The 288,358-nt window shown below is 42.8% G+C and overlaps 6 protein-coding genes across 9 annotated transcripts in view; 2 read left to right on the forward strand and 4 right to left on the reverse strand.

The window, feature by feature from the left end:
- Positions 1-47,501: 47,501 nt before the first annotated feature.
- SANBR (SANT and BTB domain regulator of CSR) lies at positions 47,502-66,097 on the reverse strand (the record flags this gene model as incomplete). Of its 2 annotated transcripts, XM_084261526.1 has the most annotated exons (20): positions 47,502-47,538; positions 48,419-48,510; positions 48,904-48,992; positions 50,130-50,203; positions 50,302-50,330; positions 50,440-50,531; positions 51,462-51,561; positions 52,186-52,218; positions 53,242-53,341; positions 53,709-53,854; positions 54,084-54,236; positions 54,425-54,548; positions 56,497-56,607; positions 56,725-56,811; positions 57,664-57,824; positions 58,592-58,650; positions 59,441-59,679; positions 60,733-60,826; positions 63,820-64,006; positions 65,948-66,097. In XM_084261526.1, 20 exons carry the CDS (start codon positions 66,095-66,097, stop codon positions 47,502-47,504), a joined length of 2,157 nt encoding a protein of 718 aa, XP_084117652.1. The 2 variants fall into 2 exon arrangements, with proteins under 2 accessions (XP_084117652.1, XP_084117653.1); XM_084261527.1 differs by lacking the exon at positions 54,084-54,236.
- A 6,625-nt stretch (positions 66,098-72,722) lies between these two features.
- PEX13 (peroxisomal biogenesis factor 13) lies at positions 72,723-79,444 on the reverse strand. Its single transcript, XM_084261464.1, has 4 exons — positions 79,353-79,444; positions 76,993-77,690; positions 76,403-76,528; positions 72,723-75,895 (listed from the first exon to the last, which is right to left on the reverse strand). Exons 1-4 carry the CDS (start codon positions 79,424-79,426, stop codon positions 75,600-75,602), a joined length of 1,194 nt encoding a protein of 397 aa, XP_084117590.1. The 5' UTR covers positions 79,427-79,444; the 3' UTR covers positions 72,723-75,599.
- A 2,231-nt stretch (positions 79,445-81,675) lies between these two features.
- PUS10 (pseudouridine synthase 10) lies at positions 81,676-114,449 on the forward strand (the record flags this gene model as incomplete). The annotated part of the gene is made up of 17 exons (XM_084261841.1): positions 81,676-81,801; positions 83,319-83,585; positions 85,282-85,368; positions 91,714-91,748; positions 94,133-94,244; positions 95,876-95,937; positions 100,009-100,054; positions 102,794-102,858; positions 103,920-104,005; positions 107,523-107,648; positions 109,348-109,404; positions 110,344-110,420; positions 110,516-110,571; positions 110,697-110,814; positions 111,950-112,092; positions 112,753-112,852; positions 114,411-114,449. 17 exons carry the CDS (start codon positions 81,676-81,678, stop codon positions 114,447-114,449), a joined length of 1,602 nt encoding a protein of 533 aa, XP_084117967.1.
- A 4,357-nt stretch (positions 114,450-118,806) lies between these two features.
- REL (REL proto-oncogene, NF-kB subunit) lies at positions 118,807-145,493 on the reverse strand (the record flags this gene model as incomplete). Its single annotated transcript, XM_084261136.1, has 10 exons — positions 118,807-120,034; positions 120,600-120,674; positions 120,781-120,849; positions 121,192-121,404; positions 121,707-121,811; positions 125,456-125,596; positions 134,843-134,934; positions 139,274-139,422; positions 142,522-142,664; positions 145,409-145,493. 10 exons carry the CDS (start codon positions 145,491-145,493, stop codon positions 119,256-119,258), a joined length of 1,851 nt encoding a protein of 616 aa, XP_084117262.1. The 3' UTR covers positions 118,807-119,255.
- A 2,155-nt stretch (positions 145,494-147,648) lies between these two features.
- On the reverse strand, positions 147,649-184,837 carry PAPOLG (poly(A) polymerase gamma; the record flags this gene model as incomplete). Its single annotated transcript, XM_084261137.1, has 23 exons — positions 147,649-148,400; positions 156,084-156,139; positions 167,493-167,587; positions 168,896-168,964; positions 169,652-169,890; positions 169,967-170,064; positions 170,771-170,937; positions 171,025-171,146; positions 173,768-173,877; positions 174,199-174,318; positions 176,609-176,662; positions 177,043-177,127; positions 177,427-177,547; positions 177,630-177,702; positions 177,851-177,989; positions 178,550-178,639; positions 179,290-179,401; positions 179,695-179,748; positions 180,895-181,004; positions 181,084-181,165; positions 181,796-181,862; positions 181,944-182,099; positions 184,800-184,837. 23 exons carry the CDS (start codon positions 184,835-184,837, stop codon positions 147,649-147,651), a joined length of 3,009 nt encoding a protein of 1,002 aa, XP_084117263.1.
- A 78,407-nt stretch (positions 184,838-263,244) lies between these two features.
- The window catches only part of BCL11A (BCL11 transcription factor A), a gene marked incomplete at both ends in the record, with an annotated part of 73,351 nt that continues 48,237 nt past the window's right edge, over positions 263,245-288,358 (forward strand). For 2 of the 3 annotated variants that reach the window (XM_084261737.1, XM_084261736.1), the window contains 2 exons: positions 263,245-263,299; positions 269,491-269,820. In XM_084261737.1, coding sequence (XP_084117863.1) covers positions 263,245-263,299; positions 269,491-269,820 — 385 coding nt within the window. Of the gene's footprint in view, positions 263,300-269,490; positions 269,884-288,358 lie in introns of all 3 variants that reach the window. The other variant, XM_084261735.1, reaches the window with a different exon arrangement.

Below are 288,358 nucleotides of genomic sequence, written 5' to 3' on the forward strand. Positions count from 1 at the left end.
CCCAGAGACAGACTGTGCCATACAGACCTTTTTACATCTTCTGCAGGTACTTCTTGGTTTGCCTCATCAAAAGCAATAATTTTCATGTAGGTTACGTCAGTGCTGCTTCTTGCTTGCCTTTCAAATCCAGCTGAATAAACCTCGACGATGTACACATTCCATGCGAGTTTATCTTCCAGGACCCTGTTAAGAAAACCCTTTAGGTTAACTGGGTAATGACAAAGTCTTTTGCTCTGGAAATTAAAGGATAGAAAAGTAGTATTTAACACAACACTTTGCAGGTATTTAGTATTTTAATCTAAGTGCGTGAAAGTGCAGCATTATCACCGGCAATGGAATCTGCCCAACACCAATGAGTGACTGAGTAGCAGAGGAAAAACAATCCCAGCCTTGTCCTTGGTAAGCAGAGACTTTTCATTAGTAGCTGCCATATAACTTTTGCACATAGCCTGAAAATTCTTAGATGGGTGCAATTAACATAACTGAATTAATTAGAGAAAGGAAGGGTTAGCAAGCCCTTACACCTTGATGTCATAACCACTGCTGCACAGTCTATCACGTACTAGTCATGCTTTTCAAAACCACACATGGCCCATTTCATGCTTGACATTTTTTATAAACTCAGGTGGTGGTACCTATAGGGTATTATAAACAGTAAAGGAGGAGAGGAGAGAAATTCAGTCTTCTAATCCCATCAACCCAGTTAATCCATCATTCTGTAGCAGTCAGTACCAGCTGCTTCAAAGAAAATGACAGAGCAGCTCTTGGGTTTCCATTCAATTTTTACCAACAAGAAACTGGTGCCATAACACCATTAATGTCACAAACTCATTTTTCCAAACTTCAAAAGTTCAAAAGCACCAGATTCTGCATTTCCAATGTAAATTTATGTTTATATGTGATAAAAAAAAAAAAAGATCTTGTGTCTTCATTTATATGCAAAAAGGCCAAAGTATGTTTTTAATTATAGTATGGGCATCCACACATTATAATCCCCTAGCAACTCAGGGCTGAGACCTCCTTGAGAAGCCCTGCTGCTGTGCCAGAGGGGAGACTTTTCACCTGTAGCAAAGGTGGGCTTGGTTTGGGGCTTCTGTCCTCTCTGACCCCATGTTTGTCTCTTGGGCCTAAGTATCTGTGAAAAACTTTTTCCTAGGCTGTTAGAAAAATCACAGAAATGTTGAGGTGGGAAGAAACCTCTCAAAATGAACTTTGTGACATGTATCAGCTCAGGCCAAAGCCTTATCAGGTAAAAACCGGCTGCTCTCCCCCTCTGTGCAGGCTGTCAGACCTCTATCTCAAAGGGACTCACATTTTATCATTAGATATTATACAACAGTAAGCATCACAGTTTCAAAAATACCTTTTTACTCCAGCAATGTTTCTTTCAACAACATTGATCTTCTGATTAAGTTCTATCACCACAATGTTGTTACTGGAACTGGAATCCACAGTTACCTAATAAATAATTAAATCACACGTAAGGTTTTCTAATGCATTTGTGCCTCTCTCAGACTGTTTTATTTAAAAAAAATCCAAACATCTGACTGAAAACCCCCTCTGGTATAAAATTAATGTCCTCTAAGAGTCAGTGTTCATGCCAACTTATTTTACCATGTCACTCGAAATGGTAACCTCATAATTCTTGCCTAAAAGCATGTAAGTCATACCAGTATATCTGACAGTCTCACTGTATGGCATTATTCCTATTGTTACTACCCAACCCAGCCCTTCTTCCAAACAGTTTTAACATGGAAGCAAATCAGGGCTATGAACAGCCATTACTCCTTACATTGACGATGGTCCGGGCTGTGAGTTGTCCTGCGCCTTGGTCTGCAGCTTGGACTTCCAGATAAAACGTTCCAGCCTTTCCTGCTACAGACACTGTAAAAATCTGCCCTGTATTTTCATCGATGTCAAATTCGTTTGCTTGATCGTTCACTAAGCTGTACAGTACAAGTCCGTTGTCTCCTGAATCTGGATCTCTGGCCTGGGTTTAAAAAAGGAGGGTCATGAAATTGCGATCGTGGCTTTTGGGCTGCAGATTGTTCTTCAGTCATAAAACTCTGCAGCTTCTCTTTGCAAGACTGGAGTATTCTAGGACAGCACTGTCATATTATTCTCTCTGCACTAAAAGCAGGGCACAAACTATCAGAATCAAACCAAGGCTATAAAAGGGGAAATACATTTACCACCAAGTCTAATCTGCTCATAAAAGGAGCAGGCTGGGATGGAGAGATAGCACCAGACTGAGAAAAAGAAAAGGGCTGCTCCATTTTGTAATTCATTTCCCATTGTTGTCTGACAGATACCAAAACAGTTACTAGTGCCAAAGAGAGAACAGCAGTCTGTGCAGTAACAATGTCACAAGTCAGAACAGCCTACATCGCTTTTCTGACAGACCCACTGGTAGGGCAGTTCCCTAAACAACCCATCCTTCCCACTGTTAAAGCCTGGATGATGGGCAGGAATCCCATTTAACCCAGTTTAACTGTGGAAGACATTCAAACCTTTCAAAAGATTTCCATCCTCAGGAAGAGCACAAGAAGGTACCGTACCTGAACTGTAATAACTGGGTACTTGTAGGGCACAGAGCTCGGTATCCGAGCTGAGTAGGTGCTACTCAGAAACACCGGCTCTTCGTTTACGTCCTGCACAGAGATGGTCAGCATTGCCACATTTTGAGCAAACAGGCCTGTTGAATACACGAGCACAGGTGAACTGCAGCAACACACACCAGCAAAGGGCAGCTGTGAAAGGCTGGGTCAGGCTGAAACTTTGCAGCAGTCTCCCTGCTGCATGCGAGGAAGAGGAAGAAGAAAGGGAACGCTGCAGCAATGTGGCTGGAGGAGCACTGCCTCACTCCTCCTGGGGCTGAGAGCAGGCAGTTCAAGGCAAAAGCTGACAGCACTGCTTCTTTGTCAGCCCTCTCCAGCTGGCCGTGCTCTACCAGCAAGGCACAGCCAGGTTCCTCCTGGCCCCTGCCATTACATTCTTTTCTGAGACCAGGGTGGGGCCCTGTGGGGGTTTGCACCCTTGGAGGAAGGCTGTAGATTTTCTCCACACAACCTCCACCTTCAGCTTTTCATCCTTCACATCAGACTCTTCAGTTAAAGAGAATCACGAACCCTACATTGAGTTGCAAATGCAGAGAGTTGCCCTTGAGATAAGCTCAAATGTCCTTCAAACCAAAACCTTACCTGAACGCTGGACTTTTATGGCAGGGGGAAGGTTTTCATTTGCTTCAATTAATATCACATACTGAGAAACCTCTTCATAATTCAAATTAATTGCTGTTCTCAGCTGACCGCTTTTTGCATCCAATGTAAAATGACCTGAAAGGAAAAAGGTGCACCTTTGTTGTTACATTTCACTTGTGTTGCTCCTACATCTCGTGCCTTAGCTGCTCTCTTCAGATGTTTCCATGGGTCCTTTCCTCTTAAAAATGCAAAATGCAATGCTTCCACTGGCAGAGTGGTGCAGCCATCACAGTTGGGGCTCTATCCCAGACCCAATGGGCCTTGAACACGTAAAGAACCAACAGACTTGGAAAACAGAATTCCAGGTTTTTGTTGCACAACTCCTTTTCCACTGATTTCCAAATTTTCTCTCAGTTTCTAATTATTCCTTGGTTTGCACGCCAAATGGAGTTGCAGCACAGCTGCAAGAAGGGCAGATGAGCTGCTGTAGGTGCAAGTGCAAGGAAACAACAGATGAAAAGAACTGGCAGAGAGGAAGCTGCTTGCTGACAACTTCTATCCTAATTTTAAGCAAGTTATCCCACCTCTTGCTGAACAAGATCATAGTTCATGCTGAAGAGCTCTGAAATTTTGTCTGTTTTCTTTTTGTAAAGGGGAAAAAAAAAGACACAAAATTTTATCCTTTCTCTCCTCATTTACACACAGCAACATCTGCTACACAAAAGACAGGCTATTCTGTTCTCTTACCTATTTTACTCATAAGGGAAATCGTACTCACCTTTTTCATTGCCAGATACGATTGCATAATCAATCTGTTTTCCTAAAGTTTCAACCACATTGAAAGTGTAAACCAAATAATCCAGTCCTGTGTTTTCCAAAATGGAAATGCTAATATAGAAAATAAATGATAAATCATAATGTTAAATTTCCCTGCAGTTGCTTCACTGGCAGCCTTTAAAATTTAACTCTTTAAGAGAGAGTTCTCCATGGAAAATCCTGCCCCTCTCCCCTCTAGTTGTTTGCTAGAGCTCACTGACACAGACTGCAGTGCAAGCCCCGATTTTCTAGCCAGACATTGGTTTATCCTTGAGTGAAGGCCAAGGAAGAATGTTTTATTAGTCTGCAAGATGAAAGGGATGAAGATTCTGGCTTATACAAGGTATGCTGATAAAGAAATAGAAGACAATGCCTTGCATCACATTCACAGAACCACTGGCATAGCAGAATTTCCTGTGTTTTGCTTAACACACCCCCCCACCCCCCAAAACTGACACCCTTTCTTCTGCATGGAGGAATATGAAAATTAGCTTCAACTTTGCCGTGTTTTCCACTACCTGAAGAGTATGTACTGGTTGTATAACTTAATATGAAAGCCTCACCTGAGTTCACTCTCGTTAAACTGAGGAACAAATGGACGGTTGTCAAGCACATTAAGAGTTACCACAGCAGTGTCATTTAAAGATGGGGAGCCTTTGTCCTTAGCCATCACCGTTAAACGGATCTCTCCAGAACTTGACAGGTTTCCAGTTGTAATTATTTTCCCCTCACTTGTATCTTCTATCAGGAAGAACACGCTGAATTTTTCATCAGGGAGGATGGAGTACTCGATAAGGCCGTTTTGCCCCTGGAAAGGAACACAGCTTCACGTAACTATTGCTTGCAGGACCACGTTACTTCGGTGTCCCAAGTCCCACGGTACAGACTCACTGGAATCTCACTATTTCCATGCTTACATGGACAGAAACCAGAGGCCTTTTAAGTAACTAGAGAGAACCAGGCTCAGTGATACCTTGTGCTTAAGCTGTAACACAAGAGCAGCAGCAGGGAAAAAGGGCCAATGGGCAAAGCCCCCTATTCCCAAATTAATTTTGGGGTTCCAAGATCCCAAAACATTCGTAAAGCAATACTGAAGAAAACTACATGTGCTGGGAGTACATTTTGAAGGGTAGGATAAACACTGCATCAAGAGATTTGTCAGTGTCTAAATGCCTCTAGGGAGTTTGTTTTGAGAATGGTAAAGTTATTTTGAGAAGAAATACTTGGGGTAGTAGGATGGGTATTGATAAAAAAATAGAAAGTGGAAGAAATTGTCCAAATACACAATAAAAAGGGAGAGGGGGGGAGGGAAAAATAGGTGAAAAAAACGTGAAAGTAAATTAAGGACACATGTAGAGGGGAGGATAGTCAGAGTAAAGAGAGTCATCTAAAGATGTGATGTCAATGAGAATAAGCCAAAGTCCCTTGGATCCATTTCCCACCTTGAGGAGAAGCACAGCCCCCCCACTGCTCTGAGAGTAAGCCCTGTCCCTGCCTGCCGCAGGACAGTGGGACACGTTTTACTTTACACACATCACTTTCCCAAAACAAGCCATTTTTGACAAACCCTGAGGGTTCACACTGTTTCTGAAGAGCATTGTACTCTGCTTTTCCTTGGCTCTGCAGCAGCAGGATCAAACCCTACCACAAACATCTGTTGTCACTAAGTAATCTGTGGATTTATAATTATCTCATCTCTGTTCCTTTCTGTTCCTGATGTAATGCCCAGTAATTTCAGTGCTGCCCCAGAATCCTGAAAGGATGGCATGAGGAGGGCAAGTGCTACTCTGCACAGCAGAGGAACAGACATATTATCTGAAGGATGAGTTTCATTAAGGTCTTGATAAAGATCTCACAGAGTCCAATATCCTTCCTAAGCAATTGCACTTTCTATATAAGATAATTGAGAAAGATGATAAAAAAGGGACCATTAGATAATTTGCTGCAATATACCACAGCTGCAGCTATTTTAACCAAAATTACGTGTGAAGAAATAGGAAGGCACCTACTACACCTACTCCATTGTCACTTCTAGATGTTTCATCTTTTAAATGATATAATTAGCAATGACGTTGCCATGGTGATCTGGTTGACTACTGGATATCTCTGCCAGTGCCTGGACACTACTTGATGGGTGCAGTACAAATACATCCCACAAAATTACTTTAAAAGATGGGGACAGAGAGAATTAGTTGGAGTCCAACACCTCAGGGGCACTTTGTAAGCTGACATTTCTGTGTTTGAACCAGCTATATGATGTTTGACTTTTACAGATCCTTTTGCTTCAGAAGTTCAAATAAACTTCACAGACACTAAACTGCTTCAGTCCTTGTATGCTTCTGAAAGACCAGTACAACTCCACATAATAAGGGGAAAAAATTAAGACCAATATAGCTAAAAAGACATAGGCAAAGACAGGGAGGACACCAGTGTCAAGGTAGAAACAACCAAAGTCTTAATTTCCAGTTCCCAGTGCTGTTAGTCACTCAGAATTCACTCTCTGCTATATTCAGTATTTCATGCCTAGAGAACAGAGCAGCTGAAAGCAGTGTCAAAATCCAACAGGAGCACTTACCTCATCTCTGTCAGTAGCACTCACAGTTATGACATGAGCACCTACAGGATTAATCATGTTTATAGAGGTGGAATAGGAATTCTGAGCAAATACTGGAGCATTATCATTCACATCAATCACTAGCACAGTGACATGAGTAGTTGCCTGGAAAACAGAATGGATTCATGCATTTTATAATATTCAGAATGTCTTATTTGGTGATATTTTTCTTATTTGCATATACAACAGAAATGTGCTGTAGTAAAATACTGTGTTAGGTTCAATTTTGTGAACTCATCAGAAAACAGTACAGGATTTTAAAGCAAGAGAGGCAAAAATTCAATGTTGCAGTGGGATTCTACTTCTTGAAAGGTGTCTTAAGAACAGGATGTGTTTAGGAGGCCAACATGCCCTCCTGCTGCTGCTAGGGGCAGTTCAGGGAACCACACACGTTCTACTTTCTGTCAAAAAAGTGTGTAATATCTTTTCAAAGAAAAGAAATATGGCAAAACTAGAAAATATGGTGAAAATTACTTTTTTCCCCCAATAAAAAATGATCACAACACTAACAGCAGCAGGCAAAAATCCCAGTTCCTCAGCACTGGTTAGCCTGCAAACAATTCAGGGTCAAACTCTACCATGCATTGTTACAAAGTATTTCAACTAATTATGGAATATAATACTACTCAGCATGGACAAAGGTCTCAAAAGTCTGACCCTAAATGTGATTATGGGACTAATTAATTTTGTACAATAAAAGCCTTTGACAGATCTTCCTTCCCACTGGTTCAAAATCCACTCTCAATGGAGGAATCACCGTTTATTACAGCAATGGGTTTTTACCTCATGGAAAGGGGCCGATTTACTGTTGACTGCTTTCACTGTAAGGCTGTATTTATTCATGGCTTCATAGTCTGGAGAGTTCTTGATCTTGATACTGCCATCTAGTCCATCTATTTCAAATATATTTCCTCCACCACCTGAGATACATTTAAAGAAGCGTTATCAAAGAATACATCTTAGAAGCACTTCATGAACTACACTCTTAAATTATATGTTTACTTGTGTCTTCAGCTCATGAAAACTTTTTTAAAAAAAAATATCATATAGATAATGAAGAAGAAAACCCCAGAAGTTATTTTGGGTTGATGAGTGTTTGAAATGTCAGCCAACAGAACGGGTTAACAAGTTCCACAGATGCATCTGTCACACACAAAGTAACAATGCTTGAGGCACACAAGTGATGAAGGACAGCACATTGGAGATCTGGGGCGAATCCCTCTCTGGAGGCAAGTTCCTCTGAGCCTATGCAACTTAGAGAAGATCAGAGGAGTTCTCTGGCACTGCTACAGTCCTCTGACCTCCTCTATGTCCAGCCTCCGGTTTGCTGGTTGCAACAGTCACGAAAGGACTGTGACAAGACGGTGCTCCTGCCGAGATTTCTAAGAGGAGATGTCACTGGATTTCTTCTGTATCTAATGAAGGTGGACTGAGTCACACAGAGATCTAAAGAGAAATCAGTTTGACTGCTGAAAGACCTGGCAGGGACTTTTACTGGGTTTGGCCACCCTTGTCCAAAGCCACCTCAAGGTCTGTAGACATATTGGAATAAAAGACTCTAAACCCATACAAACTGTGTACCTATCACTCTTGGCAGTCTATACAACAAAGCCAACTATTTCAAGTCCTGCAGGCTTTGGTCCAGAGAAATCTAAATCCCTGTCAGATTTAGGGGCAGTGACAAAAGGGGCACTCTACTGTAATGCCATCAGCCACCACAGCTAAATGTGAGAGGAGGCATTAATTGGAGCCCTCAGTCACCGCAGTTGACAAGCTGGCACATTCATGTAAAATGAAATTGAAGGCAGGTTTTATATCAATAGCCTGAGCAAAGATCTCAGGTTGCAGAGTATAATTAAAAGCACAACAATTGGTTGTTTCTCCAAAAGCAGTTCCTACTCGATCAGGCTGAAAGCTCTGTGCCAGCGTAAACTAGTAAAATACCAAAGCAGGTGAAAGTGAGCCCTCCTGGCTTACATGGAAAGGGGCTGGGAGATAACACAGCTAATGCTATGTGTCCTTCTAACAGTATGGACAACAAAGTGACAGCTGTTCCCAGTGCAGGGAGAGAATTCCTTAGTACCTGTAAGGCTGTATAGAATGAAGGCGTTGTCTCCTGTGTCTCTGTCTGTTGCTGTGATTTTTCCAACTGTGAATCCCACAGGCGCATTTTCATTCACACTCAATTCAGCCACTGGATCAAAGACAGGTGGACAGTCATTGACATCGATGATCTTTATGACAACTGTGCAGTACCCTCTTTTCTTCTCAGGGATTCCATTGTCTTCAGCATATATTACCACCTGCAAGGTACATGATTGTTGGTAATGAGAAACCACAGAAACAGCTACTTGTGTAAGGATAAAAAAATAAATCGCGGGGAATTTTAAACTTTGGAGCATTCTTAGAAAGGTAAAGTGAAATTCTGAATTCACCTCAAAATTAGTACTGAAAACTTAAGGACTATTTGGTCAATAAAAAAAGGTCTTTGTATATAGAGCCAACAAATTTACCAACAGTTTTGCTTGAAGCAAAATAAGATCATAAAAGTATCCAGCAGTGGCAGCAACAATAAAGATTAATCAAGAATCGTATCTGCAAGATCTGAGTCCTGGTACAGATTCAAGCAGCCCTGAGCAGATGTGTTGCTGTTGTAAAGTTAGCCATTCATGTGCTGAAGTGTTTGGGAGTTCACAGGACAGGGGAACAATGAGCCTTGCTTGGATTTCATTACAGTGTCTTGCTATAACAACACATTACATCTTGAAATTCCAAAACAGTGCATGAAACATTCAAGCACTACCAAGCTAAACAAAACCAAAAGTGTCACCTGGTATCCAAGGGAAAAATGAAGACTTCTGAATAATGAAAAGACTTAAATCTAAAGCAAACCTGATACTCTGTAGGGTCCTCTTCATAGTCAAAGGAGACAGTGGAATAAAGAATTCCAGTTTCTTCATCTATCCTGAATTTTTGTCTGTCACCACTGAGAATGCCATATGTTAGGAAACCATTCTGACCTGTATCACTATCCTGAGCTGTCAGCTGGACAATCTCAGTAGCAGGTAAAGCCTGTGGGTGAAGAACAGATTTAAGGCTCTTAGAGATGTTAGTTAGCTGTGATTTATTGAATTATGTAAAAGGGGAGAAGTAACAGACACCACATACACTTAACAACAGTATAGACATTTGAAAATCAAAATTATACAGCTCATTCAGTACAGGAAGAGGATGTCTTGTTTTCTCTAATTCTACAGTAAAGAAGTGTTTCCTCCCCATGTCTTTACCTAGAGCAACAACCTTCAGGAAGGAAAAAAACCCACCACGATTTCAAAATCAGATTTCTGGCCATGAGGTCAGGTCTTAACCTCAAGTATCTGGCTTGCTTGTGAGGAATCATTCACATTTAACAGCTTCTGTTCCTACAAAACTCAATGGATGTTCTCAACTTTGAAACTACAATTCTTTCTGAATACTATTTAACTAATAATAAGTCTTTTAAAAACAAGCAAGCTATTTATTCCTTTTAAAAACTGTTACTTGCTTTGAGACTGACAGTAAATATCAGTGTTTCACTTGCATGGCCATTTGAGACCTGAAGTTACTTGATCCAACAGAGCATCCAGCAATTCCTCCTGTATAAATATTTCACATGGAAATCAATTTTTAAGGTTGTGAAATGTGATTCTAACTCTTCTCTGTTAAGCTAACCAGGAACATTAAAAATAGGAGTCATAATTATGCTAATGTTTAGCTCACTGGTAGCAACAGACTAGATTTTAAGTCAGTGGTGGCTTTTAAAGAGAACACATGTGAATCAGCTGGGGATCTCAAAGGCAGGCTGCCTGCTACGTAAAATACAAACATAGAATGTGTAAGGTTGGAAGGGAACTTTAAAGGTCATCTAGTCCAACCCTCTGCAGTGAGCAGGGACATCTTCACTAGATCAGGTTGCTCAGAGCCCCATCAAGCCTGACCTTCAATGTCTCCAGGGATGGGTCCTTCACCACCTCTCTGGGCAACTTGTGACAGTGATCTACCACCCTCAGTGAAGAATTTTCTCCTAATAGCCAACCTACATCTCCCCTTTTCTAGTTTAAAACCATCACCCCTCATCCTATCATTCTGTGGCCTCGGGAACAGTTCTTCCCCAGCTTTCTTACACGCATCTTTCAGGGACTGGAAGGCTGCTATGAGGTCCCCCCAAGCCTTCTTTTCTCCAAGCTGAACCACCCCAACATTCTCAGCCTGTCTTCATGATCAATACATTTTGTTATTAAAAAGTAGGAATCAGATTAAAGCATGAAAAGCGTTGCTTGAATATAGAAGTGTTGTGCCAGATGCTTTTGCATAACTAAATGCCCTGGCTCCTTCATAGGCTAGCCTAACAGCCACACACTGAAATCTGGCTTGCTTTCTGCCACTGAGCAGTGTCAGGGAGAAGCAGAACAGATTGTGCATGATCAAGGGAGAAATGTTGCTAAATCAGAGACTTTTGCCTGCTACTTCTCCGTATGAAGCTCCCTTACAGAAGGCTGAGTGAGAGTCCCTGAGATGCCCAGCACATCCACTGGATTTTGAAGGCACATGAATATTCTCTGTGTGCAAGTATGCAAAACAGCATGGCTGTTTTTCCTTCATGGAGCCCCTTATTAGTAAAAGATTCATATTCCTTCAACACATCCACACTTCTAGACCATTCTCTTTGTGTACTGGGATTTTCAGCATGAAATAAATCTTAAAACATCATATAGCAGAACAGAATGGCAAGCCTGTCTAGTTCAGTCCTCATTATTATCATTATGAGGATTTATCTTTGTGATTCAGTTTGGATGACAATTTCTTACCTCTTTCAAACTTGCTTCTATGAGAGAGGATGGGAAAACTGGAGGGAAATCATTTTCATCAATAACTGTCACATTCACAGAAGCTTCACTAAATATGCTGGCGTTAGATGAGTCTGTTGCTCGCACATTAAAATCAACTGGAAAATCTTCCAGGTTCAAATTCTTTGTTGTTTTTACAATACCAGTGGATGAACCGATAGTAAAATACCCTGTTTAAAAACACAAAACAAACCCCAAACCAATCAGAAATTGTTTATTTATTATGTTGGTTAAAACTGAAGCTACAAACCCTCCAATGCAAACTATACATTGTGTGTATGGAAGTCATACATTACAGTATTCTTCAAAGAACAAAATACAAGTCAGCCTGGGTTTATGAGAACATCAGATGTATCCAGAGCTGTAACTGACAAAACCAAATAATTCAGAAAGTCAGATGGGAACCAGAGGGGAGAAGTTGCTTCCACCACTCTCCAGTTAGGAGGTCTTCACCTTCCCCTGAAACAGAGAGTATTTGTCTCCATTTCAGTCAGAAATGGACTGTTAGTCAGGACTATTTCTTATGAAGTCCTGTTCTTGAAGATGTGAAATTCTGCAGACAACTGCAAGGAGACCACAACTCCAAGCAGAACATTTTACAAAAAAACAAATCCAAAGTGGCTATGTACAATGATACCATAAAATCAGCTTAATTAAATCAGTTTAGTAAGAAAAGCCATGTGAAAAGCACTGATCCAGTTGATCCCACATAAACTTACTCTTACACATTCACGCTTGTTAAGAAAGTGCTGCTGAGTTAGTTTCTCTATCAGCAGTCTTGATGCTGAATTAGGAATTCCTGTAACTTTATGCCAGATCAGCTGTTTAACCCACCCTCTTCCTTGCTATTTCACGTAGAGACCTTACCCTTTTCATTTCCAGATACAATACTGTATTCCACAGGGACGTTATGCAATGCAATGATCTGTACCACAAATGTATCTGGTGGCGCCTTCTCGCTCAAAGGGTCAGGCTGATAGGCTCCTTCAGAGAACACGGGCAATGAAAAGTCGAGGGGAGCTATTGTTATTGACACCTGCAGAGAAAAGGACACGACCAGGGGGGTTAGGTTTTCGTGTGTAGCAGACTGTTCTATTCAGGTGTGCAGCAACAGAAGTCCAGAACTTTGCCAGTAAAAAAAGCCCACGATCGCTACATGCTGAGTTTGACATGTCAGGGTCTTGGAGACAGCAAAGGCTAGCGAAAAATTCCAGCAACCTCATCAATTCCAGTTCACCCCTATGCTGCTTTCCTTAAATGCAGAGAGGGATTTCTGCTTCACAGAATCACAAGGTTGTAAAAGACCTTTAAGGTCACTGAGTCCAACAATTTCTGTCCTATGCTAAACCATATCCCTAAGTACCTCATGTACCTGTCTGTTAAACACACCCAGGGATGGTGACTCAACAACATCCCTGGGCAGCCTGTTCCAGGCCCTGACAACTCTTTCAGTAAAAATTTATTCCTAACATCTAATCTGACCCTGCCCTGGCACACCTTGAGGCCATTTCCCCTTGTCCTATCTCCTGTTACCTGGCTGAAAAGACCATCGCCCACCTCTCTACAACCTCCCTTCAGGTAGTTGTAGGTGATGATAAGGTTTCCCCTCAGCCTCCTCTTCAGCTAAACAGCCCCAGCTCCCTCAGCCGCTCCTCATGGGATTTGCCCTCCAGCCCCTTCCCCAGCCTGGTTGCCCTTCTCTGCACTCGCTCGAGGACCTCAATGTCCTTCTTATGGTGAGGAGCCCAGAACTGGACCTAGCACTCAAGGTGCAGCCTCACCAATGCCGAGTACAGGGGCACAATTACCTCCCTAGACCTACTGGCCACACTATTTTTGATACAAGCCAGGATGCCGTTGTACAATCATGTACACCATGTTTCAAATGATGCGTGTAGCCAAACAGCTCTGAGAGAGGTACTGAGCTGTATTTGAAACAAATTCTGCTGCTGGAGAATGTATGACCAGAGCAGGAGTTTGTAACTACTGTACTTTAAAATTATTATAACTGACTTTGTATATGAAAACAAGTGACAGGTAGTAAGTAAAGAATGCCTACTGCTTCAGAAGAATAATTTATTTCTAAATGATGCCAGACAGCTACCGCCCAAGGCTCTGAAGAATGATGGCTCATTTTAAGACTCATTAAGTCTACATTTTAAGGTTCTTTTGAATATAGTTCGCTACACAGCTTTTATCCATATACATTTCTAGCCCTATTTTTTTTTGTTAATTCTGCTAAGCTGTGATATTAATGGCAGAAGATCACCAGCCAGTTATAGCCACTGTGTAAAAACACATTTTTTACCATCTTTACATTTCTCAGTTTTCAGGTAAGAATTATTTTATATGCAAATAAACAGGAACACCTTATTTTTTGTCTCCTGTGTATTCTATCACGTATTTCCATTACAACTTTGACCTTGCACAGAAGTCTCCACTTCTCTAATCTCCCTCAGAGTCTAGACCTTCTGATTCCTCTTCTGAAATGGAACGATCAAAACACTGGCAGGTAGTGTGCCAGCAATTACTATATAGCAGCACAACTTTGTTAACATCTTGTATGCTGCTCCTGAAACAGAAGCAGGGCTCTGACATCCTGGTTCCCATTTTGCAGTTTTACCTCATTAATACCCATTTCCTGGTGTAGTTAAACTCAGGTTAGGGTAAAACAATCAGGGGAATAAACTGTGCAATTAGACACTAAGGTAAAAATGTTAGTACCTTTACAGAAGTTGAAAGAGGTGATGGACCTGAATCTGTAGCAGTGACCATCAAGGAATAATATATGGGAACAGTCTGTTTGGTTAAGTCTCTTGTTAATGTGAGTTCTCCTGTGGTGCTGGAAAGACTGAAGAGGCCTTCTGAGTTTCCACCTGAAGACAGAAAAAAATAAGTATTGGAGATGTTCATTGGAGCCAGCAGAGAAAAACGGACTGAATCTTATCTCCAGGATTTAAGAGACACATGTTGAACTCCTAATCCTTATACATGATTTGGAGCAAGACACCTGGTCTCTCTTGATTCTGCATCACAGGATCATTTGGATCACAAGGAGCCTTGTGGGATATCTAGTCCAACCTCCCGGCTCAAAGCAGTCATGAATGAATTCAGAGCATGTTAGTACTCAAGGCTTTGCTCCATCAGGTGCTGAAAAGCTCCAAGGACAGCCTCTCTGAGCAACCTGTTCAAGTACTTAGTTATCCTCATAGAGGTCTTTTTCCTCCTTATAGCCATTCAGGTCCTGCCATTTCAATTTATGACCATTACCTTGTGTTCTGCTGTCGTGTAGCTTATCTGAGCAGTACACAAGTACCCCAGTAATAAAAGCCCATAAGATCTTTTTTTTCCCCAAGCATACCTGAAATATTGTAGAAAATGCCTTCATCATAACCCTTGCCTTCATCACTTGCATTGACATCTACTACTAGTGTGCCAGCTGTAGAATTGTCTAGAAGGAACTGGTAATACGAGGACTTCTCAAATATGGGTCCTTCTTCATTAACGTCTTCCACGGTAACTAAGAAAAAAGGTCCATGTCTTGAGTGTGAACATGAGCTTCACCTAAACAATTAGAGGCTCTTTCTTCAGTTAATATAAACCAGCCCAGCTCCTCTGAACAGAGTTGGAGTTTTTTCAGTTTAAATAACCCCATGCAGCACTACAGGCTTGGGGGAGACTGTCTGGAGAGCTGTCAGGCAGAGAAAGACCTGGGGGTGTTGGTTGACTGCAGGCTGAATAGGAGCCAGCAGTGTGCCCAGTTGGCCAAGAAGGCCAATGGCATCTTGGCTTGTATCAAAAATAGTGTGGCCAGTAGGTCTAGGGAGGTAATTGTGCCCCTGTACTCGGCATTGGTGAGGCTGCACCTTGAGTGCTGGGTCCAGTTCTGGGCTCCTCACCATAAGAAGGACATTGAGGTCCTCGAGCGAGTGCAGAGAAGGGCAACCAGGCTGGGGAAGGGGCTGGAGGGCAAATCCCATGAGGAGTGGCTGAGGGAGCTGGGGCTGTTTAGCCTGGAGAAGAGGAGGCTGAGGGGAAACCTTATCATCACCTACAACTACCTGAAGGGAGGTTGTAGAGAGGTCTCTTCAGCTAGGTGACAGGAGATAGGACAAGGGGAAATGACCTCAAGCTGCACCAGGGCAGGGTCAGATTAGATATTAGAAAAAAAAATTTTACTGAAAGAGTTGTCAGGGCCTGGAACAGGCTGCCCAGGGATTTTGTTGAGTCACCTTCCCTGGATGTGTTCAAAAAAAACGGTAGATGAGGTACTTAGGGATATGGTTTAGCATAAGATGGGAATGGTTGGACTTGATGATCTTCAAATGTCTTTTCCAACCTTGTGATTCTGTAAACCAGGTGGCAACGTTGTTTTGGGTGCTTCAAACCACTTGCCTCAGTGAATTCAATTATTTACTGCTCAAGCAGTGGCTTCCACAACGGCCACAATTCTGGCCAGGACACTGTCACTACTGTCTGTCATGAACAATGTCATCTTATTGTTTCACTGGGCTCTGTCCTAGATCTGCCTTCATCTGGTATCTCTAGTCTTTGGTTTGGACTGTGAGACAGGATTGCTTAGTTTTATATTTGGATGTGACCTGGCACAATAGGATCACAGCCCACAATCAGTGAAGCTGCCTGCACAGTAACATACTTAACACAGATCAAGTAGTAATGAGACCAGTGCTTCCAATCACACTGATCAAAACCAGGTGTTTTGATCAAAAAATACAGATTCCAGCTGCACAGAATCCTTTATTTTTGGGTGGGGTTCGGGGTGGGAGGGAAGATATATTTCTTTTTTAAAGGAAAAGACACAGCAGCAATCAAGTACTATTATTTTAACAACACGAAACACCATTGTAAATAGGTGTTTTCCAACCCCTAGAAGCAGGTTTTCTGTAAACAAGCAGAAGAAGAATGGAATTATTGTTTTGGAAACCTTCTAAAGCAAAATGTCCATTAGTATTCAAAAAACACCACAGGAAAATTTGGGAATACATAGAAATAACTCATGTCAGTTTGCATGAAAAAAAATCTTTGACAGGCCAAATATTTTTTGAGAAAACTTTCACTTGGGCACAGCAAAAATTTCATATCATCATCATCTCTGATAATTTACATTAGCCAAATGTACTGCTCCTGAAGGCTATCCTTATACTTGGATAATTAAACGTGCAGAAATATCCCCCAAGAGAAAGGAAGGTAAATTTTCTGTGGCAAACTAGAGCTACCTGTAATGTCTGCTGTGTCCTCGAGATCCGGCTCTCCAGGATTGAAAGCTTTCAGGACAAATGTATACTGAGAACCACTTTCATAGTCCAGAGGCTGAAGAGTTGTAATATTTCCAGAAAGTTCTCCAACGTGAAATGAAGAAGTCTCTCCAATTATGGTGTAATGAATAACAGCATTGGGCCCTATATCGTCATCTGTGGCTGCTGCACTCAAAATCTAAATGAGGGGGGGAAAAAACACGTAAACCCACCAAAAGCCAAGTGAAAACCACCATGTTTAGAGCAGAATGAAGACAGAGGCAAAACATACACACAAGATGGGCATTTAACTATCTAGTTATGCCCTCAGCCTTTATTGGAAGCTTATAGTCCTGTTCCTTGGCAGAGCTCTCGTTCCCAGTTACGTAGGCAACCTGACCGAGTGGAGCGTGTCTCTGCCTGTGGCAGGGGATTGGAACTAGATGATCTTTGAGGTCCCTTCCTACCCAAGGCATTCTGTGATTCTGTGTTTACTGACTAAATAACTCATAGGGCCATCAATTGCATCACTAGAACACTGATGCAGCATGTACCAGAGCTGGTAACAGGCAATCTTAGATAGTACCTCTTGCCTTGATTCCCAGAAACATTCAGTTCACATCTGCAAGGCAGAAATGGAGCCAGAAATGGACATACTGGGAGAAGACAGAAAGCTGTTGTGAACAGCAGGATGCAGAATATACACACACCTACAGCATCTTTAAAACACGCTGCCTGTAGGTCCCCCAAAAACTAGATCCAAGCAGCGGGGTATCACTTCTGGGGCACAGGAGGGAAAGGGAGAGCAGCACAAAGAGAACTTTAGGAAGAGCTGGTGGGATAGGTGCTCCACTGTCACAAAAAACCAAAAATGCTATGTAATTTCACAGACTCCACAAAGTAGAAACAATATGTTCAAGGATGCACGGTCATCGTAGATGACTACCACGTCCAAGGTTACGTGAAGAAAACAACTGCAGAACAGCCCAGCTACTCTTAATGCCACATACCACGTGCGGAGGCAGGTTCTCTCTCACAGTCACAGAGTATGATTTCTGTGGGAACACTGGTGGGTTGTCATTCACATCCTCCACAGTGATGCTCAGGACTAGACTTGCAGATTGTGAAGGTCTGCCAGAATCAGTGGCCTGAGAAGAAACAACTTGACATTAATGCAGCACTACATTGATATAAGCTTATTTTACCAGTTCAAGATTCTTTCAAAAATTGTGAAACTGTCTCAGAAGACTTTCTGCTGGACCAGTTCTCACTCAATTACATTGTTCAAGCTCTGTACTTGATTAGGTGTTTCACATCCTCCTGCAGCTGGAATCCTGCCTCATTTAATGAACAATTGATCAAAAGCTCCAGCCTGGATCCAGATCAATCGTGTCATGTGATGAGATCAACAGAAATCCACGTTTTTTTTCAGACACATATCTGTGATGTGGCATTTAAGACAGTAAGAAAAGCCCTTGTATTGTGAGGGTTTGAAGGGTCTACAGAGCAAGCTGCAGAGGGAGCTGCTACATGGCAAATTCACAGTGCAGCTTTACATTTCATGAACATCCCCAACCGATGAATTCCAATCTCTAAGTCCACAAACACAATTTTCAATTAGTCCTAAAAGGTGCCCACTTTTAATAATTATTATTTTTCAGAAGACATTGGTCAATTTTTAATATTTCTTTGCTGTCCTGAACGTGTTCAACAAGTTCCTTGACCTGTTGAATTATTTGTTAGCAGTAAAGATCTCCTTAAAAATATTTGTAACATTGTGGTCGGTGCTGGAATACTTCTTTGCACCCACAATAATTTATCTGATTAACAGCAGTAAAAAGAAACTAAATTAGCTAGAATAGATACTCACATGAATGCTGGAAGAAACTTTATGCCTTTTGCCTTTTTTTTTTTTTAACTGGAAAGCCTGTATTTCAGGTATTTTGAAAAGGTGTAAGTATATTTTGAAAAATGAAAAAAATAAGGGGAAAGGACAAACAATCTAGATTGGCAAAGCAGTACGGGTAATACAGCAGTATGGCAACTGCATGGTCTAAAATGGATTTGGCAACACTTTGCAGATTTCACAGTAAGCTATCATGGGACTATGACCTTTAAGATCTGATGTTCATGGGTCATTTCTTCCCTATCACGGATTTACACAGTAGATAAAGCTCCTAGGTGTAAAACAAACAATCAGAATTCTATTAGAATTCATTAAGTGGTTTTCTTCTGATGATTCAGTAGTTTGCCTTTTTTGTATTGAGAATCTTGAGAACTTGAATTAAGTTTGTCAACTTACTATTATTTTCAATTCGTAACTGTCCATCAGCTCTCTGTCCAAAGGTTTTTTTGTCATCAGCCTGCCAGTAGAACTGTCAATATGAAACACTCCAGCAAAATCATCTTGCAGAGAGTAGCTTATAAGTGCATTAACTCCTGTATCCAGATCAGTAGCAGAAAACACACCCAGGTCGAGACTAGCTGCATTCTCAGGAGCTGATAGCTTAGTTTGAACTGATGTTGAGAACACTGGAGGATTGTCATTGATGTCATTTACTCTCACAGTTACCTGTATTTAAAAAAAAACAAAGGAGGTGGAAACAAAGAGAGACATATTTGAGCTGTAGAAACAGTATCCAAAGAGAAATTTTGATTCATCTTAATCTGTGGGAAATCTACAGGAAAAAACCCAACCAACATCACCAAACACAAAGGGATAAAAAACAACTTCAGCAGTTTGCAGCTTTTGGGCACTTTCATAACTTCAGCGTCTAAGCATATTCTTTTTTTTATTATTATTATTCTCAACTGTTGCAAGAGAGGTGGCAGAGATGAGTAGGATTAAGGATTAATCATCTGGTGGGTTTTGGCTCATCTACTTCCTGCATTTGACAGTACTACACACAGAATCAGTTTTGTGTTAATCTGCTTCTCTGGCTATGGATCGTTCAGAGCAGCTCTTGGGAAGCGATGCAGTTTCTAAGACTGGCAATATTTCAAGGGTAACAACTCCTCAGGGAAAAAAAGGGAAACTAAACAAAAGGCTCTCAAAACCCTGATAGGAGGTGACACTTGTCTGGATATTGCCTGATTTTTTTAATATATTTAAAAAAAATATTTTATAACCCTTTTTTAAAAACCCTTATTTTAAAATGCAGCCTACTGTACCAAAGCAACAGCTGTATTGGGTGGCACCACAGAATCAACAGCTTCTACAACGATGCTGTACAGGTCGCTGTCTTCTCGATCTAGCCTGGTAAGAGCTGTGATGTCTCCTTGGTCACTAATGGTGAACTTGTCACTATGGGATTTCAGAGAGTACACCACTTGTACAGCTATGCTTCCTGTCAGAGCCTTCACATAGCCAACAGCAGTCCCAGGCGGTTGTTCTTCTTCAATGCTGAACTCGTAGCTGGAGCTATCAAAAATGAGGCCGAAGCTAGTGTCGTTTACCAGCAGGTAGAGAGTAACAGAGGCTGAGGAGAGAAAACAAAACAGTGAAGTTGCTGCTAAAACGACCCTGACACGTGCTCTGTCACGTTTTGAGGAGCTGATAAGAAGCGGCAGAAACCTGTAGGAAAGAAGTGTGAGAAGAAAAATAAAATAAAATCAATAGTACTAAAGATTAATATGTAACACATTATGCAACACACGTGTTGCCTTTTATACCCAACTAATGTTCCAGAATAACACCACTTCATTGATCAGAGCAGTGCTGCCTTCAGTATGATAGCAGAACAAGGATCAGAGTTGAAGTTAATGGCATATGCAGGTGTTTTCTGCTCCTTAAAGACCTTACGCTATGTTGCTTTGTAACAAGAGACAGGCTATAGCTCAAACCACAAGTGCAAACCCTGTCATGGCCTCCCATCCTGTTCTAAGAAAAATCCACTGTTTCTCTTATTCATGATAAATGAAAGCTAACCCCTAAAAACACATTTAGAAGTTACAGAAAATACCACGTGACTGAACATTTTTTGAAACAGCAGAAACTTGTTTGAGGTTATTTGCCAGTTTCTTGTTCATTTAAATGTTTCTAAGATAATAAAGGAAAACTGAAGAGAAACACACATTATCAGTATTATTTTGATACATCTTTTTTAGAGTAGCTACTGCTATGATATCCTTGGTTGCACACCATAAGCACCGCTGAAATTAATGCAAAATTGTATTTCTAACCAGAACTATTAAACCAAGCTTTCTAACAATATGAACAGCTGGGAGGAAGTCAAAGGGTAAAAAGCAAACATTCAATCAAAGCTGAAGAGCAACATGGATTCTAGCCCTAATTCATGTGACTTGACAGCGATGGGATTAATTTCAAATACCAGTGTTTGCAAAGGTTACTTTTATGTGGGGAGGGGAATAAAAAAAAAAGGTGAGAAGACATCATTTACCATTTGTTGTAAGCTGAGGAACTCCTTGATCAGCAGCAGTAACTATCAGTGTAACAACTGTGTCAGCTGTGATGTGGTCCAAGTTACTGCCGAGGGTGATTTCTCCAGTGTGATTGTTTATACGGAAGTCATCAGTATGGTTCATGAGGCTGTGTCAAAGAGAAACCAGCAGAACATTCATATTAATGATGTTGGCAGCACCATCTACTTAGTAAGTAGTTCCTTCTGTAAGGAGCACTCAACAGACAGCATCTGCCTATTTATAAAGAATGGCCAGGCAGCAGGTTTTAATTGCTGTGTCATTAGTCTAAATGTATTGGACTTTTTGTTTCCAAGTACAACTTCCATCACAAAAAAGACAGCATTCATGCCTTCAGTTCCCATTATATCCCAAACCTATGATCTTCCTGCAAACAGAAAGCAGATACTCCACCATTAGTTGTATATTCAGCAATTTAAGAAATCCAAGGGAAATTAATCTGAAGATCACAGACCTAATCCCTTGTGTTCTGCAAACTCTCACATGTACCCGAGTCGCTCACAAGCAATCTGTTTAAGGTAAAATGCCTTCTCATAATTAAAATTATTCTCTTTCAAGACACTAGTTTTAAACACCCAGTGTTTACCAATTCGTTCCTCTGTCCTTCACAATCTATACTGTTCACAGTAAGGCATCCTGGAAAATACCAGGATAAGGCTTATCCAAAAATCTCTCAGTTTTATTATGCATAGTGCATTATGAACGTTAGTATTTCTTGGTCTCCCTTCCAGGAGACAGAAGATGTGTGGACAGACAGTTATTCTCAGAGATTCCTTTACTTTCTACTCAGAAACTCCAACATATAATACAAAATTTCAGAAACTCAAACACCTCGGGGTTCAGTTCTTGTTGGTAGGTGTAAATTTGATCACATTCTTTTTCTGGTGGTGTATTCATGATTTGATAAACTCTAAAACACAGAGTAATGACTCTAAGTTTAAAAATTGTTATCAATTACAACACTTGTAAAATATCTATAAACAGATCTTATCTTCTGATTCAGTGAAATATAATAATGCTGAATAGATTGATGGAGATGTAGCTTGAAACAATTAATGTAACTTTGTGTATTTTAAGAATATATTTGTTTTGGATTTTAGTAGAATATGGCTGTGCTGTAACTGTGTGAGCTGCTTCGTGAAAGCGGCTACAAAACTTGGCCTTGAAGCTAGTGAAGATAGTGGAGTCATAAATAATGGCACTAATGACCAATTAAGAGACAGAGTATATCTTGTTTTCAGTGAAAAGGAATGTGTTTTTGAGCTCAGATAACCATGGAGAAGGAATGTAAAGAGCATGCACTGAGAGCGAGGAAGACGCCTGAAGACCACCGGAAGACCCCTAAGTGTCACCGAGCATGCTCTGTCTGGGAGGAGTTAATGCAAGTGACTTCCTGGAAATAATTTGCATGACCCTGCCTTTTCTTAGAAATTATAATGAATATGTATAGTTAATCTGTATAAATATGAGAAATTTGGCTTTAATGGGCACACACATTCGGAGGAGTGATCCCCTGTGTGCCCGATGCTGCAATAAATACCACCTGCTTCACAGTCACCAAGGCTATTGAGTTTGGATTCCGGCTTCCCGAGGCATCACTTCTTATGACCGATAAAAATACCTTGTCAGAAGTAAAAATACCTTTGTGCTTCTTCAAGATAAGATACTTATTAACCTCACAGAAATTTACCTGTACAAAATAACTGAGTTGATGCCAATGTCAAGGTCGGTAGCAGACACAGAGAGCACAGACTCTCCTTCTTTTGCGGTGGCTACGCGGACGCTGGCCGAGTAGTGCGCTTTGGTGAACCGAGGAGGGTTGTCATTCACGTCTGATACTTGAATGCTGACATATGTAAAACTCTGGTACGTGGCAGAAGGAAACAGTGATTCAGAAAATGCACAGACAGCTGAAGTTATGAGTAAAGAGAAGTTTCAAATAAAGAATAATGTGCTCCTCTCTCTTACCTGCCTTTGAGGCACGCCGTTATCAGACGCCACCAACAGCAGCTCATACCTCTCTTTAGTTTCTCGGTCTATGTAACCATTAACCACAACAGCTCCATCCTAGAGAAGGGAATAGGGTTCAATGCACAGATTGTTTTGACAGCTCCTGTACGCAGAGTCCTCAGAAGAGATGAGATATTGAAATCCTCTGCTCTATTTTGGACAAATGGAGTTCAGAGGGGAATCAACTTTTTAAAAGGGTAGACAATGGCAAGACAAGGGGGAATGGATTAAAGCTAAAGGAAGGAAGGTTTAAATTAGATATTAGGGGGAAGTTTTTTACAGAGAGAGTGGTGAGGTGCTGGAACAGGCTGCCCAGAGACCTGGTGGATGCCCTGTCCCTGGAGGTGTTCAAGGCCAGGGTGGATGGGGCCCTGGAAAACCTTGTGTAGATCCAGACCTGGAGGTTGGTGGCCCTGCCTGTGATTAGGGGGGTTGGAACTCTATGATCCTTGGGGTCCATTCCAACCCATACCATTCTATGATTCTATGATTCTGACGTGCTAGAATGGTTACTGCCCACTCTTTTTACTTGCTGTACCTTACTATGTCAAGTAACTTCATGAAAAGCAGTATCTAAACATTGTTTTCAGCATATCAAACCCATACCTGTTGGATGCGGTATGGATTATCCCCATCCTCAGCTCGTAAACTGTAAGTAATTCGTGCATTCTCTCCCTCATCCAAATCAGTAGCATTCACATATCCAACCGTGTGAGGAGCACCCACATAATCTCCTTCCTGAGCCACAAAATTGTATGGCTGCATCTGAAACTCAGGGTTATTATCGTTGACATCCAGGACAGTGATGTGGAACAGGGCACTTGAACTAAGTCCATTCGTTTCAGCATCAACTGCCCATACCTGCCAAAGAAAGAAACAAAAATGGAATTTTAGCTGACTCCATTGCCATTTTAACCATCTGATGAAGATACAAAAAAGAGTTTGAGGGAATGAAATAGAAATTAGCCAAAGCTGCAGAGTTGCTCCCCAAATTTACTTGTAAAGTGTATCCAGATGTAGTCTCCCTGTCCAGTTGTGCGTCATTCCTTAATGAAAGTATTCCAGGGTTATCCACAGTAAACAAAGTGCTGTTGTGAGTAAAGTATCCCTGGGAAAAGCCAGCCTAAAAAGAAAACATTGTTTATTTAAGATTAAAATTATTAAGAATTTTTTTAAATTGTCTTCTTAATAGCAATACCTGACTTCTGTAGGACTTGTACTTCTGTAATTACAAGTGCTTCACAAGGTTTAATAGAGGAGATTTTGCATCCCGAGCTACGGGAAAAACGGACTTTGGCAAAGAAATACTGGGGCTTCTCTATTTGGCTCCTATACATTCCCTCCCTTAAAGCTCTCAAAGATTTATCCCCATAATGTGAGGAGCAGCAGTACACAGTTCAGTGGAATCTGAGCTGAGAGAAGCATTTATGCTTCTTTAAAACTGTCACAAGCAAGAATATCATAGCAAATCAGAAATCTTTCCCTCCAAACCACTCCTCAGTGCCATGGCTACATTTGGAATTTCTTTATAAAACAAAGGGAGAAAGAAAAACCTTCTTATACAGGAGTACGAAATTTCATTCTCCTGTTAAAGAAGAAACTGTATCAATATTATAATTGCCTTTCTCCTTGATTAAGCTGGTGCCAAGGGCTGGCTGACTGCATTTCAAAAATGCACTAACAAACATTCTCAAAGAGAAGCAAGTTACCAAGCAATATTAAACCAGAGTTGATTATTTCAACATGATAAGCAATAACACAGAGCTTAAAAAAAAAAAACAAACCAAAACCAAAACACAAAAATCACAAAAAAGCCCAAGAGAAGAACTGGTCTCTATCTGGTGTGACAGCACACATCCCTCTCACAGGCACGAGCAAAGAAGCAAACAACTTTTTATGTCCTGGATTACATATGTATTGGGAGAAGAGCTTTCCTTAGCTTCTATAATGCAGACAGTAAGCTGTTTTGTACAAGGTCTTCAGTTCCTCAGTTAAAGAAATCCTGGTGCTAGTTTCATAGAAAGATGATTTTGTTACCCAAAGTATACTTCCTACCAACCATTTGCCCACTTACTACTATGCTTTTTTGCAGATTAATAGAGGAAAAACACGTCATTTTGGTTTATCAGGTTGACAACTATTTGGTACTTGCCTCATCCTTGTCAGTAACACTGAATGTGAAGATAGGACTGCCGTTCTGTAGGTTTTCAAACACAGATATATCATAAGATGCCTGATTAAATTCTGGTGGGTTATCATTGACATCTACTACATGCACAACAACAAGTGTTGTATTGCTGAGGCTTGGCTGCCCTCCATCTGATGCCTCCACTTCTACTTCAAATTGCTTTACGGTTTCATAATCCAGCTGCTGGCTCAGGCTGAGTTGGCCTGTCGACAAATTGACAAGAAACACTGGCAAGGAGGTTTGAGGTTGCTGGCTAACAATTCTGTACGTCACATGAGCGTTGGCCCCAGCATCCAGGTCAGTAGCAGATACTGTTAGCAATGTCCTTCCAAGCGCTTCATCTTCAGGGACCCTCACTTCATATCTACTTGATGAGAAGACTGGAGGGTTGTCATTCACATCATCAACAATGACAGTCAAATTGAGAGCTGTAGACAACACGGGATGGCCTTGGTCACTGGCAATCACTGTTAAGTTATAGGAGCCTTGTACTTCTCTGTCCAATTCCTTTTCCAGCAAAATTAAACCTGAGGTGTCAATATCCATTTTTCCTTCTCCACCTTTCAGAGTATAAACCACTAATCCATTAAAGCCTTCATCTGCATCTGTGGCTGTCACAATGGTAATACCAGTTCCAGCTGACATGTTCTCTGGAATGGTAATGGTAGGGCTGATTATACCAAACACAGGACTATTGTCATTGACATCTGTAACTTTGACAAACACTGTTGCATAGTCAGTAGTGTTTCCATCTGACAAGGAAATGTTTAGCACATAATTATTCTGGGATTCATAGTCCAGCTTAGTTTTTGTCGAGATGATTCCATTGGCATCGATGTCAAACATATCAGATTCTGTCAGTACTTGGAACGTAGCTGGTATATGGGGATCGAAGGACACATACTCCACCTGTGTAAGATACAGCATATTGTCCACAAGTGAATTCAGAGCAATAAACCACTGTCTAAAAAAAAGAACAATGGTTTTAACTGTGTCTGAACTTATTTTACTGCTTTTATTCATTAAAACAAGTAAGAATCAAACAACAATATACATGAGAACACAGCTGAAGAGGGCTGCCCTTTATTGCAACATCACTAATAGGGAAATGGAAATACATGTAATGGTTGATAAAAGCAACGGGCTGCACTTTAACCTGTGTTTGTCAGCATGCAAAGCATGATAAGGAGAAAACATGACATGTAGTTAACCCATAATTCAGGGGGATATAGGCCTTCAGAGCACATATATTACAGGATTTGCTCATAGCTATCGTGTCCTATGCCACTGACAGGATAAAGTTGTTCTTACCCTTGCTACCTCAACAGGACTGACTAGCTCTTCTTCCACAGATGCATTATATGTTTTCTGAGTAAAGTGTGGTCTAGGATCTCCAATGGCAACGATTTGTACCGGCACTGATGAGCTTCTTGGAATCACCCCACCTGCAAGCAAGAGAAAACAATCTCCCAGCAAATGTACAGAATGCCTTCTGCCTAAAATAAAAAAATCAAACATACTTTTCCACTAGTAGATTTTTATTATTGATTTTTTAAAAATCCTTGCTGTCACTATTACAGTACTGCTGAGAGGTCCTAACAAGGTCAGAGTTTCACTACAGTTACATTTACAATGTATGAACCTGAATACATACTACAATCTTAGCACAGACAGACAGGCAAAAGATGGACTAATGAGCCTCTCTTCTAAACATATTTCCTCCAGTACCCATTTTATCCAGATAGATGTAATTTGAAGACACAGAGCTCACAGTAACCAAATATGGGGAAAACCAGAAGGCTGAAAAACACGTTGCATGCTTGTGCTACCAAGAGTGGGATACCACACATAGGTTACATTTATCCCTGTCCTTCAGATCACAAATATTGACTGAGTTCTCTGTTCTTTTAAAATAAAGAAGCCCACAATAAATATGGCTAAGGAAATTACGTTTGTGTTGGTCACCTTAAAAATGGCTTTGGCATCTCCATTTTAGTTTTTCTACTATCCACATGGATGCACAAACACAGACCAAATTACTCATTACTTTATCATGTTTTACTTCCATTTTACTCCCTGTTGACTGATGACTGAATTAAAAATTCGTAGCTTGTACCTGAATCTCTGTATTCTATGCTGTGCAACACTGGTCAATAAGTAAAGGAATAATTAAAGGAGGTGTATGTTATTTTACACATTCATTCCATAGCCATAAAGAAAAGAGATTTGAAATAACAGCACCAACAGGAAGCAGAGATTTACTAGAGATGCAGCAATTATTTTGAGGAAATAAGACAGCTTGCTTACCTTCAACAAGTAAGAGCAGATAAAAACATATGGTATTTTAAAAATTAAGTCTGGGAACCTATTTTGACAGCATTCATTCAAATAAAAAACAAAACAAACCCATTACCAGGAAGAGCTGGTGACCTGGACTAAAATCTTGTCTTACCATCGATAGCTGTTATCCACAAGACAAAGTTCTGAAGCTGGTTGACTCCTAATGGGATTACTGTTTTTAAACTGATTTGCCCCGTGGATGTATCCAATTCAAAGTATCCGTCTTCATTGCCACCAGCTAAGATAAAGCTTATCTCTCCATTTATACCGTCATCCGGATCATCAGCATGAACCTGGAGAAAAAAAAAAACCCTAATCTAGCTTCTTGTGCTGTTATCAAGCATCAGAGAATTGCTTATTCTTGTGTAGCTTGCAGAACAAGTCACAGACATAGCAGATAATTAGGAGGGGGTTTCCCCTCTCATGTAGAGCAAATTACAGGTCCAGATATTTTTTATATCTATATATAAACCAGGTAAACATAGCCACCATAGTAAAATTCAGTTACACCTTTTACTGACTGCCTGTCTCCCTCGTGTACAATTCCTGGGTTAGATCTCAGTAAGATCATTTTCTCTTTGATGCACACACACATTATTCCAGCAGGAAGAGTAAAATCCTGCCCCTGTGGAACTCACATGAATGACACCAAGTTTGTACCTCAGAAAGCTTGTTTCATAGCAATTCTAGAGTCAATGGAGGTAGATTGTTCAAGAGATTACATCAGGATCCAGTAAATCAGTATACCAGTGTACAAGTTTTTATGGTGACTCCCTATGTATCTCAATTCCGGAAACGTTTATCATCTTGATTTCCAGTTTTATTCAATTAACTGGTTTAGTATCTTCCTAAATGTATACTGTATCTAAAAATTATCCACAACCATTCAGCAGCTTTTCATAAATTTTTACAAATATTTCAATTTATGGACTCTAGAAACATTGAGTTTTCATTAAACACCTAAATCCAAAAAATCTTATTTTCTGTCTTATGTCTTTGTAATTCGGAATGGCGTGCAGCATCTGAGATTGACAATAAAAATCCTTTAGTGTTTGTTCCCTGACCTGGTATACAATTAGAGCATCCAGGACACTGTGATTAAGCAACAGCAACAAGAGTAAACTTTTAAATGAAGAGAAGTTCAAAATAGATCCCCTATTCAAGAGGACCACGACACAAGTTCAAGCAAGGACTTGCACGCACATTAAACTCCGAAAAATGTCATTTTTACTTAGTACTTCTAGTACCTGAAGAACAGACATTCCTGCAGTCATGTTGATGAAAAGAGCTTGTTCATATGGTGTGCCACTAAAGGTTGGGCTGTTGTCATTTTCATCTAACAACACCACATTGATTTCAGAGTGTGTACTATTGTAAGGTGGCAAATGATCTCTGGCTGTGACCTTTAAAAATAACACAGTAAAGTTATTGCTTTGTTCAAGCTCACATTCTATAAGCAGCAAGAAGGATGAACGACAATTACAAGCTGAGTAAACTGCATCACAAGTTGTACTTCCCTCCAGGTACCTCTAAGCCTGGATTTGATTCTTCAAATAAGCCGCTGATCTATATCAGTCAGCTTCTTGCCAGGACAGATCAGACATCACCTGTTTGCCTCAGGTTGCTTTAGCAAGGAGTAGGCTTATTTTTAATACCTGTAGGTGAATAGATGGTATTCTCTCCCTATCCAACAGCATGGAGTTCCTCACGGTTAAGATCCCAGTCTGGCTTAGCTGGAAGGGACTGTCATCTGGAGTGAGACTGAATGTTCCCTGGAAGCCTCCCTGCAAAGAGTAATGATATTTGTTATTACACAGGACAAGCCCAGTCCCATAGGATATCTTCTTCTGATTTTCTAGGTGGAGAGCACTTAATGTTTTTAATTTAATTGATGTTGCAGCACCAAAAGAAAAAAAACCAACCCCACCAAAAAACCCCAGAAAAAACAACACACTATTTCTGAAGTACAGTATTTGTAGCAACCACAATGGCACTGTCCATTTTACCTCATCTCTGTCAGTAGCTGTTACTCTTAGAACTTCCATCCCATTTGGGAAATTTTCCAGAATTGAGACACTGTAAATGGATTGTGAGAATGCTGGAACGTTGTCATTCACATCTTCAATAGTAACCAGCACTACTGCATCAGCTGCTTTCAAAATATTGTCTTGCTGGGTTGCCTAGAAAGCAGAGTTTGCAGCTGTAAATTCCACACCCTGGTAACATTGAGTCATTCCAGCTCAACATGAGAACATGATGTGACTGCATATATGCAATAAATTAAGTATCCCTTTACTCCGCATGTTAAATTATAGAATCATAGAACAACCTGGGTTGGGAGAGACCTTTTAGATCGAGTAAAACCATAGCCTAACCCTGATTAGTCCACCTCTAGATCACCTCCTTAATGCATGATGGAACCTTGATACCAGCCACCCTTTACCATTACTATGAGAAATGCTATTAACAGCAAGATGGCTTCAAATATTCATTTATGAAATTAAGACTCAGTGTTAACACACTGGACTGTGAAACAACCAGTACCTGAATGCCCACAACAAGGTATGGACATTCTTCTCTGTCAACTGCAGTCTTTACTTGCAACTCTCCAGTGTCTTTAACGATTGAAAAGGTGTTGGTATAGGCTGGAGGGTTCACTGAAAAGCAACAAATTGCCATGAGTTAGTGAGAACAAACCGAAACAGTGAGTCTATCCTCTTTATGACTTACCATCTCAGCCATAAGAAAAACTAACAGACATTCAGATAAAAGGCTTTTTTTCCAAACATTCTGCCCTCTAAACTGTTCTTAGGAAATCCACTGATACTTCAGTGGTCTCAAATTAAGCACCTCATGAGGTTTTAGTGATTCTTTCCGGAGGAGGAAAACCTCCTCATGGAAAGATCTCTCTAGATGGTCATGAAAATCCTTTGATCAAATAGAAGCCTCTAAGCTGACAGACTCTGAATCAGGAATTCTTTACTGAACCAAGGTCAAGGGCATCCAAACATTTCAAAAATTATTTGACCCTGCTAGTGAGTTAAATGAAGCCAATTAAGCTTGTGGAGCAGCACTGCAGTGAAGATGTATGCAGTTTGGACATCTGACTGTAAACTGCACTTCCTTATCATGCTTTTCAGTAATGCAGACGTCATAACTTACTCTGTGAACATGTAGAACAAAATAAAGGCTCTCACCTAGTTTGATGCTGTAGATTACTTTTTCATTTATACCTGTGTCTCCATCTCTAGCAAATATCTTCTCTGGGAGAATAGCCAGAGGACCCAACTAGAAAACATACATTAACTTGATTAACTTAAAAGAATACAGATAAACTTAAAATTGTCCTTTAAGTCACAATTTTGATTAAAGAAACAAGAAATATTCATTTAATCACTTCAATCCAGAGAAAAAACAGTTGCCATTCACTCAATTACAGAGGAAATTGATAAACAAATTACTTGATGGATACACTGTGTTTGAGAAATACCAGACTACGAAGCAGTAGTCACTGGTGGAATACAAGTTAAGAGCACTGAATATTTCAGTTCCATTCCTCTCCTGGAAAACAATATGTTAGTCTACACCGTAGCCCTAATAAAAACAGTAATTTAATTAAAAGATAAAAACATTTTAGAAGACCTAAACCGATTCCTTTCAGACAATTAACGCTGAACGTCTAACAAAAGGGACACCAAAGGGACCACAAGACTACATGGCTTAAAACATTGACATGAAGATGATAAAGAAATAGGGTTAACACTTAGTGCATTACTCTGCTAATACCATATTGTGATTCTTTTTCTGTCAATCGTACAGAAGCCTGAATTTAAAAAAAATACATTCCACATGGAAATTTCCACCTTATATATAGACACAACCCCACCCCCCCAAAACATAATACAAAACACAGTTTACCATTCAGATTCTTATTTTGCTTACCTGACTATAATGAAGTATGAAGGTATTAAGCTATTTAAAACTGAAACCAGGCAGCTAACTACAGGATGCCCTTTCAAGTTTACAGTAAAAGCTCTTACAGTTACAGCAGCAGATGTTTGGTTTTGGGTTGGGTTTTTTTTTTTTTCCCTTTTCTTTGAACACTGGTTCTGTAGCAGAAATTTTTATGCTTCATATACTACATGGCCTGTTGACCTGGTACTTGGAGGTCTGCAGCTGATAACCCCACAGTTCAGTATCTGGCACCAAAGGAATCAGCCCTCCAGCTTAAGCTGCTCAGTGATTAAGAATCCTTGAGAGGAAAGCACTGCAGGCAGCAATAACCTGTGTATGGTCACAGCGCTCAGCAAAAAAACTTTTACCTGGTTCTCTCTGATGGTCCCAGTGTACACCGACTGGTTAAAATAGGGATTTGCTGTATCATAATCTTGTACGTTAATTAGTAACGATGTGGTATTGCTGTTGCTTCCAAATCTTTCCTACGGCCCAAGAGAAGGAAGAAAATAAGAAACATCAGAATGAAAGTGCTGTTTCTCAGTGGAAAATAGACCAGAATACAATTACACGGGCTTCGTGGTGTTCTAAGCATTTTTAAGCTGAGAACTCTCACTCTGAGAAGATTTTTCCATTTCTAGAAATCTAGTTCTAGGAATACTACTATGAAAAGGCAATTCTTTATTAATTTTCTATCAGGCAGGGTGTTACACAGGAGGATGTATAATGCAGCAACACTTGCTGCAGCTGTACTATTTGCTAGACACCAAAATGTGGCAAAATTACTTCTTTTTAGTTCTAAGAGGAACTGAAGGCAAAGATACATTCAAATCTCCAAGGAGACACAGAAAAAGACTGCAGGTGGCAAGCTGCAGCAAAAATAGCAAGGTCGGATCCACTAGAAAGAACTGATGAATAGAATAGTGCAGAGTAAGTATGTACAATATACAGAAAGAAGTAGACAGAGAAAGAAACTTGGGCTGGTATTTGAGAGGAGACTTAAACAATGGCTTTAAGATTAAGAGTGTGTTACTTTGTCTGCACTATAAGCCAAGATACAGACTCAACTTTTGGCTTGGGAATTCCCTAAATTGTAAATTTGCAGAAACTGGGATGTTACAACACAGAAACTACCATTGTAGAACCAACACAGTTCTCATCCTTCTTTTTAATTTATATCGTACCTTTGCTTCGACTGTGAAGTTGAAAAGGTTGATGTTGTTGTAATCCAATGTTTTCTTTAGCATGACGGTTCCATCTCCTTCCCTTATAGAAAAGTAATCAGAGTTTGGACCCTATTAAATGAATAGGTGATTAAAAATTAAATACATATATTTTTCTTTTGCCACATTTGTCTTTGGACTGTTCTTCAAAAAGGACTCTCCGAGTCCTCTCTTCATTAAGGAATCTCTCTAACACCACCACAGGAAAGGAAAATGATGATTCTCTTGAACACATTCTATTGCCTCTTCCAAAAGTGCCATTAGACTTCTGATCTGATTTATACCATCCTGTGGCACATAGCTAAAGCAGGTCAGATGAATTACATCAGTTTCCCTTCACGAGCTACAAAAGGAGCAGAGACATCAAACTCTGATATGAAGATCTCCACTGCTGATAATCTAAAGTTAGCTGAAATAATCTTCCAGATCAGTGATCAACAGCAAATCCAATACAAATGTTAAAAAGAGGGGAAACTGTTTCACTCCTACTTCAAAAAAGGAGCACCGACTTTCTGAGCTGTAGCTGAAGAGTGCCACAAAACACCTCACAAGTGTTAAGAATCAAGATTCAGGCCCAGTGTGTGTTAGGCTTTTCCAGTGGTTTCAGTTCTAATTTTAAATGGTTGTTCCCATGCTGGAATTTTTAAGCTTTGTAATGGCCTGTCATGGTAACTGCACAGCACAAGATATTTGCATAAGGAAATCAGGTCCCAGGCTATATTTTGTATGCAATGTAGACTGGTGTTCACAATCTCTGTCAAACAGGCACTCACCGTAAGATTGTAAGTAATCAGGCTCAAGGGAGGAGAGAAATCTTTATCGACAGCTTGCACTTTTATAACTGTGAAGTTTATTGGAGATACCTAAAGGAAATAAAGATCATCATATGCTCAGTCACAAGTGCCTTTTTGTATCCTTCCTGACTTACGGCAGGAAAGCCATGCCGCCTCTTTAGCATATGCAAATTGCTTCCAGTTTCCATTATAGGTCAGAGAGCTGAATGTTTCTTCTTTCCTCCCTGTGCCTCCAGCTGCACATGCAGCCCAGCCATCTCCACACTCATGTGAAGCTGCACTAAAGTTCCACAGGAGCGCATGTAATCATCTGAGTGTGGTCGCTTTATATATTTTGGCCCCAGATATTAATTTCAATAGATCACAAGAAAAAACATTAAACATTTGCTATAACCTACCTCTGATATTGAAGTGTTATACTGAGCTTGTAGAAATTCTGGAGAATGGTCATTTCTGTCTTCTAAGGCCAAGTCCCGTACGTTCTCTATCTCAGTCTTCATGATGGAAGCAAAAGACATGTTAGAAATCATAGCAGTGAGGTAGCAGGACAGTGCTCACTTTGCATTTAACCATATAAAAGGAGATCTTCAAAGAGACAGCCCTTCAGTTCTAAAAACTGTAATGGGAAAGACTATGATTTCTAATAAGGGAGTAAGAAATTAGTGAAAATAATTTTCAAGTCCACTTTTTAAAATTTACCTTGTTTTCCATTAACAAAAACAGTCATTCCAGTTGGCACACTGAAAAAAAACAAAAATATCTTCTCCAAGGTACTCTTAACTCCCTACATCATATCTTTACTTGAAATACCACTTCAGAAAATAGTAATTTGTGTTAAACTTAGGCAAAAAAATACATCTGATAAAACATACCTGATAAAACATGTCTTTTACTTACCATTCCAATCCTTTGGCAAACAACAGCATAAAAGAGATGGTCACTCTAAAAATTAACAAACAGCAAATAAATAATATAATCTATGAACTCCTAATAAGATTGTCAAAGAATGTTTATATCAAAATTACACAAAACAAGTTCTGGAACTTGAATCCTCAGGTGTGTTGGCTGGTTGTAATCTTTACAGATTATTAATTCTAAATTTATTTGGCTGCCATTTATCTGCTGCTGCTACCTACCCACCCACATCTCACCATCCCTGTTACCTCTGTTCTCTCTGATAGAAAATTGACAGAGAACAGGAGAATATGTGCAAGCAGCATAAAAAGTGTTTCAACCCACTTGGAAAATATCCAGATGAGGAAAGTGAATGTAAAAGTTGTAAGTACCTTGTCATCAATAAGAAGTCTTTTAAAATATATATATAGGGTTCGATGCTTTGAAGTATGGGGCTACTCTGAAATAGTACTTATATATAAAATAGCCTCCTCCAACTCCTCAGAGCTACACCACTTTTGTACTGAGAGGCAAATTCAGCCAGAAAAACATTAATAGTGCTTTACAGATTCCTGGCAGTCCTACACAGCAAGAATGGCCTAGGAAGGACCTATCCCTTTGTGCCCAACGGATCTATTCACGTGTGAAGGGAAGCACTTGTATAAATATTCATGTACTAAGGATTGGACCCTATGATCTCTTGAGGTCCCTTCCAACCCCTACAATTCTGTGATTGTGTGTGATTGTCTTCCACCAAATGGTAACTGATAACATGATAATTCATGTTACCAAGACAGGAGTTTTAAGAGAAGTGACACCTATCATAACTGCATGTTTACAAGTGCCATTACAAGTGCCAATAGACGATTAGGAAAGAAGGATCTGATTGTCAGATGCTGATACAGCGTCTCTATCATGAGCAAATGAACAATTACACTTAAGTCTTAGAGCTACTTTTTTCACCTGTCAAGAAAAACCTTTAAATCCAGGTTTTACGTGCAGTGAAAAGAATACCTCGATAGCATCCACATCCAGTGGCTTCTTAGTCCTCACTGTTGCTTCATTAGATCCAGGATTACGTGTCAGGTCAACATATGATAAGTGATCTGGGAACAGATGCTCTTTTAATGACAAGTTTACATTGGGTGGGATATTTGTAATCCATTCTATATCACCTGTAAAAGAAAGCATAACAGATTAGGTTGCTAACTAAAAAGAGAAATCAGTAGGTTCATTTCATATGTATTGACCACTGGATTACTGGTTACCTTTGGTTATGTTATTTCAGCATTTTCATCTGAATCATGAGATTTATTAAAAGCCCCCTTAAGTACTGTGCACAGGTATATTGGTATCATTTTAACACCATACAAACCCACATTTTAAATATATTCACACTCTGCAGCAATATATCTAGAATTAAAAAGCTTGGCATCATTTGCACCTAACTTCCCAGTGTTTTCTGGGAATAGCATTACGCTGCAAAGCTTTTTTCATATTTAGTGTGAAGATGTAACCATAGTGTGATCAGAGGCAGCGAATGCAAGGAAAATCAGTGAGAAGCTAGTCAGGACTGCAAGGGATGAATTTCAGTATTTTCCAAACAAAAAGGCATTTAATTTCTCTTATTTGACTCTATGGAGGAGGCAGAATCCAGTGTGAAGCTGGATTTAGGCTTGCAGTCTTTTAAATTTTTATTTAGGTACAGTGTAAGGCTCCTCCTTTAATCTGTTCCTACATGTACAAAACACTGAAACACACAACAGCACAACATTTGAACTCAATTTTCTACAACCATGCATTTAAGAACTATTGCCTTAAAATGATGAATAATGATAATTACAAATATCAAATTTTAGCCTCGCTATCGCTTCAGTAGCAAGTGTATTACTTGCTCAGTTGAACACCAAATCTGTGTTTGAAAGTTATCCTATAAAACCAACGTGGGGCTGTTGGTAATTTTACTTAATATATTAAGTTACCTTCCTCACATTATCAAGATATTTGTGTTTATGAAATACTTCTTATCCCCTCATGGAACATATTATCTGTCTTGCAAACCCATAATCCCCTCCCCTCTGCCCTCCAAAATCCTTCCCAAACATCCCAAATTTTTTCACATTACTTTCAGGGAACTTCCTAGCCGTGTTTGTTTCTTACTCCATCGTTTCTGTACTCCATCAGTGCTAATTTAGGCTAGCAAACCCTTTCTGTAACAGCCCCACCTCTAATCTCCACAACACAGACTTGTGGACTTTTAAGTTCCTCAAGGAAGGGAACTTCATATCTTTTTCCAACAGCAGGGAGTGTCTGGAATGCTGTCAGCTGCCAGCTCAAAGACACTGGACTGTAATTATATGGGAGGAGAAAGTCCAGTCAGATGGCAGTAAGCACAGAACTGGGCTGTGTCCCAGGTGTGCAGTGTTGTGTGCTGTCACACTAATTAGTGTGTGGTGATGAAGCTGTGGGAAGAAAACACTCATTCCCTGCTGATACGCTGTCTAATCATCCAGAGTTGGACATATTCAGACAAGAAATATCAAGCAACTGTCTAGGGAATCATACTCCCCAGAGTAGAGAGCCTAAGGAAAAGGAAGAGCTAGGAAAAATTGAAGCTGGTTGTCCTTCATTACAGACATAACAGCAGGTACACTCATACATGACACATGCAAAGGGACAGATTTCATTATATTTAAATGAATCATAGAATCATAGAATTATAGAATGGTCTAGGTTGGAAGGGACCCCAAGGATCATAGAGCTCCAACCCCCCTGCCACAGGCAGGGACACCAACCCTCAGGCCTGGATCTACACAAGGCTGCCCAGGGCCCCATCCAACCTGGCCTTGAACACCTCCAGGGACGGGGAATCTACTACTTCTCTGGGCAGCCTGTTCCAGCACCTCACCACTCTTTCTGTAAAAAACTTCCCCCTAATATCTAATCTAAACCTTCCCTCCTTTAGCTTTAGTCCATTCCCCCTTGTCCTGCCATTATCTGCTCTTTTAAAAAGTTGAATCCCCTCCTGCTTATAAGCTCCCTTCAGGTACTGGAAGGCTGCAATGAGGTCCCCCCGCAGCCTTCTCTTCTCCAGGCTGAACAAGCCCAGTTCCCTCAGCCTCTCTCTGTAGGGCAGGTGCTCCAGCCCTCTAATCATCCTTGTGGCCCTCCTCTGAACCCTCTCCAACAGTTCCACATCCTTCTTGTATTGGGGGCCCCAGATCTGGACACAGGACTCCAGATGGGGCCTCACGAGGGCAGAGTAGAGAGGGACAATCACCTCCCTGTCCCCGCCGGCCACTCCTCTCCTGATGGAGCCCAGGATACCATTGGCCCTACGAGCTGCAAGAGCACACTGCTGGCTCATGTCAAGCTTCTCATCCACCACAATCCCCAAGTCCTTCTCAGCAGGGCTACTCTCAAGAAGCTCTTCTCCCAGTCTGTATCTGTGTCTGGGATTCTTCCAGCCCAAGTGCAACACCTTACACTTTGCAGTGTTGAAGAACCTCATTAGGTTCCCCTGGGCCCATCTTTCCAGCCTGTCAAGATCCCTCTGGATGGCTTCCTTTCCTTCTGGGGTGTCGACCACACCACTCAGCTTGGTGTCATCCGCAAACTTGCTGAGGGTGCACTCAACTCCATCATTGACGTCATCGATAAAGATGTTAAAGAGAACCGGTCCCAAGGCAGACCCCTGGGGGACGCCGCTTGTCACTGGCCTCCACCTGGACATAGAGCCATTGACCACCACCCTTTGGCTACGGTCTGTTAACCAGTTTCTTATCCACTGGATGGTCCACCCATCAAATCCACTTCTCTCCAATTTAGAGATAAGGATGTGGTGGGGGACTGTGTCAAAGGCCTTGCACAAGTCCAAGTAGATGACATCGGTCGCCTTCCCTTTATCTACCGATACCGTCACTCCATCATAGAAGGTCACCAGATTGAAATGAAATTAGGGTGAAAGGTGATTCTTATCCTTTCCATCTCTGTACAAGAGTCAGACATGGCAGCTACGCCCTTACAGCTTTGAAAGATAAGACTCAACAGCAGATGGAATAAACCACTACTCCGTATCATACCTGTTGTCTGTATCTTGCCCAAAGCCAGAAGCAATGAAGGTTGCCTGGGGACTGTCAGCATGGGCCTGGTGGATGTTTCCCTGAGATCCCAAGGGTTCCCACATGCCCTGAATGGAATGCCTTGGCTACAAGCTAGGCTTTTGCCTACTGACATCGCTGATACATTAGGCAAGTCAGGTCCTGACTGTGGGTCCTCTAAGCCCTACCCTTTAGGTAACAACAGTAACGTCTCTGGTTAGCGATGGGAGAAAAGGAGGATGGAGTTATCTGCTCTACAGCATTTGCAATGCAAATAAAAATAAAAGGAGTTTTCAAAGTACTTTCTACACTTTTGCACTGTGCTCTCTTGCAGTCACTGTACCTCCCCAGTGTGGCAGAGTCACACTTTGTCAGCCAGGCTAAGGAAGCACAGAAAACGTGGGGATAAAGTAACTTTAACCCTGTCAGGTTCCACAAATTAAATAAACATCACAATATTACAGTGTGCACTACGTTAACCAAGAAAACTAGAATAGAAAAGGAAAATATATGGAGTAACCAATGCTGATTGCCGTAGAGCAAGTCTGCCTGCACTTCTTCACCCCATCTGCTCTCCCTACTGCCCCAACAAAACAGAAAATGGGCTTTTGAGATCCTCTGGTCTGAAGCTGAGCATGCTCCAGAAGCAAAGCAGGGCTGCAGAGGTACTGATTCCTTCAGATGCAGGAGGTAAGGAAGAGATCAGTTCTTGTGGGCTGAATGGACAAGGAGAACCATAAACATAATTTTTTCTCTACTTGTTTCCTTTCCCTTTGCCTGTGCTGTCTATTCAGACAGTGAGATCCTTAGATCAGGGAATTTTGGGGTTTGGATTCATTTATTCAAGCAGTCTTCCATGTAGGCAGCTGTTGCATCCACATACGAAGACTAACGTAAATAAATTAATAATACAGATTCATTATTAAATACATGATGATTTTACCTTCATAGTCATCCAAAACACGTGGCAGTGCAAGTGGTTCAGGTGCTGTGTCACAATTTATAGTTGTGGTTTCTAAACAGAAGAAAAAGGAAAAAAGTCACATACAACCAACACAGAGGGACGATTTCTAGGCATAGTACCATGTAAAAGAGCTTATCTATATAAAACCAGATACACACGCTAGTTTAAGCTGAAAGATATTTATCATGGGGGCACCTTGATGTGGTTTTCAGGGTTTAAAGCAATATAACATTACAGGGAGTAGGTAAACATCAGTGTCTTGGACACAAATCTATCCTTGCCCCAAAAAGGACTTCGTAACTTAAAAAGCAGCCATCAAAAAGGGATGCAAAACCGTCTAGGTAAAGAATTGTACTTCCTTTGTACCTTGACCTAATCAAAACCTGGGCTTTATTGCCTGAGAGCAATGAGTCCCTGTTAGTTTCCTGCTGAAACATTGGTGGGAATCTCAACCAAAACTACTCTTGTACTCTGGCCTTGCAAATGTTTTCTCCTCCCAAGGAAACTGTAAACACAGAGCTATTTACCACTGAAACGTTAGCAAGAATCCAAGAAATTAGGGCTAAGAGGCAAATTTTCAGATTTACCTGAAATTTGCTCTCCTTAAACTTTTATAGCAGGTGGAGCTTTTGAACCATACCTTTTTTTCTGAAAAGGGGCTTTTGTGAGTGTTTTATTGTACCTCAGTGACCCCTCTCTACATTTTCTCTGTATGATAAAAAAGTGACAATTCTTTTTCTAAATCCACAAACTATACTCACAGAGATCCACCAGTTTTTTTCCTCCTTCCCTGACCAGAATTACTCACCCAAGCTGCCATAGTACAGTCTGTGCCTGTATGGATGCCTGCGCAACTCCCATGGTCTTACACGGGTTTGCACCGATGCTAAGACTGTCCCCACTCTTCTCTCCAACATTACTGGATACTCAAAGCAATAGTTACTAAAAGTAGTAGCAGTGAGAAATTCTGCCTGTCTAGGCAGATGCATTTGTATTTGCACCATGCTGCAGGACCCCATTTTTAAGTGAGCGATTGTCAGATTTCTACAAAAGTAACTGAACAACTCTACAGAATACTTCCACAATCACCAGCTGCAGGTTACGCATCACATTCCCTACCTCCATCTCCAAGTATTTGAAAGCCTATTTTGGAAAGCAAGGCTCTGGATAAAAACACAGAAGCTTGGACTGTTACATCACTTGAATAAACACAATCTAATAATTAAATAAAAGCTCTTGTTGCTTTTTCACACAGAAAAGATAATCTCTCAGCCATTTCTAGTGATTCTCTGGAGTGACCAGAAACAAGGGAAAGGCACTGGAGCATTTTCCCTGTTGCAGAAATTCTCTGGGAAGGGTGAAGGACCAGAATTACACTGACTGCAAGTTTAGGCACGCAGACACAGTTCCTACTCCCAGATCCAGCTAACGGATGGCAGGGTTTTCTCTTTCTGGAAGCCCTCTCCTCAGTACACCAAAGAGAACTTTTAGCAGAGCTCTTAACCGCTACAGCAAATACCAGGCGTAAACCCAGTACTTACTCCAATCTAATTCAGCAGAATAGCAGCAGCAAGGAATTCAAGTAATCCTAACTTCAAAATCATACATCCCCAGGCTCAGCTTCAGCCTCGGCGTTTTATTTAATGCCTGCTGCAGATATAAAATAACCAAAGCCAAAGAAATTTAAAGAGAAGTTGTAAAAACCCACTGCCCATACAAGAGCAGTGGTTTTCAACCTGTGATTGCTGAGCCCTTGAAAGCCCACAGCTGGCTTCCCTGGGAACAAAGAAGATTGCTTATTCTGATGCTATTTTATCAGTCAACAGATCAATGTATTTTAAGCTTCGAGGTCTGTGATTTCTATGAATTTAATACATTTAATTTTTATTTCAATAAAAGCAGGAATAGACTCAGAAGTATTTATAGAAATGACACTACTTACTTTGCGCGTCGATACAGGTGAATGTAACCCAACCAACCAAAACAAAAACCAGAGATGGAGAAAGCGCCATGAGCACTGCAGTGAAAAAATATCCTACTGAGGGCAGAAACGGTCCTTTTCACATATGATACTTCCAAAGAATCATCTCATTTGCCATATCATAAGCTAGTCGGTATCTCGAGAACCGCTTCAGCAAGAACACAGCGAGAGACTGGAGTAAGCTTTTGACAGCAACCCACAAGCTTCATAATGTGCTTATCATTTTCAGCTTGTGGGATCAAAGTCCCTTTGGGGCAATAAAAAGAAGCCAACAAGGAAAAAAACCACGTTTTGTGACACAGCACAAACAACAGCCTGGTTTTATTTTAATGCTCAACATAGCGAGGAGGAGAAATAAATTAGCAAGATGTCTTGACCAATATGAGAGAAACCTATGTGGTTCCATGGAAAACAGAACTCAGCAGGGTGTCAAAAGGCAAAGGGACCAGCCTTAGCCCTTTCTGGTCTCATAAAGAAGGCAGAGAGTTTTCTCATAACTGTTCCTCAAGGAATAAACACAGAATTCCTGTTGTGAAAGCAGCAATTACTATTTGATGTGATGGAAGCAGACACCTCTTTACAGCTAGTAGACATTGAAATTTGGTTTAGCAGGTAGTTAAAACATTTGGCTTCAATGCTGTCTCCTGAAAGGAAAACAAAAAAAAAGAGTGACACTGAAAGCTTGCAGAGACGTTTCAAAGACTACAAGTGATACAGCTAATCATAGGGTTTATTTCCAATCATTTGGAGGTAAATGCACCTTCAATTCAAAAGAGCAACTCCTTACGCAGTAAGGGAACTGCTGCCAGACCAAGGTCTTTTCATGTTTGTGCTAGCATGTTTTGTCACCATGGATACTAAAGTAATTACTGTAGTTTGACTGAGAACACAAAACATAGTACAATTGCATGTAATGGCTAAAAATAAAATTATCGCTCTCTTTTCTTAGCCTTAAATAACTTAAATGGAATTGTGGGAGCAATTCAGACAGAAGCAATTAAAAAATACTAAAAGAAGTTCAATCATGGGCACCATCCCTTCAGAACAAAGGCCACATCCAGCTGTGGTTATGCATTCAACAGCATTATTACTAGAGCTAAATCTCAGGCAGTTATTTTACTCCCTTGCCCGATTGTTCCCTTTGTTCATGATGGCCGAGCTATGGGGCAAAATACAGAAGACAGATCATTGCACAAAACACCTCTTAGGGAGTAGAAAAAGGAAGAGGAGTTTCCTGATCTTGTTCACTGAACCATATCACATATGTTCGTGCTGCCACAGCCAGGTCAGAGGCTAAATAAGCCAGTATTTTGTCGTGGTTTTGTCCCAGCTGAGAGCCAAGCACCACACAGATGCTTGTTCTTTAAAAGGGAGGAGGAGAGGGAAGGAGAAGGGGAGAAAAAAAAAACCCTAAGGAACTAAAACCAGCGCCCCTTTTATGCTGAGCATGATGCAATTGGCATGGAATACCCTCTTTGGCCAGTTCCAGGTCACCTGTCCTGGCTGCATCAGTTCCCTTCTCCTTAGCAGGGAAATATGAACAACTGCAAAGTCCTTGATTGCTTGGTAACAACTAGAAACATCTGTGTATTACCAACCCTGCTCTCATCCTAACTCCCAAACACAGCATTCCATCCACTGCTAGAGAAGAAATTAACTCTATCCTAGTTGAAACCAGGACACATCTGTACCAAAAAGTTCTTCTAGCAACCAATCCTCTTGACCAATAGAAATATTTATGTGCTGGAATCTTAATTTGCTAATGAAAAACGTACCTTTGGGTATTTCAGATCACAGCTTCAATGTTTTATGGGATCTCAGGTAGCAGGAAGTATCCCAGAGAGCTGGAAGTTCAGCAACAAGTAGGGGTGTGAGACCTTAGAAGGTAAAACTCCACAGAGACCTCCCTTACTTTTGCCTAGGGAGGCAGCCTAGCAGCTGAAGGAGGTAGACCTTCAGTGCGCACAAACAGAGTACAAAAGCAGATCTGAGTCAGAGGGCACCTGCTGGCAGGTCTAGAATGAGAACTGCTGCTCCAATGCAGCCCTGTTATTTGCTTTTTATAAGCTGCAGCAGCTGTTCAGCTGGGAGAGCCCTAGTCCGAGGCTGCCGTGCAGGACTCTTCCTGCTCAGTGGTTGTTCTCCAGGATCAGGACTCTCCAAGGCCAAAGAGAAGCACAACAGCCTCAGCCATCGCAACGCAATCAGACCCAGAAGAGAGTTTAATGAAGTTAATTTGCTTTCTACACTTGGCCCACAGGGAAGGAGGAGGATGGAGACTGGTGTTAAAGGTGAGATTCTTCGTAACACCAAACGAGCTACACAGAACAAGCAGGAATACAACCTGGCAAGTGTGGGGTGGTGGAAAGAAGTGGTAACATCTTTAACTGACATTGAACACCACTAACCAGAATCCAGCCTCACAGAGGATAGCATTGCTTGCTGAGCACACAGGCACAGTGGAACACTGCATGACACACACTTCCCCCCACCCTGCACCCTGACAAGCAACAGACAGCTACTAAAGGCTGTGTAGGAGTGCAGAGTCCTCCCCAAACTGAACATGTTGCCCACTTTCAATAGCAGCAGCACCTATCAAATTAGTATCCAAAGCCCATTCCCAAGTAGGGGAGCTCATACAGTTCTGTGCAACTTTGTGTCGGTTGCTGTAGCCTTCAGACTTGGCTGATGTTCCATCAGCCTCCACCATCATGATGCTCAAAGACAGGACAAGACACTATCCTCAGGGGGACAGCAGCTCTGTGCTGTCACTTAGCTCAAGCCTGGAAAAGCCTTTGGCTGGTTTTATTTATAGATACAGCCATGAGGGGATTCAACAGTAAATCTACTCCCACAGTAACATAAATTGAACTGGAGCGCAGTTGTCTTTACTTCCTAATTATCGGAAACAGAGCAAACTCAGAACATGGTGCTACAGTTCATACATACTAGATTTCACCAAGAGCAGCTGCAGGAGGAATGTCTTCACTATTTCTCTGTAGGTGCTCCTGCACAATAACACTGTAAGATTTACCACTTGCCTACGGTGGAGGAGGAGGTGCCTAAATGGAAGCACGGACCTCCATGCATTAGCTCAAGTGTCTGATGCAGAGGAGCAGCTTCCCAAAACAACACAGCACGCCTGTACACTCCAGGAAACGATGGTGGGGTTGTTTTAAATCAATTCCCTCCTGGCAAAGAGAAGAATCCTCCCAAATATATTAAACATGCCCACGCTACACACAGTTCTATGTTTCCAGACTGGGGCAGCCATAAATCCACATGTCTCCAATCATGTTGGTTTTCTTCTCCTGGAGCCAATACTGTGGCTGAACTTAAAATTCTGGCCCTTTCTCCAAGATTCCTGGACAGTGCAACCAATGAGTTTAAACACGTGTGACTACAGGACGTATACTGCAGCCTTCCTGGTATACCAACTCCACATACATAGGACATCCATATAGTGATTTTTAGAAACAGAATCATGGAAAGTAGTCCTGTTCATAGATTTAACAGACTGTTTGAATGGTACCATCAGCACTGTGGCAGTTCAACATGTTTTAAAACACAGCTTACTTAGGTTGACATATTGCATACTTGGGCCATTTGCAGGGCAGCTCACTCATGAGCTTTTCATCCAGCTTCAAAACTCAGTGCAGGTAAAGATTCTTTTACGCTCGTGTAGACACGGAGTAGCTCCACATTCAGCTATAACCAGGTCACAGCAGATAAAAAGTCTGTACCATAATGCTGCAGTTTAATCACAAATACACAAGCAGCACTGAAATCATCAAAACATTTATGCACTTACTTCCATCTTGCAAGTATCTATAAAAAAACCTCACACAGTTCTTAAATCAGTAACATTTATTTCCATTAAACCAAGACAAAATTTCAAAAGGAATATAAGATAAAAATTCAAGCTGGTTGGCAAGGGGGGGGGGTGGGGGGGGGGGAAGATAAAAACTTACATGATGTACAGTCTTAGGTGCTCAGAAGTATTTTTGAGCGCAACAATACTGGCACGTAGAAGTGGCACTTCTCAACAGAACAAAAACCAGCAGAATTTTCCCTTCTCTTCAAGTCACTAGTTCTAGGAAAACTAAACACACATGCAGCCTGCAACTTTCATAGCCAAGTTCACCATGGAAATTTGGGACAATCCTCTATCAAGAAGCCATTAAAATTGCAGCAAAAAAAAATCCTTTACTCTACTGCATCTTCTTGCACAGTGCATTTTATAATAAATACATCCTCTTCCAACAAATCAGTTTTCCAAGCATTGATAAACCGCATTACTTGCAAACAGGCCTGAGGCATTAATAAAGCCTTATTTATTTGATACAGATTAAAGCACTCCTGCAAAATTACTGTTCCTGCCCGAAATAAGAACCATGGAAATCCAGATTTGCCTGGTTGTTTTGTTGGGATTTGAATTTGCTATAGCATTGGACAAAACACACAAACAAACAACATTCATTTTTTTGTCAATAACAATCTTCCACCTTAAAAGCTGTATTTTCAAGTATTGCTATCCTAGTCTTCTAATGCCTACTGGAAATCCTCAAGAAACAAGGTCAAAATAAAGCCCAAATGGAGAGAAGAGTGCATTGAAACAACGATCACCCTCTCCATACCCCACCCCACCCTTCCTCCCATCGAAGAATCTTATGACTTAATTCCAAACTCACAATTTAGCATATATCTGTGGCCTGGAATAAGCTTTCCCTGAGTGCTCTTTCTACCTGTTTGAAAAAGTCAGAGTATGTTTAATTGATTTCAGCTATGGTTATTGCCATTTTCTTTGCTAATATGCAACTTACTTTCTAGGCAAGTTATGTCATTTTGGTAGCCCTGGATTTTACACATAGACAAACTTGTATTCTATTGCTCCAAATGCAGAACTTGAAAGTGCATCTGACTTCTAAACAGTATTATTAGGCAGGTTTCAGAAAGTAACTAGACCCAAAAGATCTACATGCACAAACGTCCATAATGATTCACCTCTGTTCGAAAGACGCAGAATTAATAGCTTATCTGGTCAGAAATTTAGCAGCATAGCATTGGTAAGAGATCTAACAGCTCTGCGTCCTAAGGTTTGGCTATTAGAAGGGAACAAGCCACTGTATTGTGCACGAGGGTTCAGATATGGGATGGGAATGAGGATTCGTTTCACATACACATAAAGCAAGCGTTCCACATGCAAGATGCAACGCCGCATCCTCATGGCATTTATCATCATCTTTGGAGGTCTAGTCTCTACCTGCTACCCACCTTCACACCAATGGGACTTGTGTGAGATACAGAAGGAAGCCTCAGAACTGCATTGAAATTTTGCTTAAAAACTACTCTAAAAGTCACAGGTATTGTCACAGACTTTAAATGCAAATCCCCAGAGGACTGACCTAAAACATACCATCAAACACTACACACTATAAATACTTTAGGCGACTTGTGTTAACACTGCTGACCCTACTCAGAATTCAGTAGTCTTGCTTCTTCCTTTTCAGTATTTTGAGCATACTAAAAGGCATTTGTGTCTTCCCCATAAATAAAGTTATTCTAATAATTTAAATTTGTAGATTTATAAAATATTTTCTAAGCAACTTAACACAATAGCCTAAAAAAAAAAAGCAATGAAATTTAAGAAACAGTATATTTACAATTAAAATAAATACAGACCTTATTGGATTTGCATTCATTTATCGCTCAAAATAAACCTACAAGGCTTAAAGTAATAAATAAGTCACTGGAAAGCCTTCAGAGACGTGCATTCTCCATACATCAGAGTGTAGTTTCAGGAAGCAGTAATGAATATTGGCTAAAGGTTTTTCAGGAGTCCTTATGTTGGACGGCCTTGACCAAAACGGGATTTTGACCTGGATTAAGAACACAAAGGAAACATAAGTACATTATTACTGCCAGAATTGTAAATTTTTCTCCAGTGAGCTTTTTGGTACAGTGTTTTTTTGAAATTACTTTCATGTTAAAGCATCTGCTAAGAGGAGAGGGGAAAAAAAAACCCCATTGCTCTCAAAAGCTGTTCTTGAGAAAGCTGCCTTTCTGCTAGGATACCTGCACCCACAAGCTACAAACCCGTGACGAAGGTACGTGGCTGAAAGAACTGTGAGGTCAGATACCCTTTTTTTGAAACCACCAATCCTACAGAAAGTCACGTGCATTTCTTTGGATGGAAGACAGACCCTCTGATAGCATATTTGAAGCTTCTAGACCATCCCTTAAAAGTTTGTCAGCGACTCCATCACAAACCTCAGCTCAAGAGGCTCACCTGCTGGCCAGATTATGACCAGTTCCGAGCTCTACAAACACACACTGTGTGTGCCAGCTTCTCAGCCCATTTTTTCTTTATCCTTTCAAGGTGGAGAAGACCAGTATACAGTAATGTAGGTTTCTGGTGTGGGATTGTTGGGGGGGTTTTCTGGATTTTGGTTTTGGAAGGAGGCCAAAGAATCTTGGCTAACATTTTTCTGGTTATCCATAATTTCACAGAAAATTTTATTGGAGCAGCAGCCAACCTTCCACTATCAAAGCTGTAAAGTAAGAGTTCTTCAAGAACAAGAGCTTCATTCTCTTAACTCTAGCTTAATTTGACAAAGGAAGCTTTCACATTATATATGGTTAACTCATTGGAAGGGATCTTGATGCAAAAGAGTGTATGAAACGAGGCACCTTTTTCTTTAAGCCAAATCCACCCATCCCTGAAATCCACATTCTCCTTTTATACTTTTGATATCTTACCTGGCATTCTTCTCAGTGTTGTTCTGTCGTGCACTGACCTGCGCTGAGGCCTTGATCTGAGCTTCAAGTCTAGAATAAATGCCTCCTGCATACTGGAATCCGGGGGGGGGGGGAGGGGGGGGGAGGAGGGAAGAAGAAAGAAAAAATAATAATAATAAAAAAATCACATTTTGACATTATTCCAGTGACTGAAGATCACTAATATTCAGCAGAACCTATGGTATACTTGGTTTCATTATCACAACCCAGTCCTGAAACATTTTCCATGTCCAGTTTTTTAACAGAGGTGAACTTACAGTATTATTTTTAACTATTTTCCTAAAAAAACCCCCCAACCCATTCATGGAAAAAAAATGAAGATTGATAAAATTCAGTTCTTTAACTTAAGCCTTGAATAGGCAGCATTTTCATTTGTGTTACATATTTTTACTACCAAGGTCCCCTTCAATCCTGCAAACACTATGCTGTGACAGGGCAAATCTTACTTCTTTGTTGTCTTTTGACTTGACTCGATCAAGGTCTCCCAGTCTCATTTTTATTAAGTGCCCTGTAATCTCAGACATTCTTCTCTGATCTGTCAGAAGAAAAAAAGAATGTTTAGAACAGACATTTTCCTTGCTGCAAAACACAAAAGAGAGAATAAGATGCCTATTTTAGTTATATTCTATTTGTAAAATTAGCTTTTCTCCCCTGTCCAACTGGAAAGCGGAGTGATAGACTGACTTTGGTGGGCATCTGGCCTCCAGCCAGGCCTAAACCACCACAAACTAATAAAAAAAATCCCAAACAATATTGAACAACCAAGGTCCTTCGTCCTGATGCGTAATGTAGCTGCAGCAGCACTCTTACCAGAATCAGCCTGAGGCATTGAGATCAAAATCTATGGGAATGGTCTTGAAACAGGTTTTCAAAACAGAAAAAAATGCACAAGATCAGGAGAGATTGAGAAAGGTAGAACAGATGAGTAGAATTCTGAGTATTTTTTGGACAGAAAGACCAGCAAAGAGATAGAAGTGAATGTTTATCTCTGTCTGCACAAACAACAAATGGCACGGAGATGCAGGAAAGATTATTCACACATTTATATAGTCATTAGGTGACACAACTATAATCTCTGTAAGTTATGTGCTGACATTCCAAATAAAAAACATAAACATAACACAAATACATGACACACTTCCGCCCCCCCGAAAACTTGGAACTTCTTTCCAGCATTTTCCCAGTCAGTAGGACCAATGCTGCCCATTTCTTTTTCAAACTGTACACAAGGCTACAATGAACAGGTTTACATGGTGTTTTTTTCTTGCTATTTTCCTGCCACCACCTTTTTTCCCCTCCTGCAGAACAGATGAGATTGCAATTAAATGCCAATCAGATCCTACCGTAACATTTTTTTCAGGAGGAGTTCCTAGCTGGATGAATATTTTTGTAGAGTTTAGAAAAGTCTGAGACTGATGTGTGATTTATACACAACTGATTCCTAACAACTAGCCTAGTTGAAATCTGTTTTCTCCCAGGTGAGGAGTATCCACATTAAAAAAACCCCAAAAAACCAACCACAGCAAAACCCCATTGCTATCTCCAAAATGAAATTCAACCTAAAGGCTTCTAAGTAGCTGTATTTTAGGAAAACTAGCCATTTCTTATAGAAAGGTTAATTTTCTTTGTGTAGTATTAACTTTATAAAAGCTAAACTCATGCAAGAACGGACCATCTTCTCTTTGAGCATCTTGGTTGAATCTTAGTGACCTGGAGGCATCCCATTTGTTCTGCTGCACACTCACACTGGTTAGAAAAGAAAGATGCACACAAGGTTATCAGTAACAGATCATAAAAAGGGTTATACTACAATACGTTCTCAAGGACTTTTGAAAACTACTTACACAAATGGAGATGCATCACGGGAACTTGACTACCAAGAAAGAAAAAGATATAAACTATGTTTTAAGATCAAGTCCAAAGCTTAAGAGAATTCCACATTATTCAACCCAGAGAGGCTAGTTTCACAGCTCTGACTTTACCTTGTCTGATGGCTTCTCCTTTTTCTGAACACTAGGTGAAGAAACTACTTTCTTTGGGTGCTTGTACGACTTTTTTGGCTTCTCCTTTCTCCCTGCTAATTGAAGAAACATCTACTAATACCATGGAATTTCTCACCTACATAGCTACAAAAGAGTTTCTTCCCCTCTATTCTTTTACAAACAGAGTAAATGTACACAGTTTTCCCTCTGTTAGCATTGCAGACATGCTAATACACACAGATGACTCAAACACTTTTCTGTGACTAGTGTACAGGAGCTTAAGTACAAATTTAAAATGCGAAATGCTTACATGTAACTGCACAACTTTTCTGTTGGAAAACTGAAAGCAACTCAGTTGCTCAGAGCAATGACAGCAAACAAATTTGAAGTCAAACTACACAAATTTTCATTCAACTTTGTTGCTTTTTTAGAAAAAAACAAACTGGCATGTTTCAATCCCTTTGAGTCAAGACAAAAAGGACAATGAACTGCCTCTGTCTAAATGACTCATTACTAAGGACGGAAAGGAGAAGCTTTCCATGTTCCTAAATCCCTTACCATATTAAAAAAAACCCCTACAACCAAACAAAAAAAATCCACAGAAAACCTTTTAGACCATAAAAAGTTTATCTTCAAGGCAGACACAGGCCTAGTCACATTCATTAGCAATTCCACTATGCAGTCGAAAGAATATTTTGCAAAAAAAAACCCCCATGCAAAAACAGTCATGTAGCTGCTGCCTCTCCTTCCAATGTCTATCTATGCAAAACTTCAACAGTCATTTATTTCACAGTCTTTCCTGAAAATGACACTCTTGAGGACATCTCAGGAACCGAAAGTTGCAGCTTTCCTCATTTGCCAGTGATTCTTTGATCACACAGAAAAACTAGAAATAAAAATTCAAGTCATGTTGGTTTTTTATTTTAAAAATTCCTAATGTTTAAAATCTCTTGAATAATTCACTGCCTTGGATCCCTGTCTCTGAATTCCCAGGACAGTGGTTGTACAGTCTGTTGTTGTACCTGGTTTTCTGCATACTTCTTCTTCATCCCCCACTTCATCCTCAGTGACCTCTGAGCCAGTGGTATACTCCTCCTCTTCAGATAACAATGACTGCTGTTTCTGTTTGAGAGGAGGAAAGCGCCAGGGAGTACAAGTGAGAGTCGATTCCTATTAAATGACACATTAAATCTCTCCTGAAGGAGTCATCTTCACACCAAGCTCTGTATCTTTGCGACACAAATATGTGCAAAGTCAGGTCTGAGAGCATAATTCTAAAGTGTCAGTAAAATAACTTCAAATCTTTGCTTAAGAATGCTTTAATATTTTTATTTGTGTTTGTTTCAAGTGCACAAACATTGGAAGAGGTTGCCCAGAGAGACTGTAGAATGTCCATCTTCAGAGATCTGATGGGATACAACCCTGAGCAAAACAATTTTGATGATTTACATTTCTGTCAGCCTAATGAACTATTAGGGACTGATAGGTGCACTGCTGGTCTATTGTTTGTTGTCATTTACAAAAACATTTTAAAGGAATTTTTAATTTTTATTCAGGCCAAAGTAGTACTTCACACATACTTTATACTTTTTTGTAAAAAGTGTTGCTATACTAAAACATCCTAATTAAAGCAAAAGTAAGAAAATAAATATACCAGCAAATTAATTAGAAAATAAGAGATAAAGTTAGTTCTCTGCCAGTGCAGAAGAGCAAATATTTAAATTATGAACAAAATATTTTACTAACCAGCTGTAAAGTCCAGTTCTTCAGAGAAAGAAACTGTAGTCACAAAGACAGAAAAAAAAGCATAAGTCAAAGAACTATAAATAATTAGAAGAGGGAAAAAAGTGAGTGGAATTCTAAAAAAACCTCCAAACAAAACCTAAAAAACTCCACACCAAAACAAACAAAAAAAACCCACATTAATAAAACACCCCAAAACCAAAGAACAGTGTGCTGTAGTACAGCAATCTACACTGGTAATTCCTTGAAGGCCTACTCTCATCTTAAACTAGAAATTTTGGTGGAATGACTAAATATGCAAACAGGTTGTGACCCACTAAACAATTAAATGCAGTGAATCCAGAGACACGTTTTAATTTTCTTAACTTTAGCACTAAAAATACTTACAGCTGATTTTAATTAAAAAAACCCCAAACAAATAACAGTCCAGGGCAGGGGGGCAGTTATGTACCAGATTGTTGTGGAGTTATTAAATTTAACACCTTCCCTACATTAATTGCATGAGAGTTTCAGATTCTCATGGATTCAGCAGTTTTGTGCTACAATCAGGACCACTGAGTTACTAGAAGCTCCACAATGCATGCAGATCAAAATCTTATCTTTGCATAGAAGCTCTCTTTAAATAAGAGGCAGTATTACAAGTTGTCTCCTTAAAAATGACTGTTTTTCATCTATGGGCTTGCAAGAGTCATGTGCACATACCCAAATGCATCAGCAGATGAAAATGAAAGCGGCAATTACTTAAATATTTGTCATGTGAAATGTTTGAAAGTACAACTGGATCCTTAAGTGTCATCAGTTTAAAACACAGGGTGGAAAGCAGAGACTGATGGAGAATTGCTTCTGCCTTATTTAAAACATTTCTGGTGGACTTTTGGTAAGAGTTTTCCCTTTTCACCAATCAGGTATTTTGTACCAATGCTCAGCAGCAAGCTCCTCCTTCCAACAACATATGGGTTTTGGTTTCTGTTTAAAATTACCTAATTAATTCTTCAAAGTACCCTTCTAGGACTCTTCATGACCAGAAAGAGGGGACAAAACATTAGAGCAGTCACTCACAGCATTGATTTCTCCAGTTCTGGGACCCCATGGTGTATTTGGTTCTACAAGCACATCACATTCAAGGCCTTTTTCATCGCAGAGCCCAATACCAGAATCACTTAAAGAGAAAAAAAGAAAGAGAGAAATACGTTTTTCTAATTCACAACTTGAGAATCAGTCCTTCTTTACTCATCATATATCAAGAGAAGGAAAATCCAAGTCAGCCACATAATGCTTTGGTAGCAATACATTAAAAAACAAAGGTAGGAGTGAATGCTTATGAAGGCTGAATGACTAAATGCCTGAAATGCAGAAGGAAAACCTACTTGCTCTTCTCATCCTGATTTTCAACTAAACAAGAGTAACTTACCTTTAAGAAATCCAACATCATCCATTTTAAAATGGCAAGGTAATCAAACATTATATGTGCACGTGTTAAGTGTTTAAGTCAAAGTCATTTCAGTAACACAGTACAGTGTTCTTACCTATTCTCATCCTTAGTGAAAGGAACAACAATAACATCCCTGTGATGGAGTAGATCATCCAATATTTTAGCAGCCTGAAATGGCAAAGTATCCCCATCTTCATTTCCTGAGGGTACATCAACCATGTGATCCCTCACTTTGCAGCCCTGCAATACATACACACACATCCCATCAGATACTTGAGTTCATGGAAAGAATCAGTTTCAGCAAGTAGAAGAACAGAAGCTCAACTTTTAACTTTCGTGCCCCCGAGGTCCCAGTTTGCCTCAGGACACTGCAACATTTTACAGTCCTTGTTTCGGAAAGGATCTATTTTCATAACACGCTGTCACCCCCGCACCATGCTCTTTTAAAAGTGAAGGAATATTGAAGTACCTTTGGGAGGGTTGTAGGATCAAATCGAAGTACTTTTTGGTTACAACAGGGATACACTCCTGTCCCAGTTGAGCCCAGAGCACTTGCTACACCTGGATAAAGAACTGGCTGCGAATGGTACTGACAATGGGAGAATTCAGTACACAGGAAAGACTATATTAGAAGAGAAAGAGATAGTGAGAGATGAGATTACTGACAGATGTCACAATTTCACACTATAAAGAACATATACCAAGCTTTATTGCCATATATTTTCCAAACTGCTTTAGTTTGTGCCTCAACCCCCCCAAAAGTCACCCACAACAAGCCATCTACAAACAAACAAGTGACAACATACTAACTTGGCTACATCTTGAGCAGGTCAACCAATTAACAGTCCCCCAAAGTCGCCAGTAAACATCCCGCCAAGACTTCAATTCCTCATGAAGGGCAATCAAGTACTCGTGGACTTCCCAGGTTTTGTCTCTGAAAAAGTAAAAGGTCATGTTGCACACAGAATACATGGAGTCACACTTCTGATTCGATCCTGCTGCCAGAAAGGTGAGGTGGAGATGGAGCAGAACACACGTTCTACTGGTGAAAGGCCTATGGAAGGGTTTACAAACAGGAAGGATACAACATGGGACAATCATTACTACATTCAGATAGAATGACAGAAGAGCTGTCACAGCTTTCTAAACTTTATACTAACAAAGAATTACAGCTAGATGCACCTGAAGCTTATCAATTTTCACTGTATGAAAGCTAAGATAAATGTCAAGCCTTCTGGAAATCAGGAGAACCATAAAACTAAGGAAAACCCAATACACAGACTAGAAGAAATCATGCAAGCAAGTTCAATGATATTGCAGCTTTCTGTCTGTAAAGTAATGTTGTGTAACACAAGTACCACCATTTTATTTATTTGCTTTCTCTAAGTTTGCAATGCAAGAGCAATTACCCAGTTAAGAATTAAAGATTGAAAATAAAAGACCATGCCTTTTTTATGAATCTATCTTAGACTTCTAGCCTTAAAAATTCAGACTATTTTCCTTCCTAGTGACAAAATGTCACATGCTTCTTCAGAATTCAAAAGAGAATGCACAACTTGCACTGGTTCAGGTTATCTTCAGGAAGAGCAGACACTGTTTTCCTCCAATTTTAAGCCCTGGTCTGAACTGTCATTTATTATACAGACATCCAAGCTAGACTAAGCAAGCAGTACTTCTAACTGGAAGTTAGTTTTAGGCACCATTAGATAACTAATAAATATAAACCTATTTTTAAGTCATTAAAGATAGGCTTACAAGCCTGAAGGCATCAGTAGCCAGTGCCACTTCACCTGAGGAACGGTGAATGGGTTCTGTGCAGAAAAGCAGTCACAAGTACCACATGACAAAAAATTAGACCCTAAAAAATCCTCCAAGAAACTTTAAAGTTCTGTACATTTATATGCTAGGAATTGCACAGCAGCTACAAAAGGTCAGCTTAAGTGAAGTAATACAATTAATGAATTTTATGTGGCTAATCACCAATGATCCTAACAGGTCAGGACAGGGTCATGATATTCGGTTCTATTTAGATTGTGAGGGAGAACTCGATCCACACCCTGGAATTACTCACAGGAGGTAACACTAAATACATATTACCTTGGGAGCTGACACTGAACTGTGTTTTGGTTGTTCTGAACTGAATAGATCTGATGAGAAAGGTCTCCTGTTACTAATTTCCCACTATCATCCTCAAAAGGGGGCATGTGGGGAGGGAGGGAAGTGCAGCTGATCAGCACTAATCTTCATTAAGAAGAAAATCCAGCTGTTCACAAACACAGATCAAGCAGACAGAATTGAATTAAGCATTTGTGCCAAACAAGTAAGGCATGCATACAGAGCAAGTCCTGGAAGCTCCTCTGACAAATACTTTAGAACAGAAGAACAACCAGGAAGTTTTATTTATAGTAGTCTTTAAGCAGGCTGAGTATCTGATTTGACAGCATAAAGTCAGTCTAGAAAATCATCTTTAGCATTTGTCTGCTGGCAGAGGTGGATCTATCACTCCATAACAAGCGTAGAAATGCAGCCTTTAATTCAATTTGTCACCAACTATATATATATCTCAAAACCCTTTGATGAAGGAATTAGTTGAGTATTTTCTATTTATGGCAGTATAACCCAAACCAGCTGTCCCAGTAGTCGTGGCTCTAGTTTTTTCATTTTCATCCACAACACATCAACTTAATTACTTTTGGTTTTCCCCCCTTGGTAATATAAAAAATTGAGATGATTCATGCTGCTCTTCATATCTATGACTTAGTTTTGTAGTGCAAGTATCTGGTAATTCCTAAACATGTAGTATTTTATAAAATCATCATGAAATCATATATTTTGAAATATTCCTTCAACTATATATATATATATATATATATATTAACTACCTTATATGAACATAGACAATGTTTCCATGTTGATCTATGTTTATTTTTCCTGGTACACAAGGAATTCTTCTTTCAGTTTCTTTAGTTAGCAGCTTTTTACATAAACAGCATCTAGATTAAAAAAATAAAAGAAAAACAACAATAAAAATAGAAAGTAAGTAGTGGAATAAGAGCAGGACTTCAACACACATGCACTGTCCTTTTAACTGCAGTAATCATATATCATACCTGTATAATGTTGCTGCATTTCCTCGAGAATCTGGGTTTGGGTACTCTGGGTCAAACAACCTCTCAATCTTCTTGCAGAAAAGTTTACTATTAATGACAGCAACACAACATACCCATTAGAAAAAAAAAAAGTTTTGAGTATAGTGAGACTAGCAATGATGTTCTGATAATATTTCTTTCAGAATCTAGCTTTTAATGTGACTAACCTTTAAAATAATCTGTTTGGATAACTGGTTCCTGACCTGGTCATATCTTGTTTTTACAAAAGATTTGAGACAAGAGATTCCTTATTTTTTTCCCCTCCACTATATTCTTTGTTTGCCAAAATAAACTGCCAGCCTCTACCTTGACTAAAGGCCCCCAACTAAACGCTTCTGAGAAATTATACTTATGTTTCATTCTGAAAGTTATGTCATCTTCATCCCTACTGATTTAAATACTTCCTCACTTTCACCTGGCTTGTCTCTCAGTCTGCCCTCATCTTGATTCTAAGCAGAGTTCTTATATATGACATCGTACTCCACCACAATTGTTCAGCCCTCCAGTCACCCTAAATTCTACACCCAAACACCAGAGTTCACAGAACATTGAAGCCAAATCATGCTCGACGACTTAGAAGCATGTCATCTCTTAAAAGGTTTCTTAACCTTATCCGTGCTCCTATGTGAGAATTCATGAATAACTTGTCCATGTTACACTCCTAATGTGGCCTTTCTTTTTGCTCACCTCCTATAAAAAGCTTTCATTTTCCTCTTGCTCATAGTTTTAATATAAAACACTGAAGTCACTTCATGAAATTCTGTGTTAAAGATGCACTATATGAGAATATAAATTGTTTCTGTGAGAATCTGCCACTTTAAACCACCAGTGTCTTAGCAGCTCTGAGAAATAACCCAAAAGCCCTACACAACTGCAGGAGTGTACAGGGCAAAACATTACCTCTTAAATTTGTCTCTTTTGTCCTTCAGTTCTTCCACTTCGTTGTGCGTGAAGAGATCAGCAATGTGTGTGACCAGATTGGCATTGATACAGTTCATGTTACACGGCGTGGCAACAATAGCGTTCATATTTTTGTGGCAATAATGAATGCATTTTTCTACCTAGGAAGATTAGAAACATTAAAAATAACTTAAAGGCATTCTAGACAATGGTGTCCCAAAAGTCATACCGATTGCCCTAAGATTTCTTTTTTGTTGTTGTTGTTTTAAAGTGTGGTGTTTTGGAAAACTGTTTCAGTTCAACTTAAAAGTAGTCTCAGATTTGTCTAAAGATGACCCTGAATTAACATGACTCTTAGTGTTCTCCTCCAAAAAGGTTTCTACAGACCAGAAAACAACTCCACAAATGTTTCATCTTCAACAATTGCTTGTAAAAAAAGAACCAAGTTACATGTTTTACCTAGTATTGGCTGGATCTCCACTTAAACAGCTATGTGTACTATTTCATTCTGGGTCACCACAACACACATTTTAACAAGTTGGTAGATTTTACTTATAGGGAGTTGGAGAACCAGGTCTTAAATTGCAGAAGAGTCACTTGAGTAAAAAGTATAGAAGCCAAAGGTGTTCACTGATTTAATAATTCTTTTTGATAAAGCTTATCAGATACTGATATTACTTCGATCAATCACCAAAAGGCAAATCCGACATCCTGCTATCACATTTAGAAATAACTTACTCTAAGTACTCTTGCATTGAGATTCTCCAAATATTATATTATGACATTTAATAAGAAAAGTTGTAAAATCTCAACATGTTCTCACTGCATCATTTCTTTATGTAAAGGCAAAGCACAAACAATAAGCTGTTAGACACCTGGTAACTCATCGTACACTTATGGCAGAGAATCTTTCTTTCTAAATACTTACTAACGAGTCCATCTTCAAAAACTCAGAAGAAATAAGAATTGATATGACATTCGATGGTTCTAAAAGACAATAAAAAAAGTGTTGGGTTTTTTTTACATTAATTGTTTTGAGAATTTCATATCCCATCCCTCCCTCTACCTATTTAGCATCTGTTTTAAGTATTATTTTACCAACCAGCCTGTCATTCCATCTTCCAATTTGTAGTGCATTTTCCACCTTAAGAAACAAGTTCTTGCTTCTTAAATAAATGATAAACCAAGTACAACCAGAATGCAACTATAATGAATTGAAATTTATAAAAACTGGAAAAGGTGGCTTCATAGGGATACAATGACTAAACCTTTACACACGAGACTAACTTCCATCTGTAGCCATCATACCCAGCTGAGATTTTGCTTAACATAACCTTTGCATTGTTAGAGTTGTAACTCTATTATCTTGGTTTGGTTGTTTGGGTTTTTTAAATAGTAGCAAAGGCTCATAAAAAGATTTAAAACTTTCCTGAAGTTCATAACTGCAAAAGATTTTTCTACCATTGTATCAGACCACACTGGAATCTCAGCAAATATTGCAATTGTACCAGTGGGGAGCAGAGAGGAAACAAAACAAAACCCAGCAATCATCAGGGTTTCAAAACTACCACTCTGTTCTTGTTCAGAAGAAGTCTCAAGTGTCTTAAATATAAAACATATCCCAAAATACAGAAGTCCTTTTTCACTGCTTCAGCTATCAGGATGTTTCCTCAAAACTGTCAGTGTTGACAGATCAGAGACATGCTGCAATGACCAGGGGATCTCTCTTGCAACACTCTTTTAGAAAACGGCAAACGATCTACACACTTTCTTTTACCTAAAGTAGGCATTTCATTAGCTTCAGAATCTTTAGCGTTCCTTTTAACATATCGTATCAACCAGTCAAAGATGTGAACGTCACAGTGCACTGAAATGTCCACCTCTTCCCAGCGCTGGGCATCCACTGAGAGGTACTCAGCAAAGTATTTCATTTCTGAAATCAGAAGGTCCCGAGGACAAACAAAATCTTCCTTGAGGTTTTTAGCTTCGTCGCACACATGGATCACCATATTTGGCCTCAAAAAGGAAACAAGCCACAAACCAAATTAGGACCTTAAGCCACTTAGAACACCAAAACCAATCAGCAAAGACCTCACCTCCAAATCTGGATCAGATAGTGCAACACTGGTGTCACTAACAGGGTTTTATTGACAGAAGAAAAACAAGCTGCAGTTATTAACAGTTAATACAAACAAACAGAAATTATTGTCCAACAGCATTGTCATGTGAAGAACACAAATGCTTTTCCCCCAACACATCATCAGTGCGATCTCATGGTTATGTGAAGGGACCAGAAAAAGAAAATCTCTAGCTCCAGACCCCCATTTTGTTGCAGGATACTACCTGAATTGCATAGAGAATTTATTTGGTCTCCTTTTTTAATCTCATTCAAAAAACAAGCAGATATATATATACACCTAAGTTAGCGAGGCACCAAGGACAATAACAGCATATAATAGCCATTTTCACCTGTGGAAACTGTTTTACTATACACTAAAAGCTCTATTTCTTAGGAAAAGGTCAAAGCTAGAATCAGTTTATGCTGTCTCTACAGAAGGACTGTTACCATTAGGTTTCAAACACACACATTATTCTATGTGTACTTGTGTAGCATGGAAAGCAGGGATGTGATATTAGGAAAAATAGCAAAGTGCCTGGCTATGTGAATTCATAGTCAAATTTCTCATTTGAACTTTTCATTTACAGCTTTCTTTCCTGCTTTTACATAGAAAAAGTTTGTGTTCACAGCACATTTTTTTAAATTATTACTAAAATGCTATTGAGCATCAAGCTTGCTTCACTTTTAAAAATAAAGTTGTTTTCCATTCTTGCCACAGCAGCGTTCACTCACTCAGAGAAACACTCTGGATAATTTATAAATAAGGTTTTCTATTGCACATAAGAAATTCTCAAACTAACCTTGAAACTTACAGAAATACCAGGGGTATCTTACAACATTTACTGTTCCCAGTCATTTACTTTCTGCCAGTAGGAAAGTATGAGCAATTTAGACATCTTTCTGTCAGTTCTATAATCCCCTAGGTAACGATCACACAAAGATCTTCTTACCCCTGGCTTTCATCAGTGCTTTCTCCACCTTTATGCACAGGACCTTTCTCGGATTCTGAAGAACAATTCCTTGTGGAGGCTGTGCTGGGTCTTCCTTAAATGTAAGGGAAACAAGCTGAATTAGAACAAAAATGCCTGACCTTTTGCTCTTCAGCATCTTGGAAACCTAAGTGAAGTACAGCTCTCTCAGTGGTGTGACGTTACACAACTAGCAACAAATCTGTGCTTCCATCAGGGCTACTAGATAAAACAAATTCCTGCTCTGAATGCCATGCACTGGAAACTCAGCTCAGCAGCACTGCTAGGTTGCAGTCAAGTGTCTGGACAAACCCAGATCTGTCCTGTCTCAACAGAGAGCAGTAAGATTCATGGAGAGTCCTGGGCATTTCCTTCTGGGAACACCATCAGCTCTCCTCGCTTGTTCTGTCACATCAAAACTTCTCTTTTCAGGAAGCTTTGCTGACAGGATATTACAGCCGCAGACTAACTCTGCTTCTCATCCATAATTCATTAGCTCTGGAAATATGTTACTTCCAAACAGAAGAGCAGAAGTTCTAAAGATGTGATTTTGCCAAGTTTCTCAAACACATGGCTCAAAGCTGCAGATTGTATAAAACAATGCACAAAGAAAGCAGATCAACAAACTCATTGACTCCTAGAACTACAAGTAGCTAATTCCAGAACCAAGGACAGGTGCACTTCAGTTCAAACAGGTTATCTTCACAAATGCACAGAGCAGTGGGACCTGGACACAAAACTTAGCAAAGTCCAGGAGGTAGAGTCACTAAATCCAGACTTCTGGGTGGGGTCAACAGTTAACACAACCCCAGCATTCAGACACGGGATAACTTTTCTGACTGTGATGAACGGACCACTGCAACCTGAAATTTCAAAAGACCCTTATCTTTTTCTAATAATGGAAGGGCACGTGTCTGTCTTCCATGATTACTCCTACTCTCAGATTTCTAGGAAGAAGAATTCCAGAAGCATCTTCTCCCTCCCATGTAATGTAGGAGGCTGCATGCTTCTGAAGATGACCAAGATAAGACTTCTTCATCTTATGGCTAAATAGCTATAAGCACACTGACACCAGAAATTATCTGGAAGCTCTATACAGCTCAGAACACAGCAAAGTGTTCAAAACTTTCTTTAAAGATACAGCCTGAGGCCTTGTACACTTGTGCTTTAGTAAGGCCATAACAGAGGGAACACGATAAAAGAGGAAGATTTATGAGACAGACTCCAGTAAAACCTTGGAAGGGGCTGGGTCACCCACAGCCTCCAGTGCAGCCAGGTGACCCAGGCAGGGGGAATCACAGATTTTGAATGCAAGCTTAAGCAAGTATTTTAAAAGAAGGGCCTGTGGGGAAAAAAAGTTACAACAAACAATTCTGTCTGCAAAAAATAAGAATTTTTTCTTACTATAGTGAAGTTACTTATTTAAGGAAAGGAAATAATCCCAACAAGAATGTACAACCACAGCCAGCAATGGTGATGTCTGAACTTCACCACACATTTCCTCCTAAAACAGCAGTTTGCCTTAAAACTAGTAAGTGATACATTGAGCTTAGTCAAAACCAGAATCCAGCTCAAAATTAATTTGGTCTGATTGCTTTTTCTTGCTGTTACTGATCTCTACAAAACAAATCCAAATAGGACCATATACCTCAATCCTAACAATAAGCAGATGAGAATAAATCCACTAGGAAGTAATTAATTAAACAAAAAATATTTACAAACAGACTTTTCCTGAAGAGTGAAAACGTCACTCAAGCCTGTGAGAAAAAAGTTATCCTAATTTCATATCACCAAATTACATACAAACAGGAAAAATGATTTATCCAAAGTTGCAGAGAAAGCAAAAATCTCAGGCTAGGATCTTGTAATAGGAAACATTAGGGTACTTAACTGCATTAATACTTATTACACTGTTAAAACATACACTAATTGCCTAAAGACTTCTGTAAACTCAGAAATTTCTTAGCTTGTTAACTGCCTCCTGGGAAGCTACTGATCTTAGAAGTAGCTGCCTGAGGATGCAAGAAGCATTTACTTCCCATCATGCATATAAAAATACATAACTGAAATAATTTTTAGTCTAGATACTCCATATAGAGTTTTAAAACACCATCTCTTGACCAGTTATTAAAAACATTTTATTTGTTCTCCAGCAAATTCAAACAGCTGTTTCTCTTCTGCAAAGAGAACACTGACCAGAAAGCTGCAGCACTGTGAAGGACATCATAACACAACATTTTGTTTAAACATTTCACTGCCTTCATAATTTTTAACACCTAAATTGTTTACTCATTACTGAAGCAAATTTCTCATGCAACACATTTACCAAGTTCTACAAGGCACTGAAAACATTTCAGTCTACAATAAAAACCAGAGAATAACTATCACACAGTGAATTACAATTTCTTACAGGAGAAGTACTTAAGGAGATATTAACCATAATTAATTGTGTTGTAGAAATATAACTATTGAGACTGGTCCCCTTTTGCCAAATTATTATTGGGACACTCAATTGACTTGAACATATTGTATATCATTGCAAGACTGTCTTGCATCAAAAAAGTAACTTGACTTTGCCATCTTGCCACTGAGCAGCATGGCAAATGCAGGGCTTTTTTTCCAGGACAGAAGTGTCTGACCTCAAGGGATCACCTTCTCAGCTTTCCACAGCTTTTCTACACAAAACTTCCTAGTTATTTTAAGAACACAGCTGCATGTGTTTGCAAATGCCTTTAGGTTTAACAGTATAACACTGGGGATACAAAATAGGAGAGTAAGTCCTCTCCCCAACAAAAAACCTACCCATAGGATTTTTTCATAAGGATCTATTCCTTTTGGAAAGACAATCTATTAAAAATACCCAAGCAAACATCGATTCTTAAGCTAAACTAACTGAAAATAACTGTGTTTATATAATACTGTATTATATTTATACTCAACTTTCATTTTCAGAAGATGAACAAATACTATTCCTACTATTCCTGGGTGGGTTTACCACTCAGGACAGAAAAGCATGCACACACTGATTAAAAGCCAAGCCAATGTATTTCAGAATGACTAAAAACATACCAGTTATAGTAATGGAATCCTGCCCAATAGCAGGCTCCTGAAACTCTGTCTGTGTAGCGAGCAAGGAGGATTTGATGTATGTAGCTAAAGTTTCCACAGGACTCCCACCAGCGGCCATCAGGGGATTATACTGGTTGTCAACAGGTGAACTTCCACTGCTTTTTAGTTCATCAAACCTTTTTGCACACTGTTACAAGATTAAATGATATGACAATGAAGCAGTAGCTTTCAGTACATTTTTAATAACTTGAAACTGATACTGGTGAACAGGTACTATTAAGCTGGTAAACAGTTAATATTAAGCCAAACTTCCTATTTAGGGGTACCAGAAAGTACATAAACATACAGTAAAATAAGATTTACCATAACTGACCACTCTAACAGAACGAGAAAAAAAGCACAATGGAACCTTATTCAACCTTTATTTCCTTAAACCCTGTGATTTTAAGCTTGAACTTCAAGAGAGAGAGTTATGGGGAGAGAGCTTAAATTTTCTTTTTGTAACTAGTTCTTTTACCATAAACAGTCAAGTATTATTAAAAGTAGCCACAGTAATTGAATAAGAGAATTAAAGTATGTGCTTTTTGATAAATTAATTAAGATTGAACAATTATTATTATTATTATTATTCTTTCACTCTATGACTTTCATTCTGATTTGGACAAAAGATACTGGTGATTTCCACTGCAGTTATAATAACCTTCCATTCCATGTTTTGATGAACTAGAATGTCACAGAATCTTTCCATTTTGCCCCAATACAATATCAGTTACAGATATGGTTCAGCAGAATCCTACACACAGCTAAATTACACATACAAGTAAGTCTACTTAATCCTCCAGGTGATCCTCCTGTGACACAGCTGGTCAGACTCTGTTCAAGCAGCTGCTTCTATTTATTTTGGATTGAACTAACTGACATTGCTGAGTGCCACCTGCTGCTTTGGGAAAGGTGCAGAAAGCAACATATTTCTGGTACTAATGTAGGCTTCTCAAATTTGTAAGGATGCCAGTCTACTACACCCACCAGATAAGTAAATGTATACCTGTGCTTTTATGTAATTGCCTTAAACAGCAACCTCACATATTTGAGACACTTTATTCTTTTAAAGCAGAGTAACCATACACATACTAATCCATTATATAGCTTAATATGAGGGGAGAGCTCACCAATACTTTTATAAGTATTTTATTTGCTTAATGTGAATGGTACTGTCTGCAAATAGGAAACTAAACAATAGAGGAGCTCCCCCAAAATGCTTTGCCAAGCACCAGAAAGAGAGTAATATTCCTCATAAGCTTCTACTCCCAATCATTCACTTACAATGCTCTAAACTCAAGGTTACAGTGGTGCCCAGTAGCAATGCCCTAAATGTGAGCTGACACATTTGATTAAGTTTGTGAGAAAATAAAGACAGTTGGCTTGTTTATTTCCAGCTTTGCTGACTCACAAGGGCAAATACATTTCCCTTTTTTAGATTACTTCCCTCAGAACTGGAAAATTCAAAATTATTACTGAGAAACCAGAAGCATTTTACCAGGAAATTCATCAGTCCAGAAAGATTAAGTATACAGATAGGAACTAAGTTTGTCCAACTCTATTCCAACCACAGAAAGACAAGCCTACATCTTGTAGGATCAAGAGGCAACTAGACTCTTAACTACCTAATGGAGACTGGTAACTCAAAGTATCCTTAGAATTGTAACGACAAACATAGAAAGTTTACCAGGTTTGACAGCAAGTATACTGCAATCTACACAAAGTTATTGGGTACTGCCATCTTTTCCATGAAAATATTAGCTATGTAATTTGAAATACATTAGCATAACTTCCTTTTTTTATTCCACTGCCTCAATTTTACTATCCAATATTTTTTGTTCTCATTCATCACCCAAATATAATAAGATGCAGAATGTATTTCTTTCATGTTTTTGTTTTGTAGAAACAAAATTCTTTTTTTTTCCCATAATCTACTGCTTATTTAACTTTTTTTATTATTTAGGTATAAGTTACTTCAGGAAAAAAATAAACCCCTTAACTTCATTCCCCCCACCCCACACCTCCATGACGTTTACCCCTTCAAAAAGTACTGCTTAAAGTATACGAATTCTTTTATTAGTAAATTCACCTCTTTGGATGTATATCCTGGAACTAGCCTTGCCACACTGTCCCAGTTGATAGGCTGAGGAACACCAATTAGGGAACACAGGATCATATCCAAAACCATTTGGTTGTTGTCATACGGGAAGTTGTTGTTTTCTGAAAATCCACGACTCATCTTGGGATACTTCAGCCTAGGAGAGAAAACATTATTAGCAAATCTCACTGCATCATTTGCTAAAGCTTGATCTCTGTTAACTCCAGCACTCCAAAAAATTCCTATGTTTACACCACAGCATTACAACCAAGTACTAACACTTCACTTGAGAAAACTTACACGCTCACATCCGCATTCTCAAAACCCAGGGGTGAAAAGCAGATGTGCAAAACACACCAAAAATAACACAACAGCAGTAGGTACTACCAACCATTCCTTCTGAGTTGCCTGTTTCCAGGTGAAGATTCACACCAGTGATCCCTCCAACACAGACAAAGGCCTCTCACAGTCTCAGAATAAGCAGCCTAAGCCACAGAAGGACATTTTAATTTACTTACATTCAAATGCACTCATCTGTTCCCCCAAACTTTCTGCTACTCAACTTGAGTCTCCTCTTGCTCTGCCTATTTGCTTTGTGCACCTGACTTCCATTATATAGGAGCCAGGCCAGAGCACCCAGCTAAGGGCAATCAATAGTCCTTTGGAGGCACCAAGCACAACACCCGGATGTCTTTCAGCTCTCATCCTGAAAACATGACTTCTGACTTCTCCTAAAGCATTCCTAACTCCGGATTAGCTAGGCTTATCAGGGCCAAAAAGCTTTTAAGGACAGCAGTGAACGCTTTAGAAATGCAGCTTTCCTAATTTGAATAAAGTGTGATATTTAGGGGTCTTTTTCTTTTCTCTTTCCACAGGAATTTTACGTGTGGCACCGGGGAATACAGCAGAAGTTCAAAAAACTGTTTGAGCATATGCTGGGAGCATATGCAGGCATTAGCTAAGACTTCCATATTCAAGTAACACAAAGAGCTTAGTAAGGACTTGTATTTGGAAAGCACTTTGGACCTTTTCCAAAGTACCTTAAGCAGATCATATAAATAATGGAACCTAAAAGTCACAAACAGAATTTTGACATCCAAAGCAATCATTATAGAGAATTGCAGGGAAAACAGATTACCACAGATTTAACTGATCACTTGTTACTAAAAAAAAAAAAAAATTACCACATGGAAATGTTTCTTTTGCATCACCCTCATTCCATGTAGCTAAAAACCACCCAAACAAATGCATAAGACATACAAACTAACACTGACTTTGTTTCTGAATCTGGAAGCTTGTCCAGCACTTTTTTTGTTTGCTTTGTTGGTATTAAACAGAAATCACAACAGCAGGTCACTGCAAGCTTTCATCCTCTCAAAAGAGCAGATGAATGAAACTATCAGAAACAAAAAACCCAAGTCCAACAGGAAATACTCACAGCACTTCAGCAACTCTGTCCAAATAAAATCTAGTACAAAGCATACAGAATAACCAGTTTTAAAGGACAAAGATCCTTCACAGACAATCTGAGTCCAAACTTTCCACCTAAGACAGATGCTGCTAAAGGTAAAGGTAGATCAGTCCCTGCAGTCATTGAGTCGTTAGCTGTCATCCTGATAGTCCTATGAAGTGGTGTCACTGTGGTAATTCTACAGTGGAGATTTCTTGCCATCGGTGCACAGAGAGATGTCAGTATCAATTGTGTTCAAGCCACTGAGTGTCTACTGTACCTGCTATTACAAAAAGAAATAACCAGGTCAGCACCAGTGGCAAACCTGTGATGTTATTAAATATGAAGCTGACTTCTTGTACTACCTTGGACACATGTAGCAGCTGGATTAAAAATACGTTTGAATAAGTAAATGAAGTTTAAGAATCCTCTGATCCTAAGTCATAAAATATGCTTAATGAAACTAAAATTACTAGCAATGTCAATACTCCATTAATCATTTCAAGGACTGGTTCTGTGGTATGATTATAATAGGTAATAAAAGCAAGAAAGAAAAACAGTTATTTTGCAATAGTTAGAGTCTATAATTTAAAGGAAGAAACACTACCTGTTTTGAGTACTTCACTGGTAACAAGTTTATGTACACATCAGCACTGTGGAACATGAAGCAACCCAACCATGAAGGGATGACAGGTAGTCTAAAATGTAATGACAAGTTCAGAAGGGATGAAGCCTTTGTCTCTCAAATATTTTTTTATCCGCTTCTTCTGTACATTAAAATACAATTTTGTATATGCTGATTAGTCTTTATATGCTTTGTATATGCAAAGATAAATGAAGAGCATACTCAAACACAAGTATACAGGAGTTAAGTCTTTTTATTTTTATTCTGGAAAGAGCAAAGGACTGCCTTCTGTGGTTTTATACATAGTATTTAACATTTGCCTTTTTGTCCTTTAGGAAATTCCATCACAAGTATAGTTAGAAGACATATGCAAGATCCTGGCTCATGCAAGAACAGCACACTCCGTAAGAAGGGAATACAAACCCTCCAAAAAAAATCATATTGTTAAGTAAAGGTAATTTCTACAGATACTCTGCAGTTTGTTACCATAAGCAAAGCCCAAATTAACCCTTTTCTAAACTACGGAAACTGGGATAAAAGTTTCAGAATTGTGTAATTCTGCACAACTGATTTGATTTATACAATATAGAAAGACAGGTGACAGTAGGAATTTGTATTAACACTCAGAATTCTAAATTAAGTGGTGCAGAAGATTCCCAACGCTTTAATATTTCATCAAACTAATGTGATTTATATAAAGTTACTTCATTACAAAGGAAGTTGGTTTACATTATGGGAACACAATAGTTGTTTTTTTCTTAATTTAAAGCAAAGAATCAATCCAAAAGATGAAGATTTACTATCCCCTTGCACAGGCAGAACCTGCAGGAAGGTAAAGATGGTGGGATGGGCACGAGGCTTCATGCAGAACCCTGAAGCGCCAGGAAGCGACGGTGCAGAGCGAGGTGGGCGAGAGAAACAACGGCAACTTGGATCGCTGCTTTCCCACGTACGGATCAAAATTCAATTAAGCTAACTGAATTAAAAGAATAAAGCCGGATCCCAGTTTTGGGGGGCGAGACCCTACAAGTGTAGCCAGTCTCCTCATGCAGTAGCGCCCCAGGGGCACCCGCCCTCATCAGCGGGGACCCCGGCCCGCCACCCCAACCCTCTCAGGCGGAGAAGCCCCCCCCGCAGTTCTCAAGCACCGTTCCCCGGACAGAGGCGCGGAGGGACCGGAGAGAGAAAGGGAAACCCAGCGCCGGCTCTCCCCGGGCTGCAGGAAGCTCTCCCTTCTTCCTCAGGGCAAGGGGTTACCTGGCGGGCTCCCAGGCGAGGGGCAGAGCGGCGCGACGGGATAGGGAACGGGTCCTCCTCGAGGGGCAGCGGCCGCCTGGGCAGGCAGCGGGACAGAGGAAGCGCCGATCCCTGAGGAGAAGAACGCCGCGCCGGGCGGCGCGGTGCCCGGACGCAGCCCGACACCGCTGCTTTCCGCTGAGGAGCTCAGCAGAACCACACCGGGGGCCGCTCGGCCCGGCGGGACCCGCGGGCCACCTCCGTCCCCGCCTGCCTTGCCCGAAGCGCGTGAGACGGGCGCCCTCACACGCCGGCACCGCCCGGCCCCACCCGCTCGGCGAGGGAGAGCGCACAGGCGGGGAGCGCCGTGAGGGGGGCGGCAGCCACCAATCGGCGTCGGGCGGGTGATGAAACCTCGCCTCCTCCCGCCGGGGACAGCCAATAGGAGAGCCGGGAGGGGTGGGGGAAATGCGGCCGCGCGGGCAGTGTTGCGGCGGCGGCGGCGCCTCTGCCCGCCCCGGCGGCCCCGCCTTGTCGCAGTGCAGCGGCGGCGGCGGCGGCAGCGCCCCCTCCCGCTTCGCGCCCAGCGTCCAGTAGCTTAGCAACGCGCCGCCCCGAGCGGGGAGGCAGGGCCAGGTCTTCCCCGCCTCCGCGTGACGAAATCATGACGCCAAAGTGCGCCTCCGCAACGTCACCAAGCAGTGACGCAGCCTCGCCGCTGCCCCCTTTCACTCGCGATTGCGTGGGGCGGGGGAAGGGGCGAAGTGCTCTGTCACGCACTGCGGGTGATAAGCGATGTCATACAAAACTCTCCCTTAGCTCATCGCGACATCGCATTGAGTCACGCCCCCGGCTGCCTGCGCCCACACCCAGCGCAGCGCAGGCTTTTCGAGCCGGCCCCCTGCCCGCCCCAGCAGTAACCCCGATACCACCCATCCTTGGCGTGAAACGGCAGCTCAGCACCGCGGTTACGGTCCCACGAAGGAAATGCCACCAGCACGTGGAACTTCACTTGCCACCCACCCAACCGGTGTGTGAGATACTGTCCTGGTTTTGGTCAGGATGGAGTTACCTGCATTTGTAGCAGTAGATGGGATGCTGTGTTTGAGAGTTAAAATGAAAGCAGTGCTGATAACACCCTGATGTTTCTAGTTGCTGTCAGACAGTCAAGGACTTTCTCACCTCTTCCTGAGAAAGGAGGGGCGAAGCCAGGACAGGTGACCCAACTGACCAAAGAGAGTATTCCATGCCAATTACGTCCTGCCCAGGATATCAGGGGGCTGACGGGAGGAAGGCCGGGGGCAGCTCCGGGACGTGCGGTTCTTGGGGGACGGTCGGGTTCCGGGACAGCCCTGGGTGGCACGGCCTGAGCTGTGGGTTCAGTGAGAAACTGCATTGTGTATCAACAGTTTCACATATTTTTTGCTCTAAAGTCCTGTTAGCATTGTTACATTGTATCTTTCTGCTATTCTAGTAAACTATCCTTATCCCAACCCACAGGCCTCTTAGTTTCTTGGTTTTTGGGGTTATTTGCCCCTTCCTTTTCCCTTCCCTTACCTCTCACCCCCGCTTCCCTCTTCCCCTGCTCTTTTCCTTTAAGGAGTAGGCAGCTGCGTGGATCTTGGCTCTCAGCCGGGGTAAAACCACAACAGATACAAGCACAGCAGGTCGAGTTTGTGTTGGAGCACTCCATTGCAGGCTGCATCGTTCCCACAAAACGACGACGCTGCCCAAAGCTGAGCACCTTAATCTAAGCCTCTCCCAGGTTTGGAGCTCATTGAATATTTTATATACTTAAAAAACCAATATCAAAACATCTAATTTCAAGCTAATTACATGAAACAGCTCAACGACCAGAAGCCATTCAAGGCTCCTCTCACAACAGTTATTCAGTGAACGGTCAGACAGTCCCAATCCTAACTTGTCCATTTGTCACTTGTTGCCTACTAAATGTTTCTTACTACATCAAATCTTTCCAAAGATTTTAAACTTGCATCCCTAGGGAAGCCATCTGTGCCTGCCAAGGATCAGCCAGGACCCCCTTTCCATGGGTGCAGGAAATCAAACTTCCCCAAACCCATTTTTCTGCCTGTCTACATCTAAAATTCACTCTATCACATGATGTAACTACTGTTAATCCCTAGTATTTTGGCAGGAATCACGGAGATAATCATGGCCACAGGGATATTGACACATTTCTTTTAAAAAATCCTGCCCCTAAACCCCAGAGTAATGCATATTAACTTTGAATTCTTCACTTCAGTATGAAAACTCCCCTTCATTTTCAGCTAAAGGAGAAATAGCCCTGGTTTTACACTGTCCCGCAGCACTCCAATGAATAAGCAAATACCACACTATTGCTGTATTATTACAACATTCCTTTATTACACTGTAAATGCAGGCCAGAGAACTGGCAACAGTTTTGGAATTAACCTGTGCTGTTAGGCAAAAGTTCAGACCCTCCCTTTTTTATTAGAAAAACAAATATCAGTATCAGTGTTTGAGGAAAAAACCCCTATCTCAATTTCTCAAATTTTACTCATTTGATAATCTAGAGACTATGTCAGCTGCCAGTAATTCAAAGGCAGTGGAACTACCTCATTGTCTTTAAAGCATTTTCATTTCAAAACAGAAAAAGCCCTATAAAGATCCCCCTTTTACAGGATAAACCAACCATGTAATTTGCACAAGTCTTAGAGTTTTGTGGCTACAGTGAAATGTAGGGAACTTTAGTACCTCAAAGTAGCATTAAAACCTGTAGATAAGAAAGGTCCAGGGGTGCCTTGCACTGACATCACACCTATGTTACTAGTTAAACTGGTTATTGTTACAAGGAGAGATTATCCAGCTGCTCAGAGGCTATGTTCCCTATGCCCACAGAATGCAGGAAGCAAATTTATCATCCCAAACCCACTTCAAATAGGCCTGCAGAAGAACCAGTCCCAGGACACAAGGGAAAAAAAAGTATTACTACCTGTAGACACACGATTACTACCGGCCATCCCAGGCCAAAAACGTCACCAAGTCCCAACTCATGGCCACACCTGTATAGATTTAAAAGCAAAAGCCAACTGGAAGGAGCTACTTAAAAACATGCACTTCCCTGTTACCTGTTTTGGAAATTGGGTGCAGCTCTGCTACTGTAGCAGAGTGTTTCTACAAAGGCTCCAGTGCATCAAGAAAAATCACTTAGTTTCTGAGTTTGTACCAGTTCTGGAAAAATTTCATTGCAAACTAATCAGATTTATAAGAAACTGTATCTTCTTTGTATTTACCTGACTAGCACATTTCACCAGGATCACCACATAAGGCAAAACAATCTTACTAGCTCCGTTGCAGAGGGTTTGAACCTGTGCAAAAAAGCGGAAAATGTAAGTTCTACTAGACAAAAAGAGTATTTTTAATTTACAGAACTGCTAGCACCCAGAGAACCAGTCAAAACCGGTATCTCTCATTAGTTCAGACAGCATCCAAGCATAAAATGGTTAGTATACTACGTAGTATTGGTAAGATTAAAATAAGATTAAACTAAAACCTTACATAAACAAACGCCCTAGGTCTGCTACAGCTACCTAAGTAGTTCTAAAGAATAGCATGAAGGTAACTTGGCATGCACAGATCTTACAATAAGTCGATTGCTGAATGCAGAAGTTTAGCAGTATTTCAACAGCACCTCTTTCCTCATCTATTCTTCTACATACTCCTGTTGCAGCAACACCTGCTCCCTTTAGTCTTCTCACCTTTCTGAAGTTGTGCAAGTCTTGAGCAGTCTGTCAACCAGCCTCCCTTTTTCAATCAGCAGTCATTTAGACAGATTTTTTTTTTCTGTTCCCTGACACATGGGCAGAAACACAAGACAAGGAAATTGTAGGACTCCCATTTTTTTTCCTGATGCTAGTTCATGTATTAAAAAAAAAAAGAATTCTTAAAGAACAGTATATATTTTACTTCAATGAATTTTAATTCATGAATTTTAATTGCCTTCTGCAATGAGTACAGTTAATTGAGAGTTAACTTACTTCATCTCCTCAGAGCCTTCTTTTCCCATTAATCACAGGATTGAGAGGATGAAAATTCTTGTCAAGATTTAGCAGATAGTTATGAGAGTGATTGGTAGACTAAGAAACTACTATAACAAGAAGTTTTTAATAACCCATCTTCCTACTAAAATAATTGTTTTCAAAATATTATGACCTGAAAGTGAAATTAAACTTGTCTGCCTAAAAATTAGTAAGAATTAAAGATTCTACCAAACATCATGGTACAAGTTGGTCTTACCAACTTGTTCTGAGCATGAAAACAGAAGTCTACTTGAATGGATACTCTACAAAAGAGTCTGGGGTTTATTTTATTCGTTTATTTGAAAGACTCTGACTGAAATCTTTTACTAACACAAGAGAGACTGCCAGTCCATTAATTAAATCCCACAACAGTAAATACACACTGTAAGCAGAACTGTACACTTGATACCCCCATCTTTATTCCCTCTATATGTTTTATATTTCAGGATTGATTGCTATTTTTATTTCAACAACAGATGTCATTTCCAAATATAAATAATTTTCTTTGATGCCCTGGTACACAGGGAAAAGTCTCAGGAACATGTTCTGTTTCAAGTCCAGTAAACCTTGCTTCAGGTTTCTCTTTTGCCCTTTTACTCCTCTTTCCTTTTTCTCTGTGCTTGAAGACTAACAATCTAGTAAAGAGTAATTCCTCACACCAAGCACAACCACTTGAAGTCTTGCTCTAAGTATCAACAACAACAGGCATTCAGAGATTATTTTAAAATCCAAGGTTCCAGCATAATACCTGTCTTTTCAGCCACTCTCAATAAAACTGTGCTCATTTCAATTCCTCCTCAGTTTCGTTGTGAACATAATTCCAAGAACTCAAGGCCAGTAAATGCACTTAAAAGTATAAATCCTGAAAGCTTTGCTAACACATAATGAGTGCTAAAAGAACTGTCAAAACAGTCAAACTGAAACTACTGGATCAATTAAGCAAAGTCAGGTGCCCTACTTCCACTAATACTTTTGAGTACCTTTAAAATAAAAGCTAGTGTAATGATTAAGACAAGCTTTATTTTATCCACTGCTCTAACCTTCAGAAGCTCAACGTGTTATACATATATACTACAAGGAAAAAGTTTTAAATTGTCTTTGCTTCATTAAAAACCCAAAACAAAACCAGTTTTTAAATACAGAATTCTTAAACATCAATATGAAGAAAATACTAAATACTTTCAACAGTCTTAATGTTTTTATGGCTTTTGATAAACCAGAGCCCTCAAGTGTTATGGGCAGATGCAAAATTTACCACCTGAAAGGCAGAAGAGAGCTAACTCCAAGACCTTAGCTGAGACAATTAAGCAAACAATTTTACCTTTTCTTTGCAACTCAAGATTACACTAAGCTTCCCCCACCCCAATGCCTTCCTACTGCGCTAAGAGGCAGGATAGGTATTTTGACATTCATACAAAAAAATAAGGAACAGAAATTAGTTGAGACACAGATGGTTGATGAGAGACTACTGATAGGGAGTTAAGGGGCTACAATACCAAAATGGCTAGGAGTGATGCAAAGTTAGTTTACACAGAAGGGGGTAACAGTTAATAAATGTGCTGGAAAGTGCCTGACTGCAGGATCTCCTTTATTCTAATGTTACTTTAATTAACAAAAGAGAACTGGTTAAAATTACTGCTGAAGCATCACTGCTCTTCCTTAGTAAACTGTACTTCTCTCCCCTTTCTCAAAGTCCCTTTTTTTCTAAGAGCTAAGCTCTTTGTGACAGCTCTACTTAGGAAAAACAAGCAACTTTGAACTAACCATTTGATTGTGTCACCAAAGTCTCTTGCAATTCTCCCTCTTTTCAGGGGGAAACAATGCACTGTTACTATTTCATGGTCTGTCCAGCTTTGGAGGACACCTTACAGAAATCTATCTTCCCTTTGCACATCTATTTAAGAGGCTTCTTCTCAAGCCTACATTCCAATGAAGGCTGGGTGTCAATGCCCTGATTTCACCAACAGTTTATTTCCTTAACAGGTACCAGTTGGCAGTCCCTATTTTTCTGTTTGTTTGCTTTGTTATAAATGCCTCAATTCTCCTCAAGATCTCAGAGCCGCTACCAGGTGGTTGGGTAGAATCACTAATGTACAGTCTTAGGTGAGTCAATAATAAATACTACGAATTTGAGCAATCATTTCTCCATCCCTTCATCAGTCAGTAGCAGCAATAACTGGTACAGACCCATCAGTGTTCCACTACAATACAGAATTTCAACAAAGTTTTATCAATAAAGCACAGTTCAGTTGCTTTGTTGATCAAAGTGCGTTAGAGTTCCTGCTTCTCTCCACTAACCACAGTGGAATCAGATGCAACAGGAACTTTATTACTTCCAGCAAAAACAGAATCAAAAGTAGCTTCCTGCTCCTCTAAAGTCACAGCAGCAGCGGATCCTCTAACAGGTGTGCCAGTAAAGGCTGGCCGTTGCTCTGTAATCCTTTCCAGGTCCACTGTTTTCCTACCTCTTCTTTTGCCCAGGATTTTGACATAATTAGCTGGCACAAGTCCTGTTGTTTGGCCATCATAACTAGCCAAAAGCCAACCACGGATTTTGGGTTGTTGTTCTGAAGGAGAAAACACAAATACATCAAGTTACAAAACAATTCAAAGATATATTGCAGTTGAGGCACAAATACACCAGAAAGTAGATGACAACAGCTCATCACACAGAGGAAAAAAAACTCTGATGAAAGGTGAATACACATTACTTCAGGAAAATGACTAGGATCAGCACTGGTGAGGAAAGTACTGTGACATTATTAAAAAAATCGATGACATCACCACACTGCAAGTGCTCAGGGATCTTCACAGTGCAAGGAAAAGGCAACCACAAGGGTAACCACAAAGCACTCCCTGAGTAAGCTTAGGCTGTTTCATATCTTAGGGAAACTGAACAAAACTACTAAATAGATTTTACTACAGTGCAAGTGATAAATTATAGGGAGGGAAGAATCAGATGGATGAGCAGTTTGGTCAAATAAGGCAGTGGGGTTTTATTTTGTTTTCATGTTAAACTCTTAACATGACTTACTTCACATGATTAGAAAGTAAACACAAAGTTAAAAGTTTACCTTTGGGTGCTAACTTTAGCATGTCACCAGCACGGAATGAAATTTCCTCTTCTGAGAGAGCATTGAAGTCATATTCTGCTCTTCCAACTACATGATCATCTTCTCCACTCGCCCAATTACTAGATACTGTTTCCAAAAAGAAATTAATAAGTTTATCTGTTTTGAATTATGAAGTTTGGTGTTTTTTTTCTTGAAGGAAAATGAAGAAAGCACTCTAACTTCCTTGCTAAAGCTTTTCTAATAGAGAACTGTCAGAAGTAACAAAGAAAGTATGATTTGTGGACTCCATAGTCCATCCAACCAATACTTCTCCCTCCCCTCTCCCCCAGCCCCCACTGCCACATCTAACAGAAAGGCAACAGAAAGAAGCCATGATTTTGGAATCACACAAAGCTTTCCATGAAACTGTATCTTAACTCAACAACATGCTACTTAAACAGGCTGTTACTTGTAACCCATGTCTAACATTCAGTATTGCACCCCATTATCTATTAACCTCTGTTACTGTAGTACAAGATGAATCGCTATGCACCTGATAACAAAAGGAACAACATATAATGCACGTCTCCCATGCCACAAATCATCTTTACCTGTTTCTTCATCACTGTATGTAGAAAGCAGTTTCCAAATCAGATAGGGACCTCCCATTATGACAGCAAAGAACAAGAAAATGGGCCAGGATTTTGCGGAGTTTGCCGCCTTGTCTTCAAGGCCAACACGAGCTACTGTCCCTTCGCTTTCAGCCCACAAATCCTCGTTTTCAGAGCTCTTCCGCAGACCCAGTAATCGCTGTAGACGTTGGTAGAGATATCTTATAGTTCTCACTAAAGCAAAAGCTGAAAACACCTTTGTGAAGTGTACTTTGAGGCGGGAGAAGTGATTGGCGACATCCAACACAGCCCGGAAGCTGTTGTACACAGCTGAAAAGGTAGCATCCATCATCATGCTGACCGAGGCAAACGCATGCACAATACTTTCAATGGACTGAAAGGCACCTCTGCTGCTCTCTTCAGCCTGCTGAACAAACCTGCTGGGAGGAATATCATCCGTACGGAAGCGGTTATAGCCCAAACCACCATATCCATAACTGTAAGGACTATAGCTTCCATAAAAAGAGGTTCCATATGAACCATAGCCTGGAGAAAAAGAACTACTATATGCTGGCCGGAAAGCAGTCAGACTGCTGCTTCCCGTTTGCTGCGATGGTCTTGGCAGAATAGGTGGAGGTATTCGTGCAACTGTGGGTTGTCCAGGCCTGGTCAGCAGGTTGTCACCCAAGTCAGCAGACCTAAAGAAATTCAGACAAGCAAGATCAGTACTCAAAACAAATTAAAGTTTTCATTTCCCCAGGGTTCTTGGCTAACTGTACAAATACGACAGCACGTTTCAGTAGTGCTAGGAGAGGCAACCTGGTAGCTGAAGACTTGGTACATTGCACAAGATCTGTGGGAAGTAAAAATTCTAGTCAGGAAATACAGGTCTTTCAGAGGGAGGGGCAGGAAAAAACTGTGATGAGATATTTAGTGTAAATATGGAACTGCAGCGTATCTGAAATGTAGGCGTGGAAAAACTTTCTCTATTGAACTGACTATGGAAGCATGAAGTGCTACACTTAGATCCATCAAACCTGATGCTATAACACCTAGGTTCCTTTCCTGCATGGAAGGGCCTCTCATGTGCACTGCCAAGAGTATTTCTGAATTTTGCAATCTGTAAGATTTATTTCCTATACTTGTTTTCAGCTCTTCTATACAATGAGCCAATGGCACAGTGCAAAGGAAGTCCGAGATCTGCTCTGAATTCACTCTTAGAGGGTGATGTGATCTAATCGAGAATTCAAGCAATTACACAACATCGTATGCAGGGCCTTTAGGTCCCCCAATTTTCCCCTCTCCCCAAACTATCTAATTACCTTTGTGTAGTAGGTTGAGAGATAGAAACTATTACTGCTAACAGTTAGCAGAAAGAGATGTTATGAGTCAGTTACTGGTTTTTAATCTAATGAACTTCATATGCCAGTAGGTTGAAGTCATTTTATCTAAGCCCTTCATAATAAGACTCTGCAAGTACTGGGCTGGTAATTAAATACTGTCAAGCAGCTGCCCAACTTTTGCTGTTTCATTAAAAAGCTAATCGCCTATTATCACCCTAAAAGTCAAACATTTTGGTAATTTCCTATATTTACTGCCTTATCCTATGACATCCAACTTCTCTCATACATTAAATTCACAAAAAAAAAAATAGAACACCTAGGTTTGAATTGCCATGGAGCTGCTGCTTTTTCATTCTGCACTGTTTTAACGTGAAGCTTGCTTGCTCTACTATTGAGGCCTTCCTCTCAGCAAAACTTATGGGTTTCCACAGCAAAGAATGATATTTATAGCTTTGCACTGTTTGGTTTTTTCATCATAGACTTCAACTCTCTTAGCAGTTAAAAAAAGAAGCAAAACCAAGGCAGGCATGCTCACACAGCAATATAATCCCCAGGAATGGACACCCACGCTCTGTCCACTCCTGGCAACACCTACAGCTTTACCTCCACCATATTGAAAGCGCAGCTTTGTACAGACACAGGCAGGCTTTTGAAAACAGTCGCTTTCAGGAACCACTCAATCCCTCTCCCCGTGGAAAAGGGGAATCCACCAGAGACTTCCTCCACGCCCGGCACAGAAGCCCTCAAGAAAGCAAGGCAAACTGCCCCACACCACTCCAGTAGATAACCCTCCCACACCCCTGGCCACCCAAACTGACAAAACCCCTCAAGCCCCGCTCAGCCACTGGCTGGCGGAGGCGCTGCCCAGCTGGGCCCGACCTTTGAGCTCGCCTCAGGGGAGAAGGCCAAAGCGGGAGGCCCGAGGGGGGGAGAAGGCGCAGCCGCCCTGAGGGGACGAACGCCCACCCAACCCCGCCACAGGCAGAGGAGACGCGGAGGTTCGGCGCATGCACTCACTGGAAAGCCGGCGCTACGGTACCGGCCAGCCGCCGGTTCTCCCAGGGCTTCGGAGGCGGCGGCTGCGACGCCATCTCCGCCTCGCCTTGGGCCCAGCTCGGGCCGCCGCGCTCCTCCGCCTGACCGCCCGCCCGCCCGCCCACCGGCAGACGCGACGCGAGAGCGCCGAGCTATTCACCGGCCGGCGCTCGGGCACAGTTTCCCGCCGCGCCGGCGCATCGATACGCTCTGCCTCGCCTCTGCGCGTGTCTGCGTCGACTCCGCTGGCCACCTGGGAAGGGAGGGACGAGACCCCGCGTGGAGCGGGAGGGGTGCTGTGAGGTGATGGCCTCTCCCTGGGGAGCGGGCGGGGGGCGGCGACTCGGAGCCCTTCTGCGGCGTCCTTGGGCTCTTGCGGGAGGGCTGCTCTATGCGGAGCGGTCTTCGTTCCCCTCACCGCCCTCGGGGCCGGCCCTCTCGGCGCTGGGGGCTGTAGCTGCTCTAACTGTCGCGGCGTGCGCCGTCGGGCGCGGTTATGGGGCTCCTTTCCCAGGAGCTGAGGCGCCGGGGGTCGGGGGTGCTGCGCTCCTCAGGGCTGGCTCTGTCGCGATCGCGACCCGCCTCTCTGTCGCGGGGAAGGGGCGTGGGGGAGTGCTGTGGTGCGGCTTCTGCTTCGCTGTTCGCGGGAGACACGTTACGACCCGGGGGGGGGGGGGGGGGAAGCGGTTCCGTGGAGACCGGTACCTGCCTTCGCTGCTGGGCTGCGTCCAGCGCCGTGTCACCCGCCTGAAATCCGCCCGCGGGAGCGGGAGGTTTCTTCAGGAACTCCTTAGCGCCTTGCTTCTTGAATCTCCCGTCTCAGATGATGTAGCGTGAAGAGTTCTCGTGGAACTATCACTTTGAGCCTCGTGACATGGAATCAACTTGACAAATGCCTGGAACTTCTGGGTTCTGGGTCTGGGGTCTTCTTTTCAAAAGCAGGTTTGAAGTTGTCTGGGTAGCCTTTGGGTTTTATAGCTTACCATAAATAATTGATATTCAAGGGGAAAGTAAATTAACTGAATTAATAACTTTTCCTGTGCCGTGAAGGTTAAGATATGTGTGGCAAAGACATTTCTGTGTGAGGTGTGCCTGAGCAGGCGTTTGACAACAGGCTGTGGCTGACACAGAGGAGGCCAATATATCCTGTCTCTACTGTGTCTTGCAGCATAAAAAAAAACAGGGGGATACCAAATTTGCTCAAAGGATCTAAGCCCAAACCAAAATCAGGCGGTTCCATGTGGAATTCCTTACCAAAGGTTGTGGAGGCAAAGAATTTCAAAGAGAGGAGGATTGAAGGAAAGATCTGTTAAGGTTTACCAACAGGCAAGCAACACCGGGTCAAAGAAATCCCCCCAAACTAGAAATAACTGGAGGCAGAGAGCACTTGGTCGAGGTATATGCCTTGTGCACACATCTTTTCCTGTGGCATCTGTTTAGCCTTGCTTTGGGCGATGGTAGACTAATTGAGCCTCTGGTCTGTAGAGCTGTGGTTATTCCCGTGTGCCTCCTTAACGTTCTTAGGTACCGAGCATGGGTGAGCACCTCGCTGGGAGTATCTTTTTCTATATCTTTCTAAAAATACAGGAACTTGAGTTGGCTGAGAGTTCTGTCCCGTTATTAAATTTCAGCCAAAGAAATTAGTTATAAAGTTCTGAGCAGAGAGAGCAACAGGAAACCAGTTTAGCCATAATCTTTTAGGAGAGAAAAAAAACCCCAAACCCCGCATTATGACATCTCTCACAAACCCAGTAGCCCACAATTTGAGATGGAAATTAAGAAATGAAAAAAAAAAGGAGGTGGCTAATGGATAGAAAAGAATTCCTTTTCCTGTAGGGCTTTGGCAAAAGATGATGTCATCTGCGGTTTGGGATGGTTTTATCTCTGGTTTTAACAAATTGATTCTTTAGTTGCTACGGTTTTAGAATGAATTTCCATTATCCATTTGGCTTAATATGTCTTAGCTTGACCTGTCTTCTCCATTCAATAAGGAATAACATGTCATGTAATGTACTTTATCAAAGGTAAAACTGGCAAAAGCTCAGCATATCTTTTCCAGAACTCTTGGCTTCACTTTTTTTAGGAAGTTCAGAAGCTTTTCCCTGAGTTAGGGGTCTTTTTGGGTTGCCGTGTCAATTCTATTTTGCCTTTGATCTAAAAAAACACCTGCCATAAACTTTCTCTAGAGGACAAAACCCCACAATCCAGAGACTCTAAATACAATTGAGTGAGTCCTTTTCTTGTTGAATTGCTGGGTTATGTTTATTCCAAGCTTTTTTCTTTTATAATTTTAGAATTATCCAGCATGTCTTCGCTAACAGAAAAGGACAGACCAATTGTTCAGCTCCTGCTGAACACTGGCACTTGCCCACGATGCATTTTGAGGTTCTGCTGCGTGGGATCACAGACAGTTTATAGACAACCATACAAGGTTTGTTCTTTGTATTTCTAATTAGAATGTGTGACCATATGAATGCACTGTTCCTTGCACTGTCTTGGAGGAGAAGTTTGCTGCATTCTCGGGCTTTTTGCCTGAGAGGAAAACACTTTGCAGAATAAGTTATGCAAAACAACTGCTGAGACGCTGTGCAATTTTGAGAGACTACAAGAATCATTGATTATCACAATTGCAGGTTAAGGGTTGTTTGGCTGTGGAAGTTGCTATGTATTCCCTGAAAACACCAGAAAACAAGGCCTGTTGGCTTCTGCACAACATGGCTTTTGAAGCTATGACTCTTCCCTCTGGTTTGTTTTTTTTTTGCTTTGACATAATAAGTAGTAAAAGGACTGTGGGTAGCACAGCTGATGCAGAGGAGGAACCATCTATGCTCCAAACTTTTTTACCTTATGCTTTCTTCTTTGTTCAGTAGAGTTGGTAGAAGGGTGTAACTCAAGAATTGCAGAACACAGTCTTCCTTTTTCAATCAGTGTTATTAGGCAGCCTTTTTAGCTGACCTTAGTGCTGAAATTCGGTGTTCTTCAATTTTTTTTTCCTAGCTGTGCACACTTATTCTTATGCTTGGTCTTGTATTTGATGCTCCTTAAATTGGTTTTGGCTATTTACTCCTCCTCCATATTGGTTCAGAGACCTCTCTTGTTGTGTAGGCCAGATAAATATCCCCATTTACCAGGTCTAATCCCTGTTTTTATGCTGGTGTCTTGGTGTCTGTCTTGATGTTCAAGTGTAGACTCTCCCAGAATTAACTTCTAACATCTTTCTTCCTTATCCTTTTCCATTTTTTATCATTCATTTGAGAAATGTTTGCTCTGTATGTCATTTTTTCTTCTTTGGCGTTTTCCTCTGAGCTGCAACAACAGAGTAACTGCTTGTCTTTGTTACTGCAGACCTTTTAGCGAAGCTTTCATAACTATGTCTTACCTCTATCTTTCATCCTTCCTAAAATTCAGAGATGTGCAGGTAATTCTTCTCTCTCCTTTCCAGCACATCCTCTAATTTTTGTAAGCTTCTTTCTTTATATGAAATTCTTCCTCTACATATTTAATTTCACCCTCACCTATATCTGTGCTCAATTTCTTCTCATACTATACTAGCCAACTCACTTCCCAGTCATCTAGGCTAATGGAGTTGGGGGAATTAAATTCTAATATAATCTAAATGACAAAAAGCCAATAAAGTTCTATTTTCATTGAACAGCGATGGGGCCAAGGATAAATTCATTTCTGAAAGTCAGGTTTGTAAAATGTTTTCACTCTCCTTGGGTGATAAAGAAGTCTGCTAAAGAAAATTCTGCATTGTATTTTGAGAGAAATACAGCTTGGAGCTTTTTAATTGTGTACAGTCTGTTGGTATAAATTGCATGCTATTAATTGCATACACCAAGGCAAAACTAGAATGGTTAGTACTACCTTTCAGAATTTTGTGTGTGCTTCCTGTGGCATTGGAGAAAATAGAAGGCAACAAAAGTATGATTCCTCTGTTTGTATCAGGATTTGATGAAGGATTTTAAAGAATTTCTGAAAAATAATCAAGAAAAAGAAGATATGGTTTGTTTTGACGTAGTTGATCCACCTTGTAAGAGAATCAGACTGGAAGACACAGAAGAAGGGCCTGGGGATGTGAACCACAATGGAACAGTCCAGCGGATTCCTTCAGTTAATGATGAAAATACTGCAGCAGACGACTCGACTGGGAAGGTTTGCAATGTGTGTTTGGGAATTCTTCAGGAGCTCTGCGAGGCTGACTTTGTTAAAAAGGTAAAAAAAGCAGCATTTAACGTTTATGGGTGCTTTTTTTTTTTGGAGCCTGTGTATGTTGGAGCCTATAGTACAGAGCTGGTGATCAAAACCACCATGCATGCAGGCAAACAAGTGAAAGATACAGGAAAACAAATGGAAACATTTACCTGTTTTGAACATTTGAAGTGTAGATGGCGCCATTCATCTGTGTACTGCTCCTTGTCAGTACTTGCACAGCTCCTGTGCAGCTGGGAAATTACATCTGTGGTGTGACTGTGACTGTATTTTGTCCAGGCCTTGTCATAATGCAACTTCTCCTTTTTTCTTTTTTCTTTTTTTTTTTTTAAGAGCAGTGCAGGTGCAATGAAATGACTGCTAGGAACACAATTTCCTAAGAAAAGGACTTGGATACATAGTTACATGAATTTAGGAGATAACTTGAAGTTAGCTGCTTAGATTACAAGGAAAACAGCACTGTAAATGGTGACCTGTCTTCACTTTTGCTGTATGAAGGGGAAATAAGAAGGCTTCAAATGCTGTGCTCTGCAGCTTAACTACATGTTCCTAATGAAGTATGAGCCTGCCTTTACTTCATGCTACTATTTCTAAAAGCACAGAGGAAGAAAATGTTTGATGATACAACAGACTGTACATAATAGAGAAAATAAGAGGTAGGAGAGAATATGGGCACAGTGAGTGTTGCAGACATCATCCCTGAGCGGTAAAATTGTTTATGTGACAAGCTGAAATATCAGCTGGAAAAATTCCACTTGTGTTTGAGATGTTTAACAGAGTTTTAAGAGAAAATAATTCTGTTTAATAGCATGATTATACCTAAAAATGGGACTAAGCAGAAAGCATAATATGTAGTTTATGTTGTTGCAGTTCATGATGTTTCTTTTTTGCTTCCCTTGGTAGAGTATATGTATTTTTACAAAATCCACTTTTAAGACCTGTTTCAGAGTTACTCTCTTGAGTAGCAATGGAAAATCTCACAGCATTTCTTAAGGCACAACAAAACCTGATTATTTTGTAAGGAAATCTCATTATCTCAGATGTAGATTTCACCTTGAGAGCTCAGCATTAGTCTGTGTTAACACTCACCAGAAATCACTGATGGACTACTTCTCCATGTCTGTTTAAGCTTACTTCCAGGAGAGAGAGACATCTACCCATTAGGTCTCTCTAACCTAAATCAAAATGTTTGATGCATGTTTGGGTTCTTACTTTATTTCCAGTGACAAACATCTTTTTTTACAATGAAGAGGGATTATGAATTAATACTATGGATACCTATTTGTTCTTGTCTTATCCCAGAACCTTGAACATTTTTATTGCTGTAGAACTCTGTCACTGCCATGAAGAAAAACATTCTGAGTCAGCTCTTTCTTGCTTTTGGTCACTGTGGTGTAATTTATTACACTAAGATTTCAGTATACAATTGGTCTCCACCTTAAAATAGTAAGTTTGATTGTTTCATAATGCCACAGCAACAAGGATACAATTTATTAGTTTTTTTGTTGTGTTTTGGGGTTTTTTTTAAACAAAATGAAAAAGCTTAAATATCAATAAGTTGTTTGGGATTCCTCTGGTTTGTATGCTTGGCATCTATGTGGCTGTGTATTAACATGGATTCACAGTGATTACACTACAATAAAGTATAAGCTAAAAGATTCCCACCTCAGTTCTTTGCTGTGGTTTAATACTCTTGCAGGTGTGCCAAAAGGTGACCACTGCTGACTACCAGTTCACTAGTTTTGTATTTTCTGTGTCGCTTCCCCCACAGCTGTCTGTCAGGGAGGTAAGTGTTTACAGATATTTCTTTGTAACTTAAATGCATATTCAGTAAAGCAATGTGCAGTGCACAAGTGGGAGGTGGTTTGATTTTTTAATTGCTATTGTTTAAAAAAAAAACCAGCAACAAAACACGTGCTAGAACTGAAGTCTGCTCTCCTCTTCCTTTTTGGTATTATTTTAATTAATAAAGTGTCTGAGTCATTTCAGTTTTCAGTTAGCCCAGGAGTTACTTTACATCTGAAAATCTAAAAGGAGTTTCTTTAAACCCTTGGTGTATTGTTCCCTTTGGTACAGATGCCAGCTCTGCTTTGTGGATCTTCTTAGAGAAGGAACTGCACAGCTGGTGCCTTTCCTGAAATAAATGATAATTGGTAGTGCAGAATACAAATGAAGGAATTTGAAGATGAACTCTTTAACTGTTCAGCATTTTAAATGATGTAAAAATGCACATTTTAATAGTCACCTGTCTTGGGTATTGTTGAAAGTCGGGGTTTGTAAAACCACAGTTTATAGCAGTTGTAAAACTACTGATTTTGATGGCAATTTTAATCAAACTTAAATTGTTTACATTTCAGTCTTTTAATTACAGAAGATAATGATAACATGGAGAGGTGTATAACCCTGGTTTGGGGTTTTTTTTCTAAATTGAGGGAGAATACCAATCATAGTATAGCTTGATCAATGGAATGCCAGTTTGTGTGTAGTTTGAGGTGTTTTATGATGTTCCTCTGCTTTCTGGTAAAAAATGATGCAACAATACTATTCTAAAGGGCGGCATGTAAATCTTTATGATAGATGCCTGCTGTGGTAAGATGTAGTAGAAGCTTCAGTGAACATGGCAGAAAGAAGTGTGGGTCTTGGATTTGTATATAAACCTGTGGTGGTGTCTGGTCTCATCCCACACAGTCTCATTGTTAAATAATCTCCTACTTTTACTGTTGATTTGTAGTGTTAGTTCTGGCATCCCAGGTAACTGCTGCTGTAATAGCTGAGTTGTGATAGCATATATTCAGCTTCTGAGTCTTCTGGAACATAAGATTCTCTCCTTCCCATCTTGAAATTAAGTGTAGTTGGTGTGTTTGCTTCAACTGCCACTGTGTGTGGTAAAATAAGGCCAGAACAAATTGATTTGTAGTTTCTGGCTGAATTAACTGCCCATATTCCTATCTGATTTTATGGCCATCCAAAAAATGAGACGTCAAAAACCACTTCCAGGCTAGGTGAGAATATGGCAGCACGTGTGTGTGTGTGTGCCTGTGATGCTCTGTAAAACTCCAAATGTAGGTCTAGGTGTAATCCTGGGTGGTTTTTTTTTTTTAAAAAGAGGAGTCTTCTGTTATTTTTAGGGTACTATTGATCAGGTCATTCCCATTTCCAATCTGCCTTTGCTAATCATTACTGAGACCATCTTTACTGTATTCACTAGAGCCTCAATGAGCGAAAAACAAAGTGTTGCAGAGAATCTTTTGGCTGGAGTCCCATCCCTAATTCCCGTATTACCAAGTTCTTAACACATTTCCATTATACATCTTTAGCTTGACAGCTATAGTTTATCTAGCTTAAAAATAACTACTTTCCTTTTTCTCCCCTGTAGCATAGCTATATAACGATTGAGGCGAGGCAAGAAAAATTCCACGCTGCTTCCTCGCCCTCCTTCTGGGTCTTTGCCGAAATGCCTCGGTAGAGGGTGTTATTGCATTGCAGTTCTAGCTCAGTGAGACTGTCACACTAATCTGAACAAGCAGGGCAAGTGTTTCTGTCTGCTTTTGAGGCAGCCTTGGCTATAAATGGAAGTAAAACAAAAACTAATAATTTGCTTTTGGAGAGGTCTTGCTGATTGAAATGTTGATGATGCATACACTGGGACTGTGTGGACTGGAAAACTGACTTGGAGAATGTAATTGGTAGAAACCCAGATTTAGTACTTTATAACTTTGTCATCTAAGTGTAATAAATCATTAGTTTGATAAAAGGGATGAAATGTAATTCTTAACCTGTCTGGCTGCTTCACTGAAGATACCTTGTCCTTGAGTTTAAACAAGCAAACAATACTATAGTGCTTGGTACAACCAAAGGAGTAAAAGTTGTGATGTGGGTCCAGAAATGAATAGGTGGAGTGAGATGAGTAAGTAGGAAGTTCCAAAACCAGATCTGTTCTCTTTGGAAACAGTTTTTGTTCATCTGGGAGCAGGTCTGCATTAGGAAATCCCTGCTGTCCCTTCTATTTCATCCCTTCAGTCTTGCCAAATGCTAAACCAGCTGTTTGTGTAGCTGTGAGCTAACTAAGGGGATGAAAGTGGGTAATGGTGGAAAAAGCAGCTTTTTTTAAGTCACGGGCGTTTATTTACCACCTCTCTATTTATCACTTCAAAATATAATTGATAAAAACAGTTCCTGTTTTACAGGTACCATAAAGCAGTAAATGTGTCAAAATATCTCGAATATCTCAAAATGCTTTGTATTGGAAAGAGATCTTTTGTTAAATTTTGCTTTTAATTCTTTGAACCGCGCTGTACAAGAACATATAATTTTGTCATAAAAGGACACCCAAAGACAGCCTCCCTCACGTTGACCTTTCATATGACACACATTTTCTCTGACTTCTTTTTAAAAAAAAAAAAATCAAAAACTGCCTTTTAATATTACCTTCAACTAATTTAATTATGATGGTTGTCATGCTGCCAAGTCTAAAATGTATGATAGGAGCTGAAGAAGAGTGGAACATAACATTTACATTTACATAGTATTTGTATCTGTAATGTAAAGAAGCTATCACCTCTTTCCACAAGTAGGAGATTTGATTAAAATAAATCATAAATACAGGAGTCCCAAGTTTATGTCAGACACCTATATTAGAATATGAAGTGAGTCGTGTCCTTCAAAAGGGTGACTGTTAGCTATGTCTGTAGTCTCAGTTGTGATCCATCATTCTGGTACTTGCTACAAAGACATTGATGCAAATAGCATCTGCAGTCATTACTCCCTGTAGGACTGTGGATACCTCATCATGGAATTCCCCATCTCGAAGCTCTTTTCTAATACAGTGAAAAAACACTGTGGCTGGGATTGCACATGGTATTTCAACTGTTGCCACTGTGATCCCTCAGATAGCATTAGAATAATATCCTGCAGCTTGTAATCAATATAGTGCCTGAGCTAGTGTATTTCAGAAATATATTTGCTGTTGAGCATTGCCCTGCAGGCTTGAGCTCTGTAATGAGCATTTTTCATTTTCAAACCACTTCACAAACATAAGGTAATTATGAAGTAGAGGGATCTGATCCCCTGCTTCACGTACAGCTGGGAGAGACCAGAACAGTGGAATGAAGGCATAGGAGTAGAGGGGGTTTGGCTGGGTTGGTGGTTGAATGTGATTTGGAATTTGGGATCTTTTGGCTTCTGTGCTCCAAGTACCCTAATCGATTGTTCCCTCTTAATTGAAGGGGGAAAGTAATTTCTTTAATTCTCTTTCAATTTTGAAGTTGAGAGAGAGATTAAATTTGACCTGTGGTCTCGTTTTGGCATAGTTACTTATACACAGAAGTTTTCTGTTTTGTAATTATATCCCTGAAAAACAGGCAAGAGGAGTGAGATTAGCCACCTGCCTGAGTACCAAACCTGCACGTGCTTTAAATCAAGGCATATGAGATTTTTTTAAAATTGACATTTGTCAAATGCAGATTTCTAGATATGGTTCTGTGGTTGTCATATTCTCTAGTTCAGAATTATGTTCAGAGAATTTCAATTGGAAACTATTTTTATTTATGATATTATCTGGGTTATTATGCAAACAAGATTACAGTATACTTCATGGTGTTCTGTGAAGCAGCCTTACTCATACTGTCTACATATGCAGTATAATGAATCACTGTGAATTTGAGTGCTATTCCATCAAGGCAACTATATTTATTTCTTCAGTAGTGTGTTGTTTTGTGTACTGTGTATCCGAACAAAGTTTGTGTTCTCTGTCCGCTGTCCTTCTTTCCCCTTAAAATCTGTAGCACTATTTTTTAGGATTCCCTCATTCTTTTAGATTTACCAAAGGAGGGGTAATAGACTTTTTTTTTTTTGATGGAGTTCCTCTATTAGTATGTAAAAGAGATCTGTGATGTGGTTCCTTCTGATATCAATGAAAAGGGATGTGATCCTGGCTCTGCTCCTTCAAGTCTGATAGATGCTTTCAAATGTCTTCATTGGAATTATTTCCTTCACAATAGATGGTAATTCTTTTGACAGGGTTTTGGTGGTAGGTTGTTCTTAAAGCACCATGTATGAAGAATTAAAGACTGGGAAGGGATTCAAAAGTCTGAAGAATTTAAATTTGTCATATTCACTGGTTTTGAGATAGCAACTCTTTGGGACACTGCATCTGTATATGTGGTTGTGTGTCAAGCGTTTGGAGTCACCTTTCTCTGGCACTTTACTAGTAGTCTGTAGCCCACAGACCAAAAACTACATATCTGGACCTTTTTTTTTCTCATTATAGTTGTTTCAGTGATTGATTTTTTTTTTTTTAATTCATCTTCAATGAGGATGGTGAGATTATGCATCCAGACTGTGTATAGACAGTATCAGTTCTGTTAATTAAGTGGCATCCTGACAGTCTATAATGTTGTTGTTAGGAGAGGAAGAACCATAAAGGTTATTGTTGTTTGATTCTAGGAAGTTTTGAGTAGAGTTTTTATCTTCTTATTAATTGTTTTGGCAGTGATAGGCTTTCTGTTGGAATGGAAACATTGTATGGGTCTTCTGAACACCTGTGTCCAACAGTGCTTTTTTTCTTCCCCTGCTTAATTAAAGACATAATAGAAAGGCCATTTGAGGTCAATGTCAAAATTCTGGTGAATTGTGATGCACTTTGGGTTAGTAAGTTATGTTTTCACTGTGGTCTGGAGAATGGCAGTCATTCTTGGCCCACAGAGAGGCTAAACTTACAGCCTAAAATGATGAACAATTACTACACTGAAGTAATAGATGATCTTGTAGATCAATAGATCTTGACATCTATATGTCAGTACAAAGAGAATTGACAGAGGCTATGGAGATATGTACCACTAAAATGTTTGGGTCCCAGGAGCAGTGTGGGAAAGAGAAATGTTTGGAAGCTTTTGGCATAGCCAGTGATGTTTGGAAGTCTTCAATTTCTTGATCTTTTAAAATTTTGTTCACATCTGTTACTGTTGTGCTGGTTCAATGGGTGTTGCTCCTTTGTACTTACTTTTACAGTTTTTCTATTGTACTTTCATACCAGTGATAATTATAATTCTGCTTTTGACCTTTGTTATAACCATTGGTAGTTCTTATTCTCCTGAGTTCTGTTTGTTGGCCAGGACACCTGAGTGATGATGGTTCATGGTCTTTTTTCCTGGGCAGCATCACGGCTAGGGGGTTGCCACATTTATGTTTCTCTACTCCTCCTGCTAGAGGAAAGCAGTAGAGTTTGAGGAAGTATTTTCAATGCACAGATGGAGGACAATCAAGCATTAGAGCAGGTTGTCCAGAGAGGTGGTGCAGCCTCCATTAGTGGAGGTTTTCAAGAACTTACTGAAGAAAGCGATGAACAACGTGGTTTGAATTCATAGCTGACTTTGCTAAAAGCATAAGGATAGACAGAGACTTCCTGAGGTCCCTGAAGTATCCAATGCATGTAAAGCAAATAAATCTTGGAACCTCCGCTCAAAGAAGTGTATCAGGAGCCACAGAAGGTGATATTGGAGAGAATCTGCACAAAGCAACAGAGGCCATTGAGAAATGAAAAAGGAGAATTCAAGGTTGAATCTGTCCAAGATTCTTCGATCATGATTCTCAGATCACATCTGCCAGCCATTCCTACATATGCTGTGTGATAAGCAGTTGTTAGTGAACTGGAGTGTCTGTACTCCCTTAGAATGGATAACTGAATTTGTTTTTTTTATTTTTCAACTTCTATGTCAAATCAGTTTTCATTTACCATCCATTTAGAAGCTTTTTGGTGTTTTTCCATTTATCTGTATAGTAGATAACTGCTAGTTCCGCTTGATTTAGGCTGGCAGAAGCCTTTTCTAGTTTTAGCCTTAATAGTAAGTTTCAAAGTTTGTTTAATGCAACCTGATAGTTCTTTTTTAAAGCCAAGTAGGATTTGAGGAGAATTGCAAAATAATGTCTTACAAATAAACCCAAACACCAATACTATCTTTCTACTCATAGAGAAAAAGCTAAACTAAAATCCTAATACTTCCTTTTGGTCCTGAGTTTTGAAAACGTTTTTCCTTCTGCTTACAGTCTCAATTTGTTGGAGTTTTGATCCTTGATTTCTCTTTTTCTTTTCTTTTTTTTTTCCATCTTCCTGGGCATGGCTGGTGACCTATAGCGTGCTGCATGGCTGCTGGTAAAACAGAACATGGGGTGAGTAATTTCTTTTTGCAACCCTCATACCACTTCTATTGGAGACTTCTTCAGATTTAGAGTAAGGAGAGGCACTCTTACTATAACTTTTTTTCCAGCACAGTAGAAATGAGAAACCACTTAGTGGACCTGCTGAGGCATGTATGTTAAGAGAAAATTTTAACCAAGCCATTAATGCTGTATTTTTGAGTTTAAGACAGTTGCTTTTGTATAGAGGTGGTACTTCTGCTAACAGTTGTGGAATATGTAGACTCACTTCCTATGTCCCCGGGCAGGTTTTTAACTTACTTTGTACTTTAAAAAGTAAGCAAAAAGAATCTCAGAATTGGGATGTGCTATCATTTTATTTGCTGGTGTTCTTAATTAATATTTTTTATTACCCGTAGCCTTTGTTAACTGTCTGACAAGAACTCTTTTAAATAGGTATCATTTGTGCTATATAAATGTTGAGCAGGCAAGAAGATTATTTTATAGTCTTGTCCAGTGTACTTGATGCTTACAAAGGGTAAGATGGCAGCATTTTTTTTGTGTGTATAGTGGCTGGGTTTTTTTTAATCTAGTTTGATCTTAATTGAGGTTTCTTACCTCTTTTGCCTCATAGTGAGATTATAGCAAAGACATGGTATTTCAGCTTGGAGGGCAGGCTCTCTGTCCAACTGCATGGCTTGGAGTTACCTTAGTTGTCCTGAGAAATGCCATGATACCTTCTGTGAGCCAGAATCTTCTTGTACATGGAAGTCATAATGAAATAACCAACCTCTTCATTTTGCCACAATATCAGGTTTAGTTCATATTAATAGTGACTGAAAAGTGTTAGTCAGATAGTGGTGAAAAGTCAGCAAGAAAGATATTAGTGCAGTGGTTGCAAGTTAGTTTTGACTCCTCTTTTTTGTACCTGATGTTTTGAAATCAATTTAAATGCTTGGTTCTTTGTCAACACTGAGACACTCCCATTCCTGGCCAAATGAGAACATACCTGAGCTGTTTTGAATGGATAAATTGTCTTTGTGGGCAAGAGGAAAGAAATCCACTTGTCTCAAAGTTAGTTGAAGATGCTGAAATAGTCTTTGGTCTTGAAGCTGTCTTGGCTGGAAGTACTCTTTCAGGATATTCCTAGAAAGGTAGACTAAGAGATGATGAATCACTTTCTACTCTGAGACTAATTTAAAAGCAATTGTTTCATTAAATGGCTTGAGAGAGGATGAGGCTCTGTAAGGCAAATGGCACCGGTGGTAGGCTATTTGTATAGGGTGTTTGGGAACTTACAGAACAAGTGGTTTGAAATCATATGCTGGCCTCCTTACAGGCAGAGATACAAGAGGCAAGGCTTGGTCTTGTACCTACAGACAGTAGTTGATCCTGCCCCAGATGGGCTTTTTCCTTTTATGAATTTGTGCCCACTGGAATTTGCCCTACCCTTTAATGAAAGACTAGGTTTTAGCAATTTTTAGCAATAAAAATAAGTCTGGACAAGTTTATTTTAAAAACAAAAAAAAAATTGTGCATCTCTTTCAGCTCTTCTCCAGATAGACTGGACAGACTTTTGCTATTTTTGGTCTACCATGAAGCTGTGGCACAAGTTTCCTCAGTGCATGTTCTTTTTCACAATAAAAAAAGTATATTTAAGTGTTAGAGGAAAAAAGCCCAAACACTGGTAAATAGAAACAGGGCAAAAAAAGATGGTACTTAGAGTGGAAGCTGGGCAAGGGGCTCCTTAGCAAGTAGCAGAGGTACTGCCATGCAGGATCCAGATACTTTAACCTAAGCTGAACTATATATTGATCTACACTCAGAAGAATCTTTTCTCCATTTTAATGTGACTCCTGTCTTTCTTATGTAAATGTAAGTATTTATGTCACCACCTGGAGAGCTGATCATCTCACTGATCTGTCTGAAAAACAAGACTTTTTTTTATGGAGTAGGGTTTGCTTTCCGTGGGAACAATGGACTGGTATGACGTACCCTGCTGTGCATTGTCAGCCTTCTTCAGGTGCTGGCAGGAATGCATGGCCAGAGGCAGGGAACAGGAAGTAGCCTGAGCTGACTGTACCTCAAGTAGCTACACCTTTAGTTACGCTCTGCCAAACACTTCTGTATTTATTGGGAAGCAGTTTACCTGGAATCCGAGTCTGGCCTTAACGTTTCCTCCACACTTTGTTAATTCAGTACAAAAATTCAGTGCCGTAGGAATTCTTGGAACAGCCTTTCATTCTGTTATGCCATGATCTGTATGCTTGGTACTTTGTTCTTTTTTATTGGTGCATTGTTTGTTTACCTGGGACTGGTTACTTAAGCACTTACAAGTACTTGAAATACTGTGTCTCGTGTGTCTATCTTTGACAGACTCCTGTGCAAGTTATTATTTCTTTGTGTATGTGATTCAGAAAACTGGGCCTTTCCTTGGCAAAGGATGACATTGTTCAGCTGAAAGAAGCTTATAAATGGATTATTCATCCCCAGTTGTCAGAAGAGTTGAGTGTTCCTGCTGATGGAAAGGTGGTGTATAAATAAGAAAACACTTTTTTCCCTCTCTTGTCTGTTTTTTATTTTTTATAATACCTGTTTGTCTGTGTGTATGGAGCTTTTATATATGGGGGGGGGAATAAAAATACATACTTTTTTTCCCTTGTTAACAGATAAACAAGTTGCACTGCTGTTACAGTCACTGTAGGGGGAAGCAGGGGGAAAGCTCTTTTGACCAGACATCTCCAAGTCTCAATACTGAGATGTCCAGTCTTAATTTTTGTACACATAGATCATTGCATCTTCTGAAACCATCATCATCTTATGCTAAATCTCTTGCTTTTGGGCTCTCATCCTCCTTTTATCAATGAAAGTTCCAGTTTTCTCATCTTCCAGGATCTTTGTTTTCCAGAGGCTAAGGAATGCTTGCACATTCCTCCTTTGATCTGTTACTACCAATACTGTTACTGCTCTGGAGTTAAAGTGTTCCTGTGGTTAGTGTGTTAAATCCTATGGATAAAATATATTTCTGAAACTTACTGAAAGGGAAAAGCCTGGGCCTTACTCACTTTAATCATTGGTAGAGATAGGCAAGTTGGAACCTGCAATACCTGTAAGAAGGCAATAGAAAAGTTTTTTCAAACCCTGTTTTCAGCTTTTCAGACTAACATTCCTAAAATGTTTCTGAAATGTATTGTCTAAATATGACAATCAGGTGGTGCCAGCCAAATTCAGAAACACCATCCTCTTGAATGTAAAAATTCTGAAAAAAATAGCCAAAAGTCCTGCTGAGGACAAGGCACTCTGCAGATTTCACTTTTCCCAGGAATGCTAATTGAAAGCATCCCTTTTGTCTTAGTGAAGAAAGAAACACTCAGTTACCCTGAAGATGATCCAAGAAGAAACAAACTTCTTACATACCAAGTTAGCAAAAACTCTGCAGCGCTTAGGCACTCCGGACATCGTTGTACCATAAAAGTTACTTGTCTAGTGCTCTTTATCTACAAGGCACTCGAATGTTAGCCAATCTTTTCAATAGCCCTCTTGAGGTGTTCTGGTATCTGAATAACAGAAGTAATGAGTGTTGTTTGCCCAAGGCCAAAGAGGGAATTGGGGGTAGAATTGAGATTACACTAGAGTTCCTGGTCTAGCTGTCAATCCACTAGGACATGTTGCCTTTCTTTGCCCCAAGGCCATCCAGTCATTGCAAACGAAACCCTTGACAAAATTTACAGTGGTGACTACTACAGGGTTTTTATCTTTATTCCACACTATGCACTGTGCTCCCTGAAGGTTTGTTAAGTTTAGTGACCGTAATAGGCTTTGAGCATACACTGTCTCTGACTCAGTTCCCCCTGTGCAAAATGGGGCTGGTATCTGTGATGTATAGGTCACAGCACTTTAAAGTGCTCTCAGATCATCTTTGGTTACTTCAGAAATGCAAATGCTATTGTGGCACACGTGTTAAGGTCTTTAGATGATTTGTAGAATAAATGGGTTACTTCCTCTTTTGTCTACCTTTTTTACTGTCTTCCTAATATTACAGTACAGATGCTTGAGAATATCCTCCTTGACTCTAAAAAAAAAAAAAAACCAAGCAAAAAAACCAAACCAACCCTATTACCCTCTTTTTTCTTTTTTTTTTCTTTTTTTTTTAAATTTAGAGTTTGTTTGAAGTTAGCGTGGTCTTTGCTCACCCAGAAACAGACGAGGAGTGCCATTTCCTGTAAGTTTTTTATATAAATAACAAAAGCTTTTTATCTAAATATTGTGCAATATTGTTGGTTTGGATTTGCTACAGATGAGTCTATGTGGTATTTATAAACTAGAATGGGGCGTATGTCTAAACTTCCTCATGTTCAGATAGAGTTGCAGAGCTTAAAGTTACGCCATCTCTGTCTGCTTAATTCTGTGCTTTTAAGTCAATAAACAAAATCATCCAGAATTTTTATTTGAGCTGGAAGGAAACATTTGGGTAAGTGGTTCAGTTCCAGCTCTTTTCAAACTCATTACCCTTGTCATTATAGCCATGTAATTTTAATAAAAACAAATGCAAATCATGTAGTTGGAGGTGGGGGAATCTTTGGAGGTTATGTCTATGTTTTTCTGCTCTTGTAGGCGATGTGGAGGGGAGGAAAGGACTAGAAGTGAGTTAATCCTATTTAGCTGGTCAATTAAAACTCTGGCCACTGCACACAGCTTTTGGTCTGGCCCAGTAGAGCATCTGCTATACATAATGCAGCAAAATATTTCTGTGAATTTAGGTACCATTTAATCTGATTTCTCAAAACCTAGCAGTAGCATATTCCGGATGATTAGGTTCACTCTTCCTGTTTGCTGATGCTTCCTGGAAAACTTCGGTTTCACTCAATTTCATCACTTGTGCCCCTACTGCAAGTTTTATATATTAGCATAGGAAGAGGCTCAGCATAGAATTTCTGACTTCTCTGTTGCATAGTGACTTCATCTCTTGAGACTAGGGGTTCCCTTGGCGGCATTTACAAATTTCCCTGATTTTACCCCTTCTGGCAATTTGTGATCTTTGTTTGAATGCCCAATCTGCCACCTTCTTGGTTTTCAACAACTGTGACCTTTGTATGTCTCCGGGTCAGAGTGAGGGAATGCCTGCTTGTTGACTTACCTGATATTAGGAAGAATATTTCCAGCATTTCCTGAACTTATTTCCTGTCCAGCTTCTTCAAGACTAGGCAAAATGGGGAGAAAGTGGTAGGGCCAAACTGTAATTCTATATAATGGCACTTGCAATCTTTTAAAAGCTCAAAAGTTTCTCTGTCACCCTTTTCTATTTATTTAATTTTACTTTATGAGTTCTTGTTTCCTGTAATGCTCTTCCTTCCTCTGGAACCTAGCAGCTCTTATTTTCAGCTCATTCTTCCATCCTTTTTGTAACCTTTTTAAAAATGTTGATGTCTAGCAACTTACGGTGCCGTTGTTAGTACTACAAGTGGAATAGTTGTGAGATCTGTGAAGGAGTTCCATTCTACATCCCAACTACTTGAGTTTATTCCTTGACAACATCCCTTTATTTGCCTTCTCTTTGTAGGATACTTAAACAGCAGTTTGAAGTTGTAGACATTTTTTCTGAACTGGCAGCATATTACCTAATTTAATGACAGTAGTTTCTCGGGCATCAAGGCATTCTGCATACATGAGTGGCTGACTCTGGGCATATTCTGAGGCAGCAGTTTGATTTTGATGTAAATATGGTAAATGTGGCAGTTGTCACAGCTTTAGTAATGACAGTCATGGGGTTTTTTGATGCAGAGTAGGACCTTGTCTTAGCCTGGAGTAGTCCTCCAGGTGTGTTTTTGGGTGGGATTTCCAAATCTGCTATTTCTCATCTCTTAAGCTGTTCTTACACAGCTATGTGTAGGTAGGTATGCTAAAATCAACCTTGGTTTGACGTGGAAGATTGGAATGGCTCATATTTGGGTCTTAAGGGAGCTTCAGTTAGGGACTTAATAAAGTGACTCCCAACCTTGGTCAGACACACGGACTATTATCCACTTTTAATTTTCCAAATAGGTAGTAATGAAATACATAAAAGAAAACTGAGGACCATTAAGAAGGATTTAAGGGCCCTGGGAAACATGATACGAGGATCTGGAGCACAGGTAGTGTTTTCCTCCATCATTCCTACTACAGGAAATGTGGAGGGATGGAATGAGAAGAGCCAGGAAATTAATACCTGGCTCAGAGCATGGTGTGAAAAACAGAACTTTGGGTTCTTTGACAGTAGGCTGTCTCGAGCCTCATCAGCCTTCTTTCTAGGGATGGGGAACACTTATCCCCAAGGGGCAGAAGGATACTGTCAAAGAAGCTAGCAGGACTCATTAATAGAGTTTTAAACTAGATAGGAAGGGGGAGGGGGACAGGGCCAGGCTAGATGGAAAAAAGCCTGGGTGTGGTGGTCGAGTTACTGAGGGATGGTGTGCTGGCAATGACCTCTGGTCAGCCACTCTAGTTAACCATGGGGAGAGTGTGCTAATTCAGAGTAGAGATGTAACTTCTACTGATGGGCTAGGTAACTTAACCAGCTGTCACTTGGGAAGCAAGGCTTCCCTAAGGAGCACATCAAGATCAACAGACCAGATGAAGTGCATCTACACCAATGCACGCAGCATGGGTAACAAACAAGAGGAATTAGAAGTCCTTGTAACTAAAGGAGACTATGATGTGATTGCCATCACAGAAACGTGGTGGGATAATTCACATGACTGGAGTGCTGCAATTGCTGGTTACAAACTATACAGGTGTGACAGGCTGGGTAGGAGAGGAGGTGAGGTAGCCCTGTATGTCAGAGAATGCTTTGACAGCCTGGAGCTGGAATATAGTGAAGACAGGGTTCAGTGTCTCTGGGTGAAAATCAGAGGAGAGCAAAATGAGGCCTTGAGGGCAAAGGAGCCCAAGAGGGTTGGTTGCTCCTCAAGAAGGAAATCTTGGCGGCACACGAACAGGCTGTCCAAGTCTGTCGGAAGAGGAATTGGTGAGGAAGGAAGCCAGCTTGGCTGAGTAGAGAGATCCAGGCAGATCTTTGGGAAAAGAGGGAAAAATATGAGCCTTGGAAGAAGGGGCAGGTGTCTTGGGCCAACTATAGGAATTTAGTGAGATCATGTAGGGAGAAAGTCAGAAGGGCTAAAGCTGAACTGGAACTCAAACTGGCCAATTCTGTAAAAGATAATAAAAAGTCCTTCTATAGGTGTATTAACAGTAAAAGGAGGGGCAAGGTGGGTGATGGTCTCTTCAGCCAGGTGACAGGAGATAGGACAAGGGGAAATGGCATGAAGTTGTGCCAGGGCAGGGTCAGATTGGATATTGGAAAAAGATTTTGCTGAAAGAGTTGTCAGGACCTGGAACAGGCAGCCCAGGGAGGGGTTGAGTCACCTTCCCTGGATGTGTTCAAAAAAAGGGTAGATGAGGTACTTAGGGATATAGTTTAGCATAGGACAGGAATGGTTGGACTTGATGATATTCAAAGGTCTTTTCCAACCTTGTGATTCTGTGATTTACGTTTAAAGTGATATTTAAGCTCTGGAAGAGGGAATTTGTGATGCTGTGTGTCATTAACTGGCCAGGCAAGTCGCCCCTGTAGAAACATCAAGAGGTCAGACCTGCTTCCTTAGTATCTAAAGTAGTTACAGAGGTGTTGAAAAGCACCGGTGAGAAATGATAGATTGTGTTGTATGCTACAAATCATCTCTAACTGCATACATAGAACTCCACTAATAGGAACAGCAACTTCCTCTGCAGTACTCAGAAAGTGTTTCACTGACTTAGCTTTCACTTTCGTGAAACAACCAGTAGCTTACTTTTGAAGAGGCAAAGCACAAATTGTGTTGAAGACCTGGGTTATTTTTTCTGTAGTAAATTGAATTTTCCTATCCAGAAGCAACGACTTGAATCTCTAGTTTGTAGCGTGCATTGTCTGAGGACAGCAAGAATAGATCTCAGGATGTCAGCAGATCTTGCACAGAACTTTAATTGTGATCTTTATTGAGAAGGATTGGAGAAAGCTAAACTTCCTGTGTGCTTTTCATCCCATCTGAAAGCTGAGACACCTTTCTGTTGGTCAGAACAAGAGAGGCTTACGCAGCTTTGTCCACGCACACCTTCTGTCATTTGTGGTTTAGAATAAAGTTAATTTAAAAATCTGCTTTGTGCTGAGCTGTGAAAGTGAGATACTGGACATATTGGTACAAAGACTGTGTATGTGCTATGCTTATAAGTCTGTTTATTGTTCTGTAAGAAAGCAGTTAATTTTCATTTCTGTATTTAGAGCCACAGCCTGTCCAGATTGTTTCAAACCAGCGAAGAACAAACAGGTAGGATCTCATTACTGTTGTATTTCTTTTGTGACATTCAGAATTTCACAGTAGTAGCTACATTGAAGGACTTATCTGGGTGTTCATTCAGTGTTCAATGTCTGGTTTTCCTTCATCAAAAATCTCTCTAGCTTTCAATTGTCTGAAAATAAAGTTGGCTCCTTTATTCAGTTCACATTTCTCTGCTTAGGAAAACTAAGAGCTTGGTGCTTTTCTTTAGGCTGTTCGTTTTCCAGGCTGTCTAAAGGCCAAAATTTCAGGAATGGGCTCTGTAAATACCTCCCTTAAGATCTAGGAATTTGATTGTCATGCATTAAAAGTAGCCTAAAATAGGTTCCTCAAGCTCTCTGTGGGTAAAACAGTTCAGATAAGTCACATTGTGAAGATGAGTCTCTGCAGCCGAAAGAGAAATGATCACACTGCAGTTTTCATGTCCTCTGATCTGAGTGAAAGACACAATACATGCAGGACAGTTTTATCCCATCTACCTCTGGAGGAGGGGGGGAGAGGAAAGGGACCTTGCCACTCATTGCAGACCCTGAGTGTGCACACAGTCATTGATGGAAAAAAGGACGTGTGAGAATAAAAAAAAACAGTTGGAGAGAAACTGATATAAGTAGGACAGTTGGTGTGATCAGAAGGAAAACAAGTCACTTCTGTCAGAAGCCTATGCAAGGCTTTTTATTGTTTCTGGTGAAGAGTCTACCAGCATTTGGCAGAGAAGTCTGACCCAGGAATTCTGCCTACTCTACTCCACCTGACCAATAAACGCAAGTCTTTTTTTTACAAGGATTCTATTGTTGTAACTCCCTGCTTGCTGCATGGCTTTCCTTTAAAAGGGGGAAAATCCCACATGAGGAGCTAAACCAGCAGGGCCTGGCTGTTAAAACCACACAGACAACAAGATGTAGGGGAATCTAAAGGAAAAAATACAGACTCTGAAGAGCCATCAGAGGTTTGTCCTTACAAAGAAGCTGCGCTTGAAGCCAGCTTCAAGGACTGTGTTAATCAGAGAAGTGGTATAAAAACTGGGTTCTGACTGAAAAATTCTGTGTCATCGGCTGTAGATAGTTATTTAAAACTGCTGTGAGTTTAAGGGTTTTCCATTTCATGTGCTCTACAAGGAAGGGAAGTACTGTTATTTCTACTTTATGCTTAGAAGGAGAAAGAGCAGCTTTCCTGAAGGCATCCAGGAACTCTGTTAGAGCAAAGACTCAAATTGTCCTGAACAGTGACCCAGTATTTTTCAGGTTGTGGATTTTAATTTATTTTTCCCCAAGTCCCCAATCCAGTTTGCAAAAGAGACGTAATTAAATTGGATATTCAGCAGATGGCCATTGAGACACTCTGGGGTCTGGAGCATGTACCCTAGGAGGAGAGGCTGAGGAACCTGGAGATGAGAAGGCTTTTGGGAGGGCCCAACTGAATTTTCCCCCTAGTACCAACAGGGAGCCAGGCTATTTGTCACAGTGCATGGTGGAAAAATGAGAGACAATGGAAATAAGTTGAACTGAGAGGTTCAGAGTAAATATAGGAAAAAACCCTTCTATTGTGAGGACACCTGGACAGTGGGCTTGTGCAGAGAGGGGTGTGCAGGCTCCATCCTTGGAGTATTTCAAGACCTGACTGGATAAAACCCTGAGCAATATCATTTGATCTCATAGCCGATCATGCTTTGACTAGGAAATTCATTTAGAGACCTAAAGTAGGATTCCATCTTACCCCTTTACAACACTTGTTTCTTCTGTTCTGGGAACCTAAATTCTGTGTTTCCTGCCTTAGAGTTATCAACAGCAGCACCTGAGTATGCCTAGAGGATGTTAGTCATGGCTCCTGTCACTATTGTACCATTATTGCTACTTTTACTATCAGTTCACCCTTGTAAACTGATGCAGATAGGGAGTTGCTTACCTTTCACGAGTTAGGAGCTGGCAGAGCCCTTACTTCTGAGTGTGAATGAACTTTCGAACTTTATAATCAGATACCTACTCAACAGTCTTATTTTCAGAAGAACTAGCTGCCTGCTGTCACTGAGGTAAAAGCTGGGGCTTAGGTATAGTTAACTCTTGAAAATGAGGAAACTGGTCTAGGTTTCCATTCATGGATTTACAATTCTGTTTTGCAGATTTGGACCTGAGTTCCCAAGTGCTGCTTTTCTTTTGTTGGTTTTGAACACTTCTGTGTATCATCTAAAATAAGATAGTTTCCAGAGATATTTCTTTCAGCTAATGGAAAGGCAGGCTTAACAATTAAATGTTCAGAGTGGTTGGAGTAGGTTTATTTGGAAGCATGACAGTAGCCTTAGACCTGCTGAAAGTCAGTAACCCTTGTTATTTTTTGCTGTGTAAAAGCAGAATGAGTAAACACTATACTACTGTTTGTATGTCTTCTAGAAACAAAGGAGCTAATCTTAGTTCTACAACTAAATAGTTATTACATTCCAATCCCTCAGCTGTATTAGTTGTGTTGCTTTCATCTTGTGCATAAAGTTACTTGAATAAAATTTGACAAAACTACCCGTTGCTCTTTGTTGCCCCATTAATGTTAAGATCACAGTGAGTTCATAATGATACAGAGCTGCTTTTAGGTGTAAGAAAACAAAAAAAAAAACAAGTGAAAAAAAACCTGTATTGTGAGAGGCGTGGGGTGTGTATATTTTAGGGTATTTTTTTCTTCCTTAGGCATATCCTTTCTTCGCTTCTCTTAGTTCTTGACTCATTTTTTTACTTCATTGTGCAGTCTGTTTTCACTAGAATGGCAGTTATAAAAGCCCTAGAGAAGATAAAAGAAGAGGATTTTCTCAAGTAAGTATATACTGAAACTAGTTCTTAGTATTGTGCTTTTGTATAGAAGTAGGACGGGGAGGAAAATATTGGGTAGGTAATTAGTGGTAGCATGTCTGTAAAGGAACATTTAATTGTTAAATTCTGATAGCTTACTGGTTAAAATATGCTGTTTTCTGTTATTCTGGTCATAAAATGTCATTCCACATCCTTTAATTAGGGAATAAACTCAAAATACTTAAGTTATTCAAGCCAGAGAGGATGGAAAACTGGGCATGACACAAGTGGTGGTCCTTTTCCCATTATTAAAAGTGCTTCATTGGTTGATTATCACAGGAACAGCACAGAGGAGAACTTGTGGGTCAGTGAGCTGCAGTTCTGCTCTGTGCTTCTGGCAGTACATCACTGCAGATCTCTGGGCTGGCATGGGATTTGGAGTGGTTAGAAGTGAAAACAACATGTTGTAGTATCACCAATCATTTACATTCAAAAATCTTTATGTACATCCCCAAAACCACAGAAGAGATTTAGAAATCATGGAACTTCCTTCTGTGTTTTGAACCTTAGAGTTTGTAAGGCAAGTTTCTCTTTACAAGAAAGACTTTTTCCCGTATTTCCAAAATGTTAGGAGCTGAGTTTTAAGAAAACACCAAATGCTGTAATACAGTAAAAATCACAAGCAGTGGGAAGACATCAGTAGACACTTTCTCTGTAGTTCATTTTGCCTAATTGCAGCAAGTCTTCACAGCCCTTTTCTTTGATTCCCAGCGTAGAATAGATCCTGAAGATACTTCTTGTGCAGCACTACGTTTCATTACTGCTATAGTATGGTATATCTTACGGGCATACTTTAGGGTGTTACACTTGGGTAACATTAGATGACAGATTAACAATAGTATTTCCAGTGGAGTGTTCTTGATTTGCTTTAAGTTTATCCAGTTCTTGGTGTTCCAGCTGAGTTTATACTGTAGGTATGTTGTGTGTTACTAACATTGCCATCTTTCATGCTATGGTGATGCTCCATCATGTTCCAGCATTACAAGTGTTTTTTAATCTTTTTTAATTTTTTTTTTTTAATACAGGCATTTTCCATGTCCACCAAGTTCACCAGAGAACCTCTGTGTTGCTCTGGATATTCAGTGCAATAATGGTGCTGTTTTTGTGGCCGGTAAAGTGATCCATTTCTTTACAATTTTCTGTGTTGTCTTAAACATAACTTTATAGTGCTGCCCAGAAAATTCTGACTCTGTTGATTCACATAATTAAGTATAAGGAGCAAAGAAACAAATCGAGCCCCAAGAGTTGCCTTTGAAAGGGGAAGAACTTACACTTGCCTTTGAAGATGTGATTTTGTCTGAAGTTAGACATCACAGATCCACATGTTAAAATCAGATGTATTTGCCTGCTCTTACATTGTGAATTTAAACTTGGAGACAGCGTGTGTCACAACATGGTTGAAGAGGAGTGGGAACTGTGGACAGCTGTATCAGCCAAGGTCGGGTTCCCAAGTTAGGAGCTGCAGGAGGGAGCACACCTCCCTTCTGGATATTTAGGAAGATCCTGCTTTTCCTTGCCATTGTCTTCCTTTTGCTTTGAGAGATGGAAGAGTTTTCTTTTCTAGAGACAGCACAGGGTAATGTGAAGGTTTAAATGAGCTTTCTTTGTGCTCATAAAGGGGGCTTACCCAGAAGCAGTTTATGAAGTGAGTAATTTTCTCCTGCTGGTCAAAGCTTGCTCTCGCCTTTGGAAAATCTCTATTCCTGCAAATCCTGCAGTTGCTGTATATCCTTTCATAAAAAGCACATGGCTTGGGAAAGGCACTCACACACTGAAAAAGCCTCCCAGCAGTGCTGTTCACTTGCTTGGATTTTGATTTGGAATCAGACGTTTTCATCACCTGGATTTATCTGCATATTATTCCATCCAAAACTGCCAGTCTTAATGGGGTTAATAAAGATTAAATTTTAGAAAGCTTAGCTCTTTCCAGTCCCATCCCCCCAAACCAAGATAGCATCTGAAGTAATCGGATGCGACAGGTAATGCACCAGCACTTGGTGTCCCTGAGTTGAGATGATTCAACTGTTTTATCACCTGCCTGCAAGAGTATCTACCTTTACCCCAGTCCTGTGTATAAACAACCACTTATTTAAATATATGCAAACAGATTACTTTTAAGAACTGTACAATTTTAATCCAACGTGATATCTTTGAAAGGATGGTACAAGTCTTGACTAAAGGAAAAGGTGAAATGGAAGGGAAAAATGCAACAGTGAATGTTCTTACAGCAGGCTAGTTGATGTTGTATACAGACTTGTTTCTTATTTGTAGTAATTGATTAGACAGTCAGGTGTACATTTTCATGGATCCAAGATATCCAGTGTCTTTTGGCCTTGTCCAAACACCCTCGTTTAGGTAGCTTTATTGGATGCTTTTATCAGAATTCTTCTGTATGGAGAACGATACAGAGGGTTAGCTTTCTGCATGTGATTTAAAACTGGTTTTGCACTCTATAGCTTATAGATTGTTCCAGACAAAACCAAAATAAGACCACAAAATCCAGCCAGCCAAACCCAGGCAGGATGTTGTCTTCAGTTTTCAAATAATGAAATCTAGAATAGGAGAATTTATTGAATACAGTGCAGTTATTTTATTATTACAGCAGTTTAAATGACAGAGGACCTTAGTTTGGAAGCACAGTTTCAGAGCTGGTATTGCCCTCTAGACTTTGTCTTTGGTGTTCACTGAACCCTTCCCCCAACATTTTTTTAAAGGTTCAGGAGAAGTTGTCAAACTGAGAAACACCTTCTGGTGGGTTATGTTGGTTGGTTGGGTTTTTCTTAACCCTTTCTTGTTCAGATCAAAAGCTAAAATTATTATAATGGGGAGCTGGGAGTAGGAAAAAAAATATTTTCCTTTTTCCATTTTATGGAAAGAGAATTAAGCAGCACGAAGCTGACTTCTCTCTGATTAGTCATCCTACTTTCATTATTTGCCCCAGTGAAACAGTATTACTCAGTTTCCCCATTTGTTTGTATGGGATTTTCTGCAGATCAAAATTGCAAGAAGGAAACGTTGCTCGAAATTGGAAAATATGATACTGAAAACAAAAAAGAACTGAGATGAGAGGCACACTTAGAATATGCAGAGCTCCTTTGAACTCCTTTTTTATTTTCTACATGCAAGTTTTCAGATTGAAACTTGTTTGTGCAAGGGGTTACTCACTGTTCTTTATGAATGAGCTCTGTGTTTTCTGCACATTTTCACTTATAAAACCTGTTGGCCACCCGTGTCAGGCGGGGTCTTTGGTTGTGGCAGTCCTTGTGTCATGGGAGACAGCAGGCGAGTGTGACATAACACGAGACTAGGGCTAGCGTCAGTCTGAGGGTGGCAAGCTGTGTGGCAACTTCTCAAGGCCCTTGAATTTTGTACTAGTTTCTATTAAGACATTGTGCTCACATGGTTTTCCTTGTAGTGAGCCGGAGTGGTTCAGTTTGGGTTTCTTAGCTTACGTATTCAGAGGGCAGCAGAACCTGAACACTTGATACAGGAGGTGCGGGAACTTGGGGCGCGTGCGTAAAGCCTTGGTGGACAAGGCGTGTGCATGCGTGGTGCTAGTTTGGTGTATGGGAGGCCAGCGCCAGACCATGCTCTGGTTACAGAATCACAAGGCTGGGAAAGACCTTTAAGATCATCAAGTCCAACCGTTCCCGTCCTAAGCTAAACCATATCCCTAAGTACCTCATCTACCCTTTTTTTGAACACATCCAGGGAAGGTGACTCAACAAAATCCCTGGGCAGCCTGTTCCAGGTCCCAACAACTCTTTCAGCAAAAATTTTTTTCTAATATGTAATCTGACCCTGCCCTGGTGCAGCTTGAGGCCATTTCCCCTTGTCCTATCTCCTGTCACCTGGCTGAAGAGACCATTGCTCACCTCTCTACAACCTCCCTTCAGGTAGTTGTAGGTGGTGATAAGGTCTCCCCACAGCCCCTCCAGAATAAACATCCCCAGCTCCCTCAGCCGCTCCTCATATGATTTTCCCTCCAGCCCCTTCCCCAGCCTGGTTGCCCTTCTCTGGACTCACTCCAGGACCTCAGTGTCCTTATGTTGAGGAGCCCAGAACTGGACACAGCACTCAAGGTGTGGCCTCACCAATGCCGAGTACAGGGGCACAATCACCTCCCCAGACCTACTGCCACACTATTTTTGATAGAAGCCAAGATGCCATTGGCTTTCCTGGCTGCCTGGGCACACTGCTGGCTCATATTCAGCCTGCAGTCAACCAACACCCCCAGCTGCCTGACAGCTCTCCAGCCAGTCTCCCCCGCCAAAAAAACCCCTCTTTTCCATTCGAAATTCAGCTGCTTCAGACAAGGCCCTTGGACCTCTGGGTTTTATTCCCAACTGTGTCAGGCTAGGTAGAGTTTTGTTTCTGGGGTTGTACCTGAAGGTATGACTGCAGCAGCAGGCTCTCCAAGTCTAACTTGAAGCTGGCCATCTTGGGTGCTGAAACTCTGGTAGGGTTTCATGCTGTTGACGTAATGTTCTTGCCATCAACCAAGTTTAAGCCTGTAAATTTACTTTCATGAGGCCCCCATGCAAGTTAAATGCGTTGTGTTGTGTGATACTGGAGCTTTTGTCCATTGCTTCAGAATGACTACAGGTAACAGTCATTCTTTTTAACAGGAAGGTACAACAAATACTCAAGGAATTTACCTCAGACTCCCTGGATTATTGATGGGGAGCGGAAGCTGGAATCTTCAGTGGAAGAACTGATTTCAGAGCATCTAATGGCAGCGTTCAGAGCAGATAGTAAGTATCCAGGAGATCTTTTACCATATATATTTTTCATCGTTACTAGAATATTTGTTCTTAGTACTTACTAACATAATACCATAGTATAATGGAAAAAACTGTGTTTCTGTATCCCACTCTTATCCTTACAAGTCAAAGCTTGTAAGCCTTTTTTAGGTATGATCTGTGAGTAACTGGATGACTGCTTTGTTTTATGCAGTCTCTTATCCTTCTAAAATATCTCCTCAGTTGATCTGATGATGCAAATATTACAGTTTTATGTGGTAGTATTTTTGCCTAGCTGTACTTCTTAACGGTTGGTAATTCACAAAATGAGTTGTAACAAGAAGGTTTTTGCCATTGGTGTTCTATAATACCTGCCTAGCCTTCAACCCCTTTGTGTTTCTTACTTTGATTAATTTAATTTCTTCAGTGCTTAGAGTTCCACAAGCTAAATGCTTATCTGGGGATTATCGTTATCCAGATGAAATAATGGCTGCCTATCATTTGTCATTTACTAGACTTGGAAATAGAGACATAGAAGACCCAAAGAAGTAAAAAATGGCATGAAATATTAGTTTGAAAAGAACAGCTACTTCCCCCTCCTCCCACTTCCCAGTGGATATGTTAGACTGAACACTAAGAACACCCTCAAACCATATCTTTAGGCCAGGTACTGCATAACACCTGATTTAGAGCCTGCAGGGTTACCAAGTGCATGCACATTAAAGTTGAGAAGAGATATTAAATAGAAAGACCCTTGCCAGAGGTCAAGGAGGTGATCCTTCCCCTTTCCTCAGCACTGGGAAGGCACATCTGGAGTATGAGGGTCAGTTCTGGCCTCACCAGTACAAGACAGACGTGGATGCACCAGAATGAGCCTGGCAAAGTGGTGGGAAGATGGTTAAGGGTCTGGAGCTTCCCCAACTGAAGGAAAATCTGGTAGTATGACCAAAACACACCTTCATGACCATGGCACAGAGTCCTGGAGGTGCCATAATAGGAGAGAAATGAGAGGTAGAAAAAATATCTCAGGAATGTTCTACATGTTCTCTATGGGGGAAGAATTTTTGAAACCATGAGTTTTTCAGAGACCCTTTGGAATAGAACTGCAAAGTTACCTCTAGAGCAGGGTTTGGTTCCCTCCTCCTCCTCCAGGCAAAGCTTTAAGATGGAAGGGGCGCGATGAAGGAAACTAAGTACCCAACTTTTTGTAGCTTGAAAGCTAAACACCCCAAATACACAGAGGTGACTTCGCAGTTTGGACTTGAATTTTCTTCCCCTTTTGTCCAGGTGTGTGTGACTAGCAGAAAGTGCTCTGAAATGCTTGGAAACCATTGGGTGTATTTAGGATTAAATGTTGTGCCAGTTTGATTTTGTGCAGAGGCTTGAATTGGCTGTGTGAGAGATGAAGACAAATAAGTAGGAAGAGGAATTCTGTTCAGTACTGCTGCTTTTTGGACATTTGCAGGGTATAGCGGTCTCATTCAGGCCAAGGAACTAGGAGTATTCTACAAGAAACCTGTAAATCTGGTGTAATAAACAATAACTATCCCATGTGTGTTGGACTACAGTGCAGGCTTTGTTTTGCAAAGACAGCTCTTTGAACTGTATTTACAAACAAGTTCAGAAAGAAAATATTTCACCTTTTAAAAGCTGTAGAGAGCATTAAAAATGTAAAATAAAATCTCACCCCCCTTGTCCAAATCTGTTCTAGGCTTTAATTTTTCTTCTTCTGGAAGGGAAGATGTGGATGTAAGAACACTGGGCAACGGTAAGGCTTGGAACATCCCTTGTGAATCACAAACCCCAACCGACCGGTTAACCGCGGCTACCCTCAGATCTTGTGGAATGCTAAGTGCACGTGTGTGATAGGCCTGCTTTGAACTTCTCCCTGGGAAAACATTTTAGGGATATTTATCTATTTATCCCCAAAGATGGAAAAATTTCATAAAACCAAGTGGAAGAGGAGCTCTTTTTCAGTGTCCTTGACTGCACAGAGGCACGGAACTGCAATAGCTTGTTAGGAGTGTTTTATTTTACCTGCTTCCTACTTCTAAGCCATTTATGTCAGACTGATCAGTATCTTGTTTTCTGTTGGGTCCTTGTACTTCTCCTCACTGTCACTGGGGAGTGGGGAAGCCTTTTGTTCTTTTTCAACTTGGGTCCTTTATAAAGGTCAGTCAGTTCCCAATATGCTGAAGCTGCTGTAGCCAAAGGAGGAGGGGAAGGGAAAAGTAAAAATTAACAAGGATGCGTTCTGGTTGCTGTCTGATTTGTAGCGTAGTTCTTGGCATTGCTTGTACTGGGGATCATCCCTGGCCCTGAGCAGGGAAAGTGCAGCTATTGCAACAGATGTTTAGCTGAGGGAGCGGGATTTAACATCATCTTGCACCTGGGCATTGCTGTAGGTGACAGAAAATAAGCTAATTAACTTTTTTTCTTATTTTATTTTTTAATTAGCACAGACTTGTACAAGATGTCTTTGGGGAAGTCATAATTTGCACTTATTGCTGATACTGGGGTTTAGTAGCCAAAAAAAGTCCCTTGTTTCGTTCCTTCCATCTGATCCTACATCCCTAAACCCACAAGTCCTATATCCCTGTTTGCATAACAGCAGACAATCTTCACACCTCCCAACCTTACTGCATAAATTCAAAATGTTAATTTAGAACAACATGTTTTTATGTTTTATGGCTGTGCCTGTTGCCAGGAAGGCCCTTTGCAATCGAGCTTGTGAATCCTCATAGAATACATTTCACTGCTGAGGAAGTGAAGGGACTTCAGCAGGTAAATCATTTGCACCTCACAGAACTCATACAGCATGCAGTTCTTCTCTGAACTGAGCCGGTTTGCTAACTGTTTATTTTCTTAAAATATCACAGACAATTAATAACTCTTCAGACAAAATCAAGGTTCGAGATTTACAGCTTGTCACCAGGTCAGTATTTATCATTGCTGGTGAGGGATTTCAGAGTGATGCTCTGGGAGTTTTGCAAGCATTCTTGCTCAAAGTGTTACATAATTATGCTTATGTTATGTGAGTAATTAATTTCTTTTGTTTAGAGAGGCAATTGGTCGTATGAAGGAAGGTGAAGAGGAAAAGACAAAGACCTATAGTGCCTTAATATGGACAGACAGAGCAATACAGAAGGAAGATATTGCATTTCTGGATGATATCAAGGTATCTCTAGCTTTTTTGGGTAATTTATGTAGTACCTATCCTGGTGCCCTTGGGGACAGTTTATATATATATGTAGCCACAGAGATACCTCTTTCTCTGTAGGGTTTTGGGGTTTTGATCAGGGTTCTTCTAGGTGTAGGGACTTTATCTCCCTTACTTCACCCTTGTCATCCTCTCAATACAGCTGGCTGGCTCTTAGCCAAGACAACACATTCTTGAGTGATGTTGACCTTGCAATAGACTGAGTAATAAAAGGTGGCGAATGGTAGAGGAGGCAATCTGGTACCTGCACTCCTTTCTTTACCTTAGATAGCGCTTTGCGTAAGCAAAAGGAGCAGGAGAAGGTCTTTTGTTCTGCAAGGTCTAAAGCCATTCTGCCATGAGGAGTCTGGAATACTGCAGAGAGGCCAGTCTCACAAGCATGCTGTGTGAAATAGAGCTTTCTCCACGTGTTGACCAGGGAGATGCTGCTGATGGAGAAGCGTGTTCAGGTTTTGATGTGTTGCACCATTTTGCACAGGTCTCGGCCACGAAATCATCCTCAGAGCGAGGGCTTGAGCCAGTTCAGTTCAGGGAGACAAGTCTGGTGAAGCATTTTGTCTGCACTGCCCGCTCACTTCTGTAAAAGTTGTCTTTCAGACTGCTGCAGCTCATTTGGGAAAGGGGGCAGGGAGTGAACTTTTAAAAATACCGTTACAAGATCTAATCTCTTTTTGGTTCTGGTTTGTTGGGGTTTTTGTCCTAGAGGGTTGGCTGTAGTTTAGACAAAGCATTTCAGGGGCGGGATTCTTTTTTCTTTTTTTTTTTTTTTTTTTTTGAGTACCCTGAGGCTCTCAGTGAGCTAAATCCTGGAGTCATTCCAGCAAAGGGCTACAGAGATTTCAAGGTTATTCCTCTGTATTTGCGATTCCATTAGCTTGTGTTCATATGAGGCCTTCTCATTTTGCCTTCCAGAGGGTTGTCCTTTTTTCCTGTGCTAAAGATGGAAAAATTGAGTCTTGCCTCAAGAAGATTATTCAAATTCCATCTTACAGCATGAAAACTGTGATTGGCTAACGATACGTAGGCCTCTTAACAATCTGTGCAGCGTGTTGCACACTTCCTTCCTGGTTGATTTTGTTCCTCCTTGTAACAGGAATTAAAACTTGACCAGAAGACACCTCTCCGGGTTCTTCACAGGCGGCCTCTAGCTGTGAGATGTCGGGTCATTCACACCATGAAATCCGAGTACATAGACGAGCATCACTTTCGCCTGCGCCTGAAGACACAAGCAGGAACGTATCCTCTGCCCCTTACACAACACGTTTACACAACAGCCTGCTGATTCGGGTAATGGGAAGCTTCCTGCTTTTCTCCCTGAGCTGTTTCTAAATCCCCACTCTTCAGCTCTTCAGCAGTCAGCTGGTGCTGCGTAACATTTGCTTTTGTGTCCAAATTTTGCACTCAGGCTTTCGTTCAAAATTGTGGATGTGTTTTTATGCTGACCGCTGTGGTACCTTTAAAGGATGTGACAGCTATTAAAATATACTGCTTAAAAAGACACTTAAGCGATTTCTAATTTAACTGAAAACTTTTCAGCTTGGAAAAGCGGCTTTTCCACAGTATTTAATGCACCGCAGCACAGCCTGTGCCATGCCACTACTCACAAGGTAACAGTTTTGTCCTAAAGTCACCACTCACTCTGGAATAAAGCAGAAAAAAACAGGTTGATGTTGCAGGTTTTGACACTTGAGTCACAGAGGCTAAGAATTAGGAAGTCTTTTAAAGATGGGTGTGGGCTTAATGGGACCATTCACTACAAATTGGCCTAGGAGTCAAAAAAACCCCACTATGTTTTGCTCTGAGCCTCTTTTCACCACACCATTTTTTTTTTAATTTTATTATTTTCTTTCGATTTCGTTGTGGTAAAATACACCCTTCCTTAGCCAGCACTTCTAGCTACATTAAAGAATTTGTACATGGAGACTTTGGAAGAACAAAACCCAACATTGGCTCCCTCCTGAACAGAACTGCTGACATTCTGGAGTTGGATGTAGAAGTAAGTAGTTTGCTCTTTATCTTTCGTGGAAATTAGTAACGTCGTATTTTGTGAGCGAGTTTCAGGGGAATTGTTGTGACCCAGTCAATATTCCTCACCACTAACAATAGAAAAATAGATGTTCATGCAAAAATCGTGGTTTGGACCACGCTGTCACGTGTGACAGGCTCCTTCTGCTGAATTGATGTTGGGGAGGGGTGGGAGGATGTACCAGGAATTGATGACAATTATTATTAGCACCCACTGGAATGGAGCTTAGCAATGAGGGTCAGATTAAAAATAAAAGAGGCTTGACTTCCTCTTTCAGTGCTGGCTCAGACACAGCAAGAAAGTATAGCTGTTGGTTTGCTGGAGTCAGATGAAGAAAAATAAGGTTTGTTTTGGTTAAAAGAAGGTCTGTAGAGATACAGATTTGATATTTAACCTGGTGGTTTGGTAAGGTTAATTTAAATAGTCACTTTTCATTTCAAGTAGCCAGTGATCTGCGTGCTGCAGGAAAAGCCACCCCATGTGTTACGTTTTGCAGACCAGCCTTGCAGATTCTTGCCCAGCTTTTGTAGGAGATTATGGAAAGGGAGCTGGCAGAGGGCACTTGGGTCACCTCCAAAAACAGGAGCGCCTGATGTGGGGCTCAGGCTGACAAGCGTTGCTCTCGGATGGATCGGTGTCACTGTAGTTACTGGACAAGATGTCTAGGGACTTGAGGAGAATTATTCACCTTACTAATAATGCATTTTAGCTCAGCCTAGGAGCCTAATCCTGTGATGAAGTTGTAGATGAGGAGTAGATCTGATTAACACAGGCAGTTTTGAAGCCCAGGCGTTTAACTGAGCTGCGATTGCAGACAGTGATACCTCGGTAGGTGGGGTGTGCTGCTTTTGGAAGGGGGAGAGCAACGAGTTTATGTCCAAAGGGAACCCGAGCTGCCGCCCCAGGGAGGCCGGGGAAGAAAGATGAAACCCAAGGTGTAGTAATTCTGATGTTTAATGCCCATAAAGCATCGGGCTCGTTTTGTCCCTTTGGAGTAGCAGTCAGTATGACTGTTAGTGATGCTGCCTAGATAGTTCTGGTGCATAATGCTTGACAGGTTTTTCTTTTAGTCAAGTTTTCCTCACTCAGGTTTGGGGGACGGGTGATGGTTTCCTACTCCAGCCTTGCATGTGCTGCCCTGTACCTGAATATCACTGTGGCATCAGTCAACAAGTTGGTTCCTCTCACATCGTAAGGGCCCATCTGTAGGACAGGTAGAAGGAGGAGGTGCTTCACGGTTCTAATTAATGCAAATGCAGCCCAACGCGAAACGATTGTGGGAAGCGGTAGTACAAGGAGCTGTGATTCTGCTGTATGATGAAAACCCAGCTCCAGAGAGCAACCGCCAGGCGCCTGTGGAGACAACTGGAACACGGTGGCTGTTTCATGCCACTGGCTCCTGCTCTTTCCACTAGCAGCCTCTAGCTGACGAGCGCTGAGCTCTGCTACCGTGCCTCTTCAGATACTTATAATCTCCAGTGTCTTGATTTTGCTGGTTTTTTTTCTTTTTTCCTCCCTGCTCCTCTAGTCTGTTGACGTTGACTGGCCTCCAACCCTGGATAATTAACTCTTCAAGTTGGGACGAGGAAGAAGCAGATCCTCTGTCAACAGCTGGTCACTGGACACTGTCACGGTGTTACAGCTCGGTTGCAAAGTATTTCTGTGGACTGTTTGGATCATGTTGATCTGCCAGAGGGAACTGGTACTTTGAATTGACGTTAAACGCTCTGGAACAGGCAGCGTTCATTCCAGCTCTGGCCTTACTTTCATTTCTTCTGTGCGCAGAGCGATGCTGGTAAGCTGGCCTATTGATGCATCTTTTTAAATATCAGTTAAGATAAACAGCATAACACGTGCAGATGGTGCATCAAGTACACTTTCTGCAGTAGCTTAAGATGTTTTAATTAAAAATAACCTTCCCTCATCTCTTTTATACTCTGTTTATATCGGATGCTGCAGCTTTCCTGGCTGGATGCAGGTAGTACCGACTTACTCAAGACCCAGCCTTTGCTTTTTCCTGAGCATGATTCATGCAGGAGTATTCCCCAAAAGCCAGGGAGACTCCGAAGCCAGTCAGACAGTGCCTGGCATGGACAGCTCTCTGCTTTCAGCCAGTGTCAGTTTTAGAGGTGGGCAGGTTTGTCTGCAGACAAAGTCCTGCCCAAAGGGGAGGGGAAAAAGAAAGAAACAGTTTTCAGAGGAAAACTTTGCACTTAACCCCAAGTTTTTCCTCATTTGAAAACATCTGCAGTCCTTCCTAGAAACAGCAGTCGAGGTGCTCGAGTCCTCAACAGCTCCCTGGCCTGGTTACAGTCCTCTTCAGGCACAGGATTTCCCCAGTTGAGTCACCATATATAAAAAGATCGGGAACTCCTGGCGTGGTGCATGATGGAATAGGAGTACTGAGAACCCTGAAGTGTGGGGAAACATCAGCTCTGCTGAGGAGTGTTGGTATTGAGACAAGAAGTAACATATGAAAAGCTTTGGGATGTAGCACAGAGATTTTTTTCCTAGTGTCCAACCTCAGCTGGATGCCTGGAAGAGTTGCACGCTGCCTGGCAACATGCCTGGGTTAGGGGAGGCCTGAGGGGTTTCCTATGTAAATGTTTCACACAAAGCAGGGGCCGGGCTGCAGGAGTGTGTGATTGGGTGGTTTCTGGCCAGGTCCCACCACCTACATCTTTAGGAAAAGCCACTTTTTTATGCCTTTATCACATCAAGCTGCTTCTCCTTATCCTGCAGTACAGAAGAGCGCTGAACTACTGACAAGAAGTTCGGGTTTGGGATTTAAGGGCTTTTCACTAATTTCAGAATTAATTTCACTAATTTCAGAATTAATTTCATTTCAGAAACAGAGAGGGTCGTATTTGCCAGACAACCCCCTGTCCAGGGACAGGATTACCGCAGGGTCTTACCTTCAGTTCAGCGGTGCAGGGCCTCCCGATGGAATGGCTGCACTGCAGAAGGTACCAGGAAAGGAGAGTACATTCCCCAATAGGTCCTAAAAACTGACCCAGGAGAGTTAGTCTGATGATTATCTGCTCTGCCTCTGCCAGGCTGTCAAAACTTCCCTCTCCTCATTTGTTTTCTGACTCCCCTGTAACTAAAGTATGGGAGTCGTTCACAGCGTCCCAATGCAAAAATAATGGGAACGTGTTGCAGACAGCGACACAGTTTTAATGTTAAAGCTGTTATGAGCAACAGATTCCAGGAGCAGCCTCAGATAATCATCTGTACCCAGACAGGAAGTGTCTTGAATGATGGAAAACTTCAGAAACAATTCAGAAAACAAACAAAAGAGAATTTCAGTCTTGTTATCTCTGTGATTTCTTGAAACTCAGAAATGAGCTACAACATGATTTATAAATTCCATAAACTACAGGGGGAAAAAAATTGTAAACAGGACCGCACCAGGGACACTCTAGGCATCATAGGCGCTGTCCCAGGAGAAACCCAGCAGGGCTGGCAAGGGAGAAGCTGGAAGGGCTCCTGCTGTAGCACACAGGCACTTGAGGCGCTCCCACTTGCGGCTCTTCTGCAGCACGCTGCAGGCTATCACGGTGACAGAGTGATTGTGTCAAGAATCAAAGTGCAGATAAACAAGGCTATAAAAATTGCATGGAACGTGCTGAGTCAAATCTCTTCTCCACGAGGTAGAGAGGTCCACCAAAAATTGCCAGGTTGCTTATTTTTATGATAAATGTGAAGTATCCAAGCAAGGGAGGGAAAAAGCTGATGATGCAAATAGTTATTGTTCAGTGATGATGTGCAATGATGAAAAGGAGAGATATAATCTGGGGGTTTTTAACTTTATGTTTAAAGTCTGTGACTTCTAATGCAAGGTAAACACTTTGAACTGCCATCACCTGTAATGAATATTGCAGCAATAATACTCATGGTGTGCTTTGGCCTTCACCTTGCTGTTAAAAGTGAAATACCTACTTGTGATAGTCAAACAAGATGTGCTGTGAGAAGATCTGCTCACTGACGAGGCTCGTGTGAAGGAAGGAGGCAGGTAGTCCCTAGCACAGTATGTGAAACAGGCTAGAAAATGCCAGATGTGCCCCAGCACCATCCTTCTTTGCACTGGAAGGATTCAAAATAAGGCTGATGTCTATCTCCAAACAGGTCATCACCTGTATCCCTCCCCATACTTCAACTTCTCTGGCATCAGTGGAAGCCAGGGAAAGCCATGTCGGTGGCACTGCTTGAGCTGAGCAGGGAAACATCTGTCCTCTGCCTAAAACCCAAGTGCAGGCATTGCTTCAGGATCTGTAGTGCCCAGAGGTAACGGTGAGCAGAAACCCCTCCGAAAAGCCCTGGGATAAGCAACCCTTAACCTACCTTCTCCCATTTCTCCGATTCTCCTGCCGTGAGGGACGTCATGAATCCGAGAAGGTTGCTGAAGCTGAGTAGTACTTAGTAGAACCAGGTTTTTAATTACCAAACCAACTCGTTTACAAAGGAAAAGAGAACTTTGAAAATATTTAATTATACAGTAAAGACAAATTGTACTATAAAGAGCTTTCTATGAAGTGAGTAAAATGTTTACATTTAATATACTTACAAACTGAGAACTTCAGAAAAAAAAAGAACTGAATAAACAACACATTTCAAGCTTTCTTTGCATTTCCATGGTCTTTCTATTACATAAGACTGCAGAGGAGCTCCGGAAAAAGGTAGGTGTTAGGCAGGAGGGGGGGAGAAACTGCTTTAAATTCGAAGAGGCAATTTACTGCCTTGTGTACGTGGGGTCAGGGGAAGCCGTTTCTGAGCTTCTCATCCTACACATGGTCTAGGGGAGCGTGTTCTGTCCCACCACGTGATGGGTGACACCTTACAGCAGTGCTGCTTTTGAACACGATGAATTACTGCCAATAAGGACTCCTGGCTTGCTTACCAAGGGGTTCTGGAGCTCCTTTCTGCCTCGTGTACCACAGTGCATGCCAAGTAGCTTTTTCTATTTGGGGATGTACCTGAGTCTCCTTTTTCCTAGTGCTTCTTTTCATGGTTGGCAAACAGTAACAATTAAGATTCTTAAGCCTTATCTGCCATACAAAACAGCTGTATAACTTAAGAAATACTCATCTATTTCTTGCTGTGTTGCTTCTTAAAAAATAATAATAACAATAATAATAATAATAATAACATAGCAAAGCCCTATAACGTGGAGTAGAGTGTCTTACCTAGCCAGTTACATCCATACGAGTTGTCCCTCAACACCTGGCAGCCCGGGCTAAGAACAAAGGCCGGGAAGCAAGTGGAAAGGGAGGGAAGTTCTAGTTTCTGATACAGAGTGGAGAAGTTTTAATTAGTACTGACTGACGCGGTCCTAAGTTGTTAATCATGTGCATCTAGACGAGGCTGTGCCAAGGCTGCCTCTGGGTCTGCCCCATGGCTTGCTGGGGGGGGGTGAAAGGGGGGGGTGGGGGGGTGGGCAGGAGCAGAGCCTTCTTTAAGCAGTCACTTGCATAGCAGGAAACTGCCAGAATACCTGAGAGGGGTGGGGAAATAGGTGGGTGCTTTGGCTCAGCATCTTCCTGCCGTTCAAGTTCAAAGTAACGTGCACATCACAGCTACATACACGCAGGTAAAAACACAATTCCAGAGAAATAACAGCGTGCTCCATTCCCAAAGCAACAGGGGTTTGTCACTTCAACCAGCGCACTTTGGATGAAGTGCGGAGAAGTCCTTACTTTCTGTTTGGTCTCTTGTGCAGTGATTCATTTACAACAGAGCTGGACTATTTAAAAAAAAAAAACACCAAACAAACTCAAACCTTCCGGTCTTTTAAAATATATCTAACAATGACATAGTCATTAAAAACAATTTTAGAGTAAATTTGCCTTCAAAGCAAATGGAGTGTGGTGAAAATGTGAAAAAAAAAAAAATCAACGTGTGATCTCGTTTGAGGAGGAGGAGGAGGAGATTCTATACAAGGGAGGGTAAGAAACCTCAACCTTCCAAGTACGTTCAGTAGAACTTGAACATTGTTGGGCCAGCCTGAACTACAGGGCCCACCTCCAGGTTTGTTTTTTCCTAATTTCCATCATATCAAAATTTAAATGTCATTTCCACAGAAAAATATTGGTTTTCTTTTTTTTTTTTTTAAACCCTGTGAAGTATTGGAAATTTTAACCCTTCTGAAGATGCCAGTTCCCTTTTCCAAAAGCATAAAGGTATGTGTAAAGGAACTCTTAAGGTACAGAGCCCCCAAACCCTACTCTCCTTGTCTGAGCTGCGTCATGTAACCCTAAGTTTCATGATGGAACTGGCATAGGAGCGTTCTGAAAGGGAAAGCTGGGACTCCAGAAGGGTAAGTTACTCCTCTTCACAGAGCTCTACGTACCCGCTGCCAGCCCTACGCCATGGCTCAGTGGTTATAGTTCTGTAACATGGTATCAAATGAGAAAGACTGATAGAGCTCATCGGCGTGGGCGCTGTCGGCATCATAGAACTGGTTATCTGCAATGCTATTCTGGTGGTTTGGGATCAGGCCAGCGGGTGCCCTCGGTTCGCTTAGAACTTCTTGGTCTATGAAACTGTAAACTGTGGGATCAGGTAAGTTAGACTGGGAATTAAAAGGCGTGCTGCCTGGGGCTGGGACCGAGGGGCAAGCCGGAGGCACCTGGTGGAGCTGCTGCCTGGGATTGCTCGCGCTTAACACCGGATTGAACTTGTCAAAGTTTATGCTGGTGCAGTTCATGTCATCGGTCTCCATGCTGACGATGCTGGCCGTGGAGATGCTGTGCACGATGCTGTTGGTAGAAACACTCTGCATGTCTGCCGTCGACGATGATGCTGCTCCCATCCCGTTGGTGCTGCCAAAATTCCGGTAGAAGCCCGAATCCTTCTCGTCAGGCCAGTTCAGAGGGCTGTCGTGGAAAGCTGAGAGTGTGCCACTGCCCTGAGCAGCGGCTGGAGGCACTTCTGTGGCGAAGCTGTTCTGTGGGTGGGTGTTGAGCAGGCTGCTGGCTGAAGAGGAGGTGCCGTACAGCTGCGGCCAGCATGAGGAGGAGAGCGCGTCTTGCTTCCCTGGCCCCACCTGCGCGGGCGGATGGGGAATCTGGTTGCAGACAGGGTAGATCTGACTGGTGTTGGACAGGGTGCCCAGCCCCGTCATCATCAGCGAGGATGAAAACATGTTTGGTTCTGTGGGAAGGAAAGATGTGACTGTTTTAATGCTGCTGTTTAGCTTATTTTTTAATGGCAAACGGTAAGAAGCAAAGCCGAGGCAGCGCTATCTTAGCCCAGATTCTATGTGCGGCTGTACTCGCTTAGCTGCTCTCCAGAGCGGACGCTAGATTTTGGGACAGCAGCCAGACAGCTCCCCACCTTGCCCCTCTACAGTGAGCGCCGAAGGAACCCTCAAGACAGCACTGGAATTCCAGGCAAAGAGGAGGGAAGGCCCTCAACTCTGTGTCGGTTGGCCGGGCCCAGTAGCTGAACACAGAGAAAACCAGTGGTTATCTCCACGAAGGCCAAACGCCAGCGATGCCTAAAGACGGAGAACGTGTAAGCCCTCTCCTGTGCAAAGGGGAAGCTGCAGCATCCCGGGGCTTTGAGAAGAGGCTGGAAGAGGAAGAGGAGGAGGAAAAGGAAGAGACAGGTACTACTGCTGCCCTGGGAACTGCAGTGACCCTCTGAAAAATGCCCTTCCCCACAGCACTGTGTGTTTCAAACCCTGCCAGACTGGGACGCAGACACAAAAACAAACCTTTCTTAATGAGCTTCCCTTCGGGGGTGACGGTGGGGAACGAAGATACTTTGGGCCTCTCTGTTGCATTTGATCCTGCAATGGAAGAAAACATGAGTCCATACCAGATGCTGGCTTTTATATAAAATAACTCCCTCTAAATCTAAAGCTTACTCAAAGAAAAGAGAAATCTCTTCCTTACCGCAGTCCTGTATGAGCTTCTGCCAAGCCAGCGTGGATCTCTGCCTTTTGGCTTTGTTGCCATACGGATCTACAGAGAAAGCAGAAGGGAAAAGCGTTGAGTTTCTCCTTGACAGACTCGCTCAAGGAGCTTTCTCAAACCAGTACCAGCGGCCCCTAACTGCAGCGAAATGTATTTCAAGAAACATGTTTCTGATGTGATGGCACCAATCAAAACAATGTTACCACAATGATTCTTCGTGTTTCCATTGCAACAGGGAGCAAACTGAACTACTGTTACTTCTAAACCACAAAAATTTTACTTAGGAGAAGCAGCATTGTAGAATCATTACTAATTAAGCTACCGTTTATCCCCAACGTGAATTCTGCACCAATAACGGCTTTAATGAAACTCAACTAGGTGGAACCATACCCTTTTCATCTGGCAGGTATCTGAAATCCATCGGTTCGCTGACCTCCTGGTCAGAAGGTCTTCGCAACTGCATCTTCACTGTGACGGGCTCAGTGATGTCTTTGAGGAAGGGCGGCGTTCTGAACACAATTGCAACCTGACGGTGAACGTCAGCTTGTGAGAAGGAACCTTTGGCCTCCCAGTTGTCCAAGACAAATCTGACTTCTATGTCATCTAGTCCATTAGAAAGAGAAGATCCTTGTTAAGATGAAAACTCGCAGCAGAAAAGAGGGGGAAGGGGAACAAAGGGGGCTGACTTGGAGCTCAGATGCAAAGTAAATGGCTGGACTTTAAAAGCACCGAGTGTCTTTCAGAGGTGCCAAGAGCCCTGGAACCCAAAAGTTACTCTGCCCAGCTATGAAACCAGGCCATGGTGATGGGCTTACATTTCCTGGGTAGAAAGGGGCAGTGTCAGCCTCTGGAACAAGCCAAATGTTTGGGAGGGGAAAGAAAACCCCCAACCTAGCCAAGATTACCTTTTTGAACTTTGTCACACAGTAGAAATATTTCATCTCCTCCTTTCACGCTTCCACAGTTCTTGTTCACACGACAGATTCTCAGCTCTGCTGTGTTGGGAGCTCCTGGAAACAAAACAGGTGAATTTAGTGTTGAGTAACAACCGTGACTTTTGAAGATGAGGTGCAGGGAGTTACAGCACAGGAAGGGAAGGCAACAGCTGGAGGAGGGTGACACGCTACCGTCGCTTCATACAGGAGTTTCAGAAGTGAGGCCCAAAGTTCCATGATCCTACAGCTCTTGGCTGCTGGTCTCTGAACACAAGACACTGGTGCAGCTGGGCTGCTTGCTCCCTAACTGTTGCAGAGTACTCCCAAAGTACCTCCCCGAATGCCATCACTGTGCTCAGCACTGCTGCCCCTTGAGCTGTAGAATTCAAAGCAGTGTTTTGAGGAGCAATTACCCACTACAGTCACACCTCTGGAAAAAGCCGGGCTAGCAGGCCAAAAACATTCCCCTCTCTGCACATCAGACACACTTGGCCATCAAACCTCTCCTTTCTCATCCTCTCTAGGTGTCTGAGAACAGGTCTAGGAGCCTGACTCTCATGCCTCTACTCAGGGCAGCAGATTTCATCCCAAAGTACTCAAATTTAGCTGTGGCTGTACACAGACAGTGCTCGCAGGAGTTGCGGGTGGAGAGCTGCCCTGTGCACAACCTCTGGTAGCGTTGTAAGTTGCGATAAGTCACCCACACCAAGGTTTGAGTAATGCATCCAAACAACCCATGGGAGACAAGCCATGCCCAACAGCATCTGGCCCCGTTCATGGCAGCAGCAGCAACTTTCCTGTCAGGTCAATACAGCCAGGAGACTACTGCAAGAATGAACAGCCCCCCCCGTGAGCTTTGTTGGCACCACGTGACAATTTAGTTAAAAGGTCCCTAACATCACAACTCAGGACTAATGAAGGACAAACCTAAACAGGCCCAAACACAAGAACTCTCTCCAGAATTTCAGGTTCATCCCTGTGCCCATACGCCGTGTTGACACCTCAACTACATGAGCACGTACCCATTTTAAACCCTGTCTCTTCACATAACGTACAAGGTAACTGATGCTCCTTCTGCTACCGTCTGTGACCACAGCCATAGCTCACTGCACCCTGTTCCATCCCTCCAAGCCCAAAGGAACCATGCTACACTGTGCCATCACCTTCTCTCTTCTTGTTACAGCAAGACCTCAACTCCAAAAGTATTTAAAACACATGGGAAGATCCAGCTGGTGCCACTGTGGGACTCAGAAACCCATCCTCCTACTGCCCCGGGCTCCCTGTGCCAGGCACGGAGATGAAATAGAAACCCAAAACTCATGCTGTCACCCCCTCCAAAAAAATATTAATTCAAAAAATAATTTCAAAATCCTTTAAACTTTCAGTTTGAGTCAACTCCTGCCCCATCTCTCACGGTACTACACAGGTACAGTGTAGCACCACGCAGGCTACGCTTAAAACAGCTCCTGGGAACCTCAGGCCAGACCCCAATTACGTAGTTACTATCCGTAGCTATTACTATTATTATTATTAGGAGAAGCAGGTGCTGCAGTCTCATTTACTACATGACACATGCCACTTAGTTTGCTGAATGAATCAGAAACTCTGAAGGGAGGGGAAACAAAACAAACCCAGGAACAGCACAGGATCATATGATTGACAGCGTCATCGTGCCTTTTTTCACAGGAAGGGTAAATTAAGAACTGCAAGGAGAAGCCTAATTTTACCTTTGTTTCACTTCTGTATGCTCAAATGGCACTCAGGGTCCCCCACACAGGTTTTTGGGAAGGTCTAGGCTGAAGTTTGTTGCTTCATCTTTTGTTTTCAAAGGATTTTAGAAGGGAGGACAAAGGAAAGGAAGACAGATGCTGGCGGATGCGCCGTGTTCTGCTGTCAGCCCCGATGCCGGGCTCCCCAAAAGCGCATCCCTGGTCACAAACACCTCAAACAAGCTTCCCACCAGCAATCACCTCACCATGTTCTCCCTAACCTCGTCTCGCAGGAAGGCTGAGCTGCCTTCAAGGGTCTGAAGTGCAGCAAGGTCTGCAACTTGAGGAAATTTGAGTCCAAACCCTGTTAACATTACAAGCAACTGAAACCAGAAGCTGCCTGTTGTACTGAACTTACATAAACTTGCAGCTTCTGCCGGTGCGACTGCCTCTGTATTACCCCGGTGTTACTCTTCTGCATCTCCACTATCCAAAGCAGGTGGAGACCTCAGAGTATGAGAAAGTGAAGGAATGACTGGACATACGCCCTGCGAGCCGGGTTTCAGCAGGGCTCTGACTGCCTTCCTGCTCCTGACCTGAGCATATCTGTGACAGCTTCAACTCTAACACGCCAGGATTTCCAAGCCCGCTGCACCACGCAATGTTATCTTTCATCTGAAGCTACAGCCTGACCTTACCCGGCCCCGTACGGCACGGCGGCTTGAAAGGGGTAACGTTTGACAGAGATTCAGCTCTGACAAAAGCACCACCCTTTCTATGAGTTGTGGTTGCAGCTCTGGGCTGGTTTCCTTACGCCGCTGCTACACTATGCCGAGGGTTTGAGGTACCTATAGTGTATCAGGAGCTGTCCACACACACCCACACCCCCACCCACGCCACGCAGCTATCTGTCATTTCAGCGGCTTCGCAAAGAATGACGTCAATCAGGGAGTAATCATGATTTGGCATATTTCTAAATGGCATCTGAGACAGAGCTGGCAAAATCTTGCACATCAATTCTATCTCACCCCTAACTACTTGAGACCTACAAGGACCCTCAATAACACACTTCCAGCTTCTGGATTCTTCTAGAAGAGATTCTAAAAAAATACCAGGGGCACCTGAGTTGACAGCCAACGTTTTAACAGTGGTTCTGCCCACACCAACAGGACCCTAATATCAGCTTCATAAAACGCTGACCTCATTCTATTCAGTCATTCCTGCCCAGTGTCCCTTATATTGAGCATGGAAAGACTTTTGCTGCAGCAATAAAACCCCCTGCCAAAAAGCTTCCCATTATGAAAAGCTCTTCTGCTGTTCTGCTCCAGAAGACCAGCAGATGCTGAGGGCTAAAATCCTCAGCTGCAGCGACCTGCCCAAGCCATGCAGAAGTCCAGCTTTGTGGAATGTGGGAAATGGTGCCAAGAAGGAGTGTTTCTCAAGCTTCTGCACCCTCCCAGAGCACCTTCCCCCTGTTAACCACCTATACACTGACAATGGCAACCGATCAGGATACAAAAGGGAAAGACAAAAGCACTGCGACAGTTTCCCACTGAGTTAAAGCTCTCGAGTTGTGTCCCAGAGCCCTCACAAGGCTCCTCTTGGGTACAAACAGGCTTGGGAGGACATCCTTGGAAAACAGAGCAGTCTTACGGTTGCTATCTGCTTTGCTGCTGGTTATTCGAATCTCTTGACATGTTAGGAGCCAGACTCTCCTTGCAGACGCTACTGGGATACCTGAACGAGGGCTGAAAAAGCACCCGTATGAGAGCCCATGGCCATGACGGACAATTCTTACTCTGGTGGGCCAACACTACGTCCTGGGATCATCTTCTGAGTACAAGCTCACTGACTTGCCCTGCGTTAGACATGCATCTACCAGTCCCAAGCCACGCAAATGACCCAGAAGACCAGCATGGACCTCAGGAACTGGCCTGGGGTTTTTCATCCCAAGAAAAAAGGGGGGAGGAGGGAATTTAAAAACACACATTTGATGGAGTTGGTACTTACTGTTGTCATAGATGGGGTTGGAAATCAAAGGAGGAAGAGCTAACGTGTAGTTGCCGTGCTCGTCGGGGAGGAAAGCTTGGAAGCAGAGGCGGACGACGTTGAGATCGTACTCATCGATGTTGTGCAGCTGTTCTTCAGGCACTGAAGGGCAGAGGGAAAGACAAGGCTGAAGATTAGTCTTCAAAACCCAGCAGTAATTCTCTAACAAACCGAGGATGAACTCCTGCTAGTAAAAGAGATGGTGTCACCAAGGCAGACACAACGTACCCATGGTCCCTGCCAGCTTTACAGGGGCTGCATGAACAAACCCCTCATATGCAATGGATGACACCAAAGCCTTAAACGCTTTCCCTTCATTGAACCAGGCTGAACTGCCCCAGTTCTCCCCCTGTTTCTTGTGACCGGTTTCCTCACTATGCCTTCCAGACCAGTTTGGTGTATCTATGCAGTTAAATAATCACTCCTTGGACACGTTTCTCTCTCCTCTGTGCATGATAAAACCTGCAAAACAAATGCTGCTACCAAAAAGAAATCTTTCTATACAAGTGAAGCCTGAGGACGTAGCTGAAGATTTTCAGCAGCAGCAAGAGGCTTCTGCTAGATGATACCATTATTTTCCTCTAGAAACCGGGATGGAAAAATAATCAGAAGACTCGTGGGGTGAGAATGAAGCCGAAACGCCCCAAACCAGCTCTTCCCTCCCATCAACATCTGTGTCACTTCAGTACCTTACGATAGCCATTGTTAGTGGTGTCACTCTGCCAGCAAAGTGAGAACCTTAGTTAAGCACTGACAATTAAAATCATTTAAAGTGGCTCTCTCTCCCACAACTGCCCAAAGCAGCAGCGCAGTCAGATGCTCCTCGCAATTACCTGCAGCCAACGAGTGCCAAAGGGACGGATCGCAGCCTCTCAAGCTCGCTCCTTCCCCTGCCCTTCCAAAGGCCTCTTGCAAGGAGGAAAGATGAAGTGTGGCTGCGGTGAGAAGCCTGGTGGATCGCACCCTGCTGATTAGATTGCTCTGACCTTTCATGTTTATCACAGGATTGGTCTCCACCCTGCCACGAGTGGGATTCCACAATGCCCACTTGAATGATTCCTTCCTTTCACCTTTTGATAGCGTGAAATACTAAATGCCCTCAGCTCAGAACACTTTCCGCTGGCACTCTTGGTCTCTCTCATGCTCTGAATAGCTCGGTTTCTCCTGGTCTCTACTGTAAGAAGGAATTAAATCACCTTTCCCTTTTGAAAGCCCCACAATCCACAATGTTTCAAGGCAAACACATCAGTGAGTACAGAACTGAGCAGCAGCTGCCTACATAACTTCGGAAACGCTGGTGCCCGGCGCGGTTTGGCCAGCAGGAGCTTTGCAGGTTGTAAAAAGAGCCAAGTTTTCTCATTTAAGGTGCTTCATTAGTTGACCTGATAACTTAATAAGGCAGGATCTTTTGGAAACAGGTCTAGGACAGACAGCTGTGGAGCCCAGCCATGTTCTGGCAGCCCCACAGCCGCACTGCCCCTCGATACGGCCTGGTTTAGAAAGTTCAGCCAGAAAAAGTATGCCTTCTCTAGAAGGGAAATACTGCTTTGCTCCCAGCAGCTCCAGTGATCCCAACCCATGCTCTGACATCACAGCCAGCAGGCAATTAGCTCCCAACGGCAATCCGGCATCACGGCACGTCGTGTCGGTGAGCAAGTCGATCCAGACAGAGCCCCCAGTGGTGGTCAGACTTCAAACCACTTGAAAATGAAGCTGAGCAGAGGGATTCAAAACCCATGTCTAAGTCAGCCCATTGCAGCTAGAAACTGAGCACAACAATCTGGATCTGGCTTTTGATTCCAAGACAGAATCAAGGACTTTGTGTCCGCTCTGGTTAAAGTGGCACCTGGCCCCAGCCCCTTGCTAGGGGCAAACAGCAGCACACAGAAAGCTTAAGCCAACTCTATAAATCCAAAAATACATTTGATGTGGAGCAAATTAGCATCACTCATGTTCAAACTCAATTTCCTACAGAAATTCCCAACAAATCTGTTGTTTAAGCACCTGGCAGAGGAAAGGGGCGGCGTGCCAACAACTGCAAGAAATATAACTGCTCTATCCATACAGCTCATTGTAGTGCAGCAAAAAAAAGACCCTGCTCTTAATTTGCATGTTCTTATAAATTATTTAATACAATTTAAAGAAAAAAAATAATCTGTACTTTGAGAAGAGGAAGTGCTCAGTCAAGACTGATTCCTCTTGGGCTATTTTTAACCAGATGAGAAGAACATAGCAGCGCAAAAAAAGGAGAACAAGGCAGCTGCAACTCCATCTTGTGATGGTATCCTTAAAAAAAAAGTAATAAATGAGAGTAGGTTCCATCTTCATATGAAGTGCACAGCCTCCATCCTTTTCAAAACACATTTCACTCCCGCCTAGAAGAGGATCATCCAAACAAAATAATGTTGTTATTTTTAACAAACATCTAATTCTGCTCCCTCTGAAGTCAATTTGAGAGTAGCCACTAACTCGAACGGAAGCTGGCTTACACCTTGAGAATATTAAAAGCAAACAAAACCAAGGCAGACAAACACACTGACTAATGCCTGGAGTATGGCTCTACGGTGGATGGTCGTGTCATTCAGTGTTAGTTCACTGACTTCTGCACCAAAGGACGACAGACAGGGTTAAAACCTGACAAACCTGAAGTTATTAAAGTTAAGAAACGCTGTTAACAAGATTTTTGGGGAACAGAAAGGAGTGGAGAAGAAGAGCCGCCACTCCCTCAACCCGCGCGAGCTCCACGGGAGGAGCTCTACTGAAACCAGTGACGTCCATTCCACAGGGGGTGTAAAAATAGATAAATAAATTAATAAAGACAACGTCGCATGATGCAGCGTGCGCCGGGAGGAGATACGGTGTTGAATAAAAGGAAGCAGCACAGGGCTTTCTGGCAAGAGTTCAGCTTCCTCTTCTGACTGCTTCTCGCTGTGTGGCACCACACCTTACCCTCTTCATGGGACTCCAACCCAAAGAGCTGGAATCCAACCAACAACCCGGGTCTGTTCCTGTGATGACCCAACCTAATGAAATACTTGCCTTAACCTGGCAGAGATCCTGCAGTTATCTATGCACACAGGAGGATGTGAAGGAACGCTTCGAAGTACAGCTCCTTTCCAGGTGGGAAGGAGAGCTTTCAAATGTAACACTCAGCAACTCGAGCACAGAAAAATTAAAATAATATTAAAAAAGAATTAAAATTCTAAGGTAAATATGGAGCATGATGCCCCAAAAATCCTGAGAAATACCACCAGCACAGTGGAAAAATAGAACTGACCCCATTCACCAAGATTCTGGCATCAGGATGTGAAAAACAGTGTCTAGAGTTATGTCACATGTGGGGAGTATTAGCTGTTCAACCTGAACTGGGCTACCATAAGCAGTAGACCCTTTGTTTATAAATCTGTTTACAATGCCTCTGAAAGAAATGCAGGTTCCCCAACTTCAAAATTAATTACCTTTGAAATAATTCCTTAATCTATTATCCACTAATGCAGGAAGAGACCAACATGATCCCAGTGTGGGCAAGCTACATCATGAACTCCTTACAATCTGAGCAGTTGGCACAACATGGGCATTAGATTTGGGTTCTCCCCATCTCAGAGATTTCCATCACTGAAGTCCACTGAATGAGAAAACTTTGGGGATTTACTCCTTAACACAAAACCAGAGACTTTCTGGGTCCAACCCACCAACAATTCAGAGTTCATTCACCAACTTTAAAGATTACAACAAGATCAGGCCTCATATTTATTTATTTCTAGTGGTTTTTTTACTATTTAATAGTCTTCAACATCCAGGAAGGGCAATCAAACACCTTTTATCTGATGAAATTACAGGGGGATTAAGGGCTCTGGTGTTTACTCATACAGTGATGCTACAGGGAAAGTGAAAGTTTACTCTGAACCCTGAAGAGAACCGATGCACCGTTTGGCTTTTTGACTGATAACACGACACCCAATTAAACAGAAGGTCCCTCACATACAGCCCTCCACCCAACCTCCAGCCTAACAACGTCAGAAACTTCTGGAGTGGGTGGAGTTGGAGGTACTTCAGCATCTAAACTTAACCTGCATGGAAACTTCCAGGGTAAATGATGTGGTGTGACACATTCAGAGAGGGCTAAACCCTGCAAAAGGGATGTCTTGTGACCTTCCTTTCACAATGAGGGGCTGTGGGCACACACAAGCCACGTTAGATCTCAGAGAGAATGACCTGCCACCAACCCAAATCCTTCACCAAAGGAGACCTTGCATCATTAATAAGCACGATGAGCTGCGTTCTGCCTTTTCTCTTACGCAGATGATGGTTTTTAATTTAGGGATATACTGGGAGCCCAGTTTCATTTCACCGATGACACAGAGGTGGTTTGCCTCAAGTGCTTTGCTCCTGGAGAGAAAGATTCCCCAAGCCCTGATACCAACCAAGCAGTTTAACTCAGTCTGCGCCAGAGGTTTCGCTGTCAAAGGCTGCCTCTGCCCAACCTTCCTTTCCAGTGCCACTCTTACGCCAGGACCGGCTCTCATGTGGTTAATCAGCTCAAGGAACTGGTCCAGCTCAAAACCAACTTGCCAAAAGTAAAAGAGGAAAAGACTCTTTTCAGTCAGTCAGTTCCTGCAAGTGCTCGTGCAAGGGGAACAGTGGAAGCAGATGGAGACAGCGAAAGGAAGGACCGCCTCTTCCAGTGCTGGGACTGAGTTACGCCAGGCCAGGGAAATCGAATGAGGTCATGGGTTCCTCTTAGGGCCTGGGAGGTACCGGGTCAGATCGAATCTACTCCCCCCCCCCACCAGCCTACGTCTGCGTTACGTCCACAGGGAAGAGGGAAGTTTGCTTCAGTTCTGCAGGAAAAAGAAACCTCTGCCTAGGAAGAGAACACACATCAGCAACACTCAGCTATTTTAAGAAGGCAAAAACTCAGCAGGTTGGTTAGTGCAAGCGACTGTAAAGCTCTAACACTGAGCTCCAGACAATAAATACCACTGGTACTACTGCAGAGCCATTGCCCACACACATCCTTCAGCATACGAAGCGGCATCATCCCTGTTGTACAGAAGAAAGCCATGCAGGGAAGATGAATGACCCAGCCTGATACAAGAGCCAAGGGATGAACTTGGAATATTAATTAAAACTTTCAAAACTCAGCCCTTGCTTTGTCTAGGCAACATTTCTCTGAATTTGGGGGGTCAGTTCCTGTTTTAAGTCCAATTTTAAAAAATAAAAGTAAAAATGGAACAGATTTAAGCAAATCTATCCAGCAGCCCCTGTATGTTTCTAAGACACTTTTCAGCAGTTTCTGTTTATAGTACAAAAAAAGAAGTCAGCATTTTTGTGTGTGTGTCTCTACTTGGTAATTTTCCTTTTCATTTCTAAGCAGTTTGAAAAGGGGCTGTCCTTCAGGCTAATAGAAAAAAAAAAAAAAAAGATAATCAGCATAAACAACAAGAAGCATTTGCACAAGGAACGAAAAACCAAAGGGCTTTCCACAGGTAAAAGCTGAAATCATGCTCAGGACATCTAGCTTTCCTCAAGTGGATTTGCTCTGGGTCTCTTAAAAAGCCAAAAGCTCTCACTTAACAAGATTTGAGAGTTTAGTTGGGGGGGCTGTGAGGTGAGCTGGGGGTGGGGGAGAGTTGTTATTTATTTTAATTTAAGGACAAAAGTTTAAAGTTTCTTTTGTCACCTGGAGCAGTGAAGACCGAGGAGACTGATGCCTTCCACTTTCAGGTGGTTCCCACCTCCCAGCTTCTTGCTGAGAGTCCTTTTGCTTCACAATATTTTGCTTGTTTGCTCATGTAATCAGTGGCCCAAGGAGCTCCCCCCTCCTCTCCCTAAAGCCATCGCTCCTCTGCATCGAGCAAGGCTGGAGAGGGGGATACCCTGGCGAATTCAGCTGGCGTGGGTGAGCAGCGTCAGAGGAGAGGAGAGGGGGGTCTTACGAGTGCAGGGGCCACCAAGGGAAGCTGTGGAGAGGGTGAGTGCGTGGGCAGGAAGTGAGTGTGACTGGTGTGGGGACGAGCCCCGGGCGGCAGCGCGGAGGCGTGCGAGGGGGTGTCGTGGAGACTGTGACGAGTGCGAAGCCAACGCAGGGTCAGCTGCTCGTGGGTGGAAAGGGGAAACGGCAAAGGAAAGACTGCGGAGGCAAACGGAGCCGGGTTAGTCGGGGGGTGGGGAGGGGGAGAGACGAAATATTAATTAAATGCTTATTAGCAAGAGCGATTGCAAAGGAACAGGGACCTTAAGCACATGTCAAGCTCCAGAGAAAGCCTGTTTCTACCTTCTTGATTGATTGCCTGAAGGTGTGGTGATTCTCTGGGTTTCTCACTCCAAGACAAGCCCAGGGTTTTCAGGCTGAACCTAGAAGAAGGTTAGTCCTCTGCAATATTGAGCTAAGTACAGTTTTCCCCTAAATTTAAAGAACACGTTTAGGGCCTTTCCTCATTGATAATTAACTGGAGCTGTTATTAACTCAATTGTTGTCTCTATGTCAAGTCACACCCACCCACAAAAGCTCTTAACTGAAGACTGGCTCTTCTTTTAATTTGAGTTGGCCGTACATCAGACGGTACATGGGAAGACAAGGATATGGCACAACTCAACAGCTACTAAAAGAAAACAAACACCCTAGAAAGCAGACATGGACCAGCTCCACTGGAGGAGTAACTCTGCTCCTTCAATGCTGTGCTATATTTATATCATACTCATGCCAAGGAGTCCTAGTTACACATTAGGCCACGTTTTCCTGGTGTGCTCAGGGATGAGAGACAAGGTATTTCTAGAACTGTTTAGCTTATCAAAGGACAAAATTATCTGGTGGGCACCTTGCGAACACAATGGATCATCCAGTGGTGATGTGGAAAGAGCAGTTCTATTCAAACAAGGCTAATGCCAGAGGAGAAACCCCAATGCAAGTCACCCTGTTTGCATCCTAGTGAATGCACACAATTTGCACAACCTGTATTGAGCTTAACAAGGGAAAAGAGAGGGGAATTCATAGGCAGATGGCCTGCAGAATGACTTGCATGCAGATGGCTTCAGCTAGGCACACAGCATGATCCACAAGCACCAACTTCTTATCCTCCATGAGTTTGGAGGGAGCTATAAGTTGCTTTAACAGAGCGCCAGAGAAAATGATCTTAAAACCCCATAAATCTTCACCAAGGAACTTGCTAACTTGCTACCCTTGCCAGTTATGGCCCTTGTTAGTGCACATGCACACCATGAGCTGGCAGGCGTGGAGGAAGGATGACACCACCAGAGAATTTGTGTGAGGGCTCACTCTCCCTTTGCCACCCCAGTTCCCTGTGAGTCCTGGGCTTCCATGAAAGACGATGGCCTCTTTACACAAAGAAGTCTGGATCACAACTTTGTGGCCCCACGCCTTGCTCCATCCCTTTCTGACCAGTTACACACATACTGCCAAGCTGGAGGCATTTTGAATCTATTCAAGAGGGTCAACACCAAAGCTCTGTCCCAAAAGGAGACTCAGGACAGGGACTGTTTGACTCTTCCAGGAGAAGTTGGGAAAGAAAGAAAAGCACACAAACCAACTCACAAACACCCTGAAGGTTAGTCTTCAGCTCCATGAAATTTCTTTTTATGATGCTCACACAAGAAATGAGTAATGCTTACTTGCGACCTGCCTAGAGGTCCTAACTCCAAAATGCCTCTAAATAGAGAAGACAGGTGCTTTTCTGAAGGTACATAAATAAAACAAAAATGCAGGATGGATACAATGCACCCTTCACGACCCTGGAGAACGCAGCAATACTCTTCTGACCCTCAGCAAAATAAATCCATACATAAAGCCTTCAATCTTATCAAGGAGCGAACATTACAGTGACTGCAAATGAAACCCTGTTTTGATCAACTAAGTACACATATAAAAATGTTTCTGTTACGAATCCTGTTTTATTAGACCTCAGTCCTGTGCCTTTCTGGGCTCTACTTGGCGTGGGACTGCCTTGGGGTGGCTGGAGGCAGCACAGCTTTGTGCTGACAGCTTAACGAGTGCCAAAAGGGACTTACGCAGGCTGGGGATTGCCAACGGCCCCTTCTCACCACAGCCCCTGCCAGCAGCAGGGTGCTGTCCTGTGCGTCACCCAAGCAAGGCTCTCCTCTGCTGCCAGACTGGTGAAAAAGCAGCCCAGGATCTCACCTGATGCCACCAAGCACAACTTGCTCACCCAGAAATCATCAGCGACTGTGGAGTTACGTGCCGACCACGGTCAAAACCTACTGTCAAGTGATTTTAGTTAAGCCTGTCCTCACCATTACTCTCAGCAGTGCCAGGAACAGGGTGACTACATGGTTACTCAAGTTTCTTTGGTGAAATACACGTACCAAAAGGGATTTTATCACATTCTTTTACTGCACGACACCGAGAGAAAACAGCAACTTATTTATTACTAATGGAGTGAAAGAAAGAGGGCTGAAGAGTTCCCCTTTTTTGTCTGAAATAATCAAGGTAACATAATTAATACACATGAGCTGTTTAAATTGTGCTGATGGACTAGGCTTGTGTAAAACCAGGGGCTATTGTGTGCCTACATTACTGGAACCAGGGTAATTGTTTAGATGAACTATTAGGACCATCAGCCTGACTCCAAAGTGCAGCTCTAAAAATACAGTGATCTAAACCATTTCTCCTTCTGTCCTAAGTTCAACATACTCTTTTTTGTCTTGGCTCATGACAAAACAAAGTCTGTATTTTGAGGATGCCCAGAAATCCAGCTCTCAACTCACTAAGGGTCTTGCCTGAATTTAGCAAGACTTCTGTGGGTATTTAAAAACAAACAAACAAGCCAACAACCCTACAACAGTATTTAAAAAAAATCTGTGCTCTTGCCACATGTAACAGCACTGATAATAATGCTTAACTAATAGTTTGTGGGGCGTTACACTTTACATCTAGTTCCCCCCAGTTGTGCCCGCAAGTGTTGGTCCTGCTGCAGCTGGCCTTAAAATTTGCTGTGTGACTCCTCTCCCCTGTGCATTACTAGGCAGCTGTAGGATGAATTGGTTTAGCAAGCTGATCTCAAGGGAAACCACTTCAGGGTTTGGTTAGGTTTTTTTTGGAAGTTGGTTTTCCATTGAAGTAACTTGCTGAGTCTGTTCACCGTGTAGCCACACATGGGCTCTGTATCTGGTGTGAGGAAAGTGGTGGGAGTGTGTGAACAGGGATGGAGGGAGGAGCGGGATGACTCTGTTACGGAGCAGCCCACAGTTGAGTCAGATCAGCTGTCACATACAACTACAGCCCGTGGGTTGGCCCTTACAAAAGTAAAGGTAGGATGGAGAAACAAAGTCGCACCACCCTGCAAAGTGAACCAGCTAAGGCCTACTCACCATTGAAAGGGTTAATCTTCTTCGAGATTCGTAAAGAAATTGATTCCTTCAGGTCTTTCTTCTTCACACACTGGATGCCCAAATTCTGAAAACTGAAGCATATGTGGCAGGATTTCAGTAAGTGAAAAATCTGACTGATCTTCACCATAATAAATGATTTGATGTTGACTAGTGCCGTAACATACAGCCTCAGAAAGGAGAACATAAAACAAGCTTATGTGGAGAAGGGTGTAAGAGATCTGAAAAGCAGGGATGTACAGAAATGAAACACTGAAATAAAATCCTGAAGAGCTTACAATCTTTATTAGTACTATATATTTCTATATTAAAAATTGTTACTCTGCAGTAAACCTACAATGCTTAAACAATACTCAATCTCAGGGAACTGTAAGTGACAATTACTTTTGTCATCAATAACCCTGCTGATTTGCAATAATTAAAGATTGGCTCTCCTGCTTTTATCAGGGAACATAAATTTCAAATACTATTTTAAAGTTTGGGTTTTTTTTGAAACAAGTCTAAACAGGCTTTTAAAATCTCATGTAGTTGTGGAAAAGTTCTGAAGAGCTGCAGCTCTTCCTTATTTGCATAAGAGCACAGGTCACCCTGATGCAGGAGGTGGGGGGAGTCCCCAAGCTAGCTGACTCTTTCCCACATGGAAAAACCGTGACATCATCAAAGCTGAGTGGATGTAAAGCAAGAAGTTAAAAAAAAAAATTTAAAAATATCCACATTTCATGATGTTACAATAAGCTCAGGAAACAGGTTGTGCCAGCAGACATCGTTCTCCAGAAGTACCAATAACCTCCCTTTCCTTGAAACTCCACAAAAGTTCTTTGCTTTCGCTATGACTAGAAACCCACTTCAACGCACCTAAAGATACTCCTCCTTCCTGCCAACACTCTCAAGAAGAGGTCTACAGTCCCCTGCTCTGAACGAGACTGTCCCAGCATGACGTTAAGTTCAACTGCCTTAATCTCCCTTGCCTACACCCAATATGCCCTGCCCAGAGGTCCCCAAATCCTCTGCAATTGGGTTCCACTTCCAAAACCTTTCCTCACTGGAGGAAAGTGTTAAGTTTCCTTTTGAACCTGAACTTGGTTCAGTGAACTAGAGGAAAACAAAAGCCAGTAGCATCTCCTAACTCACCAAAGCACTTGAGCTTCATATTGTACCTACTGCCCTTGGAGATTTGTACTGCACCTTGAAGAGCAATCCTATTTCTATCTTCTCTTGTAGACAGGACATTTTTCAGGGCTCGATCATGGCACATATTATTTGCCCCAAATACCCACTGTACTCACTCAAACAAACTCAGTTTGAAGCACACATCCAGTCCATGAACAGACCTGGGTGTGTACCGTACCCACAGACTGGCATCAGGCAGTCCCAAGCTCTCCAGCCCTCCAACACCGTACATCACATGCAGCAAGCGAGCACATAAACAGAACTGGGTTTTATAAAGCTCTACCCAGCTAGGCAAGGACTGACAGTCATTACTCTGTGCCTTTCAACCACTGTGAAAAAAGCCTCACGTAGAGGAAGTAAGCTTGTAAGCACACCCCCCCTAATTCTCAGACTAGCACATGTTTAAGACAATATTTATGTCACAGTGAAAGTGTCTGTCTGTTTAACTATTGTTAAAGAGAGGGATCAGAGGAGAAACTGTTGAGAACCTCAGCAAGGTTGTGGGGTTTCACATCAACACTAGCTGACAGGAAAGCAAGCAAGATAAGAGAAGAGAGAGGGAGAAGTAGGAAGAAAGAGGAAAAAAAAAGGGAAAACGTTTAAAAAAGCCCTATGATATCATCCACGTAGAGAGAGAGTAAACTAGGAAGTAAAATCTGGGTATACAGGCAGTCAACACAAGCTCCAACATTCATACTTTTGCCTTGATGTTTTGGCCAGGGAGGGCTCTGATCAAGTTTAGGCAGCAGAAAACAGAGATCATTATACCACAGGCAGAACAAAACACTTTGTTCAACCGGAACTACACGGGGAACTTTAAACAAGCAGAAACAGGGTAATTACTCAGATCAGCCCAAAATCTGGGATTGATAATTCCAGTTCAGAAGAAGGAAAAAAAAAAAAGGGTGGGAGTGGGGTGGAGGAAGGGGATTTTTGCTCTGCTTGAGATGCTCAGCAGGAGTTAACAGCTAGAATCACTACCAAGAGAGGACATATCCTGCTCACTAGCATTGTAGGAGGCTTTTGTCCAACACGGACTTGAAGAAAAGAATGTGAAGACTGAGTCACCAGCCACAAAAAGGAAAATGACTTTAAACATCCAGATCCAATTATGGATCATACTGTGCTTTCATCTTAAAGCAACCAATGATTTGTTAAAAAATTTAAAAAAATAAAAAATGAGTGTACCAATGCTGGAAACATTTCAAAGAGAATGTTTCTAGCCTCCTCCCATCAGGATCCCCGATGCCAAGCTCAGCTGAAGCTTACAGCTTCACATTATTGGTAGAGTGTAAGTAGCCCGCTTACCGTTTTCTAAGACCCCAAGAGGCTCGTTACCTAATGATACTAAGAAGAATTAATGGATAGAGCAAACAATCACAAGTGCCTTAAATGAAACAGAGACATGGTGTCACATCAAAGAACAAGATGCACACGTATAAGGGCAGAGAATTTAAAATTTGCCAACAAACATTTGCTGAGCATCCCAGTGCCTTTTAGCGTTACAGCCTCTCTACGAGCTTGCCTTGTGCTTACACACTTAACCTTGTGCAACACAGACCAAGAGGAGAAAGTCACCAGTGTCTTCCTGACACTTCTCTTCCCGGTGAGTGTAATGTATAACCAGAAAAGATGTTAAGCAATTGGGCGTCTCTCTGTCGGATCAGAAGGCGCAGAGCTGAGAGAAGGAAATGGGATGGGCTACAAGAGCAGACATCCTTTGACCTTGGGTGAGGAAGCTTTATTTGAGAAGATGAAGGGGAAGCTGGTGAATAGATGGTCAGGGGAAGGTGCAAGGTCCCTTAACAGTTTAAGATATGCACGAGTGCCTTTTAGACATGGTGAAGTGTGTGCAGAGAAGCCAACGAGACTGAGGTTACAACAATCAAGATGGAAGGGAAGTGCCTGAAGGCACAGCCCTACCTTTCAGAAAGAGGTGTAACAATGGGGGAAAATAAGGATAGGAGTTACACTTACTAATCCTTTTCTATCATTTGCCAATGAGGACAGCTAATTTTTAGGACTAATAAAATCGTTAGCAACTCTAACAGCAAAAGATGGTGCAGTCAACGTGCCACCTGAATACATCTGCAGCACACTGGTGATCACTCGAGCCTGGGATGTGTGTTGATGAAGCACCTCCACTGTTACAACTGTTTATTTCCCCATCATCATCAAACAGGCTGCGTCTTCAGTTCTCTCCTTTAATAGTGTTCTACTGAGTAAACCCACATCAACGCGGAGTCATTTCACTAACATCAACAGCATCACGTCAGCCTACAAGCAGTGCACAAGAGCCACTTACACACTGAAGTATTTACCTCCTCTTCTTCCTTGCTCAGTTATGTTTACCCCAAAGCAACAGCCTACTTCCAAATTTACTACATCGCAAGCTGTGAACCACTAACACCTTGTCAACTCTAAATTTCCCTCTCTGGCAACGGTCACCTGACATGTGTTGCCATTTCCTCTGCTTTTATTCTATTATGTAAGACTCAGTAGATGGATGGGAAAAGCGATCAGAATTGTACTTTAGATATTCTTAATACCCCTCTAAGCAGCACTGCAAAACACACCTCAGATACAGCCTGAGTTTTCCTTACTGCACCCACAGGCAGATCCTACGGAGCTGGGTCTGAGTAGAATCTGAACAGAATTTTGCACTTCAAAAAACCCCCTCAACCCAAACAAACAGCAACAACAGTGACAGCTACTAACATGTTTCTAGATGCATCACAACTATTATCTTCTAAATGATGTGATACTCAGCCAGCTCAAACTTTCTCTGCCACTTTCCAGAATGTCCAAATATAATTTCTATGGAAGATGTGAACTTCCCTACATCTGTTCTCACAGTGAAGTACTAACTCTAGTGCTGCTGTTACTCATTCAATTGCTCGATGTTTTCACAGGCAGGGGAAAGTAGGGCTCGAGAATAGGAAGTGTTACTGAACAAGACTGAGGAAAGCAAGTGGGAGAAAGGAAAAGGAGACAAGACATTGGGACAATGAATAAAGGAAATATAAGAGTGATAGGAGAAGAACAGGACCAAAGGTGTGTGAAGTACTGAAAAAGAAGAAAAAAATTCAAAGAGAAGTTGCCCTTCCTCTGAGATGGATTAATAAGCCTCAGCAAAGACAACATCCTAATTGCCCTTTTAGTCACCACTCAAGAGTTTTAAAACATAAGATTAGCAAATCACTTGCATAAGTAATCGAAATCCCAAGCAACACAATTACTCACGACAGGACTCGTCGCTCTGGCCCAAACTCGGCTTCGTAGTAGCCATCCCTGCAGTCTTTTCCAACCAGATCATGAGGGTGTGGCTTGTAGGGTTCACTCTTCGTTACCAAGGTAGTTCTTATTTTGACTTTTCCAAAATAGTTCAAAATCTACAAAGAATGTGAGAGATTTTCTAGATTTTAGATACTGGGGCCACTCGAGTCCCCATACGTAACAGAAAATACATGTTATCCTCTAACACTACACTAAGAAAATGGCACTGTAGCTTTATAAACACCAGGACTGCTTGGAGATTTTGTTCATTCCATTTAATTTCATTTAATTTTACACTAAAAAAAAAAAAAAACACCAAAGAAAAACCAAGCAAACAACTCTTTGGCAAAATATTTGAAAAGTCATTTTACTTCTGTTTTTTTCTTTTTTTCCCCCAAAAGTATATCTCATCTATTACAGGGTAAAACAACATAGTTCACCTGCTGGTTTTGCCAAAGCAGCTGTTATTTGTAATGGTAAACCTTAACTTGTACTAGTATTCAACATTCCATCCATTCAGTTCTCTTAAACCACCCTACCACAAGAAGGGATGGAAGCCTGAAAGAATCTTCCAGCTTGTAATGATGTAAGACTAGACTTAAGAGGGCATGTTTCACTGTCAGGTCTAGCCTAACAATGACAGATGCAAATTTCTACACAGGCAACCACATACAACTGCACATCGACGGACTGGTCTAGCTCCAAAGATCATCAGAACAAAGCTAAAGCCTCACGGATAAGGATACTACCTGTGCATGGAATGCTAAGCAATGAAAAGATCTTAACAGATACAGCATGACATAATCCTCTCATGAAGTTGTTTGGAGTTTTTTTTAATTAATTCTCAGATGAATATTCAAGCCATATAATTCAAGAAGGGGGGCACCGAATTCTCAAGCTTCTGGAACAGTCACGCCAGCAGTTACCGGCCTAACCGGGCACGTGCGCAGAAGTCCTCCCTCACACTGAGGGCCAGCAGTGGAGTCAGTCACCCAGCGCTGCGTGGGTGAGTGCAAGGAAAAAAAACACAGAAGAAAAAAAAAAAGAAAAACAGTTTGCCCTAAATTGTTTGAAGCATAACAACTTGAAAGCAAACACAAGGCTTGCTTGGGCATACATTTGTGCAGAGGCGAGCTCTCCTCCTCCACTTCCCCTGCCCTATAACTAACTGTTCCTTTCCTCCTTCAGCCTTTTCTTTCCTTCTTCTAAGACTCCAAGGATCCCCCACGTACGCTTTTCAGCTGACATAACTTGACCTGTGCTCTTCTAGCTTCCATCAGCTGGTAGCTTCTTCAGTCTCCAATTTGGCTCCTTCCTTGGCCTTCATACAAGCGCAACTTTTTACCCTTAAAATAAAACTTTCAGCAGCCCTTCACCTTCTTCAACTATTACATCATTTCTCCCTCATTTCACACCCAGTCCCCTGAACTTGAAGCCCAATCTGGCCACTTTTGACTCTCCAGTTCCCCATTGATGTTCTTCACCGTAACCACACCACAAAATTTAATCTCTTCCTAGCCTTTCTGTTCTCGTCCTTATTGATGTTTCCATCTCTAAAGGGACTCCCCTGGCAGCTAATCAGCACTAAAGCCTCCTACAGGCTCCAGGGAGGCAGGAATTCACCTAGAAATCACCTGCTATCGGTAATGATTAGCTCGGTCATCAACAGTCACCTTTATTTAAAGGCCAAACTTTGCCAGGATTGCACTGTCACCTACCATGCCCATCCATCCCCTAATATTCTGTGATTCTGTGATCTAACCTTTGGGTTCTGGCTGGCTTTCATGGGCAGCACAGTCCTGGCTAAGAGGAATCAAGGGCTTCTGCTGCCCATTCAACTTGTGCCCTGGCACAGCCTTAGGCTGAGAGTCTGTGAAAGCATTTACTCTCACCAGCAGCCTACGTACGTAGTTCCTCATTCAACTGGGAGAGTGCTGGAGAAAAAAATAGAAGGAGTCTGGCAAGATCTTGTACTTCCTGCATTCCTTAACCAAATCTGGCACTATGATAGTCAAGGGGAAAACTTTCTTGTGATTCTGGCTGTAGGGCTAGACCAGCTTCCACAGACCTTTACACAGCAGAGGCTAGCTTTCTCAAACTCTCCTTCTTAAAAGACTTTTATTCCTCAGTGTAAAACATCTCCTATTGCTCAGTTTTTATGTCCTCTGCATGTTATTTTCCTCTATCTTTGGCTCTGCTGGGTTAAGTTTTCTTTAATATTTGCAGACACTGCAAACACAGACACACAGCTTCTGTTCCTGGGCACCATAACGTACTTCAAGATGGAAAGTCCTCTTAACTTTCCATTTATATTTGAGCTTTCTCTTCTCATCTCTGAAAGATCTTCTCCAAGTGGAAAATGATCAACGAAACACTAGCAACTTAATCTTCAAATAAGAGATCAGAAATTCTTCTCTTTTACCCTGCCTGTCTAGGGTCTTTGACAAATTCCTTTGTCCCACCTATGAAAGCTACTGCCAAAGTGCTTCCAGTTCCACCTCTACTGTCTGTATCTTCATCTCCGCTGAGATGGCAGCTGCTAGGGCAAGGCTGAATCCCTTCGTTCTGGATTTCCCAACCCACCATAATGCAACCACCTAACTTGTCTTCATCGCAGGTGCTCTGACCACATAATTCCTCTTTCTCAGCTCAGTTTTAAATTCTGTATCCCCTTCTGACTTCACATACTTCAGGGTAGTTTCTTTTGCAGGGCCCCATCACCGAATCACTGTCTGCAAGTCACTTTCTTACTCTGCTCACTCGTATGAAGTACCTTCTTTCATGTTGTGCCCAGCAGCTTTTCAAAGCCTTTGCAAATTTGGTATTCAGACTCCTTCAAAGCTCTCCCAAAATTCCTACCCCAGTCCAAACAGTAAAAACAAACCCAAGTCACAGATCTAAAAAAACCCAGAACAAATGTGCATACAGAAAAAGCTCACCATGAATGGTTCCCAGACAATGAGTTAACTTCACTAAGTTCCCTCTCTACCAGCACTTCGTTAACTACCTCCACAACTTCTCCTCTTCTTGTAAACTCAAAACAAAACCTTTAATGACTAGGAGCAAAGAACTCTTTTTCCCCACTCTGTTCCAACTATATTTGCATGCCAAGGAAAGAATAACAGAGCATGAAATGAAAGCTATTTTATTTACTACCCCGAGTCCAACGCATATCTACAGCGCAACGGCAATTCACGGATAAAAGCCGTACTTACCTGTATGGAAGGGAATGTCTTATTGTTTTCAGTACTGTGCTCTCCTGGAATGCTGCCTGCTGATCTTCCCTCACATTTGTATCTGAAACGCATGCCCCTTTGCCTGGGCTGTTCAAATATTTCAATGTAGGGCTCAGGGCCACCTTAAAAACAAAATGTTTTCAATGTTAGTACACAGCAGAAGAAGCAAGAATTAGAAGAATCTAGATTCTTTGATTGGTATTACAATCTTTCCACTTGGTATACCTTCTGAGATGATCTACTCTATGCACATGCACACAATGAATCCGGGTGGTGAGGGGAGAGAACAGATTTTAGATGAAGCCTCAGTGATCAGTGACATCTAAGAGATGACCAAAGGACACTCTTCCCTCCATCTCACCTAGAACTGAGCTTCTTTTAGGTACTAGAGAGTAAGTGTCTGATGAAAGAGGACTGTATACAGCAGAAACCAAATAGTTGTTTTGTGGAAATGGTTACATTTTTAGTTACAATACACTTTCGGAAGCGGTTTTCCTCTCAAAGTGCAGGTACTCATCAATACTATGTTCTCTTAAATGTCCTCTGAAAATGAAGATGTTTCCTCAGAACTGATTTAGTTCCTATTACAGTGAAGCAGAAGCTATGTAAATCATACAAAAAAACCCAAACCCCAAACCCAACAAACCCCTACTGGGCTGAATACTATCCCTGTGGACTCAGAAAATACCTGATTGCTGGTATTGAACTGCACATCTTGAGCTGCCCATCTCCCACAGGGCCAGCCCCTAGCTGCAGTATCTCCCCAGACAGTGAAACATCAGTGAAAGCTATTGGGCAGCGATAGACACAAACGACACACAGATGAGCTCTTAAAGAGGGAGTTAGACATTAACTTAGCAAGAGTGTAAGTACTTTTCAAGTGATGTTTTATTGCCAGACAGTAACAAGGTATTTAATTTATCTGAGAACATCAAACAGGATAGTCAATCAGTGACAACAGTGGGATGGCATGTGAAAAATAAATAACAGAGGGTAAGTAAATATTGCAGAAGTTGAATCATCATGGTGCTCCATGATCAGAAGAATATAGCTTATGGAAATGTCTACTGAGCTCTCTGTCATCTTCATATAATAGCATCTTACCCGAGCAAGGTTGAGCATCACAAACATGACAGGCAACATCCTGTGGCACAGCAGTGAAAAAAACTTGCTTGAACCTCAACATAACAAGCAAAACAGCTATTAAATATATTGAAAGTACTAAAAGGGTTAAAGATCCCCTACTGCCTTTTGCCCAAGGTCCACAGCATATGCATTTTGGCAGAGAGGTGGATTCCAATCTTAACTCCACAATAAAAGCTTGTCTTTCATCGCACCTACGATGACTTAGGTATAACTACCAACACAAAGCTTGACCTTTATGCCTTGGCTTTGCTGACCACGAAACATTTGCAGTGCTGCAGCAGTTCATATGAAAGTAGGAAAATACTCTAACCTAAAAGATAAAGTACTTTAAGAGAAGTAGAGAAAGAAATACATCTCCCAGATGTCACCTTAGTCTTATCTGAATGTGCTTTTAAGCTGTAATACACCTGGAGACAACTGTGGAATAGCAGCATAAGGAAGCAGCTCTGATGCTGGAGTTGCCTTCAACAAAACGTGCCTTTTCAAATCCTGAGTGCCTTTTGAAAACACACAATGCATTTCAATTCCAGGCTGTGTGTGTGTTGCCAAACATTTGAGAACTACAATTTAACTCCTTCTCTATTCCTTTCCAACAATTTATCAAAATGCCATATCTAAACTCATCAGGTGCCATCAAGTAGGTTTCAAATCAGTTTCTGAAAATACACCATGAGCTGTGACATCAAATACAGGAGCCACTACTCCTAAGTCCAGTTACAAGGAGGGTCCCTTTTCTAGATATTTTCTAGTTCTTAACTCAATCTCCTTTAGATAAGCTTTGTTTATTTTCCATACAGAGAAAAGGTGCAAGTCCAGCAAAGGTGGGGGAGTGGGGGGGGGGGGGGGGGGGGGGGGAGGGGACGGACAGACCAGGCATTGTCAACAAAAAAGCCTAGCAATTACGTAAAGTTGGTTTCAGAGAGAGAGCGGAAGTCTGAGCTTCTCACAAAGCCAAGTTCACAGGCCAGTGTATAGCTATTTAATAGCTATTTCACACTTAAATTTTCTTATGCTGTTGCCTTTATCAGCACAGTCCAGTGGAGCAGACTGCTGTGCAGGGAGCGACTGCTGTGCGTCAGCCAGCTTCCCATTTCATGCAATTGAGGAGAGGGAAGAATCTTGCCTTTCCATTCCTACGTAACACGGGATGCCACAACTACAGACACCTATCCATAGACTAAATTAAAAATCTATTTTAGAAGTTATAATGACACAATTAGTGTCTACTAACCATCCTTCTTCAGAGATGTGCACGTTTACATAGCTGCTAACCAGATGCCCAGCACGCCCACGTACGTGACGTCCTTGCCAAAACTAGCTGGAGCTTTGCTGTCCGGAACTACTACAGAACACAATCACTTCAAATCTTTAACTCTCTCAACCAATCACTTCCCTTCATGCTCTAACACTTACTTAAGAAGGCTTCTTCTCAACTATTAAGAGCGCTTTATTTTAAAACCCTGGGCTTGGAGATCTTTACAGGGCTGTGGTCGAAACAAATGTCATTGAAGGCAAACCCACTGCTCAACAGGTGTGTTTGTGGGCAAGTAAACCCTAATGACGCTGTAGCCTCCAGAGATTAACCATTAAACTTCACTTTAACTCGGCTCTCCCTCGCTCTGTTTAAGAATCACGTTATCATCTCCACCATGGCTGCCAATGGCACCGTGTTTCATGTCAAGAGGAAGCACATACAAATGTGTGTGAGAACTAAAGGTACCACCAGCACCCAGCAGTGAAGTGGGGGTCAGGTCAGCGCTCCCTTCCTTCTGTACATCATCAGCAATGTGCTGGTGAAGTGGCATGGCTTCACCGTTTCACAGCCTATGCTCACAGACAGAGGTCTGGGCTCCCACACGGCTGGTACAACACCTGCCCTCTTCAGTCCTGCCGTGCTTGTCAAACAAATCAAACTATGTCAAAAAATAAACTCTATTTTGCTGTCTGGAAGACCAATGCACAGCTACTCATGTCACCTCCCTGCCCACAACTGCTTAGAAAAGCATTTAAAGTAAAGCAAAAAAAAAAAAGAGCTAATCCTTCATGTAAGTGCTTCAGAGGTTGATTTGCTTTTGTAATTAATTATAATTGTCTATACACATGCTAGAAATGGAAACATGCTACATATTACAACCTGACTCTTGTTCTTTTTGTTATAAAACTGTTTATCTCCCCCTCCCCATTCCCTGAATACCACATTAAATTTAAGAGAACATTGGACATCAAATGTCCCAAGGACATAAGCAAGAAGAATAGGCAAAGCTGTAACAGTGCCTAAAATCCAGCCAGCTTATATTTAAAAGAACCCTCAGTTCCTGAATGTTCTCATCTGTTTAGGGCAGCAGAAACAAGGAAGAAAAAGACGATCCCAAAACAACTCAAAACACCACTTCCATTAGACCTCTCTCTCCACCATGAGAAACCTGGGCTGGTTTAAAGTTTAACAAGGACCGTGCCATTAGGGAGGAAGCATGACATGCTGCTACCAAGCAAGGCCACAACAGGATCAAGGGTTCATGTGATTTGCCTTCTTGCTTTGCCCAAAGGAAGCAGGCTGAGAAGGACTACACAATTTATCTTTTGCTTGCACAACTAGGAGCAGCCTGTGAAGAGACTCTCCAGCAACATCTGCATGCGAAAGTAGAGCGGTTATGGATCCCCACGGAAGATGTGAAAGTATCACCCAAAACCCAGATATCCGAGGTGACTTCAGTGAGACAGATAGCAGAAGTATTGCCTTTCAACTTCTACGTCACTGCACTGGTCAACCCTACGTTCTCCAGAGCAACACCTGTTTCTGAAAAGCAAGAGCAGACAACCTATGTGCTTCAAACCTCCTGCAGCACCTCAGGCAAACGGGACTATGGTGGAGGTTTTGTTACACCCCATCCTAGAGCTTTTGGAAATAACAAGAAGCCTAAATGTGTTTTTATTTCAGAAGGCAGTAATCTACCTAGGACTCCATAAACCATACTGGCTTTAACAGATACAAAACTGTTCATGAACTTCCTCTTTACTATCGTGTTACATTACAAAACAGCAACCAAAAGAAGAAAAAAAAAAAAAAGAAAAAACACAAGTACAAAAGCTAGCTAGTACCAGGAAGTTATGAACTTCCCCTGCTGAAAATTTCCTTATCTGGTTCCTAATTACACTGAAAATATATGAATACCCCAAGAAAAAAGAAAGAAAGCGCTATCCCACTTCAGTTTTACTGCTCCAAAATGCAACTTAACGTTTAAAATATGCCTCCATGCAAATCTAGTTGGTTTTTTTTCTCTCTGTCGATACTTCTCACATAGGTTTAAGAGGAGTGAAAGTTCATACTTGGCTAAGTAGGAACTGAACAGACACACACACACCACCCCCCCCGAAGTTCTGAGGCTGGAGAGCATCTTTCCCTAGAAATGCTATTCTAATTAACTGCTACCAAGTCTTAAGTTTTGGGGTTTTTTTTTAAACCTTAAGAAAGATACCAGAGAAAACACCTTCTGAAAGGATGAGAGTTTAATTTAGCCTAAAGAAACTTAATTGTGCTTTTTGTTGTAATTACTCAATGCACGATCCCTTATCTGCATCACTTTGCATTTATACCATCTCTGTTTCTTATTCATTTGCATTCTCATAGGCGAGTTCCTATGTGAACAGGATCCTCTTGAGCATCACAGAACCTTTGGTCTATCGATGTCTCTAGCCCAGATACCAGACCGAGGTGTTTATTCAACACCTAAACGTTTTAATGACACGATTTAAAAAGGATCCGTTTTGAAACTACCAACTTCGGAAGATCTTGTCACAACTAATCCGAACGACCTCATAAAGTTCCTTCATTAATTTTTTCCATAAATCTATTTAACAGGCTACACGGAAATGGATTTAATATCAAAAGCAGATGCTGGGATGATGGGGCAAGAGCATTGTCACCCTTCCTCGCACTGTTACTCACCCACCTCTGACTGCCTACGGGCTTAAGTCAACTGGGAGATGGTGGAAGAGGAGAAGCAAACCATCCCTCACAGCTAAAAGTAAGCACCAGCCACGCTTCGCGTTTCCCTTAAACCACCTATCGCTTCTTCGGCGAGGCAGTTTAAATAACGAAAGCGACCGAAGCAGGGAGGAAGGGCGGAGGGGGCCCCGGCTTTCCGCCGCCCGCACCGCGCCGATGCCGGGCCGGGGAGGGCAGCGGCCCCGCGGGGCCCCGACAGAAGCGGGGCCGCTCCCTCCGGCACTCCCCGCCGCTCCCACCAAGGACGGCACCCGCACCCCACACCCCACCCCGCCGCGTTGGGGCCCGATCCGCCGCTCACCGGCCATGCTGACAGCTTCGTGCAGCCGCTCCGGCCCACTGCCGCCCCGGCGCTCCCCGCCCGGGCCCCGCACCGCCTCGGAGGCACAAGACGAATGCTGGCTCTGAGGGACGCCCAGGCCCGACTCCCTCCCTCCCTCCCGCCCTGCCCGGCTGCGCTGCCGCGCCCCGCACACCGCCCTTTTCAGGGGGAATTTCCCGGCGGGCGGACGTGCGAGTTGCCGCCCCCCGCCCCGGCTTCCCGCCCCCGCGGCGCCCCGCCCGCCCGGGAGCGCGGCCGGAGAGGAACGGAGCGGAGCGAAGCGGGGGCCGACGCCCCCTCCCTGGCCCCGGCCGCACCGCCCCGCGAGCCCCCGCTCCGGAGAGGGCAAGGGGAAGGAGGTTATGCCACTGTCCCTCTCCTTTGCTTCGCGAGAGGCAGAAGTAAAGAGTTAAACTCCATTTACCAGAGGGTGTTTCTTCCCCGGAGACAGGCTAGCCCCTGGCACTCACCCTTCTATTCCAAACGTTTCTTCACCACAGAGAAGTCGGATGCCTGAGCAGCCTCCCGCCATCCCCAACACCCCGCTTTCCCACTCCCTAGTCCTCTCGAGCAGGAGCTGTTACCCACGTTTGTCTCACTTGCACAGGGTCCAGTGGTCACAGTCAGCAATAACAAAACTGAACTAAGAAAAGACTGATATTGAAAGTAAGGTAAACTTAATGAGCCACAAGCCAATTAAATCACAACAATCAGCGCGCCAAATCTGAAACAGATCTCATCCAGGACAGTCTAAGTGAAGCAGGAGCTGGACACTGGGACCAACCCCGCAGCCAGCCCCAGGTTGGGGTCAGGTGGAGAGGTCAGTAAAGAACAAGCAAATCTAGGGGCATTAAAACCCCTTGGGAAGAGAACACAAAGGAACATCAAGCCGCTACTTAGCTATGGTATAAGACTACATTTAATTAGCAACAAGGCTTAATTTTTTTTTTTATTCTTAAATCTTTGCTCTGGGAATGCAAGACAGTGTCACAAGTGAAAACACTGTTAAAGAAATTAATATGCTTGAAAAAGAAATCATAAGAAAAACTTCCAAAGGCACCTCTCGAGCACATATAACTACAAGTTCTCGTTTCCTCACCCTCTCTTTTTAAAAGCAAAGGTTATTGGGATCTATAGAAATGAACCACAGCAAAAAAATGCTCTTCTGTAATCGGAAATCCATACCTTAACCCACACCATTCAGCGTCAGAGGCTGCCCAAGGCCCCGCTATGCGTCCTGCGCTGTAGTCTGCCTCAGCTTACAAGGACTTCTGTTTATAACTTTGGTTTTGCACTGCTCTCATTATATTTCCTATGAATGGGAGTTCTCTTTCTCCTTCCCACAAGCAAGACTTTCCTTCAAGATTCACAGTTGGTCATACAGTAGGATTGTCAACCCCTTGTCAAATGTGTAACTCGAGTCAGAACAGAAGGGTCTTGGGGGCACACAGGATAATCACAGTGGCTGTGACATTTGGTCTAGGACATTAAATGGAAGAACAGCTATATTTATTTAGATATTCTGCTGAAATAATTCTATGGTTGTGGGTTAGTTTCTTGCCAGAACACCACAACTGCTTATCTTCTTTCCCACAAAAAGAAAACAACCCCTAAAAACATAGGTACTAACTAGCAGCTCCCTAAATCCAGGAGAAATTCAGACTAATCTTTATGTCTTCATGGATTTCTCAAGTGCCCTGTAATTGATGATGTACAAGAAAACAGGAAAGTGGTTCTAATACTCAAAACCTGACTCAAACTTTACCTACATGTATGCACACAACACACTAACAAGAGACCTCAAACAAAACATTCTTCAAGGAGGTAGCTGAGCTGAGGTGAGGGGCAGAGGCTTTTCTCTTGCCTTTTCAGCAACATGGTGAGAAGGTGCCAGTGGGGCAGAATGTGACTGTGGAGGATGCTCACAGTTCAGTGTCTCATTACTTGTGCTGCTCTATGGTGAAAGAAGCATCAAGGCAGTCAAGAGGAAAACACACAACCCTTATTTTTCTCTAAGCACCCACATCCAAGCACATTTAGCACATCAACATTTAGTATTAGACACTATTTCAGTTTTTTATAATCAACACTTAGCTGTGGCACAGCAGATTTGGACATTCTTCACTCACAAAGTCAAAAGGCTGGAGAAGCACTCTCAATTTGAGGGCATACGTTGTCCCTGCAGAACACAGGAGTGATGTGGACTGGAGTATTGATGTGAGTTTCAGGTTTGGATGGGAAGCAAGCGGTTGGTGCAGGCACATGAAGTGACTAAACCCTTTTCCTTTCTTATCTTCAGGCTGGTTTGCAAAATCTCAGATAGTAAATTGTGGCCTTTCAAGAATGAATTTAGGTGCTTCCCTAAAGATAGGTTATATCCCTGGTTCCCACCTACCTCTTTAGGCCACGACACTACTGAACAGACACAGACCAAGGCACCTGCGAAACTGCACCTCAAAACAGAAGTGTCTACTCATTTCTTCAGAAGGAAAGTGTTTTTATAGGCTATACAGTCTAAACTGACGTAAGAGCAGTATCCCAGGCAATACAAATACCATGTTATGACTAAAACATCAATAAACATTCCCTATTTTCACCGGCTCTTTTGAACTCTAACTCTTAGGGCTTGCAGGAACAGGCTACTCCAAGATAATCCTTAGAACTGCAGGTTAGAAATTGAGGCAGGATCTCACATACGGTGTCTAGGGTACAAACTGCTTCTTGATATTATTAAGATGAGTGGGTTGCACTTCCTGTAGCATCAAAAAAAAAATTTAACTCCATCTCTTCCCTAAAATGAAAACACTATAGAGTAAAATTGAGGAAAACCAACCATATTGATGTGTTTCACTGCGTAAGATCTATACAATCCCATCATCTGAATACACGGAGACTAGATCTGGCTGAGGAAGTCCTTGAACAAAGTTACTGGAGGAAGGACAGTGTGACTAAGAGTTTCTTGACAGATTTTTTCTTTCCAACGGTAGCCATAAGCTAGTGCCCAAGGAAAAATGCAATTATGGGGCAAAGTGATCTTTCAGCCTAAGCCCTGGGTGACTTTTATAATACATTCATGTTCCTAAACCAGAGGAAGTTCTCCAGAAATTGAGAAGCCTACCCAATTAAAGGGCAAAAACCTAAGCAAATTAAAGAGGCCTCACTCAAAATTGTGCAAGCATGTAGACAGGCTCCTCTACTCCTGTGGCGATCCTGTATGGAGTTTTGTTCTGCTGCGATCTGAATCTATGGCACAAAGATTATCCCATGAGAGCGATGCGAACTAGGGAATGGCAGTACAGCAGTAGTAATTACAGAAACCCGGTCAGCAACTGCCATGGAGTGTAAGAACATGTCATAACTCTGGGCATATGCAGATCTGTGCAAAAAAAGAGGACGGAATTCCCCTCCTGTAGCATTGCATAACAAAAGCCAGGTGCATCACTATTATTTTTATCAGCTGACTTTGGCTATACCCAGAGGCAAGATATCAGAATTCTTAGACCAGTTTGATCCAGCACTTCACTTCCTGTCTTCCAGTTAAAAGCAAGTATTTTAAGATCCCGTTTTTCTCCACCAAACAAGCCCAAAGACAAGTCCTCCCTCTTGCTCTTCACTGGCTGCTGCACTAGTGAAGTTAACACCTGAGTTGCTGTAAGGAATTAAGCTTCATGCCCTGGCAGGGAATGTCTTGGGGCAAGCAAGAAGAGAAAAGGATAGAGCAGGGGAAAAAAACAACCCCACCCAACCAAACCAATCACCAAAACTTCCTACAGCAAAGGGCTGAGTGTTTGACATGATACTTGTCAAGCCCAGGATGGCAGCTCTCTAGTGGTGCTTAGTGCCGGCACTGCCCAGTGAAGTCTGCTAAAGCCTGCTGTGATACAAAAGCAGCATAGGCAAACTGCTAAGCCTTTATTTCCTGTTCCCAGCTATCTGACTTAGATCAAAGATAAGCAGTTTATCACTGGTCTGGTCAGGCAGCCAAGTAGGCACTAGGGTACTTTTAAATTATGACTCTCCTATCAGGTACATCATACTAGGAATAAAGATAGAATCATTCACTTCTCTCCTTATGGAATAAAGTAAAAAGTCCTGTTTCCTTAACCACTGTACCTCAAAAACCTCACCACCACCCCCCCATTAGTAATTTCCAATCCTCTACACCTTAAGAAACCTTTTGTTCATTGAAGTATGTTTTTTTTAATCTCAAAGGCCTCTTATTTAAACACTGTCAGGCCTTTTGACGTTTAAAGCTTTGTAGTTATTGGTCCTGAGGAAAGTTGTAATGCAGAAGCCATTCCAAGAAAACTCATGGCTTCCAGATTAATGATAAACTCAAAGGCTGTTCAAGCCATTCTGCTGGAAGCATTCCTGTACCGTGCTTTGAGTTTGTTTGACATAGAACAATGCTACCCTGCCTCATCTCAAAACAGGGTGGAGAGAAAGGAAATGCTAATAGAGAAAGGTAGGTCTTGTGGATAAGGCACAAGGCTATGATTCAGGAGTCTGGAATTCGGCTCTTGGCAAGTCGTTTAATTCTCTGAGCCTCAATTTCCCCATCAGAAGTCAGAGAAGATACTTCCTTGCTCCCACACTTCTACCTTATTCACTCATGATGCAACTTCTTCAGGGGATGAACTATTCATCACTGAAAGTGCTGAGCATAATGAAATGATGGTTCCATGAACACTTTCGACTGCGGTGTCGGAAAGAGGCAGTCTCTTCCATCTCTCCTCACCTCCAGGCAACTCACTCATGCGAGTCCTTATGCTGTTGCAAGCGCTCCTTTGGCCACAGGAGAGCTCACTTACAAGTAACTTGGAGGAAACAAAAAGACTGTTTTTTTCTGCTGGTTCAGTTTTTACTGAGCCAATTCCATGCACAGTCACAGAAATGACCATGCCAGCAGCAAGGAATGCGATACCACCAAGGCTGGAACAAGTTTCTGGAAGACAGAGCAGAGGTGCTAGATTCCTGACAGAGTGGAACTGTAGCACAACACTGCCTTTTTAGCTTGAGAAATTGATAGATACCTCTAAAATTTCCCAGTCACAGTCCTTCCTTCCCAGAGTTAGTTTTCAGAGCAGAAGTTCGTAGGCACTTCCTAGTCCTCTCAAGCGTTTCCTATTCTTTTCTCCTCATCCCAGTGTTCCAAACACATACCACAGTTTGTGAGTTCTTCCTTTATTTTTATTGGAAGAAAAGAACGTTATGAGGAGTAGTCAGCATGGATTCACCAAGGGGAGATCATGCTTGAACAATCTTGTGGCCTGCTGTGATGTCATCACCAGCTGGGTAGATGGAGGGAGAGCAGTGGATGTCATCTGCCTTGACTTCAGCAAGGCTTTTTGATACTGTCTCCCATGACATCCTGATAGCAAAACTGAGAAAGTAGGGGACAGATGAGAGGACAGTGAGGTGGGTTGAGAACTGGCTGTCAAACTGAGCTCAGAGGGTGGTGATCAGTGGAGCAGAGTCTAGCTGGAGACCTGTGACTAGCGGTGTTCCCCAGGGCTCGGTGTTGGGTCCAGTCCTGTTTAATATCTTCATTGACGACCTTGATGAGGGAATAGCATCCACCCTCAGCAAGTACCCAATGATACAAAGCTGGGAGGAGTGGCTGACATGCAGGAACACTGCTCTGCCATTCAGCGAGACCTCGGCAGGCTGGAGAGCTGGGCAGGGAGAAGCCAGATGAGGTTTGATAAAAGCAAGTGTAGAGTCTTGCACCTGGGAAGGAATAACAGCTTGTATCAGTACAGGCTGGGGGTGACCTGTTGGAGAAAAGGTCTGAGGAGAAGGACCTGGGGGTCCTGGTTGATGACAGATTGGCCATGAGCCAACAGTGTGCCCTGGTGGCTAAGAGAGCCAATGGGATCCTGGGGTGCATCAAACGGAGCGTGGCCAGCAGGTCAAAGGAGGTTATCCTCCCCCTCTGCTCTGCCCTGATCAGGTCCTGCCTGGAGTATTGTGTCCAGTTCTGGGCTCCCTGGTATAAAAAAGACAGGGATCTCCTGTCATAGATCTCCCAGAGAAGGCTATGAAGATGATTAAAGGCCTGGAGCATCTCTCCTACAAGGAAAGGCTGAAAGAATTGGGGCTGCTCAGCCTTGAGAAAAGAAGACTAAGGGGGGGACCTAATTAATGTTTATAAAGATCTCAAGTGTGGAGCACAGGGGGAAATATCCAGCCTCTTTTCAGTTGTCTGTGGGGACAGGACAAGGGGCAATGGCTGTAAGTTGGAGCACAGGAAGTCCCACAGCAATATGCGGAAGAACTTTTACACAGTGAGGGTGACAGAGCCCTGGGACAGGCTGCCCATGGGGGCGTGGACTCTCCTTTCTGGAGATACTCAGTACCCGCCTGGATGCCGACCTGTGTGATCTGTCCTAGGGAACCTGCTTTGGCAAGGGGGGTGGACTCAATGATTTCTGGAGGTCCCTTCCAACCCCTATGATTCTGTGATTTTAATAAAGAAAAACCTTCTGCATTCGTTGGCAGGCAAAGAAAAAAAAAATGACTCTTCTTTTTGCACTGAGCTACATAAAAGCCCCATGTTACAGTGAAGCTGATCCAGCCACCTATGAAACAGGCAAACTTCTTATGCCACAATCAAGATTGCCCTCATCAAGCAGCACTGTAGTGAGAATACTTTGGGAAGAGATGAGCTCATAAGATGATGAACATAAGATAAATCAGCAGAAAACAAACTTTTTCCACACAGAATCATTTGTTTTTTTCCTAATACACTAACTCTCCAAGCTGTAGCACTATTGTTAGTATTAAGTGAAGCAACAGAATTACACGAGCTGCAGCCTCCAAAAAAACGTATGCAGAAGGAAGGATAGGAGTCATCTCTTTGGCAAGAGCAGGCTAGTACAATACCTTAGCTACATACTGAAAAAAATAAACAACATATGCTCATGTTAATTTTCCTGCCCCCCAAAACCCCAGCACATACCAGCCAGCCCTTATGCACTGGATCAGGCCACAGACGATAACAATAATCGCTCATCCATCTTTTTATTAGATTTCCTCAGGGTTCCTAAGGAGTTTAGGCTACCTAACATCACCTTCAGCTTCAAGAGTCTCAGAAGACAGTATCTGCAGACATTAATAAAGAGATAAAAAGGGACGTTGTTTCAGTACAGCCACAACAGATGTGTCTCCTTTTAATTTGAAGTCTTACACATTATTTTTAAATGTCTAGCCCAATAACTCACATAGTTCTGACTTGCCCAGTTAAAGGATTACACTCAGAAATCATGGAAAGTGACACCACGTTTTGGGCTGAACATAAACACGTAACACCTTCTGGGACTAGTTTATGCCTAAATCCTCCTATGTATGCAAAGCATATCTATAGCTACTCATCTTATCTAGACCTGCATTAGCCCTTTTCACAAATGGCCTGGGGCTGTGTGTCATAGTGCCACCTCACCATGCAAAGTCTTACCGTCAATAGTTGCGAACAGGCCACAATCAACACCGTTGCTTCACCCCATCTGACCTTTGTGCACACATATACAGCTGGTTTACTAGTATGCTGCAATAAAATAATTCAGATTTACTAAAAAAAGGCCATCATTCTAGCAAGGCTACAATTTTTACTCCTAGTGACAAGGTTAAAACCCCTTGCTTCCTCACACAGAGCAGTGATGGGTTTTGCTATTTCACAGTCTTGTTCACTTGGTAACAGTTGCCTGACTTGTCCATTTTGTTTTTAGGATGTTTGAGGAAAATTTGACATCCTTTTTGTAATCAATGTAGTAGTTAACCTCTCATATCCCAATATGTTTAACCAATATTCATCTGCTGAGAAATTCCACTTATAAACATTAACATTGCTGAAAGCAGATAAAATCCAAGCAGCATTCTCTCTGTTTCAGTCTGACGTATCCCTTAGGTGTAGTAAGAATGTTTTTAGGTGCCTAAAAAAAAGAGTACTTTCCTCTGTGTGAGTAAAAACTGTATGTATCAATCTTCTGACACTAATTTTTTCATTAAAAAGAACAATAAGCCAGGAAAATGAAGAATTCTTCAAGATACCTGTTGCACAATACTCACGTTGAGAGAAGAGGAACTGAATGGATTCTTTGCCCTGCGCAGTGGAAGAAACAGACCTGTTGAATGAAAAGAGAGCAGACATGAAGGGAGAATTGCCACCACAAGCTACTTCTGGCAATTAAATGCAGGAACTCGAGGAAGAAGGTCTAACCCAAGAAAGAAATGACAGAAACACATCAGTGGCAAGAAGAATTGATTAGAACAAGGCCTAGAGCTGGCTGGCTTGAAGACCAATGCCGTATATAAAGGTGAATACTAAACCCCCCCCCCCCCGCTTAATGGGAAGAATCCTCAACATGCAGGTGTAGAAAGGATGAAATCTATGTAGCAAAGCCACTGATGTCCTAGTTCTACTTCTGATTAGTCTCCAGTGAAACTCTGGGCTGCAAGCCAAGTCAGCAGTGCTGAAGAAAAAAAAAAAAATCAGCCTGTTGAATTGTTTCACAAAGGCTGGGACATGCAACTCAATTTTTCCATTGCACTAGGCTCAGCAATTAGAAGATAAGCATTACAGCTTCAAATATCAAAAGAGTAGGAACTAAAAGCCGCGTGTGTGTGGGGGTGTGTGTGTTTGTGTGTGTGGGCGGGTGTTTGGAATGAAGTGCCTGATTACAGTTCCACTGGCCTTCCTCTCCTGGCTGTCACAACAGCTCATCCTTTCAGGGCCTTGATGCCACTCTGAGTAATGCAGTTGGGTTTGCCGTGTTTGATAAAATGCCCCCTCGTGGTCACCTCAATGATTTCCTGAAAGGCCATTCAACTCGCTGCCTTCCCAGTAAATCTCACTACACCAGCGGCTAGCTGCTTGTCATGCTTGTGTGGTTTCATGCTTTGTCCAGCCCAGCAAGGCTGAGATCTTTGTGCATCAGGCTGAGAATCTTTAGCCTTTGCGGTACTGTGAGCTCTCACGGCTGAGAAAAGTAGCCAGAAGACAACCCACTGACTTCCAGGAATTGAAGGAAACCTGCATAAATAATGACTTGTATAGCATGAAATTAACTGAGACCAAAGTTCCTACTTGAATTTGCAGTGTATTTCTGTGAAGCTACATAATCATTTGTATTTAAAAACATCAGACCTAGAGCTAAATCTATAGGTCTACTTTTAAAAGTTTGTTAATTTGTTGAAAATAACACTGCTGTTCCAGTTTGTTATCACCTTTTCTTGCCCTGCAAAGGCAAAAACCAACAAGCAAACTGACTCAGATGTAACACCACTTCAAAGCTTTTGATAGAATAGGCATTTCTAATTCAGTAAGCAACCTGCCAAATCTGTTCCCAATGGCGTGAGTCCTGCCAAGTCCGGTAACAAGTGAATTCTGGAGCTGGCCAAATCGGTGAGACTCAGACTTGTCTGAAGTACAGCTAACTACCACACTTCATTAATATTTATTATGGTCCACACCCACCTATAAGCAATATGAAGAAATACTGTTGCAATTCAGAACCATTCAGTTCTGAGACAATTCACTTCTGGATGCTTTTATGGCTGCAAGTCTTTCACACTTACCTAGCCTCCAAGGGAGACTACTTGGAGGAAGGTCTTGCTGCCAAGCTTTAATTCCAGCTTTCTTTACAGATAGCAATCAGCTTGCTGACAGATCCTGTCTTGTAAATCGCTGGTGGTATCCTTTTTTACTATATTCACCTATTCTTGCGCTCTATTTTTAGGCTTTGGGGCAATTTGCTGGGATTTATCATCCTGCCTCCACACCACAACCAAGGTGATGTGAGACTACAGCTCCTTGGCTTCATGGCAACCCCAGGGTCAAGCTGATCTCTTCCATGTTTAAGTAACTACATATGATACTATCTAGATAGTTATACATCCTCTCTACTTCACAAGAAGTGTACATTGTGTTTATAATAGACTTAAACTTAACCATCAGCTCTCCAGGCCAGGAACTGCTCTTTGTTTCAGGGATTTATCCAGTGGCACACCAATTTCTTGTTGGGGTCCCTGAGCTCTGTTATGCTACTGCTGCTAATTATGTTTCTCCAACAATGGGCAATATCAATGCTCTCAGGGTGCAAAAAGCCCATTAAGAAGCAAACCTGAAATAATTCCAACATTTCTTCAAAAATCCATGACATTTAATTACTGGGCTTTTTAAAACAGGAGTTTACATTCCTTTCCCATATCCTAGTTACACATGGTGTTCTTTCTGTTTCCTGAATATATATTTTAAGCTTCAATGTCAATATAAATACTGGTACAGCAACTTAATTATAGCACTTTTGTTTCTGCAAATATTCCCATGACCTACATCACAAAAACAAAACAACCTCCTTGGCAGGTGACCCAGTTACTCCAGACTTGGTCAGTTCAGGACTCCACACTTGCAACACCGTTAAAACCTTATTTGCTAAACAGCAGTGCTGTAACTGGTCAAGTGGAAGCCATGTGACCTGTCTCTGTTTTAGTTGTAATGTAGACAGAATTTATCGTTTACATAGCCTGGGAGTAGTGCATACTTCTCTTCTGATGCCAGAGGACACCAGAAACATGGGAAGTTTAAAAAAAACAAGAGGGGAAAAAAAAAAAAAGGCAGCTGCTTGGATAACTTACTCAGGCAATTACTGTCTCATCCTTACTCTTCCTGCTTGGAAGAATGTTCACTAGTGCCCCTAGAAGAAGAATGGAAAAGTAAAATTAAATATATAGCTGAACAGAACCACAGAATAAATTATATGTAGCATAGCAATTACAGACTATGCACATTATGAACAACCCATAGTTGTGTGGTCAGCAACCCTGCCTCAAACATCCGTGTAATTAATTTGAAATAACAAAAAGCAGGGGTAAAGAAATGTAATGTTATTTTTTGCTCCCTTTAACAGAGTGTTTGGCTCCCTAACTGTATACAGGCAGTTAATTCATCACAACTGATGAAACAGAAGGCTCCAGAGCCAGGAAAGGCGGACTCAAGTGTGCCAGGGATGAAGGTGGTGACAAGAACCTCCCAAAGCGATAAAACCCAAGCTGCTTATGGTTTATGAAAACAATAAAACACAAAGTAGTTACTGCTTAGCACACTAAAGTGGTTTCCCCCTCTCCCCTTCCCCTTGATAGCAACCATAGCTACTTAATTCTCTAGCAATCCTGTCCAGTTCTCTTTCTTTTGCAATATCCTCCCCTTCATAAGCCTGTAACCCACAATTCTTTCAACTTTTGCAAAAGACACTGGCTGTTTTCCAACCCAGAGCTTTCTCATGCAGTGTGCATAGGCGGTGCTTTATAAACAGAAGGTTGGTGTCTTCATAAATTCCTGTGCTGGTTCAGTAAGGTGGAGGGGAGCCAGAATTCTCTATGGTTCCTTTTACAAGAGCATCTCCATCTTTTCTCATGACATGCTCAAGCAGCAGAGATTTATCTACGTGGATTTTTTCAGGAAATCTAGGAAGATTCATACTCCTGAAGCCGGAGAGAAGTGCTATCTCTAACTTCCCTCAGCTGTTTCTTCCAGCTTTGCTGGATGGGCTTTAAGCACCTCCTAAGTCAAGAGAGCCTTCTTAGACCGTGGAGGCATGCTCACAGTGCTTGTTCACTGCGCTGGATGAGCTCTGATTACAGGAGTAAGTTTATTACATTAAGGGTCATGCAATAACACATTTGTAGCAATACTGTACAAGTGAAGAGCCCAGTGGTACACCTCACAGGCAAAGCTTCCACTTGGGTTGATTGGAATTTTGTTTGAGTGATAAAAACACACAGCCCTGCAAACATAAAGTTCATTTAAGGGAGATGTCTACCACCAACTTGATGTAAACTCTATCATTCATTCAGAGTGAGGTAACAATTTACCATTTACATGCTTAACATTTTTAATTCAACCAACTCAAGTCAGTAGCTACAACCCTTTCCTAAATAAAGGGATTTGGCTTCTACTGAAACCAAGAGTAAATGTTAACAGTGAACCAAAAGGGGAATAACTTTGGGCCTAAAATACACAGTAATAAAAATAAGTCTGATGATATGGCTGTGAGTCGGCAGCAAGCCCATGGTGACACTGAGGCTCTAAGCTGTTCAGTCTTGCAGCACTTCAGACACATTTTTGGGATTCACGTTTCACTGAGCAAAAAGAACCTCTCCAATTACATAGTTGAACATTACTTTGTGCCACTTAAGACCTCTGTGGCTTTGGCACATGACCTGAAGTGTGGAGTCCCCTATGTTGAGATGGTATCGTGGGATATCCAACTTTTCATAACAGCTGACATAAGTGATTGAGTAAATCTTTGCAGGAGTATTAAGAGCTACATTCATCTTTCACATAGAAGCTGTGGTTAGATGCTGCAGCAACTGCTCAGCAGCAGAAAAAAGCTTCTCTATGACACGGTGTCTAATTAAGAATTTCAATGAGGACTACAAAAAAAGCCACCTATGATTTGGACAGTTAGAACACTGGTATTTTTACCCTTTTTTTTAAAGGACACACACTTAGCATCCATTCAATATCTGTAGCCAATAGTAGTAGCTCCTTAGAAAATATGTCACTATATTTTATTAAAATGCTACTATCAGGAATCACTGGGATTCCCCCTTAACAACCTCATCCACCCTCACACTGGTAAGATGTAAGAACTTACCCATCAGCATTTGTGTTAACTTGGATCTGAGAGTCCTATGGCACTGTGTGTTGTGCTAAAATTCTTAGAGAGACTTCTTGTGGAGAACCAAAAACAGAAACAACTTTATGATTTTTTTTTTTAAGAAGGTAATCAAGGTCTGAAAGTAAAAAGCTGTCTAATTTTCAAACATATAGAAAAGCAGTAAGAAAGAATATCACATATGTAGTGACTTAAAAATCAGTTTCAGTTATAGTCTCTAGAGATAGTTACAACAGTCCTTAGCCAGACACAGTAACTTATGTACTGGGAATCCCCATGGTGAGCACAGACAACATGACACTAAAACAAAAAAAAAGGGTCAAACAACAGAGTTACACACATTCAGGGAATGTGACTTCAGTTTCTGGTATTGCCACAAAATTTCTGCCTGACCCTTTGCAAACCGTTAATCTCTGTACCTTACATTCTTCAGCTGTTAAAGCAGAGATTTAGAAAAATCCTTTATGACATTTGTGAGATGTAATCATGACAGAAGTATGACATGGTGTCAAGGCTTGAAGAACAGCGACAGTGCACAACAGTACCAAAACTTAATGCAGCTAAGGAGCTTCTGGTGGGCACCCTGCCCCATCCTCTGTTAAGTGGACTTAGTAGCATCCATTACTTCACAATTACAAGATCATCCCATGTTTCTCAGCAAAAGCTCTCTCTAAGAAGTAGTTGAAAACCAAAACAATCTAAACTAAAGGAAGACTGACTGAGAAGACACGAGCAGGGGCTGATGAAATAACACAACCTTGCTTAGGAGTCACTGAGATCTAAGTTTTATACTAAACCTTTAAACTTTTCTAAGTAGCTACTTTGCTTTTTTTTTTTTTTTGACATTTTTTAGACCTTCACATAAGATCAAACAAAAGTGCAGCAGGGTTTCCCCATCGACAGCACCACCACAGAAACCAGGGATGACCTTTAAGGGTGAACACACGCAAGAGCTGAGTCTGAACATATGAACCTCTGCGAGCTCCAGAATTGAGCTTCTAGCCAATCCACCTCAGCTTACTTGTTACTGAAAGGTGAACTGAAAACAGCTTTAAGTAAGCCGAGTCTGGAGGACACTGAGGTATTACCTTTACTGAATTTTCCCCACTTGAAGTCACAATGTGTAAAAACTGAAGAGAAAATTAACACACTGTTGATTACTTATTTCTGTAAGAGGAATATAATTCAGCTAACAGACTCCCAATTTTACAGGCATGTTCCAAATGTTTACGCTGAATTACAGAAAAGTAAACATCTCTGTACTTACGCAACTTATCGGTTGGTGTAACCCAGTGATTTATTTAGTGGGTGAACAGAGGAACAGAAACAGGGGATTCCCTTGCCTTCTCATTGTGAGTACTTCACTGTTTGCAACAGTCTCTTTCCTCAAAAAGCCGCTCCCTACATTTCTGAGAGCTATGTTTCTGTCCTGCCAACAATCACGATACAGAAAACACTGCATCCACGATATTCCTATTGTCCACGATGCAACAGGCGGGATTTGTTTCTGCTAAATGCATTGAGCAAAACCTCACTGGGTTGCTTTACAGATTCTACCAATAGCTGCCAGCCTACACAGCAGAAAAGGGCACAACGTAAGGACCTGTAAAACCACCCAAAGCAAGCAGGAAAAATTAACATACGTTATACCATCTAGACAAAACCAAAAGTGAAGTAATGGCTAGCTACAAGTCTTGCAAGAAATAGTTAAAGATTCTGGTTTCGTGTATACAATTCAGATGCAGGAGTAACTTTCAGTTTCCTGACTGATGCCTGCCCCATTTGGGAGAGCAGAAAAGGCGTAACTTAAAATAGCTATTACATCTTCAGCTTAGTTACTAGAAATCAGTGGCATTACTCACAATGCCAGGATGGTTTATTCCTTTTTTGCTCAAGCAGTAGAAGGGCTGTAACGTAATAAAATGTAAACTCAGTATCAAATAAATATGAAAAGAAAAAACAATCTGACAGAAACCACAACAAACATACCAGAGCAGTGCTGAAGGCATGCAGCCAAGCACTTACATGTCAAGCAGCTTTTCTTCTTTACATGCACGCACTGGGACACAGTATTGATACATTTTTGTTCTTGCTGTTGCAAAATGAAAAGCAGAGGAGAATTAAAACTACAGGGACAAAATAAAGCCTCACATTATCTAGCTTTAATGCTGTAGCAACTGGGGACTATGCTTTATTTTTGTCATATTACAATCAACGCACTTTGGTGGTTATGGCTAGTCGACGCTTCCTATTTTAAGGCCACATTTTCAGTTACTCCAAGCATGCTAAAAACTTTCCTCTGGAGTATGATTACACATGCTGGGTCTCCAGCTGATTTTTAGGAAAAACAGAACAAAAGTGACTCAGTCATTTCTAAGAACGATCATGGGGATCGTGCGCTGGGTTAGTTATATTCCAAGAATTCTTAAAACTTTTGTTAAGAAACTCTTAACTTCACACTTCAGAAACAGGAGCATGAAATTTAGCGCTGTAGTGCATTACTACTGGATTTTTTTGATCTTCCTTTGAAAACACAGACATATCGGGGCAGGAATTGAACTGTAAAGATTAGACTTACGTGTGCTTGACAGACTTGCTTAGCAGCCAAAATTATCAGCTTTCTCTCTATCACACATACTGTGGAGAAGGAGCTGGATGGTCCCTGGAGGAGGCAGCTGATTGCCAGGCTGTCACACACTAAAACTGAAACAGGGTAGGTTATTTCTCCTCTAGCATCAGGACTCCTGGGATTTTCACTCTTAGCAGCACAGAATAAAGTGGCACCTGGTTCAAATGCAGAAGAAGCAAGGAGGGATTTGGGTAAAAAAAAAAAGATTATATGAGTTATCAGAGGAAAAAAAAAACACATGCAAAAGTCTGAGATCAGATTGAGATGAGGTATTAATAAGAAACAAGGTTGGGTGAAGAAAGCAGGATGATTCAGACAGGGTCTTTCCAGCAGAGAGGAACTGCCCAAGGATGAGCAGTCCCAGTTTGATTTTCTTGATTTCTACAAATTTCTTGAAGGTCAGACAGCTGAGAGGTCAACAGGCTGTATCTTCTGGAACAAGAGAGAAATCAGTCCCCAAGATACTGCTTTGCTAAGATCACCCCAGAAAAATATACACAGTCCACCAGCCTGGAGCCCAGAGCCCTCAGACCATGCTCAGAGCTTGGCACCCCAGGGGTAGACGATGGCTGAAGAAACCCTCAGCCCTGGGGGAGCCCAAGCTCTGAAGTAGTAAGGAGCGTTCAACAGCCCATCACTCCCCTCCTCAAGCTCCAGGGTGAAAAATACCCCACTACTCCACTTAGTCCAGAAGCATTCAAGGAAAGGCAAAGCAACAGCAAAGCAACAGCAGAGTGGGCCAGGAAGCGGGGGCTGGTCCCCCCAGCCCCTCCAGGCCAGTGGTCAGGGGTGGCAGACAGCACAGGGCTGCAGCGGTGTTTCCCAGCTGCCTGCACTCAGAGCACTGCAGCAGCACAGTCACATGCCAGCATCGTCACCACACACGCAGCTCTCAGCCCCCAGCCCGCCTCCACCACAGGGTTTACAGCAGGAAACCCGCCCCAGCGTGGGCTGCCTAGGTCACAACAGCTCCCCCACACCCCACCGGGGAAAGGGCATGCAGCCCCCACAGCCACGCTACAGTGGGCAGATGGAGGGACAAGGCTGCAGAGCCCTTGAGGTAGTCCTGGAGAAAAGGAAGATGACTGTTTTCACAGGAGCAGGTTACTGCGCAGGCTGAGGTGCCCCAAAGGAAATCAAATGGCCGTAGGGGTCAGGGCACAGAGTACCCCAACCCAGGGTGGTTGCCAACCCCTCAGCATGCAGTTGTAAAGCACACTACAACCACAGCCTGTGGGTTACTGGAACAAGGCACAGGAACAACCTCTGCTTATAAGAAGCACGATGAGGTAATTACAGAAACACAGTGAGGAGTTTCTGCTCGCGTCTCCAGGCTAAGCAGTTTATGTCACTTAGGCGTAGATAAAGGCAGTATTAATAAGCCCCCTCCCTCCCAAAGCCAAGGTTAACAATTTCAAGATACTCTTCTTCCCCCTCCACCTTTGCTTTTTACTCATTAAGGCAAAATACCCTTACTTTCTCTCTTAGTTTCTACAGGGACATCCACTGCAAAGGCAGAAGTGCAGCTGCCTTCACATTATGCCTAACACTTAGAACTGCAAGAGAGCTTAATTTCTGCAGTGGAGTTTCTTGCTCAGTGTTAGTAACCATCCCCACTTTCAAGATGGAGCTGCTCCTCTAAGGAGATCCATCAGCCCTTCAATCTGGAGCTATGGGCTAAGAAAGCAGATAGAAAAGGTTTAGAGGAAGGTTGATAGCAAAGAGCCTCCCTCACTAAGTCTTTATGCATGATTAACTTGCCTTTCAATTGTTTTAACAGAAGATTTGCTCCATGAACAAAGGGAAACATCTAAGTTGAAACGTTATTTTGAATTTTATTTAACAACAGCTAAAATAAAACCTAGTTGGTCCTGGGGCAGTATCAAGGCTCTGTAATATCCACTGGAACTCCAAAACAGTGATGTCACTCTGCAAACTGCCAGGCATTGAGTCAGAATGTGTTGATATAAAGTGTGTCATCTCACCTATGCTGGACCAAACGAGAAATTAGTAACCTAAATTCTTCTTAAAACATTCTTTTAAAAACCTTGAGGGGGGGGGTGAAGAAGAAAAAAGAGATTGATTAGAAGATAATTGCAGAGCAAGAGTAAAAAACAAACAGTACAAAGGCATATACTTCTATTAGGTGGATTAGTTTGAGACTAGTTGCATAAAGGTATGTGCTAACAGAGGTTAAGGGCAAAACTTCCCATAGCCAACTTGGAATACTTAAGTGGAAGAATCTGTTCAAAAGCATAGTAATATTACAGGGCTGTAGACTATTACAGCACACCTTTCTACCAGCTTTGCTGTTTATTTTATCACCTACTCCAGCTTTAATTCCTTTAGATTTCTGACAGATTTTTCTTCACACAGGTGCTGAAGTTTCATACATACTGCATCTAGTGCATAGACTCAGCAATAATCAAAACACCATGGTTTTAACTTGGGTCACAACACTGAGGTAACCACTTCATAAACTCAAGGTGTAGTTCTGTTGAAAGCCACTTAAGTAACATGAGCTGACTAAACCTAAGCCTTGCAGTTTAAGTTTTGGGTGGTAGGTTGGTTTTATTTTGAGGGGAGAAGGAAGAATGATACCTCTCAAACCCACCAAGAATTGTTTTTCTTTTTGAAAAGATGATAAATTGCACTTGAAACAAGCTGGAAACCAGAGCTAATAAGAAAAAAACTAAGTACATATAGCCATAGTTTCTCCACAAGTTTGTAATACAGGCCATAGGGGGAATGCTATCTCTCAGGCTTTTAAGTGGATCCTTAATCAGAACTCAAAATTGCTGTTTAAACCAAGCATCTAGTTTTGAAAAAAAAAAATCAGAGGGATCTGTTGCCCACGTTGCAAACAGATGTCCACTGTGAACACAGTTTGCAGACTATGGGTGTTAATTCTAAACCTGAAAATAATAAAGCAGGAGAGCAGTGTTCCTTGTCTCCTCGGATTTACTCTACCATGACATCATCATCCTGTAGAGCACTTCTTGTGGCACTGCCCCCAGCATCTTACATTTGGTTTAGTTGTTTGTGTTTAAGCAGATCCCATATGCATTAAAGAAAGAGGCTTACGACTTGAAATTTCGCTTTGAAAGGTAGTATTTTACAGCACATACAAAAATACTCTGGAAAAACACACAACTTCATTTACAAACCCACCAAGTTTTAAAGAAATTACAATATATAGCATGACATTTGTTTTGTATATTATCAGATTTTTTTCCCCCACCCCTCAAAATAACCCTAATGCACTTAACTGGGTAAGAAGTGTTACCAGTTTACAGAACCAGCCTTAAGACTGCTATGTGTTTTCATGGAACTATTTAGAACAGCTTTCAGGGTTTATCTGAAACTACTTTCTGCATGCCAGCTGCTTCCAAGACTGCAGCTTGCAAGTGGGTAGTAGTGTCACAACAGCCTCAGCTGGTGCCATGTTTAAGTACATCTTCTTCCACTGTGTGTTCTGAGTTTAACTTTACTACCCAGTGACAATAAATAAAACCCTCAAGTCTCCTACTGGAACAGTCTTAAGACAAATAAAGTCAGGTAACGTGACATGGGACATCTCACTCCATACCTTGGTAGCATCCTTCACTGTATTTTCTTTAAATACTTAAGTTATTATTGGGCCTCCATGGGAGGCAATACTTGTGTAGTGCATGGCTGTGCTGGACAGTGGAAAGCTACTAGCTGAGGAAGCTGAGCACCATTGTGAGATGCACAGGTGTATGTGCCAAACAGGAAAATAATTTAAGAACCACATATGCACATAAATTAGGAAAGCACAAATACAAACACATTCATACACACTTGAAACCAGAAAGGGGGTTACAGTGACTAGTTAACTCTGTTTACATACATTCTAAATCCCAGTCATGGGACAGGTGGGTTTTTGTGGCTGTTTCAGAAGCTGCTGTTTCAGCTAGTGACAGTTAAGACTTTTTAAAAGATTAGAAAGAGTAACAGTTACAATAATATACAAAGGAGTCATTCAAAAGGAAGCAGTCATCTAACAACATGATAAAATAAGACCATGATTTTAACTGGCCAATTCCAGTATGGCCACAGCAGCCTTCCAGACTTTGTTAGTAACTGCAACACACTGATACTATGGACCCCTGAGAAGCGATTATCTTCACCTAAGGAGATACACATTACCCATTAAGGGTAAGTTTGATGGACCTTTTAATAATACGGATGCTACTTGTGGGAACAGGAGATGATGAATCTGGTAGTTCTTTACTGGAGAGCCTCTATAACACGCAAAAAGATACCACAGAAAAAAAGGCAAGTGTTAAACTCATTAGCTTCCAAGTAGCAGCAGATAAATAATGTTGTCATGTTCAGTTAGGAAAGGGTTTATTTACCAAAACAGTACAGCCTAAACCCAGTGAAGGATGTTTTTTTCCCACCATACCCCTTCTTTGGTTACCACCAATTTAGAGAGGAAGAGCATTTTCCCTACTGCACACTTCCTCCCAGCACCAGGAGAAGTTTTGGCTAAACCACCACAATACACTTCAAAACTTCCAAGTTTCATCATAGAAATCAACAAACAGTTATTTAAAGTAAGAGGCTCAGATCACTTTATGGCAGATATACAAGGAGCAGAGATCTTTTCTGCTTAAGAAAAAAAATCAACACAGGAAACAAACTGTGCCAGTGTTTAAGTTCACAGAAACATGATTTTTCAAGATGAATAACTTGGAAGCTTTGGCTTCACTCCTGTGATTAAATCTGTAAGGTCACTGTTTAACTATTTGGTTCAGTAGAAACACAATAGACAAAAGCTTACCAACTACTTCAGAAACACCAAGTTTACAGGGATTAATAGGATGCAAAATGAAAATTCTAGTTTTGCTTTGTCTATGAACACAAAGGTATGAAAAATAATACCTGTGGTCTGGAGGTGTTGATAAAGGGAGTTGTCATGGATTTTCCTCCAGCGACAGGCTAAAAAAAATAGAAGAGATTTGTAAGGCCTGTTGTCAAATTCATTACTTGATACAGTAATGATCTGGCTGATAAGATGCTTAAAAGCTAAATATACACCTACGTTTACAACCTCCACTTCATTGTTTGGTTTTGACAGTTTGTTGTGTGTTTTTTAAAGCACACATACAGCATTTCAAGTATTTCAAGTTTCCAACAGAGTATTTTACTCTGCCAACAAGACCAGATCTTGATTTGAGGGTCTGCTTCAATAGCAAGCTACACTAGGTCTAGAGTTCTCTAGCCTCCCTTTGAGAGGTAGAATGCTTTAGTCTTCATAGTAGTTTTAACTTATATCAGTGACTCAAGCAGCTTTAAAAAAAATACCTGATTGCAGGCCCAGCAAGGAGCTAGATGCTAACAAATCCTCTAGTAGATAAGTTTGACTTAGGAGATAAGTCAGAGAGATGTAATATTTGGGAAACACAGGCTGAAATAAGTTAAACTAAAAGGCATCTTTGTTTACATCAACAAGCGTGTGTTTATGTGAAGTAGTCAAGGCACTAAAGTGCAAAAGAGTCCATGCAGCTTTTCAGTTAGTGCATTGAATAAAAACACAACAAAATTACATTTTCTGTAGGTCTCCTCTTGTCATCTGGACTGCCACCACCTTTGAATGCTGAATCCTGGCCAGGTAGCTAGAAGAACAGAATACAGACTCAAAATAATTGCTATACTAAAGTTACCTTCACTTTTGGGTACAGCTTCCAGTCAACACATTAAACCTATTAGCTGCCATTCTTAACAGGAGTCACAAGAACGGCTATTTAAGGAGATTTGTTTTATTGCTAATGCAAATCAGGCTTTAATCCAAGTCTCCCTCAAAACCAGGATTTAACAAGAAACTCCACAGTGTCATTTCAGTAGTGGACTATTCCGCAGCCTGATGATTTCTGAAGCAGCAAATCAATCTGTAGGCTTCAAAAATCATCTGCCTGAGCAAGATTAGCTCACACTTTTACACCTGTAAGATTCATATACTCTTCCAATGAGATATTTGTCCGATTTAAAAACAGCTTCCAAGCAAGCCAGTTTATTTAGCAATTGGACAGTGCAATCACTTAAGTACAGTAGGATTTAGAGACCCTGCCACCAGACCAAAAGCAGTTACTAGTACTAGATTTTGGGGGGAAAAAGTGTTTAATAGCTATAGATTACATTCAAGACAGTTTTTCATATCTATATCCTACTAAATCATTATGCTTTAATTTTGACTCCTGAATCCATTGGGGATGTTTATATGCATTTCTTCTCAGTTATTTCGTTCACTCTACATCAGTAATTAACACTTCTTCAAACCCTCCCTGTTTAGACCCCTTCCTTACCATTTCTCCATCTTTTGGTTTTTTGGGGCCTTGTTCTGGTGTAGGTAAATAAGGCCCTTTGAAGATCAGTGAATAAGGTCTCTTTGGCACAGCATTCTTACGCTCTGCAATTGGAGGCCCATTTAATTCACATTGTCCTTGGACAAAACTTGCTCTTGGTTCAAAAACTGCATTATGTCCTGGAATATTGTGACCAACTGGAGGTCCCAGTGTTCTCACTGCAACTGCAGCCTCCATTTCTGTAGAAGACACCAAGCTCTTAGTGTACAGCCACAAAATTCAAGACTGCACTCTACCCACTACTTCAATACATACTTGAATCTATAGCAGGAATGGGGGGTCCCTTGGTTATCAATGGCTCATCTTTGTTAGACATCCTCTCTCTATTGTTAGATCTTGGATATGCAGCATTTCTGTAAGAGTCAGACACTAGGGTTATAAAAGGCTAGTTTGTGAAATGCAGAGCCAAACGTTTACCTTCTTAGCTCATCATCACAGCTCTACTAAATACACACTGGCAGGCAGTCTAACACAAAACCTTCATTATTCTGAACTTCAGAAAACAAATTTCAATTGAAGCCTTTTATTTAGCAAGTCTCTGCCCTGGTACTGTCTTCCAGTTTACTTATACCCAGCACTCTCTGCTGCTTTTAATTAAGTTGTCTCTTCTACCGTATGTGCACCCAATTTCTATTTTTACTTTTTTTCATGCTCTTCCTACAGCACCAAACAGCCCAACCACAGCAGGCACTACGTATTCGCTAGTACTGGGTGCTCTCAGTATTTCTCCTGTGCTGAAGTGGCTTACAGAGACTTCCCAGGAAGCGACAGATGCTTACTGCCCAGGCTCTTGTACTGCTCCACTAAATTAGCAGCAGCTACAGTGTTTCAGCTGAAGATCTGCCTTTCATTAGAACTTAACTACTGCTTGAAGTCATCTTGTTAAACAAATTTCTTGAAGCTGTGTCCCTCCACATGCCCAGAGATACTAAGCTTTGCTCCCAAAGCCATTAGAGCCTTCCATATGCTTATGATCCACAGGTACAAATCCTAGCCCCCATTCACACTGTCAGCCATTTAAGAGGAGCTTCATCACAATCCTGAGGTTATGGTGCTAACCTTTCTACTGCCACTGCTGTAGAGACATCCAGTTTTGAGATCTTATTTAATGGAGGATTAAATGATGTTCCAGAGACACCAGCTTCGGAACTGTCCGAACCTTTTCCATCTGAAGTCCTTTTGCATGGGACCGCAACAGGACTTTGTCTTTTATCTGGTTTATTTTGCTGCAACAACAGTTAGAAAAATAATGATGCCTTCAAGTAACTGAAGTAAAAACAAACATTGCCAGAATAGCTAAATTATCCTCATACCTTCTTTCTTTTCTGTAAGGTTTCGGCAGGTAAAAAATAATGAAGATGTTTCCTCTTTACATGAGCCACCTCAATCTTCATGTCTGGCTTTAGCAAGTTGAGGTTGGTAGCCTGTCTGTAAACTACACACGAAGTTTAGTGTTGTAGCTTAGTCAGGATGTTTACGCTAGGAATTTCTCAAAGTTACACACAGTTTCTTTAGAAGCAGCAAGCCTTTAGGCCTATCCAGCCCAAACCCAGAGCAAGAGGTTTCCAGCCTCAGTAAGCAAGAAGTGCTACCAAAGAACTCCACAATCTCATACAGCCCAGATACTAACAGCTATTTAAGTGTAAATGTATATTCATGTGCTCAGTCACTGCTGTGGTTTGTTAATCCTACAGCACACTTCTGAGATAGTTTTAACCTGAAGGAGATAATACTCCTTTAACCATTAGTTTTCCAGTTGGAAATAGTTCTAGAGGATTTCCTCAATCCTAGGATGTCAAGTTGGAGGTCACCTAGTCCAACCCCCTGCAGTAAGCAGGGACATCTTCACTAGATTCGGTCACTCAGAGCCCCATCAAGCCGGACACTGAATGTCTCCTGGAATGAGGCCTCCACTACCTCTCTGAGCAACCTGTGCCAGTGATCTACCACCCTCAGAGTGAATTTTCTCCTAACACCCAACCTAAATCTCCCCTTTTCTAGTTTAAAACCATCACCTCTCATCCTATCACTCCATGCCTCCGTGAACAGTTCTTCCCCAGCTTTCTTACATGCATCTTTCAGGGACTGGAAAGCTGCTATAACATCCCCCAGAGCCTTCTCCAAACTTAACAACCCAATCAACCTGACTGATAAGCATAGCTGATAAGGCTAGACACCTTACTCGAGATTCAGACTAATTTTTTACTTTATATTTATGCTGGCAATTGTGGGACTTGTCATAACAGTTCTGTAACACCATGTAACTTCTGAGTAGTTCAGACGTTAAAATTCTATCCAAGAAAGTAAGACTATTTTAGGGACATCTGACATACCAGAAATCACTAAAATTTAAACAGCTTTTTCTTAACTTCCTGCACTCAGACTTTTACACAACCTAACTGCTGTGCTAGTATAGCTTTTTTACTGAAATATTTTACATTTAGATAAACTTATCTAACAGGCCAATTACGACCATAACTGGAAAGTCAACTTGCTAAGATACAGATTGGGAATTGAAGTCAAGACATGTAACAAAAAGGCTAAGTCTTTCTACAGGAAACTTAGAAGTGAGATAAAAGCACAATTATGAACATCTACACAAATATGAACAGTTGCTTCAAAGCAAATTCAATAGTATTTTTACATAAGAGTGAGATAAAGTTCCATTAACAAGAACCTTCCAAACAATGAGCCTTACATTCTTGAGCCCATCAACTTGAAGTTAATCATTGCCCTCTGAAAGTATTCTCTCAAAGTCAAGGCACATCAGAAAGAAAACAACTTTCTTACACAGAACTCCTGGTCACTCCCTTATTTGCCAAAGGATTTCACACCTCTCAAGTAACAAAGGTGTGAATTTTCTGTTTAATCTCACTGGATTCAAACCCTGTATCCAAAGCGTGCTATAGGCTATGCTTCACTAAACTAAGGGCACACAGCTGTACTAACACAGACTGTGCATAGAAATAAAGGATTCAACATTATCTCTAGCCCCTTAGTAGTAAGCGAACCTGGATGACATAGCTTATATTGGCCACAGCATTGAAACACCCTGCCACTGAATGAGTGTGCAAGACAAGCATCAGTACAGATAACAGCACAGGTCTGGGGAAGTCACCCAACCTGGCGTGAAGACACAAGAGTTTTGATGCATTTTTCTGTGCTTTTTTTTCATGTCCCAAAGCATATGCTGAATGAAAAAATCAAGTTTTACTACATTTACTCATGTCGTCTAAGCAAAACCCCACACAGCTCATGCTGGTACTATGGATAAGTGCAAACAGACTTTTAAAATTAGTCCACTTTATTTCAATTAAGAGACTTTCCAGTTCAGAAGAGTAATTAGATTTCCTTAGCTCTCCATTAGGCTAGCAAAGAGTGATCCTGACAGCACACTCTTCCAAAAGGCACAAGAGCAGTCAAGCTTGGGATGAAGTAAACATGTTATAGGAGACACCTGTGCTTTCAAACAACTGCTCACCTCAAACCCCCTTTATTCTAGCATTATCTAACACCACCTGCAGTATTATTTCCACATCTATCAAAGGTAATAGCAGAAGATGAATGTGAAAGTTTACATGCAAGCTCGCATGTAATGACAGCATGACAACTCACTGACTTTCAAAGTTCTGGGATCATATCACACACAAGCTGTTATTTTGAAAAAATACTGCCAACAAACATTAACAAGTCATTTTAGAGCTCAAAACAGTTAATTCCCTCTTTCAGAGTTCAGCAGCTGACAGCTGTTTGACAAGCATAGCTACACCCAGTATGTGGGCACCTCCTGGCTTCACATATGACTGTCCACTTCATGAAACAGTCCATTTACAATAGTCTGCAGAACTGTTAGCTCACATATGATACAGTGCATAACTAATATACACTTCTGTTTCAAGATGGACAAAGTGTCAAAATAGTATCTTTTTAAAGCTAATCTAAACATTGTTCTCTATAGAAATATTTAATGCCATAAAAAAGCACAATTCACTGTCCGCAACTTTAATTAGAATTAAAATTATTTAACTCTACAAGACCAGAGTAAAGTAGGATTACCTGTGTCTGTGAATGACTGTATGACTGGTGTTAAATCAACATTAACTTTCTCTGAATTTTCTACTTTCCTAAACATGATGCCAAGAAACCACATTGAGACATATCCACTCCTGAAAGAGACAAGTTCACAAATATATCATTTGTGCACAGTTAATTGGATGCTAATATCTACTCTCAAGGGATTAAGCAAAATAGTTTCAGTTGCACACAATTTAAATATTAGTCAGTGCGTATTTGAGCTCTCAGGCTAAATTCTGAGCATGTAAGACCTTTCTAATAGGAGAACTGGAAAGAAAAGGACTCTGTCAGGACTCTTACCTATGAAACAGTAGGTATGTAACTGAACATCTCACATTTTGCCCAATGTTTTATAACTTGTTCATATCATTAACCTCAGCTTCTCTGTATTTCAGAAAAACAATGCAACTTACTGTTCATTGGGTGGTTGGTTTCCAGGGAAAGACTGTGGATTTACATGTGCAATAGTTATAAATTCATTCTTCTCCAAGTTTGCAACCAGCACACGGATTTTAGATTCAACAAGTCCAATCCTAAGAAGAAATATCAGCCATTTTTAACTATATCCAGCACAATACTTACATGCCTTTTGCTAATTCAATGCTAATACAAAACTGCAAACCAGTCAACAAGTAGTACATTTCATTCTGCTGAGTAGATACTAGAGTTTTACTTCACATGCACTATAGTTTGAGATGTTTCCAGTGACATTTGAGCTTCAAAAGTTTTCAAAGGCAGAGGTAAATAAGTTTAAGTTGAACTCCTAACAGTTCAAATATTTTCATCATAGGTTATATGTTGAAGTGTTATCTCATCAAGAAGCAGATCCAGAACCTCTGGCTACATTTTGAAGCACAGCAAAACTCCTTTTTACCCCAAAGGGCAAGGAAAAGAACAGTTTAGGAAAGGCTCAAGCACAACTGTTCAGTTACATTTGAGTAAAGATGGAATTCTTCCTGCAGACTGATCAGTGATAGAGTGTACCCTCTTGTAGCTAAATTGAAAAATACAGTTCCTTTAATAGTGATCTATTCAGTCTCATCATCAACTTACCGAAGAAATCAATCATGACCACAAAGGCTTTTCATTTAAATAAATTACTGGCATTTTTACTCTTTTACATAGAACAGTGCTAACTTGGAAAGCAGTCAGAAACCTGTATGTTGTTCAAAAGTGTCTCATGTTAATGAACAGCAGAGATGTGCTGCCTATAATAAATTCATTTGAGAGTTGAACTAAACTTGCTCTTACACCACACAAACCAAAGCAAGTCTATCTTCTGCTTTTTAGTTTTCCCAGATGCAAAACTACACCCCACTTGCCTCCGTTTCTCTCAAAATGGAAAAACATCAGCTTTTACTGGAGCCGTATCTTTGTTGAGATAAGAACATTTCACATTAGAAGTTTATTGTAAGGGAATGAAGTTATTTGCCTCTCAGCCCTCTGTTCAAAACTCCTTGTTCATATACCTGATGTGAAGCTGTAGCAATTTCAAAGCAGATATATCAGAAAGTTCATGTAAAAGATATAACCCATTAGAGCTACTTATAAACTTTATGTGGGTTGCCTTTTAGAGACAGCACAAGAATTTATTTGCCTGAAAGCACAAGCCAAACCTTGAAGCATAACCAAGATGCCCTCAGAAAGGACGTCTGCTTCACAGCTATTTTGCTTGCTGACTTGAGAAAAGCTGAAGTACCCATTTCTTAGAAATACCATTTCTAACTGAAGAACACCACACATTACAGTACCTTAATTCCTCACCATTTCCCCTTATTTCAAGATTCAGTCAGCACATTCACATGGGTTAAACAAGTTACTATGGGCACATTTCTCTTGAGACAGTGACAAATATCATGTCTCAAGCAGTCATTTCCTCTAACTGCAATTGAGGTGGTTCTCACATTAAGTTTCATAAAGTAGATCAGCACTCCTGCAATTTACCTATCCACTACCAAGCATGCTGAAGGGATCCTTTTCAGCACTGAACAAAATATCTGAGCACACTGTAGACTAAAACTTAGTAAATACAGTTTTTCAGCATTCAGATGCTCTGCAGACAGCCAGGTTTCACCCAGATTAAACAGCCTTGTTTCACTTCACTGGAGAAGAGGTAGGCTCTGGAACAGGCTGACTACATATCAAGAGCAACACAGCACCAAGTGTAACCTAGCCCTAAATTAATTGTTACATTCAGTAAAAAAAAAAAAAAAAAAAGAGTTATGAAACCAAGCCTTCTAAGGGTCTAGAACAGCAGTTTCTAAAGTGTCTGTAAGGGTGTATAAAATCTATTAGGATATGGAAGGAAACTGTTAGAACTTCAGTAATGTTTATGAACTTGCAATGTTTACCTACTTCTTTAGAAGTATGCACTCAGAAATCTTTTTTTGCTGATAGGAGTGCATAACCAAAAAAAGCTGAGACCACTGTTCTACAAGTCAGTAGAAGGTTACACATCTGATTACATCAGGTAACCCTTGGTTGCTTGTCTCTGCAACAAGGAATATCTTATAACTGAAGCAGCATTGAGCACTCAATCTCCTCAGATTCCTTGCATCTGCCTCTCCAGATGACACAGAGCATCTGACCTTCAGGCACACTAACCCTCTTTAAGTTAACATAAATCTTGCTGTTTCTTCTCATTCCAACTCAGATCTTTAGGTTAACTCCCCTCCACACGAAAGCTTTTAATATTGTTGATGAACTGTCTATTTAACTTGGTGTTATATTCCATGCTTAGTTACACTGTTTAGTTAAAAATCAAGTGCAACATTGAATTGAGTTTCAATTATGTATTGAATCCACATTTAAAGCAAGACTTACCACTTTAAGTGACGGTCCTTAGTAGAGGCACTAGCACTCAGCACAATGTAATGTCTAGAAGAGGAAAATTAATATACTAGCTCAGTACTTTATATCCCTTTAAGTGAAGCGCAAGCTACCTTAAATGTATTGGATACGACCTCCAGACAAGACATCCTGTATTCAGCACAGTAACTGAAGAACAAATACCTCTTTTAGAACTGCATTCTGCTATATTCCAAATATCAGAGTGTTTTTTCCCAACAAAGACAGTATCAGTAGCGTAACACACATGAGTGTGTGTTCCCTATACTTATCCTTACTAAAACTCAGACTACGTCTGGTTTCTAAAGGACAGACATTAACACCATCTTCTATTAGGCAGCAAGTTAGAACTCACTATGTTAACCAGTATGCAAATTATTTCAAGTTCAGACAACAGATTTCATACATACTTGTATTTCTGAAAGAAGTTCAGTGGTTCAAAGAGCTTTGACCAGTCTGCTTTTCCTCGGAGAATCTCATTTGTAACTGCAAGACCTACAATTAAGGTCGAAAACCTCATTACCATTTTGTTTAAGACAGGAAGAACATGATACAAACTTTACAAGGTAAGGTTTTGGAGAGTAATTGACAGATCAAAAAGCAGGAATTCCCTTGACAACAGTTCATTGTAATACTGGTTCCTTATTGCCTGCAACAAGCACAATTCCCAGATACATATTCTGCCTAAAAGGGCAGAACACCTTCACAAAATATAACCAGTTCAGATAGTGTGGTTTCACAAAGGAAGAATTATTATTTTTTGATCCGTTAATGAGCATGTAAAAGCACTTTACCATTTTTGAACTCCTCCACCATTACTGCTCGTGTTGATGTAGACACATTGTACGTGGAGTTCTGCTGTGGATAGGCTGGGGTGATGATAGGCATTACATGAAGCCGATCTGCGGGGTTCACCTGTGTGATTAAAGCAGTTTCATTCAGTATCAGTTTAGGTTAGAACAAAGTTTAAGAACTTCTGAATTCATATACTACATACCCTAGGGTCCCACACTGGCAAGTTAAGGTCACTCTCTTCAGGTTCTTTCAGCAGTACAGGATTAGGCCATTCCCTAAATAGGAAAAAGACGGTAGCTCATGGTCCATTTACAACTCTGCCATGGAACTTGTATGTTGTTGATGTAAATCTTATCTAGAAGAACTACCTGTAGAAGTGTATTTCCTTATGCAAATTAAAAAAAAAAACACAATAGCTCTTACCATATTGAAAAAACCATGAAGAACTTGTTCACAAGAACAGAAGCTAAAGCAGTTGGATAGAGTTGACATATTCTTGCTACTAGTATTGCCCAGGAAACACCACCAAGAAATCCCAACACGTTGGAGTAAATTCCACGTCCTGGAATAGATAAACTGCAGTTAGCCTGTAGTCCTTCAACACTCCCAGGTAATATTCTTTCAAGTTTACATCAATTTCAGTCTACAGAGTATTTAGTACACCTTGAATACCTTTATTTTTGCAGTGAAGTGAGCCAAAATTTTTGGTCCTTATAGTAATAACAAAAAGAATCAATTCCCCAAATGTTGCTACTCTGAAATCTGCTTACAGTTACAGCTTCACTCCAACTTCCCTTAAGATCAAAAGTTCTGCCATTCTTCTAGCCCTTGCCCTAGCAAAGGGCACAAACAGTATCTTCTTATTCCTTATGTATCAAGCTTTTATACTCAGCTTGGCATTATTGTAGTCAGGTTCCTGATAAACAATGCACACCTCACTTTGTAGGCACTCCCCTCACTTCCCACTGAAAACAAATCACATGAACAAGACTACAAATCTAAACCAAAAACACTTTTTAAACTCAAACCTGTATTTAAACAGCTACCCAAAGACCATTAGAAATACTTCAGCACGAAGTGCCTCTGGAAAATTTACAGATCAATAACAATCACAATGCTTACGTTTTGCCCACAGTTTGATGACACGCAGTGTGAGCCGGAAGCTCTCTGTATTTGGCACTAGATTCAGTATTTCATCAGTGACTCTGCAGCCTGTAAGAAAAAAAAAATACAGCAGTTAGCAGAAATAGGTACAAATCCAGTTTATGCTACAGCATAACATCCTTCCAACCCCTAATTCTGTGATATAGCTCACAGTTTAACATTCAAGTCTATGAAAACAAGCGTGGGTTGCTTGCTTTGTACTACTTGAAAAATTTTAGATTACCCAATATTCAGTATTGCTTCAGGTAACTGGTACCATCAACAGCTTTTTTTGTAGTTTAGACTACAGCCAATAACTTTTAATAAGGCCTTTCTACAGGATTCCAAAACTTCCATTTCTTTCAACAGCCAGGAACATTTCAAGCCAGTCAGGGTTTTAACAGCAAGCAAGTTAGGCTTCATGTATTTAAAGGTTGGGTTTTTTTTTAATAAACTACAATATTCTCTATCATGTGAGGAGGTTTGTGGCAAACTGGAAGAAACACATCTAGCCTGATCAAAAAAACATGAAACGCAGAGGTATCTAACCATGCAACTCCTTGAAACATCTAAATTCAAGCCCACGTGGTACCTCCTCAGACCTCAAGCACGCAGGAGATCAGTTTCTGCGTTTTTACACAGAAACTTGGGTTGTGTAATGTACATTCTACACCAATTTTAGTAACAGTTTCTTTAAAAAGATGTGTGAACATGCTTACCATTTAAACTCCGTATGCATCTTATATCCAGGCTTCTCAGGCGAGAGTCATCTCCAAGATCCAGGTTGTTAGAGACAACTGGGATAGCCAGTCTTGCAAACACTAGATCAATCTTAAGAGGAAAAGAGTGCCAACCATGAGTTTGAAAGTCACCATTTGAACACCACACTAGCTGGGGACAGTTACTCAACTAGACCAGATAACATCTGTGCTTAGAATTATGTGACTATAGATAAATTTCCCCAAGAAGCTTATTTGTTAGAAAACTTCTAGGGGCTCTGTATTTTGTTTACAAAATCTTCTATGTATTCCTGCAGTGAAAATAGAGTCATGGTTCCCTGGGAAAGGTATCTTATTCCAAAGCCAGAAAAAGAAACATTACTCAGAAGAGTTTGAAATGCTTACCTCAATGCTATCAAGCTCAAACTTGATAACTGGTACATATGCATCTTCAACAGCCTGTAAAGGAGAACATCATTGTGTAAGGAAACATCCTTGGCTACTTGAACTTTTTTCCTAAAAATATTATACAATACAGAATTTACACTGCTCAGCTACTCAGTATAGAGACCAACCTGCTTCTGAACCAAAGTTGTTAGTAAGCTGGAAGCAGCATAGCATTAACACAGTACTAATACTAACTTAAAGTTATTTAGCCAAGAGATTCAGGGGCTGGTTATATATTGCAATGAACAAACAATGCATGGTAAGCCATCAGTATCAGCAATTGTAAGGCACTTAGCTCGGTAGTGAGGAAGAAAAATAAATCCTGTAGCTAATTTACTGTGAGAAATCTAAAGAAATACCACCCACATTTGACAGTGTGCACAAGTCCACTGTATTTTTCTTCTCTACAATGCTATCTATCTATCAGCTGCCTTATGGGACAGTTGAGTTTTGTAGATCACTTATGATATCTGTGCACAGCCTACTACAAGTCTGTTTTCAGGTGACAGTCCTCTGCACGAGGAAGACTAGGCTAAGAGAACCGCTTCTCAGGAGTTCAGTTTGACATGCAAGGGGCACACAACAGATGCACCTGAGGGTGATTTTAGAAAGCAGCTTTGTATGTTCATAGCACAGCTCCAATTCACACAATGGAAAACTGACAGCATACACTCTTTCAGCAAAGCCTCAGGCTGAGTAGTCAGAGAGGAAGGTGAGAAGAGTGAATTAGAGGCCAAAGCACATCCAGAAGAACTCCATGGCAAAAGTACAGAGAGAAGTCTTTCCACATCACATTCAGCTTCCTTAGGCTACCCCCTCCTCTACCTGCACACAATTACCTTATTTCCAATCCCCTTACTACATCCAAGATTAACACAAGGCTCCTAGGGGCAAAGCTTGCTTTTTGAAACAGCTGACTAACTCCCAAAGCATGAGTAAGGGAAAAGTGTACTACAAAGGTTCTTAAGCAGTTTTCAGTTATCAGGGAAAAGAACCAAAAGCTTTACTTCATCATTTGCATGCTCTATAAAATAGTATTTCAGAAGGTGCTGCTCAGAAACTAATTTACTTTTTTGTTTGCAAGACATTCGCTACAATGAGTCCAACAAATATTCTTATTTTAGAAGTTGCACAACCTATCAGGTACAGTTTACTCACTCTTAGATTTTTAACTTCTTCATGATGTTTTATTTTTTCAAAGAATGACAGAAAAAAATCGGATCTTTCCACATGGCTAGGAGCAACACAAAGAACGTCTATATCAGCACCTGCAAAGAGATTCCATTTCTTCTGTTACTGCTGGAAGTCACTTTCAAACATTAGAACTATGACCAGACAGAAGTTTACCTTTGGTGTGCACTCCAAGCTTGTAAGACCCAAATGTAAATAGTTTGCCACCAAGGTTTTCTATCAGTGAAGGAGGAAGACTCTGCTGGTACAAGAGAAAGTATACTTTTATAGAAGATACACATTTTGTGCAAGCTTAACTAGCATGCAAGCTATTTAGAAAGACTACCACAGCCTCCATAAATATGATGTTCTGAAAACAGGACCAAGTTGTTAGCCTAATAGACCACTACTGTTTTTCTTAAGTGGGCTCTTGCAACACAGAACAAGCCCACAGTGTTGCAGTCCTCCTATTACTTTACACAAATTAAAAATTTATTATTAGTCTTCCCTGCAGCAGACACAAATTAACAAAGTCTAAGAGCTATTAAAATGATAGGCCTACTGTAATATTTTCAAATTAAACTGAACACTGTAAACTGTTTGGGGCAAAACTAGTGCCTGTTTTCCTTCTCTCTCTCAACTCACAATATGTTGTTAACTGCTACAAGTCAACTGATAGGGCCACTTCACAAATTAATACAGTGACCCAAAGACTTCAAGATGTTAACCTGAAATATCTTTTATACCTTATTTCTGTGGAAGTTGCTCCATCTCAAGTCAATACTTAAGGGAGTTACAAGTTAAATTTGAGCATTAAACCCTAGTAGCATGGTCTTGAGAAGAAATCAAGGTCTTTGCTGTTTCAACAGGAACACTGAAAAACCCTTACCTTGGTCTCACTAAGTTCTGAAAGCCACTCCTGGACCAAGTTATTCAGCTTGCCAAGAACAACCAACCTGTAGAGGAGACCATGTTAAGTTTTCCTTTAAAGAAAAAAACAAAACCAGGAGCTTAACAAAATTCTAGTCATGTTTTACCTTTGATTTAGCTCCACCTCATCCTCAAACACACCCAAAGACTTCATGGCTTCAACTAAATTCCTAGTTTGAATGGTATCCATCTCAGAAGGAGGAGCCAAGTTAATAGGAGATGTAAGACCATAATACCTCTGTGCCTGGTTCTGGTTAGAAGAACTGTGGGAGAAAATATTGGAAATTTCTTAAATGAAAAAAAATTACCATTCAGCTTACAGGTTTCCAAATCAACTTCTGATCTTTTACCCAACAATAACATGAATGACAAAAAATCCTGCATATGATTTTTAAAGAAACTTAGAAGTCACAACTACCTCTTTAAATATATATATATATTTGTGGATATAACAAAAGATCCAGAATGCTAATGTCTTAATTCAACTCGTTTACATGGCTCTAGACCATTAGAGCTGATTGCCAGGAAATTAAAACAGTTTAAAGCCACAAGCAGTGAGACTAACTACAGGAAAAGTTTTGGACAAGTTTCAGTTTCATAGCAGTTTTCATTTAAGGATATCCCCATCAGCGTCCTGCTACATCAAAGAAGGCAATTCGACACTGGCTTCTTTTAGTTAAGTGTATTTGGGGTGCTTCTACTGATTCTGGAAAAGCATTACTGTAGAGGAAGGATCTATAATTAAGTGGTCTGTTAAAGTTGATGCAGTAAATTCAGTATTACCTTGGCTTTGCTTATGGAAGAGTATGAATGAAAACACCAGTCACTCTGCGTAGCTAATGTTGCTAGGAAAGCCTTGTGCTTTCAATACAGTGTTCAGTTTTTATAGTCCATAGGCTTACCTATACATATATCTGTTTTATCTAAATCCAAGAGATTTATATATATGCTTTATATGCCAGCATATAAAGCAGCACAAATTAAGCTCTGTTTGTAGAGGGCCCACCAATCTGGCTTAGGTAGCTCACTGCCCAGTTAGGCTGAGCAGGGCACCAGGCACCTGGATCTGAGACCCATGAGGTTACTGCCCCTCAAACTCCAGTTACAGCAAAGCATGAGTTTCCCCTCCAACCCTCTGCTTGGCCCCTATGTTTGGGCAAATCTGCATTAAGAAGCACCACAGGACTGACATGACAGGATAACATCAAATTAAAAGCAGCATTAGCATTTTTTTACACCAACAGAACCCTCATTTTAGAAAGGGAAAAACTGAGCAAAACTGCTTTGCATTACCAGCTGAAGCCAGCAGAGAGAAAGGAAAGGGGCTGGAAGTAAGAGCTGTACTTTAAGGATGAAGAGTCCCTACAGAAACACTAGCAGCAAAAGGCAGACACACATTAAAAGGTATATACAACTCATCATGCTTGTCTAAAAGTCTATATCCAGACCCCAAGGCTAAAGGGATCAATTATATCCTTATTCAAACCGGGTATTTTTACACTTCACATACAGACAACTTCAAGCATTAGCTGGATTAGTCAATGCAGACTCAAAATTACTGAAGCTGTCTGGCCCATTTCACCTGGAATGGGCTTAGGAAGTGTTCAACGGACAGCTTCAGCACTCAGTTTACAAAGACAGGTCATTAAGGCTCATTTCCTATTGTTGCCTTTACTCTTCGACTGACCAAAGATGGATTTCTCTCTGAGTAGCTTTAGTCAACTACAGATGTAGCTTTTAGTCATATAGCAGGTGCCCTCCCAACTCATTTTTCAGGCTTTCTTCTATATGTTTTCCAAAAACCCAAGGATTGTAGTCCCATGAACTAGCCTCCCCAGTCAGAACTGCTGTTTACTCCTAACTAGGCCTTGACCTAATTAGCCTTACTTTGTTTATAGACATTGTCAACCTCCACTTTGTAAGTAAAAATATTCATAATTAATATTTTCCTCGTTATTATGCAGCTTTCATAACATACATAAGCAAAGCCTATTTTAACTGCTGTGCATAACATCTAAATTAACACGCCCGCAGCAGCTTTCTCTATGTTCCATGTATCACTTTCTTTGTACAGCTTATACTTCAGAAAGTTTGCATGAAACAATAGGTTTTCAACTTTGCTACCATTTAGAATATTTCCAGCATACAGAAGGCCACCACCTGCCTTTCATTACCCCATTCTTTTTACAGAAACAATAATTATATGTTACCATAAAGGACAGTATCAGTTAGATATGTCGGATATTAAAATCAAATTACTTGAATCAATATTTTTCAATTGCTTGCATGTATCACTAACAGTTTGATCACAGCATCAAAGCTGAGGAAACTGGCACTTAGAAAGGGTTTTTTTACAATAATGACTTACTCTCACTAGACTTTGGTCCCCATTTAAGACTAAAATTCTAAAAATCTTACTTCTTTCTCTCAAGTGTACCATACTACCAGCATTACTCAAAGACGGAATCCTAGGAGGTAAAATGGCACACACGGGGTATACATACTAATCAGCTTTCTGTTTAAATATGTCTATCACAGCTTAATATTTTTAACAGCTTCTGCTTTTGCCCAACGCAGTAAACAGCTCCATGTATTTCTGGACCAAACTTTACACAAGAAGTTAACCTCAACTGAGTTGTTGCAGGTTTCACCACTTATTTACAGCTTTACAAAGCTACAAGGCATTCCTGCAGTCTCCTGTCGGGGAAACAATGGAGAAGTCTCCTTCTCTGGAGATATTCCAGGCCCATCTGGAATGTATCTGTGACCCATCCTAAGGAACCTGCTTTGGCAGGGGAGATTGAACTCGATGATCTCTTGAGGTCCCTTCAAACCCCCAAAATTCTGCGCTACTCCAGTTGGCTTCAGCCATCAGGGCTGTGTATGAGGGGTCAGTATGGACACACCTCAGGCTCATGAGGTTGGCCTACCTTGAGCTGGAATTTTTCTCTCCAGCCACTTACTTTTTCTCCTCTTTGGAGGGCAAATGACCGGAAGCCATCGTCAAAACACCAAAAGCAACAGCGTAAAACACACAGGAGACGACAACAAGCAAAAAAACCCCAAACCACCACAACCCCGTGATCTTGGCTGGCTTCACACCAGCAACACCTGTAACTCCTGTCACATCAAGTCACGGCTAAAAGGAAGAAAAGCCCAGCGAAGCCCCGCTGGCAAGCTCCAGCACCGCAGCCGTGGTGCCAAAGCCCTGAAAAAGTAACTTTCCAGGGGTTTTCCCCCCTCAAAGGCTGATGTCGGACAGGCAACCTAGCGCAGCTCCTGCCGCCGGCACCTGCTGCAGCCGCAGCACACTGCCAGACACGCCGTAGCTAGGACACGACTACGCTACAAAGCACTAGGGGCGGGCGCTACGCTGCTGACGGGCAGGACCCCCTGCTGAGCAGGCACGGCCCCGCCCCCGGTCAGAGCTACGCCAAAGACCCGCGGCAACCGGGACTGAGCCCGCAGGGTCTTTAACCTGCGCGCACGCCTCATTGCCTCAGCACAGCAGTAAGACGCTCTCCCTGAAGCTTCGGGGGGAAAGACAGCTTTCCCCCGGACAGGAAAGGGGCTGCCCCTACAGCCTCCCGCAACAGCGGGACCCTCTCGGGGCCGCGGCGGGAAAAGCTCCCCGGAGGCGCGGCGGGCCACGGCTGCCGCCTCACCCGCACGTCTCCTTCATGGCGCGCGCCACCCAGCCGAGCTGACAACCTCTGCCCGGCTTCTCGCGCCACTTCTACCCGAGGCGCTGCCACCGCCTCCTTCCCGACGGCCACTGCGGCGCCCGGCCAATGGAGCAGCGGTGCGCGCCTGGCGCTGTGGGGCTTAGCGGAGAGGCCACGCCTTCGCCGCGCCGGCTCCCTGGCGTCCCCTGGCGGCTCGGATGGTTGCAGCCGTTCCTTCACGGGGACCAGCGAGTCCGTGATCGTCTCATGGGGTGAGGGGGACACGGTCGGTCACGAAGCGGGCTGAGACGCGCCCGTACCGGGGCGGCTACACCCCATGGCCCAAGCCGGGAGAAGCACAAGCTGTTCTCCTTCTCACAGGAGGGAGGAGGTGGGCAGGTGAGGCAGGGACGCTGCGGTGGCTGCCTGCTGAGCAGGCGGCGGGGGAAGGAGCGGGGGGATCGTCCCTGAGGAGAGGCTGTGTGCGGGTGAAGGGGGGGCGGCATGAAGGCTGCCTCCCGCTCCCGGCCGGAGGGATGGGTTGGTTTACCTTTAGCACACACGCCTCGACACTCTCGCTACCCGCCAGGAAGCCGGGGGAAACACTCCTGGGTCGATCGCCGCCCAACCGGGCCCTTGGCGGGGCGGGGCGGGGAGGGGAGCGAGGCGCTGTCAGCCCCTCCGCAGCGGGAGGGAGGGTGGAAGCCAGCTGGAAGGCGGTCCCACCGACGCACCTTCCCCTCCCGCAGCCCAGGGACGCTCCCGCTCACACGCCACCTTCCCGACGCACCCCTGCGGAGCAGTGACCGATGACACGACGGGAGCCGCCGCCGTCGGGCTCGTTTATCCCCGTCTGCCCAGTGCTGGGGAGCCAGAGAGGCGCCTCTCGACCGAAGCGGGTGTCGGGAGGACTTGACGCACGGATCTGAGGACTCCCTCATGGGCACAGATCTGTTTGGGCCAGCGTAGTCCGAGCTGGGTAGGAAAGCAGCCAAAATATCCCAAGAATACGCTCCAGCACCGTGGCGTTTAGATGGAAAATCCCGCAATAGGTTCAGAGTAAAATCGTAAGGTTTGTGTAAAGGTGAATAAATCTTTTGGGGGAAAAAAACCCCAACCTGCTTCCCAGCTGTCCTGATGCTTTCCCAGAGGCTTCCCATGAGGTCAGCACACTCATCATTTCTGGACGTTACCTGGTTGACTGTAGCGCCTTGGGTGAAGTAGTAAAACACATTTTACCTTGCAAAATACTTTGAAGAAACACAAACTTAGGTCTTGTCCTGACGTTGGGGCAGACTTAGCAAAGCAAACGTTTGGTTTTGGGACACAAAGGCACTTTTAGCACAATACCTTTACCCACCCGTCTCAAGTAATGCTGAGGAGAGTTAAAGTTACCTTATTTATTTATGATTTGCATGGTGATACTTGTGATAATATTTCAAAGGCTTTAGTAGAAATCAGGTGCCACTGCAAGAAGTTGCACTGATAAAGCACAAAAAAAAAAAGTTTTCAAGCAAATTTAAAAGCTTTTTAAACCCCTCTACTCATGCCCTTTTTATTCCAATAATTTTACCATGACTTTCTTTCAACATTTTATATTCATTCCAACTCTACTGTGGTTCCAGAAGCAGGAAAAAAGCCCTGCTTGTATACAGAGTCCTGTTTTTTATTGGGAATTTTCCCCCCTCTCAGTTTGTGTGAGGAAAACACCTGCCTTGGTTGGGTTTTTTTAACCCGAGTTTAAAAGGCTGCTTAGTCACTGTTCTTTTTATCTGCTGCCTGCTTTAGTATGGCAATGGCAGCTGCATTTCCTCCAGATTTAAGCGTTGAAATGTTTTTCCAGGAGGAGTGATACCTTTCTTTAAAACACCTTTTACACTTAGGGAAAAAATTAACAGGTCTTCAAGCACACAAATTTTTCCTCAGGTGCAATTCTAATGTTAAATGCAAATGAAAACTAATCAAGCTTAACTTGATTGCTTCAAACAAGTAAACTATTAAAGAGAAAAGGCAGCAGGTGCTTGGGAAATAAAGGGTATTAACGATGATTGTAGTGAGATGGTCAGATCATAAGTTCTTCAAGTGGCTAGAGTATAAGTTAAGAAATAATTTACTTTTGAGGGAAAAGGGAGTGTTATAAAGTGCTCTGAGTGCAATAATTTGTTAGCAGTTCTGACAGTTTGTTCAAGTTTATGAATTCTAATTTTCAGAAACATCTTTTTGAAGAGACGCTTCCTTGAAGGTCACAGCTGAGGAGACTGAGTGACTACTCTGTGAGTAATACTTTTAAACAAAAATTGAAATTCTTGTTTGTTACCTTGCTACCTGAAATTCTTTTAAGTGTGTGGCTGTTAATGTTCTACCTGCATGGATTCCATGACAGCATGTATAGCTGTAGTGTGTTGTGTTTTATAGTGTGTGAAATTTGTGCTTGTGTCTTTGCTTCAAGGTAGAGTTTTCTTCTACTATGTGTATTATAAATTAAAACCGCTTTTGTGTAGTGCTCGAGTTACAAAAATGTCTGCTGACTCACTAAACATTGCTAGCTGCACCTCTTTTTTGGTGTGTGTACGTATTATCCAGATGGCATAATGAAGAAAGGAAATCTATTAGAGTGTTGGGGTATTTTGGGCTTCTTTCACTTGTTTGGTGGGGTGGCTTTTTTTTTTCCATGTTGCTGGTGTGGTCTGAAGGAGTAAATGTCTTCTATAGTATACATGAGGGAGCTTTTATTCCGTTAGGGGGTATTACTCATGTTATGGGGATGTGCTTTATAAATATAACAACACAGGTTGTGTGTTTTCATATGTTATTATCTATCTTGTATTTTAATCTTATCTGTGAAGTTAATGATGGTGTGATGTGTTTTAGAAACCACTTGTGGGTGACTATGTTTTTGATAAACACTTAGACTGTTGAATTCTAGAAGTCTATTCCTGGCTAAAAGCAGTTTATGTATTTACTACAACTTTTGCCTTCATTGTTTTTACCCTTTTTTCACTTTGCTGTGTTTAGCTGCTGTTTCTGAGGTGTTTGCTTGTAAATATCTGTTCTTTTTCAGTAGAGGAGGACAATCTTGTAGATTTTTTTCACCCTTATGAACAGTTTTGGTCTATTCAAAGCATGCTAACTAGCTTTTTGCTTAGTGCATCGTTTCTGGAAGCTTCTTAGTTTAATATTTTAAATGTAAGTCTTTGCTGTGTTGATTTTTATTCAACTCAAGTGTCTAGTTGTGTAGCTGTGTGGTCAGAAATATTGACCCAAGGGAAGGAGGAAGACTGTATAATGAGAAGAATCATAGGGATTGGAAGGGACCTCGAGAGATCATCAGGTCCAACCCCACTGCCAAAGCAGCTCCCTAGCTCATATTGCACAGATAGGCATCCAGACGGGTCTTGAATATCTCCAGAGATGGAGACTCCACCACCTCCCTGGGCAGCCTGTCCCAGGGCTCTGTCACCCTCACTGTGAAAAAGTTCTTCCGCATGTTGGTGCGGAACTTCCTGTGCTCCAACTTGCAGCCATTGCCCCTTGTCCTGTCTCCACAGAGCACTGAAAAGGGGCTGGATATTTCCCCCTGCATCCCATACTTCAGATATCTATAAACATTAATAAGGTCCCCCCTTAGTCTTCTTTTCTCTAGTCTGAACAGTCCCAGCTCACTTAGCCTTTCCTCATAGGGGAGATGCTCCAGGCCCTTAATCATCTTTGTAGCCCTTCTCTGGACTCTCTCCAGGAGATCCCTGTCTCTCAGAAGAGATGAGGTGGTTTCTTTTGGTAGCCTAAGCTATGTCCTGTACATTATACAAATGAGATCCTTTTGACTGACTTAAACTGTACTCTCATAGAGTAGTTCCGTGACAATTTAAACTGGTTTAATGCAGGCTAATGGGACTTTTCTCCTCTTGCTTGGTGGTTGTGCTGGATTGGTGTTGGGCTAGATGTGTTCCTTAAGTGTTGGAGTATGTGCAGGCTCCTGAATGTTACACTTGTTGCAAGGAGGAAGCAGGAACACAACTGTAAGTGTGGAACTAGAGAGGTGGGATTCTAGCAGTCTGGATGTAGATCCCAAAGCTTTAATCCTTTTCCAGTCTATCAGTTGTTTTTAGAGAACTTGTAATCTCTCTGTATATAATTCTTCTGTCTTTATTTTCTTTCTGCAATTCTGTGCATTGTGACATGTACACAGTTAAGTGTATCTGCCTGTTGTATTTGTGCTTGTACACAGACACATGTAAGCACATGGGTGAATGTAACTGCTTGTGAAGTACTCAATCTCTAAGCTATCACATTAAGGTAGAAATGTTTTTTTTAATGGGAAAGAATACAGTTTTTAACTTTGTCAAGTCTCATCCAGAAAGGGGTGAGTATTATTACAGTCAAAACTTTCTTGACACGTATGTCACAGGCTGAACTTTCTGTATTTTATGCCTATGTGAAAGATTACATGCTCAGATTTGCACTTGAACACAAGTACTCTCTCTCAGCTGACCTTCTGGCAGCGTTGCCTGATATTTGTGAGAGGGAGTGTGTAGTTGGAATCATATGACAGTGGTAATAAGCAATGTGCCTATAGGAATGGAAAAGGTATTATGTTTTGCTTTTTCTCAGTTTAATGACGTGTTGCAACCTGTAAAAGGATGTTTTTGTTCAGAAAGGCTTTTAATGTATTTTATGTGGCAAAGTGTTTTCACTCAGTTGTTTTCAGTTCTAAAGCTTTAATGGTTAAATGAGAGCAAAATTTAAGCATGTTTTTGAACTTTAGGTATATACACTACTGCACCCAAACCTTCTTGCTTTTCAATATACAAAATCCAACTGAAAGCTGAAACTGTTCCAGAAAAAAATTACTTGTGTGATATTAAAATATTATCTACATAACAAATCTATTGGGGGAAAAAATACTTTATTCAAACTTTGGAAGCTTTCTTACAAATGTGGGGGATTTTATCTGTGTAATGTACCACATTTCACTAGAGAAAGATTTTGTGGGTGATAACTTGTATACATACATTTAGGTCCTGATGAATATCAGCTAAAATAACATGAAATTCAATTCTGGAATGTTACAGTTTATAATAAATGATCTCAAGATTCACTAATCTGTCACATTATGTGGGAAGATCTATGGTAAAAGATAACAGTAAACAGCAGAAGGTGAAGCTACTGAGGACAAATTTCAGATGGATGGATTTAAACAAGGGGTGGCTGAAGGTTTTTTTACAAGTTGTATTTTTTGTTTTTTGTTTTTTTTTTTCCCTTTATCTTTGAATCTAATCAACTTGCTTAAGGGATGTAATTCTGTGAAATGTTGGTGTTGATAACCAAACAACCTACTTGGAAACGTAAATATGTAAAACATTCATATTTAAAGTCAGTCCTAACTGTTGCTGTTGAAACACTAAGGTTGGCTAGGAGGGCATGGCTTCTGAATAGTATTACCCTGGGGCACTTCCTTCTCAGCTGGCTTGCTGCTAACGGCTGTTAGGTCCTCATGCTGATAGCTACACCGGACTCCCATCTTCACTGCAGTCCCTGGTAGGGATTTAGTCTTGGTACTTTATGTTGAGCCAGCAAAGCAGTACCTCTGCTCCGCTTTGCCCAGGAAGTCCTGAATGCTTGTGCTGCTTCATGTGAAACTAGTCACAACTCTTCACCTGGTCAATGACTACAAAAGACTGTACTTAAAGCTGTGCCGGTTTGTGGGGCAGGTGCGATGTCATCAGGAGATGGATGGGTCACTCCCTTGCTTTTGCTTCAAATTGAAGCTGAGATTAATTATGGCGTTACCAGCTTCTAAAACAGGTTAGTTAATGGGAACTAACTGTGAGCTCACTGAAGCAGCACTAATCTTGCTGCTCGCAATGAAGTGTCTGTCTTTGATCAGCTCATTCTCTCTCAGCAGGCCAAAAAATAGCCACAGGATAAGAGTGCTTAGTTGACAATCGTGTTAATTTTGCTTTAGGTTTGTCTTTAGCTGTTGGAGATTAATGAATCAAAATGGTGTTTAAATTTACAACCAGTTCTCTTCTAATGGCTTGGCAGTATTATTTCTAGCTGTTTCCTACTTTGATTACCTGAGCCAGTCATCTGAAGGACCCTGCTATTCTGCCATGTGGGAGTGGGGTACAGCCTAAAACATCTAGGAACTAGTGAGACACTGGTGGAAGATGTTAAGGATTTTTTGCTTTTTATCTTATGCTGTGTGTCTGTTGCCACCATGTCCAAAGCCACTGTGTGCCTCTCCACTTAATGCATTTTGCCTATACACCAGTCTGCTCTGACCTTGAAAGAAAAACCTGTGATTCCAAGAGCATGTGTTGGACACAGTGACAGTATGCTGAGGATGTTTATGTTGCAGTGCAGATGGGACCTAAACTCAAGCAAAGGGTCTGCCTAATGAGGTCTGGGCATGCTAGTATTTGAATAAGCAGCTTGGCATATGGAATTGTGTAGGTTGCTTCAAACTTTGGGTGTTTTTGTGTAAGGGGGAAACTTGGGTAGGGAGTTTGAATGTGTTTCTGGGGTGTTTGCATCTCCCAAAAACAATCTAGAAGTTTTGGTTCTCTAAAGATTTCATTTGAACTCTTGTGTCCTTCAAAGGTTTTATGCATGTAAAATTCTTTGCTGTTGGAGTTAATGCTTAAGGTGTTTTTCTTTCAGGGAGGAAAGTTGAATGGGAAGTGCACTGTTCTAGAGAAAAATGTTAAATTACAAGCCCAGTGATCTTTCCTAACTAATGCCTCAAAGAACAAAATCTTTAAGCTTTGGGTCAGAAATAATTGCCAGGGAGGTACTGCCCAAATTTAATGGGATATACCTGCCTTGTACTGTACTACCTTAATTTTACAGGTATATTTATCATATAGGAGTGCTGAAAGGTGTAACATGGTAATGTATAAAAAACATTTTCACTGGCCTGAATGGAAGTTTTTTTTACAGGTGAATGTGCTTTATCTTTGTTCACGAATAGCTTTATATGGAGAGCAGTAACACTTACTGCTTTCTTCTTGACTGAGGAAGAGAACAAACCTGCTTTATCTTGGCATTGCTGTTTACTTTTTACCGGGGGGGGGGTGGGGGGGGGAGTGGGGAGGGGTGAAGGGGGGGTAGATGGAGACCCACGGCCTTGGACAGCTGATGTGTACCACTGGTATTTGTTCTAGTTCCATTATAGTTTGAACGTGGCTGTGAGACTGGTTTTGGGCATTAAAGCCTGATGCTAATACCCCTGATGCACTATCTCTTATCATGTCGAGGAGTCTTCTTTGTCATGAATTCATTAGTTTCATGCAGAGATCGTATATAATTCTGATTGCTGCTTGCAGGGGAACTTTGAAGAGAGGAATGGATACCGATAATTACTGAAACACCTCGATTCTGGGTGAATTGGGAGAAATTTTCATATCTATTAACCTTGTAGGAAGACCTTGCTGAAGTTGTTTTTTTTTCTTGTGGTTTTTTTTTTTACATGTTAGTGCTCTGTTCAACTTTGTGGGTAAACTTAGCATCTGTCCTGTTTTCAAAAAATAGTGGATTTGATTGTAAACTTGAGCCCATAGCAGGCAACTCTCAGTTGGCCAGCTTCATCTGGCTGGTTTCCTCTGCTTGAGGAGGCAGAGGTTCACCTCTAGCTGGAGGCAAGTGGCAAAACTGGGGACTTCGTAGGTGTGATTGCTTTTAACCAGGTCTTGATACAGCCCATTGCTTGAAGGGAAACAAAAGCTCATGTAAGCCAAATAAACAATTCTGCCCTAATATAAATCACAAGTGAATTATATTGATCCTTTTCCTAACTACTGCTTTGACAGCAATGTGGGTGGGCAGCACATCCAGATGTGTATAATCTTGGGGTGGGGTTGTGCTCCTATGAAAACCTGTTGCCTCATGGACTTACAAAGGAAAATCCTGTGTTTTCACAGTATCAATTTTCCCATTGTAGACGGGTTTCCCTATTCCTTTTACTGAAATGAGGGGGACACAATGGATGGACCAAAAGTTAAAGACGATCTCCTGATGTTCTCTGTATGCTTGCTTCCATTTTGGGTTTCTCACTTGATATTTTAGTAGTTTTCCTGGGTAATTATGAAAGAGAGATCACAGGGGCTAAATGAACTATTACAGAATGTTGAAGGGAATGAGAGCTTTGAGAAAGTGACATGAAAACTGTTTATACCTCTGCATTGATTATTTTTTTCTCTGAAGCCTATTTCCATATTCTTCTGAAGGAAAAAATATTATTTAGAGGAGTTGGAGAGGAGCTGGAAAAGATCAGTACAGATATAACTAGAGCTCATCTTTTAGAGGGTCTTGTGATTTTTGGCACTTGTATGCTGCTGGTCACGTTGTTCATGGGGATTGTTTCTGGTCAAGTAACCCATAAACAGTTCTTTTCTGTTTGGGTAGCTGCCTAATCAGGGAATTGGTGTGTCTAAGGCAAGCATGGAAGTAATGCTGACTCTTATAAACAAGTCCATAAAAAATACTTCTCACTGCAAAAGAAGATGAAGCAAGGGAGAGTGACAGTAATGGGCTGGAAAAATTGGAAAAAAGAGCATTGCAGAACAAAGTGATTACAGTTGTGTAGTTTGTGTGAGTATCCCTCAGGAGCTCTTGCAGATCTGTTTGTGTAGGTGGATTTATATATCCAGTCACTCTGGGCTTGATGACCAGTAAATAAACTTGGGGCAGTATCACCATCACATGCAAATATAAAACCGTTTCTAATGGTATTGATTTTTGTAACACACTTATTATGTGTGTTCTCAGCTATGGGTAAAAACCATGGGACTAGGAACTGAGAGTAAGACTTACATGAAAATAAACAGTGCCTTCAATGATTATAGTGCCTGGGATAGGTGTTCAGTGTCTGGGGGAACACTGAAACTGCGTTCCTGAGTACAGGGTTCATCCTCAGGAACGTAAAGTCTATTAAAATGTAAAGAATGTAAAGGGCTTCTAGGTGGTATAGATGTAACTTGAGTGTTCAGGGGTTTTTTTACTCTAAGAGAAGGAAAAGGCAGTTTTTCAAATAAGCCCATGGTCTATGGGACCTCACAAATTCTTACTGAGCATCTAGCAGTAACACTTACACCTTCATTGTCCTTCTCTACATGAGGTTCCTCCTAAAGACTTTATGCTTGGTCTTTTTAATAAAAATACCTCACTTTTGTCTGAGAATTTACTACTTTTTCTTGCTGTTTGCAGCAATGTAATTAAAGGGAGGTGTTTACAGGGAAGATCCCTGTGGAAATTTTTGGAGACACTGTGGTGTTATAATCTTGGAAAACTATAGATTCAATAGGAATTTGTTGCCAGATAAGTTTTCCATCTTTCAAAGAAAAGTCTCTTTTCCCTGAGAAGTTCTTGTTTGATCGATAACTAGATATGGTAACCCCCTTCTGTGATGGCTTGTCTCAAAGAGAAATCTCTGGGTGTGGGTGTTCTCTGCTATTTTGTACAGGAATATTTATTTCAGGTGTTTAGGAAATACTAATTTCTGCAAGGTTGTTTTTAATTATGCTCTCATTTTTTAAGCTTTGGGGATGTTTTCCTGTAGTGCCACAAGTGTGTGCTCAAAAAGTCGTTCTTTAATGCTTAGCTTCACGTGACTGTGTTTTCACCTGTGGAAACAACTGGCACTTCAGGAGATTAGAGTTGCACTGTATACATCTTGATAAATAAAATTCTGGTGGCATCAACATGGGTATGAAAACAGTGTGCTATTTTAAGATAGCTGAAGTAGTGGTGAGGCACTTAAATAGCTCTGTATCTTCCCCGCCCCTCGTTAGTCACCGCTGGGGGAAGAACGTGCTTGCGACATCCTTGGGCTGTAACTGTGCTGTGCAAACCTTGTTATCCTGTAATAGTATGAGGTCAGTGTAAATTCTGAGTGAGGTTTTCCCTAAAACTGGGGTGTAAGAGAGACCATATACAGATCAGGAACTGGTACCCTGCAGCTCAGGAACTCAGTATTTCTTTTTAATCATGTCAAAGCCTTCTGTATTTCTCACTAAGCAAGAGATTAACGCCTAGACAGACATACCTCTTTCCTTGGACAGTAACTTTATAGATTGCTGTTTTAAACTATGTGTGGATTCATTCCATTTCTCCTTTCATGTACTTCATCAGTAGAGCATGTAGGAAGATAAAAGTATTAATTACCTTTGACTATGTAGACAGTGAACAAATAGGTTTTCATATTGCTAGTTTCATCCTGTAATTAACAGCATTCAGTAGTGCCTGCTGATGTGAAGTGCAGAACTTAGAAAAGATTAGAAAAGAAACCTCAGCACTATTCAGTCTTTACTTCCAGCCCTGCAGCTTTCCAATAAATATACAGTAGATTTTCAGTCTAGTGAATATTTCTTGGCTGGCAACAGATAAGCCTCCAGTTTCCTGGGAGAGGACAGAGCATAGAAAAATGCTGGTTGCATAGTCACTAGTGGAATCCCTTTAATGCTGGCTAGATGATCTTGAGAATTTTTAAAATAACGATAAGGAGAATCTAATTTCAGTGAAGCAGAGTTCATTCTTGATAAAGGGATTTCTAGAAACCACTTCATTGTAACTATAGAAAGCCCTAAATTTTTTAATCTTTGATGGAGAATGAGAACAGACTTTTCTGAGTTCTCAGTAAATCCCAGAGCTGATAGTGAATGCTAAACACATTGAATGTAGTAGGAAAAGAGGCTCTTTGGAACTTGCTTCCAGTAAAACATTCTCTAAATCAGAGTAATATCCTCACTAAGCTGCTTAATAATGAAAACTGTGGTCAGAGGAGTGTAGTGGTGAATGTCCTTGGAGGTGGGAGGAAAAAGGCTGAAGCAATGTAAATTAATTTTCTGACTCTCTTATAAAGTGATTATTGCCTCTGATTACAGACCTCTTTTGGAAATTGGAAACTTAAGTGTTCTACCCCTGTACTTACAAAGTAAATGAAACTTTTTGGCAACATAAAACAGGAGTAGAAACCACACAGACTGCTCAGCAGGCAGCTAAAATTCTGGGTAACACAAGGAAGGTGAAAGGCTATTTTAAAACTATCTATGGAGCAAAAGATTAAGTGCTGGGTGAGAGTCACTAAAATTGAGTACCCTACTTAAATTTGCACTGGATTTGATACGGAGCAAGGTTCAGACTGAAGTGCTACACTTTGAACCTGAACTGTTCAAATTCTCCCAGAAAACTTGGTGCTTCTCCTTTAGCTGCTGTCAAATGGGAAGTAAAAGCAAAAGATGGAGTGATGAGGACTATTTCCTTGAAGATGCTTTTGGGGTTTTTTATGTAAGGCGACCTTTATTTTGGAACACTCCCTCCTGTGGGTAACATGTTATGTATTGCATTGTTTGTGAAGAAATTCAGGGTGCAAAATGCAGTTAAAAATATCAATGTGAGCTAAGTCATATCACACTGAAGTAAATAACAGTGAGTGATATAGCACTGCAGGGAGTTCAGAGGGACAGTTTGCAAACCAGTTTCCTATTCTTCACGTTGCTATTTTTATAGCTCTTGTAACTGAAAAATGACAAACTGGCTTCCCACCTGGTGGAAATCTGTATAGGTAATCAAACTTGCTCAGTTTAAATGGAGCCACCTTAAATACCTCTCTAGCTCTGTGAAGACTGGAACTGGTGTGGTCTCTTGAGTAGTCAATGCAATGCATGAAAGCTTCATTTACAAGTAATATTCCTTGAGAAGGGTGATTCCTCCCTTCTCACTTCATAGAAGATGGGAGAATATAACTTGAATGTAGTCCCTTGGGAATTCTCAAGGAGCTGCATGGGTAGCTAGACACACTGAGTCTTATTTAAGACAGTTTAGCTTTAGGGAAAGTATGTGGTTAAATAGCCATACAGCTCTTTGAAAATATGGTAGTTGGATTGCAACAAGCCTTAGTGACCCTAATGGGCGATCTAAACCCAGGACCTAAGTGCTGTTAGGGGAAACTTACTTGATGGTCTGAAACCTGAAGTGAACAAAATTTATTTTTCTCACACTCATCCATCGCTGCGTCTGGGGAAGAACAACCCCAGGTACCAATATAGGTTGGGGACTGGCCTGTTGGAGAGCAGCGTAGGTGAGAGGGACCTGGGTGTCCTGGTGGGCAGCGGGATGACCATGAGCCAGCAGTGTGCCCTTGTGGCTAAGAAGGCCAATGGTATCCTGGGGTGTATTAGAAGGGGTGTGGTTAGCAGGTCAAGAGAGGTCCTTCTCCCCCTCTACTCTGCCCTGGTGAGATGATACCTGGAATATTGTGTCCAGTTCTGGGCCCCTTGGTTCAAGAAGGACATAGAACTCCATGAAAGAGCCCAGAGCAGGGCCAACAAGATGGAGTAGAACACCTTCCTTATGAGGACGGGCTGAGGGAACTGGCCCTCTTTAGCTCAGAGAAGAGGAAATTGAGGGGTGACCTTATTAATGTTTATAAACATGTAAAGGGTGAGAGTCAGGAGGATGGAGCCAAGCTCATGTTGGCCAGCAATAGGACAAGGGCCAATGGGTGCAAGCTGAGGCACAGGATGTTCCGTCTGAACGTAAGGAGGAACTTTTTCACTGTGAGGGTGGCAGAGTGCTGGGACAGGCTGCCCAGAGAGGCTGTGGAGCCTCCTTCTCTGGAGGCATTCAAACTCCTCCTGGATGTGTTCCTGTGTGATTTAGTCTGGGTGATCCTGCTCTGGCAGGGGGCTTGTACTAGATGATCTTTTGAGGTCCCTTCCAACTCCTAACATTCTGTGTGATTCTGTGATTCAGAAAGATTTTTATTTTTTTTTTTTTTTCATGAGATGCTTCTTCAGGAGTAAACGGTGGGATTTTGATGTTTGTTTTTGACAGCTGTAAGTTAACTTACACATTGTGTTGTTTTAATTTTTTTAAAAAAATCCCAAACCCTCTTGGTTGAGCTAGAGAAACAGTATCCAGGACTGTGGACTAAGATTCAAAACTCAGCAGCATCCTTTAGGAAGGGTCACTTCACAGTTTGAGTGAGAGATTGAGACTGGCATTGGTCTCTGCAGGTGACTCACCTAACAGATCTCTCTCTAAGCTTGTCAATCAGTCAAGTGCCTGAGGTCGGGAGAGACAGATCTTCTAGTGCAAGCAAGTTCTGCTTTTGGTTCTGCGGAGTTGTGGGTAAGAAAAACCATAAACTGGTTTATGACTAGTGCCTTCTACAATGTTGTTTATCTCTCTCGGAAATACCTTACTTAATACATTCTATGACTTCATTTGTGGGTTTTTCTCCCTTTTGTTTTTCTGGCTGAGATAATCACCCTCTGGAAGAGCTGGAAAATACACAAGTAAGTTTTTGGTCTATTGGGGATTTTTCTTCCTCCTCTGAGTCACTTTCTAGAAGACCATGTCACTCAGCGCTGTCTGCCTAGAGAACTTACAGACTAGCTTTCCAACACAAGAATTCAAGTTGTTTAAGATCAGGTGATGAATTTTTGAGATTCCTTGTTAACTTTCAAGGTGTGATTCACGTTTTACAGTGGATGAACCCAAAGCTGAGGTACATGCAGACAGCCTTTGCTTTCAGCACGACAAGTGTCAAAATTCTGATGGGAATCTAAAAATACTTATTTTGTCTTCCTTTATAGAGGCAGAAAAGCAGCAGGGTCTATTTTTATCTGACCTTAATATGTTTTGGCCTGCATCTGCACAGTTACACGATTGCAGGTGATGTGGATTTGTTGTACATCCAGCAGTGTGAGTTCAGAGCTTGTACAGATTAACCTGAGTAGACATGTGCACATCTTTCCATCAGTGTGTAAGTTACTTTTGCTACAATGTGTCATTGTCTGAAACTTTTTGTGGCAGATGCTCTGCTCAAGTGCAGTTTTTCCTGTCCCCACTCCAACAACGCAATTTTCCATTGTCTCCTAAAAAGAATAGTTAACATTATTTCATCCTATTCATGAAGGATGCTATCTTTGTCTGCTGGTGAGCTGAATATAATACTTGCCATCCAGAGTGTTGATTTTTCTGGGGAAAAATGCAACCTACTACTCCCTCTCCTGGCCTCATAGGGGAAATATTTGGAGTTGTCAAAAGGGGGCATTCTTGCTATTTCAGACAAATGAGAAATAAGTCATAAAGTGTTGTAGTTAGACCTGTCATTTAGGTAGGGCAGAAATTGCTCAAGTTGACAAAGTCTTTAGCCAAAACAAATAGAAAAGATGGAATATTAAATATCAGAACTGATTTGCAGACTCATTTAATCTCTTAGTTTGTGGACAGAGGTTTTATCTATCTCACCTAAGGCTTACCCAAAGCTTTTATTAATTGATGAAAATGCCCACTGCACAGTCGTGTTTTCTCTGTGTTAAAACACATAAACCCCCCCAAGTTGTCAGTTAAATCTCATATAGAACATTTTTCAGCATAACCATGAAATCATGTATGTGACAAAGTCCTGCTAGTCTGGCATAAGGATTTACTACAACTGATTCTACACTTTGATTTGGCATAAGAGGAATTGCCAAGTAAGAGTTGGGCAGACTGGGTGTCCTTATAAAAATCTCTTAAAAGGACAAATCCGTAGCCAGTCTCATACCTCTGGAAACTGAGGAATGACTTATACCCTGGGTAGTCTGAAACGAGCAAATCCAGGGCTTACAGAGCAAATAGAACCTTAAAATCAACATCCTCCTCTATGCTGAGAGATGTCAACAAAGATGTTCGCTTCTGAGTTTGCCTCAGCATTTACAGATTAAACCAGTTAACGAACAGGTTCAAACTGGTGCTATTGATTCCTGTTTATAACCAAATTCTGCTCTGCCTCTCTCAGGTATTTGTAATACTTTTATTTCCTTTAGTAAAGAGAATACTTCTGGTCCTGATGATTAGGTTATGTCTTCCTATATGCAGAGTAATTACTATGCTTTGCCATTAATGTTCTGGATCGACTATGGGAGGTGTATGAACTGTGTAGTAAAAAAAATCATATCTGAAGTTAGAGTATTTTCTTGCCTAAAGAATTATTTGTTTCTCTACAGAATTGAGTTTAGCTAAAACAAATATTACTTCTATCTTCCCCAGGATTATGGAATATCTTGGTTATTGTGTGTTTTTTTGAACAAGTTTCTGTTTTTTACCCTTGAACATCTAATTTAAGCGTAGTGCCATGCTAGGCTTGAATAAAGATGTTTTTCATGCTAGAAGGTATAATCAGAAGACATCAGCACAACACAGAGGTTAAGGGAAGAGATCTTTTGTAGTATGTAGCTTTAGAGCAGCTATAGAAATGGCTGTAAAACAGTTTGGTTTTAAATAGAAAAAGCTAATTTGTCTTTCTGCACTACCAGTTACCTCCTGTAGTAATTTATACTTGAGAAAAGTGGGTGTGAGGCACTACCAGATACTACTTGACAAATTGGAGTGATAACTAAGCTGTAGAGAAATATACAGTGTTTACACTGACAATTTTCACATGGTAATGGAAGGAAAGCATTGGCCTGAAGTACTTGCTTCTCAGCTCCTCGTATTTCTACTTACCCAGGTTGGGAGGTTAATTTGGAGTTAAATATTTGCATCAAATACTCAAGCTCATTATGCTTTAAATTGCTAGGGTAGCCTTTCTCTTACAGAGGCTTGGGCCTGGGTATTTGAAAAAGATTAAGTGGAAATGAAAAAGAGGAATGGGACAAAGGGTTAGAGGGAAAGCAGCTGAAAGTATAAAGAAGAAATCAAGTATAATTCATACTTATTGTCAACTCAAAATTAAAATGGGAGCAGATAAGAATTGTGATTAATCCACTAAGCAAAACAATAAACAAAAGAGGAAAACAAAGTTCAAAGGTGAACAGAAAACACAGAGGTGAGATGGTCAGTTCTCTCCTTTGGTTAAGTGACTGAGTACAGACTGGTTGGGGTTCTGCCTGTAAATGTATTCTTCCCCTACATGCAGTGTGGCTGTTACCAGGATTGCTGACTCTGCAGGGGATTCTTCTGTTTTGTGGCTGACTTGCACTACTGTGCTCCTTACAGTTGCCTACAGTAGGATTTAAATATTAAAACTGCCATTTTGGTTTGGGTCAGATAATGTTGAAGTGTGTGTTTTGAGCAGTCTTACACCGTTGCAAGTCAGGATGTCTCCGAAGGTGAATGACTGAAGTGCTATGACTTTTTAGTAGGTAACTATTATTAATGGCCTTTTGGCAAACAAAATACTGTGGTAGAAATGTGTTTGTACTTGGAATATGTTTACTGGCATGTATGTGAATGTGGGAGGGAGTAGAAGTTATTTAACCATAAAACAGATGCTCAAAAATAGAAAGCAAGTAATGGATCACTAATAGACTACCTCAAAGTTATGTTTGTGTCTTTGTCTCAAACAAGAGACCTGCTATTGCACAGCAACTGCTTGTTCCTGGTCCTCTCTTCTTAGTATTGTAACTTGCTCATCAAACGAGTTATTGAGGCACATGACTAGCTGAGGGTTTGATTCTGCAAGGTGCTGAGTGCTGTTGCCTCAATCCTCTGGTGTGCTTAAATGTGTGTGTGGGTAAGCAAACAAGGAGGCTCCAGTGGTATGACATATGGACATGATATGAAGCATGCAACCTGGTCCTTGGGGAAGTTGGGCTCCAAATTATTGTGCTACTGAGAAACAAAGGCCTGGAGGAGAACTTTGCTGAAGTCTCAAGCTTGTTTTTGAAGTTAATCAGGAATTCCTTATTTATGGCCTTGTATCACACTGCAGTTTCACAGATCCTAGTATGCTTTTCCAAAAAGTCTGTTCCATCTCTTTGTGCTCTGGTTTTAAGTGTTTTCTGTTTTACTAGAAACCAGTGAATCTCTTGGCTGCTCTAATTATTGATGATTCTGCTCTAAGAGTGACAGTGAATTTGAAACAGTGCAGCTGCTTCTGTAGTTGTTTTACTGAGCTTGGCATCTCTGAGATGGTTTTGACTGCTTGATTTTGCTGTTGGGTTTAAAGTTCCTGGGGAATGTGTAGTTTAAACATAGGTATGCTGTGGTCCACTGAACTGAACTGTTCAGTTACTTCAGCTTCAGGTATGGAAAGAATAGGAACTTTGTACACAGAGTTCATGTGATTTCTTGTGCTTGACACTGCTCTATGGTCAGACCTAATTCCAAAATGTGGAGGAGAAGGGAAGGAACCATAGGGAAGTATTGATCAGGCCATAAGCTAAGAGGGTACGGAGCCACACAAACAGCCAGGAATATCTATCAATGATAGATTCAAGCCAAGTTATTTTGGCAAGACTTTAATTACACAGTCAAAGATCTGTGCTGCTCAAAGATCTAGGGAAGGAAAAAAGCAAACAACCTGGTGATCAGGAAACTGAAAGGTATCTGAAACTTCTGCTAGGTCACAGCACAAAGAAGAATATAATGGCAGCCAGGTGTTGCATAAACACTGGAATCTTACTCCTGCTAGGAACAAACTTTCACCAGAAATAAGCTAAATAATGTAAGGATGTGCTGTTGCACCAACTTGCCCCAGTAAAATGCTTCAATTAGGGGCTAAGCTTTTCCAGCTCATATTTAACCAAATGGATTTGTGAGAACTTGGTGTTTGACATTATCAGTTCTTCAGCTGACTGCATAGTGAAGTTGTCAGGATGACAACTGTTCCTGTTTTATGTTAACACCATGCTCTAGCTAATCCAGGTAAGACAGAATTGTGGCTCCTTGAATAATATTAAGGAGTTCTGTGTCTGTCCAGTTCTGAAGGAAACTGGGTACGTAGCACTCTAACTTTTTCCTGTTTCAACTTGAGCCAGCGATGATCTAGTTTAGCCTCCTTTCAGCTCATAATTTTCAAGTACCAATAGAAGCTTCAGCTGCCTACTTATTTGTCCTAATCAATACCTCATTAGACAATACAGGGATAACTTTTGTCAGCAGTATAATGGACTCCAGTTTAAGAAATGGTATGAGAGGTTTTTGCACTAAACTTGATTCTGTATGGAGTTCATGCTTTGATATCAAAACTGTCAAGATTTGTGTATCAGTTGGGCTGTGAATTTCCACATGGGGTGCTGGACATACTTCACTTGAAACCATCCTCATGTAGGTCTTGGTTTCATTTAAAGGGGATGAAAAATTCTCAAATCCTTAAGGGAAGAAGCCAGCGAGCTCTGAGTGTAGTCTTTAAACTTGCCCCTGCAATGAATGTAGCACAGAACTTCATTAGAACAAAACATTATTACAAGAGTTCAGGTGAATTAAGCTGGTCTTCAAACTTCTGTGCAGAAAATACTCATCTGATTAACACATGGAAGATGAACACAAGCCAAAATCTCCCAGTCAAGTGTCACTTATCTCACAGGTAAGAGCAAAACTCCAAATGGAGTTCTTGTGTTTGGGGAAAATGCAGATTCAGCTCTGGAATTCCTGGCTTTGACTTCAAGAATTAGTGCAAATATTGTATCAAGTAAAAAATGAAGCAGGGAGGGGCTTATGGAGTTAGTGGTGGGTGTCAAGAAAAGGTAAGCCAGAGCAGGGTGATAAATAATGTGTTAGTCTCTAAAAGGAGAGGTGTGTTGTATGATGCGGTGAAGAAGATCGTAAGCCATAGAATGGTTTGGGTTGAAAGGGCCTTCCTACCTATTTCCAATCCCCCTGCTGTGGTCAGGGACATCCTCTACTAGCCCAGGTTGCCCAAAGCCCCATCCAACCTGGCCCTGAACACTACAAGGGATCCAGGGGCAGCCCCAGCTTCTCTGGGCAACCTGTGCCAGGGCATCGCCACCCTCATAGTGAAGAATTCCTAATATCTAATAGAAGTCTGAGAAGTTTTACTGATTTGACTTTCAGTATTGAAGAACACACAACAGTTACTTAGTGGTTTCATAGAGAATTTTACCTGTGTTACACTAAATGGAGTTGGAAGATAATTTATCTTTTATGCTTTTACGCTTTCTGTGTGATAACTGTGAAAAATTGCCTAGTGAAGGTTAGCAAGCTGTACCTGTGGCCATTTTCTCATGACCCCTGAGTGATAAAGTTTACTATCTTGGATCATGATGTGTTGTCAAATGACAGGTTTGCCTGTCTGGCCAACAAAGTAATTGAGGAGTGTTACAGTTTTACAATCCCTGTTTCACCAAATTTGTAGCTTTTTGAGCTGTTAGACCTGAACAAAATAGGTCAACATTGACAGTGTAAGGTTGGTGGTTCTTTCTTTTCAGTTTTTGACTACTTGTGTATGTGCTTTGTGCCTAAAAGAATATGTAGGAAGCACATAGTTTCCTGGAGGTGTTGCTGTTATTTCACTTACAGCCTGAATTAGGATTTTGTCTTGTGGTACAGTATTATTTTTGTTCCCTGTGGTTGCTGTCCTAAAAATCTGTATCTTGATTTCCAGATCTGGATGAATTTAAACAAGTAATTTGATAGACTCCTGTAAGGAGTGAATTAGGAAATCCCTACCAGCTGCAACTGTTTAATAATGGAAGCTTTACTGACCTTAGGTTAGCTGTCCACAAGCCGTTTATTTTTGTAGGTATGGGGCCAAGATATGGAGGAGTGAAAGTGCTTGGTCTGCTCTCTTACCCCTTCAGTAGTGGTTTCATTTGCTGAACCCACATTATGTCTCAAAATATGTAAGTAATAACGAAAATATAGAAAACCCAAACCAATTTGTTTAGTGGTCTTATATTTTTACATACAATGACCCCAAAGCCTTGGAGCGTTGTGCAAATAGTTTCTTCTAACTGAGTTTCCCTAAAGCTGTTCAATACCTGCGGACTCTGACTAGCGTGGTGATTCTTAGGTAGCTTCATCCTCAGATATCTTCATCTGCATGAAATGTCAGCTTGCCACTCTGAATTTGTATTAGTCTAATAATAAAGGTGTGACAGAGTTAAAAATAAATCAGGCTGGCTTATATCTGTTCCACTTTTCCAGGCAAGCTATATCTAGAAAGTGGAAACATGAAAGAAAAAAGGGTGCTTTGGCTACAGGAGATGACTTAGTTAACTCCTGTAGAGAAGGAGACTGAACAGTGGCACCAAGGAAAAAGTAAGCATGTTACTTGTAAAAGGCTTTGTATGTGGTACTGTGCTACCTAGTACAGTGGGCAAAATGGCAAAATGTTTGTGTTTTAATTGTTCTGCCCTTAGGTTTTAGGGCTTGATAGAGTTGCGGGCGAGGAGGGAAAGGTGAGGTTTTTTTCACTTGGTGAGCTGCCACTTCTCTGTGCTGTAGGACACTTTCATGGATCTTGGAAGTGTGTTCTTCAGGAGGTGTACTTCAGTGTCCTTCCTCCCCTGTGCTCCACTGGAACTGGGTAGATGGATTCAGTCTTTGGAGCCCTGTTTGCCCTTCAGAAATTACAGAAGCCACTGTGAGAAAACAGTCTGTGATTCCATGCTGGTGGCTGAAGGAAAGCTAATTATTCGGACCTTTCTGTAAAAAGATGAGATTACTCAACTTTTTTAGAAGCTTGGCTTCTGCAAATGAACCTCTTCTAGTGCAGAACACCATGTAAGACTTCTGTAAGATGGTATTTAGGGAACATTCCTATCTTGCTGACTAGAAAACAAATCTTACATTAGTGAAATGTGTTGATACCTATGTGTTGGCTGTGTGTTTGAAGCATGCAGTTCGGTAGATGGACATCACTAACCCCAGAAGAATGCAAGCACTGAAAAACCTACACTTCTGTTCAGTGGAGAAGGCATCTGTATCTGTGCTATAGCAGTAAGCTATTTCATGCACAAATACAAAGGGGGCAAAACCCCTTTCATTTTGGGGTGTTGGATGAACTGAAAGACCTGAAAAGGAAAAGGTCTTTTTTCAGGTTAGATGTAGTGTAGCTGTAGTAGCACAGCTGAGATGAGACTGGTGTTCAATATGCAGAAAACAGTAGAAAAGGTGTTAAATGAGCTGGAAAAATTAGGAATGATGGAACTAGTGTGGGAACCAAATGTTTTTCCTTCATAGGAAGCATCTGAACTCCTTGGTATAGACTGTGCATAAATATGTAAAGGGCAAATGAAGCAATTAGAATATCAGAGGAATTATGAACCAGAGTTCCAAAGTAAATGAAGTGCTTAAATATATGCAAGGAATGAAAATAACAGAGCACACATAAGACTGAAGCAGCTTTGTAAAGGAAAATATTTGTAGGACAACAATGGATGTGTAATGGAATTGTAATGGATAAAGTTTAAGCTTATACCTTGTGCTTGAGTGTTTTTGATGTGAAATCAATAAAAACTAGATGTTTTCAAAAGTTCTGTTGTTTTGGTGAAGGGCTTTTTTTTTCTGCTTATGTTTGATATTGGGAGAAGGCTTTTACAAGGTACTACAGTATACTTCTTCCAGCCTGCAGTTCTCATGGATTTACTTAAATTGGAAAATAACCAAGTAACAAAAAACTCAACTTGAAGCAACCCTGTGGGATTTTCTAGCATATTATTTTACCTTGAGGTGGGATCAATTTTACCTGTTATCCAGGACAAAAGTTTGTCTGTCTTCCCTTTAAAAAAACATTATGATAAAGGCTGAGTCTTTCTGCTTTCATCTGGCCACGTGGTTGACTATCTTCACTTCCTATGTAAAAAATCTTAGCCCATTATTTCTTGTCTTTATGTTGAATAATTATAGAATCTTTGCTGCAGTCTTCCACATAGTGGAGGATTGCTACATTATCTCCTCAAATAGGCTTTATTTCACAAAGTGATGTTTCTAAAGACAGACAGCTATAGTGCAAATAGGAAAAATACAGCACAAGAAAGACAAAGCTGATCCTCAGAGCCAAACCCAAATGCCAGTGCAGAAACACTTGCCCTGTTTGCCTCTGAAATCTTTCCTTCCTCATGCAGGAGTCTTTACTTCTAAATATCCCCTTAAAGGACAGGAATAATGCTGTGACTGTGCAGCACTGTGCCTAAGGATACAGCTTCTTCCACAGTATATATGTTACTCTTTTTTTTTTTTTTTTTTTTAAAGTTCATGGCAAGCAGCTTTTTATGGTCTGCATTGGACAGGATACAAGGCTATGTGTATTTCTTATCCAGTCCCTCCTCCCAGTAATGTGGAAAAGTTGTTTCATGAACTACTCTGTCAAATAGCTTGAGAGACACCTAGCCTCCCATAAGACTTTACACATTTGAATCTCATCTATCAAAGGCAAGTCTGATATTTTCTAGGATGCCACGATTTGTGGAAATGAATGAGCTTAATTAAGCTCATGGGAAACTCTCACAAATGGCTAGAGATAAATATCAAATGGGGTCAATACACTGTCATGAGACTTTTGGCTTGTTACTGGATCTTCCCATCCCTTTGGGATGGCCTAGAGGGCAAGGACTTCTGAGAAGATTGGGGTCGGCCATGATTAAAGCTATATTTAGAAACTTTTTTAATTGCATAGACTTCAGGCACATTAGAGCTGGCTAATTTTTTTTTTATGGAACAGTTTTCTGTTAGAAAATGCAGTTTAGTGGAAATTGGAATGTTTCATGGGACTGTGTCAATCTGGCTACAGCTTTTGACAGGAAGAGAGAAATTAACTCAATTTTTCAGTGTTACAGCATATGAGTGTGTGTCATTTGGGTAACGGACGCTTTACTGAACTATGACATCTTTCATACTGAAACTCAAAGCAGAATTAAAGTAATCATACTAATCTATCAAAAAAGAGTTCAATATAGAAGTAACTTATCTACTGTACAATTTGTTGACAATTCATATTAAAATGGAGCATGTGGGCACCCACAATTTTGGCTAAATATCACTTCTATATAATATTATTTGGGTGGTTCTAGGTCTGACCAAAATAAAAACTAAAAATGCTGGAGTTTCTTGTGAAATAGAAGTTCTGATCAGCTTGAGGGACACTTGGTAGAATAAGAAATAAATCCTGATATAAACTAGATTTTTTTTTTTTTCAGTGGGAAAAGGAGTTGAGCATGGAAAGAAAGCAATGAGCACAGATTTGGGCTATGCTGGGAAGTATCTCCTGAACACAAACAGTAGCTAACCCAGTAGAAATTGGAGAGGTCTGAAAAAAGACCCTGTTAGGAACAAGGGGACTAGATTAACTTGGAAACCCAACTTCAAGAAGAACTTGACCTGCTGTTTCTGATGGCTGGAAACCACAAGTGGGCACTGAGGCACAAGAAAAAAAGCAATATAATGATTTTGGATGTACCCAAATACTTTTTGCATAGATACATCCTACCAAAAAAAATCATCTTGAATAAATTTTAAGTCCTGTACTTCGATCTTGCTTGTGTCTTTTGTCAGGCACCTCTGAGAAATAATCAGTGGGGAGATGGGATCTACTCCCAGATTTACTGCTGCAACTTACCAGCTACTAGAGTGGGTGAACAGGCAACACCACTTGCACTTCCTCACTGGGGAGAGAAAGATGCTTGCTTGCTCCCTATCAATTTGGAGTTCACTTTAAATGGTACGTTAACTACTTAAGAATAAACACTGAAGGACTAGTTGATCATTATAGCACTAGAAGCATGGAAAACTGTAAAAAATGTTACTAGATATGAGGGTATCTTGCATTAATCTCTTTGTTCAGCTTGTGCTTGGCATTTCCCTGGAGGTATTTGTTATAGGAAGCTAAGGATCTGCCTACTAGCACTGTTTCTTGAGGAAAAATTCTATGTCTGTTTGATTCCTGGTTGGATTGGGTGGCTGCTTTTGAATTTATATAGTATGTTATAGGTTTGGATATAGTTTGGTGTAAGGGAGAGTGCTAATGGGATAGACCCAGGCCGGCTTGGAAGCGGCTCACTCTGTCCACACAGGCTTAAGTGCAAGGAAGACCCTGCAGCACGGATGTTTCTACATTCATTGTTCCAGAAAATCAGCTGTGCTGCAGTTACAGATTTAGTTAAATAATTTGTAAATTACCTATCAGAGAGATATCTTTAGCAAGGCTCACTTCTGTGTTTCCCTTTCTTGGCAGCGTGGTTGTGTTGCACTCATGGCCTGAGTGTCTTTGTGATGAATGCCATCAAGCCTAGCTTGGAGGTCCAGATTCCCAAGACTTCTCCAGATCACACTATACAGTAGTGGCCATAGAAGTAATAGCACAGAATCAATGTATCTTTATACAATAAACTTGATTTGCTTATTTACCACTTTCACAACTTCTTGCTTTTGTGCCAAATGGTCAAGTGTTCCAATGACTTCTCTTTACTGAAACATGCAAGAAATGCAACCAAAATCTGCTTTTGCAGCACATTCTAGGGGCACCAGTAATGCATGTAGCTGTTTCAGCAGTCCCAGATTATAAACTCTGGTATTTCCATTTGCAAATTTACCTCTGAAGCCATGTTCCCCCTTCCCAGAGCAGTTCCAGGTTAGCAACCTTGCTTCTGCTGCGGCATCTGGGAGGGTGACAGACCCTCAACCACATTGCTTTGGTAATTATCAGCTCTTCCTGCATCTCACTGAGAAGCAGAACCACACTCTGAACCCACAAGTTAAGATCCTTAAGTGGTATCATTGACAGAGGAATAATTGGGGTTTTTTCATTACATGGGGACACAGGAAGTTTTCTCTTGGTTCATTTTTCACATCAAAAACAAATAGGAAAATGATATAACACAACTTAATATATGCTACTGTGTCCCATCTTGGGGGATGGATATGTCATTCCATATGCTGTAGCTAAACATAAATGAACTGTTATTAATGATTGCCATAATGTTTTCTAGCAGTTAGCTGGCTGTGATTCTAGGAATCTTTTTCCACTGTGTTTTGAAGGGTTAGGTTATTTAAACTTACTATCAAATAGAATCAGATCAAAGTGAGCTAATTTTTCTTAAACACTAATCATTTTAAGGCTATTGAACTAAATATAGAGGCAGTTCATTAAATCATTAAAACAGCCTGCAATAATGCTCACAAAGTCATTATAGTGCTATTCCCCAGCCAGAGAGGTGGTGTTGCCTTAAGCACAGTTTAATCAAATTAGATGGTGGGCTATGTCCTGGGGTTTCTCCTATTGATATTCATTAAAAATACATGATTTATCACTAATCTCTGTAAGGTATATCCTACTCCTCCAAATGAATTTTGTAAATGTCAGGGGGAAGAAAACAGAATAGTTTATTGTTAGAGGAATTTAAGTGTGGTGTGATCACACTTACATTTACATGCTATGTAATTTAGTGATAGGTGATAATTTTAATGTGCCTTTAAAATTTTTGTCCTTAGTTGAAAAGTTAACAAAACCAGAAAGTCCTCAGGAGTAATCACTTTGTTTTAATACTGTATAGGCATATGAATTGGCTTTAGAATGAATTATTTTGTAGATCATCGTACAGTTTGCCCTCATAGGTTGTTTATAAAAGTTCACTGTTTAATGTCCTGTGCTCCTTTTGGTACAATTTTCCTTTTTTTCTTTTTATTTGGAACACTGGAGTTGAGACTTCCCTGTCCTTCCCCTTCTACTCCTTTGATTATTTTTTAAAAAGTATTTTCTTGTTTTAAACTAGGAGGAAACATTGAGAAGACCACATGCAAATATTCCCCTTTGTGCTGTCACTGTTGTTCCTGTTTTCAGTGAGAATTTATTCATTTCTATAATGCTTTTTAATCGTGTAACACTCCATACAGGGGCTAGATTGATTATGTCACCTAACACCTAAGCATGCAGCTGATTAAAGGTGCAGAGTGAGGCTCTAGCACACTTCAGATCAGGAAGAAACACATTTCTAATTACAATGGTAATTTGGAAACGGTACAATCTAATTACTCAAGCAGGAATTTGCCTGAATTATCCCAACTCTTAAGTGCCCTGTAAACTTACATCATTGTGGTTTTGTTGTTGCTTGTGAATCCTTGACAGAACTTGGAACTTCAGCTGAACATCCCCAGTGATACCTCTGTTCTGAGGAGGTATTGAGTCACTCCTACAGGGAAGAGCCACCTGCTGAACGTCCCTATGGCTGCCTGAGGCCTTTGTCCAGGATCAAAGTTCAACCAGGGTTAGTTTAGAAAAAAAAAAAAACAAACAAACTAAACTCTAAGCTTTCTAGAGGATGTGGATCAAGTTCAGTGTCCTGAAAATCTTCTGTCAAAGATCAGAGCTCACCCATTGCTGCTTAGTTTATGGGCTCTGCAATGCCAACACAGATTAGTAAGGAACTATTTACTTGATTGCTGAGTATTAATCATGTTACTGTGGAACTGCCACTTCATTGAGACCGACTTAAATATTAAACATAATAGTTTTGTTGTAATTACTTGAGGTGGTTTTGTAATTACAGAGACATCCATATAACAATCCTCACACCAGCAACTTCAGATGTGGTTTTAAAACACTAGCCCACTTGTATTTGTCAGATGTGCCAAAAGCTATTCTCAATTACACTGAGGTAAATTTGAACAGATTGCTGTCACTGGCTCTGCTGTTGACTTACATTGGCATGTCTGAAAGAAGGGCTTATTTCTCTAGGCTTTATTTGTCTTGAACATTTTCTTTCTAATTATTCTGCTGGGCACTTGAATACAGGTAGCATTCAGTTTTGTTGGGCTGTAGCTAATTCTAACTAATTCCTGACCAGTTGAAGCCACGCTAAGTTGGTGCTGTTGAAGTTCTACCTTGCCTCCCTCTGCAGCAGCACAGGAGTTTGTTTCATGCTAATGTGAGTAAGATGAAGACCCTAAAACTGCAGAAAAGCCTCATTCATGTTGGTGGCCAAACTCAAGATGACTTACTGCGGCATTTAACAGGTGTCAGTTGTAGCGGTGAGGAGAACAGGGATGTACAATGTGGTGAAGAGAAAGGTAGGCCAGAGAGGGTCTGGAAAGGTCAGAGCTGTAGTCTGAGTTACAGAACAGTAGTGCTTTTGATCATGGTCTTATTTCCATCCAAGTGTGAGTTTTTTTGGTTTTGTTGGTGTTTTTTTCATACTGAAGTACAAGTTCTTGGAACAGTGATGTTTCTAAAAATCTGAACTTCCTAGCCCATATGATGTTGGGAAGGAAAGATTGAAAGCTGTCCCACATACAGTGTGGCTCCATTGACTGGACAATTTTGGACTTCACAGGAGTTCAAAAGGTGTACAAATTGAGTAGAAAATAAATCCTCTTCTCTTAACTGGCTGCTAATGTCATACTTCCAAAACTATTAGGGGATTGATTTGAGAATATGTGAGTTGTGATTAATTTTTAAGTGATGTGGCTTGGCTAAATTGGAGTAGAAGCAACAACCACAGAGGTTACTGAGCAGCACCAAAGACGCGACTTGCTGTGGGTGCCGCTCCTGCAGGGTGTAGTGTGTGAGTAGCTCCGGCCGCACGCAACCCCGGTGCAGCTCTAGCATGGCTCTGGCAATCAGCCCACGAGCCTTAATCCTGCAAATACACATCACACACCTCACTTTATGCTTGTGAGAAGCCCAACCTAAATGAAATCCTATTTAATTGTGGGTCTAGAGCTAATTAAACATCTGCCTTCCAGTATTTTTTCACTGAGATTGTGTAGTGCATACACATCTGTAGGACTGGTTCTACTAATTTTTTTAAAAGGGCATTATACAAAACATGTTCTGGTTTTTTTTCTACATCAGGTCAGCATAATAAAGTGCTGATGAAAGATGCCATCTGACTTATCTAGTTTTACTTCTGTGTCAAAACTTTTCAAAGCAAAATGTGAGGTACAATAGGGCAGCTGGCTATTATCCACAGACTCTTCAGCTCCAAAGCCTTTAAGTTGAGAATGTGAACAGGACTGTGCCTTAATTATTGGCAACAACTAGGTTTGCTTTTCAAAGTAATAAGAGGGGGTCCTTACAGAGTTTCTTCTTAAGTAGCTAAATGCATAATCCACCTGGGATATTGTTTTAAAATTCATTTCATCTTCAGTAATTTGATCAGAGAAAGAGTTGTATTGGTCATTTCTCTTGTGTAAGAACTGTGTCGCACCTAGGGGCAAGGAACATTTATTTTCATGATTAATACCTGTGAGTTTCATGGCCTAATAAGAAAGCCCTAGATGTATTTGAAATGAAATTGCCATTTTCCTGCACCCTTCATTCAATCCATGTAAACACTTTTGACTACTCCCCTTCTCTGGGTATGAAGATCTCCTATTGCCTGGTGACACAGTGGCAACAGCGTGTGTGTTGTACTTGCAGTATTAAGGTACACAAGTTCCAAAACAAGTAATTTTAGGTGGACATTAGTATATCTTTGTATAAATTATTACAGTTCTCAAAGATGAATAACCCCATAATTGTGAAAATGAAAGTTAATGAAATATTTTGCCCTATTTTCCCTGGTGTCCATCTAACCTGACCAAGAAATCTAGCACTAGGTTTTGCATTGCTATTGTAAGTCTATGGGTCTTTTCAACTGTGGCCTCTTACTTGCTGAAGTTCAGTCCAAAATGTGTGTGTACCTAAAGCAGATGGAGGAAAAAACACCTTGGAAATGGTGCAGGTAGGCATAGAATATCTCCTGTAATATCTTGACTTGAAAGTATTTCAAATGGATTTTAAATGTCGCAGTGTTCCCATGCCCCAGTGTAAAGGTGGCATTAGTGTATGTCCTAATCTCTCACTGTAGTGTCTTCTTGCCTTTCTCTTACATTTAACTCTTGCCTCACATGCTATGGTACTAAATTGAAGGTCCTTGGAGTGGAGGGCTTGTCTTAATTCTCCAAAACCTTTATGTCTTTGTGGCTTGCCATATATACTAAAACATTCATGCTTTATTTGCTGGTGTGTTTTTACACTTGTTTTACTCTTTCCCTCTCCTGCAAAATAATTCACTGTGTCTCACGCAATGTAGTGAAGGGAATGTGCTGGGTTGGGGGAGAAGATCATGGAGCCCTCATTACAATAACCAGGAAAAGGCTGTAGGATAAGTTCACCTGTTAGAGCCACCAGGATCATGAAATACTTATGCTGTGAGGCACAGAAGCCCCAGTGGCTAGACAGAAATCCACTCTGTTAGGCAATTAAAGAATATAGAACAGTAAAATGGCTGATATCTTGATGAATCTGAGCAGTGCTTCTATAATGTAGTACGTGGTTGATTTTTTGATATATTTTTCTTGGTTGCTTGGTTTTGTGTTGGCCTGGTTATTGTATTTGTATTTCTGTCTTAGCCTCTGTGGTGGTGAGTGTCATCTTCAAAAATAATTCATTGTGCTTTTTCAGGAGAGATGCTCTGAGAGAGGCTTTGAAGAGCTAATAGTCACCCACCTCATTCAACTCACCTAGGTGTTAGTATGATCATCTGCTTGGTGGTTCAAATCGTAAGGGTCAGAACGGTGGTGAGCAGCCTTGGATAGGGCAATATGGTTCAGTGCCTTGTAGAAAGAGCTGAGCAGCCTTTGAGACAGTAGCACAGAGGACAATCTGGTTAGTTCCTCAGTTGTCAGGTGCTTGGTGAGGAGCAGGCTCTGACAGTGCAGCTTTATCTTCACCTCGGATAGAGACATCCTGCCGGATAGTGTCTGAAGGTAGTTGGCTCCTGTTTGTGGCAAATGGCATTACCTTTAAAATGCTGAGCCTGGTTAAACAAAGCAAGTGTTATATTAAAACATAATTGAGCTAAACTACTCCAGTGCAAGCTATCATTTGAGACACAGCACATCTATAGTGGATGTTTACCAGCAGACTTATCTCAGGGTAGCTCTGCTGCTATGAAAACTATGTTGGCAGAGACAGTGCTCCTTGTTCTTATTTGACATGCTGCTGTTACAATTAATTTGAAGACTCAATTTTTCCCTGTGCAGAAGAGGAAGCACTTTAAAGACTGCGGTTGTTTATACTTACTGTGTCCCAAAAGAAGGATAGAGCAGCAGAGAGAAGCAGAAGCTTTATTCTGCCAGAGAAGAGGAAGCAGTAATCTTGGGAGGGTCTCTGAGGACTTTTGCCATGAGGTCAAGACCTGAGACTGGAAGTTTAGGGTAGAATGGAGTTCCCCTCTTGTCTCAGCATATGAAACCTCCTGATGACCTATCACGCAAGCATGGTCTGCTATTTGCTTTTTTCCCCAAAAAATCTTCAGTGAATAGAATAAAACAGTCTCCCAAGATGGTGCAAACAGTGTAAGTGTTAACTGAAGTGTAAGTACACTTGTTAAATAACTTGTGTGGCAGATTTACCGTCCACTCCCCAAAATAAAGACAGGTATTTCCACTAATTACATTATGATTACTTTCCAGCAGGATAAATTAGCCCCTGCTGGGCTCCAGGCTGCCACAGCTAGTCTGCTACCTTTGTCTGAACTCAATGTTTTAAAGCTTATTTTAATATTTTATTTTAGCAGCAGTAGCTGTCTGAAGGCTCTTAGACATGACCATAGACACAGTGTCAGTAGAATGCCTACTGGGCAAGTATGAATCACTTCTTCCTTTCTGTTGCATTGATCTGAGATCAAGTAAGCATGCTTACTGAACTTCCTTATCATGTTTCTGTAAGGGTTGTACTACCATGTGTGTGTACATGTGGATGCACAAACCTGTAAAGCAAGCTCCTTCTAAAGCATCTGCTTGTTTGATTGGCAAAGGGTGCGTTTCCCCATGAATCTGTTACTGGCCTGAATTCATTCTCTGGGGGATTTTGAAAGAGTGTCCAGGTATTCATGAGCTTATTGGGTCATGTGGGGTTTTTATTCACTGATTCAGCTGAAGCAAGTACTTTATCACTTTCCATGTTGATATGTGTGATAGTTGTGGTGTGTGTGAATATATCTGCCATTTCAGTGAGAAAGATACCACCATAGCTGTGCTATGTCAATGAGAATTGATCTCTGCAAAGCATTACTTAGGAGCTCAATGATTTGGCAATGGAAATAATCTTTTATATAAGTGGTGTCTGATTTTCAGTTCTGGCTGCTGTCTCTTCAGACTAGGTAGGTTTTAGCTGTAGCACATTTTTGTTCTCCTCACTTTCATCCACTGTTCTTTCTACCTGTCTAGGGGAGAAATTTGCACTGGGCTGCTCTCTGTGTTCCCCAGTCTGGAATGACTTGCCCAACATTACTGTTACCAATTACTTATTAATTTGGGTTGCCTTTTTGATATGTGGGGGTTATGGTGACACTATGTTGGAGCTGAATTCTCTTTTCTTTGTAACTGAAAACTGATTTTTCTGAATCTACACTCTTTGGGATGCCGTGCCTACAGCAGCACTTATGGTGACTGTTGTGGTAGTGAAAGACTACCTGTGGACTTCTCAGAAATCAGTAGTTGTTTACATTAATGACAACATTTAAATAAGATGGGTTCAGTAGTTCCATTTCTGTTTTACTTCATGGTATCTTAGGAGTCCCATCTATGTTTGCAGCGACTTTTTGTTGATTTGCTTGCACTTCCTCTTGTCTCATCTTTATTCTTTGCAATGTTGGTATCGTTTGATGGGCTTGGCCAGCATACAGCATTTGTTATTTTTCAGTCTTCTACTCCAGAACAGCAGAGGGGGGATCCCTTCATCTTAGTGACCCATGACTCATGATTTGACTGTCTTATATGCAACTTTGTGTCTGCTTGTTTCACACAGTATTTACACTGTTCCTGGGATGCACGTTCTGAGTTACTGTTTGTTTGAGCAGCCATCCTGTGAGAGATTCACATCCACACCTGTAAAACTGGATCCTGTGGGGTTTACTCTCATTCTTTCTGTCCCAGCCTCGAATGTGACATACAAATCATCCTGTGCCTACTGCTATCTCACTTCTATTTTCTATGTTTCTGTTTGTGACTGAAACAAGATGTTCAAACTGTTTTGTGACTTCTAGTTCCTTCAACTACAAGACTACAAGTAGCTAAACTCTCAAGTTCAAGAAGTGTTGCAGCAGTTATCCATTCAATTTGGATGGGTGCTCTTTCCGACATCGCTATTGTCCACCTTAAGCGAGTGAGATCTTGCTTTCTGCTTCACTGAACACCCTCTCTCATGTGGCAGCGTCCTGAGGTTGGTCTCCTTGTTCACCAGCTCCTTAGGTCTGCACTGAATTGCACTTTGCTGTTCATACCGGTAGTTGGTATCGGAGAGGCTCAAAAGAAATGGTGTTGTCAAACCCTAATAACCTCTGACCCCAGCTGCATTTTTAGCCCTGATATCTTCTGAGTTGTTTTTCTGGTTCAGCTTGTACCTGCTGCAATAAAATTAAGACTGGGCTGTGTGTGGTTTTGCAGCTGTTTACAGTTCCAACTTGTTTAACTTTACTATGTTGGTGCTTTCTAGCAAACACCTGAAGATACAGCTGTGCTCTGGACCTCTTCTGCTGTGCTGTCTCCTGTGCCCAGGCATGAGAATATCATCAATTTTGATTCTGAATCTCAGAAGTCCTGTTAGTTGCTTTTGCTGATGTCATTAATATTCTTTTGTGGCAGGTTGGGTCCCCACGTAGTGTTCTCTGCCATTAGCATCCACCTGCTGCTGTCTCACCCTGCAGTGAGGTGGCTGCTATTCTTCTGCTGTTCCTCGTGCCTCTATCTGCCTTTGGCAGTGAGTACTGCGACTGCTCCTGCTAAGTCTGGTAGTATTTCTTGATGAATGCTTTTCAAGGGCTTTGTAGAATTTCTGTGTCTGTGAAGGTGTGATTTACCTAGCTTTTCCATAGCCTCCACACTGCTTATCCAGCCCGTGGGATCTGTTACTTCAGCAATGGTGCTGCCTTCTGCATTCATCTTATTGCTCCCATTATTCTTCTCTCATGTGATGGGTACATGGTGAAGCAGGTGCAGTATTGGCTAGGTTGTTCTAGTTGCTTTTGGGTGTAATGTGCCTGGAAGACAACCAGGTATTTCAGAAACATCTTGGTAATATTAGGGAGTAATAGGAGAGCTCCTTTCTGAGCTTGGGGCTTTTTTTGGGTCTGTATGCATGTATGGCTAATGTCTTCAGATGCTTATATTTTGCTTATATCCCACTTATGATTCCAAGACCATGGCTGATCTGCTCCCTACATATTTTAGGGACCCAAACTTTGATCTATATATGCCCTTACTTTTGGCCCAGAGTCATGTGCTTCCTCTCTAACTCTGTGTATAGTATGGTATCTATACAATGTGGAAATGGGACTTGAGAGGAGACTGAGAGAACTCTCCAAACCACTGAGTACAGATTCCTGATCTGCTCAATTTGAGCAGATATGCAAACTTTAGTTGCCCATACTTCAGGTAACTACCAGAGTACTTGTTGGTTAAGGTGTTCACCTGAGGTCTGGGTGACTGAAGTTTGTGTGTCTGCTCAAACTGTGAGCAGATCAGGAGTCTGAATGTCCTAGGGGAATGCTTCAACCAGTAGGTAGCTGATTATTCCAGGGACTTTGCCCTTCTCACTTCCTTGGGTGAGGAGGTTGGTCTAAATGCTAAACTGGTCTGATGCTGGGAGGAAACTCTTGCTTGAGGCTATTGATTGCAGGGGACATCCTTGTGTAGAGATAGGCAAGATGCTGAAATGCTACCAGTGCCTGTGCATTTCGTGCCTGGCCAGTTTAGGAGACTGCTTCTGGACCCTTCCCTGTTGAGATGTGCCTCTGCTTGTGGAACAGCTTACATCCAGGCAGTTGCATGTCTTGGGGTGTTGCAATTGCTGAACACAGCAAAATCAGAAGGCTTTAAAGAATCTAAGAGGATAGACTCTTCCCAAGATGAGCACTGCTGCATTCACTGCTTTCCTTGTTTAGGTTGAACTGTGGCTTCTGTGTTAAGGGGGTTTATAGCAGGTACTTGTTCTCCTCAGTCTGCTCACAGCTTGAGTGGTGCGGTTGTTGTACTGCTGTGTCACTTCAGCTTTGCTGTGGTGTGCGCAGCATTGCTTTCTTCTTTTGCATAATGCTGAGGAAGTTCTTGTAGCTTAGTACTTTCACTGATGACCTATGATCAGTTTGGTGTCACTTTCTTTTTGTGCACTGTTGCTTTGTCCTTGACTTATACACTATTTCAGGCTTTACAAATCACTTAACCTTACTGTTCTGCATCACACAAATATCACATACATCCAAAAGTTAAAAGCTATTATTTTAAGAGTATTAGAAAAGTTGTAAGGCCTCTGAAGTTAGATAAAGCTGGAGTCAAAACTGCTTGTAAAACATCTTATTAATAACAAGTATGATGCAAGTTTTAATTAAATAGTTACGTGTTTTGGGTCCTCCTTGCTATTGTGTCTGTTGGATTCCTTCCTAAAAACAGGTAAGATACACACAGTGATAACTTTATTAAAAAAAAAAAAAAAAAAAAAAAAAAAAAAAACAGAAAACCCCATGCTGTAATTTTACTCTTCTGCTGTTATTACAGGTTGCCTAATATAACAGAGTAATTCTGTGGTAAATTCAGGATATTAGTCTGTTTCAGGGCAGCATTAATTGGCCTTAATCATGTGAAAGAATGAAAGAACCTAAAGCTTTGAAACCGTGCTTTGCTTCACCAATAGAAGAAATCTGATGGTAGGAGTGGAATAATATGTGGTCATGTAATTAAAGATGATTTCAGAGCTCCCCAAAGGGCTGAACTCAAGGAATTACTGGTAATCTTCATCTTAAGGTTTCTTAACCTTTTAAAGCTTAAAGTTGGCAAGCTATAAGATTAAACTCATGTAGGCTTTGGTGACTAATTTCCCATGTTTTGAAGATGTTTAGGTCTGCCCTATGGATATTCACTGTTTGCCTTAAATGGACCAAATCAGAGCTGCAGCAAAGTGATAGCCTGCAAGCAGGATGGGATGCTCTGCTTGCAAGGGGTTTACAGGTGTCTTCTGATGCTACAGCTATGGCTAGATGGGAAGTATGTGAGTACTCCACTGCCTAACCAAAGAGAGGATGCTGACAAGAGACAGGAGGGTGCAGGGATCACTCCCTTTGTAAGAAGGGTGCTCAGTTCCAGAACTGGAGGACTTCCGTTCCAACGTTTGCCCACCGGATTTCTGGTGAGAGTATCATTCTCCAGTAGGAACAGTGAGAAGAGTTCTTCAGATTTTAATCTGCAATTGGGATCTCTCAAACCAGTGGCTAAAAACCAAAGACAATTGGTTTGCAACTGGAGTTTAATTGTTTCTTTTATCTAGATACAGCGGATTCAGCGTGCTGTAACTCTGTGACAAAAAAGGGAAGTGAATTATCATGGGGCCTAAAACTATTGTTAGGGAAGGGAAAGATTTGTAGATGCTAGTTAACATACTTTGACAACTGTTTGCCAAAGCCATTCATTACATCTGCCTCTGCATTAGAAAGGGCACAATATTTCATTTTCCATTTCCTTTCACAAATAGAAAATTAATTGCAGAGACTTGCAGAAAGTGCAGATATAACTCGTTATGTATTGTTAAGGCTGTCTGTGATAAATTTATCAAGCTTAGACAAAAAGTACTCTGAAATCACAATGGATCCATCTTAATTACCGTTCTTTAAGTGACAGGTACACCTGTTTGAAAATGGGAGGTAAAAGCAGACAAGTTTCCCTGATGCACAGTCATAGCGGTCCCTGGTTATGGAGGAAGATGGAAAATAGGAACTATACTTTGATTTGAACCCTGTTACTGCCTTTCAGAAATCAAAGTCCTGACTTGTAAATGAATTCTTCCAGTGCATCTTTAAAAAAACTAAAGAATATATGTACTGGACTGTTATGTCCATGAGATAATGGTTGACTGGTGATGTAATCAAGCAGTTAAAGGTTCACCTTCACCCCATATAAAGTCCATCTCTAAAATACAGTTATGACATCTTCTGTTTATGGAACTCTGCCTCCATAAAACTATCTTTTAATTGTTATCCATCTGTTGTCATATTTGCTGATGCACCTTATCTCTGCTGGTAACCTGCTGTGTGCTGGAGTGGTGCTATGGAGACATCCTTAATGACAGTTGAAAGCAGAGGGTGAGCCGAAGAGGTGACACTGTACAAAAAGAAACAGTGAACAGGACCAGGTTAGGGATATGTGGACATGTTACTGCAATGTGCTGAGTTGCTTCTGCAACAATGTACCACAAGACAATAGTGAGGAAGAAAAAGGGAAGTACCCCTTCCCTTTATGGATGAAGGCAGCTGGACTTGCCAACAGATACCTGAGCACTGAAGTTTTCAACAAGCCTGTGTTTTGCTCCAGTTTATTCTGGATTTGGTTTCTATCCTGGCTGTAGAGTCTGTGGGGAAAGAGAACAAATCTCTGGCAACTGGAGGTTCTCAGCCTTACAATGCTGCTTCCCCAGGACTGAACAACCTTTGGGTGAAGGGAGAGTGTGTAAGCACTGGAGTGTCCGTCACTGTCAACCTGCTGTAAAAAAACTCCCCACAGAAAGACAGGCTTGATATGTATTTTAAAATCTGCAGTTGTTAAATAGTGATTTAGTTGTTACATCATTATCTGCAGTCTCAGGTGCTGCTCAAGCACTAGAAAAGGTTTCAGAGACCATCTGCTTTTAGAGCTACTTGTTACAGGCTTCACTTTCAGCTGTTAGGTTATAAACAATTTTAAACTTCTGCTATTGCTGTGTGCTTTTCAGACTCCATCTTCTGACCTGCACTTCACCCCTTCCTGCACTTCTTTCCACCACCTCAGAGGTTTTTTTGGAGTGCTGAGATCAGTCCTTTATTTTTGCCTGTACTGTTTATGTTAAAATTCTAACAACAGAAAATGAAAATTACTTTAATGCCGTTTCTTTCTATGTTTCTTGATGAGTTTTCCAAGAAACTCAAACTTTCAAAAGAAGAACAACCTGCAACAGTCAGTATCAGCCTTTTTCCTTAGTTGGTTCAAATAGTTCCAGAGTTCCTTGAGTTTTTCTGCTAAGCTGTGCAGATGTGAAACATTCCTCCCACAGCCTGAGCACACATAGACAGACCTCTTGGTAGAGCGTGATGGCATTTGTGGGATGTACAGTAACTCGTTCCAGTTGCAAATGTCATTAACAGCAAAAGTAAGTTATAATTTTTACCAGGCAAGCCTCAAATGGTTGAAACTTCAAAATGTAGGTGTGTTGTTCCCCTGAATTGGAATCTGTTTTCCTCTGTTCCTCAGATTCTTGTGGGTTTAGTAATACAGGGATCTGCCTAAATTGGGGAGTTACCTGGTGCAGAATGCTTGCTTTGATCTGTAGGCAAGAGTGTCAATGTGAAACTATTCTTTCTGTGGTGGCACAGTCTGATGTCAGTGGAAGGAGTTCACAAAGACTAATTGTCTTAGTGCACTATTTTTAGTGATAAGCCTATTTCCTCTCTGTTTAGACCCTCGTTACAGTCCTGTTCAGTAGGAAAATATGCCCTCTTTAGGGACTGCTGTATATTTCCCTTGCCTTTTTCTTTTCCTTTCTTTTCTTTCTTTCCCTGCAGCAGCTCCAAATCCTACTCTTTGCTATTCACTGCTTTCCCATTTTATCTGTTCCAATGCTCTCAGCAGAACAGACGATGCTGACCTCTTGTATGCCATTGTTATGCTTTGGTGCTAACATCCCAAGGTAGGTGAGAGTTTTCATTTCTTGGTGGTTATTTGAGATTGTAACTCAGGTAGGTTTCACTGCCTTGGTTAAAACTCTGGGCATGAACTGAAGATTCTTTCACGGTTAAATATCAGAGAAAAAGTTCAGACATCACAGAATTAGGATATGCTTTTCAGGCTCAAAAATACACCAAGTAGGAAGAATGGAGCTCCCAGCTTTGAGTTTAGCACATCAGTGGTGTGTGGGCTTAGATTTATGATGTGTCGGCCTTATTATTCTCCTGCGCTTTTCAGTAGTGGTTGTGTTACTCCTCTTCTGATCTTATTGATAGAAGAGCTTGAGATTTAGTCACACATGACTTTGTCCTCTGTTAGTGTCATTCCTAGATTAGATTAGAGATTAGGCTTGTCATCTTTGTTCTGTACTTCTCCTGGCTCCATGTATTTGAGTCTACTGACTGTCAGTCTCTTTAAGATCAATTTCAAATCTACTGTGTTCAACAGACAAACCTGCAGCTGATGTGATGTTGTCTGAGTGCTTGCTCCCTTTCAGTCAACAATTACCCAGAGTTTTCTGGGGTATACATCCCTGTCTATTCCAAAATGCTCAATCCTTTCCCTTTCAGCCACTTAAAGAGTATAATGTGAGTAGGGAAAAAATTTGAGATTTATGAGGAGTTAAATACTTTTGCCAGATGCTATAGAGATGCGTCTCCATATTGGGTTTTTCAATAAGGTTCTCTAATATTTGGCTTAAACCTTTGCTTACATCCAAGAAACAAGTTTTCCATGTGAATTTACTTTATGAGAAATCTAAATAGCTCTTTCTGCTATCTGCCTTTCAAAACCTTGATTCTTCAGAAAGAATATTTAGTAAACGGAAGAATGACCTGCTGGAATAGTAGGTATATCTCTGGCTTTTGTTGCTTGCCTTTGTAGACAAAAAGTATGGCTTTGGATCATCTGTACAGGATGCAAGGATACCCATGGTGTCAATAAATTTAGCCTTGTGTGTATCATACAAGGTGAGTTCACATAAGCCATAATCCAGCATAGGTACCAGAAACATCTTGATAACCTTAAGCAACAAGCTGATTTCAATTAATCCTTATCAGAGTTGTGCTTGTCAACTTAAGGACTAGGAGCAACAGCCTGTAACTCATGTAACATAGATTTCATAAACTGAATAATTCATAATTATTAATATTATGAGTAATTTTAAATAGAAGAGTGCACAGATACTCTCTGGTCTCTTCTCTGTGGATGAAATAATAAAGTCTTGCAGTGAACTTCTGTGGGATATGGGCCAGTCACTAAAAGTTGGAGCGAAACTGAAGGAGAGTCAAAGAAATTGAGTGCTAATTAGCTTCCCATGGTATAGAATAGGTAGGTTGCTCAAGTAAGGTATTTTTTTTCTATTGGTTCATCCCTAATACTTGATTTTAAGGTGGGGTGGGGGTGTGAGATGGCATAAAATGTTAAGTTTAAGCTTAGTGTGATTTTGTTTTTCCCTTTATCCAAACAATTTAGCAGATACAAACCTTTGTGCAGAGGTAGAAATGCTGACGTAGAAGTACTCTGTTTTCACCTTGCCTATCCTTTATTCCTTCATGGGAATAGCTGGAAGGGTTTACTGTCCCTTGGCGACGCAAAGCCGTGGTGAAGTGTCCTCACCTGGCTCCCTCTATGCTGGCTGACGGCGATACTGCCCCTAGCTGCTGATCATAGCTGGAGGCGGCTGGCAGAGCCATTGGCACCATCTCATCTGCTGCAAGCAGAAGTAGCTGGTCTTGCTTAACCTGTTCAAACAACTGGCTCGAACTCACTTGCCTGATGGGTTTTTTTCTGACGTGCATTAGAAAGTGAACATCTGATCTCTTCTGCTGGCAGAAGAGTGGATGGGGAGGAACAGTTTACAGCAGTGCTGTCCTCAGTCAGATTGTGAAGAATTTCTGTTAGCAGTCTCACTATCTTCACAGGGTCTTTCATGATACAATTAAAGTAATACCTGTTGTGTGTAGACATGGCTGAACACAGAGAAAGAGACCTGCATCAGTCATAGTCCCATCTGTCAGGAGAATGATGTTCCTGCATTGGACAGCTGTACTATTGTTCAAAAAATACCAGGTGAGAGCTGGCTTTTCCTCACTCATCTTGAACCAGAGTTTCAGGCATTTCCAATAGACTTTCTGTGGGGTCCCTACGTGAATCCCTTTCTCTTCTCTGGGTTAGCTTTCAACTTCACAACAAGATCAAGAAACAAGTCATCATAGAAGTAGTAGAGAGGAATGGGAATTTTTCTGATGCCCTGGTGTACTCCAAGTCAGCTTGATACAAGATATACAGAGAACAGAGATGGGCACCAAGCTCTGTGTCTTTGGGAGGAGACAAGATTTCGCAAAACCATTTCCTTTCTGAAGGCAGCAGGAATGCGCAAGGAACTTCTAGCCTTGGAAACTGCCATCCTGCCATGATATGCCTTCCTCTAGAGGTGGTAAGAATGAAGGGAACGTTTAGTGAAGATGTACTTGTCCTGAAAGACAAAGCAAACTCCTTGTTTCACCACCCATCATGATTCATCCGGTCATGTTTGCTTTCTTTTGTTTCCTAGGATAGACGCATATCGCACTGAACTGAGTTCAAAACAACTGTATTTGGGATTGATTATTTAAAAACTATTGTCTATACCACAGCAAAAGCTCTGTTTGTCAAAGTTATAACCTTCATCCTGGGAAGTCCAAGATGAAGGTTGTAACTTTTCTCCATCAGGAAACAAAAGCTTACGGTGTAGAACACATTTCTTGGAACCTCGACTCTCTGCCTTACAGAAGAGTTATTTATAAAATACACCAAAATACCAGGTCTAATATAAGCCATGGAGGAACTTCATGCAGAGCTACTTATTAATTTGACATTTGCGTCAAAGCTCAGCGTGCTGCTTCAACATATCAGTGGAGAGGTGGCACACTTAAGTGTGGTGTAAGTGTATGTTCTTAACACTGCTATGTTTGCAGCTGGACTAGAGCTGTGTATCTGAACTTGGGGTCAGAGAGGACTTTTAACACTTCTATGTATGTACCACCACTGAAGTTATAGTAAAGGCTTGAATAAGATGCAGTAGTAGTATGCTGGACTGAAAAGAAAAAAAAAATGAAATCTCTATCAGTATAGAGCAGCCACCAGGATAAAGGAAGTTGGGTTCCAGTTGGTGCAGGCAGCAGCATCCTGTTGCGGTGAGAAGTGGTGACCACACTTCTCTGTCTTTTGGGCTAGCTGCCTTCAAGTATTTTCTGTCAGAATCCATCTTCAAAATGCTTCTTGTCTTCCAGCCTCCTCTGAAGTCTCCTTTGTCTTCAGTTTAGTTAATCTTCACAAGGTTCTCCAGAGTTCAGGAAAATCCCAGGGGGATAGTTGGCAGTCCTCTGGAACCGAGGAAAGCTGAAATCATGATTTCACAACCTACTTTGAGAAACTAATTTTAAGGATTTATTCATTCTTACAGTGCGTGTATGTCTCAGAACTCAGCCCAGTAGGCATAAATGGAGTGGAGAAAAGTTGTACTCTGAAGAAGTGCATTTTTTGCCTTTTTCTCCTTAAGAAATAGTTGCTGTAACCCACCATTGTGGGATCTCCTCAGATAGTTAGTTACAGGTGTATTTTTCTTTAAAAGCTTAATTTTTCAGAAGATAGATGCTTATCTGAGTCTTATTTCTTAGCCCAACAAAATGAGAAATTCTAAATCACCATGGTGTTCAGTTGCTGTTTGTTTTACCTGTTTGTTATAAACTGTGTAGTATGGACTTACTGTACCTAATTAGCCAATGTCATCTTCATTATTAACTTGATTACTAGTTTCCTGTGGGTGTCACAGAAGCAGTGAGTGCTGTGTTACATTGAGGAGGAAGATCAGGCCCTTCCAGGATCAGTTTGTGGAGGGGGTGCAGGTGAGGGAGGACCTTGTGGGCATGTGGCTGTTGGTGTATGACACTGATGATGGCTTAGTAACAGAAGTGAGGGTGCTGGTGCTGCATGGTAAGAAACAAAGGTGAGTAAGTGGGGAGGAGAAGCTGGAAGCTCAGGACAAGGCATTTAAAGATGGTGTGATGAAAGAGTGGGGGATGTTAGAGGAATTCAAAGCACAGGGTGAAATGACTGGGGCAAAAGGCAAGGAGTATTGCCTTTGTAATCAGCGTGGGGTGGAAAGGATCAAGAGAAGCCTGAAGGGAAGTGGTGGGCAGAAAGAAGAGTTATTGTGACATGCTGCCTGGAAATAGGTGATGAGTGCTTTATTCTATGGAACCAATTATCTTGGCGCCTAAAAGGATGGGAGGCATTTGCCTAAATGTGGACACCTGTCTTATAGGTATTGCTACCTCAGTTATTATCTAAATTCCCTGTATAGTAAATGGAGGGGGTAGACCCCAAACTTCTAAAGTATACTATGTTTTTTCTATGATTTAGGATGAATTACATTTTAAGGGGGGGGGGGGGGAGGGGTGTCAAGTTTTGTTCTCTTAAGTAGACTGTCCTCCAAGGTAGGTGGGCTACTTACGTATACCCATAAACATGTGTAAGTGTAGATTAGACACATTTTTATGAATGTCTGAAGGGTAGTGAGATGAAGCTCACAGCCCTACCTGTGAAAAGAAGGCTGTATGAACCCTGTGCTTAATTAAAATGTGCTCTAGCACCTTTACACCCCAGCTGCTCCTCAATGTCAGTGTGGGCAAAGGGTGCTTGTGCCTTGTCTGTCAATAGAACTGAGTGGCATAAACCCCAAACAGCGAGCGTAGTAGTGTCTTTTGTGGCCTATCAGCACTCTTGTGAATGGATTTGGTTTCTGAGGGCATGGCTTTTATCAACCTCTGGGATAGTAGTGCAGTCTTTAAAGTTTCTCTTAATTCAGCAGGTCCTGTTACACACAAAATGTCTTGGAAGTTGCTGGTCAATTTATGGTTCCGAGTTGTTTTGTTTGGCAGTGTTTAAATGTAAGCTGAGCTCTTTGGAGAAGAGGATAACAAAACAAAGTTTTAAACAGACCTGGGTTCCACCAGAAGCCTGCAGTATACCTGAAAATCAAAGTGTCTCCAGTTGATAAAACTGAAACTGGAGGAACACGACACTGCAGTGACTGTAATACCATGAGTGTATTGTGTAATAACTATGATAGTGACAGTAGCTGAAAGCCTAACCTTTAATTACTCTGCCTGTTTCTCCAAATCCTTTAGGAAGGAAAAATAACACCTATTTCACACGTGTTGTGAAAATTAAGTTTCCTAACAGACAAGAACATAGGAATGTCTCTACAATATCAAACCGAACTCCCTTCAAACCAGATATTTTTGTCTCCAAGGGTGACCAACAGCAGATGCAGGAAGGAGGGAAATGTAGCAAGCAGTGTGACACTGTCTAGATTATGATTTCCTGCTTCCAGCAGCCTGCAGATCATGTGTTTGAGTGTGAGTTTGCTTTAAAGCACCTTGCATAATAGCCCAGAATGGTGCTTTCTCTTATGCATTTATTTACTCTAAGATTGCCTCTGTCCTCTGGCATCCAGGTGTTACTATTTGGTTTGGTGCAAGGTGCAGCACCTTAGGAGCCTAGTGCCCATTTTCAAAGTGATATAAGAAGCCATGTCTTTGGAGAGTCACTGGCTATCATTGATGATGGGAGTTGAGTTCTACAGTGGTTTTGTTGGAAAAAGGTTGGCAGAATCTGCAGGGTTTTGGAAGTGAAGGTAACGAATCAAACTGAACATTGTTGTGTGTGTTTGGGGGGGGAAAAAAAACAACAGCAGAAACGGGACGCTTGGAGTTATCCAGGATTTGACATGTGGTACTGGAGACCTGAAATGAGGTGTGTGAGTAAGTTCTCACCTTTCTTGATGCAGGAAGTGCTTGCAAGCACCACCCTGCAGAGCTTTCCTATCAAAATCTGCAATAAACCTTTGACCTGGAAAAGGAAGTCTTGCTGTCTCCAGGAGAGCAGTGAGGGCAGGCAGGAAATCTGATGCCTGGAGCCCCATCCAACCTGACCTTGAGTGTTTTTTGGGGATGGGGGCATCTACCATATCTCTGGGTAGTCTGTTCCACCTCACTGTAAACTTCTTCCTCACATCTAGTTTAAGTCTACCCTCTTTTAGCTAAAAATATTCCCCCTTGTTGCTACAGACCCTACTAAAAAGTGTGTCCCTACCTTTCTTACAAGCTCCCTTTAAGGTTCGAAAGGCTGCAACAAAGTCCCTGGGGCCTCTTCTCCAGCGACTTGCCCTGAACATACTCCTCTGTTTTGCCTTTTTTTTTTTTTTTATATTGTCACTACCCTTGGTAGTGGATATCTGTGAAATGCTCAGATGTCGGAATAGTCCAGTACACCTTTTAGATAAGTAAATGGAAAACTGTATTCTCTGTGGATGGTGTACAAGAGAACAGTACGGTAAGATTGATATATTGGCCAAAACTCTGGCCTGCTGTACCTGTGCCTCTGTTATAGGCAGAAACATTAGGGGTTTTTTAACTTTTTCAGGTGGACCTTGAAGGGTTGTGGGGGAGTGGGATCCTTGCTGTTCCCCTTTTCGAACTGACTTCTCTCCCAGCATGTGCTAAAAGTAGCACTGAAATCAGTCCAGGTCCCTCAACTTCTCCCGAGGGGGGATGTGGAGAGAGGTGAAAGTGTCTACCACAAATACATAATTTTCATTTCATTGTTCCTTCTCCATCTGACTTGGCAGGTGTGCTGAGAGGGAATGGTGTGCAAATCGATCCCGAGGCAATCAATGACACGGCAGCTGGCCAGAACTGAACACCAATGCGTTGATCGTCTCCAAATCAATTCACACACTGCTCTTGCTCAGGTTACTTGCCATTTCAGAAGGGAGGGATGGGGAAGTGAGAAAGAAAATTGCACACAAAAAAAAAGTAGTCTGGGACCTTTCTAAATAGGCCACTTACTTGCAACCCTTCCTCTCTGGTATGTGCGTTTATACTAGATGTAAGTGTGTGATAAGGTTGCAGTGCAATGTCTTGTTTGATGACTTCGATGCTGCTCAAAGGGAGCAAAGCGGGGCCCTGGAGAATGACTGGCAAATTGTGTGGAAGGGCAAAGCAGTCCTGTGTCTTTTACTATTTTCTACCTTGAGTATCAGATATTTCAACTAGTCAGGCATTGCTGCTTGGATGTGTACAAGCTTAAATAATCATGCAGGGCGCTGTGCCATGGAGAGCTGTGGCTCTTAATTTCTGCATGCTCCTCAAGGTGAGCAGTTTTTCTTTTGCTTTAAGCCAGAAGTTGTGCATGTCGAAAGTGCCTCCTGTACAAAGATCTCAATTTACTTGGCAAACTTCCATGCATTAAGTCTCCCTGCTTTGCTGTCAAGGAGTGAGGCATTGTTATCTCCATTAAGAGCTAGTGAGCCAGGAATAAATGTCTAGTCTCTGCTTCCTTTTTCCTTTCTTCAGATGGATAGTAGCCCTTAATTTAGAGTGTAGCTTGTTTGGGCCAGACATGGTTCTGGCCCCAGTGGAACAGGGATGACACCTCATCCCCATGCCAACACGAGGACCTCTCCCTTTTTCTTCCCCTGCAAGCAGCTGGCTGTGACTTAATTCAGCGCCATCCTTAGGGATTCTCTTGTCTGTGCGACAGTTGCCATGGTCCCTAGGGAAGCAGTCAGCAAATAATTTAAGGGTAGGACCACCCAGCAGCCCCTTCTCTCTGCCTGTCACTGATGTGATTGTGCCTTTTGCCAGGGTCTCTTGCGTGGGAGTGTGGGTATGTCTGCACAGAGGATGATCCAGCAGAGAACCCCATCCTACACAACGGTAGCTATGAATTGGGTCTTTGGGCTTCATACATGGTATGTGTCAATTGGAGAGAGAAAATAGGCAGCTGAGAATTGCTCAAAGCAATGCTGAAAGGCAATGGCAGATCTGTAAGGAGACTTCAGTATCATCTGTCCCAGCTCATGCTTTCTCTTACAATAGCATGTCCTTATAGTTTAGGGTACCACAAAGCTTTACGTGGCACAAGAGCTGCATTCCTCCTGGAGCAGAGGGCAGTAACAGCATGTGCAGAACAGGTACGGCCGTGTCAATAAGGAAGAATGAGCATTCATTTATTTTGTTTATTGCCAATTAATTTTAAGGAGTGCTGATGTGCCTGTGTATTTTCAATAGTCCAACTGCAACTAATCGTAACCAAAATAAATATTGGCTGCTGCTGCCTTAAGAACACACTGGATTGCAAGCAATTTGTGGCAGACATGGTCGTCTTGCTCAGCACCTGATGCGATTTCTAGCTGGGGAACAAGAGTTCAAAGGTTGCCTGTCACATGTCACCTCCTGCTCCGGGATGAAGCTGGCAGGTAGAGCCAGGCAGGTGACCCTGTGGCAGGGCATGATAGTGAGCTGTTGTTCACTGCAAAGTATTGTGAGTGCAGCAGGGGAGGTCCAGGAGGAATTAAATATCTGAAACAGCATAAATACAACATTTCTTGCTGTTCTTGCAGAGAGTAGCATGCATACTCTGTTGCTTTGTGGAAGTTTGAAGAGAAAGCAAGATAATCTGCTGTTTGCAATCTGGAGTTACAGTGGTGGTTTTTAATTACACTTGGTTGCCTTCCATATACCCTTAAAGCTTTAAATCTTTACGTGGGGCATGTATTTCAGGCAGGCACTGTTTTGAATTGATAGGCTGCACTAGACAGGCTGTTTTCTCAGACATTGCATAGATAGCTTCAAAGTTTGTGACTAGTAAAGATTTGCAGGAGTCCAACCACTGTAGTTGTGCAATGTGTAGGAGTGGTGCCTGGACTCTAGGGTTGAAAGTGAGGAGTAGGAACATGCTAATGGGATGCTTTACTCATCTGGTACTTGTGATGATGCTTTTCATTTGGGACAGACATATCTAAATCCCAGGCAGATAGATCTCACCTGCTCACTAGGGATACTAGCTGGATGTGCAAAGGATTAGTGACGGGCTGCTGAGCTTTTAGAGCCATCCATAATTGTGTGTGTTGACTTTCATGAGAGATTCCTACCTATTGTGATTACCTCTCTGAGCAAGGCTGGCTGGCAACATGTGGAGAGGGCTATCATGGTGATGGCTTTGAGTTACTTGCCAAATTGCCAAATTTAGTGTTCACTATAGGTATGGAAAGTATGCAATAGCCATACATGTGGCTTACAGAGTCTCCCAGCCCTTAGAACAATCATGTAAGAGCCTCTTTGGAGCCGAAGTTGCAGATGTTGCAGAGTTAAGACTGTCTTACTAGGCTGAGAGTCTGGAGATACTAATGGCCATGGGGAAACTAGGATGGGTGGTGTGACCAAAGGTTCTCACAACTACCCTAGTTAATGGTTCTCCTGTTTAATGTGCTTCATGTGTTGCTTTGTTTGTATGATAAGGAAACAAAGGGAAACAAAGATGGACATCATTAACATCTTGAGAATGGTTCTTGAAGACTCTTGTGTTAAGAGACTTGCTCACATCTGGCTTTCAATTAGATAATTTATGCTCTAGGGCACATGTTTGCAGTGAAGTGTAACTTGGATCATTGTCACTCTGAGCTGCCTAGCTCTGGTCTCTCAGAAAGGCCTAAGGGGCTTTACTGAGTAAGCCTAGGGTTGTCTGGCATTGGGACAAGGTCAAAACAAGTTGAAATCTTGTTTTCTTGCCCCTCTGAATCTCATGGGCTCGAGGTGCTGCTTTGGGGTCTCAACAGGGGAACTGAGGAATTGGCAATAGAGCTATTGACTGTGCAGGCTGGTATGGGACACCCCTCAACTGAGGGACTCCTGTAGATGTTGAATCTAAGCAAGGGAGCTGCAGTCAGGAGGAGGAGGAGAAGGAAGTGCTGTTCTTCAAGCAAAATGGGCACAGTAATCTTCTGGTAGAGATACTGATGAATTTTTTAGACTATATTGTCTGTGTGATGTAACTACTTAAAATAATCTGAGACAGCTGAAGTTTCTCAAACTTGAGCCTGTTGGTTATGGCTTTTGTTGGGCTCAGAAGGTCTGTTTGTATTTTCTGTCTCTAGCATTTGGGGATGGAAGGTAAGGCCACCTCATTGCCATCTTCTGATTACACCCTTAAAATATTCCCATGTTTGGCCACTGGTTGGAAATAGAAGCCCAGATCAGGACTATTTTCTTGTCCTGGAGAGCAGGATCTATTGTTTTTTTTTTTCCTCTTGGATGTGGTTCCTCTGCTGTCTTAACACACTTGGCTCTGACCCAGAAAGTTGGCTGTATTCTTTTGTACCTGGTGGAGCCTCTCCTCATGCAGGCCTGTAGTGAATGGCTGGGTGAGGCAGGCAGGGAAGAAATGAAAGAAGAACCAGGGGAAGAAAAGCCTCATAAACTTACAATGTTCAGGTTTTGACTTTGGCCTCTAATTTCCCCAGCTGGGAGCTGGTTCTTGAACCCTCATAAGGGACCTCTGTAGCTCGTGGATTCGTTATTCACCCCCCCAGGGCCTCCCAGCTTAAATTGCCACATTTCATTCTTCTGAGCACTGACACAGGATGGAAATGCAATGCCACTGGACCCGGGTGACCCATAATGGCTGGGGAAATCGTACCTTCGTGCCCATAAACGGACTGAAGAGATGCAAGGAAATAAAACTTAACCTGCCCCAATCCTAATTATTTCTCAGTCTGGTGATCTTAACCTGGCATGGGGGAGGTACACTGATAGCTTTAATAGTCTTGCACAACACATGCCTTGTCTCCTGCATTCTGGAATGTGAGGGCTGGCAGGATGAATGTAGGTGTCTTAGGAGGTATACTGCAGGGACTCTGCACAGAACCCCTTGATGAGTGCTTACAAGGACATCTTCCTTGGGGGTAGACAGGATGTGTCCATGTGTGCAGTTGGGGTTGGCTTTGTGAGCTTTTTCTCAGGAGTGCTGAGCTTTCAACCACAGCAAGGTTATGTGGCTGCAGACCTGAGGCACCAGTTTGATCTACTAGTGTCTGCTTTGATGAGGCTTCTGAATCTGAACCCAGGGTGGGAAATGTCCCAGGGGTCCCCAAACCCAGCTGTGGTTATTGTACCATGAGATACACCCTGATTCTGTACTAATTCCTCTGGGAACGGACAGGGTGCCCAGCAGGGTGATGAAACAGCATGCAAGTGAGCGGGAAGGAAAACTGCTCCAGTTATGAGTTAAGGAAGGCTAGTTTTGATGCCATTTTGGGGCCTTCTTGGTGATGTCGGAGCCCATATGACGTGGTGAGCCCTGATACCCATCACAGGAGCCCACCAACTGCAGAGCTTTGCTTTGATCAAAAGGGTGGATTGGCCCAGTTCTGTTTACAAAGCAACACTTGATCAGATCAGCGCTAAGAGAAGGTTGCTTCAGGATACACAGTGCAGAATTAGCCCTATTCAGGTAACATTCTCTAGCTTACTATCTTCAGAGCATTCTAGCCAATGTTCTTTTAGAAACGCATTGTTAATGTAATACAGAAAATCCAGCATGTAAGTGATGGGGCCTGACCAAATGTGCTGCCACTAGAATGTTTTTGAGACTTCATTTCTCCCCACCATACTTGCTGGGATCACCTACAGACACAGACTTTGATCAGTGTGTTACGCTCTCAGAAGGTACTTTCTGTGCCTAAAATGAAATAACGCCTGTGTTGAATGGCTGCAAGTTGTGCCAGGGGAGGCTCAGGTTAGAAATGAGGAGGAATTTCTTCTCAGAAGAGCAGTTGGGTATTGGAATGGGTTGCCTAGGGAGGTGGTAGAGTCACCATCACTTGGGGTGTTCAAGGAAAGGTTGGATGAGGTACTCGTGGACGTGGTTAGTAATAGAGTTGGTAGGGGGATGGTTGGACTAGATGATCTTGGAGATCTTTTCCAACCCTAATGATTCTGTGGTGGTGATACAGCTTCCCACTTCTACCCTGTTCTTACAGGTGCAAAGGAGGGGGTGGTGGCAGAACTTTGTAGCAGGATTTATGGCTTGTTCGGCTTAGAACTTTATGTTGTCCTACTGCTGTGTGTGTGCTGCGCTCGCTTGGACAGGCGGCGCCCACCAGCCAGAATCCCTCGAAGGGAGGGGCAGCAGCACAGTGACCCCCTGCTCAGGCTGGTGGCTGGCTTGATCCAGCTGCGTGTTGGTCTCTCCTGCCCTGCAGTGGGGGCCCGAGGGCAGGCGCCGGGCTGCCCGCGCTGCAGGGAAGCCCAGGGGCCGCGGCGAACCCGCGGGCCCGTCTCAGGACGGGGGTGCCCCGAGCCCCCATCCGAAGGCCCGCCGCCGGCCCGAGCCCGCGCCTCTCCTCCGCGGCCGCCGGGCCGGGCGGGGGCCTGCAGTGCCGCGCTCCGGCCTCACGGGGGCGCCGCCTGCCCGCGGACGCCGCGGCCGCGCCGGGACAAAAGGCCGCGCTGCCGCCGGCCGCCCGGCACCGCCCCGGGCTGGGGACGAGAGGGGGCCCGGGGAGCGGGGCGGGGCAGCGGCTCTGGCCGCGGAGAGGCGGTGGCGGAGGCTTCCCGGGGGTTCCTGCCCAGCGTCTGCAGCTCGCCGGTTACATTACTGAACCTTCCCGCCGGAGGAAAGCCCCGAGAGGGACGGGATTTTTTCAAGAGCAAATGAGCGCGATGCTTTTGGGCAGGATCCCATCAGCTGCTTTGCCAGGCTGGAGTGGGCCGGGGCGGGAAATCACTTGTACTTTCATTCCCCGCTTTGATCCCAGCCGGGTATGTAAAAGAATCGCAATTACACTTAAGCAGCACCTTTTACCCCGCAGCATCTGAATTCAAATACGAACCAGAAGATCAGCTTCTTCCTTTTTCTTTTTTCTCCCTTTATTTTTTTTTTTTAAGGTCCTATAAAAAGTTACCGTGTGGGTGCTCTGGCTCTTCCTTGTTTGTTTTTTTTTCCCTTTGCGATCTCCCTTTTGTTGGTTGTATGGGCTGAAGTCCCCTGGGTGGCAGCCCGAGCTGCTCATTCATCATCATAACAACCGTTTAGTGTAAAATTAACAACAACTTAACTACTACAGCAATAAACATGGTCCTGCATTACCACAGATTGATGAGGATTACTTAGTTACAATCAGCTGGGCCACAGACAGGAGAGGAGAAAGGGTGCCAAATCAATAGCTTTCCTGAAGTTTAAAACTTAACCCTCCTCCCTTTGGTGTTGCTGATGCTCAAGGGTTTGTTGTGGCTGGGTTGGGAGGGGAATTTCCTCCCCCTTCCCCCCCGGAAAGTAGGCATTTAGTATTTACTTTGTGGGAAGAAGAGGGCAAAGTCTGTTTTCTTAGCGTGTGTATCTGTTCACACATCTGATTTCTTCAGCTTGTATCTTGGAAAAGGTCCGATTGCTTGATTATCTACACCCATTTCGCCTTTAATTCCTTCACTGTTTCAATTCGCAGCTTAACCTTCTCAAAATGCTGCAGCGGTCCCCTAAACGAGCTGAGAATCGATCCCAAAACAACAATGCGTGAGAAAAAGAGAGGCTCTCGGGCAAATCTGTCCGGACGCTGACTAAAACGAGACGCTGGGTATAAGACTCTCCTTTCTTAACTATCCTGAGAAAACGCTCATCACAAGAAACAAAGGACAAGGGGAAAACAGTTAAGTACACCTAGAGCTGCATCCAAACAAAAGAAGAGAGAGCCTAAACAAACCCAAGGTTTTCTATTTCTCCCTGAGCCAAGTAATCCCTTTGATTACATCTAATACCTGCCAAAACCCAGATGGTATGCCCACCCATCTCACAGTGTGATAATGCCACATTGTGAAATCTACCCATTAATATTAATTGTCAGCTAGAGAATCTGTCTGAACTACTAAAGCTTGAGGTTGCCTTGAGAAAGCAGGGCATGATTTAGCAGGGATTTTAAGATAATTCTTATTCTTTCCTTCTCTATCTCGCATACATAGAATGTCAAACAACAGCCCTAGAACGCGATTCCATTTTCTGCCTCTCTCAAATCTGGTCTTACACCACTGTGTACTTGGGGTCTCCACCTGCTGACCAAAATATTACCTTAAATTGCTGTGGGTGTGCAGGCTCTGCATGGGTACACTGTACTGCACTGACTGAAGCCTGACTCTGCTCCAGGCAGATGTTCCCTGCTACACGCTATGTGACTCCTCTCTCTTTCCACCGCTTCCCAAATACCCTCTCAATAATGGACTTGGTAATCCTTGAGAATTGCTACAGGATTCTTTGGGAAACTGTTTGGTTGGTTTTTTTTTTTTTCTTCGGTTAGTTATACACATTGCAGCCTCAGTGGTTGAAGACTGAGGAAGGAAAGAGAGAAAAGGAATGTAAAACGAGATTGTAGCAATGGAGCAGCCCTCAGATTTCGAGGAACTTCAGCTGAGGTTGAGACAAACGCAGTATCCTCTGAAAGGAAAGCAAGAACTGTGAGTGAGAGGAGGTAGGATGAATGTATATCACTACACATACAGTGTGTGCTCTTGATGGCTCATTTCAAACTCTGTTTTTATGATAATAGCAGCCGTTATTTTTTTGCAATGTTTGGCTCTTGTCATTCATCTGTAGGCCTCAGAACCGGTTTAGACTGTGGCTCTGCTGAGGTGCAGAAAAGAGTAGCCACAGGATGTTGCTGTTGTGGCCCAGGCACAACCCCACAGGCCCAGGTTCTGGTCTGGGGCAGCACTAACTGTCCAGGAAGGTGTGATAAATTTTGCTGTACGCTGTCCTCAAAGTGAGAGGACCTTGTGTTCTGTCACTAGATATCACCAATTTTACCTAGATTAGGGGCAAGCTCTAAATGTTGGTCCTGAAGACATAACATTTGTGTTTCAACTCCTAGTCAAGCTCCTTTGTTACCTATCTCTAATATGGGTGCTAGAAGTTCTAGTGGCTCCATATAAGCTTGGCACTTCCAGGATAGAGTATAAAGCCTATGCAAACAAGATGTGCCAAACCTACTGAGGCCTGGAAATTCAGGTTCCAAAGTCTGCTATTCCATCCTTCCCTCGTTCCTCTGCATCTGGCTATTCTGAGGCAATTTAGGTAATAAGGCTCTTTGAAATGGGAACTTTCAGACATATAAATATATGAATATGAGAATGAGATTGGTGTTGTTAGAGGTTCATATCAGTATAGGTGTGTGTGAGGAGATGTCTGTTGGTTTTCTTTGTTGCTTTTCTTCTTGCTGAAAATCTCTGTGGCTCATTTGTCTCTTTGGAGTGAGACCTGGGTGTCTCGGGACCTTATCAGAAGAGCTTTTTGGTGGCTTTCTGACAGTTGCAGCTCCTTGGAAAGTTACAAGCTACATGTACCCAGCACCATACGGAAAATACATTGGCATGGGCTTCATAGAATGCCTAAATCTGCATTGCTCTCCAAAGAAGCTGCCCCCCACGCGTTCCTGCTCTTATGTCAGGAAGAGCCAGCTTGGACCTGCTCTGTGTTACTGTCGCATATTCTCTATGGTATCAGCTGAGCAACCCAGGAAGAAAAAGATGCTAAATAAAGTGGAACAAAGGACCCTTTCCCTGCCACCGCTGAAGCTGATGGCAAGAGTCCTGCTGACTTCAGCAGCACTAATGTTGTTAAGAATAGGTCTGCACTGAACTCGCTGCTGTGGCTGGGGCTCGTGTAGACTCATCTTGACTCCCAACATGTGTGCACATGCACGGTGAGGGGAAATGCGCAGTTTTTGGCAATTGAAAGTTTAATCAAAAGGCCACTTCTCCCGTCTGTTATTTTTGGGCCCAGCCTCCCCAGGGTCAGCTTGATGACATTTCATGCTGCTTCTAATCAATTTTATCCCGGGAAGCAGTGTGAGAGCTGACTACCAGAGAGCTGGAGTGGCATGGAGCTCAGCACTGGGAACAGAGCTGGAAAAATATGTTGGGGATTTTGGGGCATAAACAAATGTTTCCTAATCTGGACTGCAACTCTGTCAGGCATGTACCAACAAGCAAATGTCGATTGGAGCTGAAAACCAGCAGGTTCTGCTACAGTGTAACCTGTAAATCCACATCTTGACAGGCATGTTGTGGTACGCAGGGCCGTAGTCTCCGGGAAATAAGGTAACGCAGGAATCAGATCATGGAATCAAATAGTGTCATTATCACTGCCTTTATTTTGTTTTGTACAGCCAAAGGAAGTAGCTGGTACTTTCTTTGGACTTATTTTCTGACTGTTTAGATCAGGCTTGATTTTTCTGTTTGAGCTTGCAGCCCTGAAAGATTAAATGATTTTTGAAGACAGACTTTCTTTTTCCTCAGCTTGTTCTTCCCCCATATCCTTTCCATTCTGTGATTCTCTTCCATGGCTGGGCAAACAGATAGGTATGTACTCACTCCTGGGGGTTTTGTTCCTTGTTCCATGTGCCTTGTAGATAACCACATGGGAACCACATATAAGAAGAGGAAGAACTAAGAGTAGAAGGGTCACAGCTGGAGCGAGACTTCTCAGCAGGGCTGGCAAGCCTGAATCTTGCTGCCTCAGCTGTGAGATCTTGGGACCAGGCTTGGTGACCTTGGAGCTGTCAGAGGTTAGGAGGTGGGGAATGACTGCTGCTGTCAGAAGTGAGCTGCTTTTCCAACCTGGGCTGCAGCAGCCACCCCAAGCACTCGCTCTGTGGCAGCTACAGCAGCGGTAGCTCTGGCTTTGGAGGACTTGACAGACCCTGATGAGTTGCTGTTGTAGTCACCTGCTGATCCTGTCCCTTTAAATGCAGGAATCTGTATTTATATGAAAGACCCTTTTAAAGTATCAGGAAGAATCTGCAGGAAAGATGGTTGAGCCTGGAGCTCGTGTCTGCAGCATGCTTTTGGCAATGCGACACTTCCATTTACGGGGATTTCTAGCATGTTTGCAGGCAGAAAATGCAACCAAGTGCAGCTCCACGGGCTGCACTGACCTCTGCCTTTCCAGTAGATTATCCTTACATGATTCTCAGGAGAACCCCTAGACTTTTAAGTTAAAAGTTAAAGTAATATATAGTTTCTATTGCATACAGCTGTGACTCTTCTGATGTCCAGGGCTGGTGCCTTTGACCAACAGTTTTTACTTTAGGGACAGGTTTCCTCAGCATAGGTAAAATTATTGAGGTGCTTACTGCCTGTATCAGCAGTGAGGGATCTGTAGGATGTGGAGTTGCTGATGTGATCCCACAGCTCCTTTCTGGGGCAAGGAATGACCTCCTTGAGTTAACAGCAGGCAGTTTGGGATGGAGCTCACCGTGCTGCATCTATTTTGAAAAGAAGTTGTGTCTGACAGGGCAGAGCTAAAATATTAATATTTGGTTTAGCAGATAGATACTACTCTTAACAGTATCATATGTGATGAGCATTGTCACTGTAGCCCACCCTAGAGGGCAGCTCTTCAGTGATTCGAATAGCAGAGTTTTGTTTGGGATTTTTATTCATGTATTGATTTTCGGTGTAAGGAGTTAGTGATCTGTCTACTCTGCTCCTCTTGCAGAGCAAAGCTGCTTGAATTCTTCATGTCCCAGCACTTCAGCTGCTTCGGTGCCAAGTATTAGGCCAAACTTAACCTTCATCAGCAGTTTAATCTAATGGTGTGGTTCTGTAGCTGATTTAAATCAGCACTGCACTGGTTTGCTCCCTTCTCTGCCCTGCAGCTGTATGCTTGTGTGTTGCTTCTGGTGCTCACCTCTTCCTTCACTTGCTGGATACAATGTGCTAAACTAGCAGAAAACTGTCCTACAAAAGGTAGCAGATGGGGTTTTGGTCATTAGCTTGGCTGAATGAGATCAGTAAGGTGGCAGTGCCAAACCTCAGGTGGAAGCATCTCCTGTGTGGACAGGTGTGATGCCATAAGACAGCTTGGCCAGCCTCTGGAGTCACAGCCTTCCACAGGAGTCTTCCCTGGGGATTCCCAGTCCTGGGCCTTGGTGGCTTCCCAAGGTTACAAAGACAGGTGATGGCAGAGCCAAACTAACTGCTGAAGAGTTTCTTCTCCTTTCTGTAGTTTTTGCTTCTGTTGAACAAAACCAAACCAGCCCTCAATGCGCTTTGAATAAAAGCACTTAGCACCACCCTGGACTAGGACTTTTTCTTCCCGAGCACCTTTTGTTGGGGTTAAGGTACAGCAGGAACCACCAAAGGCTGCCTTTTCGCCAGTGGGAAGAGATGCAGTTCCCCCCAACTTCCACTGGGCTCCTCTGCTGTTACAGTCAACAGAGGTGCCAGTGAAAAGCTTCCCAGCCTGCACGGAGCTACTTTCCAGTTGAGCTCCCAGCCTGGAGACTTATTGTTTCTGTCCAAAGGTCTGTATTACCAAAACTGACAGGTGTTGGGGGGGGGGGTTACTCTGTTCTTAGCACTGGTTAGAGTTTTTTTTTTTAAAAAAAAAAAAAAAATCCTGAAATATTAGAAATATCCAGGAAGAAAAGGTGTTTCTAAGATACTGGAAATCCTGTTACGTGGCACTGCTCTCTTTTCCAGGCTGTCCAGATGATAGGTTATGGATGATATTGAAGCTCAGAATTATACAATGACTATTGTGTTAGACTTATACAGTGAACACAGTGCCCTCCAGTTGAAGCAGGTTTATTTTCCTATTCTTGTTTATTTTATGCCTAAGTAAAACAAGACCTTAGTTTTATATATTCTCTCTCTATAAATATTGCTCTTTTTTTTTTTTTTTTCAAGTGTTGGTGAAAAATGTGACAAGATGTCCACCAAGGTCACAAGTGTAAGCATAAATAGCTACAATTTAACATCAGTAGTTAGCAAACAAGATACCCTGGAGGTAAAGAGGCTGATAAAAAGAGGGCAGCGACGTATTAAAGATGCATTATTTGGGGGTCCATGGATATAATTTAGGCTTCGCAACAAGGTCAGACTGATTTAATTCTCTCTGCAGAGGTCAGTCTGAGGCCTGGCTGTACTAACCTCTGTGCTCTCCATCTGTCTGCACTCCAAGCCAGACACTTTCAATAGGTGATTGTGTGTTCATGACTGGATACAAACACATGGAAATTATCTCCAGGTCTAGGGCCTCCAAAAGTGTTTACTTGGGGCCACCACTGCCCCTGGAGTAGCTGGTACCTATGGAACTTTACATTTAGCTGCTGCCTCAAAGCATTATTGCACAGAACATCCCATATTCACTATTTCCGAATGGGGTGAGTTGTTGATGAGTGTTTGGCTTCCTAACTGTAGCATCATAAATTCTTTATGTGGGTTTATTGTATGACCCTTGAAATGTGGATTTCTTTCAGAGCTGGTGGAAAATAAAGTCAAGTAAGGGAAACCCCCCACCCCTTACAGTACCTGCTTTCCCCAAAATGAGGAAAAATGAAGAAACCAGTGTTTGCAGGTGCCTTTATTTGATGGTCGAGGTGTTTTAAAAATCTTCCTCCTTAAGCAGGGAATTCTTTAAAAATAATTGACAGGACAAAATAAATATGCAACATGCTGGCATCCCTTAGTAATTTTTCTTGTGCTTTTTTTAAGTTGATGCAAAACACTTCAGAATTCTCTTTTCATTTTAAGTAGGAAATGGGTTAATTAAGGAGTGCAACAACTAGAGAAAATGACCAGCGGCTGCTTTGAGCTCTCAACAAATATTTAGCTCGCAGTCAATAGCACTTGTTTTCATGAATAAAGACTTGTAAGTTTAGTGGAAGGTACCCTTATTCTTTTCAAAATTGAGTCTTACTTTTTAGCTGTGTGATTTGGACTAGAGTGATGAACTGACACAGCATTCCTTTTAGGTAGAGGATATTTAAATGATTTTACTGTTAATAACAATAAATGCTGTGAGGGAAATGATTGTACTATGTGACATGTCCTATCAGGCTGGCAAACCAGAGAGATGCAGACCTGTCTGTCCTGTCCCATCCAAGCAGATGGGTATGGGGTAGAGTTAACCTTTTCTGCCTGCACCAAGGGCCAGGTTAACCCTCTCTCAGCTAGCCTCTTCACCACCACAGGGGTAAAATGAGCTCCTGTAATATTCTGCAATACTCAGGAGTAACACTAATTATCCAAGAAGTCCAAGCAAAGCACAACTTTACTTAAAAAGCCAGCACAGTTATAAAGCTTGCAAATAAAACCACACTACACTATATATTCAGAGCAATGGATTACAATGAGTAGAACTTAACAGTAGCAGCACTTCCAGCTTTGCTGTGTGCTGAGAATTAGGTTAGAAGTTGAGAGAGAGAGAGATTGAAAGAGTAAAAGAGAAGAAAAAAAAAGGTATCACCACCCAGGGATCTAGTGTAGATCATTATGAAGTTGTAGTCTTTGGATGGTGGGCGCACACCAGATGTCCCAAATCTGCCTCTTTTATGCTCCCTGGCCCCACCAGGGAGGCTGGGTATATCTTGCACAGACTCAGTGCTGAGTTGTGGAGTGTTCTGGTAATGAATCAGTGGGGAATGGGGTCATTTGACTCCCACAACTGGGCTGCTGGAGCAATGACACCCTGTTCAGTGGCCTCACACAGGATCTTAGTGAGAAGGTGCACTGCCCCCACAGAGCCCTGCTTGCCTGTTACTGTTCCATATTGGATAAGGACAGTATCCTGTTTATCAGGGTGGCTACTGACTGAGGGGCTGCCCTTGCAAGGACAGTGTCCAGATGGCTTATCAAATGGGGAAGTGTAATGTCCAGTTTGTCACAGCAGCTGCTTTGAGGTCAAGTGTCTATGGGCCCTTCCAACCTTTGGATGATGGAGGCCCTGGTCCAATGCCCTACAGATGCTTGCGGGATCAAGCCCCTTGTGAGGTGAGAGCTGGTCTATAAAACGTTACCCTGCTTCTCCAGGTTCCTTTATCTTGCAAGACAGATGGTTTGAGAGGAACCACTACTCCTGGTTCCTGTGCAAGTGTATTTAGAACAATGTGCTAACAAAAAAGGTTCCACAGAGCATCTCTTCCTGTGTTGTCTTGAGCCTACCCACTGTGAAATTGAGAGAGAACCACAAGAACAATACTACAGATCATAGCAAAGGTATTTTAAGTCAGATTTCCAGATTTCTCCTTGTGTTCTTCAGTTTAAATAACATCCTGGTAAACAAATTCTGATCTTAAATGATAAAGATGGTGTTTTTTTCTCCAGGTATCTTACAAAATCAGCTACTGCTCCTGTGCATGATATGTACTGATGAATCAGAGACAGTATTTGGCTCTTGGGGCTGTTTCAGTGGACCTGCTTTTTTAAATTAAATGAAGGCTGGGAGAAAATCTGTGCATAAATGAAAAAAAAATCAAAGTGGTGTAGTGTGGAACTCTATTTTTAAAGATATATTAGATGTCTGAATAACCCCACACACCTGTGCACACACTTCCATTTCTCTTCTGAGAAATCACACTAGTGGCCAGCTTCCCTTTTCACTATGTTCCAGGTCTGCTGGAAGATGCCATCTTTTGGGAAGTGTGCTGGTGAGCTTGGGTTAACCACTGGGAATCTCTGGGGAGCGACACAAGAGTCACCCCCTGATGAACCTCCGTGGGGTCCTGTCTCCTGCTAGTCGAAGGAGCTGGTATGAGAACTTGCATTCTTTTCACTGAGTGGGTATCTCTCGAGTCATTACAATTTGTAGTATTGTTGTCTAGCTACAGTATTAAGGTTTTAATTAAGTATTAAGGTTTTCATTAAACCATTTGCTTTAAAATAGTTGGTGGGTATTCTGGAGCTTTCATTGCTCAGGAATGGCACCAGATGGACAGTCCTGAGGAACAAAGTCCTCGTATTTGCAGAACAGGTATGACACAAGTAGTGGCACATTGAGTTTTCTCCCTCTGTCTCCAGCCTGTTCTTGGGAAGGACAAGCTCAGGAAGTAGAGGGACCCCAGAGCCTGTGCCTCTTCAGAGAATTCACTGGCTGAGTTGGTGGATTTGGAGACAGGTTTGATGGATGCCTGTGGGGCTTTTCCCAGAGGCTTCTTGGGATCAGGCTTTTGGCAACTTCTTAAAGCATCTGCTTTCCTAGGAGGCAATTTTTGGAGCAGTTGCTGCCTACCATGTGAATCCACACCAAACAGGCTTTACAAATGTCCCCACTCCAGCACCTAGAGCTGTAACTACCTTTTTGAATCAATTCTATCCCTTCAGTTAGGGAAGGGGCCAAGTTTCATTCTGAGCTTGAGCACTGTGAGGAGGTGGTAATGTCCATCCTTGTGTCAATACTGTAGCCGTTCAGGCAGAACAAAATACCTGTTGTGCATGGCTCCTTAATGACAGTCGCTGTGCTTTGTTTGCATCTCCCTTGGAGTGACATGTTGCTTATCAGATGTCTATTGTGGACTGCTTTGTACACAGAGGCACTGTCTATTCCAAAGTCTGGCTTCTTGCTTCCCTGAAAAAAACCTAAGCTTGGGCCAGGCTGAAAAAGTCACCAGCCCTGTCAGCTCTTGGGAAATGTGCACATCTACCTGGCTGGCACATGGTTGTTCAGAAAGCTTTTGCAGGCTGTAAGCCTTGGGCTAGAATGATTTAGGTTTAGCATGGTGGTGTGGTTTTACCCCGGCTGAGAGCTGAGATCCACACAGCTGCCTCCTCTTTAAAGGAAAAGAGGAGGGGGAGAAGGGGGGGGGGGGGAAGGGAAGGGAAAAGGAAGGGGCAAATAACCCCAAAACCAAGAAACCAAAAGCCCGTGGGTTGGGATAAGAATAGTTTACTAAAATAGCAGAAAGATAAAATATAACAATGCTAACAGGACTTTAGAGCAAAAAATATATGAAGCTGTTGATACACAATGCAGTTTCTCACCGAACCCACAGCTCAGGCCGTGCCACCCAGAGCCGTCCCGGAACCCGACCGTCCCCCAAAAACTGCGCGTCCTGGAGCTGTCCGTACCTCCGCCCATCAGCCCCCTTTTATACTGAGCATGATGTAATTGGCATGGAATACCCTCTTTGGCCAGTTTGGGTCACCTGTCCTGGCTTTGTCCCTTCCTTTCTCATTAATAGAGAAAATATGAAGAACGGAAACAATCCTTGACTGCTTGGCCACAACTAGAAACATCAGGGTGCTATCAGCACTGCTTTCATTTTAACTCTCAAACTCAGCATTCCATCCGATGCTACAAAAGACGTTAACTCCATCCTGACTGAAACCAGGACACATGGAAACACTGACAAAACCCCTTGATGTGACAATATTGGCAACTTTCACCATAGGGAGGTGGTCTGCTGAGGCAACTTCTTAATTGGGGAAGGACCACTCGAAGCACAGTGCTGCTTCTCGTGCTTTGCTTATGCTCTACATGCTGGGAAAGGAACACAAAAAACCTTGGAAAGTCTCAAAAACATGTTGGGTTTTTTCCTTAGCACAGCAGCTCTGAGTTGGTCTCATGCTGTGCTTCTAGGGGCTGTAGTAGTTTGAGTTCAGGCTTTCCTGTTCTCAAAGTGTGTATTTTGCTGTTTGAAACAAAATCATATGCCACAAAACTGGGCAGCTTGTAGGACTTTTCTGTGTGAGACATGACATGCTATGTCAAGCCACTGCACTCAACTGGCCCTAATGTATTTCACTTATTAGCATGGAGGACAGGTGACTTGAATCCATGTGCTACAGGGTGAGCTGGATGTGAGGGGTAGAACACCTAGGGGTGTGTTGTGATACAGCTATTGCAAGGAGTTCACATGCGTTGCATATAAATCTCAAGGTGCACTCAGCCATTCTAGGGGCATTGATGGAAATTTAAAACGTGAGGGGTGCAGGTCACTTTTATGCCATTGCCTTTCCCTTTCCTATTCTTAGTTCTTGATTCCCTTCTCCTTACTGTGTGTTTCATACTCCAGCCAAGTCTGAAGGGAGCAGAGAAGCTCCTCCTTGTTTTGTTGTTGTTTTTAAGCAGTGCTTTTGAGAAGGCAGCCTTTTTGGGAGCAGAAAGCATTAGGCAGATGAAGACAATTTCTTCATTGCAGAGTTACCATCTAACACGTGCTTGTTCCTGGGATGGAACTGTAACAATTCGCATCTCTCCTGTCCTCGTGCTCCTTGCGAAACTCACTCCAAGTCAAGATCTTCCAGTTCATGTTCTCCACGTGCCTGAACCTGGCTGTTTGGTTTGAATGGCTCCCTGTGCTCCAGAAATTCTTCTCCCCTCTGATCTGCTGCTGGCAGGAGCAGCGTGCTCTGGGCAGGTCAGCTGAACTGCTCTTAGGCAAGAAACAAAATAGGTTAAACAAGAAAAACTCTGGGTTCCCAGGTGTATAAAGCTGAAGGACAGCAGAGAAATAACTTCACTGAAGTAGGAAGGAAAAAGAAGTTACTTTGTTCTTTCTGTTGTAGCGCTGGTGTGGGTGAGCCAAGTCTTGGGGAGCAGCAGCCACCAGTACGGATGGCGTCCCTAAGTGCTGGCAGGGAGTCCTGCTCCCAGTGCAGACCAGGGCAGCACTGCCCTGCTGTGGGGCCTTTCTCCTGGGACAGGCAGAGGCGCCTCTGCCCTCTGAGCTGACTTCAAGGCCTGGCCCCTGAAGTGCTTGCAGAGGTCATGGAGCTTGTAGGCACTAGCAAACTCAAAAGTGGTCCCATTCAGTTCCTTGGTAACATCCTTGTTTTTTTCTCTGCAAAAAAGGGACAGGAGCAGAGAGAGAGCAAAGACGAGCTTCTCTTGTGATGGACACTAGTGATGCAAAGTGTGAAATAAAGACTGGGTAACATAAACCCTTCCCCTCCCACACAGAGGACCAGAACAAGTTGCATTTGCTGCTTTACCCATATTTTGATGTCTGAAGGCATACACAGACCTAAGGCTAGGTCTCTACCAGGGATGGTTTCTGGAGTATGGTGTGGGAAGCAGGATCAGACTTTGAATTGTTGAAATTAAAAAGGACATCTTGCTTAATTGGGGGCAGGGAGGGGGAGCGGTGGGGTGGGTAATACTTTGGGATATTTGCAGACAATTAAAAGAATCAGCATTTAACAGTGTGGACAAAGTCCTGACCTAAAGCACAAGAAACTGTACAAAGTGCCTTTCATGCAGCTCAAAGTTTACAGTGTTCTGGAGCATTGTTTATGTTACTGTAAAAAAAGGTGAGAAAATATATTCAGTTACTTTCCGTTTCCACCACCCCCCCCCACCCCCCCCATTGAGCAGATGGCAATTCATAGCTCAAATTGATTTTTAAGCTATTTCACATTTTACTAATAAATACAATATGCTTTTTGACAACAAACCAATGCCCAAGCTCTTCCTCAGGGGTTACACGATTGCTCAGGTAGCTCAGAAAGCAAAGAATTTGTGAATGCTGTTGTGTTTTAAGGGCAAGAGCTTTCTGGTAACTTCTCACATGGTGGAAAACACAAGCTAAAAACTCTCCTACTTCTTGTTTCGAGTTATTTCTAATTTTGGAGGCCACAAATAATATAGCATACTTACTTTAACCACCTACACTTGAGATTTATTCTACCAGGAACATAGCTGGTAGAAACAAACCACGCTTTTAAGTATCAGAGTATTCTTTATATTTGAAGCATATAATAGTATGTGGAGATGGCTATCAGGGAAAAGCAAGGAAATATGCAGCTGTTCTATTTTGGGGAGTTTTGATGCTTTAGAATGAAAACTGTTAATACTATGAGTATTGGAAAACTCTCACTGTTGCAGCCGTGGTTTTATCAAAACCTGTTAAATTGTCTGAGTGTAGAAGTAAGGAAAGAGTGGGTTTTATTATTAATTGACACTCATTTTTAGCTGGCATGTGGCAGCATGTCCTCCCAACAACCACGAGACACAGATTAGAGCTGAAAGTTTTGGAAATGTTCTAAAATCTTTGTAGCATCACGGAAAGGAAGTGTAATATTAAACTGACAAATTGAATGTATCTCTTTTTTTCTCCTCCAATGTAATTCACAGTTTCTTCCTATTATTTTTTTTTTTTTTTTACTACCCGTGGAGATAAAGCAAAACAAATTCCTCAAAACAGAGAGAAAGATATTTCTGGATACCTTTTCCCATTAAGTAATGTATCTCTCTTGTACATATGTACTGTCAAGTATCTATCCGTTCCTCTTCTCCACCGCGGCTACAGCCAGAAGTGTTGGCTATGCAAATACTGCAGAGCTGACTCTGAACATATGTGCCGTGCGCCTAGCAATAGATACGCAGGAAACTCTATATAATAATTAGAGTCTGCATATATTATCTCGTAATTATAATTTTACATAATCTGTTAGAGAATTTAAAGGCTGGTATGCGATGGAGAGGGGGGGAAAAATGATCTGGTTACGTCAGAATTCTTAGGAAGGAAAATAAAATGAGTGCTTGTGGCTCTTAAGTACTTGTCCCGGCGTTGGAGGAGCGCGCTAGGAGGTGGAAGCGCGGAGTATCTCTCACGCTGGCTGCGCGCAGATATGTAGCTCCCACCTCGGCAGCGTTACTGCTCCAGCTCCCGGCGCCGGAGGGAGAGGGGAGGCCGGAGCGCTCCCCTGCGCAGCTGGGCTGGGGGCGCATCGCCTCTTCTCTTGTTGGCGGGGCCGGCTCGGTAAACACGCCCCGGCTTCCAAAATAATCGTGGTGGTGGTGATGGGGAGCTGAGCATCGATCCGGGAGTGGGAGGGGGGCGCCGCTTTCCCTCCCCGGCAGGCACAGCCTCGCAGCCGGCCGTGAGGAGGGGGCGGCCGGCGCCTCCCTCGAGGGGTTCGCTCGGCAGTGCCCCGGGCAGCTTGGCAAAGCCGGCCGGTTGTGTTTGGGCAGGGGCATGATGGTGAAGGGGGAGCAGGGTGCTTCCACTTTAGGGGGGCTGGAGGAGCGGGGAGCCGAGCGGCGGAGCGGGGAAGAAAATGAAGCAGAACTCGGAAGATGACAAAGTGGCGATCTCTGATTTATTGCGGGAGCCTCTGCTCCTTTCCAGCTATTGAAAGGCTCCCGAGCGGCCCCGGCCCCCCGCCTCCCCCCTCAGTGGGTGCGGGAGCGGGATACGGGGTGGCCGGCGGGGTTGGGGTGCGCTGAGCTCATCCCGCCCTGCGCCTGCCTTCCGCCGCACGATAGCGGCAGCAAAACAGCCGCTGCCACCGCCGAAACGGGGCAGGGGGGGAATCCAACCTAGAAAAAAAACCCCAGAACAAACACACACACCCCCACCCCCCCAATAAATTCCAAGCCAACGCACACAGGGAAAACAACCGAGTTGCAAATAATTAAACAAAAAACAAAACAAAAAAAAAACCCCGAAGTAAATTGCTGGGCATTCATTCCCAATTACCAGCAGGCTTTATAATTTTCAGGTGTTGGGGAAAGCCGTTGTCTTTACAGTTTATAAATCCCTGCTAGGGGGAGGGGGGGGGGGGGAACCTTTGGAGGTGAAGGAAATACCAAATCACGAGGCTCTATGTAGATTTATGATTGCATAAGAGGCTCGATCATTTCCATATATTGAAATGCGCTGTCCTTTCCGCGACTGCCCAGCCCTTGGAGGGAGAGACGCTCGATTCCGCCTTGATCAATGCTGACTGTGAAGCAAGGAGGAGGAGAAGGGGGGGGGACCAGGCTGGCACCAGATGGAGCAGGGTCTAGGGAAAGGTCAAGGTTAGCTCAGGCTGCTATTGAATCGGTTGCAGCCTCACAGATAGATCTCTGCCTCGGAGGCACCCACTGGGGCTTCTCAGAATCAAATCTAATAGAAAAGGCAGTCACAGAATGAAATCGCTTCATCTGAATGCTAAAATTGTTATTAGGCTACATTAGAGAGATACTGGGCACGTGATGACCAAAAAAGGAAGCATGCCTAGCAGTTTGCGACTGAAATAAAAGCTGTGAATATGTTGATACCATCGGCAATGTGCAAGGATAATAGATAACAGGAGAGAGGGGCAGGGAGGGGTATGTGTGTGTAACGAACAGATTAACATACTGATGCCTATGTATGTATCTGTATAAAATTATTTGTGTACGTGGCTGCGTGAGGGGTGTTTGTACGTACGGAGAGCGCAGCGCTTGGCGGCTTCTTGCCAGTCCTGCAGTGGCCGTGGTCCTCAGCGCTCTGAGGATGTTTGTTAATTGATTTGGGTGGCAGCTACGGATCAAGAAGCAGGAACCAACCTGGAGGAGAGGTTTGTTGGTGGGTCCTGGCAGGACTCCGCCTGCAGCCATCCTCGACTTGCGTTGCCGTCACTTGGGTTGTTGATTTTAAGTCCTCATGGTGGAAGCATGGGGCTCGGGTGTTATTTGAGGCCTCTCTCTCTTTCTCCTCTCAGGCAAAACTCTGTGAGGAAACATTATTAGGTGTACACACATGTGTGTACACCCCACATGCTGGACACGGGACTGTGACGCAAGCACATGCATACGTGTTTGGAGCAATGATGCTGTCAGCTGGCTTTCCGAGATCAAAGAGAGCTCTTCCCAGTCACCGTCTCCTCCACATTACCCATTCTTTAACCTACAGCACAGCCATATCTTAAAGAAGGATTTAGTCTTGTAAAATAAATGCTGGCTACACTAAATTAAACATGATGACTGCACTCCAAGGGTTAATAAATTTAGAATTAACAGATCATCCCAGCTTGATACAGCTACTATAGATGATTTAATATGCAGCCTAAGCAGGTTGACAGTCAGCTCACAGATGCAGATAAGATCAAACAGTCTCTTGATTCAATAGATTGAATGGTTGTACTGAGTGTCTGGAAGGTGAGTGACAGTACGTATATGGCAGGGGTTCTGGTAAAGAAGGGCTTCGATTCCCCACTGCTGTGCACTGCACTGGTTTTCCTTTTCTAGCAGTCAACCTTTTCCAGCAATCAAACCTGGAGTTAACATGAAAAAAAAATGGTCTCAAATATAGTTCAGGAGAGTTATTTGAAGTTTCCAGTAATGAAAAGCTCCATGCTTTTAATAGTAATCACCATGACTATTACTAGTCTGTACTTCAGCTTCCTTCGCAGACAAGGCCACCGCCACCCACTCTGTCCTGCAAAGGAGTCTCCTCTCTCCACAGGCTCTGTCTGCTGTGGTCCCCCTCCCTGGCAGCCCTAATTCCCCAGAAAGAAGGTATTTCTGAGGCAGAAGGGTGATACCTCTCCCAAGTCAGCCCCCGGGGCTCGGTGAGCGCAACCTTGTCCTAACATGATCTGCAGTCCAGAGGCTTCAGCCATAGGAAAACGTGATGAGTACGGAGTGATGCAGGTAATTCCTCCGCCCTCTCTCTCAGCTCACTCGCTTCTCTGGCTCGAAAGTTAATGTCCGTAGTAACTCTTCTGTGGTTTATGTTTTCCTTCTTGCTCCTCTGTCCTATTTAAACGGGGACGTAAAGCAGTCCTCGTGCGGGCTGGTGAGCAGTGAGATGACAGAGTGGTCTCTAACAATTTTTATTATTTGACCAAGAGGAAAAGCTCCGCCTGAACCATTAGACTTTTACCATGTGAATACGTTTCCAGGCAATTCTAAAAATGCATATTATGTATTCAATAGACCATCACAGGTCTGAATTGTATCTTATCGTGTTATACGAGGCTGCTGCCACGCCGATAGGAATACTGGCATCAAAGTTACTGCACATCTGAATGCTTATAAATTAGCTGTATTGGTTACTTTGGTATTTACTCTTTTTTTTTTAAAAAAAAATAATGCTCAAATGCTAGTCCCTGGTTTTGCTGAACGTCCTGCAAGCTGTTGGTGCGGTAAGCATCGCTGCTTGGAATTTAACAGCAGGGCAAACCCAGAACCCACACCAGATTGGGTTTTTTTCCCTGTTGTTGTTTTTTAACTGGTGTCATGTACTTTTGCAAGAGTTTAACCGTGAATTATACTTTAATTTGGCAACCAGCGGTTCTTTTTAATCCCTCAACTGCTGAGGTAGGAAACAAAGGGCCTTGGCGTGTATTCCGGGCTACGGATCCACCCGGGAGTGTCCCTAAATTTTTCTGGAGTAAATCTGCAACACTGCTAAGGGATAAACTGGTCTTTTTCCCTACCCTGAGCACCTCTCAGGTGTGCTGATGACACCAAAATCTCGACCTTCTGCTCAGAGAGAGGTGGTATGAAACGGCCGGTGCTTCTCGAGGCAGATGAAGAGGCTCCGATACCCCCTCGGGAAAAAAGCAAAGGAGTAGAAAAGGCCACGACCACGCAGAGAAAAAGGCCGTGCGAGCGGACACGAGTTAAGAGAATTAGTGGGAATCAAAGGAGCGCTTTCCTCGCTGCGGTGCCCTTTGCCGAGCCCTACTCCGGGGGCCCCGCGGAGACTGAGCCGGGGAGTGGGGGGGGGGGGGGGGGGGAGCGGCGGCGCGGAGCCGAGGAGGGGAGGGGGGGGACTCAGTCTCGGAGGGGCGGCCGGGCCCCGCGGATCCCCCCCGCGGCGGCGATGCCGCTTCCTAAGGCGGAACCAGCGAAACCAGTTATCTGGCAGCAATTTGCATATTTATGGTGCCTCCCGCCGTTCTCCGTGATTGCTTTACAGGCAGGAAAGGTAACAGAAAAATATACAACCCCCTCTAAAAAAAAAAAAAAGTCAAAAACCGGCAAAAAAAGGGCTCATACGTGCACGGGGGCTCTGATGGAAGAATAACCCTTGTAAAGCCCGAAATTGTTTACCAAACAGTTTTTTGTCCTAGGATTTGAAGGCAGTTGTTGGTTGGGTGGTTTGGGGGTCGGTTTTTTGGCTTGTTTTTAGTTTTTCTTCCCTTTTTTTTTTTTTTTTTTTTTTTAAGTTTTGAGGTCCGTGCTTCAGTGCAAACTGCCAGAGATGAGCACTGATCGTTTTGGGGAGGAATAATTAGCCTCGTCATGTTGGCTGAATGTATACATCTGAGGAGGGAGGCAATCCTTGGAGGATGGGAAAAGCATTCAATAGACACTTTAAAAGTAGAGTGTCATGGTACATATATTTTCTTAGCCCTACTCATAAGCAATGTACAAATGTGCAGTATGGCTTTGAATAGAAAAGCTAATTAGGTCTCAATAGAGAATAGTTTCATTTTTATTGGCTCAGAGTACAATGACTGTCTGAGATACACCTCGGTGTGGAGACACTTCTGGCTTGCCTCATAGGAACTGCTGTGGCTGCATCCCTGTACATCCCTGTTCGTTCCGGTACCTTCAGTTATAGGTACCACAGACCAGGGTGCCAGGAGCTCTGTAGCTCACTTCACCTCTGTGCTGAGGAGCCCTTCAGAGGTGCTTGGGGTCTGTGTGTGTCACAGTGAAGCACATCTCTCCAGCCAAACTTCTGGGAAATAACCCTTAAAGACCGGTGCTGTGGCACACCTTGTATTTACCCTGCATCTATCTATAGCACCCATCAGCATAACATCCAAGGGTGCTGGATTTCAGCATTGATACTCTATGGATCTCTCTACGTGTTTACATCTATTTCCCCCTCTCTCTACGCACTCAGATGCTGTGAAACTTAATATGATAGGGCAAATTAAAGTCTAAATTGTGAATACATTAATTTATTAGTATGGTAATATCAAACATTGTATGTATTTCTGATTTCTGTATTTCATTTCCTTGGCTCTTTTTTTTTTTTAGTGCTGGGGAATAGTTGCTCACCGAACAATAGCATTAATACAATAACTCCCCCTAACCTCAGCACTCACACTTAATGCACATCAGCTTTCTATGTAATACTATACAATATACTTGCATGTTATTTTAATTGAGTGAAATCTTATTCATACTGGTGGTAGAAGGCATTCTTTCACTGCAGTCAGGATTCATACTGCACTGTCAAAATTATATGTGCTGACAATAACAAACGGTGGCAAAACTATCTAAACTGCTCAAAGAAGCAGGCTGTTATCACAGGTTATTCACCACCACTCCCGCTACCCCTTGGCACTATGTCTTTCTCTGCAGCTTTGGGCTATATAATAATATATTCTTCTGACTACAGAGAGTTGCATTAAAATATTATTGTAAGCATTCCAACAATTAGGCTGAAGTTTTGCAAGGAATAAACATGGCAAAGAAGAAAATCCATAATAAAGCTGTCTTTATTTTTAAATGCAGGAACAGATCTCTGCTGTCTCAACAATTAATTCTTTTTCATCTGGATCCTCACGCAGGCTATGTCATGTTCTGCAAAAGCATGTGCATTTCTTCTTTGCTGAAGCTAAAAGCTAAGCCTAACTGTCACCTCAAACAGTAATATAAAAGGAATATAGAGAATGATGATTGTGAATGTTAAATTCCAGTTCAACACTTTCTGAGTGAGTAAAAGTTGAAGCTCTAGAAAGCAACGTAATAGAAGTTATTTACAAAAGATGTTAAGGCGCCGTTCTACCAGTGTGCTTGAGTACATCCTTACTTTAAGTACCTAAGTACAGCTGATGTGCCCAAAGATAAAGATGTGCTTAAGAATTTCCCAATATCCAAGGCCAAGCAGATTCCTCTGGCAGGGGATATATCAAGCCGGGTTAGAGAAGGAAAAGGCTTTTCTATTGCACTGTCCTTCTCTATTGTCCCTCATGCCAAGCATGCTAGGAAGGAGGGACTTGTGTTCAGCAGCATGCAGGAAAACAGCTAAACCTTGCCTCATCCTGCTTAGCAAAACTGATTTTCTCAATGGAAGTAATTTTTTTGATTGCTGATACTGGGTTACTCAGGTTAGTGACTTACTTTTGTTGTTCTACTTCATTTTTTTTTCATTGGTTTGAGGTATAGCTGAGATTTATTCTTCAAGACATGTTTGTAATTCCTCCTTTTCCTACTGGCTGTATCTAGAGTGAGGCTTTCCAGATTTTCTTGTAGGGAGAGTTTGAGCCCCTTGGATCCAATCTTGCCCAGAAGTGTGAAAAGCTTCTCCTTAGAAGTGTGAGATCTTGTTCATAAGCAACCAATGCTTTAAAAGATAAGTGGCCACCCCACGTACTTGATCAGGAGCAGACCAAGTCTGTCCAGGTGTCCTGCCCTTCTTCCCTGATGAACTTTGGGAATGAGGTGTGACTGCATCGTTGTTGTTGGACATGCTGCTAGTTTTAAACTTCTGAGTTCAGCTGCCTCTGTGCTGGTGGGCACTATCTCCACAGGGCCCAAATTGCCTGTAAATGCCCTACCTAGGGCCACCAGTTTCTGTGAGGCCAACTAGAGTACCCCTGATGAATGGGGGATTTGGATGTGTGGAACATCTTGCTGAGGAGGGTTTGGCTTCTCGCACACTTTGTTTCAGAATAACTTGTACTCATTAAACCTGCAGTGAGAGAGCCTGATGCTGCAGCTTAGCTTGGTCAAAACTCTTCCTGAAACCAATAGAGATGCTGCTCATCAGTTCAGATGTGCAATATGATGTTCCTGCTCTGTAATCATTCAGTGAGGTGGGCATGCAAACTTGGTGCGGTCTGGTCGTATGAGAGCAATCTGTTCATCTTTCTAGGCCTGGGATTGTCCCTGTTTTCTGTTAGGGTTGAGGAAAATTCTAAGTCTGCATCTTAACCACCCAGGCACGCTCCAGCTTAGCTGATTTGAGGTGGTAAAAACCACCTCTGAGAAACAGGAATTTTAAAGTAGTGAAAAGCATTAAGGAGAGCAATTCTCCTAAAATCCTTTGTACCACAAGTGGTGTTTAAGCTTATGCTCAATGTTGAAAGTCAAAGGGCTCATCCCTTTCAAAGTGCCATCACTGTGACTGTTCTGATGCCAGCGCACATGTGGGACACACTTCCCCACAGTTGTGAGGGAAGAAAAAAACCCAACAAGATTAAAAGATTCCAAGAAAATGTTAGCAAAGATGAGTGACCAACACTCTACCAGATGTTTTCCTGTCCCTAGCTACCCCTGCTGCATCTATAGGTAATCAAATCGACCTTGTACACTGTGCTGCAGTGTGCCAGAGCAGTATTTTGGGTTGTGGATTCAGTGAGTGCCTTCCCTTGGTGTAAAGGGGCCTGAAAGGGGTGCGACTGAGAGCGTATCATGACACAGCTGATGTGTGGAGAGGCACAGGTTATGATCTTCAGCTCCTTCCTGTTTGAGGCATTTATGTTCTTACACATTTAGGAGATTCTTTTGAGAGAGATTTAAGCATCGTATGTTCTGTATGGTCTGTCAGTGTGTGGGTAGGCGGAGGTGGGTAAGTGTGGCACCTATGCCCTGTGAACTCCTCTGGGGAGCTGTAGTTTTAACGTGGGTACCTATATATGTGCTGTTCAGTATGGAGCTTCAGAAGAGCTAGAAGTACCAAATTCGTACCCTAGATGTCAGTAAAAGAAAAAAACATTAAACCCCATTAAAAATCGTTTCACAAAGGTCTGTGAATCAAGCAATGGGTTAGCCAATTATTCATAAGATAATTCCCTATATGGACTGACAGTCTGAGTCCCAAGTTTCAGCTCAATCAAATTTACACAGCCCAAGTTATAACCTCTTCAAGATGGGGATTGTAACAGGAGCGCTGACAGACCTTAACTACTGTGCCTCTTTGGTAACGAAAGCTTGACTGTTTCACTGGTGCGGTGGCTGCTGGTGCTGCTATAATTAAGACTGTATGGATTTGCATTATAGGTCAAGTTCTGGGAGGTTTTAAATGCCCATAATTTAAATCATGTTGGCTTGAAACCTAGGATAGAAACTGTCAGGGGCAAGTTACATGTTTACTTGTAAGAAGATATATAAATATTAAAGATACAAAGTGACAAATAGCTAACTAAGTACTTAGAGCAGTACAAGCTAAACCCAGCTTGGCTGAAATCAAACATTTGATTAAAAAGGAGATTTTATGGCATTGTTTTTAACCTCTGCCTGCCCAGGCAAAAGCTAAACTGTTTGTGTGCTTCAAAGGCTGGTTTTAGTGTTTTCCATGCACTTTGTGCCATTTAATTTTATAGTCATCTCCAATCGAGGTCCAGGGCTCCATCCTGCTGGGTGCTGTGCAAGCAGAAGCAGGCTGAAATCCCAGCCCCTATTCCTTCCTGGAGAGGGAAAAACCTCCCCAAATTCAGGGGTTTATTCTGGATCGTGCCTAGAGCAAGCCGAAAGAGGAGATCTTTATGTCACCTGGCACTCAGATGTTTGTGGTTCTGTATGGACACACTGTGCTTGCTAGTAAGCACTTGCAAAATCAGAGTTTATTTTGAGCCTTTATTAAAAAAGGAAGGAAAAGGCTAAAAAAGAGAAATGGAAAAGCAGTGTGCCCGAGTTTCTGCAGGAATACTAATGCACATACTATTTCTAGAACGTGTAAGTCCTCTGCTCATTCACTTCATGGGGAGTCAGCCTGGTATGATAAGAGTTCCACCCACGTTGCCTCCGCCTGATTGAGACTATCAAGCCGGTGTGGGAAAGCACCCCGTGTGATCGATCTGCCGTTGTATAATGCAGCCCAGCTCCAGAGAGCTGGCAGAATTTTGGAATTTGTGTTTGGTCCTAATGTTCTCTACCAAGTTGGCAAGTGAGATTCCTGCTCCAAGCGAATGACAGTTGGAGCTTCGAAGCAGGAACATTTGCCCACCAAAGTTGCTGAACTCACCCACTGCCAAGTCTGTCACTAAATTAGCAGATAGGCAGGGACAGCAGGACGTGGTGTGAACTGTCACGCTCCTTTACGCCTCCAGGTCCCGAAGCGTGCCCGACTGCAAGGTGGAAAAAGGCCACGCTTCCCAGTTTTGGGTAGTTTTATGCCCCTTTCTACAGGGCATTCCCTAAGCATCTTGGCCAGTTTGAACTGGACGGTGGGAGTGGGGGGAGGATCACAGTATTTCTTGGGCAGAGCGCTGAGGTGCGAGGAAAGGGATGGGTCTATTTTGATAGATTTAAGTGTTGAACTGTTACACTGTACATGTTTTAACCTGGGGTACCCTGTCCTGGGATGAGTGCCCACCTCTGCCCTCAGTGGCTCCGGGGCATTAGCTGATGCCCTTGTAGGCAGCTTGAATATCGCCATGGCCCTGGTTCCAGCATGTACCTTGGAGTTTGCCTGCATACAGTGGAGGTGTGGGGCCGTGTTTTCTCTGGCTGACTTTGCTGGGAATCTGTAGCCAAACAGCAGCTCTTGATAAGCTGGCTGAGGGTGACGGCAGCTCAAACAGCTACAGCGGGATTACGGGGCATCCTCTGTGACTTGGGCAAAAGAAGGTTGGGGAGGAACAGAAGGTGACATACAAGTTTGAGTGAATCCTCAGAGCCTGATTTCTGGGCTGCCTTTCAGTGTTGGTCTGGGTTTGTTTTCACCTGCCCTTTCAATAGAGTAGTATTTCTAGGTGGTGGCAGACAGTATTTGAGCATTTCTAACTGGTTTTACCTGCCACATTCACTAGCTTCATTAGTGTAACTGAGTGAAGTGACAGGACAAGGCTAAGGATGCTCTGTGTGTTGGAGAGGTGCTGTGGTGCTGATTGCGCTGGATGCAGGGAGTAGGGGGGATGATGCAGGAGGAGCAGGACTTGGGGTGCAAAGGAGCAACGGCGGCGTGCATTACCCTTGATCCCACGGCTCTCCAGAAATGCTCTGGCCCCCAGCTGTGCCCTGGGCTGTGCGCCCTGGCCCTGCCTTTGCCACCGGCGCCGGGGAGAGCTTGGAGGGCGCTCAAGCGCCGGGAGAAGGTACAGACGGTCCCTCTGGGGCTGACCCCGCGCTAGCCAACCTCTTCGGCAGCGCTGGGGGCCATCCAACCCCTCCTTTCCCCGCGGTGTCCGGGCCCAGGCGTTCACCCGGCGGCTTGCGGGAGCGGGGTAGACGGGGACCCGGCGGGGGGGCGGCCCTCAGCCCGGGGGTATCTGGGCTCGGACCCCAACCCAGCGCGGAGCGGGAGACTCGGGGCGGGCTGCAACAGGACGGCGTTTCTGGGGTTAACGTGTATCTGGGGGGTGTGTGTGTTGGGGGGGGGGGGGGGGAGGGGGGGGGGGGAGTGTGTGTGCGTGCTTTAGCCCGGTCCTGCAGCCGGAGGTGGCCCCGTAACCCTCCCCATCGCGAAGGCAGCGCCCGGCGCTGGGGCTGAGGCTGTAGCAAACTCCGTCCTCGCAAGAGCTGTTTGTTGACCACATTCACGTTCAGAGCCCTGAAGCTAAAAGCACTTTACACCATAAAATAAAAGCACTGTCTTTTTTTCTAAAAGGTTACGTCTGGAGGCCACGCTGCTCATACTTCATACAGAAAACTACTGAAAGGGCTATGAAATCCTCTATGATTTACACTCCCTCTCAGTGCATTAGGATATAGATCTACTCGACTCTAAAAATACTGTGGAGTTTCTAACCGACGTGAATATATGTGCATTATTTCAGAAAGTCTGTTAGAAAACTTGTCAACACATTATAAAGCATAAACCAGGACTTGGCCATTAAATACAGAGATCAGAGACAAAATATATACTGCAGGAAGCACCAAGAAAAAGTCCCTCCATTCAAAAAAGGTCTATTAGCTAAAAGTTTACACACAATATACACCAAAGGGTTTAGAGAGAGCCCGTGGACCGTAATTACAAGGCATAAATGGAATCAGTAAGGGCTTTACGGTCCCCAACGCAGTTAACTGGGCTGCCAGAAAATAATCTTAATATTGTCATAATTTATTACCCACCGAAAGCCACATCAAGGATTGTAAATATAGTTACTTTGTGTCCATAGCTGCTCGTTTAAACAGCCTCCCTCCCTTTCCCTAAAAACACAATAAAATGCAAACCCACCTGCATTATTAATCTGCGGTTATGCCGTGTTAAAAAAATGCCTTCTGACTCCTTTTCTTTCTTGAGGTTTGTTATCTCCAATCACATGACAATGCGAAGCGCTGGTGGGGAAGGGGGGGACAGACACACGACGGGGGGACGGGACGGGGTGGGGGGAGCACAGCACTATTGCGATCAAATGCCAATATTAATAATTATCCAGCCAGGATGAAATATTGTTTTTAAGGCAGCGGGTTTCCATTTAATTCGAGGCATTTTACGGTGCTGGAATTAAGGGCATGCTAATGGTAGGAACATCCTCGCTGCTATTCATGAAAGCATCTGGAAAATTAGCTCCTGACTGGAGGCTTTGAGATGCGGGCTGGAAAGTCACCTCTGGAATCTCAAACACGGTGCGATGCTAAAGCAGATTTAGTTGTAACTAAGTGCTTAATTTGCTATGATTTTTTTTTTTCTAAAGGAAATCAATGAAGCGTTGCCTGTTATTTATTGGGAATAACCGCAGATAGGTATCCTGACGCAGGTTGGCTTCGGAGAGAGCGCAACTGCGTAATGAATTGTAATTCAGAGGGACTGTTAATAGTGAACCACAGAACCTTTCAGGGATAATAAAGTCATTACTTTTTACATTGCAGCCACCTTGAAAAGCTTTATACATGCTATTATATATAAATCAAATCCCATGTAGACCTCTCTCCCGTACGCACACGTGCCTGTTTATATACGTTCCGCGCAGGGACGCGTATGTAACGCCTGGAAACTGCGGCCAACACTGAAAGGCAGCGTGAGCCCAAAAGCCAGGAGCACTTGGCTATTGTCACCTGCGGCTGTGTCCCCTGGGAAAGTCCCGCAGGACAAGCATTTGGGCTCCATACCCCGCACCCCCCGGCAGCCACGGGGTGCATCCCCAGGTGCTGAGCGACACGCGTAGCTGAGCGCGCCCGTGTCTATAAAGGAGGGGAGCGGCGGGGCTGACGGACGGCGGGCGGAGCCGCGGGCGGGGAGCGGAAAGGGGGGGGTGTGGGGGGGAAAAGCTGCTGGCGGGAAGCTGAAAACGTCCCACGCCGGAGCGATTCGCCCCGGCCTCTGACAGCTCTGCCGGCGGCGCGGCTGGGCTCGTCTCGCCAACAGGTTCCCCGCCGCCAGCCCGCCGAGCACCGGCCCCCGCCCTCCCCCCCTCGGTTCCCCGGGCGGCGTCCGGGCGATCGCAGCTCTGCGCGTTAAAAAACCTTTCTTACAGTGGCGGGCAGGTTCTCGTCCCCCCTTGCCTCCCCGTCCAGCAGTCTCCTTCCCGCGGGGCCGCCCGGCGCTCGGTCTTTCCGTCTCCGTCCTGGGCACGGTTATCCCCCTCGCACTCCTTCCGTAGCCGCACTCTGCTCCAAACGTCCGTTCGCATCCGGAGCTTATTTCTACCGCAACCTGATCCCTCCCCGTGCCGGCAGCGTCTGCGTCTCTCCGGGTGGTTTTCGGCGAAGTTGCAGCCGCCGCTGCCGCATCCTCCCAACTCCAGCCACTTCTCGGTGCCTCCCGCCGCCTCGGCTCCCTCCCCCCGCCACCCCCCGCCTCCCCCCCCCCCCCCCCCCATCCTCCGCCTTCCCTCCGGTGCCAGCCCGCTGCCCCGCGTTTCGCTTTCGTTAAGAGGCTGCCGGTGGAGGGGGGCTACGGGCTGGCGGGCCAGAGAAGCCCGCGGGGAAAGCTGCGCGGTCCCGCCGCCCTCCTTCCCTCCCGCCTCGCTCCTGCGGCTTCTCCTCCCGTGCCTGGCCGCTTTCTCGCTGCGAAACTCCGCTCGATTCTCCCCCGGCCAGCCCCGGGGCAAGGAGCCCGGCTCAGCGGCGGGGCAAGGCCCGCAGCTCCCCGCCGAAGTTTGCCGCGGCCCGGGCCCGGCCCCCGCCGCCCCCCAGCTCCCCGCGGGGCCCGCCGCCGTCTCCCGGGGACGGGCCGCAGCTCCCGGGAGGAGGGGACTCCGAGGCTCCGAGGTGGGGGGGCGAGTGGGGAAGCCGGGAGCCGGATGGTCCCCCCCTTGCTTTTTGGGTGGTCTCCGGTCCTACCTGGCTTCTCCCAGCTCTCCCACCTCCTCGGCACATCCCAAGGCTAGCCTGCCCCGCAGCCCTCTCTGCCCGTCTTTTGCTTCATTGATGTATTTGCTTTTCCAGCGGGGGTGTGCGTGCGTGTGCTGCCGCTGCCTGCCTGCTTGCTTTCTCCCTCTCTCTTTCCTCCCTTCTTTCTCCGCGTGTGCGTGTTTAATCCCCCCTCCTCGCCCCTCTCCCGGCTCGCCTCCTGCGCCCGCTCCTGCGCGGCTACTCGCGGGTCCGGCCGCCGCCGCCACCACCTCCCCCTTCGCCCCCGGCCCCCCGGCTCCATTCGGCAGCGTGCGCCGGGCGGCCGGTGCACCCCCTCCCGCCGCGCCCCCTCCCCTCTCCCCCCTGCGATCACTGTCCATTGGCTTGTCCTGCTCTCTTTTTCATGTCCAGCCCCTGATGAGTGTCCATTGGTGTTGCCTTCGCCTTCCCTCCTCCCCTCTCCCCGGCTTGCCCTGCCCATGTTTTGTATGTCTCTGTCCATCCAGGCTCCTGACGTTCAAGTTCGCAGGGACGTCACGTCCGCACTTGAACTTGCAGCTCAGGGGGGCTTTTGCCATTTTTTTCATCTCTCTCTCTCTCTCCTTCTCTCTCTCCCTCTCTCTCCCTCTCCCTCTCTCTCTCTTTTTTTTTTCCTTGCACAAAAAAAAAAAAAAAGCCATGACTGCTATCCCACAATTCATCTTCCCTGCGCCATCTTTGTATTATTTCTAATTTATTTTGGATGTCAAAAGACATTGATGAAGATATTTTCTCTGGAGTCTCCTTCCTCTCTAACCCGTCTCTCCCGATGTGAACCGAGCGACTCACAAGCCACCGAAGCCACCAACCCACCATGTCGCGCCGCAAGCAAGGCAAACCCCAGCACTTAAGCAAACGGGAATTTTCACGTAAGTAACCCGGAGAGCAATTTATTTAATTTCCCCTTTACGGATTTAATTTTTAATTTGAGCGAGAGCAAAGGGGGGAGAAAAAAAAAAAAGTGAGAGCGAGTGAGAGAGTCGGGGAAAAAAACCCGAACTCGGCGCCGGCTCGGGATTATCAGCATTCCGGCTGATTTCTCCCTCTCTAATTTAATCACCTTGATCACTTTTCTTCTCTTTCTCCCTTTGCCCCCCCGCCCGCCGGCGCGCAGCCTCTCGGCCCCCCGCTCCGCTCCCTTCTCTCCGCCTCCCGCTTTCCCCGCTCTTTGGCGGCAAGAGCGGCAGCTCTCGCTCCGGCGCCCGGGAGAGGCGGCGAGCCGACCCGCGCGGGTGAGGTGCGGGGCTGCCGGGGGCGCAACCGGCCGAAAGTCTAAAGAAATTCCGGCGGGAGCTGCGGGCTGGACGCCGGACACCTTGGTCGGCCGGGCTGGAGCTGCGGGCGAGCGGAGCGGGGAGAAAGTCCGGCGGCCGGAGCCCCTCCGCCACCGGCGGGCTCGCCCCTTCGCCTCGCCCGCCCCGCGGCACCCTCTCGGGGGCGGGAGGCGGGGGGGGTGGGGGGGGAACGAGGGGGGAGAGCCTAGCTGGGCCGCCTCCCTTTTGTTTCCGCCGCGGGGTGCGGGGTGGTCGTCCCGCCGACCCCCGCTCTCCATCGCCCCGGGCCGGCGCCGTGCGGGGGGCTTCGCCGCCCCGACCTCGCCCCGCGCCCGCCCTGCAGCCGCTCTGGCTCTTGGCTGGGGCGGGGGGCGGCACCGGGCAGTGAGGGAGCCGAGCCCGAAGCCTCGCCGCGCCGGGAGGGATTCCCTCCTCGCCCTCGCTTCGCGTTCTCCCGCTCGCTTACTATTTTTTGGAAGATTTTCAAAAAAAAAAAGTGGAAGTGGATTTTGATTGGGAAAAATCTCGTGTCTGAATGTTTACAAGCACCGCGTGTGCGGGGAGCCTCCTGCCAACAAACACAGGCGAGAGCGAGCCCGGGCTGAGCACACACACACACACAGAGACACGCACACCACACACGCTCGCACACACTCGCACCCTCACACCCGCGAACGGCCCTTTCTCACTAGCCGCATTTCAACCCCCAAACCAAATCCGCTCTCCTCGGGAGAGAAGGGGGGAAAAAAAAAACCCCACCAACCCCAAACCCAAACAAACCCAAACAACCAAACCCCGAGCCCCACCACACCGTGCGCAACAAAAACTCTCCGGCTCCCTCCCTCCAGCCGCCACCACACACACACACACCAAGGGCTAGATGCAAGATAAGCGGGAGCGCTCTTTGCACAACAAAAGGCAACTCGAGCTGGAAAGGTTTGGGGCGAGGGGGGTGGGAAGGAAGGGAGAAAAAAAAATATATCCCCTTTTTCCTCGGGGTGAGCTTTGGGGGGGTTGGGGGGAAGGGGAAACGCTGCATGCTTCTACTCGTTCCCTTTGCCCCCCCCCCCCCTTTTTCTTTCTCTTTCCCCCCATTACTCCCGGCGGGTTTTGTTCCCTCACAGGGATGGCAGAAAACCCAGGGCGAATTCTTCCTGCCAACCATCCCCGGCTCCCTCTTCCTTTCGCGCAACCCCCCCACTCCCCATAACAACCCCAACCAAACAACCGAAACCCCAACAGAAAAAAAATTAATACCCCAGAAAAATAAAAAACACAAGAAAAAAAAGAACCAACCCCCCACAAAAAACTTCACTCCGCGTTTTCTCTCCCCCACGGCTGCCCAGACATTTCCAGGCGGGTTCGCACATGGAGCCCCTGAGCGAAACGCTGGCTCTTTGCAGGCAGCCGCTCCACTGCGGGCAGGGCAAGGCAAGGCCGGAGAGCTCTGCCCCTACTTAAAGTTTTCCCGAAAACCGGGGGGGGGGGAGAAGTCGGGGTCTCAGTCCTAAGCCCCCTCCCCCGTTATTTTCTCCTTCTTTCCCCGCCACTTCTCGGGGGTTTGGTGGGTTTGTGTTTGTTTTGAGTTTGTTTGGGTTCCCCCCGCCCCCCACCGTCCTTTTCATTTTATTTGACTTGCCCGGTGCAGTGTTGGGGTGGGGGTTGCAACATCAATGTCACGGTTACGGGGATGCGACCGCTCCCTCTCGAAATAGGGTACAGGGGGTGAGTTGTCTTTTCCCCGCTCCGGGATGCCCGGGCGGCCCCGGGAGTGAGATGTAGGGAAAGGGGACCACGGCGGGCCCGGGAAGTGTGTGTGTGTGTGAGCACCGATTCCACTCCCCCCGTGGGTAGCGAAGACAGGCGGGATCCCCGCGGCTCCTTTTCGCCGAGATACCCGCGGGCCGGCGCGGAGTTTCCGCACGTGTGGGGCGGGAGCGGCGGCTGGGACGGGCCTGGGGGGCTCCCTCCGGCGAGACAGCCCCGGGGATGGGGAAGGGGGGGGTGGGGGGATGTGGGCTGGGAGATGTAGGGGGGGGAGGGAGAAGAGGGAGGCCGGGCTGGGGGAGCGGAGGGCCGGGGGGATGCCGTGCCGGAGCCGGGCGGCGGAGGCGGCGGGCGGGCTGCCTGCCCGTTTCGGTCGCTAGGAGGCACAGCGAGATCAAACAACCGGGCAGCCCCGCGAACTTGAACCTGGCCGGCTCCTCCGCTGCCTCCCGGCCGGCGGGAGGAGGAGGGCGCCCAGCTCCCTCCCCTCTATCTCCCCCTCCCCCCCCCCCCCCCCCACCCCGTTCTTCTTCTTCTTCTTTGTTCTTAATTTTGCGCGGAGTTTGCTTGCTCCGGGAAGTAAGGGGGGTGATGCTCGTCTTCCTCCTCCACGGGTTCCCCCCCCACCTTTATAACGTGTTGGCGGTTCCCATTGTACCCTAAAGTCTGTGTGTGTGTTGTCTTCCCCCCCCCCGCCGCCCCTTTGCACCGCACGACCCCAGGACAAACTTGGGATTAAACAGCTCCTCTCCCATCCTTCCCACGGCACGGTGCGGAGCAATGCCCGGGATGCGCTGCCAGGGCATTTCCCCGCACCGTGCCGTGGCATCCCCTCCCCCAGCACCCCCCTCCCCCCCCCCCCCCTCCTCCTCTTCCTCCTCCTTCTCCTTCCGTATCACCCCCGGTACCTCCTTTCTCTCGGCACTCCAAAATCCATCCCGCTTTTATCGGAGAGACGGTGCGGTTGTTTTGGTGACTGGGAACGGGGAAGAAGGGGGGAGTAGGAGGGTGAAGGGGGGGGGAGAAGCAGAAAAGACATGTTGGTGGAAGGGCAATTTGCATGAAAAATAGGGACGGATGATTAGGGACCCAGGCAAGGAATTTTGATTGCCCCAGAATTAAAAGATGCATCCTGCAAATCAGTGGCAAGCCCAGGTGAATTGTATTCCGGCGTTTTCTTTGTAAACCCGTTATTTTCTGGTTTGTTTTAAAAGTAGCAGTAATAATAACACCGTATTTTGCTGGCTCTGCCTCTGTCAGGAGCCAAATGTTTTGCAGTGAACACACTGCCAGCCGTATTTCATACATTAGTATATAATTCTTGTTAATTAGCAATAATTTACGTTAAGAGCACAGAAAACGTTGAGGTTACAGGTTTTATATCTGTACATTTGATCGTCTTGTTATTTTCAAGAACTTTGCCTCCTATAAAATTAATTAGGTGAAATGTGGAGGTGTAATCAGCAACCTCTGAATTACCACTTCATTTCCTGGTTTTGATTGTAAATCAAGCCCAGTCGGTACAGACTTTTAGCAAAAGTCTATTTTTTTTTTGTTGTTTTGAGCTACTTTCAACTGTCTGTGGTGTTGAAAGCAGCGGGGTTACCTTACCTTCCCCTGCTAAATAATACTGACAGCGTCAGAAAGAAATCAGGCCGCGGGAAAACATTCTAATTGAGTAATGATTATGCAGAGCTCCTCTCCTAAGCCAGTTGTAAGGGGGAATACGGGTTGTTTCGTGTCCTTTTCTTTCGCTGTGGGAGAGTTGGGGAGCTTAGAAGTTCACATTTGCAAAATACCTTTTGTCTTGTGGTGTGCGAGCGAGCTACTACTGGGTGGAATTAGTCCTGTGGTAATTTACTCCCTCGGTCTGAACGCAGGGAAGGGCTGGGGAGGGGGGGGGGAGAGAAAAACCGCCATGCCCAGCGATCCTGCAGAAACACCCTGCTCTCCTCTCCCGGCTTCCCGAGGAGTATGAAACATGTCTGTCTCTTATCCTGTCCGTCTGTAAGTTTAGGAGAAAACCCCAGTGATTAAGACATTGTTTTTATTAATATGAATGTAACCTTCATATTCCTGTGGTTGACCTTACGTTAAATTAGAAGTAGTACTAGAGGCAAGAGAATGATGGGCTGGATCCCCGTGTCCTAGTTGGAGCTGAGGTTCGGCGAGGTAGTGTGCTCTTTCAATATTATTTTACGCAGCACAACTGGGAGCTACTCCAGATCTTCCTCCTCAATATTCAGCCTGGGTAGGGTTGAAATAAATTTAACCTGAGTTCACTGGATTTTTGCACTTTATCAAAATCAGTTCCAATATTGTGCAGTCAAATTAAAATCTATTTTTTGATTCTCTGTGGCTTTAAGTTCATTAAATGTGAAATTGGCAGCCAGCTAAAGAAGGTCAGGCTGATTAACTGTTTAGGAGTTGTATTCTGTCTCACTTGCGTTTACCTGGCAGTGTTTTGAGGTGGGTTGTATTTGTAGCACCCTCTCCTCCTGCTCGCCGCTGCTAGCGTGCGTGCTGTATTGCGCAGGTAGAGGAATACCAACACGCTGCTGGCATTTATTATTATTATTAATTTTTTTTCTTGTGAAAGGCAGTAACGATGGAAAAACTGCCAAGGTATTTCTCTGCAAACTTAAAAAAAATTAAGCAAACAGAAAAGAGAGCTGCATCTGCCTCGTTAGAACATCCACTGACGATTCTATGAGCAGAAATAGCCTCATGATGAAGCTTTTTGGAGCTCATTCAGAAAATTTGTCAACTTTGACAACGTTAGGCAAGGAATTTTGAGTTTTAAAGAAGGCACTTCTCACTGTTGCAAGGAAATGTGGCAGGTGCTCGGCCACGCTGATTTTTTAGATGCTGAGGGCCACCGGTGCTAACATGTTCAAGATAAATGTAGGCATTCCTTTATTTCAGGATGAAACAGGACAAAAATGACTAATTGCCTCATTTCCTTAAGCACTAAAAAATATCCCATCTAGCCAATATCTCTGTGTGGACCTGGTGGGGAATTTGATGTTTATTTGAATCCTTGCGGAGCAGCTGAAAAGTAAAAGGTGCCTTCCCCCCCCCACCCCCCCCCCCCAGCCCCCAGCCCTGCAGGCGTTTTTGCTGTGCTTGCTTCCTATGCTTTTGGTTTCTACCATCTATCTATTTATTTATTTTTATATATATTTGCCTCTGATTTATTTATTTATCTGTTAGTTCCCTACCCCCCCAGATAACTCCTGGCTTTCAGAATTTTTCGATCTGAAACTGCAAACGAGCTGATGGGGATGGCGACTCAAGCACACGCGTATACGGATGCACGTGCGCTAGTTGTAAGGGCTGTATGTGCCCCGCGTCTCGGCGCCTCTGTGTGTGTGTGGCCATGCGGTCCCACTCCCCTTCCCTTTCCCTTTTACATGTACACATACTACCTGCATGGCCTGCTTAGGGAATAAGCCATTTATCTACCTATCCCTATGTTGAAACACCTTTTGTCTGCACCCACACCCGTGCGGCTCGGGCTTCAGAATTTTAGCAAGTGGGTCTGGGTGGTGGGAAACACACACCTATGTGTTCCCTGAATTCATATCCATAAATAATCCCCCCAGCAATAAACTGCTGCGTTCGCTTCCCTTCGTAGTACTGCAGGAGTTTTGCAGTGTGTCCTTCCAGTCTATTCGTTTAATTTTACTGGTGAATTGCTCAATCGAGTCAGAAATTTGTCCTCGTGTGGGAACGCAGAGGCAGTTGCAGGGCTCGCTCTCCCGAGTTCGGCGTGCTACAGCTGCTTCTGCAGAATCTCTTCCCTGTAACTGATGAATTAATCTCCTCGCTGCCGCGCTAATAGTTGCGTTGCACGGGTTTAGTTGGGGGGGGGAGCAGGTGGATGTTTTGAGCAGGGTGTAATATTCATGAAGAGGGGGCTCAGTGCGTTTCTTATTCCCCCACTACCCCCTCCTCCCCGCGCCCCGTGCCTTTCCCCAAGAGCTCTAATGATTCTTCTTTTGTTTCTCAAACTGCAGCCGAACCTCTTGAAGCCATTCTCACTGATGACGAACCTGAACATGGCACATTGGGAGCTCCGGAAGGGGACCACGACCTCCTCACTTGTGGCCAGTGTCAGATGAACTTCCCGTTGGGGGACATTCTTATTTTTATTGAGCACAAACGGAAACAATGCAATGGCAGTCTCTGCTTAGAGAAGGCTGTGGATAAGCCACCTTCACCCTCACCAAGTGAGCTGAAAAAAGCATCCAATCCCGTGGAGGTTGGCATCCAGGTTACGCCAGAGGATGACGATTGTTTATCAACGTCATCTAGAGGAATTTGCCCTAAACAGGAACACATAGCAGGTAAATTAAAGCAAGGAGAAGTGTTTGCGAGTTTTATTTCCGTTTCAGTTGCCACCGTAGCGTGTTCGCAGTTGTAAGCTGCGGGTCTGTCTTTCTGTTCTGCTCGCTGTGACGGCCGATGTGGTAAATACCCTGCCTTGGGTTAGCGGTGAGCGCACGACCGGTGTTTCCTAGTGCCTGCGCAGAGGCAGGATCAACAGGCGCATGCCGTGCCAGCCGGTGTTTCTAACAGTATTGTTTGAGGCCGCTCTTGTGATTTGCCTGTATTGTAGTCACCGTCTCCCGGTGTCTCGCCTGCCGTAGCGTCGCAGGAGAAGATTTCCGAGCCTGCCGCGCGATAAAGCCAGGAGCTTTCCGAGTCTTTGGCAAAAGTCAGGGGTGAAAGAGTTAACCGAGCATCAGCCAGCCCTTGGTTGCATATTGGCTGTCAGCGTATGGACTGTAATTAAACACAGCCCCATGGCAAAGTGACACCACCGACCTTGACTTTAAGATGCCATTTTCGACTGGCCAGGCCAGAGTAGAGAGGGCAGTTGCTGAAGCGCACAGACATGCTTATTCGTAAAGTTTAAGGGCATGTTGGAAATTTCAAAAGGTTGGTTTGACAGGAAAGGCTGCTCTCTGCAGCCTGCCTCCTCAGCCAAATGATAAATGCTTCGCTGTGCTCTCTCTTGTCTCTGATGTGGTTTTGACAGATGTATCTTGATTTTGTTTGCGGTTTACACAACCACATGTCAGCCCTACAAATGTCCGAGGCAGAGTTCTGTTTTGTGCAACAAACAATATGAAATGTAATTTAAAAAAAAAAAAAACCAAAACCAAAACAACCCAAAAAAGGGAAATAATTCCATTTCTTAGCATATTTTTATTTTTTTAAACTGGAAAGCCGTTCGCTGTACAGCTACTTTCACAAATGAGGTTAGAAAAATAGAGCGTACTACGTAGAAGAAAAACCCCAGAGCCCTGGGAGTGTAACAAGGCACGCTCTGCTTTTAAAACCCTGCTAGTAAACAAGAGTACTACCCTTTCGCAGTGAGCGTTGAAAATCACTTCAAACCACGCCAATACTACCGGTTGAAAAAGGCGCGGCTGCGGCGTATCAGCACTGGCAAATGCCTGAACTGGTTTCAATCCCCCCCCCCCACCCCCTGGCTTCCCGCTCCCAGTGGCGTTTTGGATGTGGCGCCGCTGGTACCTCTCTTCGGGGAGCCCACAGGACTGCTCAGCGCTGTCAGAGGCGCGGTAGCACGTTGTCACATGATGTGCTGGAGCTTGTCTTGGGCTTGCGTTGGCCACGAAGTTAAACCATAATAGGGCAGTAGGCGCTGGGGAGGCTCAGTGCGGTACTCCCGCAGCTTCCCTGGCCTCCAAATCACTCTGGAGAGCCGTAGCTTTGACAGGCTTTGCGGTGGCAGCGGTGACGTGTCGGTGCATGTATGTCTGTCTGCACACACATGTAGATATAGGCAATGCCACGTGTGTACGTGTGCATACGTAATGGGGATGGATGTATACTATTTCCTGCAGAGGACCAGGTATTACTTTGGCTACATGTATATATGTGCGTTTAAGAGGAAACAGAGGCTCAGCTGCTGCTAAGCTGCATTTTGAGCCCCGGTAATTCCGCACATTGCACTTCCCAGCCACGGATGCTCAAGGTGTTGGGTTGTTTTTCCCAGAGGGGTGTAGAGGGCAGTGCCCATTTCCATGTGCTGCCTGCGATCTGACGGGAAACGAGCAGGAGTATAGGGCATGATTAATGAAGCAGCAGCCTGGCGGAAGGGATTTGTAGTCTTCCGAGCTCTGGAGCCATACTAAATCACCAAATATGGAGGAGCGGTGGTATGATGTAACGCTGTATTTACGTACAGCACCGCTCTGTTGAAAAGACAAAGCACAGTATCTGTCAAGCAAGAATTAAACCTGCTCTCCTTGCTGTGGTCCCAAATAGGTCCCTCAGCCAGAGGGATGGTCGCGCCGGGGTGTTCTGTGTGAGGGGAAGCTCCTGAGCTGGGGGTTTTGCTCTGGCACTCGCTCGGCGCGGGACTCTGCAAGCCGAATCGTGCTTTCACATGGTGCGGGTGATGCGAAGGAAGCAGGATTTGGCCTTGTGCAGTGTCACGGGGCCGTTGAATCAGAACAGGCTGTGGTTTTATCTGACTTTAAATGGTTTGGTGAGTGGGGGGTGATGGGTAAGGAGAGGTGCACATCAGCGGGGCCCTGATCCTGCTTTTGCTGTGCGAGAGGGCCTGCCTGGGAGTGGACTCGGGTTCGTGGTGCAAGCCACAAGTGCTGTTGTGAGTAGGGACCGAGTGCAGTTGTCCAGTCATCTCCCACCCTGAGCATCCTGTGTGGTGGTGCCCAGCTGTGCCCACGGACGGGAGGTCCAGGAGCACAGGTCTTCTGCACCTCCCTCATCGGGACTGAGTCTAAGGGTGCTGGGGTTCCCTGATTGTTCCTGGTGGTGAGAAACACAGCCGGGCTGCGGGAGCAGGGAAGGAACGCCAGGAGTTACGGGGTCTGGCGTTGTCCCTTCATGCTTTCATCTCCCCTTTGGCTTGGACAAGCATTCAGCTCCCTTGTACCCCAAAGAAGTGTGGCAATAGCTGGAGTGATGCATTGCTTGTAGCCAGGAGCTTGCAGTAAAACTCTACCGATGAGGAGTGAGCTGTGGAGATCTCAGGTGCTGCCAGTTCTTGTGTTGGGTGGTTTCTGTGCCAGAATGCAAAGTGCAAAATGATATGAGTGTGTAATTAAAAAACCAGAAGCACAGAGAAGTTGATTGAAGTGATTGTTTCTGTTAAGAGACCAGAAAAGATGTGTTTAGTAGCAACGTAAAGATGTCCCCGATTAGCTGTCGGGCTGGAAGAGGTGTTAGGGGTTAGCTCTGGACGCAGGGGTGCTGCTGTGGGTTAGCTCTGGATGCAGTCTGCGCTGCCTGCAGTTCTGTAGTCAGTAAGTTGGTGTGTTGCAGCGAACGATTGCCGATAGGTAATGGTTAAGGCTCAGCTCATCTAAAGACGAGGAAGGAGCCATTCAAATGTAGGGAGAAATGATGTCTGTTTTAACGGTGTCGGTAGGCTGTTCTTTATCCTCCCCGTTTTCCAGCAGCACGGGGATGATGACAAGAGCTTATATGGACGTGTGCAACCTGTGCAGCAGCCGTGAGATCCGTCTAGGTGCAGGCATGCATACCTGTCTCTTCCGTGGGGGTAGCTCTGCCTGTGCCTAGCTCTGACTTGCAGTAAAAATTTTGAGTGATGCTGATCCGGCGCTATAGCTGAAATGTCATAAATTTAACTGAAAATTAATAGGATATGTTGTGTGGGTCCAATGAGGCAGCTTTCATCAATATGTATGTCAAAGCCTCACCACCAGATACCGGCAGCCCGTGATTTGCAGTGAGTGCTAATGGCAGGGCTTTAGTTATCCGCTCTCGTATTTTACAATGGGGTATGGGGGGGAAATATTAACTCAAGTATCTGGAGATCAGTGAATGTAAAATTGCTCTTCACTTACTGAAAAAGACAGAAGAAATATTTATCGTCCGCTGGCGTCGGGTTTTAGGGGTTTGTTTGTTGAATGTATAAATCGGAGGGAATTAATGAAAGGTTGGGGTCTGGCCAAGCAAGGATCTTAAACGTTACTTGGATTCAGTTGGAGGAACACTTTGGAGTGCTGCTGTGTATTCCCCCTTCCAGTGCCGACAGCGTGTGTCTGCGGATGCCGTATTTACTGTACATAAAGGGGGGGAGGAGGAGGAGGGCAGGTCATTTTTACTGCTCGAATCCTTTCTTCTCAAGCTGCTTGTGGCATTCAAATAAGAGACGTTGGGGAATAAGGGAAGAAACCCCTCTGTCTGCAGTAATCGGGGGAAGGTGGATGTAATTTGGTCCTAAATTTAGGGCCAAGTACACTTGATTCTTACAGTACTCAGGAGGTAATGTCTTTGAGTAGTCGTTACACCACCGCAGCAACCTTCTCGGGTCGGGCTATTCCTAGTAGTTACCGTTATATTTCTGGAGGTAGTAAATTGGGATTCTTTATTATTTTGTTACCATTTTGTTATAATTTTGTTATTATTTGGTTATTATTTCCTTATTTTTTGGAGACAAAGATACTGATGCCTGCACTGAATAGTTAGTACTGCACCTGGACAATAAGATAAAAGCTTAATAAAAAATAAAAGGGGGTGGTGATGGTGGGAGGGATATGCAAATATTTTTGAGTCAGATTCTGTCTGCTTTCCCCCTACAAATAAATAAATAGAGAGCACAGGCTGGGTAAATCGGTCAGGGGGAAGGAAAAATAGCGAGGGTGCTACCCGAATTCTCCCACTTCTGAGATCGGGAGCCCTGTGTACAAGCTGTATTTGTAAATAAGAGGGAGAAAGGTTGTGAACCAGCAGCTCGGCTGTTTTGTCAAAGTACAATGTCAGAGAAACTCTTTCTAAGACAAATTGTAAATAGAAGTGTCACGATGATTGCATGATTGAGCTCCAGAAGTGTCTTACAATTGTTGGCATTGTCAGAAGACTTTTGAAAGCTTAATTAAAGGCGGTGGCCTGTGCGGCTGTGAAATTTACTTCTTGGGGGGGGTGTGGAATGAATGTAAAAAATGTGGGGGGATCAAAAAGTTCCTCCGATGCTACTGGCACAGGGATGGAGGGAAGAGTCAATAGTTTCTCAGCTTTCCCTGTTGCCTTTTATAAAAACCCTTTTTTTAAGAAGTAAACACGTGACACCAATATCATCCTTTGTATGAGGTAAAGATTGTGTTGGTTTTCCCATTCCCTGCTGTTACAGACAGTTAATGTAAAAATGGCTCTTTATTGGAAACACAAATACGAGTTCACTCCAAGCAGGGTAGAAAGTTTTCCTCTCCCTCCCTCTAATCCTTCCAGGGGAGCATCGATATGTCATAGTACCCTGAATCTTTCCATTTGTTTCAGGGTTTTTGTTTGTTTCCTGCAAATCAAATCTCCTGGTTCCAAGGATGAGGAATAAGGGTTTTTTTTAACGTTCTTTTTCCTGCTGTACGGGACATTTAATTGTGGAGTTCACCACGGGCTGCATCCAAAATGCTTGTGGTTGAAGAGGCAGACCAGCACGCGGTTAAACTTTGTATAGGTCTGAAAAGGTGCACGTTAGCATCACGTGCCGAAAGCTTTGAAAATAACATGCCAAATAAATGCAGGGCTCTGTGCAGAGTGTCCCAACAATGAATGCCCAGCGATGGAAACTGAGGCAGGGAGTAAATTAAACACCTTCTAATTAGCCCGGTGGGAGAAATAAAGTCTTCCCTAAACATTCCCGTAATTTGGTAATGCCTCTTCTAAAGAGGAGGAGACCTATTAGCATCACCTCGTTTTGTATATGCAACCCTCAGCCCACGAGCTCTTCCTTACTTCATTCAAATAATAAAGACGATTAAAGAGGCTTGCGAGGCAGTGGCAGGCAACAGGAGTTCAGCCTCCAGCCCTTTGCCTGCACGCATCCTCATTACAGAATTTTTTGGGACTAAAATTCCCTTCAAGCTTCGGTCTGGTTTTGTATCCCATAGTCCCAGCTTTGTGCAATAAAAGGTGTTTAGCATCAAGCTGGACATGGCCTGGCACGATGCCACTTGGTTGAGGTTTTGTTTCTTTTTTTTTTTTTTATTGTTGAGTGGTTTTGTTTTTATTTTGGTTTTTTTTTTTTTTTTGTTTTAGGGGGGTTTTTTGGTTTTGTTTAGCTAATCACTGAGGATATCTTGTTACCTTTCTCCTTGTGATTTTCTTTGGGTCATGATGCTGCTGGTGATGTCGCCAGTCCAAGGAGATCATCTTCTCAGCCTGGCAGGCGTCTGAACGCAGCTTCCATCCATCCAGGAGGGCTCTATTTTATGTGTCAGCTTCTGAGATATTGCACAAGTTCATAAAATACGCTGAGCTCGTAGATTTTAATACCTTAAGACCTATATTCATACTGGTTGCATGGCCCTAAAGTTAACCATTGGTTGTTTTGGTTTTCTTTTGTGTTCTCCCCCTCCCTGCCCCAGGCTAATGAACGTATTTTATCTCACTCTGTGCAAATGTAGTAGCTTCTGGTAATGTTGGGCATAGCGGGGTTGGGCCCACAGTGGTTGATATCAATCAGTACACGGGTTGTTGTGATTTATTACGTACTTTTAAAAATAGAGGGCACATTAATGGACCCACAAACCGCCCGGGTGATTGGGATGATCCCTCTCCCATTTCACAATGAATTTCCATGAAACACAGTCAGCTCCTTAGGGCTCCCATCCTGGGTGCGCTTCGCCCCGCTGGATGCAGACCCAACATCACAACGCTTGCAGGAGCTGGACCGGTGACTGCAGGCCCTCACGAACAGGCAGCCCAAGCCCTCACCTTATTAAAACTTGTCTGTCTTAGAGCCAAATCCATTTTGAAGCCCATAAACATCCTCCTCATCTTCCTAATCAGGTTTAGTATGCAATGCATCCTGCGCGGGGTTCGTCGAGTTTGTTTCCCAACCTTTATTGGCCAGCTGCACTCGCTGTGCATCTTTAAAACATTTCAAGGAGGCTTTTAGGCTCTTCCTCTGTGAAGGCTGGTAACTTGGTGGCTGCTCCCTGGCTCATTCTTCATTCGGAGGTGGCGTTGCCTCGGGTTGGCAAGGGAAAGGTTTGCAGTGCGGGGTGTGGTGAGGTCAGCCCCAATCCCAGCAGGGAATTTGTGTTCTTCATTTGCCTTTACAATCGGAGCACAGCTACTGTACCTTGGAGCAGCTCTCAGGTGTGAGCTCAGATGGGCGCATGTAAATGTCCTGTCAGATGCAACACAGGAATATTAATGTTTCCTCACCACCGCGCTACAATAAAGCTGTACACAGCCAGCTTAATACACAGCCAGGCTGGGGAATTGTATAAAACTTCCACAGCCTGGCGTGAATGACAGCGGTGGGGGGGGAATCACCCCACTCAACATGCTGCACTTTGCATTCTTGTTTTCCTTTCCTCTAAAGCAAAATGAAAACATCCACTTCTTTCCCTCCTTGTGCTGAGTAGGTGCTCTTCCTCTGCGAAACTGGCTAGTGAGTAAGGAAAGGAAACACAAGGATGGGGCACAGCACGGAATTATTCGAAGCACATTAACACTGACCTGCTGGGGATGTGATTTTCCCAAGTATTAGCAAACATTTGGGGTTTGTTTTTTTTAATGCTTGGGATCATTTGCTTTACTTCAGTCTTTTTAGTATCTGGGTTTTTGGTCAAAATAAAGAAGAGAGTCACCCCAAACAGGGGCTGGAGCCCTCTTTGTCGTCCCCCCCAAGCTGTAAATCCCCTTTGCAGAGGGTTTCATCTGCATCTTCTGCGTTCAAACCTTCAGCCCCATCCGAAGGTGCCTGTTTTTCGGCGCGGGGATGCTCGAGGGTTTTTAATAATGTGCTCATTTAACTGAATCAACAGCTGTCAGGAGCCGTTGTAGTAAATCCACAAAAGGCACAAAGAAAAATACATACGTTTCCTGAAACGAAATGCTTGCAACAAATTGGCTGCCAAATAAAAAAGCCGCTGGATTCTGGGCTTGCAGACAGTGCCCCAAAGTGTTTCTTCTCTCTGCTCTCCCCCGAGACCTCTCCCTGCTGCAGTGCTGCTGGAACTTTTTACCTGAGCAGGTTGCTGTTTAAACCCCACCGCTGTGTCCCCTCTTTGAGGGGTGCAGAGCTCAGCCTGAGCTTAGATTTTTGTGTAGCTAAAACCTCAAGACTGGAGCAAGATGCAAAAAACCCAAATTAACTGTGTTACCGTCAGGGAGATGAGGCTTAATGTTCCTGTGAAACAGCTCTCGAGGAGGAGAAGCGCTGCTTCAACTCTGCCCTTTCAGGTAGGCGTTGTCAGGGTGGCACTCAGGTCTGATGTGGCTGAATTCCCACCCGGCTGGGTGCACTGGTGGAGAGAGACCCCAGGGGAAGCCTTGGTCAGTCAAAACCAAGGGACTCTCTGCTTGTATCCCTCCCCGCTGCCCCACCGCCGCTTTGCATAAGTGCTGAACAATTACACCTACAATTTGATCTGAGCTGCAGATAGAAAAACCTCTGCCTAAATAAACAATGGAATTACTGCTGAACAACAAAGGCTTAAAGAAGAGCCCTGCCTTCAGTGCTGCTGTTATTGTTGTTGTGGATATTATTATTATTATTATTATTTTTATTACTACTACTACTACCACCACTACTACTACCTTGTCAAAATAAACACACATTACCGATCCTTACTCCTTAGGAAGTAAGGAGTTTCATTTTTCAGTCCTTGTTTAATTGATTTTAGCAGGCAGCAAAATATAAAATGCAAAATAAAAATGTCATACCGTACCCCTCAACCCCCCCAACCCTGCATATGCCTTCCCCCCTTCCCAAATCCACAGCAGTTAAATCTGTTGTCCGGTGTTACTTTGCTACAGCATCACAGCTGGGATTTTTTTTGGAGGCTGCACAAATCACCTGGGTTTCGTTTTGCTTTAGCTACTGAGTTTATTCTTCGTGGAGGAAGAGAATCTACCGGCCAAGCCGTGGTGCTGCGGCCGGGGCGCTGCAGGTGCATTGACTGAGAGAGGGCTGCCAGGGGCTTTTCGCTGTGTTCTCTCTGTTATCGATGCTGATTTTTGTATTAAGGCAGTAGCTGTGCAAAGAGGAGCAGTAGTTGGGGAGCCTTGTTCTCTTCAGGGAGGTAAACCACTCTGGGATGTGTTTGGAGGAAGAGACTACCGCCTCCCACAAGATGATATTTAGAGGCTGTATTATTTTGTAATAAACCATAAACTGTCCTGTGTTAAATTTGTGTTACGTTAGGGGGTAAAAAAAAATCAATAAGGAAAAATTAAATTCTGATAAAGATACTCTTGGATCTTTGAAAACAACTGCTGTCCTTTTAACTAAAACATTTGAGGAGCTTCAAAGAGTATGTATTTCTTCTGATCTTGGAGCTGTGTGACTGGTAGCGGGGGAAAAAAAAATCTTATTCTACATACAAGTGGATTGCTTAACAAGTCAGCACAGACACATACTTGTTTGTACAATAGAGATAAAAATTCCTGTATAAAAATAATTCAGTTGCTGACAGCAGGCATTGTGTTGGGGCTGCCTCTTTTGTGTTGGCCGGGGGTCAGGGACCACGACTCCCACTTTCTGCCGGGGGGAGGCTGTCACGATCGCTTACTGGAGCCTGGAAATAAGTTAATTGCTTTATTTTAAGGAATACTCAGAGCCCAGTGGTGTGGTTTTTACTGTGTCCATGGGGCGTCTCTGGGAGCAGCAAAAGAAAGGCAGGGGGGGTATATCTCCTGATATGGAGGAGATGACTTGAAGGCAGTTTGGGAGACGTGGCCTTCCACAGCTCAGCGACGTGTTGGTAGCTCCTAAACTTTTGGATTTAATCTAAATGCTGGTTTATGCTGTCACACCCCACGCTGGTCCTCTCTGAACTCTCTTCATGGGATGTAATGTTGGTGTTGGGGGAGGATTGGTTCAAACCCAGGACTCGGGGCTGATACAGATGTTTGCACTGCGCCGGGTTCTGCTCCATCTAATAACTATTAAAAAAAGCAGGGTGTTAGCACAGCCCTGGGCACCCCCTTTTTCGCTCTGCAGGGCTGCAGGTAAGATCAGCCATGAGGCTGGGAAGGCCAGGGAAGTGAGAATAGAAATTATTTCAACATGCATCCATCCTTCAAAGTCGGGGTGCCGGGCAGTGCAGCCATCCTTCCCCAACCACCTTCCGCTGGCAAAGTTGGGGCTCCCCTCCTTTCGGGTTGCCGGCAGGATCAGACCCCGCCGTCTGAGAACAGAGCCAAGTTTAGGAGCAGCCGCCGGCACTGAGAGATCCCCCCCCAAACTCTTCTCTCTCTCTGTGTCTTGGCGGCGGCGGCAGCTTCGCTCCCTGGGAGCAAAGGGACTTTCTCGGTGGCACGCTCCGGTGCGGAGATCTTTTCATCCTCTCCTTTTTAAATGCAGCGAGTTCCTAAAAATTAATGCCTCTGCACTTTGATGAAAATCATGTTTTTAGAATACATTTGCTGTTTACAGGGAAGATGTGACTTGAGGGGAAAAAGGGCTTTTTTTTTGGGAGGGTGGCGGAAATCTTGTTAATCTGCTCTCGGAGAGCAGCACACAATACTGCCTATGAGCAAGTCTCTGCTGCTTTTGATAAATTACCATGTTTAGAGATAGGTTTGGCTCTTAAGGGCTTAGTTTTCTGAATAAAGTCCATAACAATGTTTTCTGCCTCTGTTTGTCTCCAGCCCCTTTGGCTTGACTCGGAGCCCTGTGTTTAGTTGAAGCTTGGGCTGGAAGATATAACAATTTTGCATTAAAAAAATAAGGAAATCACAGGAAGAAAAACCCTTTTGCTTTTTGGATGAATCTTACTGATAATTTGCTAAAGCTCATTTGAATTTTAAGCACTTCTTTAATCTTCAAAGGCTAAATTGCTTTATGAATATGCATGGTGTGGGCAGACTTTAGTTCATTACCTAGTTGTAAATTCTAATGACCATTAGGTCCTTGCAGTAATTGCGAATTGTTTTGCATTTTTGATTGGCCTATTAACATGTGCATTCGGCACACATCAGGCCAGCCTGTCAGGCTGCTGAAGGAGAAAAAAAAGGTGAAAATTGTTTTATAGCACCAAGATTCTTAGATTTTCAATCTTGGAAAATTGATGATGTAAAAAAATTAAAGCGGTGTTTTTTCTTCTCAAGATTGAAAGTTCACCAAGAGATTTGACATATTTAATTTACATGATGACTTTGCACTCCTTCATTAATGCAATTTGCATATGAAGCTGTTGTTAATCACTTTTGATCATGTTTTGTGTATTAGCTGCCTCAGTGGCTCTTCTCCCTCAGATGCTCCAGTAGAAAGCAGCAAAATGATGCATCTTCTTGCCAAGTTTCCTTTAGTGAATTGAGGAATTAGGAGTCTAACCTTGAGTAATTAAATATGTTCTATCAGTTCTCTTTTAATGTTAAGTACACTTGGTTGGAAGTGTAGAAGGAAATTGTTCCCATTTGGGGGAGACATTCCTTTAAAAAAAATATATTCTCTATGTATAGATAGCAAAGAAATATTTCTCCTCATCTGGAGTTGCCTGGGCAAAATGGAGAGGTGGTGACAGGGCTGGATACGGCACTGACTGGACTCTTCTTGGGGTGACAGACCCCAGTCTTGGGTCTTGAAGACACCTGTCCTGGGCCCAATCCTGTGCCACACACGTGTGTGAAGCCGTTGGCATCTGGGGGGAAGTTTTGTGTTTGGGGGGGATGCTCATGCTGGGGAGGGAGAAGGTCATGCCTCTTTGCATCCTCTCTGCTGCCTGCCGGGGCAAGGCGTTAAATTGTCCAACCCTCCTTGAGAACTGGGAGGGGAAACTGGGAGCAGCCTGGCTGGGAAGCCTGCCCAGGTCTTGTAACTGGTCTGGGCATCTGCACCCAGACCCCGCTGGAGGCTGTCTGCCACCCCTCTCGTCTGGTTTGTGCTTTGCCCTTGACTCCCATCCCTGTTCTGCTGGCCCTCGTGCCGGCAGCACCGCAGCTCTTCATCCCTTCAGTTGTCCGTCGCTGGTAATTGATGCTCAACTTTGGTTTGAGAGTTTATCACTGGGCAAGAAGATGAACCAGGAGGGTGAAACAGATACCCTGATTAAAGGAACTGCTTAATGAAAGAAAATAAATAGAGAGGGAAAAATGACCATTCTGGAAGGAACAGAAGTATAATTTTAACCTCAGAGGAGACCTCCTGCTGCCCTTCCATGACTTCCACCCAGACCACGCTAAAAGCATGGTTGGGTTCAAAGTTGTTAATATTCAGCTGGGAAACAGTATCCAGAACACAAATAAATTATTAAGTGCATGAACTTTTTCGGCAGTAAGATGAACTGATGGGGTCCATCTGCGAGATCCAGGGGCTTTTTATTTGTGTGTGTCGAACGATTCTGCCCTCTTCGACTTCATAGCCTTTGGTCCCTGGCCAAGTGCATGCATAATTGATTCCACACGCGCTATCATTTTCTTGATGTAATTGCTTTAGTAAGATATGAGGAAATCTAATGGATAATTTACTATATGAAAATGACAAAAAAGTAAATGTTCATGTTTTTTTTGTGCTGGGCACTGGGAGGATAATGTCCAAGTTAAAGGAAAAAAAACCCACTTTGTACTATCTCCTGTGAGCAAAGATGGGGGGGATTTTCTGGAGGAGTTCAGAGCAAACTCACTGTAATTAATTGGAGTTTTACAACACAGGTGAAAGTGAAACTCTCGCGGTGTTTGGAAACCTTGTTTATTTTATGCTTTTCCAATTGCCAGAATGCAGACTGGGGAGAGGAAAAAAACTCACCCAAACCCAAACAGTTCTCTGCACAAGGAAAGGAAGGGGGCGATAGTATTTTTAGAAATCAGTGTGTCCTGGACTTGCTGCCCTGTGTGCCACAGATAGTACTCACGCCGGTGCCTCGCCTGGCAAAAGGACCTTCTATTCTAGCTGCTGGAATAATGCTCCAGATCCGATTCGATGCATCGCTTTGGCTGGGTGTATTTTTAGATAGTTCACAAGTGTATAAATATCAGATCCACAGAGAATTCCATACACATCCAAATGGAAAAAATTCCACTTCAAAATTTCACGTTATGTTAGTCTTTAAGAAATTATTTGTTAAATCTAATTTCCTTTTCCCCCTCCACTTCCCAGTCCTGGAATATTGTGTATTCCTTTCTGTAATTTTTTTTCAATAATCCTTTGAGGTAACATATAGACACAAAAACATTTTCTCATTTGCCTCCCCCCCCTTTTGCTGTTTTCCATCTACTAAAAAGAGGGAAAAAATATCCAAGGCAAACCCACATAACTGTAGCAAACTGTTTCTGAGCAAGTCATAATAATGAACAACACATGATCTGAAATGTGATCAGCAAACATATACTTATGCCAAGGAATTTTTGCCATTCACATACCAAGGTTCTGTAAATCAGTAAACCACGGCAGAGGAGCCCCTGGCGCGGCGAGGGGAGGAGCAGGAGCAGGAACAGGAGCAGGAGCAGGATGGGTCCCCCCAGCAGAACTGTCTCATTCACAGAGCCGGGGATGGGAACAAGTTTTCTCTCTTCCACCTTCCTCCTTCCTCTTGGTCCGTGCATCAAAACGTAAAAGCAACAAGCCAGACCTTTAGAGGAGGAAAGCTCAGCCTCAAATATCTTCAAATGCAAAAGCAGGCAAAGAAGTAGCAAAGGAATGACATTTCATTGCATCATGGTGTATGGTGGGTTTGTTTTTTTCCTCCCCTCTCTTCTCTCCCCCACCCCCCACCCCCCCCCAGTCTTACACAGAACCAAAATGTAAATTACTTTCTGGTCCTAATTGGATTTAATTATTTCTTTAGGAGAGGATGGGTGGGAGGGGGTGGGAATGGCACACAGCTGTCCTAACAAAACAAAGGAGCCAGAAAAACCTCACTTTCTTCCCCCATGTTGGCTACTAAACGGTGCGGAGGATCTGAGCGCCGGCAAGCAAATGGAGCGCTGTGCGGGCCTGGGGAAGGGGTAAGAGCCGCCTGCGGCCCTGAGCCTTAAGAGAAGCTGTTAGGGAGTTCACCTTAAATGGTGATTTGTGCTTTCCAATTAATTTCTGTAACTGGCTCGTTCTTTAAAGCACACAGCCTGGCCCCCAATCCCTTGGTGTCCATCACCTTGCCCAGATGGCTTGGCCCCGTGGCAAGACCCAACCTCAATGCTGGGCTGTGAATCTCACCATCACCACTCGCACAACCTCCCCGTGGCGTGGGAGGAGTGGGGACCCCATTTGGGCCCCCAGCACTTGATGGGGTGTGAGGGGGGAGGTGGCTATGATGGGATCTGGGACTCTTGGGTGACGGCAGCGAGGTCTGGGTGAGCTGATGCTACTTTGTGGGGTGATGGCACATTGTACCTGTGGATCTCAAAGCGCTTCTCAAGCTTTAATGAATGTGACCACTAACACGATTTATAGTGTGATTCATTATTGGTATTGGAGGGACTGTATTCTTATTTTGTCATTTGCTGTTAAAATTAATACACTCTATGCTGGCTATAAAAGTGTATTTGCATTTAATTGCAAGTCAGAATGAATTAGTGGATATGATTTAAACCCGAACTCAACTCCTTAGAAAGAAGTCTTCAGCGGGGAAGGAAAAATCAAGCTCTGTGCTGGATTTCTTTGGTGGACGTAGGGATGGAATTAGGAGTTGGGGGAATTGGAGTTGGAGAGGAGGGGGCAGAGGACTCAGGAGTTGGGGAGAAGAGGGGGCAGGGCTTTTTTTCTTTTTTTTTTTTTTTTAATTCTTGTGGTTGCTTTCAGCAAGAAATGCCTTTGCCAGGAGGGGCTTAGGCAAAGTGGTCAAGCACATCTGCTCCTGGGAAGGTAGGGAAGAAAAGAGGTTACTAGTAATAGGGCAGCAGCACAAAGGGAAAATTGTACACTGGAAGCATTAGTCTCCTCGGTGGTGTGGCCAGACTGGTTTAGCAGACAGGATGATAGATTGCTTTGTCAAGGGTCCCAGGGTGTGCCCTGAACTTGAAGCACTTTGTTTATCTTGAATAGAAAGGGAAAAGCACAGACATAATCGATGTCTAGTTTTTTTAGGAGGGAGGAAGAGGTAGAAGAGGGAAGGGGGGGTTACGCAGGGAGGGGGAGGCCCTGGCTGTGGCTCTCCATTAACAGATGAACTTGGCTGAAGTCCAGAGTTTGATGAGAGAGTGTCACAGCCCGGGAGCTGGCCAGCCTTTTTAATAATTGTCTTTATTTTTTTTACCTGCTGACTGTACATCAAATGCTCCCAGGTCTTTTGGCTAAAGGCAAAGTGAGGGGCGGGGGGGAGGGGAGAAAGACACAGCTCCACTTTTTTTCCCTCTGAACCAGTTGAGACCAGTCCCTTGGCCATGCACGCAGGTTCTATCATCTTTCCTGGCTCGCTCTTGGGAAAAAAGAGCTGTTGCTGTGCCAGTAACCTGAGGGCCCAGGACAGGGAAAAAAAAAAGAAAAAAAGAAGGGGTTTGGTGTTTAGACAAGGCAAATTAAACTCTGAGAGTGTATGAGAGCAGGAGGGGTGTGCAGGGGTCTGGGAGATTTCAGAAATAGCCAGAGTTGGATTCAGGGGTGAAAAGCATCTGTAAGGCAATCCCTGCCTGGCTGGGGAGGGGGAACCCAGGGGACAGACCTGGGCAGCCTGTGAGTGAGAACACCTTTGCATCCCACCCATTTAAATAACTTTATGAAGGGGGGGGGGGCAATAGATAAATCAAATGGAGCCCCTAGTGCAGACCTGCACGTGGTGTGAAGGTGGCTTTGTGTCCAGCCTTTACGCAGCCATCACAGAGTTTTGCTGGGCCATGCCACGCCATCCAGGTGCTTTCTTTTAACGCCGAGGTGGTGAGAATAAAGTCTGATGGGGGATCTTTACTGGGTTACTGTTGTTTATTCTCAAAGTTACTCACCTTGCAACAGGCTTGCTTGGCAGGGAGGTAGTAAACTGGGCTGCAATGGATGCTACCTGGGAGCTTGCACTGGGTTGGAGCTTCCTGAGTGCATCTGGCTGGGGGTGAAGGTGGTCCCAGCACACCTGCGATCCGGCAACACCGCCTGAATTCAGCATTGTTTTGGGTTGTATTTCCCCCACCTCCCCCAAACACCCTGATTATGCTGTTTCTGACAGTTGTTCAGCTCCTTACCGGTCTTGGCAGGAGGCTGAGCCTGTAACATCCTGACAGTTTTGCTTTTTAACAGGCCAGTCTCATCGTGCTGGAACAAACAGCAGCTTAACTGCGTTTGGCTCATTTGAATAACGTACACTCTGGTCAAACAAGAAACTCCTCAAAGGAAGATCTCAGCACCTTGTTTTCTGCCCTGCTCACACCAGATGGATTCCTAAATGCACAGAAAGAGCGTAGCAGGGGAAACCCTGTCTCCCTCTGCCACAAAGCAGGGCATTTGCAGAGATGGAGAGGGGAGGTAGGAGCAGATCACCTGCTGGAGCCCCTTTGATGGGCTCCCAGCGTCACACCTTGGTGGGAATTAGGGAGTTTGCTTGGTGATGGCGGCTCTATCTCATACAGCCTTCCCTGCAGGAAGGGTGTAAGTGCCGGGATGGCCTTTGGCGAAAGCTTTGCCTGGCCACCTCGTCACATGTAGGGCACGCAGGTCTGCAAGTCCTTGTTTTTGAGGAGGCTGGGGTTGTAAAAGCACAGTGTTTTGGAAATCCCAGCCTTGTTTCCTCACCTTCCCCTCTGCGTTTTTTAGCTAGCAGCCAGTGGTGTGTGGAGCACTGAGCTCCGCTCTGTGGGAGCAAAGTGCAAGGGCTGGAAAGGCGCTGTGGGATATGGCTCTGTGGTGTTGGGTGCCAGGGCTCTGGGACTGGAAGTGTCCCTCCTGAAACTGGTTCTTCTCTTGCTCTCTGTGTTGCGTGTCAAACCATAACTGGTTTGATTGTGAACTTCCCAGCGACTTGGCACCTGTGTTTTTTTTTTCCCAGGCGTTTCCCTGTGCACGTGCAGAGCTCTCCTGTGTAATGCTTGCACAGGACTCCTGTTATCTGCTGATCGCAGTGTTTACCTCTACAGCATCCATTACGTGAGGACCTGAGTGCCTCAGAGATGTTAATGAATACACCCTCACGATACTGGGCCCAGATAGTGTTCTGTAGCACAGCGCAGGTGGGGTGACTCGCCCCGGGTATGGCAGGAGAGCTGCGGCAGAGCTGGGATGAGAGCTCAGTGCCGTTTCTGCTGCACTGCCCTTCTTCCCTCCCTGCAGCTGGGCAAAGCTGGGAAGTGAAGCAAAGGCATGGTCATATCTCCCAACCAACATCCTCTTCATCAAGACCTTTGTTGTCTTCTTCGGCCGCATTGCCTCTCGCCCTGCGTCGAAGCTCTGCAGAGATGCAGCCACTCGGTCTGGGGCGATCTGTGAACCCCCAGAATATTCTCTCAGGGAATATTCACCCTGTACATCTTTGGGGAGGTAGCGTCCTTCGCGGGGGCTCCCCACATTTGGGTAAACGACATCGGTAGCGACGGTAGGTTGTATGTCCAAGAGACAAGGCAGTGACCTTTAGGTCAAGTACCTGTGTCTGGAGAGCCCGCGATAAATATTGTACAGTGGGAACAATGGGGCTGTAACAGAGCTGCGACCGAAAAGGCTACGGCCGAGCAGCCGCCTGGCTAAGAGGCTGCCGGGGGAGCGGTGTAGTATTTCTACTTCAAACTGATTGAAACGTCGACTAAAAATCAATGTGGTTGACTAGTGATAATTTACAGTTTGCTCGGTGCTAAGTAGCTGCCCGCGGAAGGATGCGCTTGCCGCGCCAAGCGGAGCGCCGGAGTGAGTGGTCTCGGGGCGCGGCGCTGAATCAGATGCATCGTAGGTCAGCCTTTTATTTGTTTCATCACGACTTTTTACACAGTTGTCATGTAATTTATGGATGCTTTCACGTTGTCAAACATTTTCATTGCGGCTTCTTCTTAACGCACTCCTGACACAAACACGGCTGCTTTAAGGACACCGTATTGTTTCATAATCTGAGAGGAGGACTATAAAACATCAAATTACACTATCTTCAGGCTAATCTAAATGCACTACAGATTGAAATCAGAGCTCATTTGTCCCTGATGCAAATTATTAAGTTCTAATTATAAATATCCATTTAATTACCCCATACATTTTTATTCTGCAGACCCTTCTCAGCAATTCTGTCTGAGATACAGTAGATGTATAGGAGAAAATCTGCAGTAATTAATGTGCATTTCCTCAATAATAAAGAACAAACACCAGCCACTTTGTTCATGGATGACATATCCGCGCACACATTTTTAGCTATCCGTGTCACGGCGTCAGACGCTGAATGCTAATTCAAAAATAAATTGAAAAGGCCAAAAAAGAAAAGTTTGGGGGTTTATATCCTTCTCTGTCCGGGTTATGGAAAGAGCTGGATCCTTTGGTGCCTCGTATCCTTGTCAAGCGAGGGGCACAGGTGGCTCAGGAGAGCACGGCGTCATGTCCGCAGCCACTGTCTCGTGGAGGCGTTGGTCCTGCAGCCATCTCGTGCTGGAAGCTGCGCAAACCCAGATGTGTCTCGTAGTAAAACAAACCAAGGGAGCCACTTTCTGCCTCTTCAACTTCTCTGATGCCAGCCACAGCCAGGCAAGTTACGAAAGCCTGTCTTGAGCAATGGTGGAGGATGCTCACTTATGTGTTTGTACAAAACCCAGGGGCAGGCACAGAGGAGACGATGTGCTGGGGCAGATCCTGCTTGGAGTTACCTGGACCTAAATCCCATGCAGCTTCTCTGCAGCCAGGGGTGTCACTTGGTAGGCACAGAGATGTAAAGGAGCTTGGGATCAACCTGTTAGGGTTATTTGTGTTCAGATTAACAGAGAGCCTCATCCAACATCCATTGAAGTCCAGGGAAAAAACCTCAGAGAACACATCAGGCATCAACCTGAGCCTGGATGCAATTTATGTCTGTCAAAACCTGC

Source organism: Gallinula chloropus (genome assembly GCF_964237585.1).
Source record: "Gallinula chloropus genome assembly, chromosome: 3".
NCBI lineage: Eukaryota > Metazoa > Chordata > Aves > Gruiformes > Rallidae > Gallinula > Gallinula chloropus.

Coding starts and splice junctions, on each gene's coding strand:
- PEX13 (XM_084261464.1), bottom strand. CDS start 79,426: ATGGCGTCGCAGCCGCCGCCTCCGAAGCCCTGGGAGAACCGGCGGCTG. Junction 76,529..76,992: donor ATACAGTGATGAAGAAACAG/GTAAAGATGATT, acceptor TTTTGGAAACAG/TATCTAGTAATTGGGCGAGT. Junction 75,896..76,402: donor GCTAAAGTTAGCACCCAAAG/GTAAACTTTTAA, acceptor TTTCTCCTTCAG/AACAACAACCCAAAATCCGT.